The sequence below is a fragment of the Kogia breviceps genome, chromosome 7, assembly GCF_026419965.1.
Source record: "Kogia breviceps isolate mKogBre1 chromosome 7, mKogBre1 haplotype 1, whole genome shotgun sequence".
Lineage (NCBI taxonomy): Eukaryota > Metazoa > Chordata > Mammalia > Artiodactyla > Physeteridae > Kogia > Kogia breviceps.
The window spans coordinates 103,197,744-103,464,021 of NC_081316.1; the positions used below are offsets into that span (position 1 = coordinate 103,197,744).

General features: G+C 48.7%; 1 protein-coding gene and 1 pseudogene across 4 annotated transcripts; both read left to right on the forward strand.

Annotated features, from left to right (window-relative positions):
* Nucleotides 1-28,424: 28,424 nt before the first annotated feature.
* ZBTB16 (zinc finger and BTB domain containing 16) lies at nt 28,425-219,224 on the forward strand. 4 transcript variants are annotated; one of them, XM_059070195.2, is made up of 7 exons: nt 28,425-28,760; nt 31,818-33,175; nt 120,625-120,722; nt 159,034-159,120; nt 210,480-210,650; nt 215,488-215,655; nt 217,652-219,224. In XM_059070195.2, the coding sequence occupies exons 2-7, from the start codon at nt 31,908-31,910 to the stop codon at nt 217,879-217,881; spliced, it is 2,022 nt and encodes a 673-aa protein (XP_058926178.1). In that variant the 5' UTR covers nt 28,425-28,760; nt 31,818-31,907; the 3' UTR covers nt 217,882-219,224. The 4 variants fall into 4 exon arrangements, with proteins under 4 accessions (XP_058926178.1, XP_066895074.1, XP_066895073.1 ...); XM_067038972.1 differs by having other exon boundaries at nt 28,757-29,126; XM_067038973.1 differs by lacking the exon at nt 210,480-210,650 and having other exon boundaries at nt 28,464-28,760.
* A 23,219-nt stretch (nt 219,225-242,443) lies between these two features.
* LOC131760364 (nicotinamide N-methyltransferase-like) lies at nt 242,444-247,672 on the forward strand (annotated as a pseudogene).
* The last annotated feature ends 18,606 nt before the right edge of the window (nt 247,673-266,278 follow it).

Genomic DNA, 266,278 nt, shown 5'->3' on the forward strand with positions numbered 1-266,278 from the left:
TCGGGGATGGGCTCCAGCTAGTTCATTGTCCACACTGGGCAGCTCTGATTCACTCTAGCCCCTGATTCACACCATCACCGTATCTGCATTGGCTACTGAAAAAAACCCAAGCAAGCATCGTCATACTCTGGTCCCTATTTCCCCAGCTTCAACTCCCCACCGGTGATTTTGGCTGAGAGTTTGCTGAGACTTTTGCTGAGACTTTGCATTGGGACTTTGCTGAGTCCCAAAGCAAAGTCTGACAAGTGCTTCTGCACATGACGGAAAGAACAGTGCTTCTTTTTCCTGAAGACAGCGAAGGAGGGTTATTACATGTGAAGTTGAGGTTCTCGGGCTGTGTGCAGAGAGAGGAGGGGAGGGAAGAGGGAGAAAAGAGGGGTTTCCATTTCAGTATTGGCAGAGAACCCTGAAGGAGAGAAGGGAGGCATCTCAAGCCTTCTCAGGATCGTGGTCTTGATGGGCTTGGCTGCTGCTGTGCTGAGATTCCCAGAGGTGCCAGAGCAGCCTGTGTCTTCCAGGTGGATGAAAAAAATGGACCGGGGTCCAAGCAAAGACCATGGCCACATCCCTCCACACTGGTATATTGTCCCTTTTATTCACCAGCTTTCAGCAATGCCACCTCCAACCTGTCAATGGAACCAGCTCAACACAGATGCTTTAAATGCCCACAGATCCAGTGAACACAGCACGTGCATATGCCTAGCTTTATAGCGACCTACTCCCTCCTCAAGATTTTATGTTTCAACAGCACCAAACACATCACAATGTGGTAGCCATTGGGGGCAAAGGAGTCAGAGGGTTCAGAGGTTTGTGTCCATGAATCATTGGTTAAAAGAGACTCCCAGTGGGGTGGGAGTCTGCTACAAAAGGAGGGGCTGCCATATTAGATGGGGGGTCCAGGGAAGACCTCATGGAGAAGATGACATTTGAATCCAATCCTTCAGGAAGTGCAAGCAAACTACCCAGGTGGCCCCAATGTCCATCACAGCGCCTGGCAAGTAGCAGACCCTCCGTGTAGTTGGTTGAATAGATGAATGAATGAATGAACAATGAACAATGCTCTGTGTTCCTCTTCACCTGCGTGGGAAGGGTGCCGGGCTCCTGGTCTCCACCCCAAGGTCCAGGTCTGATGTTGCAGCATTCATTTGCAGGCCTCTTCCTGCTTCTCTCCTGCTGACTGCCCAGAGCCGGAAGAGGAATTAGCACCGCAGGCCCCAGAGCATCCTCGTGAGGAAAGCACTTCAAGTGGTGGAGAGCTGCAAACTTGCTGGGTGCGTGTGGGCTGCCTCGGGAGCAACAAATGAGCCTGTGCAGATGGTGCTGAGATAAACGGAGCCATTTTTTACTGTAGCAGTACAGTCGTAATTTTCCAGAGACATTTATTAGGCAACATCTCCCTTCTGCGGGATTGTGCTGTGGCTGGAGCACACAGACCGCTGCCAGCAAGGTGGAGTGAGGGACCCGGTACTGATGGCATGATGTGCACCCAGATCGCTCCCATTCCTTTCCTCCCATCCTCGCTTCTGACAATTGAAAGGTTAGTCTGATGCTTGAGTAGCTGTGTCTCTCTAGAAATCTGTATTCTTTGCAGGTATTCCCTGCTGTGGCATATCCTAAGAGAACTCCATCAAATAATTATCTTTCCTTTTATTTATTCTCCTTTTTTTCACTGGATCTGCGTCACTATAACATGTTCGATGGTCTCCTCAAAGTAGTAAGCCTTCCTTGTGATTGTAAAGTGTATTTATGTACAGTATGAAATCCACACCTGGCAGCTCTTCATCTCAGGACTTGCTGGATCTGACAGGGCTCAGGACCCATGGTGGGTTCCTACCACCTTCTGTTTGGGAGAGGGAGAGCTGGGGTCATTGAGGCCCTGGGCTCTGCCCTCCGGCCCCGGGGAATGGAGAAGCCAGTCAAGAGCTTATTCCAGTTGCACCCTCTGACCCTGAGGAAGCAGTTCTTCCCCCAGGGCCTGTGGACTCTTCGCCAAGGATCCCCGGGGAGCCCCCTTTGCCACTGGGAGTCTTGGTCCAACTTGGTCCAACTTTCCCCACTTCTCAGAATCTGGAGAAAGTGAGGTTCACTGGGAGACCACAGCACTTGAGAGTCTGGGTCCCACCGCTAGGGCTCAGAGGCCTGCTTGCCTCGGCATTCTCCATGCCTCTCAGGTACACATTGCTTCTCTAACTTGACTGAAAGCTCCCTGTGGACAGACACAATATCCCTGTTTTTCCCAAAGCCTCTAGCACAGAGCTGGGTGATCAAGTCCCAATTAACAGTAAGCACTTATCACTTCCGAGTCCTTTGCTAGGAAGCATTCTCTGGTAAGGTCCTTCCTTCCAGAAACCCTACACTGTCTTAACTTTAATAAACAGCTTTACCATTTTGTAAGAATCTCTCCAACTAGATGGTGAGCTCCTGCAGCATCTTACATTTTCCTCCTCTGGGAACCCTCTGTCCCCTTCATATCCAATATATGAACATGAATCCTAGATCTTCTTTTGCTCTTGTTTTATCTTCTCAGTGCCCAGAGTACACAACTTGAAGGAAGAAAAAGCGAACTGTTCTAGAAAGAGCACACACTTAGAGTCGACACCTGGGTTCTAGTCAATTTCCATACCGCCCTTCTGAGTAAGAATCACAGAACCTCTCTGGCCTTCATTTTCCTCATCTATAAATACGGAAATACCATCAAATTACAAACACCAACGATCTGAATGCCATTGTCATCCCTCAGCCTCCAGATGTGTATCTATCAAACTGGAAAGGCCACCAGATGCGGAAATTCAACAACCTTACCTGTGCCCTTGACCCAGGGGTTGGTTAAGCACCCTGGAGTTAAGAACGCCTTCCTTTTGCTTCTCCATCTTGCTTGCTGTTTAAGCAGAATCTCTGTGTTCTGTCAATTGCTTACCAGGGAGAGCAAATGTACTTCTCCTTCCACAGTCTGGAGCTGAGTGGGGAGGGTAGAGTGAGGGTGAGGTCAGGGTGAGGAACCATGCAGAGAAATCGTTTTCTATCCAATACTGTGTCCAGATCCCCTGTGTAACTTTAAACACCCACTCTTAGATCTGCTGGATGAGAGTCTTTGGTGGTGGGGCTCCCCAGTTGATTCCGAAGCTCCATCAGGGTTAGAGAGGGCCTGTGGGAGTCCTGCGACCCTTTCTCAACTCCCCACCCCCATAGGCAGGGTCTGGGAAAGACTTTAGGGTCTCAGCTTCTATCACCAAGCTCGGGAGGCAGGATTTCTAGACAAGGCAGCTGACAGCATCCACTTCAGGGCCACACCCACGGCTGAGCACCACAGAGCCGAGACAAACCAGGGCAGCAGGGAGCGTCCTGCACCAAGAGAAGGGCTGAGCGTGAGGCTGGTCCTACCCTCTCTAGCAGACCGTGAGGGTCTTAGACCCTACCAGCGCTGCCCGGAGGACCTGTCACCCACACCGACCGCCCGGCTGGTTGGATCGATACACGTGCTTCCTCTTCTGGTCCCTGTGGAGCTTAGTCCTCTGAGATTCGACTCGTTCAACTTCCTAAGTATGCGCAGGCTGGCCGCCAAGGCCAGTTTTCTTGCCTTCAAGAAGTTTACCACCTACGGTAATGCCTCATCCTCCATCTCGCACCTGATGCCACAGCTCGTAAGGCCTGTCCCATGAACCCTACTGCTGGGACTCCAGAGTGCACCCAACATCCCAGATGAGGCTGAATCTACCTTAGTCCACAGCAGGAAATGGGCCTTGGTCCTAAGCTCCCTGGGAAGGAGCCATATGGCCATTTGTGGTCACCCCTCATGGGTCTCATACCTGAGGCCAGGCCTGCCTCTGCCTCCTACCTGGTTCTAATGACCTCCCAGATTCTTCTGTACATTTCTGGTTTTACCAGCTTCTCCAACCTGAGCTTTTTCCATTGTCTTCTCGATTTATGGGAAGATCCCTGATTTCCAATACCCACTCTCACCTCTCGACCTGCCCCACTTGCCCTCTCTGAATGCAGGAGGGCCTAGCACACAGAGCTGTGCTAGGTTTCCCCTCTCTTTCACGGTGCTCTCTGGAAAGGACATTTCTGAGCTGCTCTCCAAACCACAGCCTGGGCATCGCCATGGAACTTGGGCTGTGGATGGGGTGCCGCGGCCTCAGAGCATTCTCTCCCTCCACGCCTGGCTTGACCTGCTATGGTAGACTCTCTTTCTATGGCTGACCCTTCTCCTCCATCTGGGCCAGGGCTGGTGGGTGGGCAAGGCTACTGCAAGCTCCAGAAGGGGGTGGGATCCTCTCCTCCAGCTCCTCTCCTTGTTGCCACGTGCCTCTCTTACTCAGGGACCAGACACCCCTGAAAGTTCAGCGGCAGCTGTTCGGCATTTACATTTTCTACAGTGCAAGGTTATTTGACTGCCACGATTTGATCTTCTCTAGTTAATAACCTTGACTTATGGAATAATAACAGCAATGGCAAAGTTCCTTTTTCTGCCAGGTTTCCTGCTTCTGGGAGTGACGGGTGAGCACAGACCCCTGTCTCCAAGACGCTCTGTCATCTTGTCCCACAGGGAAAGGGACCCTACAGGACTAGAGAAATCCAACACACCGTGCCTGTGCCTAGGTCTCCTATCAGCATCTCTCCCACTCCCTCTCTTTGCAGATCAGGACCCCTGGCTCCGGTCCCTTTCTTCGGGTACCACCCCTTTCCTGCCTCTCAGTGTCATCCTCCATCCAGAGCCACAGGTAGAATGGGTTGCAATCTTGACCCCTCTCCTCCCTGTGAGTCCTTCCTGGCAAGGGTTAACTGTGTGTATAAAATTGATTGTGATTTTAGTAATTCGGTATAATCACAGTCTACCAGCAGGTTGCTGTTCCAGCAGGAGGGTTTGGAATTATTTTCTGGAATTTGCAATATAGAACTTAAATTAAGCCTCAGAAGTCAGGGGAGCTCCGCAGCATCCCTAATGCGGTGCTAAATTCTCAGCAGCACAGTCTCTGTATTAAAGCCTTTGCTGGCAATTAGGTTCATTAACTATCACAATACCTTATTTATTACTCGTTGTGCCATATGGTTTCCCAGCTAAAGAATTGCGCCCGTTCTCCTACAGACCATTTGGCATCATAAAAATGTTAACAAATAATATTATGCCTCTCGGGGGCACAAGGCCTCACTGGGTTCTGGGTCTGAGCGGCGGGAGAGAATATGAAAACATTTTTCTTCTATGGTGAAATAAAACATTCCTCCAGAAGAAGTATTCAAAGAATATAGCACTTGCATAGCATAAATGGGAGTTTTATTTACTCCCGTAATGGCTGAGTCAATATTTGCATCAGCTAGGACTTTCACTCATCTTCCCCTCCACTCTCTTTTGGTGTTGTTTTCACTTCTGTGATTCCCCCTCTTCCTTCTCTACTTCCATGGCATGAGGCCAGCTCCAGCCAGCACCACCCAAGGAGAGGGGGTGAGCTGCCCCTGCGGTGAGGGCTGTACTCGGGATTCTCCCATGATTCACCGCCTCTCACGCTCTATCGCAGCTCAGCCACCTGGGCGCAGCTGCCTTCTCTGCTCGAACCCGTCCTGGGGCTTCACCTCCCAGTTCTATCTTCGGCGCGTATTTTCAGCAGAAATAGGGAAGTGACACAGGCGCCAGGGTTGGCCCACGATGCAAAGACATTCTGCTGCCCGGGCCTTGCCAGTCATCCCACAGGGAAGGTGGGCATGGGGGTGGGGGGGCAGAGCAGGAAGTGAAACCTCAGGAGGATGGGAGAGATGTGCCTCAGAGGGCCAGTCTGAGAATGTCATCTCAAGAAGGCAAAGCATCCTGCTGTTCCTTATCCTCTGGATGCGGGAGTGCCAGGCATGTGCCTGGGGGCTACAAGCAAAAATTAAATAGAGGAGGCACTCCTTGCCGATTCTTTAGCGTGCACAAAGCCAGTGCTCTGGCTGTGAGGGGCTCCCCTCTTCTGGGTCACGGTCTTCCTCTGAAATGGGCAGTATCCAATCTGGCTTCCGGAGACAACTTGGAAATTTACCTTCTCCCAAGTGGCTCCTTCCACCTGGCCAGAGACTTTCCTTGGGAAGCAGTATAATTTAATAGTTAAAACGATACACACTGGTTTATAATTTTGAAGCCTAGCATTGCCACCTACCAGCTGTGTAACCTTTTATGGCTCAGTGTCTTCAACTGTAAAATGGGGGTTACATTAGGACCCACCCCCGCAGCGTTGTTCCAAAACCTAAATGAGTTGGTCTCTTGAAGGGTCTAGGACAGTCGCTGGCATTACGCAGTGCTAGGCAGGGGCCAGCTGTGATTCAGAACCACTCTCTTGGGTGATCCCTTTTCTTTGCTCTGATATTTCCTTTTATCCCTTTGACGTATTGGGGGGAAGGTAACTCCATGACGACACCGCGTTATCTGCAAACCTGATTCTGACTCTGAGATCAAGCCACGAGGGCAGGGGAAGTGTCAGGATGACATACGCCCCCGTTCACACACCATTTCCTCGGCTGTGATGGCACACTGTCATCTGAGGCTCACAAATGCAATGACCCCCCTGCACACACTACCCAAGTTACCTACCAGCCGCAGTGGGCCGTGGCTGATGAGACCTGATTCGAATCTTAGACTGAGCATGTCAGGCTGGATGGGACCTTAGAGCTGACCAGAGAAGGTAATGATGTGGCCACGGCTGTCAGCTAGAAAAGGGCGGAAGCAAGTCCCTAGTCTAAATCCCCACCCCCAGCTCCATTCGGCAGATCGGTGAGGAAGGGAACAGCGTGCAGCAGAGGAGAACTCGAAATTGAACACATTCCATTAAGTGTCAATTACACAAAAAGCACAGAAAGGATCTGGCCCCTTGCTGGACCCCCTGGAAGAAGCTTTGGGAGGAGCTGACTGCAGCATGCAGCATCAGGAGCACTGCCCCTCATGCTAAACAGCTGGGTCCTGGGGTCTCTTGAAAGAAACAGGCTAATCCAGGCAAGGACAGTGTCACAGGAAGCCTGTTCCTGTTCTCACGAGTCTGCTTCACAATTTGAGGTGTGGGTGGCTGACTGCCCCACCCTGTCGGCCCAGCTGGTTCCTCGGGAATTTCTCCCTCTGTCCAAAGGCACTTGGTTTCCCTTCCCGCTAGTTTTCTCCTACTAGTTGCAGTGACTAATTTGTTTCCCCTTTACTTCTCCAAGAGGTGGCCGCCTTAGGGAAACTCTTCTAGGACCTAGGAAGGGTGCAGGGTCTTCGGTTACATGGTGACAATGTGCAAGGACGTGTCTATATGTGTGCGTGTGTGCATATGTGTGCATGGGTGTATGTATGCGTGTATTTGTGTGCATGTATGTGTGGATGTGTGAATGTATATGTTTGCATGTGAGTATATACATGTATGTGTGTATGTGTGTTATGTGTGCATGTACGTGTGTATTGCGTATATGTGTGTGTTGTGATGTGTATGTGTGCATGTATATATGTGTATGTGTGTGTGCATATGTGTGTTGGGTGTGTGTGTGCGTGTGTGTATGTGTGCATGTGTGTGTGCACACACACTCCCACATGCACAGAGACAAGCAAGCACTATGTCTCAGTATGGCACAGCCCAGTGATACATTCTCCCAGGACATGTGATCAGATTTCTAGGGCTCATATTTCACGTTCCAAGTCCCCCACTTACTAACTGTGTGCCTTTGGGCATGTCTCCCAATACCTCTTTACCTTGTTTTCCTCATTTGTAAATGGGGATAATGAAAGGATTCGCCTCAGCACATTGCTGTGATGATTAAACAATACACGTAAAAAGCTTAAAACACGATCCTGTAATGTGCCCTCAACCAGTGCTATTTATTATGTATTTATATAGCTATTACTATCATCACCATTATGTATGATCATCTACTGGGTCAGGTTCTATCTATCCATTATATACCTATATGTTATATAGATACGTATTGTTTTGTCTACGTATTGTCTAATTCAGTCTTCACAACAATCTGTAAAGAGAACAGTCTCTTCTCTATTTTACAGAGGACGTGACTAAGGCTCAGAGGGGAGACGAGCCGGCGAAGGCGAGCGCAGCACGTGAGCCCACATCCTCCACCCATCCGGCGCTTGTTCTAACATCGGCTACTGCCTTCCCTCTGCTGCCTGGAAGGACAGGCATGGGGCGTGCAAGGCTCCCTTCCCTGGGACTCCGTGAGGGCTGAGCCACCCGCAGAGCCTGTCCCACTCCTGAGGGTCATGCTGCCCCGAAGTTGCCCCTGCCCAGCTCCCTGGGCAAGCCTGGGAAGGGTGGGTCTCACCAGGGCTGTGCCCTCCAGCCACGCCTACAGGGAGGAAGGGCAGAGCAGCAGGAGTACATTTACCAAAAGCTGAGACTATGAGGAAGAGAAAAGAGTAGAAGCGGAGGATGGGGAGATTGTTTTCAAGAACATTAAACAGAGTCCGGCGAGAGGTGGGGAATTTGAATCCCATGCAGCTGCTGGCAATTAATGTAATTGTACTGGTGCTGGCTCTTCTCCCTTCCCACCCATTTCATCGAGGGCCTGATGGAGCACGGAGCCCGGAGAAATCGGCCCGACGCATCCAGGCAGCTGTGGAAACTGCAGCCCCAGGCCGACTGACCTCCCCTGCAGTGCTACCAGAGCTGATAGGTAAACTGGCATTTTTTCATTCGAGATTTATCTCTTCTTGAGAGGGAACTGAGGTGAGACAACAGGAAGAACTTCCTAAGAGCAAAAAGTGTGAACTCTGAGCACAGAAAAGGCTGTAAACGATCGCCTCCGACTCTCGAGGACAAATTGACAGGACCCTTTGCTTCTTTTTTTTTTTTTTTAAGTTAATTAATTAATTTATTTATTTATAGCTGCACTAGATCTTCGTTGCTGCGCGCGGGCTTTCTCTAGTTGCGCGAGCGGGGGCTACTCTTCGTTGGGGTGCGCGGACTTCTCATTGCAGTGGCTTCTCTTGTTGCGGAGCACGGGCTCTAGGCACGCAGGCTCAGTAGTTGTGGCTCGCAGGCTCTAGAGCGCAGGCTCAGTAGTTGTGGCGTGCGTGCTTAATTGCTCCACAGCACGTGGGATCTTCCCAGACCAGGGCTCCAACCCGTGTCCCCTGCATTGGCAGGTGGATTCTTAACCACTGCAGCACCAGGGAAGCCCCCCTTTGCTTCTTGAGTCTTTTCCTAGGGTCTGAGTTCCAGCCAGGTCTCTCACCCCATGCTGCCACACGCTCACGCACAGGACTCCCAGGGGTATTTTCAAAGGTCCCAAGTGATTCTACTGTGCAAAGGAAGGGTGAGAGCGCGGAGGTTTCAGACAAACCCTGGCTTTCCACTCTGGCCCAGCGTCCTGTCGGTTCCATCGCGTGACCACTAGAGGTCAGCAGGGCTTGGAGGAAGTGGCCGCGGGTGCGCGGCCAAGCCCCGCCCCGGCTCTGGGATCTGGGCTCTCTGCCGCGGAGGTCCAACCTTCTCGCCCCCCCCGCGGCCTGGAGCGGATGGAGGTCCGGCCCCCGGCTAAGACCTGACACCGCGAGGGGGCGGAGGCGGACTGCTGGCTGGATCAGGGCCTGTGAGCCACAGAAAGTCAACTTAACTTACAAGATTTTTAAAAAAAGTATCCCTGATTAAAAGCTCTCAATCCAGGCCTCCCGCAGCGAGCGCGTCCGGGCACCAGGATTTCTCCACCTGGTCACTAGCGCGCTCCGATGCAGGTGGGTGCGCGCTGAAGGTGGGCACAGCCGTGCCCTGCACGCCGAGGGCCTCCGTCAATAAAAGGAGAAATATTTTGCCTTTTTGGTAGGAGGAGCCAGCGTTTGGATTCCAGAGGTTGTTTATTTTGACTCACTGTTGTTTTTGCTGGAGAAGAGTAAAGCAGAAAGTCCCTTTACTTTGGCTAAGATGTAGTACGCAGAAGCGCACAGAACCCAAATTTCAGATAAGCAAATAGACGTAAACCCGTGGTTCACTCTCCTTTCATCGTGTCCAAGAAGGATAACGTCAAGGGTGGGCAGAAAGGAGGCTTCCCCACATTTCACTTTAAGAGGAAAGAAAGCCAGGGTAATCCACCTTCTGTCGACAATACTGGATCTCAAAAAATGAAAAATGCAGAGGCCCCCCCCTGCTCCGCTTCCAGCTCCTTCCTGTTCCCCGTTCCAGCTCCCAGATGCCCCTTGGCACCGTGCACATGCGTGCTCCTAGGCTGCCCACAAGTCGGTGGGGTGATTGCTCCTTACAAAGTGCACCCAGCCCTCGAAACTGAGAGGCAGCCTAACAGCAGAATATGTTCCTAGCACACGGTAGGTGTACGACAAACATGCCAGGCCGCCATCCCATTATGGGGTAATGGTGGGGGGTCCTGGCAAACTACACTTGAGGCCTGAACTTGGGGCCCTTGTGGATGTGGTTCTGGGTCTCAACCTGGACCTTAATGGAATTAAAGGATTTAGGGCAATCAGAGGCGAGAGGACTCTGAGGGCCTAGAGTATAACCTGGTCCCACCTGGCCACTGCCTGGACCTCTACCAAAACCCTCTTCATGACCACTCAAGAGACATGATCAGGATGAGTTCTACAGGCCATTCTCCCTTCTCACAAAAACACTGTCAGAAGGACCGCCCTGCAGGGAGCCATCACCATGAGTCCAACTAGGTTAGGGGAAAAAAAAAGAAACTATAATAAAAACAGCTACAATGTTAGACACTTACTACATTGGACTAGGCACCTTACTATACATTATAGTAAAACTCATAACAACATTGGAGAGCAGCCACACATATGCAGCACTCTCTCCGTGTTACAGATGACACTGAGAGTTTTAATAATTTCCAGGACGCAGCTAGGAAGTGGCAGAGACAGGATCTAAACCCAGATGTGTCTGGGCCAGAGCTCCAAAGCTCCACCTCAAAAACAAAAATAAAATAAAATAAAAAAATCAAGGTAGAGCCTCTGGTTACTCTTCCCAGGCTGTTTGTGCAGAGGCTTCCAGGCCAAGTGTCCAGGGCCGCCAAAGTTCAGCACCTGCGTGACACCCAAAACCCTGCACTGACGCCTAAACACAAAAGGAAAACTTAAAATGTTTAAAAACACTTATTTAAATGACGACAAAATAACAGTAGGTAACCACAGCTCACATTGCAGGTAGAGTTTTACACAAATGATGTTTATGAGGGCCTATGCACATTCTGATGTCCTAAAGGAGGAGAGCCCAGGGGCTGTCTCCCACACCCCCCTAAACCTTCTCCCCGACCTGCCACGACCTACCCATCTCTCAGCACTGTCACCTGCCCAGGCTCCTGGGCTAGAAATGGAAGGAACGCAGACAGGACCAGAGTAGACGGCAGGACATCCTGCTCTGAGCCATCTCCTGACAGCCACTCTGATTTCCGTTCTCCTGCCTGCAGAAGGGGGATATATATTTGTCCTGTGTGACTCTCCAATAGTCATATCAGGCTCAAATAAAACCATCTTTTGAAAAGCATGAAGTCCCCTAGTCTATCCAAAGAGCCTGGCTCGTAAAGGATGATTTATCTCTCAAAATAGGAGATACAGGTTCACATCAGTGCAAGAAACATATAAATAATTTTCATATGTGAAAAAGAATTCCCAGTGTCTTTTTTTTTTTTTTTTTTTTTTTGCAGTACGCGGGCCTCTCACTGTTGTGGCCTCTCCCGTTGCGGAGCACAGGCTCCGGACGCGGCTCACGGGCCCAGCCGCTCCGCGGCATGTGGGATCTTCCCGGACCGGGGCACGAACCCGTGTCCCCTGCATCGGCAGGCGGATTCCCAACCACTGCACCACCAGGGAAGCCCTCCCAGCGTCTTATGTAATTCTGTTCTATCCCAGATCTAGGGGGTCTCCGATTTCATAAAAATAATTACTAACACTTACCTAGCACCTCCTATTCCTTTACCCGTTCAGCCATGCTAACCAGCTTATAAATTAAGGAGGACTAGCTCTCCTTATTTCTCTGTCACAGATGCAATTTAACTGAGATGCAGAGCAGTGAAGTGACCTGTTCGGGGTCTCCCAAATAGCTAAAGGCTGTAGGGCCAACCTAGACACCAGCCCTCCTTACTAGCTGTTTGACCTCAGGCTACTTATGCAACTCTCTGAGCCTCAACCTTCTCATTTGGAAATGCGTGTAATAGTAACCATCTTTAAAATGGGTATATAGCGGGCTTCCCTGGTGGCGCAGTGGCTGAGAGTCCGCCTGCCGATGCAGGGGACACGGGTTCGTGCCCCAGTCCGGGAGGATCCCACATGCCGTGGAGCGGATGGGCCCGTGAGCCATGGCCACTGAGCCTGCGCGTCCGGAGCCTGTGCTCCGCAACGGGAGAGGCCACAACAGTGAGAGGCCCGCATACTGGAAAAAAAAAAAAAAAAAATGGGTATATAGCAATCACACCCTAGGAGGTTAAATGAGAAAAGGCACAAAAAAATCACTCAGCACAGTTATTATGTAGTTAGTGCTCAGCAAATGTAGGTATCATTGTTATTTATTATTACTATAGTTCTTATTATCCAGACTGCATGGATATCCTTTCTTCTCTAAGCCTCTCCCAAACCAACACATGCATTAGCTTTCTTTCCAGGAAAAAAGATCTCAGATCTGAGCTACTTGAGCAGACTGGGCCAAAATGTCAGCCTGACTTTGGATTCATTGTCAAGATCATGCAAAGAAGACAGAAAAGTTAGACACAGAGGAGGAAGGAAAACAAATAGATTAAAACTTAGACAGTAAGTGGGGGTGGGAGGAGCCAGGCAGAAGGCTGGGCTTTGCAGTGCCCACGTATTAAAGCTGCAAACTAGTTAAACATCCCCAACCCTGGCAGCTTGGGAAGCTGGATGCCAAAGGGCAAAGTCGAAAAATAGGCCCTGGGTGAATGCGGAGGTTCCGGGGTGCTTGGGAGCCTGGCTTCATTTCATTGCCAACAACTCGGATCCACGTTATCACAGGAAAAAATATAAAGTTAGTTCAAAGGCTGGAGTCACACTGAGCGCGGCTATGAAGTTAGCACTGCCCAGGCTGAGGGCTGGGGACAGCCTTCCTGGTACAGCCCCTGTTCGAGCAGAGACTGTGGGAAGGGGTCCTCGGAGGCCCTGACCACCTGGCTTGATGGCTCTCAGCCCTCTGCTTCTCACTCATCTCCTAGATGAGCTACCCTCTGGCCACTAGTGGTGAGCTGACTTCATATCAGCTTTGCTCCAAGTCTTTTTGTCTTAAGATTTTTTTTTTAATTATTGAATTTAATTAATTAATTTGGCCTCACTGTGTGGCATGGGATCCTTGTTCCCCAACCAGGGATCGAACCCGGTATCCCCTGCAGTGGAGGCGCAAAGTCTTAACCACTGGACCGCCAGGGAAGTCCCTGCTCCAAGTCTTGAGCCATCTTGAATGTAAGTGACCTTGGAGTCGGACTTTGAAGGGTGAATGACATTGGCCCAGACAGACCGGGCAGGGGTTCCCCTGGGCAGAGAGCACAGCCTGTCCAAAGCTGTGGACGCGTGATAACATTCAGGAGGCAGAATGGTGCCAGCATATAAAGGTCTTCAAGGCCATGCCAAGTAGTTTAGGCCATAAAACAACGTAGGCTTGAGAAGAGGCACTGGAGGGTTTGCAGTGGGGGAGTGACAGATCGATCCCTTAGAAAAATCATTCCAGTGGCCAGCTGGAGGGGAGGTTGCCAAGTGGTGGCTAGAAGCTAGTTGGCAAAGTGAGCTGAATCCTTCCCAAAGAGCAGTCTACCCTCTAGTCATTTTGATGGCATTTCTAGACAAAGCGGTATCATATGACATGAGACAAAAGGGCAGAAAACTTAAAGGAAACTCCAGTGAGCAGGGCCAGGACCAGATGAAGCAAGAGGTACACACGGGGTGTGAAATTTAACCAGGCATTTCTCAGAATCATGTAAGAGCCTGGTGAGTGATGCCTCCTTAGACTCTGTACCTGTTCTCCATGCCTCACCTGCCTCCTCTGGTCCTGGCCCTGCTGAGGCGCTTATTATTACTGGCCCCATCTGTAGGTGGGTGCTCATGGTCTCTCCAGCGGGAGTGGGTATATGGGGAACCAGCCAGCCTGTGTTCATTTGTAGACATTGAAATGCAGAGGCGAGAGCACCGGCTGCAGACCTGGATCCAAGTCCTGACTCTAGACTTGAGCTCAGTCAAGTTGTTGAGTCTTATGAGCTTGGGTGTCCCCATTTATGAAATGGCAAAATGATGTGAAAGTCCTGGGGACAGGGCTGTATACATTCCAGGCGTTCCTGGAATGAATGCCACTCACTCCACCTTCTCCTTGGCTGGCACAGCCTCAGAGAATGGGGACATCAGGATGCACGAGGAGTTTTCTTTTGAAGCAGTATCAGTAAAAATAACTGCTGCCCCATCAGTCTTGCTACCTCAGAGCCTGTGGAAGGACAGCATCCGCTTACTTCCCTGGCTGTTAAATGATTTGGGCCTGAATCTCTCACTCTCAAGAACATGTTGCCTGTTTGTTTAAAAAAGTCTTCCTGGGGCTTCCCTGGTGGCGCAGTGGTTGAGAGTCTGCCTGATGATGCAGGGGACGCGGGTTCGTGCCCCCGTCCGGGAAGATCCCACATGCCGCGGAGCGGCTGGGCCCGTGAGCCATGGCCGCTGAGCCTGCGCGTCCGGAGCCTGTGCTCCGCAACGGGAGAGGCCGCAAGCAGCGAGAGGCCACAGAAGTGAGAGGGCCGTGTACCACACACACAAAAAAAAGTCTTCCTGGGTAGAGAAAAAAAAAAAAAAAGCACATTTCTTGTTTTGTTCTTTCACTCTTTGAACAAATCTTTATCAGGAGCCTACTATACCAGCATTGTCCTGGTGCTCTGGATATAGCAACCTGAAAGAGAGTCCAGCCCTCTGCCCTCAGGAAGCTTACATTAAGTAGAAGGGAGCTTTAGGGAGGCTTGGGAGGGGAGCCAGGAAATAAACAAGCTGTCATATAAACAAAGGAAACCATTTCCGATTTCTGGCAGTAACAAGCGCTGTGGAAACAATAAAGCAGGGCAGAGGGCCCAAGGGCAGGAGGCAGCTCCAGATAAGGCAGTTGTAAGGAGGATTTCTTGGCGGAAGAGCTGTTTGAGTTCTCACCTTGGAAACAAGTGTATTGTGTGATGGGAGGAAGGTTTGCAGGGGGTGGGGGGCGGCAGTTGGTGGTGGGGGGGTGCTGGATGGAGAGGAGACATCAAGTGCAAAGGCCCAGAGGTGGGAACTAGCAAACTTTAGTTATGTTATCTGCTTTGAGTCAGGTGTATATGGTTTGGGCAAGATTTCTGAACAAGAGAGGAACAAATGTGTTTCTAGACCTGATTCGAAGTAGCATATCTGTGTCTGTATCTAGATCTAATTCTCCATCCCCCTCTCTGTACCAAAGACACTTTATTTGGGTCACAGTTGAACCCTCCCCTTACTACAGCTGCCCTGTCCCCCTCCCCCACTCCTTCCTCTATGACCTGGCTATGGCTTCAAGACTGATATTTCCTTTCCTTTCTGGAACCACAGACAGCCATCACCGACAGAAGCACCTTACCATTTCCTGCCCAAGCTGAAGCCCAGCTCACCCTCCTCCATTTTGCCTGCTCCTTTGTGGAGGTAGAAGACTCCCCAACACCTGGGTTCCCCCATGCTGGGAATCGAAGTTACGATTAAGAGAGACCTCTTCCCTTATACACACCCACATCATTCCTTCTCTCAGTCAGAAGGTGCTGGCACCGATTTTCTGCTATCTGATAGAGTTCACAGAGTATTATCGGATTTCATAGCTCGAGCTGGCAATTTTCATGTTTTCCACAAGGAAACTGAGGCCCCAAGGAGGGGGAAGTAACTTGCTCAAAGTCAGACAGTAGGGTTATTACACAGGAAGTGTTCGGCAAAGCTGGTGTTGAATTCAGGTCTTCTGACTTGAAATCATTGTTCTTATAATTTCACCATGCTCTCTTCAATCTGCCTCACCAAAAAAAAATCGACAAGTAAACATTCCAGAATGTTCCAAAGAAGTATTAGGGGAGAAGAAAATTTACCATTCTTCATGCTTACTTTTTTCTCTGTTACTGAGGGCACTCAATCGGCAGTCAACTCAAAAGAAGGAAAATTCTCTTTCTGGGAAGATAGGATATTAAGTCTTTGAAAAGAGCTTGCACACAGTCAAATATTGGTGCAGTTTATTTGAGGGCTTCTCCTTGAAAGGAGCTCCTACAGAATGGGACTTTAATAAATCAGAAAAATCCACGTCTTGCAGTAGACTCTGCAGTGAATTTATAGTGTTTCCTGCTTTTCACCAAATTTCTCTTCCTGGTAATATTTTTGGCATTTTAATTTTAGACATGGGTGAGGGAGTCGGAGAGGCCTTTTTTTTTTTTTTTTCAAACTGAAATCTAACATATACATCATTAGAATCATATGTGATCTTAACCTATTTGCTTCTTTCATACAGGTGTAAGAGATGGCTTTGAAAAGACAAGACTGGTCAGGGTGCAGACCTCCTCTCCAATCTTACTTGTAGGGAATTGCCTTCTGCTTCCCTAAGCATGGGGTGCAGGCAGAGCGGCATCCAGGAAAGAGGCAGTTGGGGGAATCCAGTAGACCTAGGTTTACATCCCAGCTCTGTCCCTTACCAATTGTGGGATCATGGCCAAACTCCTTAACTTCTCTGAAGTTACAGAGACCTTAGGTATCCTCATTATATAGATGAGGAAACCGAGACTTGAGTCAAGAAATCTGCCAAATTTTATATCACTATGAAATGACAGTGTGGGTCTGAGACCCACATAGTCTGATTCCAAAGCCCAGATGGTGTGGCATGCTGCTTCTCCATAAGATTGTCACCATTCTCCATAAGATTGTTCTCCAAAGGACCACATTCTTGGATTGTGCACATAGGAAAGATGACTATCAAATAACATTCAGTTTTAAACTGATATGTCAGAATGGATATATATGTATGTACATGTATGTACACACACACACATACACACACAGATATAGACGGATAATGTATCTGCAAATGTATATTATGTGCTTTTAACTGGTCACATTGGGAAAGATGATGTATTTCTTACAAATATATGGCTATTATTGCTGGGTCATGAGCCACAGGAGAATCTCAGTCTCGCTGCCCTACAGTCCCACTAGTTCTGACCTCAACTTTTCTTCTCCAGCTTCATCAGCTTCTTGAGCTTTTTGGAAAATCCAATCTTCACTCTTATGGGCAAGTTATGCCATAACCGAAGACTCAGAAGATTACTGCTATGAATCCCCGTGAGGTGGGTACCGTTGTTATTCCTATTTTACAGCTGGGAATAAATGTTATTCCCATTTTACAGCTCAGAAACTGAGAGACTTTGAAGGTAGTTTCACAGAATTGCCAAGAATGATTGAATGGCTCCAATGACATTCTCATGATGGCCCCCTAAAGGGCTCTGGTCCCAAGTCCTGGCTCTAACTGACCGCATGGCTTTGGGAACATTTTTCTGCCTCTCTGGTCTGCGTCCTCTCTTGTAAAATGGTGAGATTGGACTAGATGATGTTTTAAATCCCTTTCAGGTTTGAGTCTATCGGGCATTTTGCAGAGGGCAGCCATTATTCGGTTGTCTAAGCCCTCGAATGCTCATCAGAAAGTTAACTGTCTTGCCTCATGCATATGAATGGGCAGGAGGACCTCGTGGATCCTCATTCGGAAATAAATGCAACAGCTCCACCAGACTACCCATTTTTCCTATTAGCCCACTGCCTCAACTCCTCCCTCAACCCTAGAGGACACAGAGTGCGAGAGAAAAAGATCAGGATGTACCGCCTCCTTAAACAAGCAGCCCCGTCACAGTCCTTTAACTACTTCCTTCAGGGACCTGGGCTCCCTTCTCTTGCTTCCTGCAGTGTTACACTAGCTGCATGAATATCTTTCCCTGAACTCCCTCAGAGCTCCTGGGTAAAGCTCTTCCCCAATGTTTCCTCTTCTGCTTCCCCAATGGTTTATGCTGGAAAATCACTTTTCCCTAATTGTTTGTAGGGAATTGTAAAGAACGTCAGATCACCGGGAAAGCTTGTTAACAGACCTGCGCTCTTATTCCCCAGCAAGTGGGTGAGGGGCCCTGAGAAACAGACTCCCTCCCCTACTTCTAATGGCCCGGTGGTTAGATTGGAAAAGCTCTGTGGTTTACAGATTCGCTCAGTCCACCTCCTTCCCTTCTGTTGATGAAAGACCAAATGACTCTGCCACCGGGAATGGAAATTAACCCAGAGAGGAGGAGTGCACCGCAGTGGTTCCAGACGTGGCTTCTGGAGGCTGGGAGCTGGCTGCCTCCTCTTGTTAGCTGTGTGGCCAAAGGGAGGCTGCCTTCTCTCTCCAACTTAGTTTCTTTAGCTGTAAAATGGGAATAACAACAGTACCACCTCACGGGATTACCTGAGGGAGTAAAGGAGAATAAGCAGCGCCCTTGCTTATTCCCCGTGCTTATTACCTTGCGAGCAGTATTTGATACGTGTCATGGCAAAAATAAATTGAAGGCATGACTTAAATTTGTTTAAGCCTATCAGATACTGTAATATTCATTCTACATAAACTGCAGAGTTTATCATCCTGTTGGCAGGGCCCTCTCCAAGAGACTGGGGGAAGGAGCTTAACAAAATCAGAGGAAATGGAAAGGTTAGATTTGGGCTTCATTGGTTACTCTGTTATCTTTGCTCATAAGCAGGTTTTGTAAGGTGCTTGTCTACTCAAATGCCTCCCTCACACCATCCGCTTTTATTTTGGGGAAAAAAAAAACAAAAACAAAAAAAGCAGTACTACAACACCGCCTGCCCCCAGCCCCTGCACCTGTCCTTTTTGATTCCAGCCTTGCTTATTAGACTGTAACCGTCTGAGGGCAGAAATATTTTTTCTTTGACTACATACTCCACCCAGTAAAGAATCACAGGTACGCTTGGATTTTGAACAAAGAAGCAACGCAAACACCTCAAGTCTCCGGGGTGGCCTCCCTTCTTCTTAGAGATTTTGCAGAGACTATAAATTGTTCAGAAAAACAGAGCAAGCTGCCCACATTCGGGGATCTGCCATCCCTGCCAATTCCTGATTAATCAACAAGGAAGAAGGTTCCTTTAAGAAAAAGAAAAGAAATATGGACTGGAAGAGAGAGAGCTTGCTTATCACTTTCCTCCAGCCCTGCCACCCTCTGTGACGCTTGGTCTCCAGTACAATTATGCTAAATAGACATGGTCTGAGTGACCCAGCTAGCAACTGTCCCGGCAGGTAACAGCTGGATAACTTAGTGCCTGACTAATACATATATGGCCAAGAGAAAAAAAATCTGAATACCATGGCACCTCTAGAACAACTCTTTTCCAGATTTCCCACAATGTCCCTTGCATCCCCAGCCAAATGCAGCAGACGACACCCTCTGCCATTTCACCATTTCTGCAGTACAAGAGATTACTCACCCCAGCCTGGAGGACCTGAGCCTCTTTGCAAGGCCAAAATGAACAATGCAACCGGACTAGGCAGAGGTAGGTGGGTGGGCATCTGCAGTTGGCACCTGCCTCATCCTGGGTTCCTCCGCAGACCCCCTGGTCTTGCGAGCGCAATCCTAAAGCTTAATAATAATCACAACAGGCAGCCCATCATTGCCTCCCTGTCTGGCTCAGAGGTTTACAACTTAAACTTATGGCGGAGGGAGAAATTGGCTCAATCACTTGGAGTAATGGTACATGGAGAGCCAGTTGGGCATGACTGCTATTTAACTCAAGGAAACCGGGCTGCTGCGCTTAGCGTACGTACACGCTAATAAACACTAATCAACACGTCATGCTCCGAGGTGAAAATTAACACCTCCCCCTGCACTCCCCACTTCTCTCTCCCTTTGCCTTCTTGCCTCATCCTAACCGAAGAGATGGGACAAGACTGGGAGAACAGGGCTACAAACAGATGCTCTCAGCTACCGGTATGTCAGTAATCACAGATCATCCTTCATTCTTTTCAAGAGATTTAAAGTTTATTTCTCACAGACCTTATACCAAATATTTATAATAAGGCATTTTGTAAGGGGGAGAGTGAAAAGAAAGAGAACCAGACATCATTGCTGATAAGAGCTAACATTTTCAGAACTTTTTTTGTGGCCAGGCACCCCCTGTGCATCTTCCTAGCAACTTTAGTGAGGTGGGTACCATTATTGTCCCCAGTTTACAGGTGAGGACATTGCAACTCAGGGAGTTTAAATAAAGAACCCCAAATCACCCAGGACCTAGGAAATGGGAGGTGGTATTTGAAAACAGACCCATGTAAGTAAATCAGAGCCTAAGTTCTCAGCCTTTTTGCTACACTGTGTATTTATTGGACAAAGAAAAAGGTGGAGGAAGACATAATCATTGGCTTAACAGTGTTCTCAGCTAGTCCTAGTTTTATTTCTCAAATGCTTGGATAGGTACACATTATGATGCCTTCCCATCGGCCCTTCCCCACCAGCCATGCAGCTTTTCCATCACAAATAAGAACTCAACTCAACCACTTGCCAAGTACTGCAGATACAGAGGTAAAGCCCACAATCATCTTTCTCCCCAAACTTAACAGTCTAGTGGGAAAGGTAGCTAAAGAAAACTAGGTTCATAGGAAAAAGGGTGAACAAGGAGCTGCTGGGGTCTTTCCTACTTTTCCCCTTGGCCCTGTCCACACAGGATTCTCCGTTCTCAGTGGACCTGCCCTACGTGTAACGTAATTGTCAAGAGGACCCGGAGTCAGCCCCTTGTCCCAGACAAGAATCCCAGTTCGGGCGCCATGGCCCTGCTGCTTCTGACAAATGAAACTAAGTGTACTAATTAAGGTACTGCTAGTTGCTATAATCAACAAACTCTAAAATATATAATAGCTAAAGACAAGGGCTGCCAGATGGAGTAAAAACAAAGACATCAATTTAAATTTGAATTTCAAATAATTTTAGTATATCTATGTTCTGTGCAATATTTGGGACATACTTATGTTAAAATTATTCATTATTTATCTGAAATGCAAATTTAACTGGGTGTCTTGCATTTTATTTGGCAAGCCTACTCAAGACATCAAAGGTTTATTTCTTGTTTATATAAAGTCCACAGTGGGAGTTCTCAGTAGACAGGTAGCCACCCTCCAAGTTGTGGTTCAGGGATCCAGGCTCCTTCCATCTTGGCTTCACCATCTTCATCACTCAGCTTTCAAGGTTTCTACAGGCTCGTGGGGTCACGTCACAGAAAGGGAAAGGGCTTGGAGATTTCCACATGGGAATGTTTATGGGGCATTCCCAGTAGTGGCACAATGGACTTCGGATCACAATCCATTCATTGGCCATAACTCAGTCACATGGCCCGTACCCAGCAGCAGGGTAAGCTGAAAAATGTAATGCAGTGTGTGCTCAGGAAGACATTTGGAGAAGAGCTAGCCAGTCTCTGCCATACTGGATAATACTGCCTGTACTGGTGCCTCATCTCCTGTGCTAGTTCTGGACTCAGTCAGCAGTCTCCACTCACCGAGGTCCCCAGCAGGAGATCAGATGCTTCCCCTCAGCCCTGGACTGGTTAAGTAACAGCCATTTGGGATTGGGAGTACAGGGCCATTGTAAGAGTAATAGGTAGTATGGAGTCATCTCAATTCAATGCAATTTAATAAATATTTATTAGTGCTCCTAGGATACGGAGAAAAGCTTGGTTCTAGGCTGCTGAGGGAGACATAAACGGAACTAGAACCCAGTTATACCCTCAAGGAGCTGTATACAATTAAATGCAAGAGCTATCCTCAACCCTTACCTATATCCCTTTGATTTTTCAAAGGCAGGTGAAAAACCCGTAGGGACAAAGAATTCTGCCCTAAATGTTATGGTACAGAATGGTCCCTCCTCTCCCAAATTCTGCAAACCCTTGGTGTCTATGTCCATTCATTTATTCATGCATGTATGCATTCATTCAGTTAGTTCATTCATGAACATTTATTGAGACCTACTCTGCTTGACAGTGTGCTGGCTCTGAGGACTGGGAGTGGGGATACCAAGTTGAACAAGACTGAGACCAAGCCTTCCAGAAACTCACAATGGACAGGGTGGTCAGAATGCACATAAGTCAGTCAGATACAAGGCAGATGGTGGTGAACACTATGATAAATGTTTAAATGGTGTGAACAGACTTACGGAGGCGGGAGACATTAATTCTGACTGGAGGGTGGGGTGGAGAAGATTACATCAAAGATCCAACAATGAACTTTCCCCAAAGATGAATGAACCTGCCCTGGTGAGGGAGTCTGAATCAAAGTGTCTGGCTCAGAGCCCATAGCCACCTTCACCCACAGGGCATCCCCCAGTCTCCCACCCACTCAGCCCTAATGGGAAAAAGGCAGTGAGCTTCCCTCAAGGGAGAACTCCAAGGCAGTCTCTCATTTTATCTTAAAAATTCATACAAATTTTGAACTCCACTCCACAGGACACCAACGTTTGTTTTGCTGTAATAATTTTAACATAATTGGCTTAGATGACCTGTCACTGAGTAAAATCATTTCATCTTGTGGCTCGTGTACCCCCGACATACCACTTTTATTTGAAGAGTACCTTCTCCAGAAATTCTGCTTCCGAGAGCGTGGGACTGGAAGTTCAGTTTTCACTTATTTTATCCCTTCTCTTTTCTCTTTGTTAGGATAAAGGAAAGATTCTGCTTTAAGGACTCTGAGACTAGCCATATGCTTTGTGACTATACAACACAGTAACCATGGATGAAGCTTATATTAGAAAAACACACTTTTCTCGAGTCAGGTGAGATATATATAGAATGATGCAACTCGGACATGAGTTGTAGTTCTGGACGGTGGTGCTTCTGGGGATACCTTCAAGGAGCGTGACTCTCACCCTGCAGCCCCTTCCAGGTGGTTGTGCATAACTATGGCTGCTTCCTGTTGTAAAACAGCTGCCCTGGATTCAAATCTGCAACATTAAACACCTCACAAGTTAAACAGTTGGCTATTTACACAGGCATAAGAAAATGTTACATACGTCCCTTGTTTCTGGCCTCCCCACAAAGAAATACCAAAGTGTTAAAACAAAAACAAAAACAAAAACAAAAACCCTGTTTCTGATGAGGACTTGGGGGTTAATTTTCAGCGCCGTGCCTGGGGATTTCACTGTGGGACTCCCGTTACTTGCAATGGGAGTCACACTGCTTCATTTCATGCGCACTATATGCACCCCTCGACAGCCACGAGATTTGAATTTTGAAACTGAGGCCGTTTTTCTCAGAAAAAAATCAGATTGCAAGAAAACGCCCAAACTATTCCGTATTGGTCTGGGGCCTGTGTGTTTCTGCTTGTGTATATCTGAAAGGGAGAAAATGTCTTTCTCTTGAGTGCAAATGCCCCTTTCACAGACAACAGCATTAAAACATGCCTAACAGCTGACAGCCATGGTTGCTGTGTCTCACCCCAAAGCTTTGTTAGGAACCCCATAAAACCCAGCACATGGTCTGTGACACCGAGTGAGACACTGTGCTTCTCCATAATAACGTAAGCTACCATCATCTGGTCCCAGTGTACATTAAATCCCATTATAATTATAAACACACTTCCCCATAACATCCATTGCAGATTTCATCCACACTGCCTACCCCCTCGGGGGATCTTTGCACTAATAACAACTCAGATTTGCTACTTGAGTTGACAACATTAGGTCCCAACACCATTTGCAATATGTTGGGGAGAGAGAGAAAGAAGAAAAAGCTTTCTCCTTCTCAATCACAAAGATCTTGGGGTCACAGTGACCCAAGGCCTCTGGGGCTAAAAGAAATAACCCCTCATCTTCTCCCTTTGAAATGTCACTCTCTGCCTTACAGAGGAGAAGGGCATACTTAGTACCTGGAAGAGATGCCCAGGTGTAAACATCACTAACCAGGTGTCCGCGGGGGAAAAGGATGGCAATTACTAACCCAAGAAGCCATATTTTTATTTGCTTTTCTGGGCTTTAACTAACCAGAACCCACGCATCACCTGTTTATTTCCCCTTCTGTGTTTTGGAGGCGGCATGAAAGGAAGTGACATGGAAGAATTAAGTTAAAAAAAAAAAAAAGACAAACCTAAGGAAACTATCAACATATGTACTGCGGGCAAACTTGACTCTGCTTAGGTTTTTTTTTTCTGGCTGAGGAGGCTCGTGGTTTGCAGGATCTTAGTTCCCTCACCAGGGATCCAGGGATCCAGGGATCGATTCCAGGCCCCCTGCAGTGGAAGCATGGTGTCCTAACCACTGGACTGCCAGGGAATTCCTGACTCTGCTTAGTTTTTTACATCATCTGTATCTATCTAGAAGATATCTCAATAATGACCTTGCAACATTATAAGATACTTTGACTCCAAAAATGGACACAATAGGCTTGCTATGCCTTCTCCCCAAGTCACCAGTGGGGTAACGATCTGAGAGTATATGTGCCAACTTGGTGTATCTTCTGGTGGCAACCTGGAGTTCTCCACTGTGGAGGAGACTACTTTTTTCCATTCGGGGCTTCACTGCCTGCATCCCTCCCTCAAAATGCTTCATTCTTTCTCCATCACAAGGTTTCGGAGAAATGCACAGTAGCTTCTTCTCCCCCGAAGGTAGGCGTCCTTGATTTTATTTATCATGGTAGGAAAGTTTACCTTTCAGTTTTAAAACTATTTTCCAACTAAGGAGCTGGAACAAAATGATTTGTAACATTTCCTAACCCTCAAGCAGAATACTCAAAACAGCACAATCATCTTCTTCCTGGGCACCTACTTAATTGGAGTTTTACTGTAATTCAAAACTCCCTCCTCAACTTTTACCTGAGGTTTTTTTTTTTTTTTTTTTTTTTTCCCTAGGCCACGCCACGCAGCTTGCAGGTTCCCCGACCAGGGAGCAAACATGCCCCCCCAACACCGCAGTGGAAGTATGGAGTCCTAACCACTGGGCCACCAGGGGATTCCCTTGCCTGAGACTTTTGAGGAGGAAAGAAAGTGCAGAGATCTGGGCATCTAAGTCTGCTTACCTAGTGGCCTGATTCAATGGAGAACTGCTTGGGTCCCAGCTTGGCTGGCTGCTACAGACACCTTGGCCTCTGTAGAGTAAGAGGAGAAGGGAAATTAAAAGCCCTTGTTTCCTTTTCTCCAACCCACTGGAGGCTGTATAATCTAGGAGTTAAGATCATGAGTTTTGCACTTGGAGTGGTCTGATTTAAAGTCTCAGCTCTGATATTTAATAGCTCTACAGTCTTGGGTAAAGGCACTTAACCTCTTTGAGCCCCAGGTTTCCCATCCACAGAAATGGGGGAAAGATGTACCTGTATTATGAGAGTTGTTATGAGGATTAAATAAAACAATATAGGTAATGTGTTAAGATTCACAGTCAGTGCTCAGAATGAGGTATTATCCCCACTGTCTCTTTCCTGTAAGATCGCTTTAGGCCTGACATACCTTCCTCTTCCCCAACCTGAGTACTGAAGGGCTGCTTCCAGCTGGAGGTATATGAGTAAAGGAGGAGATGAGGGAATAAGAAGATTTAGCAATGGAATTCCACCCAAAGGTCAACTCATCTCTTCTTCTGTCTCCAAGATGACCTCTCTGTAAGACTGAAATCCTATTTTTAGGATCTGTCAAAACGAATGTCCCAGCTTCTCTTACCACACCCTTCAAGAAAAAAAGTAAAAAAACAAACCCAAAAAACCCAAAAAAACCTACTACAAATATATAAACATGAGAGAGAGAGCAAAAGAGAGCATTTTTCTGTTGTAATTTTCCATCCTGCAGGTTTTTAGGTGCTGCCGTATGAAATCTCTGAACTGTGGATTCTCATCAGCCTTCCGGGGGCCCAAGGACATAGCTTTTGGTGGGGGAGCTGCTGCCGCCTTATCTGGGCCCAATAAACCTTATCAAACTGCTGTGCAGCCAGCCTTCAGCGCTAAGTGGAAATGCATGGAGCCCCATGCTGGCACTCAGCCCATAGCCTTGCCTGCCTTCCTCCTTTTTGTTACCATCTCCACCTCTTAAATTCAGGCATTAATCTCTCTTTAACACTTACGAACAATGGCTGGGCTTTGTAATGGGCTGAGTTTATGAAGCAAGGGATATTTTCACATAGTGTGAATATGGCATGGAGATATGGAGGGGGGCGGTCCAGGGCCATGGAGGGATGGTTCTTTCTTTCCCATTGTTTCCAGAGAGTCTCCCTTTCTCTGATTTGAGGATTAATAGGAGATTAGATCAGGGGTTAATTGCGCGCTTCTGCTACTGCACTCAGGAGGGGCGGGTAGGTGGATTGAACAGCAAGGCAGCAACCTTTAGCAGGTACCGTCTAGGCAGAAGCGCAACAGTTGAATGATTCTTCTTCCCATTTCCCTGGTGAGGCTCTAGGACTGTCTTCTCTCCTTATACCTCTCTCCTCTTGCTCTCCTTGCAGACCAGTTCTTTCTTTCTGTTTTTAACATTGAAGTATAGTTGATTTACAATATTGTATTAGTTTCAGGTGTACAGCGAAGTGATTCAGTTATACATATATGTATATTTAGATTTTTCCCATTATGGGTTATTACAAGATATTGACTATAGCCCCCCCTGCTACACAGTAAGTCCTTGCTGTTTATTAGATCAGTTCTTCTTTTTTATTTATTATTATTATTATTTGTATTTGGCTGCGCCACACTGCCCATGGGATCTTAGTTCCCTGACCAAGGATCAAAACTGCATCTCCTGCATTGGAAGCGTGGAGTCTTAACCACTCAACTACCAGACCAGTTCTTTCTTAACTTTCTTTAAATTCCTCTCCTCTTACAGACTGTAGACCTTAGCTAGAAAAATAGTCCTTTCATAGATTGCTCTTTATTGTTAATCTAATATCCAGGGACTGGGTGTTCCCAGGCACCTGTTAGACGTTGCTGTATTCTCTTCTATCAGAGGATAACTAACTCCCTTCCTTCACTTTCAAGTGGCTTCTCAGGGGTCTTCCTCTCTCCCATGACTCCTGCAGGTCTGAGCACTTTCCCCGCGATTAGGAGACAGGGGCGATGTTTGCTGGGATGGAATCGCCTGTTTTGGGGACTACCCCATTAGCAGCTCTTGTGAACCGTATCAGTTCTAATGTAAACTCCAGCCAACTGGCCTTGTGAGGTTGGAAGTGGAGTTTTGCCTCTAGTTGGCTTCTGCCACCTTCCATGACCCTTCAGTTCTTGGGGTCTGACTCTTGGTCTGGGGCAGTGCCAGAGGTGTGCAGCGGGATGCGATCATACGTGAGTCTTGCGAGAAACTTCTGAACCACCCCGCGTTGTCAGGGACTGAGGGAGGGGACTCAGGACTCAGAGCCTGAAGACCCAACCGGGTTGCTAAAACTGTACGACTTCCAGGGCTGATGGTCCGGAGACCCAGGGAGGGCGCTTTCCACCAAACCTTGATTGCCATTAGCCGGCAGTCAAGGTTTGTGCCCAGAAGAGCCTTTCCCACTTCGTCTCCTACCTTTGCCAAGCTCCAGGGAAAGGGCAGAGAAGGGGGACTCCCCGCAGCCCGCAGAAGGGCACATTGCTTCTACTTGCTCTACACTGGGCTTACTGACCTCAACTCCACCCTCTTAGTGGAGAGGAGGCACTTTTGGGGGCCTGAAGCTTTTTCAAGCTTGCACTCGCCCCTTGAAGACTCTGTTTGCCCTGAACTGACTGAGCGCATTTCTCGGGAACTGTTTCCAGCCAGGTTCCGGGGGGGTGGGGGTGGGGGTGGGGCGGGGGGGTGCGAAGCCCAGGAAATGCTCAAGACTGAGAGGGAGAAAAGTTTCCCTCTGGACTCGACCTTGGCCTCCAGGGGTCGTGACAGCTAAAATGGGGAGTCTCCCCTCGACCATAGATCCCCGCATACCCGCTGGAACCTGGTTCACCCGGGCCCGCGAACTCTGCACCTGGAGGCCAATCTGCATGCTCAGAAGGCCCGGAGGCACAAAAGGCCTGGGCTTGGGGCCCGGGAAAGCTACCTTCTAAAACCGATGTCGGGGTACAGGGGATGCCGCCGGAGCCCGGAGAAAAAGTGAAAGGAGAAATGACACGTACAGAATGGGGCAAACATTGGAGCCGGAACCAAACTCCGCGCCTGGAGCAACAGGGGAAAAGAAAACCCGTTTCCAGTGGAAATTAAAAACGTGGGGTTGCAGGTGAGGGCTGCTCCTCGCCCCTCACCTCCACTGCCCCCACTAAGGGTTCCGAGTCCCTGGCACTCCTCTCCACGAGCTCCTTCTTTCCTCTCAGCTTGGCCGGTGAGCGACGGCCGCCAGCGCCCCAGCAGCAGCTAGATGTCAGGCGAAGCCTGGAGCGCGACGCGCGGGGAAGAGAGGGGAGGGGAGGGAAGGGAAGCGGAGGGAAGGGGAGGGGAGGGGACGGGAGGGGAGGGGAGGGGCGGGGAGCGCGCGCCGGCTCGGCCAGTGCGGGGGGTGGGCGGGCTGAGCCCGGGGACAGCGCGGGAGGGGGGGGAAGGGAGGAGGGAAGGGGGGCAGCTGTGGGCAGGGAGCCGGGCTCGGCCGCCAGCACTAAAGATGGAGAGGCGCCGGGGCCTCGCAGGGGAGGGGGCTTGGCGTTGACGTGGGACGCGGCGGAGGCGCCGCAGCCGGTGGTGATTTGCTAACCTCGCAGCACAGAGGAGTTGAGGGCGATGAGAGCGGGTACTGCGAACTGCCGGGCGATGCCGCCGCTGCCGCCGTGATACCGAGAGCAACAGTTTCCCAGCAACACCCCTCCCCGACACAGGCACACCCCCCCAAGAGGCACGCACACCCACCCCACGGCGCCCGGCTCGGCAGTGGTGAGTGGGGGGCCGGGGAGGGGCGCACCGCCCAGCGATAGCAGTGCGCCAGGGCGCCCCGGGGCTGGAGAGGTCTGGGGGGCGCGCTCGCTTCGGCCACTCGGCCGCTGGGTTTGTGCCTTATTTTATTCGGCTTGCGCCTTTCCTGCTGCCGCAGCCGTCGCCAGCGGCGGTTGGGGGTCAGCTAGAAGGGGGAGCCCCGGCTGTCAGCTTGGGCGCAGCTGCCTCCCCAGCCTTTCCGCTCCAGGGCACGGTCGGGGTGAGAGGTGGGAGGCAGAGCGGTCTGCGGGGGCTGAGGGCTCTAGCGGAGGGTTGGGAATCAGGAGGCTTTGTACCACCAGGGGCCGGTGGAAGAGCCGGCAGCCGGTGGGTGCTCGTATGTATGCCGACGGGTGCGCGGGCGCGAGATAGGGCTGTGGTTTATTTGTGTGTTTATTCGCCCACCGGCTGGGAAGCTAGAATCGGAGGATACGAGGAGTGGATCTGGGTGCCAGGGGAGCAGGACTGGGAGTCACTTGGGGTTTGTTTGTCTTTGAAAAAGCTGCTGGGTTCTTTTTTCTTGATTGGACTTAATTCCCCTGGTTTTGGAGGGAGGGGCTCCGTGGCGGAGCGCTGGAGTGTCTCCAGCGCTCCGGGCCCTCCTCGGCTCTCGGCTGGACGGGCTGTGGCGCCGGAGCTCGCTGTGCGCTCCCGGCCGCGCTCGGTGGGTGCTCGGCTCTGCACCTGATGCGTTCGGGATGCCTTTCCCAGCCCGGCGCGCCGGCAGCTCGCTCGCACAGCCCCTGGAACACGCGCTCGAAATGCGCACTGTCTCGCCGGCCCGGGGACCCACTGGGACGCACAGACGCGCTCGGCACCGACTCGCTCGCCTGCTCCCCGGGACGCTAGCAACGTGCCTGGGCCGGGTGCGCCGGCTGCTGGCGCCACCAGCTTGAGGCCGGGGACCTTGCCCGTCGCTCTCGGGGGTCATGGCCCAGGGTCGGAGAGGGAGGGCCCGCAGATCCCTTCTCGCTTTTCCTCCCACAACTCGCTGTCGGGCTTTTGTGCTTCCACTTCTCCGCAAGGCGGGTCCGCCTTCTCGCCGCTCTCGCCCAGGCGTCCGGCCCGCCAGGACTCTTGCCTTTCGTCCGGGTCTCTTTCGCTTTCCTTCTTCCCTAGCCCGGCTCCCTTTCTCTTTGCCGTCTGGCTTTCCCGGAAAAGTTGCTTCCCCAAGTTTGCTGAAGTCGTCTCCAAGTCTCCGTGGGGACGGCTGGGAACGGGGCGCGGGGTGCGGGGGGGGCAGTGTGAGAGCGCGATCGATCCCCGGAGCTCGAGCGGGTTAGCGCCGGCTTTCTCCCGCGCCGCGGGGCTGGGCGCTGCAGCCAGCGCCAGCCGGATCGCGGGCGCCGAGCCGCGGGTGGCGGGGACGGCTGACCAGGGCACCCTGATTTCCTTCAGGACCCACGGAGCTTGTTTTGGGGGAGGAATTCGGGTAGCCCAGGTTACATTCTTCGAATTGCTCCCTCCTAGTTCTCTGAAACCACGAAGTCTGCGGGGAAGCGCATGGTGGCAAGGCGCGGGTGAACGGTCACCTCTCCCACCCCCTGCCCCACCCCCACCCCATGGCCTCAGTTCCCATTCCAGGGTGGGAGCAAAAGTGTCTTGATGAGTCGTCCTGTTAACCCCTTCCGAGTAAGATTTGTGGCTCTGGAGCCACCAGGGTTCCTTTTGCGGGCGGAGGCCAGCAGTGTTCCCAGAGCGAGTGAGAGCTCTTGCTCTGCGTTGCTCCCAGTTCATTTCACTGCAATATTGGCCACAGCTAGGCAGAGGCGGGGGAGGGGGGGGGAACCTGGGCCTGTGAGGTCTTTCTGACACTCTTTAGACAGGTTTGTGAGTCTCAGAGCCCTGTTACCGATCCCAAACAGCGCTTTGGGAGAGGAGAGTCCTTTGTCTCCAGCCCTGTTTTCCCTTCATATTCAATGTCACTCACATCATAGATGCTGGTGCCAATATCACTTCTCGAACCTCCAAGCCATTAACAGTATCACTGCTCCGGGTTACAGGACTTGCCCACTCCTGGGAGCCTGTGGTGTACACTTGGAGTTCATGTTCCCAGCATGTGCACTCCTAGTTTTAGGGGTGCATGTTTCCTAGGACCTCTCTGTAGGTCCTTCATGACCTAGCCTACATATTACAGATCCTCCTGACTACTGGGCATTTGTGGGCAGGGGATAAGTGTGCCATATTATTTAAGTGTGCACATGTGTTAACTCTCTCTCCCTCTCTGGCTGGTGCATGCATACACAGTCACTCTGAGGTACCCATGGGCAGTGGGCAGAAGTGAGCCAAGCTAGTACATGGGCCATGTGTGTGTATTTCTCGTAGTGCCTAAGGAGGCGGTCAGGGCATGGGTTCATCAGTCCGTTGCAGCTCTGAGAAGAGTGGAAGGACAGAGGTCCAGGAAGGCATTGGCTGAGGGCGAGGAGGTGGGCTGGAGGAGGAGAGCCTTGCCCTTAGATTTCTGTGGGGTGCGACTCTAGGCTGGTAGCCCCAGCTAGGCTGGGTTTTGCTCCTGGGGCTACCACGGTGAGGAAGGATTTAGAAAAACTTTGTTTCCAAGGTGAGGTTTGCTGCACAGGGTGTTGAGAGTGAAACTGAGTGCTTACACTGACCAGAGGAAGGGGTTAAATTCTTATTCTTTTAAATTATTTGCTGGGCAACTTCTCATAATCAGTGTTGGCTTTGCGTGGGAGCCCCCCACCCTCAGACTTAAAGAAAGCCTAAGACTCACAAGACACTATTGTAGTTTTCATTTTATTTCATCTAACAGATGTCATAGAGCAGTGAGTTAGGCTTGTGCTGTAGCAGAACCTTCTCTTACTCTCATCATCCCTGGGCCCGTAAAGGCAGACACGTAGATTTCTAGGAAGCTGCCTTCCCTCCATTAAAATCTCCAAGACTGTCTTGCTGCAGGTTTGGGGGAGGTGCTATTGTTTGAATTCCTACTTTTAGGGACACTAACTGATCTTCCTTTTGTTCCTGCATCTCTTTTGCCTCTTTCCACCTCTTCCCTTTCAGCCCTCTCCATTGGCCCAGGAAACCCACCCTGCCCTGCCACGCAGAGCCAGGAAGGAAAGAGAGCCTCATGCCTAAGCCTCGGGGAGCGCCATGGATCTGACAAAGATGGGCATGATCCAGCTGCAGAACCCCAGCCACCCCACGGGGCTCCTTTGCAAGGCCAACCAGATGCGGCTGGCCGGGACGCTGTGCGATGTGGTCATCATGGTGGACAGCCAGGAGTTCCACGCCCACCGGACTGTGCTGGCCTGCACCAGCAAGATGTTTGAGATCCTCTTCCACCGCAACAGCCAGCACTATACTCTGGACTTCCTCTCTCCAAAGACCTTCCAGCAGATTCTGGAGTATGCGTACACGGCCACGCTGCAAGCCAAGGCGGAGGACCTGGATGACCTGCTGTACGCAGCTGAGATCCTGGAGATCGAGTACCTGGAGGAGCAGTGCCTGAAGATCCTGGAGACCATCCAGGCCTCAGACGACAATGACACGGAGGCAACCATGGCGGACGGCGGGGCCGAGGAGGAAGAGGACCGCAAGGCGCGGTATCTCAAGAACATCTTCATCTCGAAGCATTCCAGCGAGGAGAGTGGGTACGCCAGCGTAGCTGCTCAGAGCCTCCCTGGGCCCATGGTGGACCAGAGCCCTTCCGTCTCCACCTCATTTGGCCTTTCCGCCATGAGTCCCACCAAGGCGGCAGTGGACAGTTTGATGACCATAGGACAGTCTCTCCTGCAAGGGGCTCTTCAGCTGCCTGCCAGGCCTGAGGAGCCGACGCTGGCTGGGGTTGGGCGGCACCCTGCGGTGGCCGAGGTGAAGCCGGAGATGATGCAGGTGGATGAGGTGCCCGGCCAGGACAGCCCTGGGACGGCCGAGTCTAGCATCTCAGCCGGGATGGGGGACAAGGTTGAGGAAAGGGGCAAGGAGGGACCCGGGACCCCGACTCGGAGCAGCGTCATCACCAGCGCTAGAGAGCTGCACTATGGACGCGAGGAGAGTGCCGAGCAGCTGCCGCCTCTAACTGAGGTGGGCCAGGGTCCCCCAGGCCGACCGGAGCCCCCCGCGCCCCCCTCTGAGAAACACCTGGGCATCTATTCCGTGCTGCCCAACCACAAGGCCGATGCCGTGTTGAGCATGCCGTCTTCGGTGACCTCGGGCCTCCACGTGCAACCCACCCTGGCCGTCTCCATGGACTTCAGCACCTACGGGGGTCTGCTGCCCCAGGGCTTCATCCAGAGGGAGCTGTTCAGCAAGCTGGGGGAGCTGGCAGTGGGCATGAAGGCAGAGAGCCGCACTGTCGGGGAGCAGTGCAGCGTCTGCGGGGTGGAGCTTCCTGACAACGAGGCCGTGGAGCAGCACAGGTAGGCCCCTCTGTACCCATCACCCTGACCCTGGATCTCTGGCCTTGACCCTGACTTCATACGCAGCCATTCCCGAGGCCTGGGGCCTGGCTCCTCTGTTCTCTTTGCTATTTGTGAAAAAACACCTGTGGGGGGGGGACACTTTTCAGGTGTGGTGAGGGGGCCTCGGTCTTTCCTAAACACTGGGGAACTTACGCGCCCGGTTTCTTTTTTTAAAAAGATACGATTTTATTTTATTGATTAGTTTTTTTGGCCACCGCTGTGCAGCCTAGAGAAATGGAAATGAAACCAAAAATAAACAAATGGGACCTAATGAAACTTAAAAGCTTTTGCATAGCAAAGGAAACCATAGGCAGCGTGCAGGATCTTAGTTCCCCGACCAGGGACTGAACCCCACGCCCTCAGCAGTGAAAGCGCAGAGTCCTAGCCACTGGACCGCCAGGGCATTCCCTGTGCTGTTTCTTACTAGACTCTTTCCTTTCTTTTTTTGCATTTGGGCTCCCATTTTGCTTTTCCTGCTGTTGGGTCTGTTCTCCTTTGCCTGGAGTGACTCATCAAGTGGAGGGAGGGAGAAGTGGGGTGAGTAGGAAGGACCCATGGCCTGGATCTGGCCACGTAGCCAGGTTTCAGGTACCTGAGTTCCCATGTGGTGGTTCCTGCCAAGGCAGCCTGTCTGTAGCTCTGGAGGATGGGAGGGGCTGGAGGCTGCTGAGATCACAAGAGCAGCTGCAGGTTCCAAACGCCATTCCTGGTGAACATTCATCACCAGGAACATTGCTTCCTCTCCCTTCTCATTTTCTGTCCCTGTAAACACATTTCGAGGGAGTTGATTTAAATTCAAGGGGGAAGGATGGGTAGGAGACACGTTGGTTTTGCAGCATGCGCCTTATTCTTAACCCTTCTCTACTCACATTGAATTAAATACGACTTTGGGCTAGCATTGGCTTCACTCTGGCTTCTGTTTCTTTCTCTGTGAAATATATTCTGTGACATGCCTGGTTCAAGTGCTTTTCATGGAGTCACGTTTTTGTTACAGCAGTTTTTCCAGGTGGATGACTTTCTTTTACATAGGAAGGTGCTAAGACTTTTTCCTAGGGTCATATAGATACTGAGGCAGAGCTGGATTCAGATTCAGGTCTTAACCCTCTTGCACTTGGCTGCCTCTTGGAGTCTTCAGTCCCGAAGAGGATCGTATCTACAGAACAGAGGGTTTTGAAAATTGCTCACCAGAAGTGGAATAAACACAGAGGGGACCTGTAGTGAGTTTGGTGTTCATCTGTATCTGTTGTAAGGATATGCCCATCACATTACCCTGGGTTCCTGGGTCGGGTGAATGGTGTCAAGAAGTCCAGTTTCTCTTGCCATCTGTGATAACATTTCCCCGCACACCCTCTTGCCTGCTGTTTTGCTGATTTGGGGTGGATTCTTCACTTTTGCCCTCGTCTACCCTCCCCCTATTCTTCTGTTGACCGTGCAGGAGGGGGTGGGAAGGAGAGGGGGTGGGGGCATGGAGGTGGAGGCATTTGGTGGTCATCTGATTACCCCAAGCTGAGCTGGAACCTGCTCCATCACCGCTTAATGGGGGGCTCTGAGACTTACCTTGTGGAAAGTGCTGCTGAGCTAAACGTAGCCGATCCTTTTCCGGTCGGTTGCGAAAAATAACCGCCACTAAGGTGTGTCTTCGTGATGCTTGTACTGTTCAGAAATAGACTGAGGTTGTGTTTGTTTTTGCTCAAACTTCCCTAAAGAGGAAACCCTGTCCCCAAACTTGACCAAATAGATGATCATCTTCTCCGGATGTGAATTATTTCAGTTATGCGCTATGAGAAATGGGGTATAGTGGAAAGTAATTAAAATATATACATATATTTATTTATTTATTTGGCTGTGCTGGGTCTTAGTTGCAGCATGCGGGATCTTCAGTTGCGGCATGCGAACTCTTAGTTGCGGCATGCGGGATCTTCAGTTGCGGCACACGAACTCTTAGTTGCAGCACGTGGGATCTAGTTCCCTGACCAGGCCCCCTGCATTGGGAGCGTGGAGTCTTAGCCACTGGACCACCAGGGAAGTCCCAGGAAAGTAATTTTTTAAATTGAGGTATAATTGACATGTAACAGCTTCAGGTATACAATGTAATGATTTGATATTGGTATATTTTATGAAATGATCACTGTGATAAGTCGACTTAGTTAAAATCCATCACTGTACATAGGAATTTTTTTTCCTTGAGCACTTTTTTAAGATCTACTCTCTTAGCAACTTTCATATATGTAATACAGTATTGTTAACTGTAGTCATCATGTTGTGTGTTATATCCCCAGGGCTTATTTATTTTATAACTGGAAATTTGTACCTTTTGACTACCTTCACCCATTTCTCCCAGCCCCTGTTCCCTGGAAAGCAGGGTTTTTTTTTTCTGGCTTCTTGTTGGGTCTTGCTTGCTTCTTTTTACCTGAGAGGGCTGCAAAAGCTATTACTCTCCCAGGGGTGCCAAGTTCCCATTCTGTGGGACCCTTGTTCCTCTGGGGAGAGGTGGGGGGCTGGCTGTGGTCTACCCCGTCAGAGCATGGGTGGCAGAACTAGCTATATATAGCAGTGAGAGCTTGGCAACGTTCTGTGGCCTTTTTGAGCCTTGTTTTACTCTCTTTAAAATGCAGGTGGTCTGTAGGGTGGGATGCTGAATTTAACAAAGTAACATCCAGAAATCCCTGGAGCTGTGACTGGCGCTTAATAACCAGGAGGGTGAGGAATTGGACCCTCAGACTTTCATCTCGCCTGGGTCTCATCTCTGCATCGCCCCACCTGGCTCTGAGTTCCAGTGTGTGTGTCCACACGGGTTGAGTTGGCTGTGAGGCGGTGCCGAGGATATCCCCGTCCTTGTGAGCTTGTGATGGCAAGCCGCCAGTGCTGGCGTCCTCGGCATCACGCTGTGGGCTGCTGACACGGAGACTGTGCTTTTGACTGAGGGTGGAAAGTAGGCTGCTGCAGCCCAAGAAGCTGGAGCCTGGGGCTGTGCCCTGGATGGAGAGCTGTGAGGTCTCAGGAAGTCAAGAGTGGAGAGAATGTTCCCTTGTGCACTCCACCCTCGCTCTGACTGGCAGCCCCTGGCTCCTCATCAGGTGTGCTTTGGGGAGACTTTTCCTCTCTCCCTGTCTCTCAGACCTCCAGGATTAAGGTTTGAGAGACAAGCAGAGACTTCCCTGTTTCCTACTGCTCTCTGTTCCTTCCCCCACATCACAAGTCCCAGCGTGGCACACACAAAAAAGGCAAGGCAGAGCAATGAGAGTGGGAGATCTGATGTCAGGAGGCTGTGGAATTGGCTATGAATATGGCAGTGATGAGCGTGGTGAAATAACAGGCTACGGGATTTATTTCATTTTGTTGTTAAGTCAGTAGGCTGGTAGGTAAAGGTTAGGTACTTGCTAGTTTTTGTTGTCTTTCTTCTTGGTGGGGGGGGGGCGGGTAGAAGGGAACGGAGAGGAAGGAAGGGGAGAGTGTTAGAAAGGGATGCAGGAAGGAGGGTTTGATTCTACAACAAACCATCAGTAGCTTTCCTCAGGACTTGGTCCCAAGCTGGTGAGAGGGGAGCCGCTGGCCCAACAGACAGTTTGAACGAAACTTTATAAAGTTGTGGTCCCTGCAGTGCATGGTGAGATGTAAAAGCAATGTCAGATGTAGCCATGGATTGATGGAAAGCCCAGAGATGCTCTCTGGCTAAATCAAACAGGGCTTACCTGCCTGAAGGATCCAGAAGGCAGTCAGAACAGTCAGAAGACCTGCTAGATGAGCAGATCTATCCAGGCAGATGCAGGAGTAAGTGCTGGACCCTAAAACCTTCCCAGCGGGCCCATGTTACAGAGGGTAACGTCTGAGGGAGGGAGGGTCACATCAGGAAGGTTGGATTCTCCTTCCCTAGACTCAGTCTGTGTTCTGTCTCTCTCTCCCTGAAAGGCTGGGCCTGTTCTGCATGTAGCCTTGTCTGGATCTGATGTGGGGACCAGCTCTGCCAGGCCGGGTGCACCTTCTCCTTCTTAGAGTTATACACATGTGATAAGATTACGGGGAACTGTGGTTGACTTAAGTGTCAACACAGCCCTCATGGTCCTCAGTCTCCCCAGGCTCATATAGCCTGGTCTTAATATGTTTCTGAATTTAGGGCTACAGAATCAGAGTGGGATCTGCTTTCCCGGGAGCCTCTGGATCTTCTACAGACAAGCCCTTGGATCAGCTACAGTGTGTATCCTGCACACACACAGTAGGAACTCTTGCCCGGTTCTTGCGGGGATGCTCAGGAACCACATGGGTGGGCTCAGCCTGCTTCCCCCACTCAGGTGTGCAGCCCTTCTCAGAGGCTTCCCAGGGCTAGCTCTAGGGTGCATGAGCCACACGGCTGAGATGTCAGGGTTCTGCCTGGCCCTTTGCCTTGGCCTCTTTCAGGTGGCCAGCTGCTCGGTTTTCAGTGGTTGACCATGTAGAGGATCAATAGCCGTTGACCTTGGCTTAGGGCGCTTGGGGAATTTAGAAGCTGCCCTGAACTCTTGGTCCTCTCTCATCATTCTGCCGGCTTTAGGCACCTCTGAGGTCAAACGAGATTCTATTTGGGAAAGAGTATGCGTTGGGGTAATGATAGCAACAGCAGGAATATTAATAATGCCTCTTATTGGTGGTTCTACTTTTTCCTTTGCAAAGCAGCTTTAATGACTTTTTTCTCTCTTAACCTCACAGCCTCCCCTCAGGGGGTGCAGGTCCCTCATTCCATATCTGTGTTGATGAAGTCTGAAAAGCTCTGAAAGCTAAAAGGCTTTGTGTAAGTTTGCAGCAAACTCACTTAGTAGCCAAACCTGATCTGAACTGATGTGAGGCTATATTTATCCTGCCTATTTTGAATATTCATATGTTTTGCTGCAAAAATATTAATGTGGTTGATTACAGAGTGCTTCCCTAGACTCCCCTGGGACTGGTGAACATTCCCGTCCCCGTAGTTCCTCTCTAAAATCTGAACAGTTTGGATTTCTGAAGCACCCAAGGGCTTTGGGTAAGGGATTGTCACCGTTTATCAGCCCCAACTTACAGATGAGGAAAATGAGCTTTGAGTGAATGACATGCCCAAGGTCACATAGCTATAAATGGCTAGAGCCAGGAGCTCGGCTCGCCTTCTAATTCACAGGCCTGGGTGCTCCACGCCAGGCCATATAAGCACATGGGCATTGCTCTTCTGGGTCAGATCCGTCTGACCTAGTCTTTGGGTGCCAACACCATCCCTAATATACCACCGTTGGAGGCTACAGCTCTGTTCCTTGACGTCAATCCTAAAGGTCAGGTGGAGCCCAACTTCTCTTAATAGCTATTTATAGCTGCTCTGTCATTCACAGATTTGCCCAAATCCTTTCTGAAACCATTTCTATTTCCAGGAAGTATCCTTTTGGGGCATGATGAATGACTTAAGTTTATAAGCTTGTGGGCTTCTGGAAATCTAGTCTGTTGGAAGGGTCACTGGTTGTGAAGAGGGGCAGATGGCTTTGTGGTGGTGTGTCCTGCCATTTTGGAGGTGGGGCCTCTACACTCAGCTCTGTATTTTTTGTTTTTCAGCTCTGTCGCTATCGTAGGTCTCTTTTTCATCTCGAGCTTTAACTTCTTCATTTGTAAAACCAGGTACTTGGATGAGCTACTTCTGGATTGTTGAACTCTTAAAAAAGTTCTCCTTTTGCCCCTTCTGCACTCACTTATATCTTCATGAAGCCCTTTTGGTTAATTGGATTTTGCTCTCGTTTGGCAGTCAGCCAGCTAAAATAGGGGGTCCGTTTGATTTGATTTTGTCTGCTCTGACTTCGTTTTTTAATACTTTAACCTGCTTAGGGTTACTGAGTCATCTGGGATCTAGACTGAACTCCTGGACATTTTGAAGATGAGTTTTTTTATTTTCTTTCTAATGGAAGAAAGTTGCCTGCTCTTTCATCTCGGTGAGAAGTCCCATTTTAATTTGCTGTCACTATCGGTTAGAGCTGCTAATTGCTGGAAGGAAAGGGGAAGAAAGCTTTAGTTCAGCAATACTTTTCCCTCATGCTTGTTCTAGGAAAACTATTTATGAATCTTTAAAATAATGATTATCCTAAACTGTTAAAATCAAAACTCCATTCACAACTCTGATTTCTTGCTAATTCAGGGGAAAAACATTTCCCGTCATTTTAATTTTTAAAAATTAATGACTTTAAAACAAGTCCAACTGAAAGCCCACGTGTGAGACATAAAAGTCTTGCTAATTGAATACAGGCGTGCCTCAATTTGCCCATTGGAGGGTTCTGGAATTTTCCATGTTAAGTAAAGGTGTTCTTAGTCAAGTTCTGTTTTGGTGGTTTTAGGTGAAAACCCTAACTCGATGGTAGTTATTTCGTTAGAAAGGAAAATTTATCATGGCATCCCGTCTCCCCCACCTCCAACCCCATGCTTTTCCCATAGCAAATGGGCATTTTGAGCAAATTAGACTATCTGGGTCAGAATCCCGATTGCACCACTTACCAGCTGTGTGACTGTGGTTACGTGACTTAACCTCTCTGTGCCCGTTTGCTCGTCTGTAAGATGGGAATAATAACAGTACCTGCTCACTGGGTTGTTACAGGAATTAATCAGTAAGTATTTGTCACGTGCAAGGAAGGATGGCAGAAAGTCAATGTTTGCTATTGTATTTTAGCTGCCACTGTTGGTGTGAAGCTGGCAGTGCAGGGTAAAGTTTGCGTTCCTGTTGGTTCAGGTCCTGCTTTCCCCCAGAGGTGTCAGTTTATCCAGCACCTAAGAACCGCTGCCTCTGGCTCCGTGTGTTTGGAGCTGATTCACAGTGAGCACCTGCATTTTCCCCCCCAAAGCTGATCTTTTGTAGCACGGTGGCCGGGGTGCTCTTTGTCCCGTTGACCTGAAGCCTGATGAGTCATTCCAGCCCTCATTTAAATGTAGCTAGGCAGCACTCCACGGTCATCAGTTCCAAATGCCGAGGCGGCTCACTGATGCAGTGTCCTATCGCCTGTGCACGTGGGTCGGGGCAGCGACGGAGGAGAGTACAAGCACCTTCTCACCCAGAGAAGTCTGAGCTTGTGGATGAGGCGTGTTCCAGAGCCCCTGCCCTTTCCCACCCCACAGTGCAGGATGCTTCTAAGGGAGGATTCAGCAAACGTCGCTTTGAGTGCTTGATACGTGTCAGGTTCTGTGCTAAGTGCATTCATAGTCAGAATCTTCTCAGACCCTCCAGCTGCCCTGTAGGGTGGATACTCGTTTCCCATTCCCTGCTGGGCCGAGGGCAGCCCGAGAGGTTAATGGACTGGTCCCTGCTAAGTCGGTGCAGGGTGGTACCAGGGTTTGTGCCCAGGTCTTCTGGCTTCACGTTCGTGGTTCATTCCATAATGTCCTGCTTGGATTTTTCAGCCCCTGATGGAGTCAAAGGGAAGGAGGGACACAGGAAGGACCAACTCATGCTCCCTGCAGCTGCTGACCAGGAGGCTCATTGCTTGGCCAGTTCTGGCTTCCTGGCTTCCTCCGGTGGCTTGAAAGGAGGGAGGGAGAGTACAGCTTACCTCGAAGGGTTTGTGTCTTTGGGGGCTAGGGCCACACGGGTCCATCATCTCTTACAGACATGCAGAGAGACCAGCTTCCAGTGATAGAGGCCTTTTATGCTGACTCCGAAAGCAGAAAAAGGGAGAGGAAAAAAAAAAACCCATTTACAAAAATAAAAATTCCATGCCGTTAATTTCATGCCAGCATAATCAGAAATTCCCCTTTCTACTGTTTCCCCTTAAAAGCCCCCGTGTCCTTATTATGCTGGCTCAGTCTGGAAAAAACTCTGGTTGGGTTTTGACTACACATGAGGCTTATGTCTGCAGCTGCAAAGAGGGGATCCGGTACTTGATCGTCAGCACGGAAACTTCGGCTAAGAACTCGCAGAAACCTGCTTAATTCCATATTCCTAGCTCACTTTCGGTTCTTGTCCTCAAGACCTGATTTTCTTGAGCAGGAAGAGATGGTGTTCAGCTTTGCAGTAGGAAGAATGCAGGTTAGATAAGAGAAAGAACTTCCTGAAACAGTGGGGCCTTACTGGCGACATTATTAGAAGATGCAGTCGCAGAAATTTTGGTGGGAGGAGGAGTCGTGTGCCAGTTGGAAGTGGTGTTTAGCGGTCTCCCCTCTTCAGGGCCATCTAGATTTCCCCCCCCCCTCCCCAGGTGATAAGTAAGGACATACACACCAGGCATGCTAAGAATGAGACCCACGCCGTCACCCCTGTCTTTGCAGGGGGCAAGGTGTGTAGGGCAGGGGCGCAGAGACCCATCTCAGGTAGACTTGGGTTTGAATGCTAGCGCCTCACCCTGAATTTGGGCAGATGGCTTCACCTGTCCGAACCGTCAGGCTCCTTCTCAGTGAAGTGAGGTCAGCGCCTTACCTCTCAACGTGATTCAACTATGTTAAATGAGGTACCGTGTAACATAAAGCACACAGCAGGGACTCACACGTGAGGCCGCCTCCCTTGCCTCCCCGCCTCTCTTGTGACCCGGCCCGACAAGGGAACCTCTCACTCCAAGCCCCAAGCCACCCTCGCCTGGCATTGGTCTCTAAGTGGATTAGCTGAGCGTTGTGATCTTAATGCCGTTAGGCCTGCTGGCACAGCTCTCCTTGCCATAGTGAGAAGCAGATGTGCCGACCGTAATGGCCTTCGGTGATCCATCGGGCCCGGAGCGCTGGGAGAGACATCAGGAGTGTTCATTTGGGGGAGTCTTTTATGGTAGCTGGGGGAAGAGTGGAGGAATTGTCTGAAATGTATTTATTTAGGCCTTTCAGCAGGTTAGATGCTGCCGGGGGGTCTACCGTAGCTAAAGCCCCCTCCTCCCCCCGCCCTCCTCTGTAAAGAAGGCCCCTTCCCAGCCCTGAAGCCCAGGCCTGATTACTTCCAGAGTTGGAGAGACAACTTAGCAGGCTCTTGTTTCTTGCCGACGTACCTTATTAGTAGCACCTGGCATCATAACCCACTAATGGGAACCAGCGCTCTCCTCCTGCGTGGCCAGTGACAAGTAGCCCTGTCAGCCGGAGCTCGCCATGCGAGGAAGTTCCTATTAGCTTTATGGTCAGGAGAACTTGTCCTGTTCAGGAAATGAATGCTGCCGCTAAAGGTCCGCGGCCCTGACCCTGGCAGCATAACCTGTGCGGGCCGGGGAGACCCCGCTCAGGATGCTTGGGATTTCAGCCCCTCTCTGGTTCTTGTCATATGTAAAGAGGGAATCATTGTGGTCTGTTGCAGCCTTGAACTTTTGATTTATTCAGTGAGAGCGACTTAACCATTTCCATGCCTGGACGGCTGCGTGGTGACAGAGCTGAGGGTGTGTGCCTAGGTGTCTGGGGCGGAGGAGCCCCTCATGCTGGCCGGGATTGTCTCTGGGATTCAGGGGAGGATGCTTTACTTGCTTTTGCCTTCCCCGGAGTGTCTGGACGTTCTGAGGGAGGTTGTTGCCTGCAGAATGGTGGGAAGCTGGGAGGTGTCGCGTCTGCAGCGGAACCTGCCTTTGAATTTATCCTCTGCCCGTTTGGAGCTCCGCGATAGATACCTACCCACCTGCTTCCTCATTGCCAGGAAGTCAATTTCGTACTTGCTGCCGTGATGTCGTTCATAGGACAGCGCACACGGGACACCCAGGGCCGTGCACGTGGCATGGGCTCAGGGCACAGGGTTGGAAAGGATGTGCGTTTCCTTTATTCTCATCGTAAAATGGTTTTTTAAATGGAAAAGAATGGCAGAGCACTTTTTTTTCCTTTTCACACATCAAGACCATGTTTCCCCCTCATCACAGCCTAGAATCTTTACGGAAAGACTACTTACTTAGGTGGCTGCTGCTTCTGTATTTTTCAGCCCGTGAGTAATGTTTCTAAATGTGATTTTCATGGAAAATAGCAGCGTTTGACCTCATTCTTGAGGGGAACTTTGGCCTGACTTTTTGAGAAGAGACGTTTGTGTGTTGTCTGGCAAATGGATGCGTCACTTTTGCTGCTGTTGCTGCTGCTGCCTTTTTTAAAGGCCCCTGGTGACAAAGGAGTGAACTACACCTGAGTGTCTCCAAGAAAGGGTGGGCCTGTACGGGGAGGGCTTGGACAGGACACCTCCTTCAGGAGCTTCAAAACAGAGCTGTCCCTCTGTCTCTGGCATTTATGGCATCGTTGACAGTAGTTCAAGGAGAAATAAAAATAAGTTCCTACCGGGCATAGGTGCAAAGAGTAAAGGAGAGAGACGTGGTCAGCGGTGGCAGCAGCTGGACCTGGAGTCTTGGGGAATGGGACCCTGGCTCATCGCTGGGCACATACACACCCTCAGGAGGTACTTCTCACCCCCCTCAGCCCTCTCTGCATCCTTTCAAATAAACAGCAGCTCCTGCCCCTCTGCGAGCAGGTGAAAGCTGCTTCGAGGGCGTTCACAGAGTAGGGATTGGAAACGTTCGCTGCAAAAGTGAAATCGTGACAGTTGTCCCCTCGATGCTCTGCTAAATTAAGGATCCGCTAACATTTCTGAGTCTACCTCCCTATATACCCCACCCCCGTCCCCTTGGCAGAAGGGATAAAGACGGTACCTAAAAACAATGTGAAGCCGCTGCTAAATCGAGTGACTCTAAAAACATTTTTCTTTCCTTGAAGTTGAGCGTGGAAAACCAGGGCTGGACTTGCAAGCACTGCAGACCCGTTTAGGGCCCATTGCTGGCCCCTTCCTCAATTCCGAGCACAATGGTTTTCATTGCCACCGCTCCCCCTCCTTCCCCCCTTCATAATTATCCACTATTTTACTTTTTGTGTCCTGACAGCTACAGAGTGGGTTTTGTTTTTTGAGCTGAGTAGCTGCTAAATATTCCCCAGCAGCCAGATTCAATGGCTCGAGGGGGGGATAGGCCAAACCTTGGCATCCCCTGTTGCAAAAGTGAAAAATATTTCTGTTTGCAGTTAATTTTAGTGGCAAGCAGATCATGTTAACTGGATGTAATTGCTTCCAGATATGGCGGAGGGTTTTGTGTGTTGAGATGAAGGGTCTGGTAAGTGCTTACTTCCTGTGTAAATTAGCCTATTCTATTCAGGCTTTCATTCTGGCCAGCCCTGGATTCTGTCATTCTCCCATTTTCCCCCTCCCCAGCCCGCAGCCTGGTGTGAGAAGCAGCTTGCTTCCTCCGCCTGTCCGAGTGCAATTCTTTTGTCACTTGGAGCCACTAACCTCTTGGTGCTTGATGTGAATTTGCCCTTAAAATAATGAGAAGGATTTGAAAAGATGCCACCTGGACCCACTTCTTGCTGGGCAAAGGCAGATTTGCAGAACCCAGGGGCAGCTAAGTATCTCCTGGTCATGTGGACGGTGTCTCAGAGCCCAGAACTCCTGGTTTTCCTTGGATTTTTTTTCCCTGCTGCCCTCTAACCCCTGCTCCCACCTTGGAGAATACCTTTTTCTCCCTTTCTGAACAAAGCACATTCCAGTGGGTCTCAATCCCAGAAAAATGAAACGGCTCTTGCGAGGAGAAGCTTGTGGCCATAGAGAGTTCTATTAGTCAGATACGAAGCCACCACTCTTGAAGAGCAGGTTGGACCAACACACACACCTGCCCCTTCCTGCAGAAAGGGAGAGGCAAATCCACCCAGGGAATCTTCTCCAGGTTCCTGTGGGTTTCCAGGGTTGGAACCGAGGAAAAGTGTTAAGATCCGAGTTCTCCTAAATTCCGATTTTGTCCTGTGGCCAAGTCCCACATTCTTAGTGCTATTTGCATAAGAGATTGCTGTTTATCTTCCTATATCAACTCCACTGATAACCCCTGTGGTCTGTTTAACAATCTATGAGGAGTAGATTACTTGATAAATGCCAGTTTTTCCAATATGCAAAGATCAACTGTTGGGGTCAGGGTGAGGGGGGTGGTATTAGCAAGGAGAGACCAGGTGGGGAGCCAGGACCCTCTTTCAGATTGGGGCGGAGATGTGTGAAGGCACCTGATGGCAGAAAACAGGTATCTTGTAAAACACAGCAGCTGCATTTATCACACAGTTTATCAGCTTCCTGCCCTCCCCTACTTTTCTCCCCCTTCGTGTGGACACGCAGCCTCTGCGGACATTATGCTGAGCGGACTGTCAATGCCCGTGTTCATACAAGAGGGGAAAGGGTGTAGGCAATCTTTGCCTCTTCAGTTCCTGCTGTTTTCTCCCTTAATCCTCTCCCACTCCCACAAGTTGTTGGCCGATAAGTAATGTGTGCTTACAAAAAATATGTAAATCTGAAATCTTAAATGGGTGAACTTTTCCCACCTGCCCTGAATTTGCTTCTTTAAGCAGAGCTTGGGGTTCCGGAAGAAGCTAGGTGAAAAGAAAACTTCTGACCCCATCACCTAGTCAATAAGCTGTCTGAGAATCAAACAAAAGAGTTTGGACTGGCTGCTAAAGCTAGGAACCCAACTGATAGCTTTGTTTTGATGTCCTTGTAATGTTTGCAGATCACTGAGGGTGCTATTTAGAGCAGGGGGTATCTACCAGGACAGACTTACTGGGAAGTTGAAACAGGGAGCACAAAGTCCGGGAGATGCTAAAGATAGTGAAATACAGCCCAGGAATTGGGGTGGGGATGACAGTTCCTCACGCAAGGGAAGAGGCTCTCTGGGATGTTACGGAGGTGGAGTTTTCTAGGGACGGTGTGCAGTGATGGAAGAATTCAGGCTTCAGAGGGAGGCATCCTGGATGAAAACCCAGGCTCCAGAATTTACTAACTGGGTACCTTGAACAAGTTACTTGGCCTCTCTGAGCCCTCATTTCCTTGTTCCGTAAAAAGAACACGTGGCTGATACCTTTTAGGTGGTTATGTGAATAAAATATGTATGAAGAGGGAATTCCCTGGTGGTGCAGTGGTTGCCACTGGACGATCTCACTGCTGTGGGCCCGGGTTCGATTCCTGGTCAGGGAACTAAGATCCCACAAGCCATGCAGTGCGGCCAAAAAAAAAAAAAAAAAAAAATTGTAAAGTGCATAACACAGTGAAGGTACTTTGTAAACGGGCACCGCTGAGCTTTAGAACCTGCTCTTTTGGCTCAGGGGAGCAGCTATGAAAGGAGCCAGTGAAATCTTTTGTTTTGGGCACTGCTAAACTGAGGATAGTCCTGACCCTGTGCTAGCAGCCAGCAGGTGAAATAATAGGTGAATAAGTTGAGTGCATTGTGAATATAAAGGTCTCCATTTGTGAAGTGCTACTGCCGTTCTAAAGAAGCCTTCATATCTAATGAGTGATCACTTAATCCTGTGATTCGGCCACGGGCCCCAAGCACTTTAGAAATCTTTCGGAATCCTTTCCAAAGTCTGTGCTACATTCTTTTGCCGTGTCCTTTGGGAGGGTAGATTTGACTTTTGGAAATGGTCAAAATAACGCCGTGACAAATCTGGTGAATATAGCGTGCGATGACATTGCTGACCGTGGGCTGACTCTGAAGGTAGATTTTTGGAAAGGGTGTGTAGAGAGGGCTTGTCAGCTCAGCCCCGGGGGTGCATGTTGGCCTTAACTTCTTTGGGTGGGAGGTGAACAAGGCCAAGGGGCTTGTGATTTCCAACCGCTGTCCCAGAAGGAGTCACTGCTGCTGTGATTCCCCCACTCCCCAACCCTGGGCCTGGGGCGGACTCTTCTCATTGCTGGTGTGTTTCTGCATTTGTGGTTTGGCCTCCTGTGAGTTTGGGCTCCCAAGAGGCACTTCTGGTGTTAAAAAAAAATCTAGACCACCACGAGTCAGTGTTACTTGGAGTCAGGAAGGATGGATCGAGTTCTGACACATACCCTCCAAGGGGTAGGCACAGGAGGCTTGGGGGCCTGAATGTGAATCCTGACTTCATCTCTTGGGAAGGCTCTGGCAGGTGAAAGGAGCTTGTGTGTTAAAATACTAGCCTGGTACCCGGCACATCCTCAGCGTGATTAGACCCCTTTTCTAACAACCTTACTTGTCCTGAACACCTGGAGGGTGGAAGGAGGAATATTTGTCTTTCTTTCCTCTCGGTGGGAACCACCACTGGGCTGTCAGTTGAGCTCAGATCCACCTTGGGATTGTCCGGTCTGGATCTTCGGTGACCTGGCTGAGCAGGGGCCCGGTGCTTGGGCTCTCTCTCCCCTCTCTCTCCTCGCTCTCTGCATTATTTATAGTAAACCCTATTAGAACCGAGTGTTAAAGTAGAAGGATGAGTCATTCCATTGAAACCATTGATGACATAAATAAAAGCGAAATGCTTACTATGTATTTTGCCCAGTATTCAAGGCCAGGTTGTGCTAATTTGAATGCTCCCAAACTGGATCTGTGAAAGTATACATATGTGGGGAAAAATTCAGGTCTAACCAGAGGGAAGTTAGTTATTCAAAATCCATTTTCGGTATCTGTTTTCTCCCTTCTGTTTACTTCCGATCCATATTCAAATTCTGGCTGTCATCCTTCCTGATGAGATGGACTGTCTTATTCACTCCCTGGGGTTTGTTTATTTTGGGGAAGGCTGAGGACTAGTGCAAGGGGGGGGGATTCTGCGTGCCCCCGACTTCATTCCTCTTCGCATCACCTGTTGAGGGAAAGCACTCAGAGCTCTCCACCTGCTTTGCAGCTGTGGGTTCTCAAGGTGACCAAGAATCATAAACTGTTAGAGCCGGAAGAGCCCATAAAATTGTTTATTTCAACATGCTCATTTAGGGTGGAATGAGTGGAGGTCCAGAGAGGCTCTGTGATTTGCCCAAGGTCACACAGCAAATTAGTAAGGACTGGAACGCATATCTCTCATTCCCTGCCTACATTCCTCCACAAACCCCCCTGTGACTGCCCAGGTCTGCTCCCCGCTTCCACCAAGGAGGAGATAAGAACAGAATGTGACTTGAGAGCAGTCTCAAATCTTTGGATATGCTGGGTGGATTTTGGCATGGTGACTGGCCTCGTGGGGTACTCGTTAACCTCTGTACCGCTCAGCCTCAGTGGACTGATGTGCACTGAGTCCTGTAGTTTTACCAGCAGTGCGCTGGGGTTTAAGTATTCTTAAGACCTGGGACTTGCCCTTGAGGAGCTTATAATTTGAGCAGAGAGGAGCTAATACTTAAAAATGTATATGTGTATGTTGATACCTATGAGAGGAAGTAGAAAATGGAAAGCTTATGTTAGATATACAGAAAAAACACAAGGCAATTCAGAGATGAGGTGGCTTCCACCTGGAGGGATTCATTTTTTAAAATATTTTTTTATCTATCAATTTATTTTTTTGGCTGCATCGGGTCTTAGCTGCGGCACTCAGGATCTTTGCTGAGGCATGTGGGATCTTTCGTTGTGTCAGGTAAGCTCCAGAGCTCACGGGCTCTGTAGTTGGGGGCACGCGGGCTTAGCTGCTGCACAGCATGTGGGATGTTAGTTCCCGGACCAGGGCTCGAACCCGTGTCCCCTGCATTGGAAGGCGGATTCTTAACCACTGGACCACCAGGGAAGTCCCTCATTTTTAATTTGAAAGAATTTGTTGAACACTTACTGCGTGCTGGCCATCAGGTTAGGCCCTGGGAATTCAGTGGGGAGTAAGAGAAACGGAGCCTCTGGCGTTCTGGGGCTTTCTGGATGGGGGAGAGGGAGATTTAGCTAGTGTTCCTATCGTTGCAGTTGTGATAAATGCTAGGATCTTGGGTAATATAACTTCCTTTGGCTGGAATGGGGGTGATTAATACTGGAATGGTAGGTTGGGGTCAGATGGAAGTGCCAAAAAATGCCAGACCAGGGGAGGGGACAAGGCAGGGTGGAGGGGTGACGAGAACGTGGGCGGACCTGAGGGCAGATTTTCATGCTGCCACTTGCAAACTCTGATCTTGGCCACATGCCTGAAACACCGTGAACCATGGTTTCCTCATCCGTATGGTGGGTTTATCCTGTGGGATATCACGGGGGCTAGCCTGAGGATTTCAGATAATGCAGTTAACACATTCTGCACGGTGCCTGGAACAAGGTAGTTGCTCAAGAAGTATAACTGTTGTTAGTTTGGAGACTTTATCCTGGGGCAGTTGGGAGCCTTGGAAGGCATTTGAGAAGGAGAGTGACGCTTTCTGAGCTCTCCGTGCTGCTCGCTTTGTCCACCTGCGTCCTGAAAGCCTATATCCTGCTACCCCGGCTCTGTTTCTGCCTTCAAGAATCAGTCTGAAAAAAGAGTTTGTGAAAAAAGAGTTTGTTTAGTGGGTGATCATCAGCCCCTCTTCCTGCGTCTCGTATCCGGCGTCTACTGAGATTTGATGAAATGACGGGAGATGGACCCTTGCCGTCTCTTCTCGGCGGGCAGAGGGCCTGGGAGAGGGAGGGGGACTGGCGAGAGGGGACTCCAGCCGTGGGATCAAAGGAAATGACACCACGAAGCTGGCCAGCCAGACTGTTACTGGCTCTCTAACTCTCTTTTAATAGAAACCTGAAAGAAGGTCTGAGCTCAGCCTAACCGTCTGTCGCCCTGCTTGCCTCCCTGATAGTGAGCCGAGGGCCGGTATCTCTGGTGGGCCAGTCTGGGCTGTGGTTGGAGCCCGAGGCAGTGTCTGCAGAACTACAGCGGCTCGGGGAGATAAGGGCCGCGTTGTGTAAGAGGGGCTCGGTCTGTTGGCCCCGCGGCTCCCGGCCCCTGGTTAACTGCTAACCTCAACGGAGGAGCAGGCCCTTGCTGGGAAAGGCCGTTCCAGGGCCCCTCGCTGGTTCCACTGATGCCTTTTTGTGGTTGGATAAAGGAAGCTCATGTAGGCCGCCCACAGTGTACACTTGGGCTTGGGCTACGGGTGTTTGGTTGTTTTGTTTTTCTCCTTTGTCTTTCTAAAAAAGAGAAGCTGAAAGGGGGGCAGTCTAGCTCGGCACCTACCCCCCGTAACCCGAAACAACAAAAACCAAGCAGTTCCTAAACCCGGCGGGAAGGACATCCTCCTTCCCTGCCTGACATCCCCTGGTCCCCAGAGGCCAGCTTGAAGAATTTGGTTTGGGAGACTCGGGGTCTTGAGTAGAAGCTTCTGTCCTGGAACCTCATCAATACCAGGCCTGCTTTTCTAATATCCCAGTAGCTGGGTCTGGGGAGCTGTGGTAGAAAATACCTTGTGCTTTACTTAGCTTCTTCCTTCTGTCTTCCCCAGCCACTTTCAGAATGGATAAGTGAGCCATAGTGCTGTGTCCCCCGCCCTTTAAGGGGCAATGGAACCCAGTACCCTGGTTTCTGGCATTGCCCTGTTGTGAAGGGCAAATGGGCTGGAAGGGACTTTTGCGGCCAGCGCCCGTTCTGAGGTTCTCACGTGCTCCATGCCGCCTAGCCTCCTCCCAGGAGAGGGATGTTACTGTTCCCTGAGCAGCCAGTTCTGTTTCCAGAGGTTTCTTAACACCCCACCACTACCTCTGCTCTCTGGGGTCACAGAGACTGTGGGCCACAGCCCTTGAGATATTTGTAGGGTAGCCACGTGTCTTCCTTATTTAGGCAGTGGTTTCCCATATCCTATGATTTTACTCCCTTTCACCATTCCCATAACCCTCTTTTAGGTACTTCCAGATTTGTAAATTTTACATCACTCCAGACATCAGAGGGATTATGTGCAGTGACATAACCAGGTAGGTTTGACCGATTTGGGGAAGGACCAGACACTCACCTCCATTGTTTAAGATGTTATACTTCTGCTAATAGCTCGCCTGGTGTCTCCCTTCTGTTGTTTCCATTGGATATCCTGAGGTTATTTCCCTTGCTCTTGGATGTCTGATTGCTCCCAGAGATTCAGAGATTGCAGTGATTTTTTTTTTGCAGGGGAGGGAAGTTTGGGGGTGATTAAAATCAGGAGTTGGATGGGAGATGATCTCTCTTTGAATATTAGCCTGAATGGATGGTCATTTGCAGGCTTGGTGGTTGCTCCATGCTCACTGCAGGGGTCTGGCTCAGGGATGGTTCAGGGGAGGGAAGGTGGTGATTTAAAAGATTCGAGGTGGTGGCTTATATTGATTTTTAGCTTATCTGACCCTTTATCTGGAGGCTGCTCTTCCCCTCAAAGTGTCTAACTAGCTGTGACTTAAAGCAACAGAGAAATGTATATCATCCCTTTCTTTGCATTAATTAGGGCCGGGAGATTCATTATGAGAGGGATAAGTGCTTCTGAAGAGGGAGGCTTTTGAACCAATTTAGAGATCTGTGGCCAGACTGGAGAGTCCTAGGTAGCAGGTGGGGGTGGGGGAGAGTTGAGACATGAGTGGTGAAAGGAGTGATGGAGGGTCAGGAAGGTGAGGCACCCAGAGCCCTGTGCAGCCAAGCCCGGATCAGATGCCCTTCTCCAAGGGGCCCCCAAGTTAGCAGTCCTGGGAGCAAGCTTACCCTGGATCTTCTAGGAATGTTGCTTTCTAGGTTTAAAATACAATGTCGAGATGAACTGCTGCCCAGGCACATGGTCTGGTTAACCAAGGGTTAAATCCTACATTTCCCCTTCAGTTGTAAAGCCAGTTACAAATCTGCCAAATCTGCCGTGGAGCCCTGCCTTCCCGCCTTGGGTAGGCCAAGTCTAGAGGACCTACCAGAATGATCGGTGAGTGAGGACTCTACCACGGTGATTCTGTTCTGAAGCTGTAGAGGCCTGGGCAAGTGAATGGAGCATGTAGTAACCTCCTCCCCGCCCCCCAGGAATTCTCCAGAAGTTATGTTTTCGATGAAACCTGTGATAACTAGCCTTTTTATTTGCTGGTTTATCCTAGAACGGAGGCCCTGTGGCCCACATTGAACAGTACATTTTTCATCCTGACCCAGGGCGCACACAAACATACCTGAAACCAAAGGTTCAATGCAGCTCCCTTTATCTGTACTGTATGCTGTGGACTCTGATATTTTCTCTTCCGTTTCGTCTCTCCTATTTCATTTAAAAATGTTAATCAAGACCCACTAATGGATTGTCACCCATAGTTTAAAGAACACTCCAATACAGTGAGGATTTAGCCATGGGTATTCAATTCAAAAAACATTTACTGAGTACCTGCCATATGCTAGGTGGTTGCTAAATGCTGGGGGGTAGTGCACAGATACTAATAAAGCCCCTTAAGAGCTCAGAGTGAAACAAATGATAGCCACACACACACACATACATATATATGGCTATGTGTGTGTGTATATCAGACATATGCTCAATTATTATATTAGTGAGGTACTGGGGGAGCACAGGAGAGGAATTGAGCGACTCTGATTGAAGCTTCAGGAGGGCATCATGGAGGTGGTGGCATTTGGCTAATCCTTGGAGGATGGCAAGGCTTTGGAGAAGTAGAGCTAGGCTCTGTCATTTCTAGTTAGGAGGTGAGAAAAGGTGTGACAGTGTATGAGTTGGGGTGGAGGGTCCGCAGACAGCTCAGTGTGCTGGAGTGGGGGATGGGTGTGGCATGGATGGGAGAGCAGGCGGGAAAAATGGATTGAGGCCAGGTCACAGAGTTCTTTGAATGCCGTGCTAGCAATTGTGGGCCTTTTCAAGGCTGAGTCGGTTGGAGTTGGGTAACTGAGATTTCAGTAGAAGACAGACCTGGGAGAGGTGAGGCCATGTAGCCACGCTAAGCCCCCCTCCGTTGCCATCCAGCCTTCTCTGAATAGTTGGGGGTGGAGGTGGGAGTGGTGAAGAGATTTGCAGGCAGCCTGGATGGGATGCTGGCTCTTTTTCTGACGTTCTTTCCCATCCTAACTCCTGCCCACGGTCCACGCCTCACTTTGGAGGAGAGAGCTGCCCATGGAGCCCCCTGGCCAGCGACAGTGAACGGGCCCCATTGGACCAGGCTGACACCTGTCCTTTCTCACATTCAGGCTCAACCCTTGGCAAACATGACGCAGCAGCGCACACTCAGCCCTGGGCCTCCCAGAAGTCAGGCCGCTTCCAGGAGAGCAGGGTTTGGAATGAAAGTGCTTTTGTTTTGGGCGTCTTCTACTCCCCGACCCCACCTGGATTGTCCTTCTTTCTCTCCGTGGTCTCCCGAGTCGGGCCTCTTTGGGAAGCCTCGTGTCACCGTTTGGCCCCCCGGCTTGCCCCTCGTTTGTCTCTGGCAGCGTTTCTAAGTGGGCGCCATTTCATGACAAGCTCCACTGCCTTCTTCTGCGGCTGTCTGGGCTTGTGTTTTGTCTCCCCAACTATGGCACAGGCTCTGTGAGGGTGACGATCGTGGTTTATCCATCCTCTCTCCCTGCACTACCTGACGCCTTGCTGAACACACGGCAGGTATCATAGCTAAGTGAGCACCCGCTCTGGACTAAGCCCTTCCTGTGCATTAGTACGCTAAATCCTCACGGCCACCCACGGGGTGGGTGCTACTGCCAGAATACTTGGGTGCCTAGAGGTTCACTCTCCCTGGCTTTGGACTTGGGTTCGTCTGCCCCAGCATGCTCCTCGGACCATTTCAACCCAGCTTTCATCAGGGTGACTCTGTTGACGCTGTTCTTTCAAAGGTCGCCTGTGACCTCCTGGTTCTCGAAAGCAGTGTACCTTCCTGGACTCTAACATCGATGGCCCTCCCCACCCCCCTCCATATTTCCTGAAACTCCCTCCCTAGAGGTAGTGTGATCTAATGCATGGAGTTCCGCAGGATCTGTGCTTGCCTTTTTTTTTTTTTTTAATCTTTATTGGTAAAGTTTGTTCATTAAAATTTTTTTAAATTGAATTATAGTTGATTTACAGTGTTGTGTTAGTTTCAGGTGTACAGAAAAGTGATTCAGTTTTGTGTGTGTATATATATATATATTCTTTTTCAGAGTCTTTTCCATTATAGGTTATTACAAGATGTTGAATATAGTTCCCTGTGCTATAAGTATGTCCTTGTTGGTTCTCTATTTTATGTATGTTTGCCTCTTGTTGAGGGGCAAACACTTTGGCTCCCATAGTCTATTTCCTCACCTGCAAAGTGCTGGTAGTTTCTCCTCTTCACAGGAGAAGGGGGGGGGCTGTCAGTGTGTGTCTGCGGTTGCTGAATGTGACCCTCTCATCCCACAATGGAGGTGTTTCCTAAGATGATGTCCTTGCCGTTTCTCCTCTCTCTCCAGTCTCTTTCTTGGCCAGCTCATGGTTTCCGTGATCTCCTCTCTGTGGATGACTTCCAGATCTCTGTCTCTAGTATTTTTGTCTTCCTTGTGTTGCCCACATGCCTTTCTAGCTGCCTGCTGGGTACACCAACCAGTCCTGCCAGAAACTAGAACTTGGTGTGCGTTGGGCTGAGTTCAACACTGTCCCTCTCGGATCTTCTCCTCTCTGTCCTCAGATTCTGCCAGAGGCTCTGCCCTCTTCTCCAGACCGTGGTGTCGTCTGCGGCTCCTGCCTGCCCTTTGCCTTCCCCATAGCCCTTTGCCTTCCCCATAGCCCTTTGCCCGTCCAGCCCATCTTCTCGCTCTTACTTAACCAGATGGTTACCCCAGTCTCCTAACCAGCCTTCCCGCAGTGCCCCCGACTGTGGCTTATCGCCACATCCTCCCGAAGCAGAGCTCTGCTGCCTCGCGTTGCTGCCCCGCTCAGAAACCCACAGTGGCCATTGCCTGTTCTGGAGAATCAACTAGAGAATTCTTAGCTTGGTGTTCAGAGCCATCAGGGATCCTAGATGCCACCTACGTCTCTCTGCCTCTTCCCTTTCTCAGCATGTGCCTTACGCCCCTCAGGAGCAGGGACCATCTTTTTCATGTCTGTTTCATGTCTTTTAGTCCGTCATCCAGCATATGGCAGCTCAGTACAGGCTGCTGTTGCATCAAACTCTTTCTTTTCTTCACTTGCCATGACTTCTCCACTCATCACACAACAGGGCCAAAGCTTTCAAGCTCAAGCACCAATGCTGTCTCCTCACAGCCTTTCTTGGTGCACCCTCCCCTTGGCTTCCAGTGGGAAATAAAATGCCCTCCTCTGAACTCCCATCCAAAGGCGTATAGATAAAACTTGATGTTTATTATCACCACTTCTGTCGATTTTTTCCCTCAAACACCCTACGTTTTTTTGGGGTAGGACCTGGGTGCTGTTCAGTTCCATAGCGACCCCCCCCCACTCCTTCCTCCCCCGGAGTCCTGCGCCATGCCCTGGACATGGTAGGTGTTCCACGAATCTTGTTGCCTAGTGAATTGGAGGTTGTCTGATGGATGGTGGCATTATTATGAAGCCGAGGTGGGCTGAGCTTTCTGAATATCTGCAATGCGATACTAAGGGTTGGTTAACCACCAGGGTAGAGCTGGTACGAAGGGGAATCCAGAAAGCAGGCTCAGGCTCGGGTATTATCAAAGCAGAACCATCTTTGCTTTGGAGATTTTTCTTTTCTCTTTGCTTTTTGCTGTCTGCCCGCCCGCTCCCCCCCTGCCACCCGCCCCACAGCCCCGCCGCTTTTTCGATCAGTGCCAAATTTGTCCTAATTGGCATCTTTATTATGGCAGGAGTAGGCCAGGCAGGAGCGAAGGGCTGGGGGAGTGTGAACGCTGTGTGAAGGGAGGTGGCTGGGGGCTGCACACACAGTGCCTTATTGTGCAGACGCAGGTATTGCCGGGTAACAACTACCAGGTTCCCTGGGCCAAGGACCAGGAAGCCCTGCCACTGGATGCTCCCTCCCCTTTCCTTGCCCTCCAGCACTCCCAGAGGGAACCCACATTCCAATGAGAAGCAGTCCTTGGGGAAGAGGCTTCACGGAGAGCTTTGCTGGGAGGGGCGGCAGGGCTCAGGGGGTGAACGGTTCGCTGGTTCCGCAGTCGGGGGTTTCCCTGTGGGTTAAGGGGACCTGAGAGGGGCTGATCCTGAAGGGAAGGGCTCAGAGAAGGACTTCTCATCTGCCCCTGCTTGCCCGGTGATCGCGGTTGTACCACTGCATTGAATTCCGTGCCGTCTCTTCAGTAAGACTGAGGGCTCTTTGAGGGCGGGGACTGTGGCTTGTTCTCTTCTTTACTCCAGTCCCCAACCTGGCACAAGGTGATGACCCGTGATGTGTTCAGTGGGTTGAGTTGTAGAGGGCACCTCTACAGACCTCCTTGGGTCTGATCCCCAAGACCCAAGGAGGGAATCGGGCCTCTGTGGCTCCTAGAAATCTTCACTTCTCCAGACCAGGCTTGGACGGGGAGAGGCAGAGGCTGCCGAGTTAGCTGGTGAGGAAGCAGAGGGGCTGATGATCTAGCTACAGCCCTAAAGTGCCCACTGGGGAATCATCCAAATTTTGCATCTGTGCTTGTCAAAGTGCTGTGTGTTCTCTGCAGGATTCATGGACGTGGCGCAGGTATGAGCTGGATCCCGAGACCGGAGGGGCCGGGAGGCTGGGTTGCTCCTCCTCTTTTCCCTCCTATAGACTCGGCAGGTAAATCCCAAGGTGTTTGCAGTGCAAAGGTCCAGGGGTTTTATAGGCACCCGGCTGGCTGGTGTGGGTCTATAGCTCCACCTGGGGCCTCCCTGGGGCAGCCAGCCAGGCTCAGGGCAGGAAATGGCTGATTCTGGGTCACTTGGCTGCTCTTGTTTGCTGCTGAGTTTGTTCCTGTAATCAAGATCTTAGATCTGGAAGGGACACGAGGAGATGATCTAGTTCAGCTCATGGCTTTCAGGCAAGAAAAGTGGTATTAATAGTCTCATGCCCATTTCATGGGCAGGTACCTGAAGGCCCAGAGTTGATGGAGTGGTCTTTTAAGTCATTAAGCATGGCCCCCTCTGATCTTCTCTCCTGGTCCCTGCCACGACACGCTGTGGACGGTCGGGCGGAGACGTATCACCTCCCCGGTGAGGTGCATTTTCTGTGGGGTGAGGCCATCCTTGTCACTCAAGGCCTGAGAGGGCCAGGAAGAATGTCCTTGCTTTATTTCTAGGGGCCTGATGCAGAGAGGGTGGCAGGAAGACAGGGTGGCCTCTTGAGCTTTGGGGTTTCTCTAAGTTGAGGCCTTGCCTGGCTGGCCCTGGGAGGCTCTTGGTGGCTTGAGAAGTGAAGTTAGGAGGCCTGGCCTAGCCCTCCCCTCCGCCAGCCCCGCATCACAGAAATGCCTGGACTTTCCAGCGGTGAGAAGGTAGTTTTGGAGAGCCTGTGCGCCTGAGGCCTCGTCTGGGGCTTGTCTGAGGTCTGGGTAAGAACTGTGGCTTAGAGACCCAGCCTTTTTGTCCCTCAATCCTGGGAAACTTGTTTTCAGGCTTTAAAAAGGACTTCATTTTCTTGGATGGTATGTGGGGTGGCCCTGGCCTGTCATGGACAGAGGTCTGAGACTTCCTCCACTTTCCTGTCCAAGATAGGGGTGTATGCCCTGTGGCTGCCCTGCCCTTTCTCATGAGATAGCTTGTATCCCTACCAGACTCTGAGATTGTTTCTGCTTTCTTCTGCAGCATTTTATCTCTGTGGGAAATTTAAGCAAAATGTATCTGACCTTGTTGTTTCTGCTTGTTTGTTTTGTCCTCTAAAGTTTCAGATTTCACACCCCACCCCCAAGGTGGAGTTACTGAAAATCACAGTGGGTGTTACAGGGCGGTTAAACGTCCTTATATCCTCTTATCTGGCTGCGGAGAGGACAGGCAATAGACGTTTAATAAAGGACCTTTCACTATATTCTCATGTCTTTCCCCACCAACCCCTCAGCTTGGTCGAATAGCGGATAGACGTGAATTCTCAACTCCTAGCCTGTACATGCCAACGTCCATAAATGCAGTGCTGACTGGCTATGGTCTGAGCAGCTCCAGGGGGGTTTGGCCTCTGTTTTCTCTATGTGTGTGAGTTGGGTTGCTACTTCTGTACTTCTTTGTGCCTTTTTCCTTTTCCCCAGTCGTATCTTTCCTTGTTTCTTTGCTTTATGTTTTTTTGTAAGTATGTAGCTGTACCTAGTGTGATACGGTTCCTTTCTGCTTCTCCAGCTTGCTGAGACACTGTCCCGTGGCTGCGATCAGGGTGGACCCCAGTCTGTCTGCCAACTCCCCTTCTCCTTGCTTTTGTCCAGTTGGCTGGACAAAGAGAACAAAACCAAATGGCCTCCCCTCCCCCTCTCCTCAACCAGTCACCCCGTGGTGTTCTGAGCTGATCTTCCTGCAGCCATTTAAACACGTGCTTTAATGCCTAAAAGTCATTGCGGCTGGCCAGGCCCGTGCACCCCTCCTCCCTGACACCCCCCAGACCAGCCAGGGCCTCATCCTTCTGTCTTCCTGCCCCGTGGTGCCCAGCGGGCGCAGGGTGGTGGGGGCAGAGCGGGGCCTCCGAGGCTGTGCTGACCAGCAGCTCTGTTACAGCAGAGGAGCAGGAGGGCTGGGGCCCGGGGCGGGTCAGACAGGCCTCTTTTATTTACAGTACTCTCTTTCACGGCCCCAGTGAAACAGGAGCCCCGAGAGGCTTCAGTGAAAGGGCACTGTGTTTGTGCACTCAGGCCTTCCAGGGCTTGCTACAAAAGGTGGGGACACCCGGAGCACTGAAGGGCTTTTTGTCACCGGCAGTTTGGCCTGGGGTGGCAGAGGGCGAGAGTGCAGGGGTCGCTGCTGGGATTGTGAGCGTGTGCGCGTGTAGACAGCTCTCAGCTGCTCCTTCGGAGCTAATTTTGTGGTCTGGGGTTGCGGCGGGGAGGCGCTGTGTCTTGATGGTCTCGATTTGTTGTAGCAAAGCATTCCTTTCTCCCGCATGGTTCTCCTGACGGTCCACTCGTCTCACATGAGCTATACGGTTCAGGGTGTAAAGCGTAGAGGGGATCCCTCTCTCTTCCCCTCACTCTCCTCTCTAAAGAGCAGCTTCACGGGATCCTCGTAGCTGCCATTTCCTGATTCCTCTCCCCCGCTCCCCCGCCCATGTTATCCCTCTGAGCCTTAGTTTGCCCATGTCTAAACTTGGGGCCGTGTTAGCATCCACCTAATATATAGGGTTGTCGTATGGATTGCGTCAGGTAACACGTGGGATTGGCTCACACGGGGTTCTTTCAAACTAACCAGCCCCAGTCCCTTTCTGAGTCTGAAGCGCCAAATTGGGGACCCCACTTTGTAACGCCGCCAACATTCCTTCCATCCTCCTTGGCTCTTGGGGTACTTCATACTTGTCACCCTCTGGTCTCTGTGTTACGTGCTAAAGGGAAGAGAAGTTTTCCAGAAGAACATTCAAAGCATTAAGGTTTGAGATTGTAGAACAGATGAAAACACACATATACCACACCACACCCCAAAATTACCCTTTCAAAGGAGATAAAAAACCACTAGGGCCTTCCCTGCATTGGTAAATTCTGGAAGCCTGACAGTGCTTTCTTCATTGACCTCCTGTGACTCCAGTGGCTGATTCCAGATGGGTGTGGAAGCCTCAAGTATTTTTTGCCTTTGCCCCTTAAGTATATCTTTGAAACTGTATTTCCAGAACCAAAAATCAGGGCCACAGATTAGCAGTGGCACAGAATGGTTAAATTCAAGCCTGTTCTAGAGCTCCTCAGGCCATTTGGAAGCCCTGGGTGGTCCGTGCAGTGGGCAAGTCACTGTCCTCCAGCTGCAGAGGGGCCGTCTTCCTTTCAGCCTTTGTTTTCAGGCACCCGCTTCCTCCTCTAACTTAACCACCCCCGGCTGCTCCTGAGGGGGCAGCGCCCTCGCGTTCGCACCCATCTTCCTGAGAGGCAGTTAATAAACAGCCACAAGTAGAAGCCAGATGACACCTAGAAGGAGGTGAGCGAAAGGCCCGGATAAGCGTGGTGGAACCTTGACCTGAAATACAGAATTATAAAGCGCCGCAGAAAATCTCTTTACCGTGTACTCACCCCTCAGGCCATTTCTGTGTCCTGTCCAGCTGGAAGCAGAAAAAGATTGGAAAGACACGGTGAAGGAAGTTTTCCCATTTAGCCAGCACGGATTTCTCTGCTGCCTAGTTTCTCTGAGGGACTAATCTGTAAGAAAAATGGAGAACCTTATTTCTACCCCTTAACGCATGTCCATTTTCTAGATGGCTTATAGAAAAGACCTCATGGGCTTCCCTGGTGGCGCAGCGGTTGAGAGTCCGCCTGCCGATGCAGGGGACGCGGGTTCGTGCCCCGGTCCGGGAAGATCCCACATGCCGTGGAGTGGCTGGGCCCGTGAGCCATGGCCGCTGAGCCTGTGCGTCCAGAGCCTGTGCTCCGCAACGGGAGGGGCCACAACAGTGAGAGGCCCGCGTACCGCCAAAAAAAAAAAAAAGAAAAGGCCTCACACTGGCTCTTTGAGACAGTTCGTCACACACTAGGAATGGTTCTGGATGGTTCTTGTGTTGTCAAGAGACACTTTTTCTTTCTGTCTTTGTGTGTATGGAATAGTGATTATGTCATTGGTTTATACTTTGAACCCTTCTCTGGTTAAACTCTGCAATAGAGGCCCTTAAAAATATACTTTTGGACTTTTCAGTAAAACAAACCTAATTAGTCCACTGATAGTCTGAGATGCTTTTTCATTCACACAAGCCATTCGGAAAGCTTTACTCTCCTCGTTGGTGAGGGCACAGGCCACCCCATGGATTGCAGTGCTGTTGGCTGTTTGGGCACCCAGCTTCTGGGGGTCGGTGGGGGACTTGGGCATGCAGACAATTGGGAAGGGGCCTCCGGAGAGCCATTGCTGCTCAGGAGGTTGCTGTGTGGGCTCAAGCGTGGCTGCTGGTACGCCACATGGCACTCTTCTATGTTAGAAAAGGTGCCCCTTTTCTAATGGATGGAATGGGGTGGGATTTTGCACCTGCCTGCCCCTCATTCGGGTACACAAGGTCCCCGGCCCATGGGGGCTTCCATGCTTGGAGTGGACCCTGAAATGAAAGCTATTCTAACGAGATGTTTTGAGTCATCAGCTCATTGAGTGTCAGTGGGTGAGAGCCAAGGTTTCCAAAGGCCAAGTCCTCCTGAGGGTTTCACTGATTCCTCAGCCAGTCTGGCTGCTCCATGAGCCCAGAGCCGGCCAGGGCCCTACACCCATGGCACCAGGCTGCAGGCCACTGCGGCTCAACTCCACAGGAGCCAGGGGCCTCTCTGCCTGTTCTGGCATCCTTAAAGCTGCCAGAAACATCAGGTGGAGTTTATGGCATCCTTATAGCATGGCTGTCTTTTGTGACCGAGGCCAAGAAAAACAACAGGAAGGGGTAGGAGTGGTGACGCGCACGCGCGCAGTCCCCGGCACTGCAGTGTGTAGGGTTGAGCTTGGAAAAGCACAGCATCTTATGCAACCAGTTTCTTCGACATAGATATGGAGTTGAGAGAGGGAGACCCGTGACCAAGGCAGAATTCAGCCCTTTGCAAGAAGATCCGATTCCCTCACCCCTTTTCCTCATAGAGTTTTGCTCACCAAGGCAGGCTGGATCTTTCAAAAGCCACTGCTAGGCATAGACCTGCAGGAGAGTAAACCCTAGGTCCCTTTAGCCTGAGCACCCTTGGGTGCGCGGTGTTGACAAGACTCTGAAGGGCCCACTGTAAGTAGACCAGGGCCTGAGAATAATTTCCATTTAACTTATTATTATTCTTCCTCCAATAGATTTGAAATCTATTTAAGTTTTCAGGGTCCCATAGCCTTTTAAATGTTTCAAGTATATTCTCTCTGGTAGGTTACCCTTTCTCTCCCTGTAGGCTATAATTAGTGTCCTTTACACAAAATTGGCTTAGAATTGGATTTAGAGAAGATAAGAATCAAATTACCAGTATTTATCTTGTAAATTCCAAAAGATCTACTTAAGACACTGTATGCAAACAAACAAACAAAAAAGGAGTTTCAAAGAAAAGTTTATTCTATGGAAAAATAAATTCCTCATAGTCTGAGCATCCCAGGGCCACTTTAATATTAAAATTGCAACTTCCCTTGGAGGAACCTAAAATTGCCTTTTCCCTTGTTTCAGTTTTATCTCCAATTGGGCTGAAATATGTTGCCAGACTTTGGATGGTGGAGAGCTGATGTGGTCTGGGTTTTCATTAAAATTCGGAGGGTTTGGATTATCTCTGATTCCTGATTTGTGGTAAGACATAGACCTCTAAATACGTCTATCTTCAAAGATACATATGCAATTTTTTATCTTGGCATTTTAAGTTATTAAACTGTTGGGAGATGGGAAAACAGATCTCTGAGGTCTCCTGCATGTTTGCATGACCTTACATGTCAGCATGCTAGTTTTCACACGTTGCCTAGTACAGTAAGTCCCTAGCAGGTTTAAATAAGGTCGTATCAAAAAAATATGCCTGGGTTTTTAACACTGTTGGCTCATAAAGGTGCCAGGCAGTAATGGTGTATTCAGATGGTTCATTAAACCATTCAGCTGCATTCCCTATACCCTGCAAATCCTTCCTTTATTCAGGCGCACATCTGGTGTTGAACTCAAAACTCTCACCCCTCAAGCGAGGAAGTGAAGGGTTTCAGCTGCAGCCCCTGGTTTGTGGCCAGGCATATCCTTCACAGGCACTTTTGTGACCTTGTAGGCACCCTCTGCATGGCCTTCTGCTTCAGCAACATTGTTGACTGAAGTTTTCCAAATTGATTCTGCCTTTTTTTTTTGCTTCTGATGAGGGTGTTGGATGCCAAAGCAGAAACAACGGATCCCTTTTAAGGGAACAAAAATGTATTTTTTGTGAGCAATTCCACTTCTGGGTATCGACTCAAAATAATGGAAAGCAGGGACTTAGATAACTTGAACACTATGTGTTCATAGCAGCATTATTGACAATAACAAAAAGGTGGAGACAGCCCAAGTGTCCACTGACAGATGAAGGGATAGATAAACGTGTGGTAAATACACGCAGTGGAATATTATTCAGCCTTAAAAAGGAAGTTCTGACACAGACACTTGGTATAGCATGAATGACCCTTGAAGATGTTATTCTAAGTGAAATAAGCCAGACATAAAAGCTAAGTCTTGGGCTTCCCTGGTGGCGCAGTGGTTGAGAATCCGCCTGCCGATGCAGGAGACACAGGTTCGTGCCCTGGTCCGGGAAGATCCCACATGCCGCGGAGCAACTAAGCCCGTGAGCCATGGCTGCTAGGCCTGCGCGTCCGGAGCCTGTGCTCCGCAACGGGAGAGGCCACAACAGTGAGAGGCCCGCATACCACAAAAAAAAAAAAAAAAAAAAAAAAAGCTAAGTCTTGTATGGTTCCATTTATATGAAGTACCTATGCTTATAAGAAGTGAATTCATAGAGACAGCCAGTAGAATAGAGGTTACCAGGGGCTGGAGAGGGGGTGGAATATAGGGAGTTAGTGTTTAATGGGGACAGAGTTTCAGTTTGGGATGATGAAAAAGTTCTGTGGATGGATGATGGTAGTGGTTGCATAACAGGGTGAATGCACTTAATGCCACTGACCTGTACACTTAAAAATGGTTAGAATAGTACATATGTCTATTTTACCACAATAAGAAACTATACTAATTGCAATACCTGGCATTTGAGACAGAATTTCTTGGAAAACACTTAGGTTACCATACTGTTAAAAGCCCTTTGCTAAGTGTTAAAGAAACAGTTACTGAGATACAGTCTTGGTTATCAGCGACCAATCTAGCACCTTTTAACCATCAGTATTGTTATTAGATGGATAAAATATTTTTATTAGATGCTACATCTCAAGTGGTATGATTATTTGTTGAGGACCTGTGCTTTTATTACTCATATGATTCTAGAAAAGTCTCCCCTTTTTGGTTCAGAGTCTTTCTCTGGTTGACCTCTTCCCAGAGAGAAAGCTGAGGAAAATCTTCCTCTCTGATTTTTTAGTGTACGTCAATAATTTTTTAAAATGTCTGTGGTTTTACAACACAGGGAGGTTTCAGTGCGGAAGGAAATTCACTCCAGGTTTGCAAAATTTCTGAAAATTGTGGAAGAGGTGTTTATGCTTTTCGACTTTGTACCTGTGTGGTCAGGTTTTTAGAAGCTTTTTGTTCCCCATCTGCGGTGTGCCTCGACCCCCTGTGACTGGTTACAGAGATTTTGTGAGCTTCTGAACAGAAACTTTTCAGCTCCTCTTAGCTGGGTTTTTATTTAAATGAAAAATTTAAAACTCCTAAGGAAATTCACAGTGAAAATCTATGCCCAAATAAGTTAGCATCTCAAGATGAAAATATCAGTTCTGGAAATGGAAGTTTCCTCTACCCTGTGGTGGCGTTGCAGCCAGCAGCCTCGTTCTGTGCTTCTGACGGTTTAATGGCCAGCATGTGAAGGTACGGGGCTCGCCATATATATAGTACCAGGCGTGTGGGCGCCTTGGCGCTGATCTGAAAAAGCTTAACTTTGGCATTTCTAGGTTTATTTTAAACCTACAACCTTTAACGCCAGACACAGAGCTGCTTTCCCACTTAATGTAACCATACATTGATTGCTTTTAATTAGCATTGGATCTTTTTTGGTGCTTTGCAGCTTGGGATATGTAAAAAGTCTGGCTTAAATTACAAAAAAAAAAAAAAAAAAAAAAAGCAAACTCCGACATTCTCACAAGGCTTGGGAGCTTTTGAAGTCCTCACGCCCCAGGTCCTCTTTATTTTTATCTTGAGTCAGGTGGGCTGAGAAGCAAGTGAAGGGTCCAATATAAGCCACGTAATAGATGGGAGGTAATTTCCTTGTACTCTTTTGCCAGAAGTTAAATGTCCGTATTTAAATCACAGCGGTGGTGAGCTAGATTTTCATAGCGTAAACAGAGTTCATGAAGATCAGTGGTGCCAGAGTAATGGGTTGTTGGCTAGGACGGGAGGGGTGTGGTCAAGCCTTTTCGTTCAACAGTTTGGAAATGCTAATGATCATTGTGGCTTCCAAGCCCGAATTCTTCATATTTGCTTGCAAGTCGCCACCCCTTGTGGGAAGCCTCCATGCCACCGCCGAATTCTCCAGTAAATATTCCAGGCATCCTGGGCCCTGCTCTCCTTCCCCTGCAGTAAATTACATATTAAAGTAGCCTGGTAACTGAGCACCGGTTGCTGTGAGATAAGGGCTGGGAAATCAATATGTTTGCCATGTGGCTGCTTGTTTATGACACCTGCCTCTGGAACAGTTGAGCAATGTTTTGTTTGTTAAGGCTGCATTTCAGAAGCTTGTATCTTCCTAAAACAACCACGGTCTTGGCGGGGGGGGCGTTGCGGAGAGAAGTGCTACAACAGATATTGATTTTAGTTTTTCTAAGTATGGAATTGCCCTTCTAAACAATGGTCTCATAGCCTGACTTTTTTTTTTTCCCCTTGAAGAGGGGAGGTAGATACTCTGATCCTCTGAACATGTAGGTCATAAATCTATTTTAGAATGTTTATGATGTGGTCAGTTAAAAGAAGGAGTGTAGCTTATAATAAGGAAGTGTAGGTGTTGTTTAGATTTATCTCTTCGGGTACCTGGCCCACACCAGTTGCATTCTCTCCAAACTCCTGATGGTCCCCGATAAATGCTTTTCCAACGACAACAACAAAATGCAACAAGAAACATATCTGTAGCTGACAGTAAAAATAAGCATTTCAATCTAAGTCTCCAGTGGGATTGTATTTTAACTAATGGATAATACTATTGTTTTGCGACCCAACCTGCTGGTGAGTTAATGGTTCTTAGAACTGTGAAGTTGTCAACTCAGGTGAGTGAAAGAGTGTGTGTGTGTGTGTGTGTGTGTGTGTGTGTGTGTGTGTATTGTAGGGTGAGGGGTCAGGGAGAGACAGCTTTGGGGAGAGTAGGGAGGCAGCCTGGATCCTTCACTTGGTCTTCCATTTTGGAAAAGAGCAGCAATGATACAGCTTCTCTCCTTGCCTTAGGGATTCAGTAGTTATAAAATATATTTCAAATACATTCAGCGGCACAGTGGTTAAGAATCTGCCTGCCGATGCAGGGGGCCCAGGTTCGATCCCTGGTCCGGGAAGATCCCACACGGTGCGGAGCAAATAAGCCCGTGCGCCACAACTACTGAGCCTGCGCTCTAGAGCCCGCGAGCCACAACGACTGAAGCCTGCGCCCCTGGAGCCCGGGTTCCACAACAAGAGAAGCCACTGCAATGAGAAGCCCCGTGCAGCAACGAAGAGTAGACCCTGCTCGCCGCAACTAGAGAAAGCCCGCGCGCAGCAGCGAAGACCCAGTGCAGCCAAAAATAAATAAATAAATAAATAAATAAATAAACAAACCCCCCAACACTCGGATGTGAGGGTGTAAAACGTGTACTGTGTTGGTGCGGTTGGGATAAGATGGCCAGTGCCCTCTGAGTGTTCCTGCACCTAAGAAGCATTTCACCGTCTCCAGCCCAGGGTAATGTTCTGTGACTTCAGATGCACTTATACGTAAATAGTCTGCTTTGTTTTGCCAAAAAGTGAGTTAAAGGTCTTAAAAGGAAACACAGCTCCTTATTGAGCACCCCAGAGGCACTGCCGCTGAGCTGCCACCCTGCACCAGGATCCTATGCACTGGGGAGATGATCTCTTAATGACACAGAGGTATTCTGAGACCCGATTTTTGTTTGTTCATGGTGTTTTTTTTTTTTTTTTTTTTTTTTTTTTTTGTGGTACGCAAGCCTCTCACTGTCGTGGCCTCTCCCGTTAGGAGCACAGGCTCCGGACGCGCAGGCTCAGCGGCCGTGGCTCATGGGCCCAGCCGCTCCGCGGCATGTGGGATCTTCCCAGACCGGGGCACGAACCCGTGTCCCCTGCGTCGGTAGGCAGATTCTCAATCACTGCGCCACCAGGGAAGCCCTGTTCGTGTGTTTTTTAACCCAGATTGTCAGGTCCTCCTTAATCAACAGTGGCAAAATGTCGCTTTCCTTTCTGTTTTCCACGTAAATGGTAAGTGGCTTATCCAATCATCTCCCTCTGCTTGTGTTCAGCCCAAGGTGACACTTAAAACTGGTTGGAGGTGACATGGAGGAGGGCTTAGTGAGTTGAGCTGTACCAGCCCAAACCTAGGGACAGCAAAGCTGGACCTGTGCAGCTGATTGAAAGGCCAGTGACCCAGGGATTCACGTCAAAAAACTCTTTCCCCACCACCCCCATACCCTTATTGACTAATAATATAGTTGGCACGATAGTTGACGTATTCTGAGAAGGCTAATACATATTTTAGATTTATTTAATTTTTGTAGTCCTGTCCTGGCTGGATGACAAAAGTGTTTAAACCAAAACTGACTGTAGCAAGTATTTCATCCTGCTGGTGATGGGTTGTAGTCATAGAGCATGTGCGGATTGGCCGGGGTGGGGGGTGGGGGGTGGGGTGGGGGGGGGAGTGGTTGGTGAATTTCTTCTCTTGAATTTGCTCAGCCACTGATGGAAAAAGAAGAAACTCAGTGAGGACCCTTCTAGTGATTTTAGTTTTCCAGAGATTTTTAATCACCGAGCAGTGCTGAAAACTGAAGCCACTCTGACCTTTCTGACAGACCCTTTTGTGAGATACAGCACATCTAGCTTTATGAAATTACTAACCTTTTATAAGACTGGGATAATTATAAACGTAGAGTGAGGCCAGACAACGGCTGTCGGATTCTTCACTTGGAAAGATCAGGTATTTACTGCTTTCACGAAACTCAGTACTGGTTTGGGAATCCAGAAGGACCCTCAGGATGGGGAGAGACCCTAGAGTAGTTCCTAATGAGGAAATAGTCATGTGTCGAGCTTCTCGGGGGATCCAGAGCGACTCTTAAGGCCAGGAACATTGCAAGCTGGGTTGTAGGGGGTTTTGTGAGTGTTTATTTTTGATAGTTACCTCTGGAAAGGGATTTAGAATATCCACTCCGTTATGACCCAGCCCTCCCTGTATCCTCCAGCTCAGCATTGATGTTCTTTGGGGCCATGGAGGCATGTTTTCCTAGGATCACTTAATTTGTCTACTTAACGAGATCTATTTGAGGGCTTCTGCAGAAGCTTGCGTGACTGAAGAGAGACATGTGATATGGTAGAAAGAGCCCAAATTTTAGAGTCAAGATAGACCTAGATTGAGAGAGAAGTTGGCCACTTTTTCGAGTGTGTGTCCTTAGACGCACCACTTACACGTTCCGAGGCTCCTGTGAAAGGGGGATGATGTCGCCTAGCTTGTAAGGTTATGGTGAGGATCAAATGGAAAAACACATGTAGTTCTCCTTGAGATTATTGTAGCGCCCAATAAATGTTAGTTCCCTCGTCCTCCTTTCTGTCTCCCTGAGAGCAGAGGACCTGCTTGTATTTCTTTTTTAGTTTTTTTGGTGTCATGGCACACAGTGGCGATGCATTCATGTATCTGGGGCTCTGTTTTGTACCCATCCTGGTGGTGATGAAGGAACTGGTGGCATCCCAAATGGGGAGGGAACAGGCACGCTTTGCCCAGTGGCTTTTCATTTCCTTAGGAAATTGGGGCCTGCTTCAGGGAATAGAAGAGCCGGGACAGTCACATTTTCCCTTGCCTTTGGCCTCAGCAGCAGGGACCTCTTTGGTTTGGTGGTCTGTGTCCTGCTCTGTTGTGGGTCTTGCCTGGCTTGTTGGGGTTGGCACTGAACACATCACGGGCGGCTGTGTGTCCTCACTCACAGACCTCTGAGCCATGGGCCTCAGCTGCAGACTTGCGATTTCCCTTTCCAGGAAAAAAAAAAAAAGAATCCTTAAAAAATGCCTTGGGCAGGCTTTCTTATTATGGCTGTAAGGGGCTGGTGTGTTGCTGGCGGAAAAGTTTGGATTTGGATCTCCCTGGCGTTTGAGGCTGCTTAATGGCCGTTGCTGACATGCTGTTGCCTTTTTATGCGTGGACTGCCCTCCGGATCCTTGGTGAGTGTTTCACTCTGGGACTTCTAGGAGAAAGGTCGGTCATTCATCATCACACTCATCCATCGCAGCTGCAGTAAGAGTGGTTCAAGGGAGAGTGTGGAATCAGCTGTTCACATTTTTCCTTCTTCTTGGTAAGTCAGGCCCCATCCCCTGTCCCTCCCCCACCCCATCGTTCTGGAAGAGAACCAGTTGGGAAACGCTTGGGCCAGTATTTCTGGGATGATCCTGGCATATGTCGGAAGAGGGATGCTTTTTGCAGATAGCCCTGGGGTTGGTCCTGTATCCCTGAGGTGTGGTTTAGTAAGAGGTAAACAGTCACTTAAGTACTTATTGGGTGCCTACAAAATTTTATAGGCGGGAGAGCCTAGGACAATTCTAGAAAAAAAGGCCAATCCCAGAGCTTTTTGTGCGGCTCCCTTCTTGGGCTTGAAACCTTTGATGCTCCCTGACATTCATCACAGCCTCCAATGCCAACCAAGTGTCAGGCGGGGACAGTAGAGTCAGCCAAAGCTTGCTGATTTTGTGCGTCCGTATGAACCGAATCTAATCAAATGTAGGTGCCCTTCCATACTGTTAGGTCTCGCCCCTCTCAGCTGCTGGGAACATTAAAAGACCTTATTTGAAGGCAAACATGACTATATCAAGGATGCTGGAACTAGAGGTCTGTAAAATAGCACTTTGTTGCATTGATGATTATGCCCTCATGCTTTGATTTCTGAGGTTAAAATGTAGGGGCCGAGAGAGACTTGAGGTCATCGAAAGCGGTCTCCTGCCTTTAGGCCGGGCCCTGTGCTGAAGGAGAGAGGGAGAAGTGTGGGCCATGCAGGGAGAAGAATCAGAAAATAACTGGAATTTGGGAGGCAGACCTCTTCACCCCTCAGCCTGGATCCAAAGGACCGTTCAACCTAGAGATGAGCGCAGAGAGTAGGGGCTGTACCAGCACTGCGACGCAGCTGAACCTTCTGCTTAAACACACTTTTTTTTTGTTTTGTTTGTTTGTTTTTTAGTGTGTACCGTGTGGTAGGACTGAAGAGGTTTTCGTTGTATTTTTGAACTTGGGGACACAGAAGTCTCTGCTTGCATTTGTGTTTTAGTAACCACATGTAACAGCCGGTGGAATCTTTCTTCTCTTTGCTTTCTCTGAACTTTCCAAAGAGTGGGCCCCTATCTCTCAGGGGATTAACTCCTCCTCGGCTGCCTGTCGTTGGTGCTCCCCCACCCTGTGTCAGCATCTCAAGCTCTGTACACAGGATGTTTTCTCTAGCGCTTATCAGATGGTTAGGAGATGTGGGGTGGAGATACAGGTAACGTTTAACCCATCCTGGATTCCTTTCACAAGTTGGGGCCCAGGATGAACTCAGCCGCAGAACAGAGGGGGACTTGGCTGGAGTGAATGACGCTGAGCTTTCTATCTCAAAGGGAGGTGTGGGTGCCTGTGGTGTTAAAGCACAGAGGAGCTTCGTTTCAGAGGCTTATTTAACACCCCTCCCTGACACCAGTGTGTGGGTTGGAGCCCGAGGAATCAAAGAGAAATCTAACCAACTATTCTTTCTTGTGTGGGGGCTGAATAATTGAATTTGTGGGTTATCCACACCAGTTTCTTCTCCTTTCTCATCCTCCTTCCTTCCTACTCAGACCAGCATTTTGGTCAGGGTGCCCAGTTTGAGCTCATTTGCTAAAGGGGGAGCAGGGAAGGAAGCAGAAACCAAAGCAGGCACCTCTGCAACCATGGGAGGCTCTTTTCTATGTGGATGCATTTATTTGGATTATATAGACGTTGAGATTTTTTTTTTTAATCTCAGGCTGAACATGCATGGAAAACTGGCACCTAACTATGTTCTCGTTTTCAGCCCCTCAAGAGTTCCTACTCTGAAGGCAGAAAGGATGGAAGCAGACTAGGGAGTGGTTTAGCAAGGCTGGGTAACAACCGTGCAAGCGTGTGCAAGCCTGTAAACATGGCCTGCTAGCTGGTGAAGGACACGTCTGGTGAAAGATGCCAACCTTTACCTCCAGCACCTAAGATTGAAGCATTTCTCACTCTTTCTGGGCCTGGCCATCTCTGCGTTGTCTTTTCGTCCCACCTACCCCTTTTTTCCATAGCAGGAAGGGAAAAAGAAAGTACCCCAGAATAGCCAGTTGTCAGCACTGTCCCTAGGATGCTCTGTATTACCAGGGCGGAGAGCGAGCGGGGACAGGAGAGTGAATTGGCGCTGTTTTGCGGTGGTTTGCGTGCATTTTCCAGAATCTTTCTGGGCATGATTGTCAGATTCAGAGAAGGTGATGGACCTCCTGGAAGCCAAGAAGTAGGCGATCTTGCGGCCTGGGAATCAGGAGGCCTGGAATCTGGGAGCAGCCCATGATGGAATTCAGCCTACCCAGCCTTCAAAATAGAGAACATCCTTTTAGCTTCTGCAGCACATTTCCACTGGAAAGCCATTCTGTTGAATGCATATTGACTCATTCATGCTTTTCTTCTTGCTGATACAAAAGAGAAGAGTAGTGCCTTTTATCTTTGGGACATTCTTGTAAGAGGCACCAGAGGCACCTCAACCACTCTGAGTAGCAGGGTTGAGTTCGTTTGAACGCCAGAAGGGTGTTTGCCATTCCTGCTTCGCCTGAGATCTGGGTTGGTCCCTACACCGCAACTGTACTTGCCTTTTCCTGACCCGTTTTGCCAGGTAAATTAGCAGTTCTACTAATAGCCATCCACCCAGCTGGGCAAGACACATTTTTTAAAAAAAATTAGACCAGTTCGTGTTTGTATGTGAAGGTATGTCTACCTGAGAGGTAGACATAGCAGTACACCTGATAACTCATCTTAGTTTCTCTTGTGATCTGAATATACTTCTCTGATTCTTGCAGCAAGCCTGTGAACTGAGGCTGGCCAGACAGCTCCAAACTCTGACTTAATCCTCATGGTTGAAACACGTGGTGTGGCTCTTTTTTGGTGGAGGTGACAAAGCGAGTGGGGTATCTATTAAGGCTTCCTTGGAGGCAGAGAGATGTGGCCCGTCTCTGGGTTCCCCTGTTTACTAGCTGTGCTTAGATGAGGTTTTTTTCCCCTCTCACTGTTCTTTCCTTCTCCTCTTATCCTAACAGTCTCGTAGGTAAACTTAGAAGGAAGACAAAAACTTCTCAGACTGTCACCGAGGGGGCCATAAAAGAAACATTTGGACAGTGGTGCTGGGGAGACCCTTGTTTTTGCTTCCTGTTAATACAAAGGGATCGGGATAGCCCAGATCACCAGGGGAAGGCGGTTCTTCTTCATTTAGCTTTTAATTGCTTTCTTTCACTTTTATTTATAAAAGATTGTCCATTTACTTAACTCAAGAATGCAATTTCAAAAACACTAATGCTTTTACACATGACGGCTTTTAAAGTAAAAGTAGCATTCTAATACTGCATAATGTTTTCCTCTCCTCTTCCTCCCTTCCCCCCACCTCCCCTCCAGTCCGTATTAACCTTTAATAGCCGAGGGCTGTTAGGAAGAAAATGCTACTCTTGGCGGTGTGTCTGCTTCCACTTCCCAGAGAACAAGTACTTTCAGCAGTGATAGGGCGGCTGCCCCTTTCTGAAGCGTTCTGTCTCTTCTATGAAGAGAAGGCAGCTCACCCCTTCCGCCTGGGCTCGTTTCGTGGCTCTATTTACCCTCTTTTGAGGTCACAGGACCCTTCCCTCTGTTCCTGACTTAAAAAAAAAATTATAGTCGATTATATAGGAAAATGAAAAAGGAAATAAAATCCTAATGCTTAGCTTTGGTTTCTTTTGGACATTTCATTAGAAGAAGCCTGAGTAAATTGGCCTGAGGGTTAATGATTTCACCATCTTCTCTTCTCTGATTGCTCAAAGAAATCTAGCTCTTTCTCATGCCTTCTTAACTCTCTTACCATGTGAATACCCCATGTCTTTCGTCTTTCTGATCACAGTTCTTCAGAGCCCAGACTTTCCCCTTTCATATCAGCCCTCACAGCCCAGTCCCCACTGGATGGCTGTTTGAAAGCACAGTTGTACCTTCACCCATTGGGCTTGGGGAGGAACAGGACTGTACACAGTGATTCATGCACATCCATACACCCCTGAGAAAGACAGTCTTACCTGGTACAGCAAACCCAGCCTCGAGGTGGGAGGGATCCTGGTGATCCCTTTGATTTTGTAGGTGAGACAAGGGAGTGGAGCCCTGGAGGGTTCAGTGACTTGTCCAAGGTCTTCCTGTCAACGAGAGTCATAGCCTAAATGAGATCTGCTTGCCTGACTGATTGCTTAGCCTGTGTGCCTACTGCCTTCTTGGGTTTTCTCTGCTGCATTCTGATCCAGGTCCTGGAGGGGACCTTTGGCATCACGTGACTCACTCACCTGCCTGGAAGCCTGCCTGGGTGTCCCTCCTATTTTTGTTCTGATGATGTCCAGAGAAGAGCTCTCTAGACCTTGTAACAGCACCATACATAAAACACTTTGTGTTTAGATCTAATGTAACTTTCTCAGATTAGCCTTGTTCTCTCAGCTCTGCCTCCCTGGTGATGCAAGGCTTGGTCATTCAGAGTAAGTAAATCCAGCGGTTGCCAAGTATAGCAGCACTTTGCAGAGAGATCCTCTCTTCCATGGTGTCTCTGCTCCAGAACATGATATTTGAGCCTACCAAAGTGAAGGCAGTGCTAGATTTTCCACCCTGGAAGAACAGTTGTATAGCTTTTAGAAGTGACCGGAAGATTGTCTCTTTCCCTGGCCTTGGGTATGTAGCCCTGACTCTTTCTCAGCTGTGTGATGTGGATATATACATATGCATCTTGGGAGAACTGTGTACTCTTGATTCCAGAATAGGTTGGTCAAACTGACCTCGGAGGTAGATGTTTTTCAAAGAGGAACAGTATGCTGGACTGAGAGGGCTAGAGCTTGGCGACACTGTGCAGTGCAACTTTTTTTTCCCCCTATCTTACTTGGGAAGAGAGATTTTCTAATGAACCTGGAGCGAATAGAAGAATTTAGCAGGAGATTTGGAGCTAAGTCTTTTGTTTTTTAAGTTGGCCTTCCTTGTAACGGGATCCCTTTTCTACCTCCTACCTTTATAATTATTATTATTGGTCTGTACTTAGGAAGCATTCATTGCGGAAGACACAGGGAGGGTTTGAATGCTGCTTGGGAGAGGAGAGGTTGACGGAGACCATACGGCTTTATCATTCATTAATTCTTGGGTTCATTCATTGAGCTATTTAAACCTCTGTGTGTAAGACAGCAGCCCCAGATGGTCTTTGGGTGTCAGCTTTAGCTCTGAGCCCCCAGGCCCTGACAAAAGAGGGCACAAAGAACAGCTGAGTACAAAATATTCGCAGCCATTGGAAAGTCTGCTCCGGAGCCAGCTACAACACCTATCATCTCTAGCATCTTAAGAATCTTTTTTTCTTAACTTTTTCCATTTTTTAAAAAAGCCCAGCGTGAAGCAGTGAGCCAGCTTTGATTATTGCAGAAGTGGTCACAGTCCGTCTCTGATTTTTAGAGTGGAATTGATGTCCGTGTGTTTATTCACAAATCTCCTCTGTCATAGCTCCCTACCTTCTGTTCTGGAAGGAGTTCGCTGTAACATCATGGTGAAACTTTTTTTTAAAAATAGATCTTTATTGGAGTATAATTGTTTCACAATACTGTGTTAGTTTCTGTTGTACACCAAAGTGAATCAGCCATATGCATACACATGTCCCCATATCCCCTCCCTCTAGAACCTCCCTCCCAGCCTCCCTATCCCACCTCTCTAGGTCATGGCAAAGCACTGAGCTGATCTCCCTGTGCTATGCGGCTGCTTCCCACTAGCTATCTATCTTACATCTGGTAGTGTATATATGTCCATGCTACTCTCAATTCGCACCAGCTTCCCCCTGCCACCCTGTGTCCTCAAGTCCATTCTCAATGTCTACATCTTTATTCCTGCCTTGCAACTAGGTTCATCAGTACCATTATTTTTTTAGATTCCATATATATGCGTTAGAATACTGTATTTGTTTTTCTCTTTCTGACTTACTTTGAGCTCATCTCCCACTTTCCCTCTCCGCCCACCCCCTTACCCACTCAACTGGCTACAAGACACCTCAGTGATTAGGAAATTGCCAGTAGGGGTTGAGGAGGGTAGCTGGTGGTGGTGACCGATTTCCTTAGGCACTGGAGGGGTGGCTTCCTTGGGTTGACCACCTAGGGTGCCGCGGGCTCTGAGCTCAGCGTTGGGTACACATTACCTCATTCAGTCCCCACGACAGACCTTTGGCATCCTGGTGTTACAGATGAGACACCTCATTTGTACACAGGAGATGTTTGAAGAGGTTAGACTATTTAGTCCATGCTTTTAAGTTGGGTGGCTGAAAATCAAACCCAAGTCTGTCTAATTGCTTAGCCTGTGCTCTTAATGCCTTCTTGTATTTTCTCTGTGCATATTGGGATAGGCTGGCTTCCGGGTTGATGGTCAGGTGGAGGGCACCTGGCCAGAACTGGCTTTCCCAAACTGCGCTTATGCACCTCCCGTGTTTGCGTCTCTGGTGGGTCTGTCCCATTTGGGTTCTGAGGGTGGGGCACATGTGTCATCCTATCCCATGACAGGCATAATTGTGCTGCGACCTGGCACTGTGGGAGGGGAGGTTTGGGGAGGAGCCAGGCAGAGGAAAGGAAGAGTATGGGGTACGTCCCCATCCTTGAGAAACAATGTCTGTTTCTTCTTCTAGTGGAGATGGCTTTGGCTTTTCATTAGCTCTCCATTTGAATGTGGCAGTTTTCTAAGGAACTTTGTCCCAGGTCTGAACTGGCCTTCTGGAAAATGCCGTCTCCCCAGAAATAATGTTGTGGTGACTGCGATTGATTCTTTGTGCATTGAGGTGGGACGTCTTTGGCTGGGCCAGGTCTTTGCCTGACGAAAAATGTCCGCAGCTTCCCTGGCATCCCAGACCCTGAAGCCAGGCCCCATGCCCTGGTGATGCGTCTCACTCTTGGGGAGACCTGGAGGTTGATGGAGTGCCCCAAGGCTGGAGTTGGGAGCGCAGAGAGGCCCAGATGTTTTGCATAGTTTTTTCCATCGCCCCCTCTGGAATGTGTTCCCTCAGGACGGGTTATGGCCTGGAAGTGAGCCTAATGTAAACATCCTTGCTGTGGCCAGTTCCCTTAATCGAATAGAATGGTTTGGGGATAAGCGGGCTTGGGGGAGGGAGGAAAGGGAAGGAGGGGAGGGGAGAGATTTCGTGACCGAATTCAGAGATGAGGCTGTCTGTCGGGGGCTGTTCTCCCACTGGGTTCCAGGCTGACGCAGAGCAGGACGAGCCTTCCTGGAGCTGGTGCAGTGCAGACCTGGCCGTTCTCTTGGGCAGTGGGAAATGCTGAGGGCCAGCCTGGCAGCGGTGGTTTGGTTGAGCAGCTGGGCAGAGCAGTGAGGGGTACAGAGGTGCACCCGAAGAGCCGGGACGGGGGGCAGGAGCTGGAGGGGGCCACGTGAGGACTTCTGGGGAGCCTGCTAATTCAAGTCCTTTAAAAGCCTTCAACATCATATTCAGAACTGTACTCTTTGAAACGCTATGTCTTGAGGGCACTAGACTCCCAAAGAAGGAGTGTGAAAACTGTGGCAGAGTTAGGTGTGCATATGTGAGCAGGAGGGTGAAGCTTAGGCAGGTAGCCTCAGCGTCCCAGTGGGGCTGACCCTCTTTACTGTGCCTGCACCCCCTTTTCCTCTCCCTTTGCGGGGCTCAGGCTTTCTGGGAGATCCTGGTAACCTCACCCAGACCTTAAAGCAGAAGACTGGACATAAAGCCGTCCTCTGCAGCAACCCGTGTGCAGAAAGCCCCTAACAGCAATAATCTGGGGTCACCAGGGGACGTTACACGTTAGAAATCTGACCTGGATAGTTTTCTGTTTGGTGGGGGAGTCTAGGCGCGCTCCAGGCAATATTGCAGCAACTGCTTTTGCCTGGCTAGTGAACTTTTAGGGCTTTTGCGTGAGGTTGATTTAAAACAGTTGGCAGAGATGCCAAGACTGGTGTGTTGGTTTCAGTGGTTCGGATTTTAGGAATAAGAGTCGGGCCACCAGGGAGACCTCAGGATCTGGGGGGAGGTGGGAACCTTTCCCTTCTGACATCTTGGAAACTTGGTGCCTGAGGGTGTCAAGGAGAGGGGAGATGTAAACAAGTTAGTTTGCCTTCAGGACGCAGGATATAATCTAAACATGATTGAGCTGATTTGATTTTATAGATTGGAATTTCTAAGTGATAGAAACTGATGAGGTTAATGTGAAATATTTACTTAATAAGAAGCCTCATTACCTGATGCTGAAGGGTAGGGAAAAAAGATTCTCGGTAATGCGTCTGATCTTTTGGAAATGAAGTTGGGTTAAAGTTCTCTTGGTAAAAACTGAATTCTGTGATCTTGTTTCTACGCATGCTGTGCTTAAATATTAACACCAATTGAGCCAATTGCCTTTTAACTGCCTTTATTTGCTTTCATTAACAGTATAATTTAAAAGCTCAAGAATTTGCATAGAACCCGGTGTGCTGTGTTGGGGGAGAGACTATTCATTAATTAATTAATCGTGAGAATGTTATCTTTAAGAGAGGTCGAAACACGAGCGTGGTTTCTGAAAAGCAATGACATGTTTTTGCTGTTTCTTGGGGACTTGATGTACTTTTGGCCTAGAGATCTGTGTCTGTGTGTGTGTGTGTGTGTGTGTGTGTGTGTGTAATAACTTGGCTGGATCAAGAAAAATTTTAATGACTGGACATGTTTGAAGTTAAGTTGAGTGAACCTAATTACACTGTCGTTTCCAGAGAGCTGAAGGCAATACCGTTGGTCTTTAAGCACTAGTTTCAAAATTGAAACCAACCTATATAATTGCCTGTGCTCCTGAAATTGTTTCTCTCCTCCCCTCTCCATCTCTGAACCAACCCCTGCCCATTCACTTTCACACCAACAGGGAGAGAGAGAAACTGGCTGGTGTGCTGCTGTCCGCAGCATCATTCATTCGTCCAGTGCATACCACGAACTGCATTGTCCTTCCCTGAAATGACTCTCAATACGTGAAGTTTCCAGAATGATTTCAGCTGAAACCAGTTGCTTCCTTCTGTACAGATGTTCCTGTGCTTTAGAACCTCAGCCGAGGCAAACATGAATGAGACCGAGATCCCTGTGTCTTCTGATGGGCTGAAGTTCCCAGGGAGTCACTGTGCCCAAGCTCTTCTGACGCCTCTATTTCGACAGCGCTCAGCCTCTCATTCCCCTTTTCTCTCCCTCTCCTGGTGCTGTCGGTTTGTTGTGGGTGGTTTCCCTAATTAATTTAATCTGTAGTCTAGTTTTTCTGGGTCCACAGATGCCAGAATGCTGAATTTATTTATCTCTAGTGTTTTTGTTGGCTACTGTTGAGACACGGTTTTTCCTCTTCTCTTTATCCTAACTCTCTGTTCTTTTTGGAGGCTTCTAGACCCACTTCCATAAAGAATTTCTGTCTTGTGGGTGCTTGTCAGATATGTTTTCTTCAGTGTAGGGGGAAATATATATTTAAAATATTATAATATATATTTAAAAGATCATGTACAAAACCCAAAACATATATAGAGTTTTACCTTTATGTACTTGACTACATCAAAAATTTTAAACATTTTGCATGTTTGTCTGTTGGGTTTTTGTCTTTTCCTTAGATATTTGTTGGTTCTCTTTCCATATAAATCAGAAATACTCATCCTTTATTTGTTGAATGTGAAGGAAATAGTTTTTCCAGTTATCCATTTATCCTGTAATTCTGATTATGGTTCCTTTTATCACATACAATTTTTATAATTTATCGAATTTTAAAATGTCACAGTGATTTCTATAGAATGGAGAGTATAAAGCCTTTAATGGCTGAGTTTTAAACTTTGGATTCGTAGAGTATTCAGATACCGAGAGAGAGGGATGGAGGGAAAGAGGGAAGAAGGAAAGAGAGGATAAAGTTAAAAGTTTGATTTTTTTTTTCCTATAAAAAAATCCATTGTGATCTGAGGACCCCTTCTCTCTAAGGGGATTATTGTTTTGTTTCCAGATTTCAGCATGTACTTGCCTCCCAAAGGTTTCCCTATTCTGAAGAGACTCATCCTAAGAGCTGTCTATCCACAGAAGGCAGCTTCACCCCGTTCTGTCTCCTAGTCTTCTTTCCTACCTAGTCTTTTTTCTTTTTAAAAATACATTTATTTATTTATTTTTGGCTGTGTTGGGTCTTCGTTGCTGCACGCGGGCTTTCTCTAGTTGCAGCAAGCGGGGGCTACTCTTCGTTGTGGTGCACGGGCTTCTCATTATGGTGGCTTCTCTTGTTGCAGTGGCTTCTCTTGTTGTGGAGCACGGGCTCTAGGTGCGCCTGCTTCAGTAGTTGTGGCTCGCGGGCTCCAGACTGCAGGCTCAGTAGTTGTGGCGCACGGGCTTAGTTGCTCCATGGCATGTGGGATCTTCCCGGACCAGGGCTCGAACCTTGTCCCCTGCATTGGCAGGCGGATTCTTAATCACTGCGCCACTAGGGAAGCCCTCCTACCTTGTCTTTTAAGACCTAGGTGAAATGAAAATTCCATAAAGCCATCTCTGTTTCCATACACTTCATTTTGACCTCTCAAAGGACCTGCTGCTTCCTGGCTTATGGCAGAAATACTTCGGCATACCTAACCTTCCTTTTTAGACTTTGTTTGAGAGCAAAGACCCTCTTGTTCTGTCTTACTCATCTTTGAATTCTGCACTGCCTTCAGCAGTCAATGTACGGTAATTATTTATGAATAAGTAATTTACCAAACAGATCAACGCTCATCCATTCCTTTTTCCTACACACTCTCCTGAGACCAGTGTATTCTTCAAAAGAGGCGTCTGGAGCCTCTTTTGAGGAAGTCTAACACTGCATGTATTTTGCATAAATAAGGTGGAGGTATTGACTTGGAAACTGGTTGGAGTTTTGGGAAGAAAAAAGGGGAGAGAAGAAGGAATTGCAGAGCTGCTGACATTGTCCTCAGGATATTCCCAATCTAAAACCCATCGAATCATGACCTTTTATTCCCCCAGAGCACCTGACAATGTTTTGCTTGGAGTGAGATGATGGAGGACAAATAGAAATGTCATGATCTTTGCCCTTGTGAAGTATTCTCTAGTTTGAGATTTGTTCGGGAAAGGGAGTTACAAAAATGCAGACATTATATAAATGACCCTTTGTGTTATCCCTCATTCTGTTTTTATTCCCATCCTCTCATTTCCTCTTCCTAAATGAAGCTGGTTGGGGCTTTTCCAAGCCGACTCTGTTGAGGTTATTGGGGCAGTCTTAGTTAGCTGTCCAGTACACAGAAAGTCTTCACCTGAAACCTGGCTTTTATTCTTCTATTTGTGTATTCACTTATTCATCTGGTTAGTCGTTCAACAAAAAGTTGTTTAATCGATATTAGATTAGTCTAGTTTTAAGTACATGAAACGACCCAGCTCCCACTCTCTTTCTATTAAAAAGCTGATTTGTTAGTGGAAGTAGTGGATGGTAGGGATGAAACTGTTACTGAAAAACTCATCCTGGGGGCTGTCTTATAACCTCCAGGTGATTCAGTAGAAATAGTACTATCTCTGGCTCCATGACATACTTTCAGGAAATAAGTAGAAATACTATGGTTCTTCTCTTAAGAGTCTAGAGTAACCTGATATTTTAATTGTAGATGATTTCTGGAGAATGTGTTCCTGATACTTGGCACAATGTTTGTCACAAAGTAGGGGACCAAGAAATGTTTCTTGGAGGACAGATCAGTGGGTGAAGACTGGAGAGGAGAAGAAGTTACTTTGGGATATGGGGATAGGAGGGAAAATCTGATTGGGAACGGACACAGAGGGGACTTCATTGTATATGGGTGGCTTGTTATATCATTCTTTAGACCTTGGAATGTCTGGCACTTTAAAAAAATTATTCTTTCTATTCTCTCATCTGATTGATCTGTGTCTTTGCTGCGAAGTTCCAGCCTTAACGCTATGTTAGGAGCAGGGAGATGATTTAAGCTGTAGTGTTCGTAAAAATACGTTTGCTTCAGTTCTTATCAGAGTTCTTTCCAGAAACAGAACGTGTGTTATTTTACAGAATATATGTTACTTTTCAACACATGGGATAGAATTCAGGGTGGAAATTAAGGTATTCCCTAGAATATTCTGGTCCTGAGCTGAGTTTCATAGAAGTCCTGCTGGTCATTCCATTCATTGATGGGCTACAGGGGCACAGAAATAAAGATCTCAGGAGCACAGATCCATTCATTCATTCACTCATTCATTCCATACTCCCCCCCCCCCTTCCTCCCTTTCCTTCTTTTGTTAAGGGGGAGGTAGGACCAGGCTGTGTAAGGATGGAGTATTGCTGAAGACCTGTAGACCCCTTTAATTTCTGTGCCTTCACCTGAGGAGCTGAAGCTCTGTATTACTGTCTCTAGGAGAGACCTTCCAGAAGAAGGGACTGTTGCATTTATATGTGGACGTGACCAGAGTGCCGAGAGTGTGCGTCCCCGGCACAGTTTAAAGTGTTTGGGGTCTGTCACCTCTCCAGAGGTCAAAGGTGAGATAGACTTTTTGTTGGTATTGTTCCCTCCCCCTCTTTTTTACTCCCTTTCCTTGTTATCTCAACTCCCAAACATCAGCTTTGATGTCTATTGTTGGGACTTCAAGAGGACTCTTAGCACATCGGCAGGTGTTGGTTTTAGTGAGCAGGCGAGAGTCCCACATTCTTCTCCGGGAGAGGGGTGGGACCCGTGGGACCCACCCATTCTTTCCCATGCCCTTCCCCCGGGGCAGCCCCAGGCCACACTCCTGGGAGGTGGAGATGGGAGCAGGGGTCCCTATACCTGATGGGGTGGTGGGTGCACACCAGGACTTTCTCCCATTATTTTTAAAGCCTGGCTGAAGGGATCTGTCTTCCTTCAGAGCTGGTTAAGAGAGGTTGTGTAACAGCCACATATTAGGGTTTCATTAATCAAAGACTCTTCCACTGCCCCTTTACAGAAACACAACTGCTTTGGCTGTCCTCTGCTGACAGGCCGCTAATTTATCTTTCCCGGAGGAAGGGAGGGAGAAGGACAGGGAGGCTGGCGGGGGGTGGCCACGCTGCCTCCCAGGGTGGACACGTGCGGTCACATGCTGCCTTTCACAGGTGTGTTCAGAGCGCCGGGCCGCAGGCTGCATCCCCTCCCTGCCCTGCCCACGCAACACAGGATCACAGCTACTGGGGATAGCCTGGTTTACATGGGCTTCTTTTCTTTATTTGCCGGGAACATTTTTACTTCCAACTTCCAGGCGGTGTATGTGAGTGTGTGTTTGCTGAAACTGGGGGCAGAAAGACCTAGAAGAAAGAAAGAAGAGTCTGCATGCGTGTGTTTAAGTGTATTTAATGGCATTCCAGGTGAAGTGAGGGGTGAGAGGGCCGTTAATACCTGGGAGCCACTGACCTGCAATGTACAGTCTTCCTTGTCAGCTTTGCTGAACCTCTCCTCATTCTCAGGTTGGAATCTGACCTTCTGTAACCCACAGCTCAGAAGATGGATTTTTGGATGTTTGGAAACCTCTCAGGGCCTCCTAAGTAGGTGATTGAACAGTGTGTGTGTGTGTGTGTGTGTGTGTGTGTGTGTGTGTGTGTGTGTGTGTGTGTGTGTGTGTGTGTGTGTGTTAAAGCAGATCTCCACTGGAGAGTAGCTTTGAACTCACTTTATTCAATTCATCAAATATTTACTGAATACCTACTAGATGTGTTTGGCTCTGTTGGAGTGGTAATGGTGAGGCATAAGCCTTTTCCTAAGCTGTTAATTTGGGGTTAAAACGAGTCCACAAATGGCTGTAATAGAAGATAGAGTAAAACACGTTCCCTAAGACAATTAGGAAATGCATTGGAAGCTCCAAGATGGGCATGGCTCCACCTGACTCATTCTTTCAACACGTATTTATTGAGTTCTGCTACATACCAGACAATGGGGATACAGGAGTCCAAAGATGTAGTCCAAAGACGTGGTCCTCGTCTCTGAGAATCTGATCGGTTAGTAGGGGAGGTAAGTACATAGACACACCAATACACTAGAGCATAATAAAAGTGGTAATAAAACGAAGAACAAGGTATAGAGGGAATGGCGGCGAACAATGATTGTGTTTTGGGAGGGGCTGCAGATAAGACTTGGCGGAGAAGGCGATGTCTGAGCAGGCTTTGGGAAGGCAAGAGGAAAATGGCTAGTTAGGCAAGAGGGAAGGGCACTCCAGGGAGAAGAAACAGCACGTGCAAAGGCCCAGGTGAAGAAGGAGCAGAGAACGGCAGGACACTGGGTCTCACTGGAGCTTGACATGTGTGATGAGGTAGGTAGAGGTGGTGGTCAGAGGTGATGTGGAGTCTGTCAGGAAGGCCTTGCTTGCTCAGCAAAAGGATGTGATCTCTGTAAGTTTGGGGCAAGGTGTTGAAAGCTTTTAATCAAGAGAGGGAAATAATAGGAAATACGTATTAGCAAGAGCCCTCCGAGTGTGGCATTGAGGATGAATGTGTGGGCGTTAGCTGGGAGTCGGGGGTACCTCTTGGAAGCCTGGTGAGTGGCTTTGGTGAGAGGTAATGCAGGCTGAACTGTGGCGGCAGCGGGGCAGGTGGAGAGGGAAGGGTGCATGGCCGGGCTAAGATGGGTAGGTCTTGCTCATCGGGCAGGATTGTGAGGAGGGAGTTGAGAGAGACCCCTGAGTTTCGGCTTGGATAACTGGTGAATGGTGGGAATATAAAAGAAGTTCTGGGTGGAAAAATAATTAAGTTTATGTTTTGAACATGCTGTTGGAGGAGATCTTGGAAAAACCATGTAGAGATTGTCTGTGTATTTGCAATGGGTTTTGAAGGAAAGATATTTTGACAAGCAGAAGTTGTCTGTATATGAATTCATTTGTGTTTATTGACTTGTGATGGTGCTTCAGAGTACATAGGGATCAGAAGTATCTTAATTCCATGGCAGAAAATAGTATTTTTGGAGTCCCATGAATAATGAGAAACGTTTTCATCAAAGACCTCTATTGGTGTGTGTGCTGACATCTGGAGAGCAGAGATAGATATTTTCCTTAGGTCTGGATTCCAGAGCCATGGGCTCTTCCCTCGCTCCTAATTAATCCTTTGTAGTTAGTTACTGATGAAATCATGGCTCTATGAAATGTTAATCCTTGGCTGTATAAACACAACCAACTTTATCACAGGACCCCAGGTGTGCGTCTGAAATTAGTGGATTGAATCTATTGCATATTTGATGACTTTATAAAATCCACAGGATCTGGAGAAAACAGGCTAGAGTTTTGGGAAGATTTTATTATGATTATTTTGGTAGTCTCGAATAGTTCTCAAATGTATATCATGGGATCTTGGAACTTGGAGACCACACCGTCAACTCCTCTGAGGGATCTTAGGCCCTGAGAGATGAAGTGACCGGAACCTTGGCCTCCTGCTTCATAGTTCATTTCTTCTGTCTCAGCCCAAGGGGAACCGGTCAAAGAGAATGTCTAGAGTGAGGAGTTAGGAAGAGTATTTCTAATAAAAGCAGCGTGGGACATGTGGCTGTGATGTGTGTTCTAGCTCCTGTGGTTTTACTTGTCTCGGAGTAACTAACTCCGGGTTGGAGCAGCAAAAAAGAGGGGAGCACAGATCACTCAGACAGTGACTTGGAGTTCAGTTGACCTTTCATCTTGACCCTTGTGATGAAGGATTCAGGGGGTTATGTATGTGAGTGAATGAGTAACAGAGTGTGTGTGTGTGAGAGAGAGAGAGAGAGAGAGAGAGAGAGAGAGAGTGTGTGTGTGTGTGTGTGTGTGTGTGTGTGTGTGTGTGTGTGTACACAGGTTCACTCTCCACCGCCTTCCCCTCTGGGAAGCCTGGACTTGCCTATAGGATTTTCTAGGAAGGATTCCGCTAGAGACCCGCTAATTCAGCCTCTACTGTGTTTCTGAATGATGCACAAGTGCCTCTCGCCATGAAACTAGAAAAAGAGAACTTTAGCAGTGCTGTGTGCGGGGACGGGGGCATGGCGCCACAGAGGTTGTGGGTTGGAGAGTGTGATGGAAGGCTTCTGTCTGGTCCCACCTGGGTGTCTCCAGTGATGGGGGAGCGTGGGTTTCAACAGCAGCCAGAGCACCAGCTCTCCTCTCGTGAGTGCTCTGTCGTGTCGTTCCTCGTGTGGGTGCTTTAAAAGCCAGACTTTATTTAATCCTCACAACAGTTTTGCAGTAAGTATCGTTACATCGGAGTACAGATAATAAAGTGAAGCTCAGAGTGATTACGTGCCTGGCCTGGTGACACACAGTTAGCGGGGGTGGGGCTGGGACCTTGACTGACAGCCCAGCTTCCCCGATGCCACACCTGCTGCTAGTGAGGAAAGCCCTCATCGCCGGGGTTGCTCCCTCTGGGGTGAGAAGCAGCTCTCTTTACGGGAGGTGTTTCTCCAAAGAAGGATTACAGTCTTCTCTCACGATGACACAAAGGGCAGAGTCCTGTGGACAGAGCTGGAGTGTCTTGTCTGGAGGCAATGGAATGAGCTGGGTGGCTTCCTGGCGCCTTTCCAGGAGGGAAGTCGCTGAGAGGCCAGCAGAGTCCATCTCTACTTTCCCAGGGACCAGAGAGGCCGTTGGAGCCACCCCCAAGCCCCTCTGTTTCCAGGGTTCTCTCAGGACTCTGGGGGCAGAGCCAGCACTTGCTAATGAGCAGGTACAAGGTACAGGGCCACAGGTGGGGAGCAGGTGGTGAAGAGGCTGTCCCCTCCCACCAGATTTCCTTAGGGTCCCTTCAGCTTCATTCACCTTGAACTCCTTCTCCTCGTCCCCTGTGTCATACTGTCTCCTTTGCATCCATCCATTCTGTGTCTCATCCTTTAAAACGGAATTCTCTTTGTATCTATAAGTTGCTATCCTCTGAAGCAGGAGAAACTTTCCCTTCTAACTTGTCGCATTTTCCTCAATTCCTCTCCGTCTTGCTACCCACCACATATTCACCCTGGAAACCACTGAGTTTGCATTCCTCTACATGCTTCCTCTGCATCTCTTTGATTGATTGAATGATTGATTGCTTTTTGGCTGTGTTGGGTCTTCGTTGCGGTGCGCGGGCTTCTCATTGCGGTGGCTTCTCTTGTTGCGGAGGACGGGCTCTAAGCGCCCAGGCTTCAGTAGTTGTGGCTCACGGGCTTAGTTGCCTCGTGGCATGTGGGATCTTCCCGGACCAGGGGTCGAAACTGTGTCGCCTCCATTGGCAGGCGGATTCTTAACCACTGTGCCACCAGGGAAGTCCCTGCATCTCTTTGGATGAGTTATTTCTTCAACTCGATCACAAGCTCTAAAGGGTGGCAGTGTCCTGGTAGAAACCAAGTCAGGGCCTTCTCTGGGACCTGAGAACTTCTGTCAGAGTCTGTAGATTATGGTGATGGTGTAGGTTATGGTCTGGAGTTGGGGTGAAGTGTGGGAATTGAACAATGAAGATGAAAAAGGGAAGGGCCAGCAGGGGCCCTAGGGTCCCTGTCTCCTCGTCAGCCTTCATCTCTAAATCTTCTGCCCATCCTTCAGAACTCTTCTTTCCTCTTCCTGGGAACCCGTGTAACCTCAACCCCTGCAAGATGGTGCCTCCCCTGCAGGGCCTCGTCAGGGAGCCAATCTACACAGTCTAACGGTTGGAGGAAAACTAGACGGCCTCTCAGGGATGCCCAGTTGCAGTTCTTGTGTCCTGTGACATCCTGCCTGAGAAACCTTAGGACTGTACAGAATCTTAGGTACTAAATGTTTTTCAGATCCCACTTTCCTGGTGAGGAGGCTTTTCCATTGACTCACAGGAAATGTTTAACAACTAATTCTGCAAGATGAGAAGCACCTGATTTGTAGCGTTTGCTAATTTCTGTAGTAGGAATACTCCCGCCCTGGCTGATTTCAGGCTGCCAGTGTGGAGTCACTGAAGGCAGAGTTGGAAAGAGAGACGTAGTGGTGGGAGCTGGCCCCGGAAGACCACAGCTTCTGAATGCACTGATGTACTGGCAACCCTAGTCAGCCTCCAGAATGAACTCTATCCTTGGTTGGCTGCCAGTAAGATGGGGAGGGTAGTTCCTCACCAAATCAGAGCGTGAAATTCATGGCTCTGTTCTTTGTCTTGTCTGTTCCCATGTCTGGTTCTTGATTCTGTCCAGCACCATGGATATTTAGCAAACATACTGTGTGCATTACTGCTATGAGTTGAATCCTTGTGTACGTTATCTCATTTAATCGTTAAAATAATCCCATGAAATAGGGACTATTATTATCCCCAGTTTACAGATGAGGAAACTGAGGCATGGAATGGGTAAGTATCTTGCTCAAGGCTATATAGTCTCTAAGTGGTAGAGCCTGAATTTGAAACCAAGACTGTCTGATCCCAGATTCCAAGCCTTCACCCACTATATTTCCAGTTTTATAGCATTTCACAGATGTCTCCGGATTTGGGTCTACTCCCAAGGGAGGGTCCTCGAACACAGCCTTAGCTCCTGTTGGCAACTCTTCGCTTTGGACTGTCAAGATAGATTCCCAGAGGCGTGAGGTGTCATGACCCCGTCTTCGGTCAGTTTGGTTGCAAGTTACTGCCTGTCCTCTAAGACACTTCCTGAGCACCAAGACCACAGATTTCACTGAGGACTGAGATGGCTGCATTCTTCATAGACACTGGGTTTGCCTGTTCCAAAAATGGTGATTTCTATAGCAACCATTTATTCTAGCAGATGTGTGCCTGGTATGGTTGGCAGAGGGTGGGATCAGAAATGGAAACGGCCTTTTATTCTTCGTTTGCTGAATGCACGCCCTGTATGTGAGGCACATAAGAGGGGAAAATATGGCATCCTTAGAGTTTGTATAAGATCTGTGGCTGAGCAAAGAGGCAGTTGTTGTTTAGGGCTGATTTTTGTCTGTAGTGTGAGTTGGGCCATATTTGGCTTCTGGTTCTTTAAGGAGCAGTTTTTGGGCAGATGTACCTGTTGGTTTCAGTTCAATGGATCTTTGTCACTTTGGTTTCTGTAGAATGTGGACATTTACTTTGGGGGTAGGGCAGTTAAATAAACACGTAGAAGACATTGCCTTGGCTCTTAAAGATCTCAATGTCTAGGTTCATGTTTATTACTTAGGGCTTTTTTTTTGGTTGTAGGTTAAAAAAAAAGATTTGTGCTGGCTTAAAATAAACAAGACTATTTGTTGTCATAATACGGGAGTGTATCATGGCGCCTAAGTGTAGGGATACAGTCCACCTTTGAAGGCAAGTGAATAGAACTGAAAAGTAGCTGTCAGAAACCCAGGCAGTGTTTGTTCTCTTTCTCTTTCTCATCCTCAGTTCAGCCGGTGCATCTAATTGCATTTTCATCTCTCTGCAGACCACAAGGTGAGTCTAAAAATGACCACCCCAAGACTCCCAGGTTTACATGTAACAAGACTTAATTGAACTTCTCCTGTCTGTGTCCCAAATTCCAGAGAGGGAATCTGTTGATGCATCTTGCATAGGCATCTGCCCTTGGCCACTCACTCACTGAAGGCTTTGTGGTGAGGGTCCTGTCTGAGTCTGCTCGGGCCACTATAACAAACTACCACAGACTGGGCGGGGGGGCTTCGACAACAGTTAAGTTTCTCACAGTTCTGGAGGCTAGAAAGTCCAAGATCAAGGTCCAGCCAGCACGGTCAGGTTCTGGCGAAGGCCCTCTTCCTGGCTTTCAGATGGCCCCCTCCTTGCTGTGTCCTCACGTGGCAGAGAGAGAGAGGGAGAGGGAGGAAGGGGGGGGCAGAGAGAGAAGAAGGGAGAGAGGAAGGGAGGGAGATGAAGAAGGAGAGAGCAAGGGAGCTTTCTCTGTTGTTTCTTCTTCTTATAAGGGCACTAATCCTATTGGATGAGGGCCCCACCTGTATGACCTAATTTAACATTAATTACCTCCTTAAGGTCCTGTCTCTAAACACAGTCAAACTGGGGGCCAGAGCTTCAAATATGAGTTTGGGGGTGGAGGGTATAGTATCCAGTCATGTAGTATAACGTGGCTCTCAGAATCTACCCTTGAGCCTTGTGGATTAGATAGAAGGGGGCTTTATCAGGCCCCTCAGAAAGAGACCACTATAGATGGGAAGGCTGAACACGATGCTAAGATGACCCCACATGCCAGATTAGAAAATGAAGCTCTTGTCAATACACTGCATTTGGGATGGATGGCTCTGTGGTGTATATATATGCATGCATGGATTTGTGTGTGTGTATATACATATCCACACATATACATCTGTATATAAAACTAGAGAGGACTCTTTGGAGAAGGAATGAAGGAATGTTTGAGGATGGCCTTGCGTCCCTGTCATCTGTTAACACACTGTGATGAGCTGCTCTCCATATTGGTTTACACATGGAGTTTGAAATTAAGTATAAATTCCCATTTCTCACGCTCATGGGTTCTCTGTCCCTCAGAGGGGCTGTCAAGAAAGAGCTGGATTTACAATTTGCCAGTCTCTTAGCTCTGTGTTCCAGAGGAATTAAGGCTCTCTTATTGACAATGGCCTTAACATAGAGTTTTTAGTAAAATAGGTGATGTGGGAGCACGCACTCCCATCACCTGTGGCCAAACAGATGTATGGGTGCCGGACCAGTGCAGGGCGCCTTTGGCAGCATTAGGCTCCCAAGCCAGTGGGATACATGCTTCTACAGAGGCCAGATGATGAATATATTTTTAAACTTGGAACCTATGAATCACTTATTATTTCTGAATTAGGAGTCAAAACATATGAATAATCTCAACAGGGTTTCGGCAGATGTGTTTTGCCTTTAAGGTCACCTAGCTTTGGGGAGGTGGTTGGGGGTGATCGGGAGCAAGGCCCAGCTTGATTCTGTCTGTGACCCTTAGGAATCCATGTCATGTCTGCTCAATTTACCAGTCACGGGGAGTGTTACGCGAGGTACGTCGCCACGGGGTCAGGGTAACGCAGGGAAGCAAACAGCCTTCTTTATTTTTTTAATACATCAGTGTCACCAGTGCTTACAGTGGAGTTGTGAGTAGGTGGGCTCTGGTAGCCGTGTGTTCACAGCTATGATGATTGAAGAGGCAGCCGCCTGCCACAGAGCTCTCAGGTTTGCCTCAGATGCTTCTCCCACCCTCCCTTCTCTCCCCGCATCTCTCCCCCAACCTCCTACCAAACAAGGTCCGGAACTGAGGTGTTCTGGAATGCCGCCCTTGCTAAGCTCTGGGATTAGGGCCGGTCATTTGGAAAGGGGGACGGTGGGAGAGGAAGAAATACCCAAACGTTAACCCCTTGAGCCCAGAGCACTGAGAGGCCTCCCCGTTTCAGCCGTGGGCAAATCAGCGTCTCTTGGCCACATCCCTGAAACCTGAGAGTCAAGCACCAGAAGGAGACAGTTAAGCCAAGCCAGGCTGATGAAAATCTCTCTGTCCTTAATGACTCTGCCGGGCGCACCTGCTCCAGCCTCTCACTCGCTCTCATTGTCAGATGGACCCAGGTATTGAATGACCACCCAGTGCAGAGTGTGGCTCAAGCGGGCCGTGGAGGAGGGGGGGTCATGAGCGAGAGGGAGGCCGTCTCTTGTCCTCAGGGAGCTTGCATGTGACTGGGGCCACGTTCAGGCTGACCGAGCGCTCAGGGAACGGCCAAGGTGGGCAGCAGGAGTCACCAACCCTTAACTGACTATACCCTGCGCCAGGCACATATCCTAGACCCTCTCCCTCCCCGTCTGCCTGTTTTCCCTTAAAATTGTGCTGGAGTTTAAAACAAAAGACAACGGGAACACACACACTCATTTTAAGAAATGAAGCAATACAGAGATATATAAAGAGTTGACAATATTGCTTATCCACCCTCCTCTAAGGTAACTAATGTGTATTTTATTTTTATGAAATAATTTTTTTTTTTTGGCCGCACCACACGGCATGCGGGATCTTAGTTCCCCGACCTGGGGATCAAACCCGTGCCCCCTGCAGTGGAAGTGCAGAATCCTAACCACTGGACCGCCAGGGAAGACATACTCTCAAACTTGCAGACAAGTTCCAAGAATAATACAGAGAACTCCCATATCACCTTTGCTAATTTGGGGTTTATCAGTTTTTAACTTCTTGCCCCTGGTTTTCTTCCCTGATCTCATGGAACCATGCAGCAGCCTTTGGTGGTTAAAGGCAGGTGGGATTACTCTTTTTAGACATGAGGAAGCCACGGTCCAAAGTTGTGGAGCAGTGCCTCCAAGGTTGCATAGCTGTCAGATGGTGCGGCCAGGATTCCCACACCATTCCCCCATGACATCACCCGTGTTTTAATTTTGGTCGTTCCTCCTAGGACTTCTTTTTCAGTGAAGGCTGCAGAAAGTGCATCCATTTCCTTCACAAGGAGGAGAGGGTAGGAAAGTAAGAGGTGAAAGCCTGCGTCCCTTTGTCCTCCCCCAGACCAGTGAGTGACCTCCCCTCCCCCATTCTGGGTTTGGGTATAGTGGGAGGGGTCCAGGGCACGTGCTGCTTGCTGTAGGAGTGGCTCCTTGCTTCACACCCTTTGGCTTCGGACAGCTAGATATGAGGTCTTTCAGGATCAAACCTGACCCCCGTCAAGGAAGTTCACTCCACAAATGCATTTGTTTTCCCACGAAGAGGCAACGGAGAACAAAACGAACAGAGTATCCCTTTTCATGGAGAGACGAATTTGCCATTGCCTTTTGGCTGGACCCGGGTTTACGCAAACCCTTGCGACTGACCGTGTCCTCCTGTGTAAAAGGAGACGACCGCAGTGCACTGGTGTCCCACCTCCTGTCCCTGCTCCATGTGTCCTCCTGGATGGAAAGGTTGGACGGGCTGAACCCAGAGGTTCTGCCATTTTAAGGATTTTTCTGGCTCCGAACCTTTTGCTTCCGTGAGCTCTTACTGGGATCCCTCCCTTCTGCCCAGGCATGGATGGTGCTTGTATCTAATGCCAGCTCTGCCTCAGCTGGTCTTAAAACAAAGTGAATCCACTGCTCTGCATAGAAATATCTAGAAGGGAGTCGCAAAACAGGAGCCTTGTGACCCTAGTCTCCCTAGTCCATTAACCATGTAGCGTTTTCCAGGCAGCTGCCCCTCTGGCCTCGTTCCTGCCTGTGGGGACAGGTCCAGGTTACTGGGGACTCAGCTGGGTCCTTTGGGGTTGGTCCCAGGAAATCTGCCCACGAAGGAGCCAGACGGACAAGGTGGTGAGGCCCCTCACGTCTGATTCAGGGAGCTGAGTGTTATTACTGAGAGTGGCCCTGGCTTTGTCTTTGTCAAGAGTGAGGTTGGGCCCCTGGGCTGCAATACAGCAGGGGGATGAGAGCTGAGGCGGCAGGCAGACGTTCTTGCCTTGTGAGGGAGGGTCTGAAAGCTTTTTCCATGGATACCCTCAGAGACTCGCCTGAAGCTAGAGGCCTAGGTCACATGACCTGGGAGGGAGGCCACTCCTGGCCTGAGGACCCCATGAGCCTCCCGTGCCTGTGAGGGGCCACCCTGGGTTCTCCACTTCCCCAATCCACAGCAGAGTTCCCGCTTCACAAAATTATACTTATTTACTTTGCGACCAGCTGTGGTGTTCCCTGATGGTTCTGGGTTTGAGGGTTTCATCTCCCCCAGCAGATCATAAGCCTCCTGAAGTCAAGACCTTGTCCTTTGTTCTTCACCTCGGGCAGAGACAGGGGATGCTGGCTCCTGGACCCCACCTTGGGCCCTGCGATTTGGACTCCCTGCCTCCTGGCTCCGGTTGCACGACGTTTTCTTGCCTGCCCCCTTCCCTGCACCCCTGCCCCCAGGAATCACACGCCCTGGTGACTGCATTGTCTTCCGAGGGTCAGGGCCTTCTCAGCACGAGTGGGATGTTGCTGTGCCCTCCTGGTGCAGCTCCTCTCATGAGAATCCCTGAGCTGGATGGTTCTCTCCTCCACTGCAGCCCATAGATCAAGGGGTTCTCGGAGTGCCCCGTTGACCCACCTGTGTTGGAACTCCATGGGGCACGTGTTAAAATCTCTTGGCCCACTGGGATGGGCCAGAATCAGAACCCTGGAGTGGGAGTAGAAATCTGTATTAACTAAGTTCCCCAAATCATTCTGATGTGCACTGAAGTTAGAGAACCACTGTAGTGGTCTGAAGCCCCCATGCCCCACCCCTGTAAACACACACACAGACACAGACAGACAGACCCGTACACACCCTGTTAAGTGACTGCTTCTGCTGCCTTCCAGGTATAGGGCTGGGTGGGCAGGAGTGCCCCAGTGTGGAATCGGGTGGGTTCTTGATTAGAAGCCATGTCAGGGGTTGGAGGAAGGAAGGGTTATGAGGGGGATCTCAGAATGGGGTTCTTTGGGGCTGCTGGGGAGCCAGAAGGGCTCAAGGAGGGGGCTGCTCCGTTGCTGCGGAAGCCTGAAGCTGCCACCCACGTGGCCAGCCCTTGACCACACAGATCTCTGACTCTCTCATCAGGTGTCACGTGTGCCCACTTGGCAGTCTTGAAGGAGGGTTTGGGAAGGGTTATGTGATTAATCTTGTGCCCTGGAGAATGCAGCTGAGCGCGTGTCTTAGAATGGAGTTGCAGAATCCCGGTGTTGTCTCCCGGCTGAAGACGGGGTGCTGAGGGTGGGAGGGCCTCCCTCCCTCTCCTTACCTCCCGCCAGTATCATGTATGATGGGAGGCAAGTTAATAAAGATCCGACTGGAAGGACGCAGGGCTGGGACTCAGGCCTGCCTGGATTTAAGCCTTTAGTGCTTACTTTTTTTTTTTTTTTTTTTCCGGTACGCGGGCCTCTCACTGTTGTGGCCTCTCCCGTCGCAGAGCACAGGCTCCGGACGCGCAGGCTCAGCGGCCATGGCTCATGGGCCCAGCCGCTACTGCAGCATGTGGGATCCTCCCGGACCGGGGCACGAACCCGCGTCCCCTGCATCGGCAGGCGGACTCTCAACCACTGCGCCACCAGGGAAGCCCCTAGTGCTTACTTTTGATAGGACTTCGGACAATGTCTTTCCTGTTTTGGGAGCTTAATCTCCTGACTCCTTGTTCCTGCCCCATCTGGCACCTTGCTTTTTTAGTTCAGTGTCCATGTCTACAACAAAGAGTGAGAAATTTCTAGAGCTGCATGGCTTCCTTAGGAAGGCCGAGCATCCCGAGGTGTTAGTGATTTGGGGGCACGACGCCCCTGGGAGCCGCAGTGTCAGCTTGCCCCATGCCCTCATGCCTGCCCCATGCCAGAAGCACCTCTTTGGGGGACTCCTCCCAGGCCGAGGCAGGGCAGTCAGCAACTTAGCCTGCTCTGGCTTGATCAGTGGGCAGCCTGGATGCCCACCGGGCAGACCCCCAGCTGCTTCTGCAGAGGCCACGTGAGCAGTGGCTGAGCCATGGTTCTGGCGCAGGTGGATGCCATCCACATGGGTACAGTGCGAAGGGTGAAGATTTCAGCCCCCCGACTCAGGCAGTCCTGGGTTTGAATCTCGACTCCCAATGCTATTTTAGCTGTAGAGTCTTAGACAGGTTACTTAAACATCTGACCCTTAGTTTTCTCGCCGACAAAACGGGAGGCGAATACAGCAGTGAGCTACTAGGGTATGTGGTGTTACGAGGATTTGTTGAGGTGAAGCCATGAAACCCTTCTTAGCACCTGATCCGCGGTCAGCATGAAATGAGGGTGAGCCTGGGTGTGTTCCCAAGACACTTGTGAGCTTGCAACCTGAAGCTTAGGTCCTCAAAGATAACCAGCATCTGACTTGGGGGGTCTGGCTGTTTGGAACCCTGGGCTGGCTTAGAAGGGGCCTGAGTTGGTGCAGTCTGGCTTCCCCGGAAGTGGGCACCCCCCTGTCATCTGCCCCTGGTGTGCCATTTGTCCTACCCAGGCTCCCTCCACTGGGGCCCTGGAGCAGCAAGAGGAGGGACATGACGACAGGACCCAGGGTGCATCCAGGTGCCAAGAATCTGTCCAGCAGCCTTGATTTTTAGCCTGGGGTCTGGATGGGAGCGGGGGCGCTGCAGCCCCAAACCCGTTTGGAGCTCCATACGGTTCACTCTGCAGCTCTGGGACCACTTACTTCTCTCTTCTTTACTTCGCTTTGAAAAGAGTCAGCAAAATCCTTGTTTCCATAAGCATTTTTCTGGCTGTAAAAAGCTGAAGCCCAAACCTGTTATTATAGCTGTTCATGCTATTTTAATCTGCTCTGTTTAGAGGTAAGAGGGTAGCAGTGACTCTGCAATTACCGAGTACATTTGATCCACGGCGCAGCTACCGGAGCCGGTGGAGAGCCCTCCGAGTGGGATGGTGCCATGTGTGGCAAATCACTTTCAAATTTACTAAAAATATGCCCCTCTGCAGCCATGCAGATATCATAATTTTCCTCCCTGAGGCTTATTGAAATTCCCGTTCGCTTCCTGCCATCCGCTCGCGCCCAGCACGTGTCCCGTGGCCCTCCTGCCTGTTCCCTTTCATTCTTTGTCTTGGCCCTCTTGGCCAGATTCTGTCTGGTCTCCCTTGCCCTCCACCCCACCCCACCTGCTTTTTCTTCCTCCCTCTTCATTTCCTGCTCACAAATATTTTATATTCTACCGGCTGGCACGCTAGTGAAACTGTTTGCGTTTGCCATCGTCAGAAGAAAAATACTTAGCATTCTAAATCTATCAACTATTTCAAATTTAAACAAGCTGGCCCGGCTCTGCGCCTCCTCCATACAGTAATTGTTGCATCCCCAGGCTCCCTGTTCTATCTCTGTTCCTATTTCATTCACTTTTCTATTTGCAGCTGGCGCAGAATACGGGCTTCTCCCCCTCCCTCCTTCCTGCAGCCCGCTTTGTAGCCAGTGACCTTGGCTTTCCCGAGGGCTGCACTGTAAATGAAATGTGGCATCGCCACATGTATCTTGATAAAATATATCAGTGGATGAATTGCTTTTCATATTGATTTCCTTGGACGAGCAAGGTGTGTGTGGAAATCGTGTGTCTTAGTGAGAGTCCTAGAGAGAGGCTGGATGCCAAAGGGAAGGGCAGGCTTTGTTTTTCTCTCACTTAGGAAAAGTTTCTGCTTGTTAGCTTGGGAGAGAGGCCTCTTGGCTCTGTAAGCTCACCCTCTTTGTAGGAGGAGAAAGCAGATGTCACCAGGGCGTGGCCTGTCACCAGGGAGGGCCATGCCATCCGGGTCTTTGGGGCAAGCGTGCAGCTGGATGACCCCAGCTACTCTGTTATTGGAGAGAGCTGAGAAACTGTGCAGCCCGACTGAGGGCCCAGCAGCGTGGAGGCTCGTGGATGGGCAGATGTATTTGTATGTGATCTTTATACCCTCCCTCTGGCCACTTTCCACTTTCACGTGTCAGGTTAGTTGAGATGTGGCACTTCTGAATCCAGGGCTGATGCTGTGGCCCAAGGGAGCCATGGGGTTGTGCTTGAGCAGGTGTAATTCATATGTGTCGGCATCAGTGCATGGGCGTGCATCGGTGTGTGTGCTTACACGTACATGCACGTGAAGAGCTGTGTGAGCCTTGCGTTTGGGCTGAGTGTGAATGCAGATAGACAGCAGTCTCCAGGCTTGCGGTGGCTGTTATTAGCGAGCTGTGGACAACGGAAAGGGCAGTATCCAGCGAGGTGATCAAAACTTCATTTTCTCTCCTCTGCAATTGCCTTCCCAATTCCCTCTCCCGACTGCTCCTAAATAAAATAGATGTGTTAAGCCCTCTGTTCTATCCAAGAAGTGAACTGATAGTTGAATCTTTTTATGAGGCGAAATAAGCATAGCTTAAGGTGATACTGTGTTTGCTTGTGTATGCTCATGTAATAAAACGCAGTTAACTGGAATATTTGGGGATGAAGCTATGGTAATTCATTACATTTTCTGGCTAACTGAGGCTTAACTAGAAAATCCTTTTGGTTATAAGCTCTGCTGAAATGCTTTGCAAAACCAGAGCAGTACATTTTCCTTTGTAAGCAGCAGGTAGTATAGTAATTGAATCCTTCGACATTTCATGATCTTGCAGCATATGAGGGCTAGCTAGTCTTTGGTTATCATTTAAGATCGTACGTGTCGTATGGGAGGTGTAGGACTGGTTTGAATTAATGTGGACCCCAAGAAGGTGGTTCTCACCCGGGGATAATTTTGTCTCCCAGGGCACATCCAGCAATGTATGGAGACATTTTTTGTTGTTACACGAAGGGAAGCTGTTACTGGTATGTAGTAGGCAGAAGCCACAGACACTTCTAAGCTCCCTACAACGATCAGGACAATCCCTTCCCCCAACCCCGCCCCACTACAAATAATTATTTGATCTAAAATGTCAATAGTGCTGAGATTGAGAAACGCCAATTTAGGATATATTTTTAAACATTTTTTTTGTCCCCAAATTTTTACTCAATTCTTGCACACAAAATATTTTGTTTTCACGGGTTTGGCTTTTCCAAAGAATCAGGTGCTGGAAGTGTTCTGAATTATTGAAGCCTCTAATTCATTGACATTTATTGTTCCACAGAACAAATAGGGAAGCCTGCCAGTTTGCAGATAGGCAGGCCTGTCCCCAGATGGCCCGCCAGTGAATGCCTAGATTCATTGAATCATTTAGGACCATTAAAAACCATTAGGGCCACACTAGCTTTCGATTGAACTAAGCAGAATAAATAATCCCAGAGGGGGCTGTAGTTTACCCTGTTCTCTTTGTCTTTGCAACCCAAACTAAATTCCCAGAGACTTACCAGAACTTTCTGATGAGACACAGTTTATTCTACTTACTGAAGATCAGGGACAATCTGGGATTGGCATACTTAAAAGTGCTTCTGGGGTACGTAGACATGTTCATTGGTTTTGAGTGGCCCTGAGTGAGCCTCTGCAGTGTCTGTCTGGTTTGGGTTTGGTGGGCCAAGGGCAAATGGGGTCTGGATTTTGCATACTCTGCGTCTTTGACTCTCTTTGAAGACATCATTGGGAGTCAGTGGATTCATATACTAAAAAGTCTTTTAAACTGGTTTGGGGGAGTTAGGTAAACTTTAGGGCCTCTCTCATTAGAGTAAAGGAAAGCTTTTACTGTGAACTTAATCTCAAATGAAACTTTGGTGTCAAATGTTCTGGAACTATTACGTGTCATTTTATTAACCCATACCCTTTCTGTCTAGAATGCTGTAAGAGTCTAGTTAAATGAAGTCTGTGTGTCTGGTGAATGTGTGTAAGTGGTTGAAGAAAAGATGTTCAATGCTTGGTTTAATGTGCAAATTACCAATCCATGGTGACCTCTGGCAGGGGTTCATTATTTCATATAAACTAAAAAGGAAAAAGCTGTCCCTGCAAGACACAGGGGTGGAGTCATGCAGCTGAAGCAAGGGGTCGTCTCTCAAGTGGAATTTTAGAGATTTGCCTTACAGTGTTCATCAGAAGCGGCGGCTGCAGGGAAAGAGGTCTGGAGGTAGAGTTAGGTGTCCAAGCGTCTTGGCCTGGTAATGCTGCCTTCTGGCTGTGTGACCTTGGATGAGTTGCTTAACCTTCCTGAGGCTCATAAGGACAACAGCACCCATCCTGCCCTGTGCAGACTTATTTGGGGCATCAAGGGATGGGAAAGCACTCTGTAAATTGCAAATAGCTGAGTAAACATCAGGCACTTGGGACATTGTTCCATCCTTAAGCAAGAGCAGTGCCATTTGTAGACCAGGTTTTGAGTACATCCTGAGCATTGTTTGTGAGAGGAGTCCGGGCTTCTCTGCACACACTCCCAAGGAGGCCGGGTAGCACGGATTTCTCCATCTGCCGTTTCCTAGCTGAGATGCTAAATAGAGTCATGGTTGTACCTGGGGTCTTTCTCGTTCCAGTGTAGCCTCTGAGGGGGGCTAGATGTGTCTCCCTTCCTCTCTCTCAGATGGAATTGTATTTATAGCCTGGTATAAATACAATCAGAAGGTTCCTATAAAACTCTGTTATTACTGCAGCACAAAGTTAGACATGCTTGAGGTTTCGGCTTCTTGGCTCTTCCAATGTGGCAATGAATATTTTATGGGAAAGGAAATACTTAGTGTCTGACTCTTTTTATAGTGCAGCTACTCACAGGGCTGGTAACCTTCCAGATCTCTCCAAAATCAAAAGCGTTGCCTGTCCATCTCTCTGCTCCTTTCTTCCCAGAATCCATCGCTGTTCTGCCTTGCTGAGGTTTCCGTGTTCTCTTGGTGAATGGGTCGATTTACGCAATGTGTGGGGTACACTTTCCGATCCTAATTAATGCCCTCAACCATAGGAGCTGGCCACTCACCAGCCCTGCCCCACCCCTCCTGGCACTTCATGGCTCTGGTCGGCCCTGGGGGAGGTGTGCTGGCGGGTTTCCCTCTGGGCTGTCAACTTGAAGGCCTCCATCTGCATTTCCTTCCATGCTGCCTTTGCCGAGCGCCCGGTAGCCACCAGAGGATGTGACCAGCCTCTCCAAAGTCTACTCTGATCTTGGAATTCAAAAAGGAACCGGTGAGTTTGAAGTCCAGCAGAACCCAAGAGCTCTTCCCTTTCAAGGCCTGAGCTTGGGGCTGGATGCCTCACCATGGGCAGCCATCAGGTTGACGAGATTTCCCTCTCAGGCCCTCTTACTGCGGTCCCTTCAGTGACCCCACGTGTAAGGCTGGAAAATGGGGCCTGGGTGGTCTTGGCCCTGGCTTGCTAGGTCCAGGCCTTTAAGTAGAAGAAAGGGGTCTCCTGGCAGGTCAGCGTCCATGGCAATTGCTCCTCTGGCAGCCTGAGGCCATCCTGGCACAGGTGATCAGCTGGATTGGCCCGATGGTCCTCGGGCGCTTGTCATGACTACAGCGGCATTGCAGACCAGCTTTATGGCCAGATGACAGTGCCTCAGGTAGATAGCTCACGGGGCCCTCCCCAGAGGCCCTCACAGGCTGGAAAAGTACTTAGGTCTCCCATGGGTGTGGGCAAAGCAGCCTGGATCTTTTGCCCGTGCCCAGGGGCCTCCAGTGTGAAGAGCATGGTGGGGTCAAGTGTAGCTTCTGAGACACAGGAGCAGAGCTGGCTGGGCCTCACCACTGGCTCAGTTTTTTCGTAGCAAGGGTGGATCTGTGAAAAATGCTTCACATAATCTGCATAGGGACCCCACACTTCATTTAATGGGGCCCTGGGCATGCGATGTTTCACTGTATCTGCTTTCTGCTCTGTGCCTGGTGTTTGTTTTGGCGCCGAAGTAGGTCCAGGGAGAGAGCAATTGGCAAAACCTCCGGCAACTTTGGTTTGTTCTCCCAACTCTGATTGTGTTACCGCCAAATAGAGCTGTATTTCCTCACTACAGCTTTGTACTGGGTTTTCCTCTATCCTCTTTTTCCCCTTCGTCTTTCCTCTTTTCTGGTCTTTAGACATTGGTGGCACAGGGAGGGCAGCGAGTAGAGGGCTTCTGGGCTTGTAGGCTCACAAGCTCAGCTGTGTCTTCAGTTGTGAAGGTGAAGAAAGGGTTATTTTGGGCTTCCCTGGTGACACAGTGGTTAAGAATCCACCTGCCAATGCAGGGGACGCAGGTTTGATCCCTGGTCCGGGAAGATCCCACATGCCGCGGAGCAACGATTACCTGTGAGCCACAACTACTGAGCCTGTGCTCTAGAGCCCGCGAGCCACCACTGCTGAGCCCACGCACCTAGAGCCCGTGCTCCACAACAAGAGAAGCCACCGCGACGAGAAGCCCGCGCACCGCAACGAAGAGTAGCCCCCGCTCACCGCAACTAGAGAAAGCCCGCGCCCAGCAATGAAGACCCAACGCAGCCAAAAATAAATAAATTAAATAAATAATAAATAAATAAATAAATATTTTTAAAAACGGGTTATTTCTTATTTTTAATAGTTTGGAGTGGGATCAGCAGACGGCTCTCTGGAGAAAGGGAGCATTTTCCACCTGGGATTGGATTTTTCCACCTGGGATTGGCTACACAGTGAGGACATGTAACACAAGTCAACATTAGGGTTCACCAGGTTGATGGGAGGGATGGATATAGGCGAGGCTAGAAGAACTGAAATCCTCAGATGTTCTAAAAGCATCATTATTGGTCTTTACTCATTTTTTTTTTTTAATGGTACGTGGGCCTCTCACTGTCGCGGCCTCTCCCTTTGCGGAGCACAGGCTCCGGACACGCTGGCTCAGCGGCCATGGCCCACGGGCTCAGCCGCTCTGCGGCACGTGGGATCTTCCCGGACCGGGGCACGAACCCGTGTCCCCTGCATCGGCAGGTGGACTCTCAACCACTGCGCCACCAGGGAAGCCCTGTACTTTCTCTTATTATCCTATTCCTCTGCCTCCCAGATCTCCACAATTGTCCCACGTTCTTTGTGACATTTCTTTTCTGGAAGTCTTTAAAAATATTCTAGTTTTTTTGTCTGTAATGCTTGAGTACGTTTATTCCTGTACACAGAGAAGGCCCAAGGACCTCCCAGGCTCTCTAAGTCCTCTGATTCTTAGAAGGTTAAACTATTACGGAAACTGCATCTGTGTCTTCTCTTATTTCCTGCATGCAGGGGTGACCTTTGGGGGTTACATTGTTCAGATCAACCATTATCTCCCATTTGAAGTCTGCTGCTCTCATCTCTCTACCAAAAGAGGAACTGAACCTCATTGTCATGGTTAAGGTCATAGCCGACAGCCAGCTAAAGAAGTCAATGCTCCCCACTCCCACTGCTCCCCCACTCCCCAGCTCTCTCATCCTCTCTAAGATGCAAGTGTCTTGGGAAGGAAAGGGAGTAGAGGGTAAACAAGAAAGATGAAAAAAGGCTACCTGTGGTCCTTTCCATGTCTCAGCCTCACTGGAGAAGGCACTTGGCTGGGTATAGTAAAGTGACATGATGTGGATGTTCAGATGGCAATTAAGTATTTATTTGACCAGATCCGAGGATTTCCAAGCACCTCCAAATCCTTCCAGCCTGTCTGCAGTGAGAGGCCTTGGAGGCTTCCAGCAAGACAATTAGGGCGTGAATTAGATTGTGTCTTCTGGAAGGGAGCCTAAGTTCCTTGCCTACTCTGTTAGGGTTTATTTCATTAAGGCTGACCATGTCCTTCTCTTTGGGCAGAGAGAATGAAGATGGGTCCCATGGAGAAGACAGTGAAGCAATGGCAATGGAGAATGACTCCATCGATGGTAGGGGGCTTTCTGAGACCCTGATGGAGTCTCACTCCTCCCGCCAGTGAATGGTGCAGAGTTAGGGGAAGACCCTACCTGGCTGTTTTGAGCGTATCACCCCCTTCTGGTCTTGAGTGCGGCGAGCCCCGTGCTTTGCACATGAGTGGTGCACAGGGGACCGTTCAGGTGAGCGCTGATCTCCTGGTTGGCTCACACAGAAGGCAGCAAGTGAGGAGTGGCTTGTGGGGCCCTCGGGAGGAGCCTGTCAGGAACCAGGATGAAAGGGTGCCCAGGAGCGGTTGACAGGCCCACCTATGAGTCCTCTGTTTCCAAGCTGGAAAGAAAAGCAGGTAGCAGGGAGAGGAGGAGGTAATTCTTAGGGTCGGGATGGGGTTTAACCCTGGGAGCTGCCCTTTCAGAGCATAACAGCCCATGTGACTGAAGAGTGGGTAGGGTTAGTATCCCCAGCTTGACGAACCACAGAATTTGGAGCCAGGAGAGGATGTAAGAGCCAAGGGAGGGATGCCTGGAGGTTTAGAAATGGGTGTGGTATTTCCAGATAGCAATAAACCTTAGAGAAGAAGGTACTCTCTTCAGCTTTGTTGTTTGGAGCCTATATGCAAAACTTGTAGCACCCCTTCATCTAGCCTTCAGCCTTGCATCTCCCCTGTGTTGTTAGCTTTTTACATGCTATGTCTTGTGTTCCATACTAAGTTTTAAGGTCCTGGAAGGTGCAGCCTATGTATTAGCTTTCTTTGAACCTTTCCACAGGGGCTAACACCATGCCTTGCATTTAGTAGGCAATAACTGTCTCAACTGAGACAGAATGGGACTACTGCTCCCTGTCCCTTTCCTCTTAGGGGAGCTGCTTACTCACATTCCCGTGGTCTCACTCATCAGCTGTCCCCCAGCCAGCCTTCTGTCTCAAAAAGAAGCTGATGCTAGCCTCTTCCTCCTCCAGAGGTGCTTCGGTGAGGATTTATAAGATGAAAATCAGGGGACGTAAATGGCAGCCTTAGAACAGAGGGGCCCCTGGAACCACACTTCTGAAACCTGACGGAGACCCTTCTCCAGGCTGTCACTGTTGATTTGTGGATTTCCCAGCTCATTGGTCAAGCTGATCCTCTGTCCTGAAGGGGAAAGGGGAGCCGCCTGTAATTCCCTGGAATCTCCAGTTATTATTTTTACCGTCCTTCCTTCCTTCCTGCTCCTCCCCAAACTCCTTCATTTGCCAGCTCTGCCAGCGCGTTCAATGTGATTGTTTCAGCTTTATTTGGAAACTGGAAGCCTCATTTTACTATAATAGTTCCTTAATGATTTTCTAAATGAAACTTGCATACTTCCTCTGCTCCACCACTTCTCAGATATTAAACAAATATCTCCAAGAGGTTTGCTTTTCTTTTTTTACCTTTTTTCTCAGAGACCAGCAGCTTGCTCAGCCACATGGTGAGAGGTGGGGCGTGTTGTGGGGACATGCCCGCTTGTGCACCTGTGTGTGTAGTAGGGGATTCTTAGGGAGGGTGTGGTTTCTGCCCAGTGTTTTCTAGTCTTGCTGGCATCCAGCTCGGGAGCAAGACACAGCACCCTGGCAAGTGACCAAAACAGAGCGTGTGGCAGGAAGGTCCCGTCGCCCTGATATTCCTGTGAGGATCCACCTGTCCATGAAGGGGAGGCTGTGCAGGAGGTCGGAGAGCAAGTGTCTGGCCAGTCTCCAAGGCCAGATGTTCTTTAGTTTCATGTGTCAGGATAGGAGGGCTTCTAGGATACGTCAGACCTTTGCTGTTGAACCACCATCATCCTGTGTTCCCCCCACCCCTACCCCGTCGGGGGCCTGCGATGGCGCCTTCTGTGTCTGCTTTCCAACCTCACCTTGTCCCCCATTAGCTTTCTTATTGAACTTCTCCCGTGCTACTCCATAGCACTCACTCAGCCCCGGCTCTCCTGTCTCCCAGTTGGCTGCCCTTTGCTCAGGAATGATGTGATTCTTGTGTCTGCTTTGCCCTCATCTGAGATGCCTCTCCTCTTCTCTGCCTGCTATACACCCTTGTTACCTTCTGGGCGCAGCCTGGACCCCACCTGCTCAGGGGGCCCCTGAGTTTTTGATTCCCACTGACTCTGGGTGTGGTGATTTCAGTCAGGACCTGACATCTAAGCATGGGAGTAAGAACTGGTTTATATTATTCTGTGTATTGTCTTCTCTCTTCAGCTAGACGGCAAGCTTTAGGGAGGCAGGTGGTGTTCTGTGCTTTTGTTGTATCTTTCACTGTGCCAATACCTGATTGATTCTCAACCTGTCTGGGCTGGTGAGAGGGAAAGGGGACTTGGATATTTTTGCCCCCCACTATACTGAGTTGGTAACCAGCTCAAGATGACTGAGAGGAAGAAGTGACACAGTGTAGCTCCACCATTGCATGTTCTTGTTGCCATCTGCATTCTCATCAGTAGATGATGGTCTGTTTGATTGGATGGACATTGGATGGTTTATGGAAATGTCCCCTTTCTCAATACCGAATTAGGGCACTTCTTTCTGTCCCTCTCCTTCCATGGTCCCTGCGCACACCGAGCCTTCCGCTCCTAGCCAGCTCCATTGTTTGTTTCAGGGAGGGTTTTGGTGGCTGGTCAATGACTGCAGTGCTGAGATCAAAGTCAGCCTCTGTCATAGGACTCCGCACAATCCAGCCCTCGCTGCGACCTCGGCAACCCACTTCTTCACCTGACCCCTCTGGGTAGGCCAGCCAGACTCCCAGAGGCTGGTCCAGCATTGACTTGGCAAGTTTGGGCTCACGTGATGCCTCCATCACATGGAACTTTCTCCCTTATCTGAGGCCTTTCCATTCTTAATATTCCCTAACATGGGTCGTTAGAGCTTCAGAGCTTACAAAGGCCCTGAAAGGACCAGCTGTATCTCACCATGCCCTCAAGCCATCTCTAGCCACACCACCCACCTTTTAGCTGCTCCTCTTCTGCACACCTGCAACATGGATTTTTTGTTGGCATTTTGGCACATAACCACATCTTCCTTTTGGGATCCTTTCTCTGTCTCTTTCTCACCAGCTACATGATGAACCAACCAGAGGACCAGGGTCTATCTTACTTCTTCTTCACCCTTATACTAGCTAATACTTATTTAACGCATTATATTCTCAACACTGTGCTGAGTCTTTTACATGCACAATCTCATTTTTCTGTCCTCTGGGGTCATGATATCATTATCCCACTTGACAGATGAGATAACTGAGGCTTAGAGAATCCCAGCATCTTAAAGCTAGTAAGTCGTGGACCTGGAATTTACGATGAGGGCTGGTGACAGAGTCTGAGTTTTGTTTTTGTTTCTTTTTTCTTTTGAATTTTATTTATTTATTTATTTTTGGCTGCGTTGGGTCTTCATTGCTGCACACGTGCTTTCTCTGTTTGCGGCGAGCGGGGGCTACTCTTCGTTGCTGTGTGCGGGCTTCTCATTGCGGTGGCTTCTCTTGTTGCGGAGCACGGGCTCTAGGCGCGTGGGCTTCAGTAGTTGTGGCTCGTGGGCTCTAGAGCGCAGGCTCAGTAGTTGTGGTGCATGGGCTTAGTTGCTCCGCAACATGTGGGATCTTCCCGGACCAGGGCTCGAACCCATGTCCCCTGCATTGGCAGGCGGATTCTTAACCACTGCACCACCCTGGAAGTCCCTGAGTTTTTAAACTGTTTGCTCTGCCAGCTAGAAATGTATCAGGCTCTGCCACTTACCAACTTGATGACCTCAGACAAGTTGTTTACTTCCTTATGCCTCAGTTTCCTCCTGGCAAAACAGAGATAAAAATAATACCTGCCCAGTAGAGCTGTTCTGAGAATTGGATGAGACAGTGCATGAAAATGCACAGAATAGTGCCGGGAACATAGTAAGTGTTCAAATATGTCTTGTACACCATTCTTCTAATTCTTCTTTATCATCAGCGTCATCTTAATATTGTTTTTTGTGCCACAATGTCACCTCCGGGTTCTCAGGTATCATCTTAGCACCTAAGGTAAGGTTATGCACGTGGCTGGTGCTCAGCAAATGCTTGATTAATGAATGAGAAGGCACTTGGGTTTCCAGAGGTGACTTGGTGGGAAGTACTCGGTATGATGCTGTCTGCGTGGCAGGTACTGATTACGAGGCTGTCTTTGCTAGCATGCAGCCTTGGCAGGTTGCTGTGGTGGTTGTGGGGGTGGGGGGGAGGGGTAAGGCATGGTGAGGTGTGATGGACACTGCAGTCGAGAACCTACCTGTAGCCTAAAACCTTTTTCTCCTTCCCACCCCCTTCCCCAGGAGCTCTGAGCCCTGCCAAGTCTGTGCACGAGCCTCGAAATGACAAAGTACCCTTTAGTTAATTGCACAACGGATTGCCTAGAGTTAAAAGTTCTGATTTATATGACTATAGCTCTAACTGCTCAATAACACAGGCCTGTAATCTACTTTCATTTCAAACAGAACGGTGATTTATAGGACAGCATGCCGCTTTAGCTCAGAAATGAGGTGTTCAACATATGCTCTGTTGACATAAATTTGGAATTTATCGCTGTTGTCAAAACTGCCTGTTGGACAAAGGTGGGTATTAAGGCAATAAATGGCTCAGAATAGTTCTCTGTCACATTTCCTAACCATTGTATTCAGTCTATTTGAGGGAAAATATATATACTTAAAAGCAATCAAATGTCCAAAATCCATGCATCTTGTTTCGAATGGTGAGAAGGGAGGGTGCTGGGAGGGTGGCGGGGTGCGGGGGCTTGTAGCGGGGTGGGGTGGGGGGTCAGGGGTGTTGTCGAGGAGAACGGTTTTCATGACGTTATGGCCCATTTTTAAAAGATTCCGCTTTGCTTCCTCTCCCCCATCACCATTAGGAGGTGGACTTTCTCATTTACAGAGAAGGGGAGGAAAATGAAAGCTCATTAAATAAAATAGTAAAGGACATTTTTATGGGCAGGCTTAAAGGCGGCAGTGTCAGGAAGGAGTTAGTGAGTGAGACTGTGAAGGAGGAGAGTACAATTTTGCTTATGGGGAAATAAGGCCACCAGCTCACGTCCGTGCCGGTTTCTCTGCCACCCCGGCGAGCACAGGCTTGCTTCCACCTTCCCTCTGTGGGCTCTCAGGCTCCCGTGGGCCACGTGACCTCTCGACTCCCTGATGAGGGTTAAGAAGAGTTGGGTACCAAGGCTCTGCACAATATGTTGTACGCACCCCATCCTGGTCCTGCTTATTTATTACCCACGGGATGGCCAAGACGCTTCCAGCCACTCACCCGTTCCCCAGAACATGTCCTGAGCATCCACTGATCCAGGCCCTTTGCGAGGCTGGAGACTACAGAGAAGTGAGGCTGAGTCTGTCTCCGGGTAGTTTTCCATGTAGTTGGAGAGTCAGGCAAGCAAGCAGATGCACCCCCAGCGCTATTGGCGCAACAGTAGACGCACACGCAAAGGATGCGGTAAAATGGAGGCCTGATCCGCTTTGGGAGTGGAGGGACCATGGAGGATCCCTAGGGGTGAGGCTAGCTCTCCTGCCTGGTGAAGTGTCCCTTTGTGACTATTAGATCCCACAGGGAGAATACAGAAAAAAAAAAAAAAAAAACCCAACAAAAAAACCCAAATAACCCTAGTGACAGGCTTTTTAAAAAAGATGTGCGGTGCTGTGGTCAGGTGATCGCCAGCGTGTGTCAGTGTGGGTTTTCTGTGCTGTGTGTTATAAAAGTGAGGCCAGGGTCCCTGTGCATCTAGGCCGCCACCTCCATTGTAATGTGCGTCAGCTCCACATCGTGGACTGGTCACTGCATCCCCTGAGCGCAGGCAGGTAGCATGGAGGATTTAGCGAATGTGGTCAGAGTCAAGGTTAAGAATCTCTCTCTTTTCTCCATCCTCTGTTTTCAGAGAACATAGCTTGTGGTCTGTGGTCCTAAGTGTGTGTGTCTCTGGGAGATGGAAATTATGAGCATATCCAGAGGGCTGGCTGTGCGGTGGCTGTCAGCTTGGTCTAGAGTCCCAGGTATTATGCATTTCCTGCACACCTGGCTCGGCAGGCTTACAGGTTAGGAGCTGGAGGAAGGAGTGAGCTGCCTGGTACTTCTGCCTGTGAAAACAAGGCCCAGCAGGGGGAGAGGATGCATATTTGTTGCTTTTATTTTATTTCTCCTTTTATCTCCACGCCCACACGCTTGGAGCGTCTCGGCGTTGATAAATGTGTACTCTCACACACATGCACACCGTCCGCCTTTCTTTCTCTTGCCCGCGTGTGTGACACACACACGCACACACACACCCCCACGCAGTCCTGCGCACACCCGATGTGGACACCATTGTAAGCCTCCAATGTGTGGCTCGCCCTCCCTTTGCCACCAACCCCTGTCCTTTTCACACAAAGCTCCCCGTTGGGAAAACTCATAATTTTTACACCACACAGCCTTGACTGGCCATTGCTGGAATTACTGTCTCTTTGAAGTGCTTTCTGCTGGGGCATTTACAGGCCGTTTTAATTACCTGCAGCTTGCAAGGGGCCTTGCTCTGTCCCAGCCTTTGTTTGTTTGTTCTTTGCAAGGAGTCTGTGCAGAAAGAATACGCTGCCTTCTTTTACAGAGAAAGAAAAGGGGAGAAAAGGAAGTTTGAGGAGCTCTTCGCAAAGCTTCTTGCCCCAGCTTTGGGATACCCCGCCCCCTCGAACAAGCGCAGAAAGAGAGGCCAGACTTGATCTTGGCTCGCCTGGGCTCTCAGCTCCGTGGGTCTCTCTCCTAGGGTTTGCCTGGGATAGTTTTGTTTGTGTGTGTTGATTTTAAGTATTATTAAGTGTATTTTCAAACTTCCCGTCATAGACAAGCAGGGCTGTCAAATAAAGCTGCTCTCACTGCTGACCAAATCAAAGTCAGCTGCAGTTGAGCTGGGATCCTGCTCATATTTTTTCAACTAAATTTGTTTAAGGCATGTGTGTTATTAAATTATTGAGTCTGGACGTGGGGGTTGAAATCATTTGCGAAGGTAGAACCCACTTTGAGCTGTCTGAGGTTTTGTTTTCCTTGTCTTCATTTTTTTATTCGATTCTCTCTCTCTAGAGTGAACTAAATATAAATAGCCTTCTTTGGGGTTTCTGTTAAACACGAGTGGGGCGTGTCATGTCTGCAGATGAAGGTGCTAGCTTAACACAGGAGCCTGGGAAATTTATCCCCTTCTCTGCAGGCTTTTAGAGCCGAAGGAATCTTCATTTATTCATTTAGCCCAAAAATGTACTGAGAAATCGGAAACCTCATACGTTGCTGATGAGAATGTAAAATGGTACAGCTGCCTTGGAAGAGAGTCTGGCGAGCCCTCAAAAGGTTACACATAGAGGTACCAGCGGTTCTACTCCTAGGTGTGTACCCAGGAGAATTGAAAGCAGATGTCCACAGATAAAACTTGTTCACAGCCAAAGCATAATGATGCTTCAAAAGGTGGAAGCAACCAAAAGTCCATTGACTGATGAATGGATAAATTAGATGTGGTATGTATACATACAATGGAATAAAAAGGAATGAAGTTCTGATACATGCTGCAAAGTGGATGAACCTTGAAAACATTATGCTAAGTGAAAGAAACCAGACACAAAAGTCTTCTTGTATGATTCCATTTCATGAATGTTCAGAAGAGGCAAATGCATTGAGAAGATAGATTAATGGATGCCAGAGACTGGGGGATAGGAGAATGGGGAATGACTGCTAATAGGTAGGGGGTTTCTTTCTGGGGTGACGGAAATGTTCTGGAATTAGATAATGGTGATGGTTGCACAGCTCTGTGAATACACTAAAAACCACCAAAAGGTATACTCTAAAAGGGTGAATTTTATGGTATGTAGATAATCTCAATAAAGCTGTTATTTTAGAAAATGTTTTGAATGCCTACTCTGTATCAGGCACTATACCAGACTCTGAGGCTACAGCAGATGCCTTCTGCCTTCATGTAGCTTCAAGTCTAGTGGAGATAAAGAATAGTAGCAAAAACCCAATATATACCTGTCAATTGTGTTAAGGAAATGTGCTATAAAGGAAATCAGTAGAGTATAATGATGGAGAATAATGCTGATGTAGGACCTACCCAGATGGACTGCAGCTCAAGAGTAGTCTTTCTTTCCCAGAACCGGGCACACAGTAGGTGCTTAACAAATACTAAACAGCAGTAGGGGGTGAGGCTTGTGCCTTCCCTGCATTCATCCCTGTAGGAGGTGGTGAAGACCCTTTGAGCCCCAGCCTGCCGTGGGCTCTGGGTGCCATCATTGGGCTCACCTGTGTTCTTAGTTGCTCCTCTGTTCCTGCTTCTTTCTGATTCGGGTCCTGCGAATCCTGGGTGTGCTATCAGCGTCTCCTCTCTTGCTGGTTGTTTTCCGGTGCCTTTATGGGGAGGCAGTGAGGGAATGTTATGGGTGGGGTGGGTGTTCTTTCAGGTGAGCAAGTGTGCATGTGGATCTGGAGGTGAGAAGTCTGGAGACTTCCGCCTTCTTCACCACGGGAAGGTAAGTCACTCAGCCTCATCTACAAAATGGGGACTGTACTCCCTTCCCCAGGCATGAAGCGGTTAAGATGATCCTCGGCAAACCCTTTCAGAGTCAGATGTGATATATCAATGCATTAGCCTTATCATTATAAAACCTTCTTGACTAGATTTTTTTTTTTTTGCATTTTTCTAGAAGAAAAAAAAGAACCAGCAAAGAAGTGGCTATTGGTGGGTTTTTGCCTTTTTCCTTTAACAAAATGACAGTGACTTTCACAATGTGATTGGATGTCCTTACAGGTTCATCTGTGTATTCATTCTCCCATCTTGTGTTCATAACTGAGGTTCAGAGTGATGGCTCTAAAGCTCAGAATCCTCATAGAAACGTAGTTCAATTTTCAGTGTGCTAAAGCAGAAAGAACGAGGCAATATACATTAAGAAGATTTTCGGAAGGATTTAATTCCACAGGAGCTTTCTTCTTAGGTCCTTAATAAACCTCAGTTATTTTCAGTAGTCTCTGAGGATCCAAGGCTGGTCTGTGGAATTTGAAGGTAACGTTTTGGCTGCCTGGCTAAAGTGAGAACATGTCAAAATGAGCCTAGATAACTAGGAGACGATGTTTCCTGCCCACCCCCAGGCAAAAGAGGAAGATTAAGGAGGAATCTATAGCTTTTTGAAAGGGTTTTCCCAGAAATTGGCTATCTGTGCTGGTTGAAAGCCTCATATGGGAGAGAGAGAGAAAGCAAAAATGCTGTTCCTCCATAACCATAGTTCAATTCCCTTATAGGGCCTTTTAGGATCTGGAGAGAATATTTTGGATTTATTTTTGTTTCCCTTGGGCTGACATCATCAAGCATGCATCATGGTGCCGTTTGGGGTTTGGAAAAAGCTCTGAGAAGCTATAAATCTTAACGCATTTTACTCCTTTTCCTCTTCCCTTTTCTAAAAGCACAACTTTTCTGGTTTCTTTAAAAAAAAAAAAAAAAAAAAAAAAAAAGAAGAAGAAAGAAACTACAAAAGTGTGTATTGATCCCTTTGCCTCAGATCTTAACCGCCCAGGCTGTAATACCTTGCTTACATCTGCCAGGTTTTTGTGCAGTTTTGCAACATCTCCTTAATCCAGTGAGCATAAATAGAACATTTCAATCATATTTGGCTACCAGGAACTTCGCAGATAAGCACGCTAAGACCTTGTTGAAAGAGACAGTATGAGATTGTGTGTGATAAGATCGTCCTATAGCCTGGTGCACAAATGAAAAACTTTTGTTCTTGGTGAAATTTGTTGTTAGAGATATTTCAAATAAATGACTTAGGAGAACTGGGTATTTTAAAACAAAGGGCCGGTGACATAAGAGCCCGAAGCCCAGGCCTCCTGGTACTGGGCAGCCACGGAGATCCTTCTCTGAGCAGTTGCTGCGGGGAGATTAGCATGGCCCTTTGTCATTTTTGACGTTGTATTTTAACACTCTCGGGCAGCCTTATCTGAAAGCACTGTACTTGGTGTGGTTATGGCCGCGGGGAATGCCATTGTCCTTCCTCATATTTTCAAGGCTGAGGACAGCCCCTACCACCCTTCAGTCAGCTCCAGGTTGGCCTCCATCCCAGGCTAAGGCAGAATGCACCGCTTTTTTTCTAAGAACCCCAAGGAGGTCTTCTCTTTTGGACAATAGGGACAACTGTTCTTTTAAAATATATTTTATCGAAGTATAGTTGATTTACAATGTTGTGTTAATTTCTCCCATACAGCAAAATGACTCAGTTATACATATATATACATTCTTTTGCATATTCTTTTCCATTATGATGTATCACAGGCTATTGAATATACTTCCCTGTGCTATACAGTAGGACCTTGTTGTTTATCCATGCTATATATACTAGTTTGCATCCGCTAATCCCAAACTCCCAATCCTTACCCCCCAACCCCCCTTGCCCTTGGCAACCACAAGTCTGTTCTCTATGTCTGTAAATCTGTTTCTGTTTTGTAGATAAGTTCATTTGTGTCATATTTTAGATTCCACATATAAGTGATATCATGTGGTATTTGTTTTTCTCTTTCTGACTTACTTCACTTAGTATGATGATCTCCAAGTCCATCCATGTTGCTGCAAATGGCATTATTTCATTCTTTTTTATGTCTGAGTAATATACCATTGTGTGTGTGTGTGTGTGTGTGTGTGTGTGTGTGTGTGTGTGTATACACACACACGCACACACCACATCTTCTTTATCCATTCATCTGTTGATGGACATTTAGGTTGTTTTCATATCTTGGCTATTGTGAATAGTGCTGCTGTAAAACATTGGGGTGCATGTATCTTTTCAAATTATGGTTTTCTCTGGATAGATGCCCAGGAGTGGGATTGCTGGATTATATGTTAATTCTATTTTTAGTTTTCTGAGGAACCTGCATATTGTTCCATAATGGCTGCACCAATTTACATTCCCACTAACAGTGTAGGAGGGTTCCCTTTTCTCCACACCCTCTCCAGCATCTGTTATTTGTAGACTTTTTAATGATGGTCATTCTAACCAGTGTGAGGTAGTACCTCACTGTAGGTTTGATTTCCATTTCTCTAATTAGTGATGCTGAGCATCTTTCCGTGTTGGCCATCTGTAGGGACAGCTGTTCTCGTACTGGGGTGTGTGTGTGTGTGTGTGTGTGTGTGTGTGTGTGTAGAGGCAGTGGGGGAGTTTTCAGCCTCTACATTTTCTCTCCTTGAGTCCCCTTTGATGTTTGTTCGTTCATTCATTCAACAGAGATGCACTGAGTCCCTCCTGTGTTCTGGGCTCAATCACAGAGGCTGAGGGGATGGATCTGGCATGGATTCTTCATGAAGGAGGGTATAGTCTGGCTAGCACAGGCCCCTGTCAACCCCACAGCCTTTCGGTGTCATAAACATGACTGGAAAGGACCTAGGAAATCATCTAACTCAATTCTTGCATTGTTGCAAAGCTGCAGGCTGAAATCTAGAGAGGGTAAGTGGTTTGACCAAGGTCACCTGGATGGTTCCTGGCAGAGCTGGGGTGAACACTGAGCCCCCCACTACTAGTCTAGTGTTTCGGTCAGTCAGTATACCACACTTCTCATCTACATTCTTGAGCAAACGTGCCTCCTTTGGTATTCTCTCTCCTCCCTCTAAAAGGCTCTGAAACAACCAAATGGCCACCATCTTCCATGGCCCACAGGCCTGAGTTCCCAGCAGAGCGACACCCGGTGCAGACCTGCCCCCCATTCAGCAGCACGGAAGGTGTTAACTAGCACTCTGTTAGTTCTTGGTTGCCTTTTTTAATCTGTTGTTTGAAATCCTTGCCTTTTATTGGTATATTTACTTTATGACATACATAAAGAGCTGTATTAAAAAATAAATTGTGTTGTAAAAGCATTCGGTAATGTTTATTAATATTGACTAGTCAGAGAGCCACGAACTCTATTGCTAGAAGGATAATTTGCAGTAATATCAGCTAAGCATTCGCAGCTTGTCAAATGACTGTCTAATCTCAACATTTTAAAAAAGTGGGTAAAAGGATAATTTCCCTTATTTATGCCTTGAGAAAATGAATGTGACCCATTTCCTAGCCAATATTAGAACTGTTATTTTCTTTTTCTCCCTGGGGGTACCAGACCTTCTCTCTGAATCCAGGCAGTCTCAGGGCTGGATTTCAGTGTCAAGTGTCCCTTTGTCTTGGGGTGCTTGGTGGCTGCTTCGCTAGCGGTAGCCTCTCATGGGTCTGCTCTGGCTGCCTGCATCTGTGCTGAGGGATTGGGAGGTGGAAATGGAGACTTGGTTCCTGTCCTCTAGGAACTTCTAGTTTTGAAGAACTTATAAAGGGCTTAGTCCAGAATCAGAAACTTGATACTCCAAGGAATTACATAAGGAGAATGGTACTGGGTGTGATTGTTGACCCACGGGGACTGATATATGTCACTCACCGTTGGCAGCCTTAAGACATGCTCCTTGAGAAGGTACCGTGTCACCCTTAGAAGGTAGGGAACATCCCCCGAGCATCCCAGATGTCCTGTGGATGACCTGCTTTGGCTTAGGGTGGAGGCCTCTAGTGGAACAGGCTCTGTTCAGAGGATTCCTTGGCCACAAAAAGGCATGTGGAGAAAGTACAGGAGGCCAGACCATGTATGGAAACACCCTGCAGTCTCTCTGGAAGTTGCTTTTGGGGGTAAATCCCTGGTAACCTAATGGCTTTTCATTTGTCTCTTCCTCTTAAAATCAAGCCCAGAATGGCATTGACTATTTGGCCTTCCTGTTGTTATTCGAATTGAAGGTAAGTGGACATTGAAGGTACATTGTGAACTTAATGGTCTGGGGAAGAAGAGTGAGCCTGTTGCTGAAGTACATAAGCCTTTTCCTCTGTCAGGTCCGTTTCGACTCAGAGAGGTGAGCGAGGCCAGGTGAGGTTCTCTTACCACTGGGTTTAAGGGTTGTTTACTGCTTTGAAGACAGAGCATTGTCAGAGCTTGTGAAGGGATCCTCCTCATACAGTGCCCACATGGGGAGACACGGGAGCACGTCAGGGCCAGCGGGCAGGTCCTAATCAAGAGCGGGGCGAGAGGTTTGCAGGGGGCTGTGCTCCCATGGTAAGTAGAGGGCCTTGGAGAGTATTGATTCCCATGGGGCAGCAGGCTTTTGAGAAAGTAGGATCATTTAGACCATCGTTGGGAGCTGACTCACAGACTCTCCTGTGTTGTCCTTGTGTGTTCTGAGTACCCCTAGAAGCACTGTACAGGTCAAGTGGACTGTCACGGCATCAGAAAGCAAAATATCAAGCATTGGGGTGACTGACTTCCACATGTGAGGCAGCTCAGACCAAGTAGAGGGGGTGAGTTGGAAGGACCTTCAGAGCTGCTGGAGCTGTAGTGTTGGTGGGAGCATGGGATAGAGTCACTTAGGGTGAGATCAAAGAACACATTACCTTATAAAGGCCCTTCCTTATAGGATGGCTTCCCCACTGCATCTTTCCTCATGCAAAAGTGGGTAGTTCCCTCCACTCGCTTTCCCTCATAACAGATCCTAGTTTTCAGTGCTGGTGTGGTGTGTTCAGTGAAACTCATAGGGCAGGCACTTCCATCTCCCCGGGGGCACAGCAAAGAAGGGCAGCCCTTGGGTTATTGGAACAGAATTCCCTCTCTAGACTTTCTTACCTGTTGGTCTGTTCTCACTGCCATTTGTCTCCAGGCAGAGAACTTGGGAAGAAATGGAACATTGGTGGTGCTGGGCCTTGAACCCCTCTCTCTCAGACAAAGAGCGCTGCTGGCCCTTCTAGAATTCTCCCCTTAGTCTTTGGCTGTGTGGGGTACAGGAAGGCCTAGCTTCTCCTGCAGGGTGTAGTACAGAGGGCGCCCCTTAGGGAACAGCTGTTGCAGTCAGCTGTCCCTGGAGGCTGAGGGTGGGGAGGCTGGAGTCTGGCGTGAGTCTCTCCCTGCTGCCACTTTTTCTGCTGTTGTCTTCTAGCGGGCTGGGGAGACGAAGACTCATCCCAAGGGTGAGGTTGGTCTGAAGCTCAGGCTTTATGCGGCTGTGAGGTTGCCATTGGCCTTCCTTGTGTGGACTTCGGAGGCACAGGATGAGGTTGGAGGCTGCCCTTGAAGCTCTTGTGCTTGGACTAGTGTTCAGATGAGAGGAGGATGCCTGCACCGCACCTCAGATCAAGGAATTTCTTTAGCAGCATTGAGCAGTCACTTCTAAACTAGGCCCTATAAAGGAAAGATAAACACGGCTTCTGCTATTATACAGTTACAGTCTGAGGCAGATGAGTTTTTATGAACTTTCAGACTCACAGCAGCACGAAAGTGGTTTGAATGAGTGTGTAGCTTGCTAGCTTGGTATTACTAGTGAGAGTTGTGTGGTTGAGAATCAGTGAGAAGGAATGTGTCCTTCCCTCCAAGTGACTTGTTAAAAGATTCGTATTTGCTTACCTCTGATTTCCCATAACGATTCAGTTCTCTTGGGACAATAGCCAGAAACCCATTAGAGGTTAATTTTTTCTTTGTCTTTTTGGACAAAATTGAAAACCTGTTACCTTCAGGATGAGTTTACCCAGTGGGCCACGTGTGATTGTAGTTTGGGAGCACCTGAGCCGGCTCCCCAAGAGCGGGTGGTGGGGCCCTGAAGCCTGTGGGGAATGGATGTTCCTCTGAGTCCAGCATGGAGTTGCTTGGGCCATCTAGAACTGGGTTACTTTCAGAACAGTGTTCAACGCTCTTGCTTCTCAGAGAAGAGAGTGTGAAAACCAAGGCAGCATATGTAGAAAGGTGCAAAGATGTCCCCAGCTGTCCTCCTTTCCTGTGTTATCGTGAGGGCTGATGACCTCAGATGACCATGAGTAGTTTGACCTTGTGAAAAGGCGGGGCCGGCCTGGGAAAATATGAGTGTGTGTGGTAAGGAAGAAGGAGGCGGACGGCATCTTCGTTTTCATCAGAATGCGTTGCAGCGGCATAGTGTGGCGGCAGAGGTGGTAAGGGTTGGGGTCTAGGGTGAAAGACCCTGAGTTCCCGCAGTTTGTACCTTCACTCTGGAAACCCGTTGTGATTCTGTTTCCACACTGGCCATTCCGCAGCCCGTGCCATAGAAAGTCTGTTGGTGGTCCTGGAATGCACTCAGATTCTTCTCTGCCATTTCCCTTTTCTTTGAATTAGAAGTCTTTACCTCTTCACATCCATCCCTTGGTGTCTGAACAATAATGACAGGGAAGGGTGAACCGGCACTGGGCTCCGTTGAGCTCCAGGCCTGTGAGGTGTTGTTCCCTTTTTCTCTTCTGAACTTTGTGTGCTTTGCCCTGGTCCCCCCACCAGTGAGGCAGGACCTTTGTCCTCGAACTACGTGTGGGATCACTTGGATGTCACGCTTGCCTCTGGGAACCCGTGCAGGGCACTGAGTTAGGGGGTCAGGTGCAAGGCAGTCTCCTTACCCCAAGGATTGGGCAGGAGAGGACACCCATGTCTCTGAAGCCTGGAAGATGCATGGCAGCAGGTTCCAAAGAAAGGTTGGTCATGAGTTCTGGAAGTTTCTTTCACTGGAAGATCACAGGTGAGTAAAGGAGGGAACTCAGGTCATCTGGATTAGAAGGTTTTAAAATGAGTAGATATCTGAGAACGGGTGTCAGTTTTTTGCTTGGGCTGTCCTAGCCTGACTGCCCTGGTGTCATGAGACATCACACAGTGGAACGTGGCTCAGAGAGAAAATAGTGCCCCTTAGAGGAATTCCTTGGAGGCTGGGTAAAAGGACATGGTAAGACTTTGGAATAATAAAGTTTTGATACCATGAGAAACCAGAACCTTAGATACCACCCATCACTTTACAGGGGAAAAAATGCAGACAGATCGCGATAGCATGATTTGTCTAAGGTCACAAAGCAAGTTAATGGCCAAGGTAGGACAAAAATCCAGGTCTTCTGGCTGCTCAACTGGCATCCTTCCCCGAATCCTGCTCCCTCTGTAGTAGAGGGCAAGAGTGCATCACCTTACACACCATGCCAATCCAGCTGGTCAAGAAAGCCACTGACACCAGTTGCCAGGCAAATCCGTTTGCACCAAACCAAACCAAACAAAACAGTAGGGTTACCCAGAAAGTGTTCATCACGATGAGAGACTTGATCTGAAACCCGCAGGGGGAAGAGATGGGAGTCCAAGAGCCAGGGTGAGGATGCTTATCCTGGTGGTGACGGCTGAAACCTGAAGCCTGGCCACTCCAGTGTCCTTTGGGAAAACAAACCTGAATGGGTGTTTGTCCTCCTCTTCCTCCTGACAGCCACCCCAGAGGTGGGCATCCCTGGAAGCTAAGAAAGCATTAGTGAAGGGACTTCCCTGGTGGTCCAGTGGTATAAGACTCCACGCTCCCAATGCAGGGGGCCCGGGTTTGATCCCTGGTCGGGGAACTAGATCCCGCGTGCCGCAACTGAAAGATCCTGCGTGCTGCAACAAAGATCCCACGTGCTGCAGCTAAGACCCAGCGCAGCCAAATAAATTAGTAAATATTTTTTTTTTTTTTAAAAAGCATTAGTGAAGAAGAAGATGGAGATAAATAAGACTGGGACCCACATGCTTCCATCCACCTGACCTGACCATGAACTTGTGTACGAGGGTCACCTGTGGAACCACTTGTGGACAGAGCTTTTGCTGCTCCCTGGAACAGCTCTTAGGAAAGCAAACCTTTGTCATGCCCAGGCTAGTGACAGGCATACGCAACTACAGTGTGTGCATGCGTGCATGTGTGCACTGTACACACACACACATGCCCGGGTACGTCTTTTAGACCGTGCTTTGCCCAGAATGCTATTAGGACATGTCCGAGTGCCCAGCATTGTGAAATAGGTTTAGAGTTGAGGATGTTCAGTGAAAATGTTCTGTACCGTTACTATTTCTCAATTGGGATGGATCAGCCTCGGCCGGGGATCAGATAACATGGGGGTGGGGTGCACGACAGTGTCATGGATGACGGTGTGTGTGCACTTGTGATTGAGAAATCATTTGTTGTCTTTGGCAAAGGGGTAAAGGGAAAGCAAGCAAACACAACTGTGATTGAGAAAGAGTTCTGTGAGGGGGACTGGGCCTGATCCCTGTCAGAAGCTGCACACAGTGGACCCCATAGGCTGTCTTCAGGCCACTAGACTGGCACCCGTACTCACTCATCCCGGGGCCCACGGGGTATCGACACACCTCTGGGTTCTTGTGGGATTTGGAAGGTGCTGGCAGTGGGGGGCTTGGTTTTTAGTTCTGTGATCTGGACAGCAGATCAGGGCACCACCGGCTTGAGTGTATAATCCTCCCCTTCCCCACCTGCATTCATCTAATATCAGTACCGGCAGCCCTCCAGCCTTTGATTGTGGTCCTAACACATCAACATGCCGACTGCAACGGGCTGTTGGCTCTAAGGGTGCCCACCTGCCGGCCCTATCGCCCTCAGCTCCTGCCTCTGGCTGCCACTGCCTGTCCCCTTCCTCAGGGCTGAGGCCCCTGGGGAGGCGACAGGCAAGGTGCAGAGACAGGGTGGGGTGGATCCTGTATCCGGCAGAGGCATGGACAGGCCTGAGAGCAGGAGTGTGGGTGGAGGGAAGGCAGAGCTCTGGGCCAGATGGCCCCCTGGCCAGCCCGCGACCCGGACTCTCCCAGCACCTCCCCACTAGCCGCCTGCTTCCCTGCCTCTGACCAGCTCTGTTGCTGGCTCCTGACTGAGTGGCGGGGTCTGGTGGGAAAGGCCCCAGGCTGGGAGTTGGCGTTGGAAGAGGCTTGCAGGCCGGGCCTGTGACCAGGGGTTACCAGGGCCTCTGTCTTCCTGGGGTGGTCATGGGTGCCAGGTTCACCTCACAGAATAAATGAGATAACGTACATGGAAGTTCTTTGGAAAGCCGAAACCGACGACTACCACCTTTTGTTTATAGAGTGATGTTATCTGGTTTCTTCAAAGCTTGCTTTCTGCCAGGGCTCATCCCCTGGCCAGACGCAGAGGGAAAACACTTTAAAAGCTGGGCCTTTGGGGAAGGTTTTTTGTGTTGGAGAGTGACTGCAGGCTTTTTTTTTTTTTTTTTTTTTTCTCTTTGCGGTACGCGGGCCTCTCACTGTTGTGGCCTCTCCCGTTGCGGAGCACAGGCTCCGGACGCGCAGGCTCAGCGGCCATGGCTCACGGGCCCAGCCGCTCCGCGGCACGTGGGATCTTCCCGGACCGGGGCACGAACCCGCGTCCCCTGCATCGGCAGGCGGACTCTCAACCACTGCGCCACCAGGGAAGCCCGTGACTGCAGTTTTGAGAACCTCTGGATGCCCGAGAGAGGAGCATCTTTTGTCCATGAACGCATCAGTTCACTAATAAGCTGCAATGTGCCGGTCACTGTGTGGGTGCTGGGCTATGAGAGAGAGCAGGTACGGGGCAGCCCTCCTGGGTCAGTGGTCTCTAGGGGGAGCCAGGTATATGCACAGCGCAGCACAGAGAGGGCCGTGCTGCGAGTGAAGCACGCAGAGGCGCACGTCTGCCTCCACGTATGCCTTGTGCTAGTTTGTGAGGATTATGTCCGTCTAACTGGCCTGGTGCTTCCTTTTTCCTCTCTCCACAATTGGATCTGATTTTTCTTCTTGATCTGTGTGCCAGTGGATGAAGAAGTAGGAAATGTGCCCTATTCTTTCAGCCCTTGGACGAGACCGGGAATAGATGCTTCCTTGGCAGCCTTCCATGGGAAAGGGGGCTTCCGGCTGTCGTGGATCCAGGGATATGTCTCCGTCAGTGCCCATCTCCAGCTCCCCTGCCCTCCACCTCCCTTCCTCCTGCTCAGCCGCCACAGGCATGGCTGCAAAGCCCCCAGGTAGGGGTGGGCCTGCTTTCTGTTCAGCCAGAGCAGCAGCAACCTGTCTTTTCCTTTCCCCTACAGGAAGCTGCACAGTGGAATGAAGACATACGGGTGTGAGCTCTGCGGAAAGCGGTTCCTGGATAGTTTGCGACTGAGAATGCACTTACTGGCTCATTCAGGTAGGCGAGGATGCCTTGACTGGCCTGTTGGAGCACGGGCACCCACCTCCCGCCCACTTGCACCCCCTCTCAGAGCATGGATATCCCCACTGCCAGCCGGGCCTTGGTCCACCTCGTCCTGTGGATGCCCCCTCCAGGCTCCTGGAGCAAAAAGTCCCTCCTGACCATGTGGCCGTCTGGATGAACCCATCCTCCTGCTCTCCTGGGCTTCCTGGGGCTTCGTGGGTACCCAGTGCCCTCTGTGATCCACCTTCCAAAGTAGACTGCAGTTTCATTAGCAGAACAGTTGTGGAATTAGGTTCTCGCTGTCTAATGAATCTGACTGTTGGGTTCACTAATTATACAGGAGCCTTTAATTAAATAGATATAGAAAGGTTGGAACACAAAGCTAGTTACAGCGTGCTGTCTTTTGCAAGTTAATTTTGTCCAATTCTAGTGGGGTCGACTCGGCGGATGCTGGTATTTTTGCTCGTGTTTGAGCAGAGCTTCTCTGCCCCATGAGGCATGGAGAGGGGAAAAGCACTGACATGCAGCGTGCCCAGGCGTTCTCGGTGGAGGGAAGGGTACAGCAGGTCCAGTGCTGCTACTTCGAGGCCAAGCCGTCGCCCGGGTTCAGTTGGAGAGGCCACCACACTTCCTTGCTGGGGCCAGTGCTCTTTCCCCTCTAATTCCCTTGCCTTTCAACCTTGGAGTCACGTTTCGGGGGAGAAGAGAGGGCTGTCTTCTTATTCGGTCTTGCTGTCTCCCATCTAGTCCATGGTCAATGTCTGCTCTTCCTTCCTATTTTGCCTCCAGCAAGTGGCCCTCCAGGCGCTTGGTGGTTCAAGTGTTTGTGAAATGAGCCTGCTTTGGGATTGGGGCAGATCTCCATCTGTGTGACCTCGGGCAGGTTTGTCTTCTGAACCCCCAGTTTCTGTATCTGCGAAGGGCGGGTGTTGCTAAACTCACATCAGTTAGGTACTCCTGTTGAGGACAGTCTGGCTGTTTATAGTCTGTCCTCGCTGCCTCCATCGCCTTGGTCACGGAGATGCCGTGCGGTAGCTTTGTATGCTTCCGCTCGCCACTGCCTCACTGCAGAGCCCCTGGGCCTCTGTGCTGCATGGGGTGCTGTCGCTCTCCCTGGCCTTCACGGCCCGTCGTCAAGTGCCCTAACTCCTCTCACTTCCCAATCTTCCCTCTACCAGATCCAAAGATGGGGCCGCGCCGGGCCACTGTCTGTCTCGCTGTACCCCGTGTCTTTGTGTTCCATTTCTCCTCCCCGTGGGGGCCCCCCCCTCCCCGACACCTGGCCCCTCAGAGCCATCCTCATCCCCCACCTGCCCCACGTTGGCCCGGAGTCCTGGGTCCAGGCTCTCCTGTGCTTGGCATCTGCTTGGTACCCATGCACTCTTTCTATTTTTATAACTTGCACCTCCAGTCTTCTTTTATTTTTTATTTTTTATTTTTTTTGCAGTACATGGGCCTCTCACTGTTGTGGCCTCTCCCGTTGCGGGGCACAGGCTCCGGACGCACAGGCTCAGCAGCCGTGGCTCACGGGCCCAGCCGCTCCGCGGCACGTGGGATCTTCCCGGACCGGGGCACGAACCCGTGTCCTCTGCCTCGGCAGGCGGACTCTCAACCACTGCGCCACCAGGGAAGCCCGCACCTCCAGTCTTCTTGCTCCCCCTTCACCTTTGCAGGTTGTCCAGGGTTTAGTGGGGTGGGGTGGGGGTTCATGAGCTGTCTGCCCACAGGTCAGCCACCCTCCCCCAGAGCAGAGGGTGGGTCTTCCATTTCATTTGCTGCTTGCTCCAGCCCCCTGTGTGGTCTCTGGCTACGTGCCGTTGGACACTTCCACGCGGGTAGTACAGCCTGCGATGAAAGGTTCCTCGCCCTCTCGGTAACTCAGCCTGGTAAGCACCCTTTCTCCTTACTGTATCCTTGAGTCTAGTGCCCTAGCCAGGCTCGTGTGCTTGTCGGTGTGCGATGTGTGTGGACCAGCACATCTCGCTTTCCAAGCTCTGTGGCTTTGTTCACCCCCTTCCCTCTGCGTGGAATAACCCATCCCCAGTCCTCCCAGATCTTCCAAGGTCCCTTCCATGATGCCGTCATCAACTGTTCCTCACCTCCGGCCAGAAGCAATTGAGCCTTCCCCTGGGCTCCATATTTCTTTCTCCGAAGCTGTCTTTGGACCCAATCTTTCTTCTCTGTATTATCGTTATTAATGGGATTGCCTTATCTCCTCCTGCTTGGGAGTCAGGGTTAGGAATTTGGGCATCTACCTCCTGACCGTGTGACCTTGGGCAAGAAATGTAAATCTTCTGAGCCTCCAAACGGAAGGGCTCCCGTTAGACACTTTGCCCTCTGCCCGACACATGATAGGCTCTCGGCAAATGTAACTTCCCTTTCCCTCTGTTCCCCTACTAGACTGGAATAAGCTCCCTGGGGACGTGTGCAGCACATTACCTGGCACATTATTGGAGCCTATAGATATTGGTTGAATGGATGGCTGCAGCCTGGGAGGCCGGGCAACTCAGGGAAACTCCAGTCTCACACCGGGTCTCTCCTGCAGTAGGAAATGTTTAGACTGTGTCCCAGGGGCTCACTGGAGGGCAGCCGGGAGCCCACTGGCTAAGTGTGAGTTAGCCGAGGTCTCCGTCGTGAAGCCCAACACTTCAGCAGTGTTGGTAGGGCCGGTGGGGTGGCAGAGAGAGGAGGAGCTGCTTATGCACATTCAGGGGGTGCAGAGCCCCTGCTTCTGACAAGATGAGTGACTTTGCACCACCCCATGACCGAGATGCCAGTTCAGGGTCCCACAGTCTTGTATGGATACCCTGGCCGCTTTGGGAGCTGGGGCCTATTTTCTTAACTTTTCCTGTCTGTCCCTGAAGTCTGTGCAAATGATGTGTCCCTCTGAAATTCACTTGCCACTGCCCTTATAAAAGAGGATTTCGGTGATGGGGGAGGTATGATGGGTCACAGCAGGGCCTTAATTCACCCTTGCAGATAGCTCATAGCCTGCTTCAACTCTGATGTTTCTGTGCTCTGTTTTTTCTTTCTCTGGTCCCATATATCTCTCACCCCTGTGCCAGGATGGCTTGAAAATAAAGCAGCAACAAGGGCTTCGTGAGGCTAGATCCCAAATTGTTTGCCCCCCTGTTAAACAGTGAAGAGGCCCTGAGGCCTCTAGAGAGACCTGACCATGTCAGGGAGATGGGGTCAGAGGGCTGGGCCGCTGGTGCCAGGTCTTCTCCAGGATTCCGGTAGCAGAAGTTGGGTTTTACCTGTTCCAGTTCCTCCCCCAGTTGCACGATAACAGACCTATGTGAGGTCTTAGAGGAGACGTTTGATTAGATGACATGAGATTTTCTTGCTGCTCTGTTTTGAAGGCTCCATGCAGGGAGCCAACAGCCAGGATGGCCCCTGAGGGTCTGTGGTGCAGACCCACCTTACACAAGATCGCCAGGGGTTGGAGCAGCAGTGCAGAGCATCACGGAACAAGAGTTGCTCCGCAGCCCTGGGGACTGTGTTTTAAAAAGGGGTCAGCCCGTGGCGAAGGGAGTCTGGGCTCTGGGTTGGGGTCACGGAGCTCCTGGCTTCCCCTAAATGTTGTCACTGCCCAGGAGAGGCTCATTCCTACTGCCTCTCCTCCTTCGCAGAGCTGCACGGGCTCTGCGTGCTTGCTGCCCTACCCCCTCTTGGCGAGCGTGGCCTGTGTTTGTTATTGTAGTTCTGGCGCTGGGCCAGGCCTGGCTGGGTGCCAGCCTTGTGGGTACAGTGTGTACAGTGAGTGCTGAGCCAAGTTTGTCATCATACACGATTATTTTTTTTTTTTTTCTCATCTGGTAGGGGTGGGGTGAAGGAAGAGGAAAGAAGGAGTTTCTCTGATGCTTGAGTACAGGCCTCATTGAATTCTGCAGAGATATTATTTCTCAAAGGATGAAACGCTCTGGCTCACTCTCCCCCCCCAGCTTTTCCTCTTTCTCGAATTGTCTTCCTCCTCTCTTCCATGTTTCCCTATCCAAGGAAATCAGCCTGTATAAGATCGACACTGTGAGGTCTTATTTTCAGTGACTGGAATACCAAATTTATACTCTTAAATCAGTTTTCATTGTGTTGAAATTGACAATTTGTTTAATGAGAAGTTTGCCCTGTAGGAGGCCCTTCTTAGAGATAATTCTTTCTCTCTCTCTCTTTCCTTTTTCTTTTTTAAGACCCTAAATGGTAGTAGCGAATGTTCGGCTTAATTGAAGTTTTGATTTCGATTTGAATGCGTTAAGTAACCAAATGTTTATGAGATGTACCTGATGGTAACAATAAGTTTAAATTAACGAACAATAACCTAACTCACTCACTAATGAGATTGATCTGGCCAGACCCTGCATCCTCAGAGGTGGTTTGGGGATCAGGAGGGTCTGAGCCTTGAGAAAGAGATTTGGGGTGAGAAGAGTGACCCCTAGAACACTTTGCAAAGCTGCCCCTTCTGGAGCATGAATCTTGGGTGGAGGATAGTGCAGGGAGCCGGGGGAAGAATCCCAGCTCCTCTGCATCCTCGGATCACTCTGAAGTCTCCTGCCCATCCTTTGCTGCCCCATCCCTTGTGGGAGCATCTGTGACCCTCTGTCTCTTTGCCACTCCTTGTTCTTACTTAAGAGAACATCCTAGCTCTGGATGTCCATGCAGTAACCACAGACTCGGGCAATGACTCGAGTTGGTCCTGTGATTTGCTCGGGTAACGTTTCCCATTAGGTAGTATTTCCCACAGCTTGGCCTAATGTGCTGGTGGATTATAACTGAGCACACCCAGAGCTGCTTGCCCCTATTTTTGCCTTGGCCGCGTACTATTTAGAGGCTTGCATATTTCTGTGGCCTGCTTCTGTTCTGGGAGTGCCATTCATTTGTGGAGCCAGCAGATGCACCAGGCTCTGAGTACTTAACACTGGAGAACAGGCAGCAGCACCCCTACCCTCCGGGTGCTTATGTCTAGTAGGAGAGACGTTTGACTGTAAAGTTACGATAAAAGAAGGTGGTGTGTGCTGAGCGCCAGGAAAGAGTTCTAGGAGGAATTCAAGGAGGAAGGGGGCTCCTGAGAGAAGGTGGTAGAATGGATTTCTGAGTGCACCTGGTGGGGGCAGCCCACGCCGCCTGGGGTGATGTGCCGTGTAGCTGGGCCGGTAGGCTGGGCGGGGGGTGAGGGGGCAGGGTTTAGAAGGGAGGAGCCGGGCAGGATTGCAAGGTCCTCCAGTAGCAAAATGATTTGCATTTTACCTAGGGCACTCAAAAGCGCTGAAAGATTGGATAAGGAAGGGACCCTTTCATTCCTCTGGAATAGAAAGGACTGTTGGGCTTTTTGATGCACACTAGGCCAGAGTATAGGATGCATGAGACTCTTGGGGAAATGGCCTGACTGGCAGTCAGTCCTGGGGTGTGGCTGGAGGGGGGCCGTGGCCTGTGCCTCTTGCAGTGATTAGGGGCTCACAGCCTTTCTTTGGGGGGCGGGTCCCATCCTGCATGCTCACTCCTCACCCTTCTCCAGGCACTGTGAGCCTTGGCTATTGAGAAACACCCCGATACCAGACTCCTCGCCACAGTCAGAACCACCAGGACGGAACATGGTCTTTGGCTGACAGATCTTCTGATTCCAGCAGCAGCATGGTGTGGCCAGGGCATATATCATCTGGGGCCAGGTCACCGTCTGGCGGGGAAAAGGGCAGGAGGGGTTGGGGGTCAGAAACCAGATTGGTTCTCTCATGCTTTCCCCTGATGAGATAGAAGAAACAAAATTTCACGAGATGTCAAAGATCTGTGGGTTGTACTTGTCCCCCCTTTTTTTTCTTTTGGGAACACTAAGCTTTGAGGTTCAGGGTCCTTCTTCCCAAAGACAGAGAACATGTGGGGGAACGAGGTAACTGGTTTATGCCCTGTGACTGCGAGGCGGGGAGATGAGCCGGCCCCCGTGACGATGATGGAGAGGAACCTCAGGATGCAAAGATGGCTTCTCCTGACCTTGCTGCTTCTTCCTCTCGCTCCCCTCTCTCTTCCCAGATCCGGCATCTGCTCAAAGCAAGAGCCTGGGGTTGTCCAGGCAGCTTGGAACCCACGGTTCATTTGCTCCCTCTCTGCTCACTCCCTTCTTCTGGTTGGCTTTCTGCCATCAGGGTAAAACCAGGAGATAACCGAGAAGAAACTTCTCAGGACCTCAGCCTCACTCAGCAGGCCTGCAGAGCTGGGCACGATGGAGGGTTTGGGTTAAGATGGGATGTGAGTGGCTCAGAGCCTGCCTTCCCCTGGGTCCTCTTGGGTGATGGGGGCACAGGAAGAGGGAAGAGAAGCTACGTTCCCCGGCTCTCTCTCCAGCACGCTCCCCTCTCTCCCTCCCTGCTCTGAACCTGGCCTGCTTCCCGAACTTTTTCCCAGAGTGGTGTCGTCACCGGCCTGCCGGCAGGTCTGGATGTTCTGCCAGCATTCCAGAGAGTTTATGATCGCTTGCAGATGTGCCTCCAAGAACACACTGTACCCAAAGCAGAAATTAACGCAGCCTTGACTGCTGTCCAAGCCCGTACACGGGAGAGACGAGAAAGAAAACAAAAACTGTTTAGTGCTGTTTATAAATTATATACTGGCTGATGAAAAATACATTTCTTCCCCCTCTCCTCCCCATTCCTCGCTATCCCCCACCCCCGCCCCTTCTCCCTTTCTGCCTCAAGAGCCTAAGCGGAGACCAGAAGAATATGGCTTTGCCTTTTAGCTCCCGTTTTGGCGGAGAACTGAAACCCCGCTGCTGATTCACAGCCAGGGTATTTTTCCCCTTTACCTGATGAAATATACTGGTGTTTCCAGCCCAGATGGGGTGTTTTTGGTTTTGTTTTCTGGGTTGGATTTTTTTTTTTTTTTTTTTTTTTTTTTGGTCAGGGATGTTGTTTACAGCAAGTGACAGGTCCTGTGATGGCATTGGGTGCGATGCTGGCCCCGGGGCAGATAAAGCCCACCCATCTGCACACCGCAGTGCTTCTGGAGCTGTGTGCCTGGGTCCCCCGGCCCTGAAGATGTCACGTTGGGCCAGCTGTACAGAGAAAGTTCAGAAAGTTCATCGCAGGTCATTGTATTAAACAGTGTTTTCACCACTTCTCTCCCACCCCTTCACCTACAGCCGCTGTGTGAAAAGGGGGTTCACATCGCCCTCCCCCCAAATACACATGTCTCTCCCTCCATATGATGCCTTAGCAGGGGTTTGGGAAGCTCGTGCATCGACCCCTCTGGAGCCCAGCGTCTCCCCCTAGGCTTGAGTCCCCCCCTCCCAATTTATTCTAGAAATTCGTCTCCACATTATGTCTATCCATTTACATGGCTTTTGTGTTTTTTAATACTGCTAATGTTTATCATTTGCCCAACAGGCTCGACAGATTTTGCTTCCTGTAGAGCATCGAGGCTTTAGAGCCCCCTCGTTGCTAAGTAGCAGTCTCCCTGTACTGTAATGGGCTGATTTTGTATTCCGTTCAGCGCTGTATCTTATTTTTGTATGCAAGACAAAGTGTTTTGATGGAGGACGATTGCGGCAGTGTCTGGAGGCTGTTTGGAGTTTTATGGGCTGTACAGTACACTGTGTGCTCTCCGAACAGAACACAGGCTGTTGAATTTTGGATTGGATTTGTCATTTTTACCCCCTAAGAGAGGAGCCTGTCAGATAGAACATTAAGGGTGGAGGGTAGAAAGTGGAAATTATGTAATAACCTTCTTTCTCCCTCTGTTCCTCTCTCTCTGATTTTTCTATCCCAAAATAGGGTGGCTTCTCCACCCCCCCCCCCCATATTCCCTTTCGTACCATACGATTCTGTCGAGCAAGGTAATGATGTTCCTGTCAGGAAGTGAATGGCCCTCGAGAGGTGGATGCTGGGACATCCCGTCTGTCTATCTGTTCTCCTGTTCTCTCTTTCCCTCCCCCTCGCTCCCACCGTCCTTCTACATTCTGGGCTGCTTTGCTGGCCCTTATTTTTGTCTGAGGATGGACAGCTAACGAGGTTGCAGGGTAGGATGTTGGTGTGGGATCCACCCGAAGGTGATGACATTTTCTTATTTCCGGCGTCTTTTCACCTTCCCGTATGTGCACCCTGCCAGGATTCCTAGGTGGTCCTCCCTTGCCCTCTTCTCTCCTCAGCCCTCGTGCCCTTTGCTCTCTACCCAGGCTGTGCATGGGTCCCAGTGTCCAGGGCTGTGCCCGAGAGACCAGCTGCCTCCAGACCATGTAGTGACGGCTCTCTCTGCTGGCTGTTCTTCTTGGTGCTGTCTTCTGAGCTCTCTCTGGTGGCAGGTGTTTATTTTTCAGCTCTGCTTTTCTCCTCGCTTCCATGTTTTCCCCAGTCTCCTTTCATGTCACTCCATCTCTCCATCCCTGTCTTTGCATCTGTGTTGGCCTGGGTCTTTTCTCAACGCCTCTGTGCATTTCGTGTCTTCCTTCTTGTGTCTTCCTTAGACTTTGTCTCCCTCCATCTTGGTTGGCCTTCTCGCTCACAGCTCAGAGTTTCTTAGCTTGGAAGTTGGGCGGTGGTTGAGGCGGGGAACAAATTGTTACTCTGTCCCAGAAGGCCTGGGGAGGACTCCAGAGTGCTCCCAGCACACCTGTCCCTTGCCTCTCAGGGACCAGAGTGGAGCTTCTCTGGCTTGGTTCCCGCTTTTTCTAGGTCGCTGGATGTTTTCTTAAGTTGAGCTCAGCATGGGCAAGTGGGTGAGCAGGGTTAGGTTTTGCCAGATTCTTATTGGACTTTGCCACTAAAAAGTACACCTTTGCTGGCATGGTGCTTTCAGAGGTCCGTACCATGCACCTGAGTACAGAGCCCACCAGCCACCTGGGAGACTGTTCACCCCCACACCCCAGTGGCCTGGCAGGATGCCCAGCACATAGAAGGCTTTTGATGAGTACTTGTTGAATAAGGGAACACCCTGTTACTAAATTCTTTGTACTTCTGGGGAACATCTGGGTTTGGTGGGGCCTGAGGCTTCCACAATTCGCGGTGCCCACTCTCAGAAAAAGATTATGGGAGACTGGTTCAAGATGGTGCGGTAGAAGGACATGCGCTCGCTCCCTCTTGCGACAACACCAGAACCACAGCTAGCTGCTGGACAATCATCGACAGGAAGATACTGGAACTCATCAGAAAAGATACCCCACATCCAAAGACAGAGGAGAAGCCGCAATGAGACGGTAGGAGGGGCGCAATCATGATAAAATCAGATCCCATAACCGCCGGGTGGGTGACTCACAGACTGGAGAACACTTATACCACAGAAGTCCACCCACTGGAGTGAAAGTTCTGAGCCTTACGTCAGGCTTCCCAACCTGGGGTTCCGGCAACGGGAGGGGGACTTCCCAGAGAATCAGACTTTGAAGGCTAGCGGGATTTGATTGCAGGACTTCGACAGGACTGGGGGAAACAGAGACTTCACTCTTTAGGGCACACACAAAGTAGTGTGTGCATCGGGACCCAGGGGAAGGAGCAGTGACCTCATAGGAGACTGAACCAGACCTACCTGCTAGTGTTGGAGGGTCTCCTGCAGAAGCGGGGGGGGTGGCTGTGGCTCACCACAGGGACAAGGACACGGGCAGCAGAAGTTCTGGGAAGTACTCCTTGGCCTGAGCCCTCCTGGAGTCCGCCATTAGCCTCACCAAAGAGCCTCTAGGCTCCAGTGCTGGGTTGCCTCAGGCCAAACAGCCAACAGGGAGAGAACTCAGCCCCACCCACCGCTCACCAGAGCAACACCGAGCTCTACCCACCACCAGTCCCTCCTATCAGGAAGCTTGCACAAGCCTCTTAGATCACCTCATCCACCAGAGGCAGACAGCAGAAGGAAGAACTACAATCCTGGAGCCTGTGGAATGAAAACCACATTCACAGAAAGATAGACAAAATGAAAAGTCAGATGACTATGTACCAGATAAGGAATAAGATAAAACTCCATGAAAACAACTAAATGGATTGGAGATAGGCAACCTTCCAGAAAAAGAATTCAGAATAATGACAGTGAAGATGATCCAGGACCTTGGAAAAAGAATAGAGGCAAAGATCGAGAAGATGCAAGAAATGTTTAACAAAGACCCAAAAGAATTAAAGAACAAACAAACAGGGCTTCCCTGGTGGAGCAGTGGTTGGGAATACACCTGCCAATGCAGGGGACACGGGTTTGATCCCTGGCCTGGGAAGATCCCACATGCCGCAGAGCAACTAAGCCCGTGAGCCACAACTACTAAGCCTGCGTTCTAGAGCCTGTGTGCCACAACACCTGAAGCCTGCACGCCTAGAGCCCATGCTCTGCAACAAGAGAAGCCACGACAACGAGAAGCCCACGCACCGCTCACTGCAACTAGAGAAAGCCCTCACACAGAATGAAGACCCAGCACGGCCAAAAATAAAAACAAATAAATTAATCTTTAAAAAAAGAACAAACAGAGATGAACAATACAATAACTGAAATGAAAAATAGACTAGAAGGAATCAATAGCAGAATAACTGAGGCAGAAGAACGGATAAGAGACCTGGAAGACAGAATGGTGGAATTCACTGCCGCCAAACAGAATAAAGAAAAAATGAAAAGAAATGAAGACAGCCCAAGAGACCTCTGGGACAACATTAAATGTACCAACATTTGCATTATAGGGGTCCCAGAAGGAGGAGAGAGAGAAAGGACTTGAGGAAATATTTGAAGAGATTATAGTCGAAAACATCCCTAACATGGGAAAGGAAATAGCCACCCAAGTCCAGGAAGCACAGAGAGTCCCAGGCAGGATAAACCCAAGGAGAAACACGCCGAGACACATAGTAATCAAATTGAAAAAAATTAAAGACAAAGAAAAATTATTAAAAGCAGCAAGGGAAAAATGATGAATAACATACCAGGGAACTCCCATAAGGTTAACAGCTGATTTCTCAGCAGAAACTACAAGCCAGAAGGGAGTGGAATGATACATTTCAAGTGATGAAAGGGAAGAACCTACAACCAAGATGACTGTAGCTGGCAAAGATCTCATTCAGATTTGATGGAGAAATCAAACCTTTACAAACAAGCAAAAGCTAAGAGAATTCAGCACCATCAAACCAGCTCTACAACAATGCTAAAGGAACTTCTCTAAGTGGGAAACACAAGAGAAGAAAAAGAGCTACAAAAACAAAGCCCAAACAATTAAGAAAATGGTAATAGGAACATACATATAAGTAATTACCTTAAACGTGAAAGGATTAAGTGCTCCAACCAAAAGACATAGTCTCGCTGAATGGATACAAAAACAAGATCCATGTATATGCTGTCTACAAGAGACCCACTTCAGACCGAGGGACACATACAGACTGAAAGTGAGGGTATGGAAAAGGATATTCCATGCAAATGGAAATCAAAAGAAAGCAGGAGTAGCAATACTCCTATCACATAAAATAGACTTTAAAATAAAGAATGTTACAAGAGACAAGGAAGGACACTACATAATGATCAAGGGATCAATCCAAGAAGAAGATATAACAATTATAAATATATATGCAGCCAACATAGGAGCACCTCAATACATAAGGCAAATACTAACAGCTATGAAAGAGGAAATTGACAGTAACACAATAATAGTGGGGGACTTTAAAACCTCACTTACACCAAAAGACAGATCATCCAAACAGAAAATTAATAAGGAAACACAAGTTTTAAATGACACAATAGACCAGATAGATTTAATTGATATTTGTTTATTTATTTATTTATTTTAAATTTATTCATTTTTTTACACAGCAGGTTCTTATTAGCTATCCATTTTATACATATTAGTGTATACATGTCAATCCCAATCTCCCAATTCATCACATCACCACCACCCCACCACTACTTTCCCCACTTGGTGTCCATACGTTTGTTCTCTACATCTGTGTCTCTATTTCTTCTTGCAAACTGATTTCGTCTGTACCATTTTTCTAGGTTCCACATATGTGCGTTAATATACGATATTTGTTTTTCTCTTTCTAACTTACTTCACTCTGTATGACAGTCTCCATCTAGCTCCATACACTTCTCTACAAATGACCCAATCCTGTTCCTTTCTATGGCTGAGTAATATTCCATTGTATATAAGTACCACATCTTCTTTATCCATTCTTCTGTTGATGGGCATTTAGGTTGCTTCCATGACCTGGCTATTGTAAATAGCACTGCAGTGAACATTGGGGTGCATGTGTCTTTTTGAATTATGGTTTTCTCTGGGTATATGCCCAGTAGTGGGATTGCTGAGTATTATGGTAATTCTATTTTTAGTTTTTTAAGGAACCTCCATACAGTTCTCCATAATGGCTGGATCAATTTACATTCTCACCAACAGTGCAAGAGGGTTTCCTTTTCTCCACACCCTCTCCAGCATTTACTGTTTGTAGATTTTTTGATGATGGCCATTCTGACAGGTGTGAGGTGATACCTCATTGTAGTTTTCATTTGCATTTCTCTAATGATTAGGGATGTTGAGCATTCTTTCATGTGTTTGTTGACAGTCTGTGTATCTTCTTCAGAGAAATGTCTATTTAGGTCTGCCCATTTTTGGATTGGGTTGTTATAGGGCATTCCATCCAAAAACAGCATATTACACTTTCTTCTCAAGTGCACACAAAACATTCTCCAGGATAGATCACATCTTAGGTCACAAATCAAGTCTCGGTAAATTTCAGAAAATTGATATCATATCAAGCATCTTTTCTGACCACAACACTATGAGATTAGAAATAAATTACAGGGAAAAAAACTGTAAACACAAACACATGGAGGATAAACAATATGTTACTAAATAATCAAAAGATAACTGAAGAAATCAAAGAGGAAATCAAAAAACACCTAGAGACAAATGACAATGAAGACATGACAATCGAAAACCTATGGGATGCAGCAAAAGCAGTTCCAAGAGGGAAGTTTATAGCAATACAATCCTACCTCAATAAACAAGAAAAATCTCAAATAAACAATCTAACCGTACACATAAAGGAACAGAGAAAGAAGAACAAACAAAACCCAGAGTTAGTAAAAGGAAAGAGATTATAAAGATCAGAGCAAAAATAAATGAAATAGAAACAAAATGATAGCAAAGATCAATAAAGCTAAAAGCTGGTTCTTTGAGAAGATAAAATTGATAAACTTTTAGCCAGACTCATCAGGAAAAAGAGAGAGAGGACTCAAATCAATAAAATTAAAATGAAAAAGGAGAAGTTACAACAGACACCACAGAAATACAAAGCATCCTAAGTGACTACTACAAGCAACACTGTATGAATAAAATGGACAACCTGGAAGAAATGAACAAATTCTTGGAAATGTATAACTGTCCAAGACTGAACCAGGAAGAAATAGAAAATATGAACAGACCAATCACAAGTAATGAAATTGAAACTGTGATTAAAAGTCTGCCAACAAACCAAAGCCCAGGACCAGATGGCTTCACAGGTGAATTCTGTCAAACATTTAGAGAAGAGCTAACACCCATCCTTCTCAAACTCTTCCAAAAAATTGCAGAGGAGGGAACACTCCTGAACTCATTCTACGAGGCCTGATACCAAAACCAGACAGAGATACTTCAAAAAAAGAAAATTATGAACCAATATCACTGATGAATATAGATACAAAAGTCCTCAACAAAATACTAGCAACAGAATCCAACAACACATTAAAAGGATCATACACCATGATCAAGTGGGATTTATTCCAGGGATGCAAGGCTTCTTCAATGTACGCAAATCAATCAATGTGATACACCATTTTAACAAATTGAACAATAAAAATCATGTAATCATCTCAATAGATGCAGAAAAAGCCTTTGACAAAATTCCGCACCCATTTATGGTAAAAACTCTCCAGAAAGTGGGCATAGAGGGAACCTACCTCAACATAATAAAAGCCATATATGACAAACCCACAGCAAACATCATTCTCAATGGTGAAAAACTGAAAGCATTTCCTCTAAGACAAGGATGTCCACAATCACCGCTATTATTCAACATAGTTTTGGAAGTCCTAACCATGGCAATCAGAGAAGAACAAGAAATAAAAGGAATCCAAATTGGAAAAGAAGAAGTAAAACTGTCACTGTTTGCAGATGATATGTTACTATACATAGATAATCCTAAAGATGCCATGAGAAAACTACTAGAGCTAATCAATGAATTTTGTAAAGTTGCAGGATACCAAATTAACGTACAGAAGTCTCTTGCATTCCTATACACAAACAACAAAAGATCAGAAAGAGGAATTAATGAAACAATCCCATTCACCACTGCAACAAAAAGAATAAAATACCTAGGAATACACCTACCTAAGGAGGTAAAAGACCTGTACTCGGAAAACTATAAGACACTGATGAAAGGAATCAAAGATGACACAAACAGATGGAGAGATATACCATGTTCTTGGATTGGAAGAATCAATATTGTGAAAATGACTATACTACCCAAAGCAATTTACAGACTCAATGCAATCCCTATCAAATTACCAATGGCATTTTTTACAGAACTAGAACAAAAATAAATCTTAAAATTTGTATGGAGACACAAAAGACCCTGAATAGCCAAAGCAATCTTGAGGGGAAAAAACGGAGCTGGAGGAATCAGACTCCCTGACTTCAGACTATGCTACAAAGCTACAGTAATCAAGACAATATGATACTGGCACAAAAACAGAAATATAGACCAAATGGAACAGGATAGAAATCCCAGAGATAAACCCACACACCTATTGTCAACTAATCTATGACAAAGGAGGCAAGGGATATACAATGGAGAAAAGACAGTCTCTTCAATAAGTGGCACTGGAAAAACTGGACAGCTACATGTAAAAGAATGAAATTAGAACACTCCCTAACATTATACACAAAATAAACTAAAAATGGATTAAAAACCTAAATGTAAGGCCAGACACTATAAAACTCTTAGGGGAAAACATAGGCAGAACACTCTTTGACATAAATCACAGCAAGATCTTTTTTGACTCACCTCCTAGAGTAATGGAAATAAAAACAAAAATAAGCAAATGGGACCTAATGAAACTTAAAAGCTTTTTCACAGCAAAGGAAAGTATAAACAAGATGAAAAGACAACCCTCAGAATGGGAGAAAATACTTGCAAACGAATCAACGGACAAAGGATTAATCTCTAAAATATATAAATAGCTCATGCAGCTCAATATTAAAAAAACAAACAACCTAATCAGAAAATGGGCAGAAGACCTAAACAGACATCTCTGCAAAGAAGACATACAGATGGCCAAGAGGCACATGAAAAGCTGTTCAACATCACTAATGATTAAAAAATGCAAATCAAAACTGCAATGAGGTATCACCTCACACTGGTTAGAATGGGCATCATCAGAAAATCTACAAACAACAAATGCTGGAGAGGGTGTGGAGAAAAGGGAACCCTCTTGCACTGTTGGTGACAATGTAAATTGACACAGCCACTATGGAGAACAGTATGGAGGTTCCTTTAAAAACTAAAAATAGAATTACCATATGACCCAGCATTCCCACTTCTGGGCATATACCCAGAGAAAACCATAATTCAAAAATACACATGCACCCATTGTTCATTGCAGCACCATCTACAATAGCCAGGTCATGGAAGCCACCTAAATGCCCATCAACAGAGGAATGGATAAAGAAGAAGTGGTTCATATATACAATGGAATATCACTCAGCCATAAAAAGGGACGAAATTGGGTCATTTGTAGAGACGTGGATGGACCTAGAGACTGTTAAACAGAGTAAAGTAAGTCAGAAAGAGAAAAACAAATATCGTATATTAATACATATATGTGGAATCTAGAAAAATGGTACAGATGAACTGGTTTGCAAGACAGAAATAGAGACACAGATGTAGAGAACAAATGCATGGACACCAAGGAGGGAAAGTGGGGTGGTGGTGGTGGGTGGGTGGGATGAACTGGGAGACTGAGATTGACATGTATACACTGATATGTATAAAATAGATAAGTAATAAGAACCTGCTGTATAAAAAATAAAATTCAAAAACAAAAAAGAAAAAGATAACAAGATTATGAATATCAAATGTGAGAGCCCCTCCCATCGAATAGGCCCATGCAGTATCGGGGTGGGGTGGGTGCTGAAGCTTCTGTTTTATAAGCTTCAGGGAGAAGGTCCTCCATAAACACCATGAAGAGCTGCCAGTTGAGGCCCCCAGAGTTGGAGCAACTGAGTGGGGAAATTCAAGGCTAAGGATAGGATGGTGACGTCGGCCCTGCTCTGGGAACCCTCAGAGCATGGGGCAGTTGTGTTTGCAGGCCTCAGGTTTGCATTCTCAAGGGTCAGGACAAATCCTCCCGCCTTTGTTAAATTGCCATTGGTCCCATCGGACCTGGTGGACGCCTCTGTATTTCATTCCCTCTTCTCAATGAGCCTGGCTGGGAGCCACAGACCAACCCTAAGTCCCATCTCACCCAGAGATGCTAGGTAGATCAGTACACATGGCAGCATCCTGCCTTCACCCTAGCCTTCAGGGACTCTCAATGAGACAACATGGTATCCAGTCCTTTCCTAGGTGCTCCATCTGCCTGGGCCGTAGAGTTGTGTCTGACTGGGGCAAAGCACTGGTCCTCTCACAGTCTGTATGCGTGCATGTGTGTGTGTGTGTATGCGCGTGTGTCTTGGAGAGGAACCAGGAAGGTGAGGGGTCCTGGAGGTGATGAAAAGTGTACCTAGAGGTCTAGGGGTCTGTTGTGCTGAGCTTGCAGACTCATCCATTAATTAGGGTAGGGGGAGGAAGTAGGATTGGACAGTTTTTTGGCAAGGACACTACTTCGCTCCTCGGAAGATGTGGGAAAGCTACAGTTATGTTCCCAGTAATGAGGGGCAGCTGTGTGTATATGTGTGTGCACACGTGTTTGTGGGTGCACATGTGAAAAAAAGATCGAGAAGAAACGTTTACATGAAATACTCAAAATTGTTCCTTTGCTGTAATGGCTCCGCACACACCATTACCTTGCAGATTTAAGAACTAAATGAGCTCATCATATCTAGTGACTTCCGCCGACATTCATGCCTGATTGCAAAGCCTGCGTTACCTTTGAATTTCAACTTCATTGTTTGTTATTAATTCTCAGATATGGGTGGTATGTTTCCCTCTCTTGGATTCAGCCATTAACATGTTGATTTGGTGTGATGGATGGAAATGTTTCTCAAAAGGATCCCACTCAAGAACGTTTTTATTTTACAAAATAGCCCCATGAGCTCTAGGATCGAGTCTAGAGTTTCCAAGGAATCCAGTGGGCAGAGGTGGGACATGGGGTTGACTTTGGAGGGGGCAGAAGTCTTGCAATTTTTAATTTAATAATTTGGGTTTCCTATGAATGGTTCTGCGTTCCGTGCAATACTCTGCATTTTCATAACTGTCTCTTCCACTTTGGGCAGAGGAAGGGAGGGAAGAAATAACAGCAGCAGTATTCTGTGGGCAAAGGAAGAAAACAAGAGAATGGGGCAGAGAACAGGCTAAATTTAAAATTGTAATTGGCTGACTTCCACTGGCTTGCGGGTGTTTTAATGACTCATAATAACTTCATTTAAAACCAGCTGAGCAGAAAATAGATTGGAGAGGAGCCTCGGGCCATTATGGATTTGTTTTTTTTGACAAGCTCGGTGTTCAGCAGCCAGGAAGGCTCTCAGAGAGGGCTTGGCTGTGTTCTCTCCCTCTCTCTCTCTCTCAGGGTTGGTGGTCTGCCCGGGAGAGATTGTATAGAAACCCAGGGCTGCTTTTTTTTTCCACAGCCCCCCCCCCCATTTTTTTAACTGATTAAAAATAGACGCCTTGAGGTATTATTTTAGCATCAGTACAATTTTTTTTAAACTTTTGATGTGGTAAATGGAACATAAATAAAATTGTTTTTGAAATTACTGAATTAATTAGGTAGTAAAGCCACTACGATGCATAAATTTCCCTTGCCGGTTGCCCCGATACATATTTGGGGGGCGTTTCCCTTTTTTCTCAATCCCCTCCTCCCCTCCCCCACCAGCTCCACCTTTCCCCCCATGCGGACCCTCCCTTTGAATGGCAGGGTTCTTTTATCATCCCGGCAACAGCTAAATGATTTTTTTTTTTAAAGATCTGTAGGATTTTGACAGGATTGGGTCTGTCCCACTATCCAGTCAGCTCGAGGAAGCACGGGTTTTGGGAATTGCCAGAAAAGGCTCTAACCTTCCTCTAGCCATTTTAAATAGATCCTGCCTTTTTCCCGTGCTAGGAACGGTGCCAGCCGGGCGGGTGATCCTTTTTCTCTTCTCTTTTTAAAGTCAGCCCGCTCAGCCATGGGCTGCATCTGTCTGGGCAGGACAAGAGGCCACCCCGCATCTGATTGCCTATAGCCATTTATCTATCCCCTCTTATGGCACCTGTCACCTTCTTTGTGTCATCGCTACTTATTTGCTTGTCCTTTTTCACCTACTAGACTCTAAGCTTCTTCAGAACATGTGATTTATTTATGTCTCCCATACTACCTAGCGGAGTGACCTGCAAGGTGGTTATAACTCAGTTTTTTGAATAAACTAATGGGTGAGTGGACGAGTGTGTGGTGAGGTGCCTGGTGGGGAACAGCCCCAAAGCGCTGCCCTGCATCCTTCCAGCCCCGGGGGGGTCAGCCGTCTGGAGGAAGAGACAGGAGAAGGGGGCAGGACCTTATCGGTGGCATCCCCACAGCCTGACACACAGCAGGCTCTCAGTAAATGCTGTTGAAGAAATGAATGGCTCTGGAGGCATGTCTGGGCCAGGGTGGGGGAAAGAAAAATCACTACAGTATACGTATTGGATGCCTGCTGTGTTCCAGGTATGGTGCTTGGCCTTCTCCATGTCTGAACTCACTTATCGTACGCTGACGCTGCAAGGTAGTTCGGCTGGTCCCATTTTACTGGTGAGGACACTAAGGCTTAAAGAATTGCAGTAACTTGTGGAAGGTCGCACAGCCAGGAGTGGAGAAGCTGGATTCCTAGCCAGGGCTCTCTGCCCCTTCCTTTTCCAGTATACCACACTGCGGTGCTGGCCCAAAGGCTTGCTTTCCTGTTTGTGAAGATAACCGGTGTCTCAGTGACTGGGGGGCTGAGACAGGGAGAGCGAGTGAGTCTCTGTCCCCAGCGGTCCTGGGGCTGGGATGGGGTCATTGGCTCCCACTCAGGGCCTTGCATCTGGGCCACCAGGAGCAGGTGAGAGGCTTATGAGCCTCTTCCTGCTCTGGCCGAGTCACGTGTGTTCAGTTGTAGCTGCCGTGGTGGCTGTTAGCCCTCCCCATCACCTTGCAGGGCGCAGTGGGTTCTGGGAGCATTGCTGGAGGGTGTGTGGGTATTTGGCCCCCCCTACCCAGGTGAGAGCTTGGCTGTGCCATTTGCCCGTTCCTACACCCCACTGCCGCGCCACACGGATAGGAGGGGCAGGACCAGGGAGCCGGCACCGGTGCTCTCATCTGCATGGAGACCCAGCTGGGTCCTCTGCTCCTGGGGGGAGGCTCTCTGCTCAGTGATGCTGAATCAGGAGTGAAAGGGGCAGCTGACCAATGCCACGTCCCCGAAATGTGGGACCTGTGATGACTCGGGGTGTCGCTAGCTCCTCAGACTTCAGTTTTGGAGTGAGATGCGGCAGGAAGATCACGGCCTCCCTGATCTTTTGGATTCTGTCCGGTGGAGCTGGACCACTTGGCATGAGACTCATTCTGTCTGTTCTGCAACAACCTCATCTTCCCCAGGCATGCGCTGGGGATGCTGGAGCCTTGTCCGGGGACCAAAACATCAACCAAATGGGAACCAGGTGGTAACGTTTGGGGCAGCAGAGAAACCTCAGTGACTCTTCTGGGTCACTAGATGTGACTATCTTTGGGGGTAAAATTGTTCATGAATGAGTTCATCAGTTAGCTGATGGCCAGTTGATTGCAAAGCCTGGCAGGACAGACAGAGGGGCTGCAGCCAGGGTCCTTACCTTCCAGGGGCCGTCGGTCTGGCTGAGAGTATGATGTGAGCCCCCAGCAAGGCTGGGTGTGCCCCCATCACCACAAGGGGAAAGAGTGAGTGCAGCAGTTTACAGGAGGGAAAAACTCCCAAGGACCAGGGTGATGAGGAACGGCTTCAGGAAGGAGGTTCCTGGGATTTGGATGGGCTGTTCGTTGTAATGTCCACATGGAGCTTTGTAGTGGGCAGTGGATCTGCTTCTCTGGACAAGAAGAAGCAAGAACTTCTGTGAGCAAGAGCCAGTCGGGCAGGTGTCTCTTTCCTCCTCTTCCTCTCCCTCCTCTGCCCATAGCTGTCTTGAAGAGGCTTAAAGCCCAGTTTCTCATACTGGAGAATCCTCAGCGTTCTAAGGCTGTTATGACCCTCCTTGGGCTGCAGGTTGAGAAACACTGCATTAAAAATGAAAAGCTGGCACTAAAGATGGTCCCTCCATTTTGAGGTGTCCACAAAACAAACCCCAATGTGAAAGTGGGGTTTCAAGTTGGATGCAGATCCAGAATATACTATATTTCTCATGCAGGACTAGATGAACTCCAGAATATGTCGCGAGTGCCCAGGCTCCACGAAGCCCAGGTTGAGAACACATAGCTTAGAGGGCTGCGCCTCTAAGGCTGAGGACGGAGGCTTGGCTGCCCTGAAGGGTGTGGAGGAATTTCTTAGGCTGAGGCCCCCAGGGCCCCGCCCACCTTCTTAGACCACATGGTGAAGCCCCTGTGTGTGCGGCGTGAAGGCGGAGGTTGGCGCTGCTTCCCTTGGGTCCTCTCCAGGATTCAACCTCACGAAGACGTCTCTTCTAGACTTTTCCCCTGTACTTAACACGCTCCCTCCTCCTCCCGACCAACCATCTTATTTTGATTGGAATTCTTTTGCTTGCCTGAGGAAAGGAAAAAACAAGAAAGGAAGTTCTAAACTTTTCATTAGGTAGTTAGGATAAGAAGTCTTCTGGGGTAGTCGGATTAAAGCTCGGTGGCTCTCACTGGCTCTTACAAGCTAATGGAGCACCGGAAGCTCATTGGCGGCTGCAGTGAGCATTTTGCGGGAGTAATTATACAAGGCCACGGTGGTTTTCAGTAACAAGGTAACTCTAGGTAAGGAGAGAACTCCCTGAAACTTCTGATTTGCTGGAATCCTCTTCATTTTCTTTCTTCATTAAGAGGAGCCCAGGAGAGACAAAGGCCTCGACGGGCAGCTCTTCTGGGAGGCTGCTCTCAATCGGGGATTTCTGCCTGAACAGCCCCGATTGCCTGGTCCCTTGGCTGGGTCCTGGCACACCTGGGAGAGCCCTGATGGACCAGGTTTACACGGATTGAGATTTGGGGTCCAGAATCAGACGCTCTGGACTATAGGATGGAGAGGGTTGGGTACAGCCATCGGAAGCCTGGGGACAGCTGACCGGGAGGCAGGGAGACTCACAGGCCAGCATCTTCATTGCTGTCGTGTGCGCTGAGAGCAGGCCTGATCGCAGTTAACAAGGCTGAAATCACACCCTCTGTCTCAACTGGGGTCTGTCCATCCTGGGTGGGTGAGGTGTGGGCCTGTGTAAATACAGTCTTTTCTGTCCCAGAGGATTCTTTATGGTGAAACTTTCTTAGACGTGCTACCCTCCCTGGTACCACACCCCCAGCCAGAGTCGTAATCAGGTCGGGGCCTGAGCCTGCCACCCGCAGGTCTGGGCTAAGCGGGCCTGGGAAGGACTTTTCAGCGCCCTTGGCCAGGCCCTGGGGCCTTGCCAAGCCGACCTTGTCCTCTGGGTGGCCCTGCCCGGCCTCTGGCCGGCCTCCCACCTGCATTGAATCATGCCCCTCAGAGGACAGCATGTAACTGTGCTTCCAGATATAGCCCCCGGCCCCCCGGGGGGACAGCGAGGGTCATTGTCACAGAGCTCTCCATCTTTCTGACACCGCATACCCTGCGTGGCTTTCTTCCCTAACTTCTCAGCCTGGCCCAGCCTAGAATTCTGCTCTGTGAGCAAATGTAGAGCTATTTTTTGAAAAAGTATGTGACCTGTTTTTTCTCTTCTCCATCTCCCACTTGAGTTTTCAGGACTGTGCCTTCAGTCTCTGGCCTGGCCCGTCTTCCTCCATCTCACAGTTGTAAATTTGTCCCAGTCAGAGGCTGGCTGCATGGAGGCAGGAATGTGTTGTTTGGTTAAATTGTAAAATTAGCTAGGAAACTTAATGAGGCATTCCGCCTCTGCCTTCTGAAGAGCAGGAAGTTTATGAAGGTGCCTAGAGCCCCTTGCCTAGGAAGGAAGGAAAGAAAGGGAGGGAGCGGCCCAGGAATGTGGAAGAGCCTTGTCCAGGTGAGTTTGCAGGCCTAGGACCCGACTGTGGCCTGTTTAGCTGGGAGGGGCCTGAGAAGTCATCCCTCAAAGCTTCAGCTTTGGGACAGCCTCCATCAGCCACCGTGAACCCACAGGGGCTCCCTCCCTCATGTCCAAGGACCTTGAGGCTGCACCGCTGGCTATGGTTGGCTATTTTAGTGCCAGATTCCTTTTTTGTGGTTGTGCAAGACTGAAGAGACAAAGACCAAACACTTCGTCTTAGAGGGCACCCACAGCAGAAGGGAGAAGGCCAAAGCCAACAGTTATATGGGTGGCTGACATTTACTGAGGGCTGACAGGTGCCCGGGACTGTGCCAGATACTTTATTCCATGATCTCATGTGACCCCCATGAGACCCCTATGACGACCCCTATTGTCATGTCCACTTTATGGATGAAGAAACTGAGTTTACTTGCCCAGGATTGCCCAGCAAGGAAGAGGCAGAGTGCGGCTATAAACGCAGGTCTGCCTGCCTCCAAAGCCCCTGGTCTTAACCTCGGAGGTAAAATTCCAGCTTCCAGTCCTTTCCTGTTTCCAATCCTTTCCTGCCTGCCCACTTCTCCCAGCCCCCAGCTCACGCGGCACAGACTGCATGCTTGCAAAAGCTCACCCTGAAGTTTTGGAAGAGCTGCCAACAGCCTATATTCTGCGCTCACCAAATTCTCAGGTCCTCTAATGACACCAAACAAACCTTCCAGTTTTCAAGCAGCAATTCGATGCCATTTTAGTTGTCAGATGCACTTTAATAAGGCTTAACATGGGAAATTTTTACCCTTCCTGGACCTTTTGCATGAGGTCAGCCAGAAAAGGCGAGGTTTTTTTTTTTCCTGGGGGTGGGGGCGGTGGGGTTGAAGGCCATCAAAAAATCTAGAAACAATAAATGCTGGAGAGCGTGTGGAGAAAAGGGAACACTCTTGCACTGCTGGTGGGAATGTAAATTGACACGGCCACTATGGATAACAGTATGGAGGTTCCTTAAAAAACTACGAATAGAACTACCATACGACCCAGCGATCCCACTACTGGGCATATACCCTGAGAAAACCATAATTCAAAAAGAGTCATGTACCAAAATGTTGATTGCAGCTCTATTTACAATAGCCAGGACATGGAAGCAACCTAAGTGTCCATCAACAGATGAATGGATAAAGAATAGGTGGCACATATATACAATGGAAGATTACTCAGCCATAAAAAGAAATGAAACTGAGTTATTTGTAGTGAGGTGGATGGACCTAGAGTCTGTCATACAGAGTGAAGTAAGTCAGAAAGAGAAAAACAAAATACCGTATGCTGGGCTTCCCTGATGGCGCAGTGATTGAGAATCTGCCTGCCGATGCAGGGGACACGAGTTCGTGCCCCTGTCCGGGAAGATCCCACATGCCGCGGAGCGGCTGGGCCCATGAGCCATGGCCGCTGAGCCTGCGCCTCCGGAGCCTGTGCTCTGCAACGGGAGAGGCCACAGCAGTGAGAGGCCCGCGTACCAAAAAAAAAAAAAAAAAACAAAAACAAAATACCGTATGCTAACACATATATATGGAATCTAAGAAAAAAAATGTCATGAAGAGCCTAGGGATAGGATGGGAATAAAACACAGACCTACTAGAGCATGGACTTGAGGATATGGGGAGGGGGAAGGGTAAGCTGCAACAAAATGATAGAGTGGCATGGACATACATACACTACCAAACGTAGGGTGGATAGCTAGTGGGAAGCAGCCGCATAGCACAGGGAGATCAGCTTGGTGGTTTGTGACCACCTAGAGGGGTGGGAGGGAGGGAGAAGCAAGAGGGAAGAGATATGGGAACATATGTATATGTATAACTGATTCACTTTGTTGTAAAGCAGAAACTAACACACCATTGTAAAGCAATTATACTCCAATAAAGATGTTAAAAAAAAAAAAAAAAAAAAGAATGGGCATTAAGTGCGACAGGCAATGTTTCTGTTTGGAAAAGTGTGGAATCTTAAGGCTCCTGAATTTTGAGCCTGGAATCGTCAATGCCGTGGCTGTAATGTAACACCTCAATTATGGTTCAGGGGGTAAGGAAGAAAGACTCTGAAACCTGCAAGCTTCTTTAGATCCACAGCCTGAGCCACAATTAAGGTTTCAGAAACACCAAAGGCAAACCAATGAGTGTCATTTTTAACCAGTTTGAACATTTTACTACTTCCTAACATCAGAAGCACCCGGGCTGGAGAGCCTGCTTCTTGTCCTCAATAAAGTGATTAAGCTGAATGGGTGTTGGGGAGTATTATTAGGCTGAGAAGTGCTAAAAATAGAAATGCTCTGTTTTCTGAAAGCCACAGCAGGCCTGGAGAGACTGGCAGCCTCAAGGTGCCACTGAGAGGCCTGAGGAAGGGGAGAGGGGGGGTGACAGTCCCCGGGGCCCCCGGTCTGAGATGGGGTGGTGGGTGTTATGACGGGCAAGCCAGGTGATGGGCCTCTTTCCCAGCTGTTCATCGAGAATAGAGTGACAGTGGAAGCTGTGGATTGGTTGCTTCTGCCTTGGTTTTGAAGAACACCTCCCCCCTCCCCGTGTGTGTGTGTGTGTGTGTGTGTGTGTGTGTGTATTAATGAATTTAAAGTAACTGACAATGCTGGAGTCTAGGATGGACAACTTACCCTAAAATTTACACATTCAGCCCTAAACTAATTGGGTTTACCTGCTGCTCTTGGTGGGGGGGGGATCTAATTTGGGCAGTGAGTAAAGGGCAAATTATAGGGGCACATGCAGACAGAGCTGGGGAAGGGGAGAGACCTCAGAGCCAAGATTGAGCATCTGCTGTGTCGGGCCCGGATTAACTAGGATGCTCGGGGAAGATGGAGGAAAAGGACTTTTTGGTTAACTGAAGGTCAACCTAGAAAACCTTGTCTATTTCATTCTTTGTAGTTTGCTGTCATTCATCAATGTGAGAGGCCATTTTTCTACTTTAAGTGAATACAATTGATTGTTTTTTATGATAAAAGATCTTGCTGGCTTAGAAGCCAAAAGGAGAATGCCCAGGAAGGGAGCCAATCAGGGAAGGATATTCCCAACTGTGCTTTTATTGGAAGTCAGTCTTGAAGATCGGTGGAACCTTTTTCTTCTGTCAAGCCCTGCACATTTTCGTATCTTGAACTCATTCCTCCCCCTAACAGCTTTAGGAGGCAGCGGGGGTGGGGGGGCTGGGAACACGATGCCCATTTTACAGGTGGAGAACCAGAGGCCAAGTAGTACATCGGAGTCCACAGCACAGCCAGGTCAGTCCAGGCCCTGTCTGATGGACAGCGGTGGCGCATTCCTGGACCAAGAGGGGAGGGTTGTTCTTTAAAGAAGAGCGATGAACTGAGAAGGTGGCCTCAGAGAAGGTGGGAAAGATCTCCTACCTCCAGGGATGAGCCAGAGTATGGAGAACAGCAGAGGCCTCGAGCGCATTGCCTCTGGGACCTTTTTCTACTCCCCTTAATATGAACTTCTTACTCTTTAACCTTTTGTATAATCAGAGGCCCTGATGGTTAGGTGGGCTTCCCATGCTGTCACCCTGATTGAGTTTGTTTCTCTTTCTTTACGCTTACTGGCTATGAGACCTTGGACCAGTGAACTAAGCTTTTCAAACCTCAATTTTCACCTCTATAAAATGGGGATAATCTTAGAATTGATGGCAGAGTTCAGTGGTATGTGGCACATAAAGTAGTTAGTATGGTGCTTATTTATTTTGTGATAAATGTTCACTAACTGTTAGTTATCAGTATTTTTTTTTGCGGTACGCGGGCCTCTCACCGTTGTGGCCTCTCCCGCTGCGGAGCACAGGCTCCGGACGCGCAGGCTCAGCGGCCATGGCTCACGGGCCCAGCCGCTCCGTGGCATGTGGGATCTTCCCGGACCGGGGCACGAACCCGTGTCCCCTGCATCGGCAGGCGGACTCTCAACCTCTGCGCCACCAGGGAAGCCCTATCAGTATTCTTATTATTACCGTCAGTGCTGCAGCAGCGGCAGCGTCGTGGCTCCTCATCGCAGGGCAGCCCTTGCGGGACCTCTAGCATCCTGGGAAGGGAGGAGTTAGGGTGCAGTTGCCAAACACCAGTCCCCATTGTTGGGCACCTTCACGTGCATCATCTCCTGTGAACTTCCTAACGAGCTTGTGGCCTCCTTTCTGGCTGAGTGGTGCCCCCTGGAGTTGTGCAATTTCACAGTCCCCCTGTAGGATACAAGGGATGAATCATTACCTCTTTAGCAGGTGAGGAAACCGAGGCTCACAGAGGTTAGATGCAGCTGGTGGGCACCTGAGCTGGAATCTGTCGACATCAAAGCCAGGGATAGACTCGACAATGACTAAATCCTGCCTCTTCCTGGCAGCCTGGCTGGATGTCTGTGAGGGCTGTGGCATGGCTTCCTGGTGGGGCTCTCAGGAGAAGAGAAGTCTCTGTCTGCGGGGCTCTTCCAGGTCACAGCCAAGGGAATAGTCAACAGACACTCAACAGACACTTGTATGCAGATCCCTGCCCGCTGCTTGTCACACTGTGACGGCATTTGAAGCCCTCTGAAATGCTTTGTTCCCTGTCACCTGTTGAAATATGACTGCCTAGGGGTATTTCAAGTTAAAAACAAAGTACACACACACACACACACACACACACACACACACACACACACACACACACAGGGTTGCAAGTGGAATTGGAGAAAGATGCCAGGAGTTGGGAGAGAGCAGGGGATTCTGAAAGGAGTGGGGATAAAGGAATTCCCTCTATACGGATCCCAAAGAGATCCCAGGGCTGTGAGAAGCCTTGGCGTGCTTTTCAGTCAGTGAGAAATGAGGGAGGAAGGATCCTGCCAGGAGAAAGGGAGGGAAGGCCAGAAAGCAGTTAGGGCTGAGCAAGGCTGCCCTCCCTTTTCTCTGAAAGCACCTCCAGGGAAAATTTAATTGGAGGGAGTATCAGGGCATGTTAGGAGACTGGAGTGGTGGTAAACATCAGCTTGTGATCTGTGGCTAGGCAGGGATTTGATTCTGGCCATCACCCCTGGAGTGGCCTGGTTTTACTTTTCCCCATCCTCCAGGCAGTACCCATGACCCTTACTCTGGGAGGCGGGGGCGGGGGGGGGCATCCCCTCCATGCCAGATTTCGGGTGAAGGCCCGTGACCGGGAACTCCAGAGGTGCTTCTGTAGAAGGAGCAAGGTAATTGAGGTTGAGAGCAGGAGGCCAAAGGCTTAGGTCACAAAAAGTGCTTTGAGGCTGCTAGATGCCAGCAGAAAGCCCTCTCTCCATTATGATCCTCTCACCTGAGAATCCCCAAGTGGGGACCAGGGAGGAAGACAGTTGTTGGTGACCAAGGGTTGAGGGGTATCTAGTAAAATCATGGCGGAAATCCCCACTGGGGTTTTTCTGGCCTTTTTACTTAGTTTCTTACAAAAGCCAAGACCGCAGTGCTACAGGACGAAGCCGTGAACACCTGAAAGCTTGGGTGTTCCCTGGAACTCAGGGGTCAGCCTGTGCCTCCCTGGCTCAGACCAGCTCTCTCTGGCTAATGATTCAGTGTCTGGACTGTCCGTTCCACTTTGCCCGCCTGATAGAGAAAGGTCTTCCCCTGGGGAGGGAACCCCCTGGCTGGATCCAGCCCCAGCTTGATCCAGGCACCATCGTCCCATAACAAAGGGTTGTAAGCATTTGAGCCCCTTTTTCAGCCATGCTTAGCCGCCTTTGCCGTGTGCTTCCAGCTGCTTCTCCAACAACACCCTGTCATCTTTTCTTCTCCCTTAGATCTCAACTAAAAACTTGTCATCTGTAGATGGGGAAATGAAGTGCCTCACCCAAGGCCACACAGCTCAGGCACGGACAGTCAGGGCTCTGGGTCCATTTCTCCCTGTGCTGCTGCAGGAAAGCTGGGTGCCCCTGGGTGCCCCTGGCCAGCAGACCCCTCCTCGAGCCAGCTGTCCACCTGCCTTATCTGTGGCGGGGGGGGGCTCTTCTCTCATCCCAAACAGCAGAAGCCCATGCATTCAAGAGCCCCAGAGAATGCAGTGTCTCACCTTTCTGGGCCATATACTCATTGCAGGTGGGCCGTCTCCCAGGAGCTGTGGGGCTGGAGTATTACTGGAGTTACACCCCAACTCTCTTCCCCATTCTTGTGTGCATTGCGAGTTTCATGCTTATAGTGGGCAAAAACCCAACTGCTCTCCTCAAAAGAAATGAACCCAACTGAAGAAAGCCAAGGCTTCTCAGCAGATGTCAAGAGATATGGACTCAACTGAAGAAAGCCAAGGCTTCTCAGCAGATGTCGAGGGCAAAATAAAGTCAAATATAAGTGCACAAAACTCATTGTTTCCTACCCACTAGAGGCAGTTCCAGCATTTCCTCATAGGAGGAGCAAAGGTGTATCAATCTCGGTGGAAGAGCTTCCTTTTCCTGAGCTGGACTTTGCTTTGGCTCAGCCCACACTCTGTTCTCACTAGAATTGTATGTCTGTTGGGCTCAGGCCAAAGGCTGGTCTCCTGGAGCTCATCAACTTGATGAAGTGAAATTATTCCATAATCATAATAACTATCTAGGCACTTACTGTGTGCCAGGTACTTCGTACGGGTTCTTGTTCACCCTATCTTAGGAGGACAGATAACCCCATTTTAAGGAGGGAGGTAAGGCCACAAAGTTGATGCCAGACGCATACCACCAGTGAACGGCAGAGCCCCAAAGCTGTGTCTAACCACTAGCCACTGTAGGACTTCACCTCGGGGAGATCTCTGAGTTGACACGGTGTGTCTGGAAGAAATTCTACTGCATCACAACAAGGGCTGACATTCCCACGGTAAGAGAGGCTTTTGTGCCATTGCACTGATTCCCACCATACTTTGATTAGCCAATCATGAAAGATGCCTGGGCAAGAAAGGGATTAAAGGCAGCGGTAAGGTGAACCCCTAAATCAGCGCTCTTAGATTTCAGGAAGACTTGTATGTTGTTTTCATTGCAACAGATTTACCATCGTTTAAAATAATTCACCTGAAATAGGTTTGCACTCATCTCAGTAGGAGGACGATAATGCCCGTCAAAACTTGGCCATGGGTGTTGGGAGGTGAGGGGGGATGGGCCATTTCTTTGATCTTCTCCCAGTGGAGGGTGATGGGGCCATGTGTTTAGTTGTACATTGTTGGTTTGTATGGGGGTGTCTTGGGGGTGCACAACCATCATTGTCATTTGCCTTTCTTTATCTTGCACACCCCAGAGAAAGTCTGCTGAAGACTTACCCAGAGTGGGGGTCTCTCCTCCTTCCTTTTTTCTCTTTGTGTTCGCTCTGGGGTGGTAAGAATATTTTAAATGTTATTATATGTTTACTGCATGCATTTGACGTCTATGTGGGTCTCAGACATGGATACTGGGGGAGGAAGCAGTGGTAATAAGGATGATGTTAGGGACAAGTAGCTTTTGCTGGACATGGTGGGAAAGACTTTACATACACTATTTAAATGAATCACCACTCAACCCTGTGAAGTAGATATTCTGTGCCCGGTTTTACAGGTGAAGAAACAGGCCCAGAGAAGGTAATTAGTTTACCCAGAGTGGTAGCTAGAAATGGTAGAACGCAGGACTTGAATCTGTGTTTGTTTGATTCCAGAACAAGGGTTCTTCTCTACTAGGCAGCTGTATTTTGAGTGTGTGTGTTTCTGCTGGCCATGGACTGTGTTACAAAGCCTATCGGGTTACCTGCTGGTGCTAAAAGTGGCAACAGAGGAGTTTTCTAAGCCTCTCTGGGCTGCGAACTGAGTGGCAGGGATAAGGGACAAGGTGGACCTCTGTTTTCTCTGTGAGATATGAGAGCAGGAACAGTGAAAGCCAAGGGTGCCAGGGTACTGTAGAACCTCCTGGTAGTATGATGTTTATCAGGTAGGCTAAGAAATGGTCTCTCAGACTAGAGATGCCTCAGCCCTTCCTTTTGACCCATTCCAAGATCTCATCTTCTACAGAATGGACTTCCAGCCAGATGTGCGGTGTCCGGCACTTACCAGGTCACTGGTGGGAAATTGACTTCCAGAGATCGGAAAGCCTGCTGCCCGAGATCCCCGGTCATTCAATGATCTCTGTCGCCCGGCCAGGGAGACTGTCCTGGTGGCTTTCTCAGTCCTACCTTTGATTGAGGCCCTGTGTCATTAGTTCATCCCCCCACCCCCATCCTGTAGTGAGGCCAGGCCCTGAGGACCTTTCTCCTCCTTCACTGTCACGGCTGAGCCGATCAGTAGGGCTGGCTGTTTTCCAGGCAACCCACATCTGCCCACCTGCTTTCCCTTTTCCCTCTCCCCTGAATCTGTGTATCTTATGGAGGTGCTGGTTTTGTATCAGTTTCTGTTTTGTTGATAAAGGTGAAAGAGAGAGAGAGAAAGAACGTGTTAGAGAGAGAGCAGGCCTTCCAGCTCCTCTCAGGGAGTACACATCTCCTTGAGTGAAAGAACACGCAGTGCTGGCCTTTGGAATTGGCAGCCGGTGTACTGTTCTCTGTCAGATAAGAGGTACTGTAAATAAAACTGTACACCATGGCCCGTTGTAAAATTGCCCGGTGTCTGTACTCATTGTTCTGACAGCTTATGCTTTTTTTGGGTCTGCTGTTTTGGTACACTCTGTACTTCCTTATGTAAGCAGGCATGCATATCTCATCAGAACAGTCAAGATGTTTATTTTAAAATCTCAAGGAATTAAAAGAAAAAGGACACAGTACTCAACATCAGATGCTGGCAAACATTAGGTGTTTTTTCAGTGGTTCCTTCCCCCCCCTCCCCCCTCCCCCCTCCCTTCTTGTTAGCACGGGGGTGGGAGAAGTTTTGGAGGGGGAGGGATTTTGAAATTGTTTTCTTCTCTCATTGGCTTCTGCCTTATTTACTTCCGAGAGACTCCAGCCCACATCTGATTGTGTTCAGTATCTTCTCGTCCCCTTCCTAGATGCTCGGGACCCCCCACCCCTTTTCTGGGCAGGAAGGCTAGTGGGGAGGAAGGTTCTGTACTCTGCCAAGGGGGAGAAGGCAGAGGTCATGGCTGAGGAGGAGCTCAGCTGCGGGGAGCCTGCCTGACATGCTTCTACTGGATTTCAGCTCTGTTGCTGTTGGAATGCTGGGCGTTTGATAGAAAGCTTTATGGGTTTGAAAGTGCTTTTCTGGCATGTTCTCTCCTTTGATTCCTGCGAGTCAGGGTGATCCTCAGCCCAGAGTGAAGTGGCTCCCACACACGGAGGCTTTACACCGGCTCCAGCCTCCATGTGGGCTGTGGCGACTGCCTCCTTTCTTTTCACCCAGCCTTAACCTGCTGTGAACCCTCCTCCTTCCTCTGGCCCCCGTCTAACTTTCTGGAGGCATCAGGAAGTCAGGGGGAAAGGGGAGAATTCAGAATGGTCCCCCCCCCCACACCCCCGTGCAGCATCCCTGGGAGACTGGCAGGGGCGAGAATGTCTGTCTGTCTGTCTTTCCCTTAACACCGACTCTCAGATGAACTCAGTGCCTGGGCTGGGAGTGGGATCACTCAGCAGACCTCTGCCAGCCATTGAAGGGTCCACTGGGACTGACCGGAGCCTCCTGAATGTCCTGGAGGAGGGCTTGCTTGTTTGCTGCGGGGCTGTGAATCCTGGGCGGCTGTGTGGGGAGGAGAGGGCCCACGAAAGGGACATCCTGCTCCAGAGGAAGCAGACAGCTCCACTTTCTAAGCTTTCCTTTCCTTCTCCCCAAAACTGCCTGAGTTCCAGCCACAGACCGTTTCCTTGAGTTTTGAAAAAGGGACAGCAGGGAACCCAGGGTGTGTAGAAGGACTCTGCCACCCCCTAGGGGACAGCCTGTCAGTGACCCCTTCCCAGGCCGGTTCTGTGCCCGGGGAACCTACCCGAGGGTTTCTTTGTTTATCAGGCAATCAGTGAGCATCAACTGTGTGCCAGGCACAGAGTGGAGAATTGGGGGTGGAGCAGAGGACAAGACAGATGCCAGTCCTGCTCTCACGGAGCTTACAGTCTGCTGGGGAGACAGAAGAGAGGAAAGGAGCCCAGAAGGCAGCGCAGGACCTGTGAATGGGGCTCCTGGGGCTTGTCAGGTTCGGATGTAAAAGCTGGGGGGAGGGTGTGCCGTGGGAAGGAGGAAGGAAGAGCCACCGATACTGACATGCTGGTTGTATAACAGATCTTCCCGCTCCTTCAACAAGACAATCACTCACGTTTAAATTAGCAGGACAAGGGGTGTGTGTGTATGTGTGTGTGTGCGCGCGCGCGCGCGATTATAGTGAAATATGTCTTTACAAATGTGAGACTCACTTTACGCAAGATAAATGGCCCCCAAATAGCTGTACACTGAATTTCAGTAAAAATCAATCATACTTTGCACAGAGGAGTTCTTGAAAGGAGTCCTGGCTCCGAGCCTGGCTGGGTTGATGGTCAGTGCCACTGACCGGTTCTGTGGCTCTGCCCCCATGCATGGCCCCAGCGCTTTCCCCACCCTGTCACAACCCCTTTGGGACTGTCTCTCGCTATTCCCATTTTCCGGATGGAGCGACAGCCTCACTGAGATGAGGCAGCTCGCTGAGGGGCACAGCTGGTGATTTGCTTGGCTGGGATTTGAACTGGGATCTGTCTTACGGGAACCCTGAGCTCTTAATCTTAACCACATTCTGCTGCTTCCCCCCCACGGCCCCCGCCACCCCCGCCGCCCCCGGGAGTATAAAGAACGTTAGTAATCTCATAGCCACAGAGTGCCTGGCAATTAACAAGTTTTGTGTTTGTTAATATCCACTGTCTCCTTCAATCCTGACAGCCTCCAGTGAGGTAGAGGGATCCGATCATTCCCATTTCACAGACGGGGACACAGGCCCGTTGAGGTGTGGTGGTGTGTGTGATATCCACGGCAGGGAGCGGCTGAGCCAGGCCCGGGAGCCAGTTCTCCGCACGTTGGATCTTACCATTACCTCCTCTAGTTCACTCAGATCTGTGATTGCTGGGGAGGAGGTGTGGGTCTAGCCCACTTTATCATGGTATGGTTCTGCCTCTTTGCCATTTAATTTCTCTTCCTGCAATCCATACCCCATCTCTCCCTCTCCCCTCTCTTATGCGAGGCCAACCGGCCAGCCTCCTCACTCTTCCTTTGCCTGCAACGGGCTTTCTTAGAGAGTTGGGCTTACCTTCTCGTTCTCCCCTCAGATGTCAGCTCATCCTATATAAAATAACAGCACCCGCCCTCTCTGTCCCTCTTCACCTATTTCTCTCTTTATCACTTATTGCCACCTATTTTATATTTACCTGACTTTTATTTTTTTAAATTAAACAATTTTTTTTTTGGCTGCACTGTGTGGCATGTGGGATCTTACCCGGACCAGGGATCGAACACCGTGCCCCCTGCAGTGGGAGCGCAGAGTCTTAACCACTGGACCACCAGGGAGGCCCCTTACTCGACTTTTTAAAATGTGCCTTCCCCTCTGGAATATAAGCTCTTTGAGGGCAGGGATTTGTCTCTTTTGTCCATTTGCTGTAAGCTCCCCCTTGGCATCTACTTAACACACATTCCGAAAACATCCTGTTTGTGTAGGAAGGAGATGGGGAGGAATGTCTGTCCCTGAACCGTGCCCTGGACTTCTCCCCACTCCAGGATGAGCCCAGGAAATATTGGGGGTGGGGGTGGTAAATGCAGCTGATATGTCCGTATGTGCCCACTGTGTTCAACTGGCATGGCCTCCTTCCTTCCCCCCCGACCCCCTTGCACTGATGCTGTATAAATATATTAGTGGCTGAATGATGTCACCGTAATGCATTTTGGGAATGGCGGTGTGGTTTATGCACACTTGAGTTGCTCTGAATGCAAACCTGACACCATACTGAAGGCAGCAGCGAACAACATATGCACAGTAAACAGGCAAAGACTGTCTTATTGATTAACAGATGAGGCCTCTATTATTGATCAAAGCTCGGTGAGGAAATTTATCACTTTTAATTTCAGGGCTGCCAAATATTTCTGCCTCTGAGCCAGCCATTACAGAGACAATTTAAAGGCACATGCCTCCTTGCGAGAGGGGGGTCTCTGCCTCTCTCTGCTTGGCTCTTGTGTCCTGGAACTGCTCGTCCTTGCTGTTGGGCTGGGGGTTTGGGGGGGAGTCTGGGTGGGGGTGGGGAGTGCGGAGGCTTCATGAATGGGGGCTGGCGTGGGAGCCCGTGTCCATGGTATCCGCGTGGGGGGAGGGTTGTCACCCACAGTCACTGAAGACAGGGGACTTTCACACACTCAGCTCAGTTTTGTGACTTCAGCAAGGCAGGGGTGGAGCGGGGAGGACTTTGAGGGCATCCAGATGTGGTCAGGCCTGGGCCAAGCCGGCAGCCTTGCCGAGATCCTGTGTGCTAATCTGCCTTATCTTCATCTGAGCTTGTATGTTGGCGTACATCCGGCCATGGACTGCCTACCTGCACTCCTTCCTTTCTCCCTGCTTCTCAGTCATAAAAGCAGATGCTCCTGCAGCCATGCGGATGGCTGTTTTCTAAGAAACCTCCTCCCCCCAGCCCTTTGAAGCTATGGCATGAGTAGGTTCCTCACCCAGAGGCAGGGCTCCAGCACCATGGCGATGGTGATGGTGAGTCCACGGGGCATCCTCCCCCTTTGCAGTTCCTGCTTCCCTCCTCAGGCCCCTCCTCCCCCTTTCTTCTTTAGGGAGCCATGAGAACCAGTGGCATATAGAAATAAAGAAATAAATACAGTTAAAATCTGATCCCTTACAGATCCGCAGAAAATCATTGCTGGCTAATGATTTGGAACTGGGGAAAGTTTCTCACTATGACGGGTCTGTGACTTCATCTACCCCCTGTCTTCCCACCTCTGCCCTTTGAGGTACTTGCTGCATTTCCATTATAAATGGATGGAAAGTGGCTTGGCTGTCTCTAGTGTGAACACAAGTTGTGACTGCTTTGCCGTCGAGTTCCCTGGCTTTCTTCCCTGGCTTTCTTTGAAGCTCTAGAAGCCGCTGACAGGTCCTTAGCCCTAGGATGCCTGCAGCTTGTAGGGACACCTGGAGGGGATCATGGTATTCTCCCTGCCTTGAGGCGAAATTCAACTCCAACCACCTAAGACAAATGACAATATTTATTTTTAAAGCTCTTAAGGAAAAGTGATTTCATATCTTTACTGGGGCACTTTATCACTCATTTATTTAGTTAGTCAACTAATATTTATTGAGCATCTAATAGAGGGTATATCCTGCTCCTCATTAAGAATGCAGACAAGATCAATGCCCTAAATGTTTATAAGTGTTTAAGTCTATACTAGTACAACTTGTATTCTGAGTTCTCGCCCTTAATGTGCTAAATACTCCAAGGCCAAGATTTTAAAACTATTTAAAGAATAGTGGAACCCTTTTTTCCAAATAGAATTTTACAAAACCTTGATGTATAAAAGCATAAACTGGATTTTAATTTTTGTATTTGGGGAAAGGGAGTTCAGAGCCCAACTTCATATTCACGAGGCATCTTTGCAGATGGACCCCTAGGGAGGCTGAAGGGATTAAGAGCAAAGGCTCTGAAGTCAGACTCACTGGGTTTGAATCCACCTCTGTGGTTACCTACTGTGTGACATTGGGAAAGCTATTTAACCTCTCTGATCTTGAGCTGTCTCATCTGCTAAATGGGTATATTCATACTATGTCCTTGAAAAGGTAGTTAGGATTAAATGAAACGATACATCCTAAATACTTAGCCTCATGCTGGTATACGCCACAGCCTCAGGAAATCTGAGATGGTTTGAAAACAGCACTAGACTGCTTTCTACTACAAATATGTAGAAGAAGTAGTTCTGTCTCTTACAAGACTCTTGATATGAAACTAAAATACAGGTACACTTAAAAGAAATGCTCAGACGTGTTGAAAGGAATGCAGTGCAGCTGCAGATTGGAAAGGGTAGAGCGGTGAGGGGCCGGCGTGCTTGGCGCATGCGTACTCCGGTCTTGGAAATGGACTTGGACCAGAGCGGACAGGAATGAGGCGGGGCGTTGCTCAGGCACAGAGACCCACTGAGGGTCGAGCGGCGGCCACAGAGGGCCAGTGAGGACAACTCCCAGTGGAGCTGGACAGACAACAGGGTCAGGTTATGGAAGGCCTTGAAGCCAAGTAGAGGAATTTAGAATCAGTGCAAATTGTGAGCCACTGTATTTTTTTTAACTTTTAATTTTATATTGGCGTATAGCTGATTAACAATGTTGTGATAGTTTCAGGTGCACAGCAAAGTGACTCAGCCATACCTACACATGTATCCATTCTCCCGCAAACTCCCCTCCCATCCAGGCTGCCACATAACATTGAGCAGAGTTCCCTGTGCTGTACAGTAGGTCCTTATTGGTTATCCTTTTTAAATATAGCAGTGGGTACATGTCAGTCCCAAACTCCCTAACTCTCCCTTCCTTCCCCCCTCCCCGCCGTAACCATAAGTTCCTTCTCTAAGTCTGTGAGTCTGTTTCTGTTTTGTAAATACATTGATTTGTATCATTTCTTTTCAGATTCTGCATATAAGCGATATCATACGATATTTCTCTTTCTCTGTCCGACTTACTTCACTCGATCTGACAATCTCTAGGTCTCTCCGTGTTGCTGCAAGTGGCATTATTTCATTCTTTTTTATGGCTGAGTAATATTCCATTGTATATATCTACCACATCTTCTTTACCCATTCCTCTGTTGCTGGACGTTTAGGTTGCTTCCATGTCTTGAACCATGATATCTTTTTGAGCCAAGGAAACGTGAGGAATCAAGTGGCCTTCGAGGAACCTGCCTCTGTTGGGTGGATCAGAGGGTGGCTGATGGTGTGGCAGCCCTCCTGAGTCATTGGGTCATTCTGGGCATGACCCAACAAGGGCCTCAGTAGGGGCAGTGGTTATCGACATGCAGTGGAAGAGATGCATCTAGAAGACATTTTGAGGGAAAACTGCCAAGGCTTGTGACACACGCCCCCTGGACGAGATAACAGAGCCTTGAAGACTGTTAGCAAGTGTTAGAAAGTCATCTTCACATCGTGACGCTGTCGCTTTGAGGCTTGTAAATATGGTTCCAGAAAAGTCGATCAAATTGAATTGCGTTGAATTGATTTTGTTTATTCCACAGATATGTACAGTAATACGTTCCCACTGGGTGTCAGGCAGGTGCAGCTGTGCATGAGATGAAATATTCCCTCCCTCGGGGAGCTGGAAATGGAGCCACAGGCATTTAGGAGACACCCTAGTGAGGCCGTGACCCGGAATGTACGGGGTGCTTTGGGAGCACAGAGAAGGACTACCTCACCCAGACACGGGGCAAGGGTTTGGGAGCTGAGGCACAAATGATGAAGCAGGGCTAGCCGTACTGTGGGGCTGGGGAGAGGGGCAGGCGTGTCAGAGCCAGAGGAGGTACAGAAGGATGCTTGGAGACCCTGCAGCGAGGAAGCAAAGGGCTGGAGACCAGGGAACAAGGATGAGGGAGAGAGAAGAAGCAGGAAAGAGAAGTGCAAGAAGGGCTTTGTGAGTCACCGTGTAGAGTTTGGACTTTATCCTGAAGGCACTGGGAAGTCATTCAGAAGTTTTAAATGGTCAGGTAGAGGAGGTGGCCGGGTAGACGGTTTAGTTTTAGAAGCACTGAGTTAGGGGTTTATCCAGGTAATGATATGTCAGCAATTTCCATCTTCCCATAAAGTATAATCTGGGCAACAGGGCACGTACTCCTCATTGGATCATAAACTCCTTTCCATCTCTCACCTGGAGCCATACCCCTCAGAATCTCCCTTCTTCTTGGGCATCTCTCCTGGACCCCATCTCTGTCTGTGTTGGTTATGCTGGTTCTGTTCCCTCTTCTGTCTGGGAGAGCCCTTGGTGGGGGCATTCGGAGCTCAGTTGGGTGGGTGATCGTATCTTGGAAGAGGGTCTGGGCTGGCTGCTGGGACCATGGGTTATTCCTGACTTGGGATCTTTGCAGGTGTTAAACCCCCTCCCTCAGGGTCCACCTGCAAGATTTTGGCCCACGACCCCCTTTCCTAATGCAATATCACTCTTGATAATAAGGTAACTGCCTCCCCTTTCTTTCAGCGGGTGCCAAAGCCTTTGTCTGTGATCAGTGTGGTGCCCAGTTTTCGAAGGAGGATGCCCTGGAGACCCACAGGCAGACCCATACTGGTGAGTGACTGATCCTCAATTCCCCAGGTCCTCCGCAGTGTGACGGCACAAGGACGTGAGTATCTTGTTTCCCCAGGGGAGCTGTGAGTGGGGGTGGCTTCTGCCATGCTCAGCTACCCTTGCTTGTGGGGCTGGCTGGGCAGGAATTTATGTGTGTGACTTTGCCCCAGAAGAACAGCTGCCCTGGATTAGGCCAAGACCTCTGTCTCTAATAGGCCACTTAGATCCTATCTTCATGGAGACTCTAGTACATTCTTGTGGAGGCCTTAGGAAGTCCGTGATGTTATCTAAGCATCCCCTTCCCTTGGTGAAGGGTCAGGAAACGTCCTGCACCCCATCTGACTAACTCTGAAACCGTCATGTTGTGGGCTGGTCCTCCCTCTGCAACTGGCTAGTCATTGTCTGAAAGAAAGCAGTCTGTCCACAGGGATGCGTGTGAACAATATTAGCGAACAAAGATATTGCTGTGATTTCACGGCATTAGTGTCGTCTCGTCGTGGTAACTGGCGCCATCATCATCATCATCATCATCGATGTAGCTCACACTTACTGAACGTTCACTATGTGCCAGGCACTGTTCTCGGTGCTTTACCTGATCTCGTTTGTCCAGTCTTTCCATAACTTTGGTAGGTAGGGGGCTACTCCCATGTCATAGATGAGGAAACCGAGGTTCAAAGGAAGGAAAGTGACTTGCTGAAGTGAACGCTGGGGCCAGGAGTGGTATGGCTTAGACTGCCTGGTTTAATCCTGATTCAGCCACTTACTATTTGTGGGACCATGGATCAGTTACTTAAGCTCTCTTAATTGGGGTTTCCTCGTCTGTTAGAAAAGTAGAGTAATAATGGCACCTACCTCATAGCATAGATTTTTGGGGGAGATTAAATAAGATATTTAATTAAATAAGATTAAATAAGATACTTTATTTGAAGTGCTTTGGGGAATGCCTGGCTCATAATAAACATTCAATAAATAGTAGTAGATGCATTTAATTTAATAAATATTTATTCAGTTCCTATAATGTGCTCTGCACTGTTGGGGTCTTCTGATAGCGTTCTTCATAGAACTGAGATTCTACAAGGGAGACAGGATATGCAAATAATTGTGCAGTATAATGCCAGGTCATAATAAGTGCTAGGGAGAAAAAATACAGCAGGATAGGGAGAAAAGTGGTGTTTTAAATCACATGGTCAGGCTTCTCTGAGAAGGAGACATCTGAGTAGAGTCCTTAAGTTGAGAAGTGAGTCATTCAGAGGTTTCAGGGAAGAAGGTCGGAGCAAGGGAACAAGCACTTGCAAAAGCCCTGAGGCTGTGTTGAACTTCACAAGTTCAAGGAAGAACATGAAGAGCAGTGTGTGGTCCAAGGGGTGGGGAGTGAGGTGCAGAGAGTGGTGGGAGGTGAGATTGGAAATCAGGTGGGTCTCTCAACCCTGGCAAGGACTTTGGATTTTATTCGGCATGTGCCAAGAGTCCTCGGGAGGGGGATAAAAATATTTGCAAATCATACATCTGATGAGAAACTTTTGGTTTGAAAATGTAAAGAACCCTTGGGACTCAATAATAAAAATACAGACAACCAAAATAAAAATATGTGCTAAGGATCTGAATAGACATTTCTCCAAAAATAGACATATGGTCCCTGAGCACATGAAAAGATGTTTGACATCATTAGCCATCAGGGAAATACAAATCAAACTCACAGTGAGGTACTACTTGACACCCATCAAGATGTAGCTCTAATAAAATACAGGCAGTAGGAAGTGATGTTGAGAATGTGAGACAGTTGGAACCCTCACACATGGCTGGTGGGAGCGTAAAATGCTGCCGCCACTTTGGAGAACAGTCGGGCAGTTCCTCAGAAAGTTAAACAGTTACCGTGTGACCCAGCAGTTCCACTCCTACGTGTGTGAAAACGTGTATCTACACAAAACCTTTCACATCAGTGTTCATAACAGCATATTATTTATAATGGTCAAAAAGGTAGAGATAGCTCAACATCTACCTACTGATGAATGGATAAACAAAATGTAATTTATCCATACAATGGAGTATTATTCATCTATACAAAGGAATGAAGTATTGACACATTCTGTAACGTGGATGAATCTTTAAAACATCATGCTAGTGGAAGAAGCCAGTCACAAAAAGCCACATAGTGTGTGATTCTGCTTATAGGAAACATCCAGAATAGACAACTTATAGAAATAGAAAGTAAATTAGTAAATGCCAGGGGCTGGGAGATTTTGGGGGAAATAGGGAGTGACTGCAAGGTATGGGGGTTCTCTTTGGGGTGAGGAAAACGCTCTAAAATCGATAAGTGGTGATGGTTATGCATCTCTGAATATATTAAAAAATATTGACTTTATACTTTAAAAGCATGAACTGTGTATTATATGGTATATGAATTATGCCTCAGTAAAGCTGCGTATACCTGCACACACAAACATTTATAGAAAAGGGGGAATATAGTCCATGGGAGGGTGTTGAAAGGGGGGATGGCATGACTTGATTTTTTGGGGTTTAAAATATCACCCTGGTTCCAGTGTTGAGAACTGACCATAGGAATGTTTTGGTTACCAATTGCTGTAGAAGAAACCACTCCGACAGTAGATTAAAGCCACGATGTGTTATTATCTCAGACAGTTCTGTATTTGACTGTGCTCATCTGGGCAGTTTTCACTTGGGGTCTGTCACTTGGTTGCAGTCGGATGGTGTCTGGGACTGGAGGCGTCTGCAGGCTCGATAGGGCTGGGTGTCCACGATGGCTTCCTCATTCATATATCTGCCTCCCAGCCCACCCCATGGCCTCTCTCTACAACAGAGCAGCCTGGACTTCTCACCTGTCTGCTCAGGGCTCCAAGAGTCAGGAAGCAGAAACTGCCAGCCCTCTTAAAAGCTAGGCTGGAAGCACATAGCATCACTTCCGCCATATTTCATTGCCCTTAGCGGGCACAGGACAGCCCCGGATTCAAAGGATGGAAGAGTAGACTCCCCTTCTCAGGGGGGTATGACAGACACGTAGGGGAAGAGGAGCTGGGGCAGCCATCTGTGGAGACAAGCCACTAAGCGACCACAGGGACCGGAGGCGAAGAAGGAAGGTCGGTCAACTGCTGCTGCTGTTACAATTATCGTCAATATCTTCTTGTCCTTCTGCCTCACAAAATCAGCCTCTCTGCGTGGAAGACATACGTCCTAGCCCTGGTATCAAAGGCTTTGGGCTGGTGCTGCCCTGGCCTGTGGCACTAGGAGGAGAACTTTCTAGGTGAGCTGTCATTCCAGCCGGTGACCCCCCTGGCTTTGTTAGAGAAGGAACTTTGCAAGATTTTGCCCAGAGTTCCAGACCTGATTATCTTCAAAGCCAGGGGAGGACGTAGGTCTCCCAGGCTCCCAGCCAGTTTCTTATTGCTGGACCACATATGTAACCCAGAATCCTAGTCTGAGAATTCCAGCTGAGGGGCTGAGGAGACTGAGATCTGAGCCATCTTCGCCAAGCAGCTTAATTCGGTCCATCCAGATTAAATTTGCAGTAGCAGGGAGCAAGCTGCCCTCACAGCCAGGGCCAGGGCGAGAGGCTGAGTCCCCGCTTGGTGTGCAGATAAGGATATTGTTCACAAGCAGACCCCACACACTTATTGAGCGCCTTCTGTGTGCCTGGCACCCACTGGGGATATGGCGGTGAGCAACACAGATGTGCTCCCTGTATTTCTTTATCAAACAACTTTATTGAGGTATAATTTACATCCTGTTCACCTGTTTAAAGTATCCAGTTCAATGGGTTTTGATATATTAGTGTATTTTTAAAACGGTTGTAAAAGATATATACATAAAATCTGCCATTTTAACTATTTTAAAGTGTATAATTCAGAGGCATTCATGATAGTCCAACCTGTTTTTAGAGTTTGGTATTGATTCAGCTTTGAAAGTCAGGAGGCATCTTAGGACCAATGCCCTTCCAGGATTTATTAAGTCAATGAGGACTTGAAAGTGATCAACACTTTCCAAAAAAGGATACTAGGGGCTTCCCTGGTGGCGCAGTGGTTGAGAGTCCTCTTGCTGATGCAGGGGACACGGGTTCGTGTCCCGGTCTGGGAAGATCCCACATGCCGCGGAGCGGCTGGGCCCGTGAGCCATGGCCGCTGAGCCTGCGCGTCCGGAGCCTGTGCTCCGCGACGGGAGAGGCCACAACAGTGAGAGGCCCGCCTAGCACAAAAGAAAAAAAAGACAAAAAAGGATATTAGTTTCAGGTATGATTGGAAAGAACCTGGAGTTTGAGTCAGAAGCTGAGGAGGGGGCATCTGACTCCGCTGTCTAGCAGGTAAATAACCTTGTTCCTCATCCTTTCTGACCTTCAGGTCTCCTCACCTGCAAAGGAGTATAGTCCGCATCCTTCCTGTAGCAGAGGTGGGTCCCAGCCCATTCAGACTTACTTTTGCTTTATCTCCAAGTTGAATCCAAATTATGGAGGAGAGACCAAGGTGGATGCTTTGAGAAAGGCTCCCTCCCCACCTGTGGTTGTGAGCGCAAGGCAAGCTCCCTCTGAGTGAGGGACTTCGGCCACTCCTGGGTGTGGGGCAGGGTGCCCTTGGCTGGGGAGAGAGGCAGTAGCAGCCTTATCCTCAGCATTGGGTTGGCAACAAGGCAGCTCTTCTGACGCCCGTTTATCATCTAGAGTGCTGTTTCCTGCAAAACCCAGATAGATCTTTAGACTCTTTTAATAATCAGTGAAAGCACACAACTTGAAATCTAGTTGCCATCTCTGTTCTAAGACAGGGGGCCTCTGAGGAAGAGAGAGGCCTGGTTATGAGGAATGGTGAAAGTGATGCTAACGTTATTGGACTGGGAAAAGCCGGTGGGGTACCAGGTATTGTTGGAGAGCCAACAGGAGGGCAGAGAGAGAACTCTGTAAAAGAGAAGCAATCGAGACCCTGAGAGAGTAAAGTCATGGTAATGCCACCTTTATATTTCTTTTTTTTTTTGGCCATGCCACATGGCATGTAGGATCTTAGTTCCCCGACCAGGGATCAAACCCGTGCCTCCTGCATTGGAAGTGTGGAGTCTTAACTGCTGAACCATCAGGGAAGTCCCCACCTTATATTTCTGATACCTTTGTTTATCAAACACTTTCCTCTGTTACACCCATTTAACAGATGAGGACATGGAGGCCTAGAAGCCCCCCCACTAGGAAGTGAAGAGCTGGAAATTGATCCAACTCTAACTTCAGTGCCCTTTCCACCAGTCCCCAGCTGCCTACACATTGACTTACTGTTGTCTGTGAGTGTGTGGCTGAATGGTTTAGGGAGAGATCGTGTAGGTCATGGCCCTGTCCTGGGCAGGGCTCTTTTGGATCACTGTGACCCATTTAACTAAGAATCCTCAACACCCTGATGCCCATGTACCCCTTGGGAGATAGGATACAATTTCCCTGAAACAGATCAGGTCTGGGAGTTCCATGCCCAATGCCGCGCGCCATGTTGGAATTCACAGAGCTAATGTGTGACATGGCCTCCGATGAGTGATCAGGGTGCCTCTCAGGTATTCTTGACACTGAAAAATGAATTTAGTAGAAAGTATTTCCAATTCTGTTTTCGTCAGACCAATGTCATCTTCACGTCTCATCCTTTCGACCCCACTTACCCAGGATTTCTGTCTTGGTGTGTGTGACCCCTCCTTGTGCTCTCCCTCCAGGATCTTTTTTTTTTTTTCATATATAAATTTATTAATTTTATTTATTTATTTTTGGCTGCATTGGGTCTTTGTTGCTGAGCACGGGCTTTTCTCTAGTTGCGGCAAGCGGGGCTACTCTTCATTGTGGTACATGGGCTTCTCATCGCGGTGGCTTCTCTTGTTGCGGAGCACGGGCTCTAGGCACACAGCCTTCAGTAATTGTGGCGTGTGGGCTCAGTAATTGTGGCTCTCGGGCTCTAGAGCGCAGGCTCAGTAGTTGTGGCACAAGTGCTTAGTTGCTCCACGGCATGTGGGATCTTCCCGGACCAGGGCTAGAACCCGTGTCCCCTGCACTGGCAGGCAGATTCTTAGCCACTGCGCCACCAGGGAAGCCCTCCCTCCAGGATCTTGGTGGGCTCCGGCTGGTGCTCAGGGAGGACACACTTATGGTTGGGTTGGGCTCAGGCTTCGTTGTCACACTTCAGTTTTCTGTTTTGCTACAGCGAAGACTTTGAGGAGATAAACAGAGTCACTTTACACCTTTTATATTATGACAAATACATATTGCAAAACACTGCTGCTTCCAAAATGTTTGGGTTGCAGAGAAGTGAGGAATTAACAGCTCTGCAGCTCCCCAAGATGCTTGTACTTCATTTACACATCAGAATTTTTTTACACTGTTCAGTAAAATAAAAAGCGAGAAAACACACATCCACGCACGTGTACACACGCACATCCACTGCACCACTTGGGTTCTATATCAGGAATGTCTTAAATTAGTAAGTAGTTCTTTAAAATCCAGATAAACTGATAAATACCATTAATGGCTTAATTTATACTCCGGGTTTGAAATCTGACACATGGACACTATCTTGGCTCAGGAAACGTAAGTGGTTTTGTGCCAGAGGTTTTAATGACCAATCAGTAATATAAATTGCTGCATCACTGAACAGAAATAGCTTCTCTGTGTCATTTGATCTGGAAACTTCTCCGGCCAGGCAGCAGTTAATAAATTTAAAAATAATTACCCTCTTCATTCAAAGTCAAACTAATTAAGAGTGGGTTTTACAAATCATAATGTTGTCCAAGCCACTGTACGTCCCCATTTGGGATTTGAACAGGCCTGGGGGGCAACGGCCAGGATCAGGTGGCATTAATTAGAAGGCAGGGGAGATACCACAGCTGCTGAGCTGAAGGTGAGGGGGTTGGGACAGTCTGCAGTGTGCCCTGTCAGGGAGGGAGTGAGGAGAGCTCAGTGGGGCAGCCTTGGGGTTGAGCTGTAGGAACCTACAGCTCTTTTAATCCATATGTAAGGAACTCAGAGCACCTACCTCTGTGTGATCTGAGCATGAGGGAGATGAGGCCAATGCTAGTGTTTGGGGGCCAGGCCTGAGGGACTATGAGAACCCCAAAAGCAGGAAAGGCAGATGTGCGGTTGGCTACTTGGGGAGGATGGACCTGCCTAAAGGCAGGGGGGTGGGGAGGGGGACCTGTCGAGGGCTTTATTCACTAGGCAAGTTGGGGCCCTGATAGTGTGGGTCGGGTTTGTCTTGCAGGCTTCAGCGAACAGGGACCATTGGAGCCTGATGTCTGAGTGTGGCGTTCAGGGTATTTGGAGCATAGTGACACCCAGAACTTGGGATCTGGTGTCAGACTGTCTAGATTCAAATCCTAGTCCCATCACTTCCACGTTTTATGAGCTTGGGCAGGTTGCTTAACTTCCCTAAGCCTCCACTTCCTCCTTGGTAACATGATGGCAATGGTGCTATCGTACAAGGGATATTGTGAGGATTTAATTTGATGATCCATGGAAAGCACTGAGCATAGGCCTTACATGGAGTAAACTCTCAGTAAATGGTGTTGGTGGATACTAACACTGAACCATCATGGTCTTCACCAGAGGTCTTGGACGGTACCCATTCCCCTGACTAGGTAGGTGAGAGGGGAAGGGCCAGGTTGATGGTAATGGTGGTGGAGGAATGGGAATGGTGTACAGCTGCTTTTCCAAGGTGATGGGATCTTTGAGGATCCCTGACTTGTCCTCTGGCCAAGAGGACGTTTCCAGCATGCCCAGAGAGCTAACAGCCCCTGGAGCCCTCTAAGTGCAGTGGGGAGAGGTGAGGGCAGAGTGAAGTTCTGCCTGTTCAACAGTCTCACAGAGCAGATTTGGTAGATGTTATTTCAGGCCCTAGCTAGAATGCTCAAAGCTGCCCAGGGGGACCACCCTCTACCAATATCTAAGCAAATGATGTATACAGCTAGGCCAGACAAGCTACAGAGCTGGGATAAGCATGAAACAGGTGTTCCCCCTTCCAGGAGCAGCAGGGACATGCCCTGCCACATCTTAGAGGATGCCTCGTTGGTTGGTGCCCTTGAAGGCTGAGGAATCTTGAGTGCCCTGCTGGTGTCCTGGCCCATGTCTGTTACCATTAGGAACCTGGGTATTCTGGAAATATAAATAAAGACCTTCTGTGTGATGCCTCCTTATCCCCTCTTAGTGCCCTGGTAAGGAAAAGAGACTAAAGTCATTCCTAGGTTTAGGAGTTCCGGGGCTAGGAAGCTTCAGGGAAGCCTTAGAGGCCAGGACACTAGGTTGAACTAGATCATCAGACTTGCCCCAAAGCAATTCCGCTCTCTCTTCCAGCCCCCACCCTGTCCCACCAAGTCAGCCAGGTTAGTGACTTGGGTTTGCTACAGATCAGAGTACCCTATGCAGCTGGTTTGTCCCACCATTCCTTCCTTCATTTATTCCCTAAGTTTTAAAGTACCTACTATGTGCAGCGGGCTTTGTGGACCCAGTGCCTAATGGTGAAGAAAACTTGGTGCCTGCCTTCCTAAAGGCTACAGTGTTGTAGGAGAAATGAACAAGTAGGGCAAATTTGCCTTGGGTACAGATAATATAATAGCTGTACTCAATTGGATACTTTGGAGATATAATTTTATTAAGTCCTCATTACAGTCCTAAAACATAGACATTTTTCCTCCCTATTCGTTGCTAGAGAAAACGGAGACAGGTTAAGGACGGCCTGTCCAGGGTGGGTAGAATGTGTGCCTCGGGGTCCTGTACCCCAGAGCCCATGTTTTACTGCTGCCTTCCCTCCCCATGTGGGCCTGGGCATTGTACCTAATGTGCAGCCTGGGTGCTCAACTCTGCCCGTTCAACAGCCTAGGAAACTAGGGCTCAGAAGCCCATATTTGAAAAAGGGGGTCAGTTAAGAACAAACAAGCCAAACTAGAATTAGGACCCACGAGTTCTCATTTCCAGTCGAAAGTTCTCTCCACTCTGACTGCAAAATAAGGACTTTCTTTCACTGGCCTAGAAAAAAAGTGCTTCATTTCCACCTTCCTGCGTCACAGAGGAAGCCACTCAAGCAGATGCAAATGCTGGTTCCTGCGGTCCAGGAACAGCTAACATGCCTGGTGGCCAAGGGCAGCCGTGCTGCAGGACCGGCCCTCCCCTGATAGCAGGGAGCAGGTGCTGGAGGGCACCCTGCCCCAGGGCCCTCTCCTTTTCAGTGTGAAAGAGGCTAGGAGGCACAGTCTTGTGGCTTTGGAAGGAGAAGGCAGTGAGAAAACACTCACACACACACATGCACACACACACACTGCAGCTCAGTAAACACCCCCTTTGAAAGCACAGAGCTATACCCCCGCCTTAGTGGTGTCGGCTGGCCACCTGCTTGCACTGGCCCCTCTCTCCCTCCTGGTATATTAACGATGCTTGGAAAAAGCTCTGGGGACAGTCTCCGGCCTGAACTTCAGAGGAGAAAATGAAGTCCTGGTTTGCAGGACTTTCGGTGGTAGATGGGCAGGCAGTTCAGAGACTTGAAAGGGTTAGCAGCAGCATTCCTTCCCTCAGGGTGGTGCTGGCTTTGCCCCGCTCCTGTCCCAGGCCTGGCACGAGGGGCGGCCCTGGGCACGGAGGAGCCGTGTCAGGGTGGCTGGCCCGTGTCCTCCAGCAGTAGGAAAACCAGCAACTGCTCTGGCTTCTCCTCCCAAGGGCAGCCTCTGGGTGCCCAGCCGCAGAGGACGGGGGAGGGGAAGGGAGAAGGGCCAGCGGGCCAGAGAGAACTTCATCTACCCGAAACTTGACGTGGAAAAAGGCAGAGCCAGCCTCACAACCCTGCCCACGCTGGAGGGCACACGCAGGACAGGGCAGGGGGTTGTCGGATGGACACGTGGACTCCACTTAGGTTGGCATGACCTCCCCATTGAAAACATAAACGCTTTCGACTTTTATAAATATCAGGGGTGGTTTGTATAGCATTTCACGTGGCGTGCCAGGGAATTGAACCTGAGAAAGCCCGAGCTCGGAACGGCTGCTGAACGTCATGGGCACTTCGGGAGGGAGAGTCATGTGCTGCTGTTTGTACAGTCAATTCACCAGCATAGACTTACGCTTGACCTCATTTCATGCTGTTACTATAATGGCATGTTTGATGCCTAATATAGAGTTTTATTTTCCAAGCCCAGGGCTCTCGGCTCTGTTGGAGCTGCTTGCCGTGGCGTAGGGAAGGACAACCCAGCTGTCACCTGCTGGCCCAGACAAGCCATCCTTCTGCATCGTTCACCCTAGTGGCACCCAGGGTCCCTCTGGGCCCCTTCTGGGTGGACCCCCAGTGCTTCTTTTTAATTAATAAATTTTGTTGGGGTTTTTTTTTTTTTTGAGTGATTTTAGATTTACAGCAAAATTGAGTGGAAAGTAGAGAGAGTCCCATGTACCCTCTGCTCCCCAGTACACCACAGCCCCCCCACTGTGAATGAACATCCGCCATCAGAGTGGTGTATTTGTTACAACTGATGAAACTACACTGACACGTCATTATCACGCAAAGTTTATGTTAACGGGTCATTCTTGTTGTTGTAAATTCTCTGGGCTTTGATAAATGTATAATGATGGGCATCCACCATTGTATCATACAGAAGAGTTTCACTGCTCTACAGATGCGCTGTGCTCCGTCCATCCATCACCCCAGTGCTTTCTATGTGAAGCATTGCTGCTTTGAGAGGTTTGGCTTTCTTGGGATTGGAGAGGAAAATTGACCCGAGGTTGATTTGGGGTTAGAAAAGGTTGAAGCTCATTCACTCAGTAGACGTCTTGAGCATCTGCTTTGTGCTGGACATTGATGCTGGGTCCTGGAATAGGGATACAGCAGCGGGCAGGACTGGTCCCCGCCTTCACCAGCCTCCCATCGTAGAGGGGATGATGAATGTTATTGTGTGACAGCCGCGTGGTATTTGGAAAAGCAATAATGAATTAGGAGAAAGGAGAACTGAGTTCTTATCCTGGCTCTGTCACAGGCTTGCTTTATGACATGGGACAAATTGCCTTGTTTCTCTGCCTCTCTCAAATGTGGGGAGTGGGAATTAGGTAAGAGAAATTGCTGTTTGAGGGGTTCCACGGTTCCAAGCACAGCCTGAGATTCCAATCTTGTATGGATGGTCTACGTTTTTCTCAACTTTAGCACATTTGTAAACTATGATTAATATGATCTTTGGGCGTTTACCGTTTCTGTCTCTTCACCAGTTAGCAAGCATTTCTTTCATTTTATTTAGATGCTTATTCAATAAACAGTAAATGCATACTGTGTGTGAAGAAGAGATTAAAGGTGAAGATCTTTTGCCTTTTAAAAACTATTCCAGAAGTTTGAGGGGAATGATAGTGTTTTGATCTTTTTAAAAATCATGATGATATTTTTAACTGAAAATTTCAAATATACAGAAAAATTACAGATTACTAAAAGAAATTCCCATATATATCCTTCATTTAGATTTGCCAATTAACATTTTTCCATATGTTTTATTTTTCTCTTTTTCACACACACACACACACACACACACACACACCCTAAAGAGAAAAATAAAGCAATAATATCTCTATCGTCTTTCTATTTATCTCTCATCTATCTATCATGTACATCTAATTTTATGAACAATGGTGATAAATTATTTAAAATTTTCAGACCAAATGTGATAGTGTTTTGATCTTTGAGGAGTATTGTTCAGAGCTTGGACTGTGCCGGCACTGGTGCTTTTATATATTATCTGATAGAGCCAGCATCACCCCACAAAGAGGCAGTTCACTGCCTGTGTCACTGCTGAGGAGTCGCTGTCTCAGAGAGGCTTAAGTAACACGACTCGTTCAGTGGAAGGACTGGGATTCAAGTTCAGGGCCCCCGGTGTTGAGTCTGATGGGACTTTGGAGTCACCTGTCATCCTCCTGTTCAGAGTTACCCCTTCCCTTTCACGTGGTCCTCATGCCAGATGCCCTATGATCAGCTTCAGCCCCCAACCCTGGGTTCCCACTCGCCTCTCCTCCCTCCCATCCCCACCCCCCGTCTGTGTCTGCTTTTTTTTTTTTTTTTTTTTTTTTTGCGGTACGCGGGCCTCACACTGTTGTGGCCTCTCCCGTTGCGGAGCACAGGCTCCGGACGCGCAGGCTCAGCGGCCATGGCTCACGGGCCCAGCCGCTCCGCGGCACGTGGGATCCTCCCGGACCGGGGCATGAACCCGTGTCCCCTGCATCGGCAGGCGGACTCTCAACCACTGCGCCACCAGGGAAGCCCTGTGTCTGCTTTATCTTTTCAACTCCTACCCCTTCCTCTCTGGCTGTGCTCCCTTCTCCCTCATGACACCATGGCTGCCCAGTGACAGAAAGGAGTTAATAAAAACCAAAGTGTAACTGAAACTTGAAAAGCCATAAATCGCCTTGTTTTTTCTAGGATGTTGGTAGCATTTTGATTTAATAGTTGGACAAACACAAGGGCCTATTTTATTCAGAGTTTACAGGCCTCAAGGCTGTTATTCCTCCAAATTTAATAGCATTGAAATTGCAGGGTTTGCTATAATTTGCCTATCGCTTTCTGCTCTACCATTGATGTTTATTGTCAGCGGGATGGAATCTCAATCCGACTCACTTAGATAACATGTCTGTTAAACATTTAGGTAATTGGACCATCATTAACTTGTCACATTATTTTAGAGATTCAAAACAGAAGCAGGGTAAGTAGAGGTACTAAGGGGGGTGGGAGGGAAGGAGGAGGAGGAAGAGAAAATCTCTCCTGAGTTAAACAACCAGGAGATGAGAGAGTTGATTTCACACTCTTGACATTTCATCGGAGGTGTCTGAGTAAGGAGGGGTGTGCTATAGAGCTGGGCCGGCAACCCAGGGCACGCCACCCCTGTCACAGGGCCACAGATGCTCAGAGACCCTCGGTGTTTCATGCCCAGCTTTGGCCCTCATGCACCAAAGATCAATTTTTTTAGCTTCCCTTAGAGATGCTGATTGCAACATTTTATGTAATTACAAAGCATTGAGAACAATCTACATGTCCAAAGGTAAGGACTCTGTTAGTTATGGTACCTGCATGGAAAGATGTCCACGACGTTTTGTGTGATAAAAGGTGGTTAGGGAAAAAGGCTGTATAGTGTGATCTTCTTTAATATAAAATACAGAAGCCATCCTGTAAGATTCTATAAGGCTCTATACCTGTTAACAGTGATTGTCTTTAGAGAATGGGATTACAGAGCAAAGCAGGTTTTACTTTCTGCTTTATCTATTTCTGAATAATAATAATTAGTATTTATTTTCTTTATTGTTATATAATAATAATTTTATTATTTATTGGCATGTATTACTTATATAATTTTTAAAATTAAGGTCACATTATAAATAATAAAAATATTACCTTTGAGCCTCATTCTTTCCATGGAGGAGGATTTCTAAAAATAAAAGGCTACAAGTGCAAGTAAATGGGTTTTGAGTTAGATATAGGGCATTAATATCTCAGCTACACTGGTAGGCGCCTCAGTTTCCCACTGTTAAGACAGGTAACTGCCAGATGGAGAACTCAGTACCCTGGGAACCTTGTGCCAGCACTCACGGGTCACAGCCACTGTCTCTGTTTACAAGGGCCTGGCACAGGAAGTGGGTAGCAGGAGAGATTTTCATCACACCTAAGTGAGGACTGAGATCACACCTGGAGGGGCGACCCGGGCCAGGGATCAGTAGGAGTGAACTCCCATTCCTCAGATAGGAGATTCTGGGAGCAGCTAAATGTCAACACTAGTGGGGCACTGAGCTTGGCATCCAGAACTGCCCCCCGGAAATTCTCTGGTAAATGCCCTCTGGTCCCATGGGGGTGACAGGTGTGACCAGTTCTCTGCATCTGGCTTTGGACACCATGTTAGCTCCTGCATCCGCAGGGCCTGCTCTGTGACTTGAACAAGAGAACTCACTATTGCCTCTCGTGGCTGTGCACACCCAGTGACACTGGAAATAGGGGAAAATGCACAAGTCAAAAAACAAGGGTTACGTGCACTGCAACAAAGAGTAGCCCCTGCTTGCCGCAACTAGAGAAAGCCCACGCGTGGCAACAAAGACCCAACGCAGCAATCGATCAGTCAATAAGCAAATGAGGGTTAATGTTTCCCTGATTATACTGTAAATAATGCAGATTTGGGGGGTGGGAGGGACAAACAATATAAATATTTTATAGACTGTAGGCTAAATAATGTATATATTTAGAAAAACAGCTTAAATATTTCATATGCTACAGCGCAGATTTTTGCTTAGAGGATGCACAGGGCTGGTGGAGCCCATGGGGTAAAGATGGTAGTGCCGTGGCCCCCAGGGTGCAGGGGCAGAGGAGTTGCAATAAAAGTATGTGTGTGGGATTGGGGATCAACACGGACCCACAACTGTCAGTTTCTTGGAACCCAAATAGTTGAAAGTCTCAGATTTTTCAAACCATCTTTTAAATATCCTGTACTCTTTTTGTTTAATATATATATATATGTGAGGGATACAAATGACAGGCTAATAATGAGAATTTATCAATACTTTTAAAAAGCAACTTCCAGCCCAGGAGAATTGAAAACGCCCATCCACACAAAAACTTGTACAATGTTCATAGCAGCATTGTTTAAAACAGCCAAAAAATAGAAACTGAAACCCAGCTGTCCATCAGATGATGAATGGGTGGGCAAAATGTGGTATATTTGCATGATAGACTATTACCCAGCCATAAAACGGAATGAAGTGCACTTACATGCTACACCATGGATGCATGTTGAAACCGACATGAAAGAAGCCAGGCACAAAAGGCTACATATTGTATGATTCTATTTATGCAAAATGTTCAGAATAGGCAAATCTACAGAGATAGCAGATTAGTGGTTGCTAGAGGCCGAGGGGAGGGGAAACGGAGAGTGACAGCCAATGGGTATGGAGTTTCTTTTTTGGGTGATGAAAATGTTCTGGAGTTAGTGTTCATGATGGTTGTTCAGCTTTCTGAGCACATTAAAAACCATTGGATTGTGTATTTTAAAAGGGTGTGTTTCACGCTTTATGAATTATATCTCTACTAAAATGAAAAGCAACTTCCAGGTCTGTTGTTGTTTTTTACAGACTCAGCCCAATCCCCTATACCTGCTGCATCCCAGGATTTTCTAGATAAGTAGCAGTTTGCAGAATAGTGACCGTTCAGACAATGCAAGAGGCTGTGGTGCCTTTGGAATCATTCTATTCACAGAAGGCAGCAAGGAGTAGGTAGGATGGCTCAGAGATCCCCTCCCCTCATGCCTCCATTTTCAGAACCGGGAAGGAAGGAGGGAAGAAAGCATCAGGGCAGGACCCTCGACAGGTGAAGGATGTGAATCTTGACATCCATAGTCAGGAGGAGACTGGGAGTTGCCGTGTGTTGCAGATCTCCAGAAGAACAGCCAGACCTTCTCATGCCTGGGAGGAGTCACTCTGACCAAAGACAGGACATGGATAGCATGGACCCAGGCAGCCTGTTTTAAGAAAAGAATCACACAAGTAATACGTGCTCCATATGGGGAAATTAGAAGATACATGTGCACAAAAGAAATGTGTCTCCTGTAGTCCCACCGTCTTTTTCTGTTTTGTTCTAAACCACATTGGGGCAATAATATGCAATGCATGCCGTTTTGTAATCCGTTGATTTCATGCCAACAAACCTGCATCTTGATGATTATTATAATACTTCTCTAGTATTCTCCCCTACCCCCATGTTTTTCTGTAAGCCCTGATGTGCCTTATTTTGTGCACTGGGATGCCCCCTTTGCCCTCCAAGTCTTGGCAGTGGGGGTGGGGAGCCAGCCCCCATACCTGAAGGAGCTTCCGGGGCCTGCTGGCGGGAGAGGTGTCCAACAAAGATGCAGCACATTATCACCTGTTACCTATCGCGTCTTCTGTCAACAAGATGAACTGGGCTGGCCAGGCACTTCTGCAGCAGCTGTTTACTTGGCCATTCCAGGCAAGCTTGAGATGCTGGGAACATAGCCAGTCCTCACATTTGATCTGCTTAGAAGCTGTTTGCCTTTGGTTTTCTCCAGCCTTGCAAATGGCCAGTCGCCCTGGGCAGGATCTGGGCAGGTAATTTACCTTCTCTACTAACTTAACGGATGGCACTGCCTGGGGGCTGGGCAGACCAAGGAAAATCTAGGCATCGATTTATTTGCCAAGTTAAAGCCCAGAGTGAAGTAGCAAGGTAATTAAGCACCTCCATACGTTAAGTGTCCCAGGCCTAACTAGAGAAGCTTTCCTACCAAAGAAGAGCCCCAAACAGGTGTTAGGAAAAAGGCTTTTCTTTTGGCATTTCCTTCTCTGAGCATTAGGAAAAGTTACCTAACGGAGGGATTGCAGGTTTGGGTCAGATGAAATGTTCCCTGCCCCCACTAGGAGAAGATCCATTACAGATTGGAAATGACTTTGCCTCTAAGTGCCCATTGTCAGATGGGATGCACGTTCCCCTCAACCAAACAAATATAAAATGCTTCCAGCCTCTGCATCGGATTTTCTATTACTGTTTCACAGGACTCCAGAGAGTTTTAAGATAGCAATTTGATTAAGCTTATGGGGAAGATCCCATCAGATAACATTCTTTTTCTGCAGGTGGAGATAATGTGTTCAAGTATTAAGTATGTTTTAAAGGTAATTATCTTTTCCATATTCATTTTAGTTACAGGAATTGAAAAGGGGGAGACTTTGCATCTGAAAGCTGCCCCTTGGGCCCTGGAGTCGCTCTGACTTCTCTGGGAAACACACTTGAGGTTTTTGACAGATGAAGGAGCACCAGGTGTTTCTCTGTTTTGAAATGACTTGGGATCCCCTATCTCCAGAGAGGTGGTCCGGAAGGTGGGGTCTTGGCCACTGCCCTCACCAGGCTCCCTGTTCTGGGATGCTTTCCGGGCTCCCCATCTTGAGCTCCTGGATGTTGGAAGGGGGCCTGGCTGCTGCTCAGAAAGAGGACATGCCTCATCCAACCGTGAGTCATAGTGTTACATCCCCACCTTCCAAAATAGAACCTTGGAATCACTATTTACATATATTAGGCCCAGTTTGGGGGTATTCAAACCGGAAGAGGCTAATTCAAGGTCTCGATTCTAACGTGTAGTCTTGAGCAAGAGGCATTAAGGACGGAGATCCTGAGCCTCAGAGAGGTTCAGTAATTTGCTCAGGATCACACAGCAAGTTAGAGAGACATACTGTGGGCTAGAACCCAGGAATCCTGGTCTTGGACCACTCCTTCTGTCCCCCAGGATATCTACAACTCTGCCATCTCCAGAAAACAATCGTCTTCCCTTTTCCTGGAAATCTCCAGAGTAGGAGATTCTGTCCACGTGGCCTTCTTTGGTTATCCATTTGTCAGGGTCTGCACTGAGAGCTGCCAGGGCGTTTAAAGGTCTGAGAAGAGCAAGCAGAGTTCAGATACTCTGGACTTCCTCAGACCTCACTCGCCTGCCAGCGGTAGTGTTTTAAGAGCTTTTTGCAAAATAGAAAAATCAGACCCAAATCCTGCCTTCAGAAAGCTAACCATTGCTAGGGAGGAAAAACATAGGTGTATCTTAAAAGGTAATGAATGATACAAGGCACTTGAATAAGATACATACTGTGGGGATCCAGGGGTGGCGATGGGAGTGTCTCTCATCCCTACGTCTACCTGATATCCTGTCTGCTGCAGCCAGAAACCCGTAGTTCCTACACACAGTATCCCCCTTCTCCGCCTGATCGCCCAGGAGCACGTGATTAGACGGCAGCTCGTTGCTCTGAAGGCAGCTGACTCTGGGAAAGGACCCCAGGTGATAGGTTTATCGCTTAAGACCCAGATGGTGACATGCAGAGCCCCCATTGTCTCCAAATCCCTGACCCACTTCTGTCAGCTAGAGGTGGCAGTGGAGGATAGGTGTGACGTTGGTGGATCCAGCCTGGGTTTAGGGCTTGGCCTCATGCACTGTATCTCAGGGAAGGACAGCTCTGGCATCTAAAACGCACACCCAGTGTTGCCTCTTCCATGCTTATCCTTCAGAAGATCCTCGTTGTCTTACGCCAGCTACACATTCAAATCATTCGGAGGAGCTTTTGAAAAAAATAGCAAGAAAGGGCTCGCATCCCAAACCAGCTGAATCAGAATCTCCAGCATGGGGCCCAGGCATGGATGTTTTCTAAAGCTCCCCAGGACATTCACATGTAGAACCAAGGTTGAGAACTTCTGGATGTGATAAGATCAGACTCCACTGCTTGGCCCAGAAAGGGCCTCCAATCAGTCTCAGGCCATCTCAATGCCATCACCTGCAGGGTGTCCATCCTGAGTCACTTATAATTTCCTGTTCTCTCCTTGCTGGTTTTCTTCTCCATGTATCTTCCCCCGAATCCCAGAATTTCTTGTGTCTTGTCTGCCGAGACCGTTTCTCCTCAGCTCCAGTGTTTATGTTATGTAAATGGTTCTGTCTGCCCCCCACCTCCCTGCTCCCCACCCCGCTTCTTATGTTGAAGGCCTAACCTCCAATGTGATGGTATTTGGAGGTGGAGCCTTGGGCAGGTTTAAATGAGGTCATGAGGTTGGAGCCCCCATAACGGGCATTGGTATCTTTATAAGAGGAGGAAGAGACTAGAGCTCTCTCTCTCCTGCTATGTGAGGACACAGATAGAAGGGGACCACCTGCAAGCCAGGCAGAGCCCTCACCAGAAATCCAGCCACGCCAGCATGCTGATCTCGGACTTCCAGCTTCCAGAGCTATGAGAAGTAAATGTCTGTTGGTTAAGCTGCCCACTCTCACAGCATTTTGCTGTAGCAGGCCAAGCAGACTGAGAGAGTGTCCTTCTCTGTCACACCTTTCCCCCAGATAAGGTGTGGAAAGCGTTTCCTTCCTTTCGTCTCCCGCACCATGGACATACCCCACTTGTAGCATTTGGCCATCTTGCTACCCCATGTGTTAGGGGCAGGGTGTCTGAACTGTCTTTGGGTCCCTGGACGCTTTGACTGTGTTAGAACGGTAGCCAGTCAATACATATTTGTTGTGTGGTTAACCAAAAGCAGTAAAGGGAGCTTCCTGGTTAGAAGCAGGAAAGGGGAATCTGTTCTGGTCTGAATTCATAGTTTTGCTCTTCACTTGCCTAACTGTATGGCCTTGGACAGGTCACTCAATCTTTGCAAGTCTCAGATGCCTTACCTGAAGAATTAGAACTCCATACTTGCCCCATTTACCTCAGACAGGGGCGTGAGGACGAGAAGGACCTTAGACAGAAGTAGCGTCCTTGTAAGGTGAAAGGCACAGTTCAAATTTAAGGTATTTTTATAATTGTGACATCTCTTGAGACCCTTGGGGGCTCTGGTTTCTGCCCTGCAGATACCCAGTCTGTGCCCTCTGCACCACATTCTCCCCCTGCTAGCTCTTCCTGACCTTTTCCTTCCCTGGCTTCCTCTTTTGCACCTGCCACGCACATGCGTGAATGGTGTACGAAAGCACGTCAAATACTATTATCATATATTTTGAATTACAGAGAAAATGATGAGGGAGGCAGGCTGGTCCATCCAGTGATTAAGTATTCAGTGTAACATGATGGGCTGAAGTTAGAGGGAGAGGTGTCCTAGGATTTTTGACCAAATATGATCTGAATGGGTCCATGAGACAGATTCCACGTGCAAGCCATCCCAGATCCATAATCTCTAGTGTGGAGAACGTTCCAGAAGGAACCTTAACTCTCTCCTTTCTTCCTCATTCATCCAATGTGATTGGAGCGCCAACCACGGGCATGGGTGCCAGCATCCGAGGATAGCCTGCCTCGCCTACCCCGCCCAGGAGCTTGCAGGCCAGAGGAGGGCTGTGACAGGCGTGCCAGGAGCAGAGGAGGGCAAGTGTCCAGCTCTGATGAGGGCAGTGGGCAGGGAAGGCTTGGAGGCAGGAGGAGATCCTCGACTGAGTTTTCTTCTCATCCTGCTTTAGGGTAAATGTATCTTGTGGGGCTGGCCACTGAGTTGCTCGCCACGTCTCATAGGATAAACCTTCGTGTGTAGGCTTGCAGATGGAGGCTGTTACTAATCCCCTTCCTTTCTTGGCCTCCTGTCTGTGAGGTTGGTGGTGTCTGGCATTTGTGGAGCGAAGAAGGATATAAAAGGGCAAGACAGGAGACCCTGGTGGCTGGATTCAGAGCCGCCGCCTTCCGGGACCCCGCAGAGGCCCCTCTCCCTTGGACCCTTCAGCTCGAGAAAGCCATTGTGCTCCATCCTGGCCTCTGACCCCGAGGCTCTGGGAAGCAGCAGGTTGTTGACACTTGCACGGTCATTTCTTGCAGGGCCATTGCTTCCCTTGGGAGCTCCCCTCTCTGCCTTAGGGTGGTGACTGCTCCCCCAGCTGGGAAGGGGGCAGTGAAGGAGGAGGGAAATGAGCTCCCAGTCAGAGTAGGAGGAACAGAGGGGACACCTCCACGGCAGCCGCCACTTCCAGGCAGCTCCCCGGGTTTGCGTCCACATATGTTCCTCTCTCACCTGCCAGTTCAGTGGTACCCCCTCCCTGGGCGGGGAGCTCCGAGGAAATGCATCCAGGAGACGTGCTTCTGGCCCGAATTCCTTCTGGCCTTTTATTGTGGGCCTCTGGTTTGTTGGGAAGCCCCGTAGCTCTTCATGGAGGGTCCCTGTCTGTAGGTCTCCTTGCGGTCACAGCAACAAAGACTATTTCTAGCCCTGGTGTTTCTGCTTATTAGAAGTAAGACTCTGGGCCAGTCGCTTGCCCTTTTAGACGTTCCGATTCTGCACTGGTAGGGAGGGGTCCAAAAAACCCACTTACCAGAGGGGCTGCTGTGAACCTCAGTGAAATAACATGAATGGAGTGCTTGGTTCCCTGTGAGGCAAATGTCTGGTGGCTTGTTACGGTTTCTCTCAGAACCAGAGTTTGCTGGCAGTTTGCAAGTGTGATTCTTACAGTTTTTCTCCCCCTCTTCTTTCTTGGGTATCTCGGGAAGCATTATTCAGAAGAGGGTGGAGCTGGACAGAGGGACGGTTACATTTTTTAAGTGCCACTTTGCATTCCTTTCACCTCCGGTCTTAATAATAAACAACTCTGACCGAGCGACCAGAACCTGGGATGTTCTGTCCAAATAAATGCAAGAATGTCTCCAGCAGCCAGGCATCCCCATTTGGTGGGCTTGGTCAGGAGCATTTCTCCGACCATGAGAAAAGCCCTCTTGCTAAGCTACAGAAAAATCTCCCTTGTGCTTTAATTCTGGAAGAAGCGGATTAGAGTGGCCATATTTAACCTTTGACCCTGACACAAAAGCATTATCAAAATTAGTTACCAAGAGGCTCTGTCTTCCTTTCCCTGCCCCCCACCTCCCTGTTTGCCGGGGCTGGTTTAGGACCTTGGTAAACTCCTCTGAGTTTACCAAGGTTCAGAAGACCATTGTTGCCTTAGAGACATCCGGGCCTGGCGCTGGCTGTCCAAGCTCGTGGGCTCCAAGGTGAGCTAAAGGGCAGAGCTGAGAATCTTGCACTACAGTGGGGCTCAGAATTTATGAGCTGGATTTAAAAACTCTTTCTCCTCTGGAACCAGTTCTCGGCTATCTTGGAAATTGAACACCATTCAGATGACGTATTGATTTTTAGACCCACATGCGTCAGAACTTTTTTAATGCCTCTTTCCACCCAGCTGCTGTATGATCTCGAAGTACTATTGGTTGATCTAAAGGCTTGATTTCCAATATTTTCCCCTTCTAGGCAGAAATCCATGGACTTGGAGGATGGAGCAGAGAGGGTGTCTGGACCTGAGTCGTTTCTCTGGGTGTAAATCCCTCCCTGTCATTTAGTCACTAAAGGGGCAGTTTATTTGAACTGAGCTCCACTTTCCTCATCTGTAAAATGGGCACATTCATGACAGTGCCTACCTCCTAGAGTTATTTTTGAGGCTAGATAGATAATAGGATACACGTGAAGAGCCTAGAATGGTGTATGGTACCTCAGTGTACTCACTAAGTGTTTACAGATATTAGCTACTGCTATTCCTGTTGTCATCAGTATTATTACTGATTCTTCATCACTTCCCCAGGCCCTGCATGGCTCCTGCCACACACACACCCATCCCTCCCAGTCCCCAGCACATTGGGGTTGGATGGGTGACCTGCCCCATCTGTGGCTCCTCTAACCTAGCTTCCTTTGCAGTTATTTTCAGAGTCCGCTCCCAGATGGAGGGGTGGGTGAGGACCGGCTTCATTTCATACCAGAAGTCCAACTTTCAGTGGGGGATTGGGAGGGAAAAGTGCTTTATAAGCTTGCGATGAAAGCTGTAAAACGAGATGGTCGAGGATCTGGCCGGGCCCGGTTCAGGATTATGGCCGGCCCCTGGAATGCCGAGGGGGCCTCTCGTAAGAAGCCAGTGTCTATTTACAGTGTATCTCTCATAAACCCTGGCGCTGGGGCGAGGGCAGGGGAACTCGCCCTCCTGGCATGTGATTGATTATCTGGTATTTATGCCATTGAGGACTTGTCAGCGGTTTGGGGTCAAAGGGTCATCTCATGTGTCTTGCCGCCAATCCACCTCCTTTTGTACAGTGCGGACTGGGTGAGCCATGCACAAAACAGCTTTTTCTTTGCCTTGGGAAAAGGGGGAGGGCGTGGGGGGGAGTGTCAATGAAATTTTTTTTCAACCTTTTCTGAATAGTGTCTTTTTAATTCTAAAGAACTTTTAATTAAAAGTAGCAGGAAAATTCATCTTGAGAAGGTTTAACTTACCTTAACAGACACTTTTGTGTCCCGAGAAGCTGGGAGTGACTTTGAAAAAAAAAGAAAGAAAGAAAGAAAGGAAAGGGTTTTGTTGTGTCTCTCCCCCTCCCCAGATGCGTTCAAGGATCGCTGGAGTTTCCTTGCACTCCCTGCCTAAGTGTGGCCCCAGCTTGGGCAAGCAGGAAGGAAAGAGGTGGTCCTTCAGCTGTAGCATAGCTGTAAAAACCTAGAAAGGGACTTCAGTCCCGCTGGTGCAGTGTTCCCCTGTTGTAGGTGCAATGTTTCCCACCTGTAGGAAAGCAGGTGGACAGACTTACTCAGAGTCCCACAGCTGGTTGGTTGGAGGGTCAGGTTCTGGGCTCTGTTCTCCTGACCCTCCTTCCACTGCTCCTTTTAGCACATGGAGTTGCTTCTCGAAGTTTCGGATGCCAAGTCAAGATAACGTGATGTTAACTGTTGTTGCTTTTATTATTTATTTGTTTGTTTGGCCACACCGCACGGCTTGCGGGACCTTAGTTCCCCGACCAGGGATCGAACCCGGGCCTCCGGAAGTGTAAGCATGGAGTCCTAACCAGTGGACCACCAGGGAATTCTCTGTTGTTGCTTTTAAATCCTAGATATTTGAGGCTTGGGGGCCACTCCTAGGTGCCTTGGGCTGGAGGGGCCCCCCTGCCTCTGAATAGACAGTGTGTGCTCACATGGCACAGAGGAGTGTGACTCTGTGGCCCCCTTCCTGAAAACCTACAGAGAGAGGGGCTTTGTGTCCTCTGCTTGGTAGAAAATAGCAACATCCCGCTGTGAAGTAGGTACTGTTATCGTCCTGGTTTTACAGAGTCTGAAACAGGAACCGAGGAGTTAAGTAACTTGCCCAAGGTTACACAGCACTAGTAAGTGGCCGAGCTGGATTTGAGCCCCAGCGATTGACCACAGAGTTCATCCTTAAACTGAGTTACCACTCTGATTCTTTAGGTCTCAGAGCTGGGCTGGAACCCAGGGTTCCAGATGCCAGTGCTCATGTTGTTGTTTTTTTTCCCACTATCCTAACATAAATTTGCTGGGCGACACTATATATAGACATATATAAATCAACCAGAGACCAGCAAAAGGTCACTGTGTAATCAGATTCCAGCCTGGGTGGTGCATGGAGAGGAATTTAGAGGAGGAATATGTTAAGGAGGACATCGCGGAGTCTCCTCTCTGGGCTCCCATAGTAAGGGCACTGTGCCTCATTCATCGCTCCATTGCCAGACCTAAGCCAGGGCTGGTACGCGTTAGCTCTTCTGTAAATGCCGATTAAATTACTAGGAAAGATTGAGTAGGGGAGTTGCGGTTGAAATGAATTTGTTTTAGGAAAATGCTGTTGGTAACTATCTCCCTTTCATTGTGTGCTGACCAGGTCCCAGCGACTCTGCTAGGTATATTTTTTATACTGTGCTTTAACCCTTACAACAGCTCTCTGGCTATTATTATCCCCAGAGTGAACTGAGGCTGAACAGAGGCTCTGTATCTTGACCGAGAATTCAGAGCCTTTGCTCCCCAGGATTTCAAAATCCATTTCCTTTCCCCAAGGCCTAGAAAAAGTTACGAGCAAAGGGGAAGAAAGCAGAAGCGAGCGAGGAAGACTGCAGAGAGACTGCTCAGTTGGCACTGGGTACCTGGAACGCCAGCGGGGGAGAGCATGTCCTCTTTTTTTTTGCTCGTGGCTGGGAGTTGCCTCTTTGGTACAAGCATATCTAGATCTATGAAGTTTAACTGTGTCCAGTTAATTGAATTTATAATTCAGCACCCAAATGCTGAAAAGAATTGTCTTTTATGTTCCTTAATGAGTGCTATAAAAACAAGTGGTGCATCTAATTTTATGAATGATCCTTTATGACTTACCTGATAACTAGTAGTTGTTCAACACAAAGGACTCATAACTCAGTCCGGGCCTGAGATGGCTGCCTGCAGTACAAGAATTTGTTTTAAAGTTGCCATCTTGTTCCTCTTGAGTGGCCTTGGAATTCACCTGTTCCCTCGTCCACTATCTCCTCTGGTAGAGGATGGGGCTCAGGTTCCTCATTCTGGGGGATTGTGGAGAAGGGTTACCTGGCCTGCCAGCCCGAGATGACCGAGAATTCGCACCTCTCCGCGTTGGCTCCTACCAAGAAGGGGAAGGGAAAAACATGACGGCCCATCCCAATCTCTCTCTACTGGCAGACCTCGAGGCCACTTAGTTGTTGCCAGCTGCGCTAAGGAAGAGAATAGAAACAGAGAGAAAGAGGTACAAGGGCTGTGAAAACGAATTTTCTTTTATCTTCACCCTACAACAAAGACAATGAGCCTCGAAAAAAAATAAGGAGAAGAAATTTCGGTTAGACGCTGGTGAGAACTTCCTGAATTGAAAAGATGTTCTCAAAAGAGACTGTGGCAGCTCCATCTCTAGAGTGTGCACACATACCTGTGCTGTTCGTTTTTCAACATTCTGTATTTTTTAGAAGTTGAATTTAAATGAGTTTGTGATTACACACCTTAAGAGTAATAGAGGTTGGCCATAAAATTCAAGCATCATCCATGAATAGAATGGAAGAAAGGTTGGCTCCTCCCATCTGGTAAGTCAGAGGCCGGGGGCTGGACTCAGTACGCTGCCCATGGTGCTAACCCAGAACAGGAAGGGCTTTGGGAGTGAAACCCTTGAACAGAGCAGCCAGGTGGGGGGGTGGGGGGGTGGGGGTGGGGTACGTCATGCAGGAAGGCCAAGATAAGGCTGTGGTTTCCATTGCGTATCACCTTTCCCAGTTTATCTCAAGTAAGAACAAGGTAAGAACAGACCCTGCAGCCCCGAGTGAACCTTTTCATGCGGCTGCTGAGCTGGGAAGAGGACACTCCTCTCTCTCTCCCCACACCCCTCTCCCTTTGTACACACTGCACCTGTAAAGGCTGCGGCTTTAGTATGTTGGGTGGGGGAACAAATGCAAAAAAAGTCCCTGATCTGGGTGCTGATGACTTTCCATCAGAGGGGGAGATGGAGTTGGGGACATTTGTTGCCATGATTTGAGTCTTAACCTCAGCTGGCCTTGTGCCCGGGCTGTCTGGTGGGCGGGCCTTCCTTCCTCTTGTCCCCGCCTTCCCTCCCTCGCCACCCCCTCACCTGGCTGATGAAATGCTCTTGGAGTCAGTAGTAGTGGCTCTGACTTGGCTGTTACCTTTGGTCTGAAGGAGTCTGGGCGAAAGGACAGGGATAACTTTTGCTCCAGCGCTACATTTGGAGACTGATGAACTTTGGCAGGGGAATGCCCACCCAGCTGGTCTGGAAGAACCTGTTTGGGCCCCGGAGAAACCTGACAAAACTGGGTGCTATCAGCCTAAAAACATGTACACTGAAGGCGGCCTAGAGCACACACGTTCCCGCGGCTTATGAAGGGTTGGAGATGCAGGATATGTGAAGCATCACTGCCCCTTCCCTGTACCAAATCCAGATTCTCACTGAGCTGGCATGTCACCGAAGGACCGCCCACCCCCGACCCCGATCCCGCCCCGCTCCTAGAATTTTCAGAAGCGAAACAGCTGGCCATTCATTCATTCAGCATTCATTGAGTGCCTACTATGTGCTAAATGCTGGGGATACAAGGATCGGTAACTCCTGTTGTCTTGATTCGGGGAACTCAGAGGTGGGAAGACAGGCACGTAAGCAGGTAATTATAACGGGCAATGCTGGGTGCAGTGATGGAGACGTTTGTACAGAGGGTACTGTGGGCACCCGGAGGAAGGGTGCACCGTAGATACCCAGGGGACAGATAAGGCTTCCTGGGGAAGAAGACATCGTAAGGTTTAAAGCAGAAGTAGAAATTAGCCAAGATGAAGGGAGGGCTGGACAGAAGAAACAGAGCCACACGTGCTTGGGAATGGTGGTGGTATGGCCTAAGCATCACATCTGAGACAGATGGGGCAGGTGAGGTTGGAGGGGAAGGCAGGCCCAGACCACGGAGGTCTGGCTAGGCCGTCTTAAGGAGCCTCGATTTTATCTGTAGGTGATGGAGGGTCCTGGGAAGCCTTTCAAAGGAAGTTACAAGATCAGATCAGTTTCCAGTAGGCCACTTTGGCAGTTGTCTGGGGTAAGCTCTCAGGGAGACGGGCTGTGTTCAGGAGGCTCTCGTGGGAATCCTGGTGGGGATGCTGGTGGCTGCCGTGAGGCAGTGCCTTTCTGGGAGGACAAGGAGGGGACACGTATGGGAAGGTCTTAGGTACTCCAACGTTCGCCAGATCGGGATGCGGGAGCGGCGGATAAGAAGCCTCTGAGATGACACCCAGGCATCTAGGCTGGGTGACAGAGTGGGTGATGGTGCTGACAGCTGAGACAGAGATCCAGGAAGGGGGGCGGGATTGGAGGCAGAAGGTATGGGTTTGGGGCTTGGACGCGTTGAGGTCAGGTGCCTGTGGAATATCCTGGGGGCACTTGGATTTATGGATTTTGCGCTCAGAACAGAAGTGTGACTGGAGGCGTGGTTAGGCGCTTCTGAGGGTCACTGAGACTAGGAGAGCAGAGTTCCCAGGGACAGACTGAGGGGAGGGGGCATCATGAAGTGAACACCGTGAGGGCAAATGGCCCTGTTTAGCTGAGGAGGGCCTCAGCCCCCCCGTCAGCCTCAGGCTTCTCAGGCACCGGCCTGGGCTGCAGAGGGCTGTCTCTGGAGGGCCCTCCAGGCATGGCCTCTGCGGGGATTCCCACAGACGAGAGGTGAGGAGGAAGCTCCAGGGGCCCTGCACCTGGCATTCCCGAACCCCAGGGAGCTCCCTTGACCAGTGCCTTGGTCTGGGGCGGGAGAGAAGAGGCCGTCAGGCTGAAGGAATAATCTCGGAACTGCTGGGGCCTTAAGGGAAGGTCTCCCCTCCTGCTCCCGGGGGTGGGATGTTCAGTCCTCCGTGCAGTTCTGGAAGGTTCTCAGACCAGGCCTTGCCCTGCTGCATAGCCCTTCCTGGAAGTCTCGTCCCGGTGAACCCTTAGAGCTGGTCCTGCTGCCTCACGCCCCATCCCTTTGCATGTGTGTTTCTTTTCTGAGGTTTATGATGCCTGGTTGTGTCTCATTTTCTAGAGGGAATATAAGCATCCTGACTTCTTTCCAGAGGAAGCCAAGAACATGGCCCCATTTGGGTTTGACCTTCCCTAAAACCCCGTCCTCCACTTTCCCTCTCCCACACCGATCCCTGAATGAACATTTCACTGGGGTTGTGGGTCCCACTTTCCCTCGACACCCTCCTCTGGTGGCTTGGCATTTGGGGACCAGCTGCCAGAGTGATTGACATAAAGCCAATCTATAAATAAAGTCTTTTTCTTTTCTCATAAAGACTTTGAGGTTGAGTTTGCCTTCAAGGTCAAGATCAGACCTTTCTAAATAAACACATATCAAAGGATCATTAGCAAAGCAGCACTGTTAAATTGAGATATTAACTTCTGTCAACTGCTTGCTTCTTTTTTGTTCTGTGACTCATGACTGCAGTAGGTTTTTATTATTTTGTCCTTAGGCAGTAGCATCTGGCTTCTGTAGAGACTGTAAAAATTAAAAAGCAACACAAATCATTGCGAGAGAAAGGCAGTAAATCCAATGATAAGAATTTAAAATTAAAATGTTTCAGTGCTTTTATATTCTGCAAAACATGAAATGAATGAGTTTGCTGCCTGTTGCCATAAACCTAACCCAGCTAATTGTCTGCTTGAGTTTTCTCCTGTCTCCTTTGCTCATCACCATCAATTCTGCCTTGGCACGAGGCGGCGAGACATAAACTGAAAGCCCTGGGTGGGGGGGAGTGGTAGCGCTGGGGCAAAGTGACCGAATGCACTGAGACCTGCCTCATCTGAATGACAGAGACAAGAATGGCTGGGTGTGTGGTGGGAACTGGGGTGGGGAAGGAGGATTGGAGATTTGCATGTCTGCGTGGACCAGAATTCTCTTTTTCATTCACTCTCTCTAATTAAGCACTAAAAACAAAACAACAAAACCACCGTGACAAAACCCACAGGTCACAAACATCAACAGCATCTTGTAGCATCCAAGTGAAATTCTATTGACAAAAAGGAATTTATTTCCTGAGCAGGTATATGATGTTGGATTAGGGGTCTGAACAGGTGCTGGCTCCTTCCCATCCCAGAGAAACCCAGGCGCCCTCCCTTGGGTAGAGTGCCGGGAGGTGGGATGAGGCGGCACTTGAAATTCTTTAAAATTCAGCCCAAAGATTCAGGGTTTCTACGTTGGGGGTCATTCATTCTTACTGCAAAATCGAGCTGTGACACTGGACCTCGCTATTGCTAGGCCATAAGGGAGATCAAAATAGAAGATTGTTTTTCTTCCCTGCTCTGGAGGAAATGTAGCTTAACACCATAATGGAAACAAAATATACGTATAACTGAGTCACTTTGCTGTACAGCAGAAATTAACACAACGTTGTAAATCAACTGTACTTCAATAAAATTTTAAAAAGGAAAAGAAAAGAAAAAATAGATACAATGCTTCCTATGTTAAACAGCTAGAGGACAGTTTAAGGCAGATGTGGGTAAGGATGTGACGGTGTTGGACAAGCCACACGTCCAAGCGCTGGGGAGCATGTGGGTTCTCAGAACAGAGTGGGGCCAGTTCAAGGAGAGCTTTTAGGACATGAGTTGCTAATGGACATGAGAGCTAATTCTCAAGTCCATCTGGCTTGGGGCCTGGGAGCCCTGGGCAGCCTGGGGTGAGCATTGTTGGGAGAGTTTATCCCCATGTCCAAACAGGGCACCGGGGGCCAGGAAGAGTTGGGGGTGGGGGGAGCTTTTCATCCAGCCTGTCCCAGTTTGACTGCTGGACCCACAGGCACGAGGGCGGAGCTCTTTGTCCTGGACGAACTTCTCCAGCCTAGGGAGAGGTGAGAAAAGAGAGCCAGTCCTTGGCCTCCGTCAAAGGGAATGAAGGAAAGTGTGAAGATTAGGGGATGGAGGGGTCGAGTTAAGAGGGTATGACTAATACGGCTGGTCATTCAGATAGGAGAGCACATTGTTCTCCGAGCCCAGATGGTCCTTGGAATAAATCAGCTCAAGCAGAAGCAGACTTCCAGGACAAGACGTTGGAGCAACTGCTTGCCTGCAGTTCTACAGCGACATAACCCAGGCCCCGGCCCGGTCTAGCAGACATTCATATCTCTGCTGTGGGTGTGGGAATAGGGGGCGTGTGTGTGTGTATGAAAATATGTCATTTTATAGCCTCTTAAAGAAGAGTGTTACGAGTCCGTGTTGTGAGGGGCAGACGTTGGGAGACTTCACATGGAGCCTGATCCCTTCTCGACCTTACATTCCAATCTTGAGAGTTTTTTAAGTTGTAATGCTAGTTTGTCTCCTTCTGTAGACAGGAGGCTCTCCAAGGGCAGGGACCGTATCTGTCTGATTCATCAGCATCTCCCCAAGACCCATATAGCATAGCAGCTGGTTCCTACGAGGTGCCTAATAAATATAGACGTGAGGAAAGTTCTAGAAGCATTCTTATTTTTCTCAATTGCCTCGTGGTAGCCACCCATTAATTAATTAAACTAATAATGAATTAGTACACGAGTCAATCAGCCCATCAGTAATCCTGGTACTCCTCACATGGTCCCCATCTGGGGACAGTTATGAGGACTGAATGAGATGGGGCGGGGACACCCACCAGAGAGAGCTGTCACTTAGAAGGTTTGTGGTGGTGCAGGCCTTTCTGTCATAAACATTTTCCAGGTAGATGTCTCCCGAGTTTCCCACATTGACAATTTGCGGGCATACGTGGACATAGAATATACATAAGCATCACGATCCTTGGTGGCAGCTTTTCCAGCCTGGAGGCCCACATGCAACAGGAGAGTCAACCCGCTCCTCCTTCTTGCCCTAGAATCTCCATCCAAAGGCTGCACTGCTGCCTCTCCCTTCACAGAATCCATTTCGGCTCCTTAGGATTTAGGGGAGAGAACAGCCACACAGCAGAGTCACTCAGTAAATAGGAATAATCAAACAGATACTCCCTGGAGAGTTTTCTTTCTATGAACATGTTAATTAACATGAACACTCCGTTCTCACATTCAGAGGCAGCCCTTCTGTGCAGATGGTACATGACTGCCCATGCAGCCCTGAGTAAATTGTCTCGTTGGGGTCTTCATCTTTTGGAGGATGAACTTTTTTGGGGGGCAATCATGCCAAATTCTGCCCGTTCAGATATGAAGGAAGTTGCTTTGTCTGAAGCTAAGCACATCATAAAAAAAATCACAGTAGAACTAGAAAAAGACACCTTGGCCCTGGATGCAGTTGAGTTAGAAAATGTTGCAGGGAGTCCACATGTGTCCCCCACCCTCCTCTCAGGCCGTGCTGGTTGTCCACAACCCTCATTGCGTTTCAGAAGACCCAAAGCTCATAAGCTGCCCAGGTGTCAGAGTTGAAAGACTTGGGGGCTGTTTCTGTCCCGTCCATATCTGAGGTGTGTACAGTCCTCATGGCCATCTCCTGAGTGCTTCGTTCTCCGGGCCCCTCAGATCAAGAGGTGGCCATTACTTTCTCTGTGCTAGTATTACTAACAAACCATGGTCTTATCTCAACAGGGCATTGTTTCCAAAAAACAACTGACGTGAGGAGGAGGAAGGAAGGAGGAGGGAGAGGGGGTGGGATGTATGGCCCAGGGAGCGTTTGGAGAATGGAGAGGCCAGGGAGGAATAAGAACTTGGTAAGTGCCCAGAGGAGACTCATGCTATGCAAAGGAGTGGGTGTGACCATAAGAAAGATGTCCATCCGGGGTTGTAGCTGACGTTCCCTGAGTGGAGAACACTGATGGAACCAGACAGTCCTGCCTGAGCAGTGGTAGGGAACCCTACTTGATGTCAGCATCTTTGGAAAGATAAGGTCTTTCTTGCTGGTCTTTGCCACTGATCCCAGAGGCTTCAAAAACTCCACGGTGCTTCCATCTGGGCTCAAATGGGAACATTTTGACAATTCCTCACTCCTTTCAATGACCTTTGCCAGCATCCTGCACACCCACAATTACTTGAACCTGAATGAACAGAAAGCATCATCAGTATTTGCTAATTCTCAAAGGCCCCTAGCACTAGCCTAAAAAATCATAGCTTCCCACCCTCCCCCCCAAAAAAAAATGTTTGGAAAGGGGCATAACAATGATGGAGTAAACCCTGCTTTCTCACTGCCAAGGGTGCTGGGGGGTGTGGCGGGAAGTTAGGTGTGGGCAAGGTGTCTGGAAAAACGAAGGGATCTGAATGGATGTGGCCAGGGCCAGAGCCTTCTTGCCTGGGACCTGGTATATCCCGGGGGCTACCTGTGTTGTCACATTTGCTTACAAGGACACCTGGTACTACGCTTACTACTGGTAGGTCATCCCTAGAGCCACAAGAGCCTGGGTGTTTGGCCAGGTCAGAGAGCAAAGCCGGACTCAGATCTGACAAAAGCCTGTTGAACTCTTTAAGAAAAATCAATCTTGATTTTCCTAGCAGGATGGTATTGAAGGTCACAATTTATGTGTGCGGTAGTGACACGACTTTTGGCATTTCTATTAGCAGCTCTGCTTTAAGGGTTTTCCATCTGCTGTAGAGATCGAATCTCAGAATAGTATAATATACATCATCACCATCTGAAGAGGGATGAAAGCCCACCAAAAGTGTGATTTGGGACAGCTCATTGCCCAGGTGTAGAGGGCTCTGTCCCGTGGGCAGCTCAGAGCAGGTCCTGCAGGGAGAGCTGAGGGCCTGCTCTGGTCTTAAGAGGAGACAGAGGTAGGAAGCGGATACCAGGGGCATCTGTAGCCTTGGGTCCGTGTTCTGCCAGCGAGCAGGAGGAGTTGCCAGTTTTAACTTCAGGTTCCAACAGTGGGTGCTTATTGGCTGCCAGCTCACAGCTTTGGCCAGGGGGTAATATCTGGGAACTCCATTCTGCAGCCCTTTTAGTCAAAGATCTAGATCCTCCATTGATGCAAATGACTCTCCATCTTCTTGAAGAGATGTCTGCACTGGGTACCACATGGATGAGTACTTCCTGGTTGGGAGGAGAAACCAAGCCCAGGAGAGCCCATGCCCAGTTCTAAAGCACATGGATACGAATGCACACCTAACAGTCAGACAAGTTAAAAGGTGTAGGAACATACAGGCCCAGAAGCCTGCAACTCACAGGGAATCTGGGCTGGTGGCAGGGTGGCTGGAGAGGGTAAGGAAGTGTGTTTACTTGAAGTTGATAAGAGTCAAATATTAATGGTTTGGGCTTTAGAAATCATAACTTGCCAAAGACTGTGGTCCAAAGTCACAGAGATGTTAATAGGTTAAATTTTTATGTACTCCTTTGTCTATCCATTCAGTAAATATTTACTGAACACTCATTGTGTACCTAGTAGTATATTAGGCTCTGGGAATACAGTGGTAAGCAAAACAGAATTCCTGTCCTCATGGGGCTCATGTCTTAAAGGGAGAGAGATAAGTAAGCAGGTCATATACAGGATAAATATTGTTATAGTGGAGGCATAAGATGTTATAAGAGCACACATGTAGGCCTCCAACTTGGATGGGGAATTGGGGAGGCTTCTTGGAGGTGGTGTCATCTGAAATATGCGAAGTTATTAAGTAAAGAAAATGAAGTACTGGGGGAGGAAGGGAAGAATGCCAGGCTGAGGTCAACGTGGGTCAGTGCCCATGCTGGGAGAGAATAAGGCAGATTCATAGAACTGAAAATGGTAGAGGGAAAGAGGGCTGAGACCTGAGACTGGAGAGATGGATGGGCATTACATGTGAAAGACCCCTGAAAACCACTTTAAGTAGCTCTGCCTTTCTCCTGGGAGTGACGGGGAGCCATTAAAAGGTCTTAGTCAGGAGAGGGACATCAAATTATGTTTTAGAAAAATGACCCGGACTACTCAGTTGTGAATAGATTGGAGGGGTTTAAACTGAAGGCAGGGAGATTCGTTAGGACAGTATTGCTATAATCTAGGCAAGAAATTATGGTAGCTTAAACCAGTGTCGTTGCATTGGGGATGGATAAGAAATGGAAAAAATTTAAGATATTTAGGAGGCTGGAGAACTTTGATAATTGATCTGTTGTGGGAGGTGAGAGAGAAAGGAAATCAAGGATGATGGCCCCCTTTTCTTGTTTGGGGCCCAGTGGGTGACAGTGGAGCTCTTTACTGAAATGGGGATCACAGGAGGAGAAGCAGAGCTTTATTGTTGCTGTTAAGATGATGAACAGTTTTGATATCACAGTAGTAAGGCCTGTGTGACATCCAGTGGGGACCTATCCAAGAGGCATTTGGATACACAGCTATGTCTGGAATTCGGGAAAGACAGAGACACTTGCTGGCCATGTAAATATCGGAGTCATCAGCATATAAGTGATCCTTGAAGCCCTGGAAGTGGGTGAGTTTACAAAACAGGAGTGGAGAGCAAGAGAGGAGAGCTTGCAACAGAATCCAGAGGAACTCCAACACACTGTGCCCTCCAGGACAATCCCAACGTGTCACGGAGCTTCAGAAGGAGTTGCTGGAAGAAATAGGATGGAGACCAGGATGGTGTGGTGTCATGGAGCTAAGGGAAGCGGTTTCAAAAAGGAAAAAGGTAGTCATCAATCTTAATGCTGCTGTTAAGTCCCCTAAGAGGAAGACTAGAAATGTCTGTTGGATTTAGTGACCTGGGGGTCATTGGTTATCAGAGGCCAACAGTTTTGGTGCTCATGGAATGTTGGAAGCAGGGATGAGACATGGTGGGTTGAGGAGTGAATGAGCACGTGGGAAGTCGAGGCAGTGTGTGTAGGCAGCTCTAGGGGTGGAGAAGGCCAGAAGTCAGACTGACCCAAGTTTAGCACTTGGCAGAGGTGGTACAATGGAAGGATAATGCACAAGGGAGTTCAGGAATTGGCCAGGAGGCAGCTGGGAATTGAACCATGGGCCTTGAAGTATGGGCTGATGGAGAAGGAAGCCAGGAAAGGAAGGACATGCTGGAAGTGGTTAGGGATCAGAGAATGGTTCTGGTGAGAGTAACTGGATGGGAGAACTGGGAGGGTGGGAAGGAGGTTTCAATTTAATACTTCAGAGGAATAGCTCTTACTGGTGATGAAGGGCCTGGAGTGTTCTCTATCAGCGTCTCCTGGAGTGGGCCTGCTCATTTCAGGGTATCTAAGTTCAGACACCACCACCCACTTATGTACATACCTGTCTCTCTGTGGCCCTCAACCAGGCCCCTGGGTCCCTGTTCTAATGAGCTACCATTTCTCCACTCACTGCCATCTGGCACTGTGGTAGACACTTTAATATATTATCTCAAATCCCCAGCGACCTTGCGTGGTAGGTGTTATGACTCTAATAAAGATAAAGAAGCCAAGACCCAGAGATATGAGGAAATTTGCATATGATTCTCTAGCTAGGAAGTAAATGGCAGAGCCAGGTTCCGTCTGACTTCAGAGTCCAGGCTTCTTGCTCTCCACTTCTTAGTCTGTAAGCTTCATAGGGGCAAGAAGTGTCTTCTTAACATTGAAGCCTTGGTATTTGATGCCTTTGCAGAATTGGAACACAAACACTGGGTGCGTGAGGGCACGAGAAAATGAGTGAATGGTGCTACAAGTGACACTGCAATGCTGTCTCCCAAGGGGAATAAAAGTGTCGCCACCCAAAGGGAGAAATGAAGATAATTGGAAAGGGAACGGGTGGGAAGGTTTGGCAACGAGGTGGCACTAGTGTTGGATAAATGGCACAGAGGCGTCTTCTTGGGCTCTTTGTGACCAAGGTGCTGGGCACCTGGCTGTGGCCTGAGAGAGTCAGCCATCGGCTTTCCCGTCTGCGCCGGGGCCAAGCTCAAGCTCCAGTCCTGGCCCAGAAACTCCAGAGGAGGAACTGAAAGGGGAGGCACCTGGGAAACAGAGCCCACACAGGAGAAAGGAGAGCCTCCAGGCACTCAGTGATATTTCACTTTGTGTTTCCTTTTTAGAATGTGAGGCTGCGGTTTCTCTCCAGACCTTCCTTCACGCACGTGTGCGCGCGCGCGCATGCGTGTGGGGGAGGACCAGATTGCCAATCAGCGGTCTGAAGAGCGTGCATACTACCTAAGGCGGGCTTGAGGCCCAGCTTGTGTTTGCTGGACGGCTACCCCATCTCCTTTCCCTGGGGAAAGATTTAGTGAGTCAGGTACACAGCCTGCTTGGAAGGAGGAGAGTTCCAGGTTTGGGGGAAGTGGGAAAGGCTAGTAGTGGACGATGTGTTTTGGTTTTTGTTCTTGACCGCACGTTTCTCTCCCACCCTCCCTGAATAGCAAAAAGGACAGTCTCCCGCTTCTGGGCTTTGAAAGCCATTCCATGCTGCCTGATACTCCATCAAAGACTCTTCCTCGGGCCTCGGTGCCTCCCTCTTGTTGCCTGTGTGTTCAGCAAGTCTAGAAATTCACCATCCTCCCTCTCCCAGTGTCATCACCAGCCCGTTTCTTCTCCGTGTGGCAGTGCCTGAGGTCCAGGGGAAAGTTGTGGGGCCCCGGGGCAGTGGCCCATCACCCTCAGTATCCACATCAGGCATGCTGCTGCCGCAGCCCGTCCCCCACCTGTGCACACGCACCACCTGCTATCTACTTCCGAGGTCTACATTCTGGAGGGAAAAGTGTGGGCGATAGGTAGGGGAGCCTGGTTGGCCGATGGAGCCCCATGGGGCCCGGAGGAGCTTTAAAGGGTCACAGAGCCTATCCTCTGTATGTCACAGATGAGACTGAGGGCCAGAGAGAGAAATTTCATTTGTTTAATCCTTCAGTCTGCCTGTATGCATCCTTCCCTCCATCCAGCAAAGATTCATCAAACACCTGTCAGGTCCAAGAGACACAGCAGTGTATAAGAGAAATGAGGTCCCGGCTCTCAAGCAGCTTTTGTTCTGATGGGGAGAGGGAGATGGTAAACCTTGAACTTGAAGCAACTCCACCAAGGCTAGTTGGCGGCCACAGAGCTGAGCAGTGAGCCTGGACCTCCTGCGGCGCCCTTTCCAGGACCCGTGCGGGATGACTCCCTGCTTCCGCGGAGCCTGAGCTTCAGTTCTCCTCCAAACAGCAGAGAGAAACATTTAGAAGGAATGAAACTGGATTTTAGCCTCTGTACTTCTGGGCAGCAGAGGGACTGTAGAAGTACGAGTAACTTATGACCAGCTGAGACTAAGGATTCTTTTTGTTACTTGGGTAAAATATATATAACATAGAATTTACCATTTTAACCACTTTTTTTTTTTTTTGCGGTACGCGGGCCTCTCACTGTCGTGGCCTCTCCCGTTGCGGAGCACAGGCTCCGGACGCGCAGGCTCAGCGGCCACAGCTCACGGGCCCAGCCGCTCCGCGGCATGCGGGATCCTCCCGGACCGGGGCACGAACCCGCGTCCCCTGCATCGGCAGGCGGACTCTCAACCACTGCGCCCCCAGAGAAGCCCCATTTTAACCATTTTTAAGAGTACAGTTCAGTGGCATTAAGTACGATGACATTGTTGTGCAACTGTCACCACCATCCTCCCACAGAACTTTTTCATCTTCCCAAACTGAAACTCTGTCCGCATTGAACAATAACTCCGCCTCCCTCCCCCGAGCCCCTGGACCAGGAATTCTTAACATTTTGTGCCATGGGCCCCTTGGGAAACCTGATGAGACCTATGAACCCGTCCTGAGAATAATGTCTTTAGAGGCATAAGGTGAAGTATCTAAGATTACAAATGGAAACTTTAAATACAGATAGCAAAATATTTTTAAACCATTTGTAATACAGTATATGTGTGATTCTTCGTTACCCTGTTAACGGGCTCAAGCAGTGGTCAGCTACCTACAGTTTGCATAAATATTTCGAGGTAACTGCCGCAGTTCTTCCAATGTGGTATGAAAATGTCTAGCTGTCTGTGGATGACCAAGTCGCAGGTACAGCTCATCTGACTGCTGTGTTGTTTTCATTCCCCATTGAAGGAACTGCTAAATTTCAGTTAGAGGTCGGTAAAAGCAAACACGTAATATTTTTACCCTCCAAGTTTACCAACCTCCTGAATTCTATCCCTGGATTGCTCGGGGGTTTCATGGCCTCAAGGTTCAGAGGCCCTGCCGAGATAGTTTGCCCTACCTTTTCTGCCTAGAAGGTCAGTGCCCAGGACCAGGAATGTTTTCATGAGTAGGACATGGTGACAGAAACCCTCCCTGTGCATGGGGTTTTGCGGGAGGGCAGGCAGGAGCATCACAGGAATCCAGCCGATGTTGGGGGGGGGGCGGGGAAAGTGCCCCCATTCTCCCCAAGCTGCCAGCCTGCTGTCTGAGGTGGGTGGGGCTGGTGCCCCCTGGAAGTGTGCCTTCTGGCAGCTTCCCCGCCCCCCTTCCACCCCTTGTCCGAAGGTTCAGTGCAGAAGGGAGCCATATGGTCCTTTGTGGACACATTTTCCCTAGTACAGTATCTTCCCGGAGTGAATGCAGGGCCTGGCTCCTCAGTGTCAGCTGTCTGTCCCCCGCCCCCCCTGCTGCCCCATTCCCGGAAGCCAGCCCAGAGCATAGCAGGTTGTCAGGGGCAAGCTCACGAGTTGGGGAGCCCTGCAGAGTCGGGGCGAGTGCGGAGTCTTTTAGTAACACCCACCCACACACACTCACACAGAAACTGTTGAAGTGAAGTCAAATGTCTCAAAGTCAGATCCCTTTTTAGTATGAATTTGCTGTGTCTCATTCTGAGCACTAATTCCAATTTAATTGCAAGTGGCCTGAAGCCTCTTCAATAGGAGTAACAAATGGTTTGATTTTGTAAACTTCATCAGACTGCATTTTAAATGCGACACAGTAGCCCAACTCGAATGCCAATGAAGCACTGGAGTAGCTCTCTGTTTACTAATTATCCGTTTTTACTCCAAGCCACGCTGGCTGGCTTGTCTGATTAAATCGGATTTGTGGGATAGAGAACAGCTAGCAGAGTTTTCTCTATAGTAAACGAGGTTGAAACTATGGGCCGCCTGGCTGCACACTGTAAATTATATTTCCTTTTAAAGGGGACGTGTCTCTTTTATTTCTGTGTCGCCCCTCCTGCATATTAAACTTAGGGCACAGAAATGTACCAGGCTCCTTCTAAATCCAGCCTCCTCCCGCCCTCCACCTGGTAGCCAGCTCACTTCTGTTGCTTTCCATCTTCCTCTCCGAAGGACTGAAAAGGAAATTGGTGGCTACAGCCCATATTCCCCACGCCACACTCCTTTTGTTTTTTAATCCTTGCTTTTCTCCCCTTTATCCTGGGGGTGAGTTTTCATTATTCTAAAAGGTCCCTGCGATGATATGGGTTCTTAGAACCCATTTTAAGTTGGCTAACACAGAGCTCTAGCAATAAAATTTGCTGAGACCCAACATGGAGTTGGGTTTAGCCTTTCAGAAAGACATGAATATTGGCGGTATTGGCTGGGTGGGTTAGTGTGGGCAATGAAAGAGTCAGTTTCTGGAAACTTAACATTTGTTCTTTGGTCCACCCTGGAATGAAATCCTTTCCTCTCACCAGAGTGAAATTCAGATCACCTGGTTCCTACCTGTGGTCCAGCAGAGAAGGCCATGGCTCAGGCACTGGAGGGGTGGACCAGTGCCCACTGTGAAGCCCAGGTTGGGGCATCTGGTGTGTCCTCTACCCATTCCCTGGGGTCTGGAATCTGGGGTCTTGCCTAGAGCTCCTGGGCTCTCTTAATTGTTTATTCCTCTGTCCCCAGAAAAGCCATCTCCACCCTTAATCCTTCCTGTACTCCACACACAGACACACAGACACACACAGACACACACAGACACACACAGACACACACACACACACACACACACACACACACACACAGAGTACATAAACCAAATGCAAGGCAGCCCTGAATAAGGTGTAATCAGGCTGTGCATAAACTCTGCCGTTGCTAAGACTTTAACTCCACGAGCTTGACCTGCCTGCCCAGCCCTCACTCTTGGTATCTATCTTTGTGCCAGGAGCTTTTTATATTTTAATTTGCTTCTGAACATCCTGCAGAATTCATGGTGTGCGGACTTTTCCCTCTTTGGCCATTGTGTGCAGTACAGTACGGGTAGGCCTGGAGGTGCCTCAGATAGCCTGGTTACCGTGGGAATGAATGGCCACCACACTCTCAGGCTCACAGCCCTCCTTTTAATTGTTGACAGTAAAAAGCATTTAAATGCTGCTTAATTTGTAATCATCTTCTGGGGGCGGGGGTGGGGTGGGGAGGAGAGGAACCATTAAACTGTCAGTAAAATGAATATATCCTCTCTTTTTTGGTTTGTTTTTGTTTATTTATATGGGGTAGTTTTTCTTTTCAGTGCCCAATGTTTGTCTGATATTTAAGTGGCTCTGAAACAATCAGTATTTCATTTTATTTTGCATTTCTGTCTCCCCCAGCCCCTGCTCCCCTCCCCACCCCATGCTGTCTCTGGGTCTTTGTCTTGCAAAGGTCTGCCTGTGTCCTTGTCTGTCCCTTCTCTTCTAGGTGGGCCTCCTTCTCCTCATCTGTGAAATACATTGGGGTTTACAGGACATTTTAGATAGGACCCCAGCTGAGTTGCTATCTTTTTTCCAGTGATCCCTCTCCTGGGCTCCAGTTCCTGCCCAGGCACCTCAGGATGCCTTTGGGGATGCCTGGATCTAGGGAGATGAACTCTCAATTGACAATGTCTTGTACACTTAAAGAAGACGAGAGAGGGAGAGGCCTGGTAATAAGTTATTGTACAATAAGGAAATTGGGTTTCATCTTCAGGTGGAACCTCAGTGCCCTCTCGTGATGCTTTGGACACACTGCTCAAAATTGAAGTACCTACTGTGTATTGGGCAACGTGCAAAGGAAATGAGGCGGCTGGATTCAGGGGGTCTGGTTCTCTGACCCATCATCTCGGTTGTTTTTTTCTGTCATCCGGTGCTGGGGGCAGGGGAGAGAAAGCCCCTGCTCCCCTCTTGCCACCCCATCACCTGGCCCTTGCCCAGCACAGAGAGGCAGGCAGGTACCCTCAGACCCAGTGACTCAAGAATTGCCCTTCTGGGACTTCTCTGGTGCTGCAGTGGTTAAGAATCTGCCTGCCAATTTAGGGGACACGGGTTCGAGCCCTGGTCCGGGAAGATCCCACATGCTGCCGAACAACTAAGCCCATGCACCACAACTACTGAGCCTGCACTCTAGAGTCCATGAGCCACAACTACTGAAGCCCATGTGCCACAACTACTGAAGCCCACACACCTGGAGCCTGTGATCTGCAACAAGAGAAGCCACCACAATGAGAAGCCCGCATACCGCAACAAAGAGTAGCCCCCGCTCGCCACAACTAGAGAAAGCCTGTGTGCAGCAACGAAGACCCAACACAGCCAAAAATAAGTGAATAAAATAAAATTTTAAAAAAAGAATTGCCCTTCTGGGTGTATGGCCAGTTCTAGGAGGTACTAGCCAGTAACTGGTGGCCCCTTGAGAGAAAGGACCTAGCAGGTTCTCTCGAGTCTTGCTTTCCCTATCTTTCTAAACACCCCATCTCTCAGGGCTGCTTGAGGGTTCAGGGCAAGAGACCTGGATCGGCCAAAGCAAATGATCAGTCAAGCTTAGATCTCTTCTGTGTCTCTCCTGGGACTGTCCCTCTGTGAGCCCAAGACAGTGGTTCCCAGTGGAGCCCCGAGATTCTCTTTAACTAAAAGAAGGCTATCAAGTGAGATTTTGAAGGAGAGATGCCTGAAGTGCATATCAGTGGGAGAAAGACCTTTCAGTCTTCCAGCATCCTCTTCAAACAGGCCTAGAATTATTGACTGTTAGAATGGGGGGAACCTTTTAAGATCACTTACTTCCACCTTCATTTTTCTGTTGAGGATACTGAGGCCCAGAGAAGTCCAGTAACCTACCTGAGAGTGCACAGCAAGTTAGCCACCGAGCCGGGACTTGAGGACAGGCCTTCCGGCTGAAGACTCCAGTGCTTTCTACTCTTCCAGTCCTCTTCAACTGGGAGCCAATAGTGAGAAGTCACAGGAGAGGGTAGGGCAAGAGGACAATGGCCTGTCCTTTCACACACCATACTGACTTCCCATCACACATTTCAGGGCTTCTTTCCCAGAAGTCTCAGGACCAGCTTCTTACAGGCCAGCTCTCATGCAGCCTTGCAGAGAGCTGCAGGCTTTCTGCAGTGGTTATAGGCCGAGGGCACAGAGCTGAACACATGCCAGGGAGGCTGGATTGAGGAAGGAACCCATTGTAGTTCTGTGTTTATTTGCACCCACCTACCCCCAGAGGAAGAAAGCTGGGAGCCCTTTGGTTTCAGGAACCCTCGGGGTAGACAGGTGTGCCTGCCTCTCTCTTTTGAGCTTTAGTCCTACAGAACAAGCAGTGTAGAGAAACAGGAACTCAGTCCTTCTCTGCCTCTTGGGAGGAGAAACTGGGTACCGGTGCTGCAAGGCAGCAAGAGGCCCACGGGCCCACCACCACCCGCTCCTCTCCCAGGCGGCCCCATCTCAAAGGTCCCATCTCCCCGCTGCTAGAGTGGGCAGTACCTGAGAGCCGTTCCCATTTCAGACCCCCAGGGCCGGGCCGGGCAGGCTCTGCAGAGCCGGGCTAGGTTAAGGGACTGCAGGCCGGCCCTCTCCACTCAGGGCTGTTGAAGTTGGTCCAATTTTTCAATCGTGGGCCAATTAGTTTCACAAATGGGGGCCCCCGTGGTGCCAGGGCACATTTGTTCCGGGCCTGCGCACTGGCCAGGCCCCATTGTCCGGCCTCCCACCCCCGTGTGGGCCTATTGTCCTCGCCCCCAGCGGGTGCTCCTTACGGCTGATTTATACGGGCAGGCATCCTGCGGGCTCTGGGCCGCACTGCCACAGCTGGCGGAGGTGCTTAAGGCCTTGGACCCTGTGACCTTTGCCCCAGTCCTGCTGGCAGTTTGAAAGTTACAGACCAGAGGGCTGCATACCTCTCGGGATTTACCCTCCACCCCAAAGACCCCACTACACGCACAAACCGTCTCCCTTCCCTTTTTCCTCCCTCTGCTTTTGTGGTGGACGCTTACATTCATTCTGGAATGGCTGGAAGGGTCTGGGAGCTGGGCTGAGAAGGGGCTGTGGTATGGGTGGGAGATTCCAGGAGAGGGAACGAGTCTCTTCTGACGTGGAGGCTGCGGCTGCTTCCTCCAGGGGGCCTCTGCATCCTCGATTCCTTAGTTCCCTCTCTGATGCCAGGGATCTGGGACTTGGTTTGACATCTTGCCATTGAGTTTGCCCTTGACACCGTCCCACCAGGGGACCCATGCACCCTGGACAGGGTGACCCAGCGTGAGGTAGATGGAATGGGGAGGCCGTCATGTAACCAGGCAGCAAAGCACAGATCTGGCCCCATCTTAACCCGTTAACCCTCTCTTACAAACCAAACTCAACTTCCTTCTTCCTTTTTACCTCTTTTCCTTTCTTTTCCACCCCTGCTCTTGTCCCCTTCCCCCAGTTTCTCCCCCTCTTTGGCTTGTTTGTTGGAGTGATTGACAAAATTAGTACATCCATTCAGGTTACTTTTATTGTGCAGGTCTCAATAAATCCCCCGTGTCCGGGGTGCACCTTAATGAGCTAGTGAGCTGACAAATTTGTTTACTGTAGCTGGAGGTGCAGAGTAATGAAATGCACTTGTGTCTGCAGCTCACTGCTAAACAAATACACAGTTTCTAGGAGCCAGCATTGCTAGCTGCTGCCGCCTGAGGCTGTGGCCACATTCCCCAAGAGACTGAGAGGGGTGTGTGAGCAAGTGTGTGTGTGTGTGTGTGTGTGTGCGCGCGCGCAGGCGGGCGCACGCACGTGCGCGTATACATGCACAGGTGTGTGCTCTGAGACATGTAATCACTCACCCATCCATGGCTTAGTTTTAAAACAAATTTGAATCAGCTGCTCTAGCTCCTCCCCATTTGGTTATTCATTGAGAACTCTCTGCTCCCTGGACTACTGATATAAAACCCTAACATTCCCCTTTTCCCTTGTGGAAATGGAAGCTTATATTGCTATATGGGTGCCTTCCAAGATTCTAAGCAGATAAGAAAGAAAGGAAAAAGCGGTAGGGAGGCCTGGATAAGGAGACTGGAATTGACAAGACTGAAATTGACAAGAAGGCTAGATTCTAAGGTTTAGCTCCTGGTTTGGTTTGGGAAGACATAACTGAGCAGATGATTAAAAGTGCTCCAGGGCTGGGCTTCCCTGGTGGCGCAGTGGTTGAGAATCCGCCTGCCGATGCAGGGGACACGGGTTCGTGCCCCGGTCCGGGAAGATCCCACATGCCGCAGAGCGGCTGGGCCCGTGAGCCATGGCCGCTGAGCCTGCGCGTCCGGAGCCTGCGCTCCGCAATGGGAGAGGCCACAACAGTGAGAGGCCCGCGTACCAAAAAAAAAAAAAAGTGCTCCAGCGGTAAGTGATTGTATGTAGGAGACAAGCACTGGAGCACAGACTTGTGGCTAATTTGGTTTGAGGCAAGCCTTGCAAAGATGTTTTCTCAGCCTTTTCTACCCTTCCTGGGAGAGAGACTGTAGACAGTGAACAGTGGGACTTGTCTACCACTCTCCAGCAGCTGTCATTCCCCGGGTGGGGTGCGGAGTCAGTGGGCTGACATTTTCTTGGGCTGGGTAGACTGGGCCCTCTTTCTGCATATAGCTAGTCTTCTGAGGAAGGCTGGGAGTTCAGGACTCATCCGAATGATGCTGCAACTTATGCCCAGGAGGAGCGCTAGAGAGGGAACGTTTGACTCTTTCTTCAGTAGATCCCTTGAAAGGGAGCCAAGCCCTAAGTGATGGCACAGGAGGAGTCAAAAGGGAGGCACCCCTGCCAATGTCATGAGCTGAGCTTTTGCTGCCTTTCGTCTGCTCCCTGTCCTGTCCCCCCTTCCCCACCACCTCCAGCCTCTTGAGATGCAGACAGAGCCTCCCTGCCTTCGGTGTGAGTCAGCCCCGGGCTGCTTGTCTCTCTCTGTCTTTTCCTCCTGCACAGTGGATGATGCAGCTCTGCCACTTTTTTAGCAATGACCTGGGGGGAAGGAAGAGAAAGACGGGGAAGAGGAAGAGGTGGCAGTTTCTGTGACAGTTCTGGTGTGTGGTTACAAGGCTTCACAGGACTGGAAATGGTGTCTCAGGAAAGAGTAATCCTGAGGGTCAGAGGAAGTAGAAAAGCATGTCTGAGGATGTGGAGGGGGCAGGTGGTTCCAGTTTAAGTCACGGTTTTCACACCTCCTAAATTTGATATTCTCTTCCTCTGGAGAGAAGAAGTTGCAGGGGGGCGGGGAAGCAGCTCTTCCTTTCTTGGGTGAGGTTGGGTGGAATTGGACATGAGAAGCCCATCCTTGGTCCATGTGCAAGGACACACGCGCACACACACATGTAACAGTCACGGCCGGCTTACCAAAAAAAAAAGCCCGAGTATATTTAGACCTCTCTGCTCTTTTGATTAAGAAACTGCTTGTATCTAGGGATAATAAGAACCTTGCTCCAAGGTGTAGCACCTGAACATCTTCTCCGGCTGTGTAACCCTCTGATCCTGTTCCTTCCTTTCTATTAAAGAGCGAATTGGTATGGAAATGGCACAGGTGTCAACTTGAGGGTTTTTGTGTCCCATAATTTCAGACCCAGTCATCACCTGGGTGAAATAGATACCCTGGGTTTGTGTCACCCCTCCTGCCTCCTGTTCTGCCCTAGCCTTGGCTTTCTCCCATTTTTTGGCTAAAATTAAACTTGTTTTAAATTGGGAATCTGTGAGTCGTACATGCCCTGCAGCCAAGACTGGCTGTGCTGCCCTTAGGGGTGGAAGGTGGGTATGGTGGGGTCACCATCTCCAGATAGAATTGATGCAAGTGAGGGTACAGATATTTCCATGGCCCTTCTCTCCATCAACCCTGCCACACCCATTCCCTCTTTCTAGTGCAAATTCCCTTCAGGCAGACACCCTTGGGGCCCAGCCTAACACTGAGTCCCATTCATTCTTCAGAAGAGCAGAGGAAGTGCTGTTCTTTGACCTGATGAATTATTTCTTTGGGCCAAGGCTAATTGATGTATCTGATTTACATTGAAATTTACAGATTGGTTGAAAACAGTACATTTGTAGGGTTTACATACTCAATAACATTTGCCAGTTTTCTCCTAACAGCACTGTGAAGTTGGTATTGGAAAGGGCAGCTTAGTCATGAATACCGTTTCCTAGATGAAGAAATGAGGCCAAGGGCAGCAGCTACCTGGCTCAGAGTCACAGAGCCGGGAAGGGCTGCACCTGTGGGCTATAGAACCAGGGTCTTCTGTTGCACTGCATGATGTGGTAAAACTGGTCCTTCTTCTATGGGCTGGGTCTTCGCTTCTGAGCAACAGAGCTCAGACATGGAGCCAGAACCGGGGAGTCCTGTTCAGCCCACCAGATAGACAAGAGAGGCCCCAAAGAGATCAGCTGTCTGGGGGTTACTGGACGTTACTGATTTCCAAGGAGAGCCTTGTTGGAAGCTCCCGGTAATGGCTGCATTTGGTCTGGGCTTCCCCCAGCTCTAGCCATCCATCGCTCTGTACCATGACCTTCCCCACCCTGATTTCCCCCTTTGTCCTTGGGGATTGTCCCTCAGCTCCTTATTTATTCTTGAATGCAACGTGCAGTTATTGAGCACCTACTATATGCCAGGCCCTGTGCTTTATCTTGGGGGATATAACAATGAAGAAAATTGTCCCTGTTTTGGAGGGCTTACCATCTACCAGACAGAGCTGAATGTCAAAAACGAGTACAACAAAGGGTTTAATAATTGTGCTGGAATTATGAGGGCTCAGAGGAAGAAGGTGTTCTTGGCACTGAGTCCTAAATGGTGTCACTCATCCAAGATGCCTTCTCTAGGGTCAGTTCCCCGGAAGAAGCAGCCCAGAGTCGAGGAAACAACTTAGGCTTGTGTATTGTGCAGGGCGGCCATGATCTGTATCCAGGTTGTTCACTGCAGGAGGATGCCAGCCGAGGGAGAAATGGAGGCTGGAGACCAGCTGTCTTTGCTTGCGGAACTGTGTGCCCAGGCGAGGATCTGTGTCTGCCCAGAGGAAGAGGCATGATTTTCTAATTCAGACAAAGGCATCGTCTGGGCTGGTATTGGCTTTGCTATCGCTTCATAGCCAAAAAGCTTTTTCACTTGGGTATCTCACTGGATGCTCTCAACAACCACAAGCAATGTGGCAAACGACGGGCAAACTCTGGTCCAGAGAAGTTCAGCAATTTGCTCCGGGTCACAAGGCAGGTTAAGTGGCGGAGCCAGGACCCATGTGCTTCTTTGGTCTCCCTTGTGGCGTGCTGACCATCTGACTTCTGAATGTCTTTTGCAACCAGTGGAGGCTCCTTCCCTCTCCCCAGTAGTATCAGGCATAAGGTCTCCCCACAGTAGAGGAAGGAGCAGTGAGCATCTCGGGGCTCAGGCGTTGAAGGAAGCAGAGTGCTAACACTGCCGGACCCCCTTGCCTCGCCGATCATCTCACTGCAGCTAATGAATTGCTAATACAATTTTCTAGATAATTTTATTTCCATAGTCCCACATTTTAATGTGTTTCCGAAAGCTAGCATTTATTTGCTTAATCTCCCAGTGTAATAGAATCTGCCCTGACTCATCATACATGCAAACAATCAGCTAGGCAGAAACTGCAGCAAATTGTTGAATAACTCAAATCTCGTCTCTAGATTTTTAACTTGCATGCACCAGTAGCTTTTCTTGTGTCTCCCCCCGCCGCTCTTTCCTTTAAAAATATTTTTCCATCTTCTCAGCGGCTGGTCTCCAAACAGAAGAATGGAGTGTGGATGTGGGGTCCCAGAGCCCCCCCCCGTCTCTTCATCTCTGAGCCTGGGGCAGTGTCTCAGTGGCCAGGGAGAGCCCCTGTGCCCTGTGGGATGTCCCAGGAAGGGGAGAGAGACCCCTGTAGGGACACTGTAGCATTTCCTTGCCAGGTGGTCACTGCATAACTTTAAACGGGTCACCAAGGTACAGAGCTGGCGTCCAGGACTTCAAATGCATCATGCTTCCTGACTCGAGCCCAGGTTGAGGGTCCTGTCCTGCCACTGCCCTGGGTTCCACTTCTCCAGTCCTCCTCCTGTCCTCCCAGCCCCTACCCTAGACTGGTCCCCACTCTCCTCCAGTGGTAGCACAGAAGCCGTCATGTCTCTCTCTGCTTTCAGCCACTTGCCACTGCTGTCGGTGCCCTTGCAGCCCTCAGGGGCATTGCCCTCACGTACTGGTTGGATCATGCTAGCACCCGACCCCCCCACCCCTTTTCGTGGCACCGCGTTGCCTGTGGAATGAAATCTAATCTGTCCCACCAGGTGATACGGCCCTCTGCCATCCAAACCCCCACAACCCTCCCTGCTCATCTTCGTCCTCGGGGTCTGTCCTCTGCCCCTGCCTGCTCTGAAATTTGCCTGCGGGCTTTCTAGCCTGGCTCCCGTGCCCCCCCTCTGGCCCTTGGCTTGTCAGTCCACTTCATTTCTTAAAACCTAACTCAGAATCTCCGAAGCCCTCTTGGCAATCAGCCTGTCTTATCCTCTGGCTGGTCGTTGGCTTGTCCGTGTCCCCCACTAAACTGGGACCCTATTTCTCTGGTGGATCTCAGCACCCCTCTTGTCACCTAGCACAGTGCCTACACTAGGTGATATGCACCGAGTCAGCTGAATGGACGCGAAATGGGTTCAGGCATTCCTGAGAAGAAGGGGCCACATAGTGGGGCAGCGTTGGGGCCCTGGGAAGACGGGGAGGGGTGAGGTTGCAGGGTTCTTAGTCTGCCCTGCAGTGGTACTGACCCTCAGAGCTCCTCTGGGCCTGGCTTTAAAAAAAAAAAAAAAAAGTGTATGCAATTTCCTTCCTTTCTTTCTTTCTCTCTCTCTCTCTTTTTCTTCCTTCCTTCCTTTCTTCCTTCCTTCTTTCTTTCTTTCTCTCCTCCCTCCCTCCCTCCCTCCCTCCCTTCCATCCTTCCCACAAGGCATGTGGGAATCTTAGTTCCCCAACCAGGGATTGAACCCAAGCCCCCTGCATGGGAAGCATGGAGTGCTAACCACTGGACCACCAGGGAAGTCCCTGGGCCTGGCTTTCTAGGCTCGGGTGTCCTACCGGGAATGTCATTCATGGTCCCTCTGACGCAGACTCCTTCCACACTGAGGATTTCGGGGGATGCTTAAGGAGAAACCTGGGCTCTTAAAGGGCATGGTTTGCCCAGGAAACTTGCTCCGTCTTACTGATGAAAGGCAGATGTTTGATGTCTGGCTTCATCAGGACTCTCTGCGGGGTGAGGTTAGAGCCAGAGGAGGGGGGGCTGGTGCCGGGGGCCCTCAGGATGAAGCAGCCACAACATGCTACGTCACAGGACATGTTGCAGACGGGCTCCGTTCTGGGGCATGCTGGCCAGGCCAGACTGGGCTTTGAGGACTCACTGTCGGCCATCATCTGCTTCTGCTGGGCAGACCTCTCCCATCAGCGTGCCCCCTCAATCAAGTGGAGCCAGCACCCCAGTACCTTGCAGACATCTTGCTGGCTCCCAGTGGAGTAGCAAGGCTTCGGAGAGCTTTACCTTGTGACTCAGCTTCCACTGCACGCCCCCTGGCCCAGGTTCTCCAACTGTTGCTGGGGTGGGCCCTTGCATGCACTGGGGCTCCTGAACCAGCTGGGTTGGAGCTGCCTCGCTGGTGTCATTATCGTGCCTCTTCCCAGAGAAGCCCATGCAGACAGGTGGCAGATCCAGAGGTAGACATGCGCCCAGCCCTGTGGTTTCTGAAATCAGACGTACTGAAGCATTTAACAATCCCAGCTCTGCTTCTTTCTAACTGTGTGACCTTAGGCAAGTTACTTAATCACTCTGTTTTCCCATTTGTGAAAAAGGGGCACGAGAATCCCGCCTTGCTCGTTGTAAATGAGATGACGACATAGATAAAGCACCTAGCGCACGGCCTGTAGTAGTTCCCCTTCCCTTCTGCTCTTTGAGTCCAGGAGCAAATTTGTGCCCTTGCTGATATTCCACCTCCCCTGCTCAGCCTTCCCTGGACCTGGACGCAGGCGATGTCTGTCTGCAGGTGGGATGGCCGAAGGTGCTGTGAGGGGTGGGGGGCTGGGGGGCATGAGAGGCCGTCTTTGCCTTCCTGCCAGTCCATTCATTGCAAACCCAGCCATGAATGGGACTGAGTCGTCCAGAACGGGCCTTCCATTTGCTGTCTCTGTTGATGGACCCCGGAGGCCACAGGCTGTCCGTGCTGTCCTTCTTGTCATGCTCTTTCCACCGGGAGCTCCCTGATGCCACACTGAGCAGCCCACGACCTGCCACAGCCAAAGCTCTGCTCCACCTCCCACCCTGGGCTGCCGGGCACGGGGCCTCACCCCCTTTCCTGCTTGTGTCCTTTACACGGGGGAGGCAGCGCTGGGCTGACCACAGGTGATAATGCCCAGATGCTGGCAAAGAGAGACGAGCGGCTGGGGAGCTTCCCGGGGCAGGGGGCTGACATGCTTAGGAAAATGGAATCCAAAATGGTGGGCGAGGAGCTACTGGTGAGGACTTGGAAGGTTTAGATGCTTCCTCCTGTGGTGCTGAACCCCGCAAGGCCATGGTCCCAGAGCAGCATCAGGAAGGGGGTTGATAACAGACAGAAAATGGCAGCCCGTCTTTGTGGGGTACCACGGGCTACCTACCCGTGCTTCTGACCAGTGCAGGGAACGACCAGACAGAGTTAAATGAAAAGCTCATGTCCCTCATTAGCTTGAAATCCCTTGACAGTTGCCTGTTGGTCTTAGGATGAAGCCTAAAGATCTTAACATGGTTTTCAAGACCCCGTACGAGCTGGCCCTGCCTACTTCTTTGACCTCCGCTCTACTTTCTTTCTGCCTCCTCCGGTGACCTGTTCTGTCTTATCCTCTGCCCCGTCACGTTTCTCTCCAGTTCACAGATGCTATTCCATCTTCTTGGAATGCTCTCCTCATGGCCCAGCGTGCTGGGTAACATCTATGATGAGGGCAGGCACTTTGTACGGTTTTCCGTGGCTACATCTCCAGGGCCAAAAAAGAGAGTCCTCCTTATAGAAGATACTAAAATAATATTTGTTGAATGAATGGACCCTTAAGGTGTACGCATTAATGAATGGAGACATGGTGAAGAGAATCAGGTCTGTAGCTTGCATTAGGAGTGCATCAAATCCAGGTTGCCTGGGTTTGAATCCCAGCCCGGTTTGCTCGTGAACTCTGTGCTGCTTCGGACAAGTGACTCAATCTGTCTGTGCCTCCTTCTCCTAATCTGAAGGGTGAGGTTGCAGAGCCCACCTTTTGGAGATGGGATTTTTAAGTTAGTAACACTTGAACGACGGCTGGCATGTATCATCTCCGTTATTTTGATTCCTCACAGAGGCCGTCCTGATGCCCCACCTCCTGTGCCAGGCTCTGAAAGTCCCTTTGATAGATGCCTTCTTGGTACCCTGCCTTTGACATAGACCTCCATACGATTGCAGACTCATTTGCTGCTCTGATGTGTTTGATTAATGTCTTTCTCCCACTAGACTTTAGGTTCCACGAGGGCAGGAAGTATGTGGATTCTGTCCACCGTTGGAGCCGTACAGCGGGGGCTCCAGCAGCATCGTGTGGCCTGCACCACCTCTGGGTTTGCCACCGAGGGTGGGGCCCGGGGTGCTGGCCTGACGCTGGCTCTGGCTCCAGCCTAGCTGGGTGAAGAAGGCCTGCGTCCAGCCCTGAGGCTTTCCCCCGCTGTGTCCTGCAGGCACGGACATGGCTGTCTTCTGTCTGCTGTGCGGGAAGCGTTTCCAGGCCCAGAGTGCGCTCCAGCAGCACATGGAGGTCCACGCGGGCGTGCGCAGCTACATCTGCAGCGAGTGCAACCGTACCTTCCCCAGCCACACAGCCCTCAAACGCCACCTGCGCTCACACACAGGTAGGCCAGGCCGGGGACGGGCAGGGCAGGGTCTCTGGGAACCACTCTCTGCATTTCCCTCCAAAGACATCAGGCGGGGGTGCCCTCAGCCCTCCTCTGCTCAAGCGTCGGGCCTGCAGGGGCCTCCGAGGTGCAGGTCAATGTGGACGGTTCTTATCCTGTCCCACCCTGGGCACCTTTGGTTCTCAACATCTCTGTGCCCAACAGAGAGGGTGCTCATTAGAAATGCAGGCTCCTGGGTCCCATGCTCAGAAACTTCCATTCAGTGGGTACAGGTGGGATCTGAGACTCAACATTGTTAGTAAATATTCTCCAGGGATTCTGATGCAGGTGGACCCAAGATGAATTTTGAGAAAAACCTGCCTTCTTGGTCTCTGTCTCTGCCTTTCCCCTTCCCATTGCTGGCCCACTCCACCCCCCGCCCACACACACACACTGTGCACACACACTCCTGAGGTCGGCCTTGGGCTCTCAAGGGAACGTGGCAGAAGTGGTCCTGCTTTTTCCACAGTAACAGAAGCACACATTCTATACTTGGGCCTTAAGGCCCTGTTTAGGGGAGACAGTGAGGTCATATAAACAGTGAGCCATGAAACATCCCTGCTTAGCCAGTTGGAGATGCTGGGGGAGGAGAGTAGTTTTGAGTCAAGGGGTCTGGGATGGGATACTTGGTCCTGAGAGCCAAGAGGCATTTGCTTCCTTGCAGCGGCCCCTGACTCTCTAGCAAGGTCATGGGTGACTTGAAAGCCTTCCTTTCTCTGGCTGTACATGGATAAAGGATTGCCTGTTTCTGAGTCTGCATGCGTCTTTGCTTGTGTGTGTTCTGTCCTGCTTTTGGGGTGAGAGGTGGGTGATGGAGCCAGGGAGACAGAGAGGCAGACTCCTTTCTGAGTAAGTAACAGGGTATGTTCTCATGTCTGCTGGAGAGGGTATTAAAAACTCTGTGTGCCTCATGACAGGATTGGCAGGACCCTTTCCTCATTCTTGGGTTTTATCATGCTCTGGGATTAAGTGGCAGGCTCTGCTGAATACGGGAGGGGCTTTGTTTATCACGGACCGAGCTGGCCTGGCCTGCCAGCAGTAGGCATCCTCGCCAAGGAGCCTGCCTGGATTCTTGCTTCTGGACGCTGTTCCGTTCAGGGGAGCATATTGCCTTAGCATCACCAGATTTGCTTAGAACTTTTTAGATTTGCTGGCTTCGGGCAAGGGGAGGTCTCAGAGGGGAAGGCCTGACAAGAAGGGCAGAGGAGGAAGGGATGCTGACAAGGGCTTTCTCTGTAGTGACCGCCTAAACATCCCCTGCAGGTATTGGGTGGGCCAAAAAGTTCACTTGGGTTTTGGGTAAGATGTTACAGAAAAGCCCGAACGAACTTTTCGGCCAACCCAATCCACGCACCTTCCTGTCAGCACCTCCCCCACTGGGCCCCCAAGTTCAGCCTTATCAAAGGTGGCCAGTTACCCTTCAGCCACTTCTGAGCATGCTGCTGGGCCCCATCAGTTGGATTCATGTGATTGGAACGATCCCAGTCCTGCTAAGTCCACCCAGGATACGCCCTGCCCTGCCCACACTAGCTCTTAAGAGCTCAAATATCAAAATGCCCCCGGCCCCTGTGTCAATCATGGCTCAGATCCATGGGGAGGGACTATTTCCAGACATCGTTTAGGAGAAGTACTTGCTTTTAACCCAGGAAACATGGAGCATGTGTGCTGCCTACACCAACACCCATCGATTTCACACCAGCGAGGCCCTGTGCGCACAGCCCTGCACTGGCTGAGCACACCCCGCACAGTGCCTCATTAATATTCCCTTGTTCTTGGCCCATTTGCTGCTGCGGCCGGGTGTTTAGTATCAGCAGCTGTGTTGGATAGGTTAGTCCAGCCGCGCTCTTGGCATTGATGGATCCCTGATTCACACGGCTCATCGTATAATAAACTCTCCGCTGTGTTGAGTGGGGGAGCTGAGTAGCCGACAGGATGGGGCTGGGGTGGGGAGGGTGACACTGGGCTTGGCCAGTGCCAGGGAGGCCACCAGGTGAGGACAGGCCGCTGGGGTCACAGGTGCACTGGGCAAGCCAGAGGATGGCTCTCATTAGTCTCGTTTGTCCTGTACTTAATGTCAAGCTCATTAAAGAGGCTACAGAGTTAATCAACCTACCACAAATTGGATTTTGAGTTCTGCAGCCAGTTTTGTGTACATTATAGCAATACTGACACGATTAACTCTCAGGGTGAGGATTTTAGGCCAGGTTTCAAAAATCCGTGTGTGTGTGTGTGTGTGTGTGTGTTGGTGTCTTTTTTTTTTCCCCCCCATAACTTTTTATTCCTTTCCCTGGGATGACTCGAGAGATTTCATATTTAAACTCATGTAACATGTGATCCACTTCATAATTAAATTCATAAAAATCTGATCAAACCAACCTCTCTGCCTTAACCTTTTGTCTTTTAAACTCTTAGGGCGCCCCTCTGGAGGGGAAAGGCACAGACAGAAAGGCACAGCGGTGCCCACCTCCCAACCCACCGTGTGGCTGCCGATGTACGTTTTCATTACCGGCTCCGCTGAAGTCTCACGTGGCCCTTGCTTTATTTATTTATTTATATCTTAACGAGGATACTGAATTCTTGATTAAAGTTGGAATCGTTGCCGATTCAGTAAGGAGGGGGAGTCGGATGTCAGACGGGGCTGCGTGTGCAGACGTCTACACGCAGAGAGAGTGGCAGGCGGGCCCAGGCGTGCACAGACCCACCCTCACTCTGTTAGACACACAGCTAATTAGGAGCAGGGTCTGCATGGGCCTCTCCTTCCCTGGGGTTGGATGGGGCTGGCGGCTGGGGACCAGCCAGTCTGCGCAGCCCCGGCAGCGAGGGCGCGGACAGGTGCCAGGAACCAAGGAATATGCTCATCCCCGGATCTGCACGTGGAGGCTCTCCTCTGAGCCCAGGGCAGGGTCCCCCAGAGTGGCTCTGCTCTTTGAGCTTCTTCCATCCTACCCCTCCGATGGAAGCGCTCCCACCCACCCGTCTCCACCCTCGGAGCATCTTGCAAACCTTCTATCCGTGAGAGAGCCCGCCAGGGAGCAGACCGCAACGTCCTCTCCCCACAGGGCCTTAAAAAACCTTCAGAGCCATCAGAAGAGATGAGAACGTATGTGGGTGCAGGGGCTTGCGTTCGAGAAGGGGGAGGTTTGGTTAGCGGCCTGAGGAGGGGAGAGAGAGAAGAGAATAAAATATCATTTTAAAGAGGAAGTGAAGGTGCAGGCATGCAAGTCTATAACGAGAAGGACAATTTATGCCCAGGCACGAGCGCAGTTTGACATGGGGATAATGAAAAAACGTAGGTCATTGTGGATGACTTAAACCTTCAGCAGCTGAAGAAAATGTATGAAATGCAGAGGACATTACACGGTTGGCAGCCCCGCACATCTGCAGAGGGACAAGTGAAATACAGTGGGCCATTCTTTACCATAAACTATGGCTGTTGGAGATGCAGCCCAGAGAAATTGTAATTACAGTGACAAGACGAATCAGCGATATTTAAATATTCATGAACGAAGTCTGGGGTGATCAATCTGTCTTTATTGTCTGTGCCTTCACTCCTGTAATAAATAAGTAGCTGAAGTCCTCACCTTTCATCCCCACAAAGCCCCCACTTTGGGTACAAAAGGAAAAGATGGTTAATCCCCGCACCCCAGCCTCAGAAAGGAGGCTGCTGGGCATGGATTCCAGGCCGGGAAAAGGCAGTTCTCCCCAAGTTTCATATACTGGCATTTCCCTGGCGTCCGCTTAGGGTTTACTCTGTGTTGTGTGCTGAGGCTACAGGGATGAACAAGGTTTCCTTCTTGCCCTCACGGTGCTTCTAGTCTGTGGGCACCGTGGGTGTCACAGCAGATGCAACACGGCATGTCAGTTAGCAGTCTGGTAAGTATCCAGTGTCCAGATTCTGGAACCAGATCTGAATCCCAACTCAGCTCCTTACTTTGACCTTAGGGACCATGTTAAAGCATCTCTAAACATCTCATTTTTCTCTTCTGTAAAATGAGAAGGATAGTGTCTTTCTTGTAAGGTGGTTGTGATGATTACGTGATACGATTGATCCATGTGAAGTTCTTAGCACAGTAGCAAGCACTCAACAAATGTGGGCCATTTTAATTAGAAAGTGCCATAAAAGTTGTACTACGACTACTAAAAGGACAAAATGCCGGACATTTCTTCTCTCTGGGGACAGAGGAGAAAGTGACTCAGTTTGCCTGAGCAGGGGACAGCGGGGGTAGCGCTAAAGGGAAACTTCCAAACCGTGGTGACACGTGAGCTGGACTTTGATGGGTGACTAGGAGTTCGCCAAGGAGAGAAGAGGAAATCAACGCAGAAAAAAAAAACGGTTGCATGAGCCTGCAGAGGAGGGGAGGAGCAGAGGAATTTGAGGGACGGTGGGAACATTGGAGGGATGTTTTTGCGGGTCGGGGAGTCAGGCTGGAATGGCTTTTGCCCCTGACCTAGAGGAAAGGAAGCTGGTCTCGAAGCCCCTGGGTCTTCTCTGCCCTCAGGGGACCTGCTTTCTGGTGGCTCTGTTCATCCCTGAACCAAACGGGCTCTCTTTTCCCCGACACTGGCCCTTCCTTGAGGCGTGGATGGCCACTGGGCCACGGTAAAGTATGGACACATGGGCACCGGCGTGCGCCCAGTTGATGCTAAGGGGCTGGCAGGGGTGGAGGGTCCCTCAGTCATCTCTGGAGGTGGTGACTACATGCAGCCTCATCCGGTGCACTGAACCTGCCCTACTGCCCCCTAAAGAGGGGGCCGGGGGGTGCGGGGGGCCTCATCCAGCCCCTTGTCCCCACAGGTGACCACCCATACGAGTGTGAGTTCTGTGGCAGCTGCTTCCGGGATGAGAGCACACTCAAAGGTCACAAGCGCATTCACACGGGCGAGAAACCCTACGAGTGCAATGGCTGCGGCAAGAAGTTCAGCCTCAAGCACCAGCTGGAGACACACTATCGAGTGCACACAGGTACTGAGGACACACAGCAGGCTCCGGGACGGGGGGTGGGCAGGGGCAGGTGGGTCCGCAGAGAAGCCCTGGTGCCCACGGTCCCAGGCTGAACCCAAGAGCGGAACAGCTTCCGTTAAGGGTCAGTGCGGTGACCTGAGTGCTACTTCCTCCCCACAAGGGCGAGGCAGACTTCGCTAATCAATCACAGCACTCTTTCCAGGAGCCCAGGCTAACCTTCCAGGCGGCCATACCGAGAGCTCAGAGAGGATATCCATCCCTGAATCCTGAATTGGGGGTCAGTTGGCCTGATTAGCTGAAAGTGAAGGCTACGGTGATTTCATGTGACTTGAGGGTTGCAGTAAGAACTGGGTGACATTAAGTTAGGTTATGATGAAGGTTGGGAAACATTGTACGTTAGGTTGAGTTCGGTTCAACGGTTAGAGAAGTAGTTGGATTGACTAACCCCTCTACACGTATCATATTTTACCATTTCAGAGGGCCTTGGTGTTCCTTTTTACGTAAAAGAAAAGTGAGCAACTGTTTTCTTGGGGCCTGAGGACAGAACAGGTGGAAGTGGTCCCGATACCGAGAGTTGCCAGAGCTGGGGGCAGTGGATGCTGGAGCCAGGCCGAGCCTGCCTGGGAAAGCCATTGTACCCATCTCTTTCCAGCCCCGTATTCTGTGTTAGCACCTCGGTTGCTTAAAATTGGCTACAGCGGGAGGGTTCACAACGTGGCCATCGGCAAATGCTACAAAATCAGGGCTTTTGGAGAGCCAGTTGTTAAACGCTGACAGCACGCTGCCTGCCAGCTGGGGCGTAGATCTTCACGCAGGACTTTCTGTGAGGGTGACACATAGTGGAAGGTAGTGGAATGTGGCAAAGTAGGAAGGCCCCCCTGATCAGGGCAAACAGCAGCCTGAGAGGAGGAATGGGGAGAGGTGATCAGACAGGTCCTGCTGGCCCAGGGGAGAGAGTGTGTTTTCCCGGGAGGGGAGGTGGACAGAGGTTACATGTTGTCATAGCTCTGCTTTGGGCCACGAGGAGAGGATGGGGTGCTCGTTGCTGACAACTAGGGTGACCCCCAGGATTTCCCAGAGCCCCTTGTCGGAGATGTGACCTGGCGGGTGTATCATTAAGTGCGCCGGCGCTGACGATCGTAAATAGCTGGTCGATAGTTAGATCACTTTGGCTGTTCATTACTTCATTATTTGCAGGGGCCTCTGCACGCAGGAGTATCGATAGCAAGATGGCTGGCCAGTTCATTACTGTATCAGAACAAGGTTCCCTCACATCCTCTGCTCAGCTCCAGGGGACTGTAACAGAGGGTGGGCCATGCACTCCCAGGTTCTCTGTCCCTCCCCCATTCTGGCCCCAGAGGGGAAGGCAGGGTCCAGGGCAGGCTCTAGAGCCTTAGAGGAGTAGCCATTCCCAGGTGTAGCATGTCTGCAGGAAGGGACCCCTCAGTTTTACCCCACCTCTGTTCCCCACCATCTGTAGCCCTGTAAGGACTCCATCCCCTTGCTCCCTTGGAAGGAACTGTGTGCTGAAGAGCCATCCCTAAGCATCTGAGAGGCCTCGCGGGCCCTTTTCTAGACCTCCCTTTCCTTTCTTAGGACGGGGAGAGTCCGTGCCCCTGAGAGAGTTAAGAATAAGTCCAGGGGCTGGAGCTGGCCCACATCATGGCCACTAGCTACGTGGGGCTCTATTTACGTTAGTTACAGTGAACAAGATTGAGAGTGTAATCCGTTGGAAACTAACACAGCATTGTGAATCAACTATACTTCAATTAAAAAAGAAGAAAAAACAGAATGTAGTTCCCAGTTGCACTCAGGAGCCAGATGTGACTCGCGGCTGCCACACTGGACGGTGCATCCATTGCTGTGGAGAGTGCTGACCTAGAGGGATGGGAGTCTCCGGCAAGCCCGAGGGGGCGCCGAGGGTGCAGAACATCCCTGGGGCGGCTCTCACAGCCCCCTCCCTCTGTCCTGGCCTTCTCCTGCCCTCCCCCCACAGGTGAGAAGCCCTTTGAGTGTAAGCTGTGCCACCAGCGTTCCCGGGACTACTCTGCCATGATCAAGCACCTGCGAACGCACAACGGCGCCTCGCCCTATCAGTGCACCATCTGCACGGAGTACTGCCCCAGCCTGTCCTCCATGCAGAAGCACATGAAGGGCCACAAGCCCGAGGAGATCCCGCCCGACTGGAGGATAGAGAAGACTTACCTCTACCTGTGCTACGTGTGAGGCGCCTGCGGCGGGGGCAGCGGGAGGGGGCAAGAGGAGCAGAGATGGAGCGGGATACAGTCCAGGAGGACCGTGCAAGAAAACACAACAAAAAACAAACAAGCAAAAAACAACAAAGAAAAAAAGAGAGCGAAGGAAAAGGAAACCTGGAACCTGGGAGCTGTCGGGCTCTGGGTTCTCTCTGGGGCTCCGCGTGACCTGGATGCCTGGCTGAGCCCCTCCCCTCGGGCCTCCACCCCTCCTTTCCTGGCTGGAGCTTGGCCTGCTCTTCTTGGATGGGGGTGGAGGGGCTTTTGTTCAGCTCGGATGGTGGGATGCTCTTCTCTCCCCTCCACCCAGATCCTCCTTTTGTGTCCGGAAATGGAGACTAGGAAGTGGGGGGAGGGTTCCTCCAGTCAGAGCCAAACCACCTCTGCCTGCCGTGCTCTCGCTGACGCCTCGGGAGGTGGGGGCTGAGGAGTGGGTGGGCTGGGGGTGCAGGAAGGGGGCCTGCAGATGCTGGGGCTGGGCGGGCTCACTGGCTGACACAGACGACGACGACGGCAGCTCTAGCTTGCTGGGGGCAGACTGGGCCGGGAGGGGTTCTCCTGCTCTTCCCGTCACTCAGTTCATCTGTTGCTTTCTTCTGCTCCGCCATACCTGGGTGCCCCCTCATGGTCTTCAGGAGCCTCAGGGCTCTCAGCCCCTCCCCCAGCTCCTGGCTGCCCGGCTCCCCTTGACTCCTGTCCTCCCAGTCCCCCATGGATCCGGGTGTCTCCCTCCTCCTCCAGCTCCCTGTTGGGGAAGCTGTGCCTGACTCCAGAGCCCCTCCTTGCACCCTTAGCTTTCTGAGAATGCAGACGACGTAAATGGAGTGGCCCGTCCCAGTCCAGCCCTGTCCTAAGCCAGATTCCTGCTGAGCTGCTTTTGCTTCCAAAATGGACAAAAGGAAACAACTAAATACACACTATCCCACCAAACAGACACACGCAAACACAAACCCCCTACGGCCCTCCTTCAGCCCCTAGGAGGAGGAGGAATCCATCAAAGGGCTCATTGCCCGTGGAGGGACGTGGATGTCCTTCTCCAGAGGTGCCCTACACCTGGAGGGGGACCCCTGCCCCGGGAGGGTGTCGGTGAGTTATGGTGGGGACCCTTTGAACACACGGGACCCCAGACCTGGTGAGCTCCGTGGGAAAACCCAGGTCCAAAGGGCGGTACAGAATTGCTGGCTCCCAGGGCGCCCCAGTCCACGGGGAGGAGGTGGAGGAGGAGGAGTTGAGAGCGCTTTGCCTCGTGTTATGTTTTGCTTCTTTTCTGTGTCCTCTGTTCACCTGTTAGCACATTGTACTTGAATTACCTCAGTTTTTTGTGACCTCATGAGCTTTTTTGACCCCTGCCTGTATCTCTTTTTTGGTTGGGGGTTGGAAGGATGGGGAGAGCGTTCTTTTCTGTTTCTTGTGTAAGTTAATGGCGAGTTTAATAGACTTCAGCTGGCCAAGGCCCTCCCCGTGTCCCCTAGCAGTGAGCCTCCCAGCTGGAGGGAGCCGTGCGGAAGGAGCTGAGTACTCAGGATCTGGATGGGAGGCCGGGGCAGAAGGTGGGTGCCTGCCGGGGACAGACGGGGTGCTGGGGGCACGGCAGAATCACAGCCGGCTCGGCCCACGCGTGATGCCATCCTGCCTAAAACACTCTGCAGAGAATCCCACCTTTCTTACACTTTGCTGGGTCATCCGGGTCCGGGGGCCTGTGTTCCTCAGATCCCTGCGAAGGCGTGAGCCCAAACTGGCCTCTTTTCAGGGCTGGCTGGGGACAAGCCGGCCCGTGTGTTGTTGGCGATGGGGCGGGGGTGTTGTTTTTCTAAAAGCTACCTCTTATGTTTGTCCAGTTCTTTTGTTCCCTTCACGCCTCCCATCATGCTGCTCTGCTCCCCCCGCCCCCCCCACTTCTCCCAGCCTCCCCTCCCTGAATTTTTGGAAAGCACATTTGCAATATTTGTGTTCGCTTTGGGACGGGTCTTCCCGTTTCATCTCATGCTTTATTTGTAAGAGTTGTGGGTTTGTTTGTTTTTTTTTTCTCTTTCCTTTCTCTCTCTGAGAAAGTTGTGGCTGCGTTTTTATCTTAGGTTTTAAAAAGTGGTTTAGGGAAGCGGTTTTGGGGAGAAGGGTTGTGAGGCATACAGGGAAGTCGGAGGGATGGGTGCTGCTGTGACCCCCCCCCCCCCGCCGTCCCTCGGCCCCATCCCTCCTGCCCTCCCCTGTAATCTCACCCACCAAATCTGAAGGCCTTAAAAGTTGTGTGTTGGGGGGATTTGGACTGGGGGGACTGGGTCACTAGACTGTTGATTGGGGATGATAATGTATGGAGGATGCTATTTTGCAACTATAATAATGACTTAGTGCTTTGGAAAGGAAAAAAAAAAAAGTTAAACTTGAAATGTAACTAGAGCAGTTGTCATGTTTATAATGTGAAAAGAGTGAACTCATTGGGGCAGGGGCAGTCTGTAAGAAATCTGTGTGCACTATTGCTGCCTCCCCCAATCTGGGAAGAAGAGGGGACAGGCTGGCCCTCAGGGGATCTGTAAATCCCAGAAAACAGTATTTGAACAGCAAGATGTCATTCAACTTTGGTGGGGAAGGAAAAAAAAAAAAATCAAACTATTCCATAGACCTAGCTGACCCCTCTCCGTCTCCCCTACCCTGCCCACACAGCCGGGTCTCCTCCGCTGTTCGTAAAAGCTAAGAGGGTTGAGCTAATATTTACAAATTGTAATATTTTTGTAATATTTGTTAGTTCCTTCATCAGTTCTACCGGACCTTGCCCTTTCCTTTCGTGATGTGAATAGGAAAAAAAAAAAAAAAAAAAGCAAAAAACAAAAAAAAAATTCACCACCACCACCAACAAAATATCCCTTTGTACGTGTGCGTGTGTGCGTGTGCTTGTTGTGTGCGGTTGTGTGTTAAATCCTGCAGTGTTGTTGTAATCTGCTGTTGCAGCGTTGGATGGTACCTAATCAGTCCCTGCCTGCCCCCACCATCCCGGAGGGAGGGATCCGGGTCGAGAGGTAGGGAGAGAGGGTCGGGGCATGGGGTCTCTGAAGAATGCCGAGTGGGGAGACCTCTGTACCAGACTCTCCCCTCCTCTCCCATGAAGCCCCAGGCACCCTGAAGAGACTCCATCATGTCTCTTTCCCAACTTCCTGCTCACAAAGACGAAAGAATTCTGACCTTGCCAAGGTGGCCAGGCCTAATGGCCAAGGTGAGGGTCAGAAATTATCTGGAGGCTTTAGATGTGTCTGCACAAAGAGGCCTAAGGAGACGAGGAGGGTAGAGACTGCTCTCTCCCCAGGTGAGATCCCTCTTCTTTGCCATCTGGCCCCTTGGTCACCCTGCTGCCTTTGGCTGTGGTACTGCTGACAACCCCACTTGCTACTGCCTTATCCAGCACAGTGAGCTTTCTCCAGCCTGGAAAGTCCAAGTGGATTAATAGTTCCTTTCCTATGTTCAGCTCCTATAAGCGTGTCCCTTAATGCTTTTGGTGACATTTCCCCCTCATGTGCTCTTTCCCTATTCACTCCTTCACTCAAAGCATTAAAATCCTATGTGTATATAGGATAGACAAATATATATAGAGAGATATATATAGCAAGAGAGAGATATAAAATAGTACATATCATTGCTGCTTTGGGCTGCTTTGGAGGAGGCCACGAATAAGGCGAAGGGAGATCTGGGGTACAGGGGTGGGAAGGGAGGCTGGGGGACCCAGTGATTCCGTACAATCCAGGGATGCAACGCGGGCTTGTTTAATCTTTGTGCCTGAACAGTTTTTCCATGTTTAGAAAAGAAAAAAAAGAAAACCTGCTGCAATTTTTCACAAGTGTCTGGTACCCTTCCAGATGCTATTGGTACAACTGGCTGCTGGGGTGTTGAGGCCTTGGAGGGACGGGGCCCTTTGGCTCATCTCCTTACAGGGGAGTGACCAGTGGCCTCTGCCACTGTCAGCCTTCTGACTCTGGGGGGACTGGGGAAGATTTGTGGCCAATTCCCTGCAAGCCCAACGAGGGTGAAAGCTGGGGGCACGGGACATAGGACAGAAAAGGCGGGAAAGGTCAGACTGTGTTCGTTCTTCCTAGGGCTATGTTAAATCTCTTTTCCCCTCCCATCTTGTTTCCTCCTTCCTGGAGCTTCATGGCGGCACTTACCTGGATATTTCAGTCGGAGGGAAGAAGGCCAGACTGTCCCTACGCAGTGAGACTGATGGGTGGAGGAGAAAGGCACAGCTGACCAGGAGGAGTGCAAGACAGACCAGGGGAGTTGGGTCAGGGGAAAAGGACTGGGGAGAGGGTGTTCAGGTCCCACAGGCCTGTTATCCTGAAGCCCCGCCTCCCTGAGTCCTTGGCATCCCAGTTTGCAGACAGGGTACCAGCCTCCTGGTGTGTGTCATAGGAGTTGTTCACATAGTGTTATGCATGATCTTTGTGAGGTTAAGAGGCCGTGGTGGTGCACCATGACATCCGACCCATATATATAAAGATAAATATATATATATATGTATGTAAATTATAGCACTGAGGGCTCTGCTGCCCTGCTGGACCAAGCAAAACTAAGCCTTTTGGTTTGGGTATTATGTTTTGTTTTGTTATCTGTTTGTTTTCATGGCTTGTCTTCTGTCGTGACAGCACAAGTGCCAGTTCAATTGCTCTGTATTACAGAATAGTGTTTTTAATTAATTGATGTTCTAGTTCATGTCTACCTCAGCACCTCCTCTTAGCCTAATTTTAGGAGGTTGCCCAATTTTGTTTCTTCAATTTTACTGGTTACTTTTTGTACAAATCTCTCTCTCTCTCTCTCTCTCTTCTCTTTCTCTCTCCCTCCCTCCATCCTTCCTCCCTTCCCTCCCCTCTCACTTCTGTTTGTTTCATTCTCTCTTTCACTCTCCCCTTCTTCTTGCCCCCTCTGGCCCCAGCCCACCCCTGCGACCCCGCAATCGTGCTTGCCACAGCCCTATCTGTCCTAGCCCCGAAGCAGTTCACCCGAACTTGTGCGGTCCTGGTTGCAGCTTTCCGCATCTGCCTTCGTTTCGTGTAGATTAACGCGTTTCTTTGTAATTTCAGTGTTTCTGACAAGGTTTAAAAAGAAAAAGAAAAAAAAAGAAAATATGAATTTACTGCTGCAGGTTTTTTTCTCTCTCCATGTGTCACTAAGTGAAGTTTGTGCCTTCTATAGCAAAGAGAATATTTTTTACATCCTACTAACAGTAGATTTTTTTGTAGTGAACATTTTTTGTATTTTTATTTATAAGTCTCATAAGAAAAATAGCAATGTTCAGTTGTATACCTTGAATCTGCAGTTAGAAGAGAATAAAGTTAATTCAGTTGTCTCTGGCTTGAAGTGTCCCCCCTTTTTAAAAAGTGCTTTGCCCCCCTTCTGCCTTTTCTTGGGTGGGGAGGCTCTGAGATTTCTGTCTGGGGATGGGAAAGAGAATGCATTACACCCCAGCCTCACTTATGTGGCACTCTTACGCCACATTTGTGAGGTGCATACCCACCTTCATGACATATTTATCGAATAAGTTTTAGTTTAAAAAATAGCATTAAATACACAAATAGTATTTGATCCTTGGTACAATGAATGTATGAAGCAGGCACTTGTCCATTTATCCCTTCAACATGGGCGTTCATCCATTAACTTGCACAGTTACCGTCTGTAAGCCATGGGAATACGGCGGGAATAGAGCAGACAACCCCCTGCCCTCAGGAGCTGACATTCTAAGCCACTGGGTTGGAATGTTTGCTTAGGTTATAACGCATTCCGATCACACAGCTGTTGAGTGTCAGAGTCAGAACCTGCATCTAGATCTCTTGATTCCAAATCCGGTTCATTCTTTCCTGACTCCAGAGGCAGGGGGCTCCTGTCTGGTCTTTATTATACAGATATTTTCTTCTCTTTCCCCGCAGCCAAGTGAGTTTCATCAATTTCTCCACAAGAAGCTGCCACCCAGTTAAAGGTCCTTGGGTCTGGCAGCTGGGCCAAGTGAAGAAAGGAGATTGGGCTCGGGATGCAAGCCCAGCGTCACCACTCGCAGAATAAAGCATTTGCACAAAATGTGATGGGCTCGACTCCTCCCGCCCCCGCCCGTCTCAGGGCCCAGACTGCTTCTCTGGGTGTGTCTGCTTTCCTCTCCCTGGGGATGGGAGCATTGCCCTGCCGGTAAATGTAGCCGGAAAGCCAATTCCACCCAGTCTCAGACACGCTGGCTCAACACCTCTGCCCGAGGCCGTCTGACCTGCCCAGCGCTGACCAGAATAATCAAAATAATCCATCTTGTCACCAGACTTAGGAACACAGCAGGGGGGGTGGTGACGGCCCCTCCAGGGTGTGAAACCAGTGCCAGGCCTCCGGGGCCAGCCTGGCCTCCAGCATCATCCGGGAGTCACTGGGAACCATCCTCCACGTGATACCCTCCGGGCACCAGCCTGCAGGGAGGCCCAATTCCCTGCCTAACCTGCCCGCTCTGGGCGCTGACTGGAAGAGGGGACTTTCAGCCCCTGTGCTCTGGGATCCTGGGCTGGGGTCTGTGTGACCCTATGGTTGTGAGCTGCAAACCACCCGGAGCTACACTTGCCTCCCTGGCTGGATGACAGTCCTTCTGCCGGGTGGCCGCTCTGTCCCGCTGTACTTTCTTCTCTCCTCTCCTGGTCTCTCTGCTCCGCTCTGTCATTTTTCCTTCGCCTCATCTCTCTCTGTTCCTCTCACCCAATCTTGCTCCCTCCTCTCCACTCCTCTCCCCTTCTCTCTCTCTGTCTCTCATTTCTCTTGGGGTTTTCTTTTGGCCTTTGTGTCTCTCCAGTATGCTTTTCCTCTCCCCATATTTCTCATCTTGGAAGACAATCCTTTGCCCAAAATATATTTGGTTTGATTCTGAGCCTCTGCCCCGTTCCTGCAAGCTATCCCTCCAGCCCTTTCTTCTCCAGGTCCCTGCTTGTTCCCCTCGCCTCTTCCCAGTCCCCTACATCCCCTCCTCCCCCTCAGGCCTCAGCTTTCTCTTGACAGATGGGAGGGCAGTGAGCACTCCCTCTTTAAAACAACATTTAATCGCCGTTTTCTGTTCTTGGACATCAAAGCTGGGGCTTAGGCGCTGCGCTGGGGTCGCAGTGCGCGGTCTCCGAGGGAGAGGAGGTGAGTGAATAGGGGCCGGGCTGAATGGGCTTTGTGTGGCCGCTGGGGTCCGCCTGCTTTACATGCTCTTTGACCCAGATATGATCTCATGGAGAGAAAGGGGCCCTGGCCAGGCCAGCCTGAGAACGCTCCCTGGCCTGCCTCAATCCCCCACCCCGCCCCCTGCCCAGCCCCCGCCAGCCCAGGCGCAGCTGCCCTCTGCCCCAGTCCTCCAGAGATGGGCAGCCTCCTCCAGGACCGGACTGGCCAAGAGGGCGCTCTGCTGGGGTAAGAGGAGGGGCCAGGCCACCGAGGGAGGGGCTGCATCCCTCTTGGATGCGTCTCCAGGGACTTAGGTGGGACCCCTACCAGGCCCACACAGAGGCGCAACGTCCCTTCCTGGCCGAGGCTCCTGGGGTTCTGGCGGGCACTGGGGCCACACGTATCAGCCTTAACAGCTCTCCTTCCAGCCGCTCTGAGGGGGCCCCCCTCCCACCAGAAGGGGGAGAGCCCAGGGGCAGAGCCAGCAGAGACTTGCTAAAGACTCCAGCAAGTTGCGGCAGGTGAACAGACAGAGATGTCCAGCTGAGTCCAAGGCCACAGCCTTCTCCATCCAGCTCAACACTGCCAGGGCTCACCACCCGGCTGCCCCAGAGCCCCTCACCCCCCACCCCCACCGGGAAGGGGAGAGAACAGAAAGGTACTGACCCCAAGCGCTCTCCCTCCCTCTGTCACCCTCTGCTTTGCGGCAGCCGGAGGGACTTCCCAGAAATGCAAACAGCATCATGTCACGCCTTTGATTAAAGCCCCTCATTACTCTTCAGATGGAAGTCAGACTCCTGAACAAGGCTTACAAGACCCTCCACGATAAAAAACCCCTTCTCACCATCCCAGCCTCATCTCAGGATCACCCCCCACCCCCTGCAAATGTCCTCAGCCACCCCCCACCTTGTGCTCCTGACCGCAGATGGTTTCCAGAAGACGCTGAGCTCGTCCCCTGTGGGCCTTTGCGTGTGCTGTTTCCTCTTCTAGGAACTGCATCACCGACACACACTCACCTCCCTTTGGTCTCAGCTTCTCGTTATTCAGGTCTCCGTGCAAACCCTAGTCTCTCGGGAAAGCTTCCCCGGTGGCCCTGAGGCTGAATTCGGTGCCCCTCCGGCCCCGTTGTCCTAGTGCGCTGTGATCGCCCTCTTTCTTAACTGTCACCGTGAAGCCAACATTAAGTTTCCTGAGAGCAGGAATTGTGTGTTGTGTACCTTCATATTCCCAGAGCCTAGTGCTGTCTGGCACACAGTCAGCACCCAATAAATCTTTGTTGAATAAACAGATGGGAGAAAGACGGGGAGAAGGAGGGAAGGAGAGGCAGTTAGCATCAGGGGTTGAGGTCGGAGTTGCCAGGGACGGTGGAACTGGGTAAGTCGGAACACATCACCCACCTGCCACCCAGGCACCTCCACGCGTGCATGTCACGGGCTGCGTACAGACCTCAGCAGAGGTGGCCCTGCTTCCCCTCACACGTGCCCATGTCAGTTCATAGAGACGCCTGAACTGTGATTGTCATGTGCCAAGGGAGGAACAGCCAGCCCAGGATAGTGGTGCATTTCAGGCAGGGAGCTGCCTGGGCATCGCTCTGTGTGTGTGTGTGTGTGTGTGTGTGTGTGTGTGTGTACACGTGTATGTAGACACCTGGTCCCTGGCCATGATGGGGGCCCATCCCCCAGCTCTCTCTCTGGCTCTGGACCCCGCCATCCCCACCCCCGGCCCTTGCCCCTCGTGGGCTGACAGGAGGGTGGGCTCCTCTCTGGGCTATGTTTTCTGCTCTCCCGGGGGGGGGCCCCTCAGTGAAAGTGAACTCACTCATTTAAACCTGACTCCGCAGCCCTGCAGCCTCCTGCAGCGCTAATTACCCTGTAGTTCTCAACTGATTGCTGAATACTAAGCTTAAGCCCTCCTTTACGTACTGACCGACTACATGAATAGCAAAGCTCACGACTGTACCGGCTGGGTGCTTCTGCCTCTCCCCAGGGGGCGGGTGCAGCGATGCAGGCTGGCACCCAGCCCCCAAGTCTGTCCCCTCATGGAGCCCCCGGGGCTGGACAACAAAGAGAAAGTCATGGCCTTTGCCCCACCTACTCCCTGACCCAAGGGAGAGGCTCCTTCTTTGGTTCTGATTCTTCAATAGGGCAGGAGCTCTCGACATCCCCCCACTCACCCCCAGAGGGATCTTCTATTTGGGGGACCCTTGGAAGCCTCCTTTCGGTCTTCACAGCTCCTGGGAGGTGCTGAGCACTGGCCCCATTTTACAGATGGGTAAACTGAGACTGTGACTCTAAACAGTCAGTGGTAAAGGTGGGGCTTGAAGCCAAGACTTCTCATTCCATCAGCTGTGTTCTTTCCTCTCCGCCAGGCCGCCTGTCCAGGAGATGTCGTCCCCTGGGTGTCCCAACCCACCCAATTTCCGTTCAGCTGTATGTTCTCACAGCTTCCACTCCTTGTAATGAGGCGGGAAGTCCTTTGTTGAATCAAAGCCTCTATCTCCCGGCTTTTTCTGCCTCGTTCACATTCCTGCCCAGAATTGGCTGGAAACGTGGGCACGAGAGCCTTTCCTTCACTCTCAGTAGCCTTTCCCAGGGCAGACCTAAGTCCAACCTCGGCCACAGGCCCACCCCGTCCACCGCTCACACCTGGGCAGGTCTGGAGGGCAGGGCCCGCTGCAGGCTTCTGCAGGGTGGCGTCACCATGCTGCCTGGCACAGTCTGCTTCTCTGAGTGCCCTCAGGTCCCATGAGGCAGAGCTGGGCCCTGGCCTTGGGGCCTGGCAGCATTTTGAAGCCCAGATGGGCCCCATCGGGGTGCAGCATGTGGACCCGTGGAATCAAGGATCCAGCTCTGCTCTGATTGACAGCGTGATGGCTGCTGTGCTGGGCACCCCCTAAGGAACAGGGGCAGCTGAGTTCTGGCCGAAAGAGCCTGATGTCGAGAGTCAAGAGAACCTGAGTCTGAGGCCAGTCTGCCACTCTCACTGTGTGACCTTGACTGTAACTCAAAACCACTTTGAGGTCCTTTTGCCTCAACTGTAAAATGGGGTACAGTAATGCCTGCCCTGTCTACCTTCAGGACATTGTCAGCTGCAGCAGGCATGTGAATCAGCTTTCTAAACGCCACAGGGCTATCAGAATGAAAGTAATACATTGGCAGGGTAGGCGGACAGCCTCAGGGCTGGCCTGAAATGGGGGGCCGGTGGCCTAGACATTCATTTCCAGGGCTGGAGGGAGCCCTCATAACCAGGACCCAGGAGCCTCTGCTGCCATCACTGGGACTCTGTCACCACCTAGTGGACACTAGCTGCAGGTGCCTCTACCTCTCTGGCAGGTCTGGAAAGGCGCTGGGAAAGTACATCCCCTTGTAAGGGACTTTGGTTCTTTGGGGTCCCTGCTATACCAGGTCGGGCTGCGTAAGGGGAAAATGTGGTCCAGACTTATGCCAGAAAAGAACCACCTTAAACTGCTTGGGAGAAAGTTCACTTGCGCTTTCCAGAAGTTCTTCTTAGTCGATGTTTCTATCCTGACCCTTTTTCTCCCAGCTGTGCCCGTACTGACCAACTGGCCTTGTCAAATCCTGTTCCTCCCATCCCAAAAGGCTGGATGGGAAGATGCCGTCAGCCAGCCCAAACCCCAGGGATCCACGGGGCCTCGTCTTACACTGAGCGAAGATCAGCCTCTGGGAAATCCAGCTCCTCAAAAGCTTTGCTACTGGGAGAGAGGCAGGCAGGCCAAGGGAGGGGTGCACAGGAGCTCAGGCGGCCCCAGCTACATCCCTGAGGGCCTGAGAGGTGACAGTAGGAGGCGGGGGCAATGGGGCCAACTCTAACTTCCAGAGAACCTTCAGAGAGCCTAGGAAAGCCATAATGGATGGCTGCTAAAGTCAGCTCCTGTCTCTAACTAGAACTTCCCTTTTAATACAGCAGGTGAGCCCATGCCTGCCTCCAAACCCTCCACAGAATTCTCCAGGAGGCAGTGGACCCTCCCATGCCTTGGACATTTGGGTCTACAAATGATTTGATTGGAAGTGGTCTTAGGCTGGGTCATTTTGTCTCTCTCCATGCCTCTTGGCACCTCTGGCCATCTCAAATGGATTCAACTGAATGGTCTGGAAGACCCTTCCCAACGCTCAACTTCTAAGATTCTATGACTCTTGCCAACTGGAAAGATCCTCGGAGCAAAGGATACCTCTGGCTCCACGTCACCTGTTAGCACTTGTTTAGGAAACAGCATTTCACTTGAGTTTCTCCCTCCACCGGGATCAGGGTGAGGGCCAGCTTAGAGTGAGATTCTAATGACACCAAGTGGTGAGAAGGGGGAAATGCATGCATGATGGTTGGTCTGACGGGCAGAGAAAGGAAAAGGCTTTTCCTAATAAATCCCCATCTGGGAAGGGAGGAAGCCACAAAGTGGTGGGAGTAGGGGTAGGGGTGGGGATTGGACCATGCAAGTTTAATTTGATTGATATCCACCTTATTCTCAGAAATCTCTTGCCACTTTGCCTTCTTCCTTAACACTGGTTATCCCAAGCCCTGGCAATTGACCTCTCCCTTAATTCCCCGGAGCACAGCTGAGACCAGCCTGGGACATTTAAATTAGATTTCTCTGAAGTCTCAAGGACAACGAAAGAAAATAAGCCCCAAGAACAACACAACATTAGCCCAGATCTCTGCCTGCCTGCCTGCCTTCATGAGACCAGGCCATCTTTAATCCCTACGACCAAGAAGCCCAATAAAGTGAGACCCTGAGTGACACGTCTAATGGATTCTCTGTCCATCCTCCTATCGAAGGCCTCTGGGTCTCATCCTCCCTATCTTTCCAAACTCTTTCCTTCCATACTTTTCTCTCTTCGGCATCCATTTCTCCCTTTCAACCAAATTATTCCCATCAGCTTTACAAATACCTGCCATTTTAACAAACTTTCCCTGACCCCATGTCCCTCTTTAGTTAACACCCAAATCCTCCTCCTTTGAACAGCAAAATTCTAGAGAGAGCTGTCTATACACATTGTCTTCTTTCATTTTTCTGACAACCTTTTCTGATCTGGGTTTTATCTCCTTTACTCCATTGAAATTGTCCTATCAAGGTCATCAGTGGCTCCATCTTCCAAAATAGTGATACCACGGCTACTTTGCTGTCTTAGCTTTGCTTGATCTCTCAGCAGCTTTCTAGATCCCTGGCTCCTTTTGGAAACGCTTACTCTCCTGGTTTTACCCCCTACCCTAAGGGCTGCTACTTCTCAGTCTCATTGGCTGGTTCCTTCATCTTCCTCCACTGAACTTTGGATATTATATTAGACTATCTCCGAATGCTTCCCTGATCCTCTGACCTTAACTATATACTTCTCCCTGTGGTGTCTACTTCTGTCACTTTTATACGTGCTAATGACTCCTGAATTTTTCTCTCTCGTCCTGAGTTTTCCACTGAGTTCCAGACTCAGCTGCTTAGCTGACACATACATTTTAATGTCGAGCAGGCGTCTCAAACGTACCATGCCTTTTTCAGAAGCCCTGTCCACACGTATCCATGCCTGTCTCTTCCACTGGGTATGTAGGATAATGCTAGCTGCAATAACAAACAGATCCAAAGTATACAATGCCTCAAATATAAAAGAAGTTTATTTCTCACTCCTTCAGCTATCCAAGGTAGATGGTTTTGGTTGACAGGTGGCTCTTCTCTACATCCTGTGGCTCTGCCATCCCTGGAGGCCCTGTCATCATCTTCATCTTCCAGAAGAAGGGGAGACAGAGTTTGAAGGGGACGTGCCTTCTTTTTAAAAACCTTGGCCCTGTAATGATATGTATCTTTCCGGCTTTCATTCCCTTGGATTTTACTCCATCGCATGGCCACATCTAACTGCAAGGGGGACAGGAAAACGTCTTCCAGCTACGTGCAGAGGAAGGAGAGATTGAGTGTTGGTGAAGAACTAGCAATTTCTGCCACAGTCTGTCCTCCTGGTCACCAAATATCTGTTTACACTCTTCTTCCCACACTTGGAACATACTCACTCCCAAAGAGAAATAACCCCACATTCCATCCTGTCATTGTATCTGTCTCAAAATCTGTGACCCTCTGGGTGACACACAGCCCTCACCATCAGCTCTTTGAACAAAAAGCAAGTTACCTGTATCCCACCCCCATCCACGGTATACAGCTAAAATAAATGACAACAGTCCATGCTGGGCAGCGTGGAAACATTTAGTAAAACCACTTTGTGCAGTAATCAGTTTTCTGCCCTTTCTTGGTATAAATTAAGGTTATCTTTCTCTTGCAGTTAGGTGTGGCCAGGTGACTCATTTCTAACAATCATGTGAGCAGGGGTCATTTGTATTATTGTTGGGAAGAGGTTTGCAAAAGGCAGTATCCCCTGCATCACTTTCCTATGGCTATCATGACAAGTTGCCACAACTTGAGAGCTTCCACCAACAGAAACTTGTTTTCTCACAGGCATAGAAGCCAGAAATCCAAAACCAAAGTGTCAGTAGGGCCACATTCCCTCTGAAGACTCTAGGGGAGGACTTTTTTTTCTTGTCTCTTTTAGCTCCTGGGGTTCCTGGCATTCCCTGGCTTGTGGCAGCATCCCTGCCTCTGTGTTTACCTGGGTCTCTTCCCTCTGTGTCTCTCTGTGTTGTTTCTGTCTCTTTTAAGTACATTCTCATTGCATTTTGGGTCCTCCCTAATCCACTATGAGCTCATCTCAATCCTTACCTTAACCACATTTGCAAAGACCCCATTTCCAAGTAAGGTCATATGCTGAGGTTACAGCGGACATGAATTTGGGGAAGACGCCATCCAATCCACTACAGTCTCCTTTACAATAAAAATCGCCTTTTGCCATGGGAAGAATGGGACACATCCAAGTCCGTAGTCCACAGGGATGGTGGAGCCCTTGTACACAGATACTCATGAAGACTCCCCTGCCCTGGCAATGGGGAAAGTTCTGAATCTCCGGTCTGGGAGGAACCCCTTGTCCATTGTTCTCTGAAACCCCTGGCTCCAGCCTCTTGGAAATCATTTCTTGACTATCATGTGTCCTGGCCCATCTGAAGTGGGTTCTGGGAGGTGGGCCTCCCTCAGGACAGCACAGCCTGATTCCTACTTGTACAAGTTCAGGGGCTGAGTGTGATTTTAAGCTCCAACCTTCCAAGGCCTTTACTGGAACAGGTTCATGGGGTTTTTTGGCAATTCAATTTCTTAAAAAAACAACCTTTACATCTATTTGCTTCCAATCCATTCCTCATGCTGGTAACCACACCCAAAATTCTTTCCTACACATAGTTGTCAAAACTGCTTTTATCATTGGTATTATTAGTAGTAATTTTTCTTCTTCCTCAAATCCAAGCCTCCTTGTCAACTTCCTAGTGGCTGCCTTGGGGCCATCTGAAAGAGCTGGCTTGGGTGGAATCATAACACTCTTAATTTGATGTTTGCCACGGAAATGAATCCCTTTGTAAGAGAATTTTTAATAATGAGCCTTTATTTCTTGAAGCCTTTCCCAGTCTTATTTCCTGTAATTATTCAATACATAGGGCCTAGAAACAGTCAACTTACCTACATCCAAAAAAAACAAAACCCAAAACACACAAATGTCTGGATACACCCTATTTTCTTTTATTTCCTTTTGGAAACTTGTCATTTTTTTTCCTGAACTCATCTCAATAATATCTTGCTACAAATGCTGGAGTATAACCAACATACACTACCATTCTGGTCCTTTCCCCAAAGTTTCTCTTAGAGCTGTAGGCTCAGTATATATTTGGTCTGTCTTTCAAGTTATCACAAGCAAGACTTTTCCTAATTGTATTACTCCTGCCTACCATGGGACTACCTCTTTCTAGCCAGCCATTCCTCTCTCCTTGCTGGCCACTGTCTACTTCCCTGACCCATCTTCTCCCACTTTCCTTTACCAGTGTATCCAGACTCACTGTCTTCTATCTCTTCCCAGACAGAACACATTTTTGCATATGCTGCCTAAATCTTGGCCTGGCTGCCTCCTTCACCTATAATTCAGGTCTTGGCTCAAATACTGCCTCTTCGTGGCGTCTTCCCAGATTGTCCCATTTACGTTTGTTTCTTCATAACATTTACCACCGTCTGATATTATCTTCTTTACTTTACTTATCATGGTCCAGACCCCACTCCCCTTGCACGTGGGCTACGTGAGGACCAGGATCCTGTTGGCCGTGTTTGCCACTGCATCGTTGGTGTTAAGAACTATGCTTGCCACACAACTGTTATGACAACAAATGCCAATATTAATATACTACTCTGTGCCAGACACTGTTTTAGCTCTTTATTGAAAACTTTTTAATGAAAAATTTCAAAGATACACAAAAGTGGAATAATAAGATGAACCTCATAAAGCCCATCACCCAGATTCAACATTATCAAGATTTGGCCACACTCGCTTCTTCTTTCTTTCCTTCTTTCTCCTTCTTTCACTTCTCTTTCCTTTTCTCTTTGTTTCTGTTGAAGTATTCCACAGAGAATCTCAGGCATCGTGTCATTTCCCTTCTCTGCCCCACTACATCCTTCAGTGTATACTTTTTTTTTTTTTTTTTTTTTTTGCGGTATGTGGGCCTCTCACTGTTGTGGCCTCTCCCGTTGCGGAGCACAGGCTCCGGACGCGCAGGCTCAGCGGCCATGGCTCACGGGCTTAGTTGCTCCGCAGCATGTGGGATCCTCCCGGATCAGGGCACGAACCCGTGTCTCCTGCATCGGCAGGCGGACTCTCAACCATTGCGCCACCAGGGAAGCCCAGTGTATACTTTTTAAAAAAATGAATTTTCTTGATAAACAACAAGGTCCTACTCTATGGCACAGAGAACTATATTCAATATCCTGTAATAAACCATAATGGAAGACAGTATGAAAAAGAATATGTATATATATGTATGACTGAATCACTTTGCTGTATACCAGACAGCAAACATTGTGAATCAACTATGCTTCAGTTTTTTAAAAAAAGAATTTTTCTTATGTAACTTCAATGCCTTAAAAAATTAGAAATGATTTCTTGGTATCATCACTCAGTCCATATTCATATTTCCCTGATTGCCTCAAAAATAACTTTTAAATGTTGATCTGTTTGAATTAAGAGCCAGACTAGGTCCAAACATTGCATCAGTTTGTTATTTCTCTTAGATCTCCTTCCCACCTGCCCCGCTGCTGACCTGTTGAAGAAAGGGGTGTTATTATTAACTTTTCAGTTATGAGATGATGAGGGCCCAAAATGGGTCTGGATGATAGGGATGAAAAGGAGGAAATGTTCTGAAGAGACTTTGTGGAGTAGGGTCATCTGGTCGACCGTACTTTAGGTCCATAGAGTGGTGATACCACTGCCCGCTCGGAAATACTCAGGAGCTATGAGAGTAACAATCGCCTTGCTCCCTCCTACAAGGTCCCTGGTGTGATGGCTGAAAGGAACCCTCAGATCAGCTAATTGTATCTCGTGTTTTAGTCACTTGCCCAGCCTCTCCCACCTGGACAAAACATCTGTACAATTCTCCCACTTCTTCACAAAATTCCCTCTTTATCTTGCAGCCTCTGAAGCTTGTCAGTCACTGTACTTGGTTCCCACACCAGCTGTGCACCAAAACTCATGGAGTTTTTTCTGCTTATTTAAAAATACACTCAGGGCTTCCCTGGTGGCGCAGTGGTTGAGAGTCTGCCTGCCGATGCAGGGGACACGGGTTCGTGCCCCGGTCTGGGAAGATCCCACATGCCGCGGAGCAGCTAGGCTCCTGAGCCATGGCCGCTGAGCCTGCGCGTCCGGAGCCTGTGCTCCGCAACGGGAGAGGCCACAACAGTGAGAGGCCACAACAGTGAGAGGCCCATGTACTGCAAAAAAAAAAAAAAAAAAGAAGAAGAAGAAAAAATAAAAATAAAAATACACTCAAACTTCTGGTTACCTATCCCAGACCTCCCTAATGAGAAGCTGTAGGTGTGGTACCTGGGAATATATATTTTCAAACCACTTTCTGGATGATCATGATGCTAATTTCAACAGCTAGATCATCTCAGAGTCTGTTTCCATTGATAGCTTTTATTTTTTATGGGTAATATTTTCCTGCTTTTTGGCCTATGTAGTGATTTTTTTGTTGTAGGCTAGATATTGTGGGTGATCTATCTGAAGGAGTCTGGGTTATGCTGTTTTCCTTTAAAGAGCGTTGTGTTTTGTTTTGGCGGGTAATTAACTTATGAGAGGCTCTCTTTGTGCAGTCAAGGCTTGGTTTTAGGCTTTGTTAGGGTGAGTCTAAAGTAGCCTTTATTTTAGGGCATAGTCCTTCTCCCCAAAGCAGAACTTTCTAGTGTCTCAGCTGAATACTGAGACAGTACATCCTGTAACAAGAAGATCTCTCCACTCTGGCTTAAACACTGACTTGCAGCATCATGTGATTTCTTATATTTCCATTCTGCTCTCAACTCCATAGCAGCCAGTTTCTTACAAAGTCTCACCCTGTGCATGTGCAGCCTGTTTGTTGACCAAACACTGACAGGGAACCCTTGTTATGGGTTAAATTGTGTTCCCCCAAAAGATACGTTGACGTCTGAACCCCTAACACTTCACAATGTGATCTTTATTTGGAAATAGGGTCTTCATAAAGGTAATTAAGTTAAAATTAGGTCATCAGAGTGAGGTCATCTATCTAATCCAATAGAAGTGGTGTCCTTTATAAAAAAAAGACATTGGACACAGAGACATATGCACAAAGAGAAAGCCATGTGAAGATGAAGGAAGAGATCAAGGTGATACATCTTCAAGCCGATGAATGTCAAAGATTGACAGCAAACCACCGGACACCAGTGGGGAGGCATGGAACACATTGTCCCTCACAGCTCTCAGAAGAAACCAACCCACTGACACCTTGATTTCAGACTTCCAGCCTCCAGAATTATAAGCGAATAAATTTCTGTGTTTAAGCCACCCAGTTAGTGGTACTTTGTTATGGCAGCCCTAGCAAATGAATACATGCCCACATAGACCTCTGGAGCTGGCTCATTAGTTGCAGCATATGGGCTTCTTAGTTGCGGCTCACCAGCTCCTTAGTTGCAGCACAGGGGCTCCTTAGTTGTGGCATGAGAACTGTTTGTTGCGGCATGCATGTGGGATCTAGTTCCCTGACCAGGGATCGAACCTGGGCCCCCTGCATTGGGAGCATGGAGTCTTATCCACTGCACCACCAGGGAAGTACCCAGAAGTGAAATTTCTGTCCTAAGTTCTTCGAATCAACTCATTTAATCTTCTCAACAACTCCATGAGGTAAGTTAATGTCTTCATGAGTTCCAGATTTAAAAAACAGAGGCAAAAAAGAAAAAAAAAAGATTAAATAACTTGTCCAAGGATATATCTTATAAATGGTGGAGCTAGATTTTGAATCTAGACAGTTTAGCTGCAGAGTCTATGCTCTTAAACATTAACCTATTATCTGACATAATAGGTGTTCAATGAATGCATTTGCAATAAGTGAATATATGGCTGTTTCTTCTAACTTTTACCATTTAGCCTTCTGTTCCACCTGCTTAGGAAAATTCCAACATTAAATCAACCCACTATCTTCACTTTTCCTGCACCCAGACTTTTAAGCACTCTGGAGAAAACCACCTTCTGGGAAGAATGAACTCCTACCCAGTTATCCATGCCTTTGAAAATACCTAATAATTCTGTATGTCTCTAGGCTTTGCCCTCCATTTGCTGTTGTTTCTCACCTCAAATTTCAAATATCTGTACCTCCATACTTGTTATTTTCAGAAAAAAATCCAATTTCCAGCCGTGAACTGTTAGTTTCTTGCTCATTCCTATCAGTCTGACTTGTGTTGGCACCCATCCTTGCCTTTCCTCTACTGTCAAAATATTTAGCATTTCTATTTCTATCTAAGGCTCATCCACTTTTAGCTGCTGCCCACCGTCTTTCTTCCCTTTCACAGCCAAGCTTTTGAAGTGTTGTTTAAATCCTGTCTGCATTTCTTCATCTCCCTTTCACCGAGCTCAATCTGGCTTCTGTACTTATTACTTCATTCATTTATTGTTAGCTTTTATTTTTATCAATTTCATCCTTTTGCTTTCTTTAAATGTATTGATTCTTTTTAAACAATTAATTTATTTTATTTTTATTTATTTACTTTTGTCTGTGTTGGATCTTCGTTGTGGCGCACGGGCTTCTCATTGCAGTGGCTTCTCTTGTTGCGGAGCACGGACTCAAGACGCACGCGGGCTTCAGTAGTTGTGGCTGGTGGGCTCTAGAGCGCAGACTCAGTAGTTGTGGCGCACGGGCTTAGTTGCTACGCGGCATGTGGGATCTTCCTGGACCACGGCTTGAACCCGTGTCCCCTGCATTGGCAGGCAGATTCTTAACCGCTGCGCCACCAGGGAAGCGCCATATTGATTCTTTTTTAATTCCTTAGTGTAAATGCTTAATTCATTATTTGTTCTATCTATCATAAATATTTACGATCATGAAGCTTCCCCTGCTTTATCTGTGTCTTATAGATTCTTATCTGCAGAAATCCTTTCTATATAGTTTTTTGTTCTTTTTTTTTTTCTACAGAGTTTAAAATTTTTGTTTTGGTTTTCTCATTAATCCAAAAAATTTAAAAATTTTCTGTATAGTAGAGTCTCTTGTTTTCTGATTTTGTCATTAGTATCTATTTTATGGCATTTTGAACAGAATATATTATTTCTACTTTGGGGAAATTTCTCTGCGGTTTTATATACAATTTTTGAATATTCCATGGAAAACTTTAAAAAAAGATTTACCTTCTGTTTTCAGATAACAGAGTTCAACATATTAAAAAAACAAATTTGTATTATTAATTATATTTTTATTTCTCCTCTACCTTTATTTATTTAGGAAACCGTGAACATAGGAAACTGTGCCCATTCCGTGAGTACGGGCTAGAAAGTGTTGAGACTCGTCCCTATTTTCAGCATGGTGCAGGAGAAGGAGAGATGTGATGGTTTCACAGCCCAGAGCATCCCAAGGAGCAGAAGAGTTATTTCCTTGCTCCTGAGTGGGGAATGGAAAGGGGGCAGAGAGAGAGATACAGGCATGGAGGTTGAGAAAAGGGGATGTTGCAACCTTTGTTAATCAGGGAGCTGGGACCAGATTATACAACATAATCTCAGTGGGTGCCAGGAGCATGGACAAAACATAAGTGCCAGCCCCTGTGCCTGGCACCAAGTAAGTTCCCCACCCCCACCCCTGGTGAAGGAAGGCTCTACGTGATTGAGATATGTCTACCACCCATTTCCATGGGACTTGAAGAAGTACAGTTCAGTCATAGAACAGTTTTGCACACTCATCCCACAACATCTGGAACTCCAGCTGAGCTCTCTCTATGAGTTCCAGACTTCTATCCAGGTTATATTAGATTTTTCTGTTTCAACTTGAGCATGCTCAAAATGAAACCCATCTCCTCACATCTTCTCACCCTCCTCATTCCTCAACTAAAATCCATTCTTCTTCTTCTTGTCTTCCCTGTTTTCCTAAATATTATCAACATTCGTTTAGTTGTCTAGGACAGAAACCAGGGTGTTGTGTTGGGAGATGTAGTTCAGAAAATGCTAAAAATTAAAAGCCAACGAAGGCATCTCCATCCTATTATCACTCATCTATACTGGGGCTTCACTGGCGATTTAGTTTAAAAATTAGGCATGCTTTTTAAATGGTTTGAAAAATCACTGTAGAAGAGGATGCAGTAAATGGAGCAAAAGAGACTAGAAACCCTTCCATACAAGCCAAAGCCAGTGAAAAGCCTAGGGGCTGGGGTAGGGAATTGGAGAGGTGAGTGTGACAGAGGTGAGTGGCCAAAGGGAGGCAGGTTCAGGAAATGACCTTCATTGGCTGTTTTGGTCTTCATCTCAGTGTGTGTTCTGGGGGGATGGGAAGGGACGAAGCCTGAGCCCCATCAAGAAGGGGCCAAAGGGACTTCCCTGGTGGTGCAGTGGATAAGAATCCGCCTGCCATTGCAGGGGACACAGGTTTGAGCCCTGGTCCGGGAAGATCCCACATGCCACCGAACAACTAAGCGCGTGCGCCACAACTACTGAGCCTATGCTCTGGAGCCCAAGAGCCACAACTACTGAAGCCCGCGCGCCTAGAGCCCATGCTCCGCAACAAGAGGAGCCACTGCGACGAGGAGCCCGCGTACCACAACGAAGAGCAGCCCCTGCTCGCTGCAACTAGAGAAAGCCCATGTGCAGCAACGAAGACCCAACGTAGCCATAAATAAATAAATAAATTTATGGAAAAAAACAAAAAAAGAAGGGCCCAGGGAATCAGATTTCCTGCTGCTCCTTCCTGGACAAAGCTTACTGCTCTCCATGGCTCTTCAGGAATCCAAGGAGCCTGATGTCTATCAAGAGAATTTTGAACGCACGTCCTACCTGGACTACTTCAAGATGAACCAGGATCCCTTGGGTGATGAAGTCCTCCATTTCCTGCTAAAACGCTGCAATATCACTTTTAAACCAGGTGCAGGTCTCCTTCACCTCTGAGGGGAGAGATGGGGGAGTGTGGGAGGAGGGGTGGCCATGCAAATTTTAAATCAGATGCTGGTCTTCTTTAATCGTAGGACAGGCTTAGGGTGGGCCTGGGGAGGGGTGGCCAGACCATGAGCAGCAACTTTGGATCTTCAGAGTATGTGGAACTCCCTTATTTGAAGACTTCAGATACACTTGATGTATGTATGGTACATGGTGGGATGCCCTCAAAGTTTGTGAGGTCAGATTTTCTCCTCCCATAAAGTCTAAGAGCTGTGGTCTCTGGTGGTCCTGAGTGGGCCTGTCTTCTCCCTATCACTGGCTAAAGAAACTACAAGGGCATCAGAAAGTGTAGAAAGCCTTGCTCCAAATTCAGCATTACCACTCTTCTGCCTGCTTACCATGGACGCCCATGAAAACAGGTGTTAGGCCAGCTGGACCACTAAAATCAAATAATGGGTATCTTTTCATCATTCACATGAGAATAAACCATAACCTGATAGCCAGAATTTCCCAATTAAAATTTTCTGCCATCAGTTTTTCTTAAGCCTTTGATGGCTGCTTCAATTTATTTGCTACTGTACCCTACAAATACAACAACAAACAAAATGTAGCAGCAGAACTGCCGCCAGCCGCGGCGGGTCCTCAAAGTGCAGCAGCAATCGACGAGAGGGGGTAGGGAACTGAACGCACCAAGGTATGGGATCAGAAGGGCACAAGCAACTGATGGTTGCAAGGCAAGCTTAATAACAAAGCATAGCCGTATATATACCCCTAAAGCAGGGAATTTGCTTAGTCATGCCTTACCGGCATCAGCTGGTTGATTGGCTTCTCGGCTTCTCCCTCAAAGGCACCAATTTCCCCTCCAGGGTGGCTTTTCCTAGCTTTAGGGAACAACCAGGGACTCCCAGTAACTGAGCAGGTCCCTGGAGCGATTTGGCTAAAGGCCATCTCCTTTTTTACGTTCATACCATAAAGTCCAGGATGCATACCAAGGAGAGTACAATCGGGCCCCGAGGCCCATGAGGGTCTCAATGGCGCCTTCCGCAGAGGGCAATGCTCGCCACACTTTCCCCCTCTTTTATTTTTTAAAGTTTGATAATGCAATTTCAACCCATACACCTCCTGACGAAGAGCAGCGAGACGTCCAACAATAAAGCGTAATAAACAAGGTAATGCAATTAACATCAACAATACACATGACCCCACGGTAATCAATCCCGTGAGTCCATTTTGAAACCAATGCATTGGGTTTAACCGTTGAAGCTGATCCAAGAGTCCTTGAATTAATTGTTGGGGCCCATCTTCTTGTAGATGAGCTTCTTGAATTGCTTGTATTTCCGCATTAAGTTTTTGTATGTCCAAACTAATGTGTCCATCAGTCCATACACTTAAAAAGTGCATTTTTACTTTGTTCCAATCCCAGTCAGTTTCATTATAAGCGTGTTGAGTCACACAAATCCAAGTATATTTAGCATGGCAAATCAAACGCATTTTCAATTTTAAAGCCATAATTTGGTCTCCTAAACCTATGAAAGCATTTTTTAACTCATCAACCCCAGTTTTTAGTTAAGTATCAATATGACTTTGTCATGCTAATGCAATACTGGTATTTTTAGACAATTGATTAACAATATGCTTGTTGTACAGTTTTACTTAATGCTAAACCGGTGGTAGCGGCTGTGGCTGTTAAAGCGGCTAAGGCTAATATGCTACATATTAATATTCCAATGAATCGTTTAGGTCTTTTTAAAGCTTCAGATAATTCTAGCCAAGCTTGCATGCTAGTACTATGATACCATGGTTCAGAAATATTTACAGGCAGCATTACATAGGAAGGTTGTTTTAACATCATAACAGAAAAAGTTCCTTTCATAGGCAGAATGCAAGTACTAAAAATACAATTCTGACAAGTTATATTATATCCTAAGGAACCAGAAGTAAACTCAATCTGTAACTCTCCTATTAGCAAGGCATATGAGGGTGTAACAAGTAATAACCGGTTGATAAGAATAAGACAATGCAAACTTCCCCAAATCCCAATGCTTATAAAAAACCAAACTATTATTAGTAACAGAAACTGAAGAAATTAGAATGGTACCATTATTATAATTTAAGGTGCACCAGATTTGAGAATTCAAAATCAGATTGGGGAAAATCAGAAGGAAAAAAGGAGGGAAACTTCAAACTCGTAACAGCTTTAACTACCTTTAAACTATGGCCGGCCAGTAAAGTCCCTTGTCCTCCTACATATACTTCAACACAAAAATAGTATCTTTGACTTTGCAGCTTCTATTAGAGCTCCACTTTCAGCTTTATGATTAGACCCATCTTTGTTGCTGTAATTACCAGTCTCATTCTTTCCATTTTTGTTATTGTTGCCCTGTGAAATCATTTTTTCTAGAACAGCAAGAAGATGTAAAGCTTTCTCAGCTTGGTAGGTTAATATATACAGGTCTACGAGCAAAAAACACACTGCTTGGGCAAATTTTTCTTCAAAAGGTTCTATGAACTGATAAAGTTTTCCACCAACGGATATGGCTTCTGTATACTATCGGACATGATACAGGATGACTGCTTGATTGTAATACAACATACTGTTTTCAAGATCATCTAGTCCATCCATTTCTTCAACAGCCGAGTGCACCTGATTCTTCAATTGGTTAAGTGTCTGTCTTAAACTATCTGTTGCTGCCTGGTTACTTTTGAAAAACTCAGCTACTGCCGTATTCAAAATTATTTTATAATCGTCTTTGTTTATATCTTGTAGGCAGGCAAGATGTTGCAGACAGACATCATAATTTCCAGCTGTGAAAGCCTGGAAAGCACTGGTGGACAACTCCTTCTCTTGATCAGTGATCTCAGGTCGCTCCTTGGATACTTTTTGTCCCATATTTTTTTTTACTTCTGACTATTGCCCCGAGTTACTATCAACTTTACTATGTGGCCACACATTCACTCTTAACTCCGGGGATTCACCTACCGAGATTCAGATGTCCCTCTCGTCAGGTCCCTGTTCAGGCGCCACTTGCCGCCAGCCGCGGCGGGTCTTCAAAGTGCAGCTACAATCGACGAGAGGGGGTAGGGAACTGAACGCACCAAGGTATGGGATCAGAAGGGCACAAGCAACTGATGGTTGCAAGGCAAGCTTAATAACAAAGCATAGCCGTATATATACCCCTAAAGCAGGGAATTTGCTTAGTCACGCCTTATCGGCATCAGCTGGTTGATTGGCTTCTCGGCTTAGTCACGCCTTATCGGCATCAGCTGGTTGATTGGCTTCTCGGCTTTTCCCTCAAAGGCACCAATTTCCCCTCCAGGGTGGCTTTTCCTAGCTTTAGGGAACAACCAGGGACTCCCAGTAACTGAGCAGCTTCCTGGAGCGATTTGGCCAAAGGCCATCTCCTTTTTTACGTTCATACCATAAAGTCCAGGATGCATACCAAGGAGAGTACAATCGGGCCCCGAGGCCCATGAGGGTCTCAATGGTGCCTTCCTCAGAGGGCAATGCTCGCCACACAGAACCCAGGAGCAAGTGAGCAGGCTAAGTGTAGCAGTCGGCCAGGACCCCTGGGTCAAGCTCATTTTCTCTCCTCTCAGCCTTGTTGTTTATCTTGGAAGCCCCTTGCCAGGGTCCAAATGCTACTGATAATTTGTGTCATCACAATCTCTCGTGGCTGAAGAGAAGCAAGACAGGAAGGGGAGACCAAGGGCTCTGTAAGCAGGCCCTGATTTCTCCTTTTAGTCCCCAGGCTGCCAAGCGAGTTTCTGGAATACAGTTGGTACTCAATAAATGTTTGCTGATCAATCTTTGGAATGTTACAGATAGTCTCAGTGGGGCCATAGGGCATGTCAACAAAGAGTGCTTGGAATAGGGAAACCATTATACTCAGGAATGTGATTAGATTTCTTCTCTGGACACTTCTTTACAGTGGTAAATTGGCAAGTGAAATGTCAAAGCTGGTTCTCTAACAGCCAGCCACCAAACAAATACCCCTGCCCCTAACACTCCCCTCCTACCAAAACTCTCCATGCTCAGTGAGCTGGGGCAGTTAGTGCAGGCAAAGTTCCCAGTCCTGGAGTTTCCATTCCCAGATGGCCGACTCCCTGTAGCCTCTCCCAATGGGACAAGGAAAGTGGAGCCTTTTGAGAAATGTGGACCTCAGAGCCCTGCCTTGGTACTGACGATTCAGAACATTCCTGTTCTAAAACAGGTGGGCTGGAAGGAAAACTCCTGATTGATCTCAGCTCTGAGCCCACCATCTACCACCTCCTCTCTGCCTGAGAGTCTTTCAGAGAGATCATTGCCATCAGCTACCCAGACAAGAACTGCCAGGAGCTGGAGAAGTGGCTAAAGAAGATGCTAGGGGCGTTTGACTGGTCTCGGTGGTGAAATATGTGTGTGAGCTTGAGGGGAACAGGTAAGGGGGTTATTGTTTGTTTTCACTTAGCTCCCGAATCAAGAATTTTCCATGGGACTCATGTAGAAATGACAAGGCAGATGGAGACAAAGAAGGAAGGAAGTCAGTGGGACCCCAAGAAGAAAGGAGGAAGAGTGAGATATGAATCCTATAAAGACCAAAAGAGGGAACAGAAAGAGCTGGCTAGAGACAAACCTAGAGCTGGAAGAAACATCACCAAGGTCCACATGGAATGCCAAGGTCTGAGCCCAAGCAAATGGAGAACCCGCTGGGCTTCCTCCATTCTGATTGGCTGGTGCCCCTGTTGTTCCAGTTACAAGCTCCAGGGGGCTCTAAACTTGTGGAATCTTTTCGTGGATCCCAGGAGATAGGGGTTAGAATTAAGACAATCTTGCACTGCAAGTGGAACAGAATTTACTTACCTTGTGTATTTTCATTCAATTTCAGGGCATCAGGAAGGTCCACCATAGACCTTGCACTCCCCAAGTATCACCCTCCCTAGTTAGGTAAGATAGTTGAGGTTGTACGTTAGATTCTTATTCCTTTTGCTTAAGACTATAGCTTTTTTATTTTTTTTGCTTTTTTAAAATTGAGGTATAGTTAATTTACAATGTTGTGTTAGTTTCAAGTGTAGAGCAAAGTGATTCAGTTATACATACATACATATATATATATATATATATATATATATATATATATATATATTCTTTTTCAGATCTTTTCCATTACAGGTTATTACAAGATATTGAGTATAGTTCCCTGTGCTATAAGTAGATCCTTGTTGTTTACCTATTTTATATATAGTAGTGTGTATATGTTAAGACTTTGACTTTTTAAAACATACAGAGCTGGAAAGGGTAAGCCCTTAAGTACTAGTCCTTATTCATACAATAATACGAATGCAGCCCGCATCCTGAGAACAGGTATAGGTAAGAAGGAAATGTATGAGGTGACGAGGAGGTTGAGTGGAGTGGCCAGGGGACAAAGGGAGGGAAAGGTAATGGAGAGACTGGGGGCCCCAACAAAGTGCCCCAAGCTCACTTAGTAGTTTTGCTCAGCTGATTCCAGGCCGACTTTCCGTTTCTGGAGGCACTCGTCTGGGTCGTGTTAAACACAGACTAGCAGAAAGAGATGGGCCAAGTGCCAGGGGTGCATCGCCGACAGAGGGCCTGCAGGTAGACAGAGCGCTGACCGCAGGATCGGCAGGTCCGGGGCTTGACTTTGTCCACAGCTGGTTTCAGGACCAGGTCTCCCTCTGGGACTCAGTATCTTCATCTGTAAAACCGGCGACCTGCTGGTCTGGGAGCCTGCGCGCCAAGCAGAGAATGGCTGAGAGTGATGTGCGCGGGCTACGCGATAAGCGTGACCCAGCTGGCCCCTCTTTCCTTTTCCCTCCACTCCAGAGACAGGTGGGCCGAGAAGGAGGAGCGCTTAAGGAGAGCCATCCACCAGGTACTCAAGTGGGACATCCCGAAAGAGCGGCCCCTGGAACCTGCGGTCCTGCCCCTGGCCGACTGCCTCATTTCCTGCCTGTGCCTCGAGGCTGCCTATCCCACCCCGCAGGCCTGCCTGGACGCACACCCTGTGTCACCTCAGGACCCTGCCCCGGCCCAGGGGCCATCTGATGCTGAGCGGGGACTTTGAGGCCAGCTTCTTCATGGTGGGGGTCAAGAGGTTCTCTGCACCGCCCCTGGATGAGAAGTTCCTGCGGGAGGGCCTGCAGGAGACCGGCTTCATCACTGAGAAGCTGGAGGAGTTTCCGCAGGCCGCTGAGACCCGCTTGCATAACTGCTCCGGCTGCGTAGGGACCGAGGCAGCGACTTGGAGGCGTGGGCAGCAGGCAGGGCAGGGCTCCAACCATCACTCTGCGACCTCATCCGCGCTCCTCTCCATTTCGTCAGCTTTACTTAGAACTTTTACCAGCAAAGGATTGCCAGGTAAATAGGGATGCTTATCTCAAACAGAGAGGTTTATAATATGCTTCACTAATGGCCCAGGATTGGGAAAAAGAATTGGACCAGAGAAATAAAGCTGTGCCTCCTTCGTGTTGAGGACTCTTCGGGGTTGCGTGGAATGAAGGGGGAAGAATCCCTTCCCTCTCCCCTATTTTAGGCGATCAGACTACACAACTTCTGAGCTCACTCCCCACCTCCAACCCCATCCCTGCTAATACTGCAGCCCCACCCCATGAAATGGAAAGCACACACATGGATTTTGACACTTGGCTCTCTGGCTTACTTGCTCTTGTGACTTTAGGTGGGCACCTAGTATCTCAGAGCCTCAGTTTTCCTATCTCTGAAATGGAAATCATCACACCCTTCCCCAGGGTAATTGTGACACCCCAAAGATATGACATGAACGCACTTGGTAAATAACCACATGGGCAACTTCATGTGTTTTTTAAATTTGGCTGACCTTACAGATGCCTATCATAAGCGGTTCTAAAAAGAGCAAGAGAAGTTGTTTTCCTTCTTTGGCCAGTGAAACCCACCTAACCCAGTTTGGGGCAGGGATGGGACACTTGGAAAAGACTTTTTGAAAGAAGTAGCAAGCAAATCAGGGAGATCTAAAGGGTGACCAAGAGTAAGCCAGGTGAAGGAATCGGGTGTGGAGGACAGGAACTTCTAGTACAGGTACTGAGACCCAGAGGGGAGATAACATACTGTGTTTGGTGAACTTCAAGAAAAACTGAAGACATTTGGGTACCAAAGATTGTGGCCCTATCCCTCTAGGGCACTGCTGATACACCAGGCACCTGGCATGGTAGAACAGGCCAGCGCTTCAAGGGGGCAGAGGAGTGTCAAATCAGTGACCGTGGGTGGCATTGGAGGTGGGCACGCAAGCAATTTAGTCATTCAACAAATATTTGTTGAATATCTGCGTCAAGCTGGACACCGTGAGGAATGTTAGAAACTTTGCCCAGTGTTTTTCTTCACACTAAACGTGGTTGCAACATCTAAGCCCTTGATCACATTCTACACTGTGTGTGCATCTGGCTATATTCTTGTGTGTGAGTGTTTATGCTGAGGATAGTAGTAGAGATGGGTCAGTTCTATCCCTGGTGCCACCACAGGAGTTATACGTGAGGCTGACTCCCAAAGGCTGAGGTCAGATCAAGATTAGCTACCAGGACTTGCTTGCAGTAGATGGACCCTGAGGCTGAGTGCTAACACTCCGTCCCAAGAGAGCTCCAAGTATACACTGGCATGTGTGGCCAGAAAGCTGGGCTGGACTGGGCAAGCATAGGCAAAGAGCAAGGTGGGAGGGCATATATGGAGAGTGCCCAGAGCAGGAGCCCTTGGGATGGAGGTGCCCAGTCTCTGCCTTCCTGCAGGAAGTGCGGACGTGCACCCGGGGAAGTTTCTTCTGGGGTCCTAGCGTTAGTCACACGAGTTTTCACGTCGGGAGCTATTGGCTTCTTGACATGACATTCAAGTCACCGTGTATGCTTTATGGGCTGCCTGTGAGTGGGCATTTGAGCGTTTAGCTTCTTGGGGGATGAGAGATACCAACGTGTGTGAGCCGTGGCTCGTGACCGGAGAAGGTTTACGATTTGCTGAGATAACGGGCAGCACACTTCTGTTAAGTTCTACAATGAGGCAGAATTAGCTCAGGAGAGCGACCATGATGGGAAGCCCAGAAGAGGGAGGGATTAGTTCCTGCTCAGGAACTGAGGAAGGTTTCATGGAGGAAGAGGCAGCCAAGATGCGTTTTAAAAGAGGATGGTGGTTGGAAAAGCATTCCCCCTGGAGGAAACAATACTGTTACCAAACATGGCCTTGGGAAGATGCTGAGTGAATGATGTGATGTTTCCGTTGCCCAGAGTGTGGGCTCCCTATGCTAGAGGAGAGGGAGACGAGGCCAGGAGGGCAGCTTGGGGCATTGGGCTCTGTGAGCCTCTCCAGTGGTCATCAGAGTCCATCAATAAATATTTATTTAGCATCTGCCATCTGCCAGGCACTGAGAATGCGAGAACAAATATGAGACAACGCTTGCCCTTGCCGGGCTCACAGACAGTTATGACAGCTGTTATAGGAAGTGAGGGAACACAGAAGGAAGTGCCTAATTTGGGAGAGGTCAGGGAGGCATCACAAAGAGGTAATGTTTAAAGTGAGCCTTGCACTAACTGTAAATACCAGGTTGCCAGGCAGACAGTGAGGTGGAGGTGGCGGTGGGATGGGCTGATGAAGGCGTTTCAGGAGGAGCAGGCAGCTTGGCCCAGATGGGAGCCGTGGGTGGGCATCGGGCACGTGTGGGGAACTTCGTTCGGGAAACACGTGCTAAGTGGCTGCTCCCTGCGGGGCCTGTTCTGTGTTCTGGGGATGCAGTGAATGAGTCCAACAAGGCCCTGCCCTCATTCTACTTGGGAGGGGCAGGGAAGGCAGGCAATAATAGAGTAGCCCAAAACAGGAGTGTGAGAAGCGCCAAGAAGGAAACAACCAGGGCGATGCCATGGACAGTAATAGGCAGAGGGGGTGGGAGGAGATGCCTGGGACGAGGAGACCTAACTGGGGCCCTGCACAGTCAATGGTGTGAGAGCAGGAGCTCCTGGGGGAAGGGTGCCAAGCCCAGCAGCCCCCCTTCTTTATGACAGAGCTCCCCAAAACCAGTGCGGAGAAGGCCTCTGGAAGCAAAACCAACGGGCAGACAGAAACTGCCAGCCTGCCTGTTGGGTATCTTGTCTGCAGCCCTCCCACAGAGAAGCCCCCATTATTTATGTATGTATGTGTGTATGTATGTATGTATGTATGTATTTATTTATTAAAAGATAAATCAAACATCTTTATTTAGTGTTTTAGGCATTCAGTTGGTTTTATTTTATTTATTTATTTATTTAAAGGTCTATTTATTTATTTATTTTTGGCTGTGCTGGGTCTTCGTTTCTTTTTTTTTTTTTTTTTTTTTCGGTACGTGGGCCTCTCACTGCTGTGGCCTCTCCCGTTGCGGAGCACAGGCTCCGGACGCGCAGGCTCAGCGGCCATGGCTCACGGGCCCGGCCGCTCCGCGGCATGTGGGATCTTCCCAGACCGGGGCACGAACCCGCGTCCCCTGCATCGGCAGGCAGACTCTCAACCACTGCGCCACCAGGGAAGCCCGGGTCTTCGTTTCTGTGCGAGGGCTTTCTCTAGTTGCGGCAAGCGGGGGCCACTCTTCATCGCGGTGCGCGGGCCTTTCACGGTCGCGGCCTCTCCTGTTGCGGAGCACAGGCTCCAGACGCGCAGGCTCAGTAGCTGTGGCTCACGGGCTTAGTTGCTCCGCGGCATGTGGGATCTTCCCACACCTGGGCCCGAATCCGTGTCCCCTGCATCGGCAGGCAGATTCCCAACTACTGTGCCACCAGGGCGCAGTACAAACAATGTTTCAAGAAATTATTCTCCATTCCATTCCCCCACATATAGATGCTTTAATATTACAAGGTAGATTTCTTAAAAATGGCTTTTGAGTCAAGAGACAATTTTAAAATTAATCTATGTTTTCATACTACCCATAATTTTTTTTTGGTTTTTTTCGGCCGCGTGTTATGCGGGATCTTGGCTCCCCTGACCAGGGATCGAGCCCGTGCCCCCTGCAGTGGAAGCACAGAGTCCTAACCATTGTACCACCAGAGAATTCCCACTACCCATAAGATTTAAAGCAATTTGTTGCTCCACTGCTAATTTCATTGTATAGATATAAAACATTGTACAATCTGTTCCTTGCATAGTATTGCCCAAGGCAATGATTCACTACATTTAAGGACATCGATTTCTGTGTCATTTAAGGACATCGATTTCTGTGTCATTTTTTTTTAAATTTTTATTTTATTTTTATTTTTATTTTTTTAACACCTTTATTTGAGTATAACTGTTTTACAATAGTGTGTTAGTTTCTCCTTTACAACAAAGTGAATCAGTTATACATATACATATGTTCCCATAACTCCTCCCTCTTGTGTCACCCTCTGTGTCATTTAAGGACATCGATTTCTGTGTCATTGGTATCAAGCAGAGGGATGCCATTACAAAGGATGTTGTAGGACAGACTTTGTTTTATTTCCAGGGATTGAGGACCTATAGGAGCTCTTTGGCACATTTTCAGAGAGTTTCTAAACATCATGAAATGATGTTTATGATTGTGAAATAAAGTTCGTATTTTATGGCAAGGCAAGAAAAGTTTAAATGCAAAAAATTCTCCTCTCCACTTTGGCCTCCTCTCTCCCCCCAACTGTGCATGGTGTATCCGCGTTACCCATTGACCAACCCTCCCCCATCAGCAGGAATACCTGCTCAGCCAGAAAGAGCAACATTCTCCTAGCACCAACAAGACAACTCAGATGATAACATTCCTTTTGGATCTCGTAAGGGGTCAAATGACCTACCACGATGACCCTTAGGTCTGCATTATGTAAACTCAATAATACTTCATTTGTTGTACAGGCCTCTGTCTCAAAAACTTATATAACTGTGCCTTGAGTTTTAATGGGCCGAACAGTTCTCAGAGCTTTCTGAGGTACTCTTCCCGGGTTATAATCCTCAGATTTGGCTCCAATAAAATTTTCCATTTCTTTTTAAAAAAAATTTATTTATTTATTTTTGGCTGAGTTGGGACTTCGTTTCTTTTTTGCGGTACGAAGGCCTCTCACTGTTGTGGCCTCTCCCGTTGCGGAGCACAGGTTCCGGACACGCAGGCTCAGCAGCCATGGCTCATGGGCCCAGCTGCTCCGCGGCATGTGGGATCTTCCCGGACTGGGGCTCGAACCCGTATCCCCTGCATCGGCAGGCGGACTCTCAACCACTGCGCCACCAGGGAAGCCCGGGACTTCGTTTCTGTATGCGGGCTTTCTCTAGTTGCGGCGAGCGGGGGGTACTCTTCGTTGCAGTGCCAGGGCTTATTGCGGTGGAGAAGCCCTATTAATTAATTAATTAATTAATTTATGGCTGCGTTGGGTCCTAGCTGCAGCACACGGGCTCTTCGTTGCGGTGTGCGGGCTCCTCTCTAGTTGTGGTGTGCGGGTTATAGAGCATGTGGGCTTGGTATTCACGGTGCACGGGCTTCGTCGCCCCGCGGCATGTGGGATCTTAGTTCCCCGACCAGGGATCGAACCCACGTCCCCTGCATTGGAAGGCGGATTCTAAACCACTGGCCCACCAGGGAAGTCCCGAAAAGCCCCCTTTAAAATGTTCAAGGCCTTCCCTTCCAGAGGAAGATCCCAGGCCCTCAAACCTCCAGGGCAAAAACCAGCAATGAGTGGGATGGGGCACTGCTGGGGGACAGAGCAGGTGGCCCTGCTGAATGTGAGTCCCCGTGTGTGGGTGCCCTTGGAGAGAAGGAGGCAAGACAGCTGGGTGGCTCCCAGGGGACCAGTCCTAGCCTAGTTTAGGATTAAGTTTCCCTTGTCCTTCACTCTGTGGACACAAGGGGGCAGCCGAGCCTTGAGCTTGGCAGGCTGCAGGGCCAATGGGGCGGGAGGCCTCTCTTCCCTCCATTTTTTTTTTCTTTTTCAGTCTTTATTTTTGGCCACGCTGCATGGCTTCTGGGATCTTAGTTCCCCAACCAGGGATCAAACCCACGCCCTCGGCAGTGAAAGTGCGGAGTCCTAACCACTGGACTGCCAGGAAATTCCCTCTCCCTCCATCTTGCTTGACCACGGACTGCTCGTTGTCTGAGGGCTGCTCTCCCGTCCAACCTGACCTCTGAATGAGCAAATCAGGAAGAGGAAGGCCACTGCCAGGACAGAGAGTCCTGATCTTCACTGACCTTCACTTAACCATATATAATTTGCACAGGCCCTGCCCCATCCACAATAGAGACTAAGGCCCAGGAAAGCTAACTCAGATCTGCCCTCTCCAGGGCCTGGCTAGAGACTGGCCCGTAAGCAGCCTGGACACGCAGACCAAGGGAGAGACACCCCAGCTGACCTCTGGAAGGGCGTCCTTCTGTGGCCTCTCTGCTGTAATGAAAACCTCCCCAAAGCCCATGAAGCTGGGGCAGGAAGGCCAAGTACCGTGGACAAGGCATAGTAAGCCCAGCAGATCCATCCAACAGCTGTTATGGATGTGTTAATGTCCCGAGCTAGTGCTAGGAGTACAAACGGGAATTGGATTCAGATTCTTCCCCAAAGTTCACGATCAGGTAGGCAAACGGCCATTGCAATGTAGTGTGGTAAGTTCAGTGAGAGTTGTGCAAGGCTCAGAAGTGCATTCACCCAGATGTGGGTGTGGGGTGGAGTGAGGTCAGAGAAGCCTTCCTGGAAGTAAGTCCCAGGTTAAGGCTTAAGGATAAGAGGGTTTAACCAAGCAAAGGTAGACAGGGCTTTTCAGGCAAGGGAAAAGTAAGCAAGAGATTGAAGAAACAACATGGGAGAGAGGTTCAAAGAAACTCTAATGTGTCTGAGAAAGTTCCAACCGAATACCCTTCAATGCTGCAACCATCTTATGAGGCTCAGGCTCTGTGCTCTGGCTCTTGCCCACCTCTCCTGCCAGTTGAAATGGTTTCCTGAGCAGTTCTGTACATTTGCGTAGGAGCTTTGGAGAACTGAGTTTTTCTAGGCCAGAGCCTACAGGATTAGGGGAAAATGGATGCTGGAAGGGAGATTTGGAGGCTGGGTAATTAGCCTCTGAGTGAGCCTTTCCCTCTGGGGACCTTCCACATCCCTGTCCTTAACAAGTGACCTCCTTGCAAATTGGGGACTGATGGGGAAACTGACAAAGGAAGTAGTGACAGAGTGCTTTCAAGAGGAATCCAGAGGTTAAGACTATAAACAAACAACAAACACAATCTCAGAAATAAAAAACGTTAAGACTAAAAATTGATTGACTAGGTCACATAAAAATTAGATTCCTGACTGGTGAAAGGCCCCCATAGCCAAAGTGATCAGGCAGACACATTGGTAGAATTATTGGCAATGATAAAATCAATGGGGGGGGGGGGGGCTTCCCTGGTGGCACAGTGGTTAAGAATCCACCTGCCAATACAGGAGATATGGGTTCGAGCCCTGGTCCGGGGAGATCACACATGTCACAGAGCAATGAAGCCTGTGAGCCACAACTACTGAAACCCGCACACCTAGAGCCCAAGCTCCGCAACAAGAGAAGCCACTGCAGTGAGAAGCCTGCGCACCGCAACGAAGAGTAGCCCCCACTCGGTACAACTAGCGAAAGCCCGCGCGAAGCAACGAAGACCCAACGCAGCCAAAAATAAATAAATAAATTAATTAATTAATTAAAAAAATAAAAAGCTCCCTTAAAACAAACAAACAAAAATCAATGGGGAGGGACTTCCCTGGTGGTCCAGTGGTAGAGAATCCACCTTCCAATGCAGGGGTCCTGGGTTCGATCCCTGGTCAGGGAACTTATATCCCACATGCCGCGGGGCAACTAAGCCTGCACGCCACAACAACTGAGCTTGCGCGCCTCAACGGGAGAACCCATGTACCACAAACCACGCACCCTGGAGCCCTCGCGCCACAACTAAAGAGAGAAAACCTGCACGCCGTAACTAGAGAGAAGCCCACGTACTGCAACTAGAGAGAAATCCGTGTGCTGCAATGAAGACCCAATGCAGCCAAAAAAGAAAAAAGAAAGAATATAAATAAATATTTTTAAAAAATCCCAACAGGGAATCGATACTTTCTAGAATACACAATGAATACACAAATGAATAACAATGACAGGAGGAAGTCTGGAAAAAAAAAAAAGAACAAGGATATGATGAGGAAATTTTTTTTTTTTTTTTTTTTTTTTTGTGGTACGCGGGCCTCTCACCTCTGTGGCCTTGCCCATCGTGGAGCACAGGCTCCGGACGCGCACGCCCAGCGGCCATGGCTCCCAGGCCCAGCCGGTCCGCGGCACGTGGGATCCTCCCAGACCGGGGCACGAACCCGCGTCCCCTGCATCAGCAGGCGGACTCTCAACCACTGCGCCACCAGGGAAGCCCCTGATGAGGAAATTTATAGAAAGGGAAACCCCAAAAGTCACAAACATCTTGGGGCAGAGATTGTCTAATTCTTCACCAATTTCCATATCCTCTTTTCTTTGGCACACAGGGGCACTGGGCATTTCTCTGGCTCAAGGAATGTGACTGCATCTGTGCGTGGCACTACAAACCCCCTGTGCCGCTCTCTGAGGGCCCTCTCTTCCCTCCCCTGCTGGCTGGATGCAGAGAATCCAGCGGAGGACCCTGAGGCCCTAGGAAGTGACAGAGCTACACAGTAGAAGCCTGACCATCTGGAGCAGTACCCTGCCCTTGACCCTCACTACACTGGACTCTGATGTGAACCAAAAATAAACATTTGCTTTATTAAGCCACTGAGATTTGGGGTTTGTTATATCACTTAGCTTATTCACTGATATGCATATTTAGATGTGCTCAAGCTCACCAGAGAGAGGCAAAATTTAAAAAGGTGTATGTACCACTTCACTTGTTCTCATGAGACTGGCAAAAATTGGTAAAGTAGGTCATTCCAAGAAGTTTGCTAGGGCTTGAAAGTGTGCTTGTGCATATGGTAACCCAGGAACTCCCATGCACTGCTGGTAGGGAGGTAGACTGGTGGAGCCTTGCTGGGGGCAGTTGGGTGGTTCTTAGTAAAATTAAATATGTGGATATCTTGTGGCTCAGCATTTCTGCTCCTGGGGATGTATCCTGTGAAAAGGCTCACGCGGGTCTATATAGAGGAGACATAGATATCTACAGAATGTTGTGCTGGGGAGTTAGGGGCAATTTGGGTGTCCATCCCTGGGGGAATAGATAATAAACGAAGGGGATGCAAGTCATGGAGAGTGCAGTGGTCAGAAGTAATGGAACCCATGGGCACATAGCAATGAGAATGGGCCTTCAAAGCATAGTGGAAATGGTGTGAATAAAAATAGATGCATATGGCACTGTTTACAATAGCCAAGACATGGAAGCAACCTAAATGTCCATCGACAGATGAACGGATAAAGATGATGTGACACATATAAACAACGGAATATTACTCAGCCATTAAAAAGAATGAAATAATGCCATTTGCATCCATTACATGGATGGACCTAGAGATTATCATGCTAAGTGAAGTAAGTCAGGCAGAGAAAGACAAGTATCATATGATAAGACTTGCACGTGGAATCTAAAAAAAAAGATATGAATGAACTTATTTACAAAACAGAAACAGACTCACAGACTTAGAGAACGAACTTATGGTTACCAGTGGGGAAGGGTGAGGGATAGATTGGGATTTGGGATTGACATGTACATGCTGCTATATTTAAAATAGCTAACCAACAAAGACCTACTGTACAGCACAGGGAACACTGCTCAATATTCTGTGTTAACCTAAATGGGAAAAGAATGAGAAAAAAATAGATACATGTGCGTGTATAACTGAATCACTTTGCTGTACACCTGAAACTAACACAACACTGTTAATCAGCTATGCTCCAATATAAAATAAAAATATAAAAAATACGTATGGAACAACAGTACATATGTTACAAAAATACACATAAAGAATATACATTGAACACCTGGGAATGGTTGCCTAAGGGGAGAATGAGAGTGGAAAATGGGAGGGAAGAAAGAAAATAGAATTGAATGTGTGAATTCATTTGCACTACACAGATTCTTCCTTTCAAAAGCTTTCTGACAAGAGATTGAAGACTGACAATCACGGCTTTTGACTTCTGAGGCTTGGTTTCCTTTACGAAATCTGATTTCCATGAGGTTATTACACCTCTCTCCAAATTTTTAAAAAGCCCATGTTCAGCCTTCACTGTGCTTTTTCCAATTTCACAAGCATTCTCTTTTAATCTCCTGACCGCTTGCTTTTTAAAAAACTAAGCAATAAAGAGGAACAGAATTATAAGATCCAATCTTAGTCCAAAGAGCTCTTACTCAGAACATGAAATGATTTGCTTTTTACATATGTAATAAACAGAGGGAGAGAAGAATGAAATACATTGTGCTCATATTTGTATAGCATTATTAGTGACAGGATGGGTGTCCTAAATATATATATATATATTATAACATTACAGTAATTAGTAGGAAACAAGAAAAAAATCAGTGGAAGAGAGAAGATAGCCCTAATCAGGTCTTAGTAAGTATCGTAAGGAAGCATGTGCCAAAGGAGGAAAGAAAACAAAGCAAAAGAATCCAAAGAGCACAGAAGCCACTACAGTTGTCAGCTTTTGCCAGGTGGGTGTCGTGGGAGCTCCACCCTGATATCCAGCCTCACTGAACTTCGATCGGCATGACATCTGCTGGGCACACGCTGATCTCCAGCAAGCTGGCCCCCTGATACAGCAAAGCCACTGGTCCCGGGCTCTGCCAGAAACCCCGAATGCCATCTCCCTGCAGTTCATAAGCCGTGTAATGGGGATGGGTAGGGGCTGGACGCCTCTTGGCTGGATGATGAAGTTGGCTGAGGCTGAGGCTCAGGAATCTTGTTTTCTGAGCAGCCCTCCCTGCCCCATCTCCAATATCTTTTGTCTCCCCTCACTCTCCTTCCTGTAGCCAAGCGGCTCGCCACTCACATATTCCTCTCCTTCCCCTCCTTGACATCCTTCGCAAAGCTTTCTGCAAGCTGGGCAATGGATTCAGTGGCCAGTTTAAAATTTGGACAATCATGAGTATAGATAACCAGAGAGGTAACCAGAGGGATAACCGGGTAACCAGAGTTTCTAACCGAATCAGTGTCTGTGGCTGTGGGTTTTCAACTCAAAGCTCTGTGGAAGGAGGTGGTGTTAGAGCCACAGGAAACAAAATGCAGCTGTCTACACTCACACTGTCCCTCTTGTGGTCTGAGGGAACAGCCTCCTTTCTTCCCCACAGGTAGGAGGACTCTCAACAAAAGAGAGAAGTAGAGAGATGGTGGACTTTAAGAAAAACCTCCCGGGGGCTTCCCTGGTGGCGCAGTGGTTGAGAATCTGCCTGCCATTGCTGGGGATACGGGTTCGAGCCCTGGCCTGGGAAGATCCCACATGCCGCGGAGCAACTAAGCCCATATGTGCCACAGCTCCTGAGCCTGCGCTCTAGAGCCCACGAGCCACAGCTACTGAGCCCACGTGCCACAACTACTGAAGCCTGCGTGCCTAGAGCCTGTGCTCCACAACAAGAGAGGCCACCGCAGTGAGAAGCTCTCACACGGCAACGGAGAGCAGCCCCTGCTCACTGAAACTAGAGAAAGCCTGCATGCAGCAGTAAAGACCCAGAGCAGCCAAAAATAAATAAATAAATAATTTAAAAAAAAAAAAATCTCCCGGGACTTCCCTCGTGGTCCAGTGGGTAAGACTCCACGCTCCCAATGCAGGGGACCCAGGTTTGATCCCTGGTCCAGGAACTAAGATCCCACATGCATGCCACAACTAAAGAGTTTGCATGCCACAACTGAAGATCCCACATGCCTCAACTAAAGATCCCACATGCCACAACTAAAGATCCCGCACACTGCAATGAAGATCCCGTGTGCTGCAACTAAGACCCGGTGCAGCCAAAATAGATAAATAGAAAAAGAATAACCTCCCCATGTCCCTGCAATTGAGGCTCCCATTAATCATCCTTGGCCTCACCGTATGTATGCATTAGAATCTCAAGGAGGCCCTGTGGGAGCAAATCAAATTTGATGAGTTATCATTCTGCTTGTAATTTTGTTTATTTCTTATTAATTACCAATCTCATGAAAGGCTCCCAAGTTGCCGGTTCCTCTGACGGCAAGAGTTGCTTCATTCGGCTCTGCCTGGGATTCTGACCTGGGAGCTCACACCCGGCCTCAGGTCTGGTTTAGAAAAGAACCAGGAAGAGGCTCAGTGGACGTGCTTCTCTGCCACATAAGCGAGACCTGTCCCCCGCTGCAGCAGGCAGAGGTGATGGGAGGAGGCTCCTAATTGCTGCGGCATACCTCAGCTTCCACCGCTTTCTTAGATATAAGCAGAAGCCATGGAGTGTAAAAGGAGAGATCACTGCTGACTGGGATCTGAATCATCTCTGGAGCATCCTGGGCCTCTGATCTGAAGTAAGCCTTGATGTCTGAAGCACAGAAGGACTTCTTCCAGAATTGGAAAGAGAAGCTTGGGGGGAAACTTGAGTGGCAGTTTCTGTAATGCTCCCCGCCATTCTTTCCCTATTTTGTTGAGATAGTCGTTTATCCTTTAGTGCCCTTGAGTGATTTAACCCCATTGGATTAAATTGAGTACAAAGAGACTCACTGAGGCCTGTCTCACAGAGGAAACTTGGGAAAACCTGTATGATCAAGAACAATTGATCTCTAAACCTGTGCTTGTTTTGAAAGTGACTCTGCATCTAGATGTGCAGGATGTGTTTTAAAATAGTGAGATACAGCATACATAGAAAAATGTTCATAGAATATTTACATATGGTGTAACGATTAATATAAAGTGAACACCAGGTGACCACCCCCAAGTCAAGAAACAGAACATTACAGAATTTTCTTCCACCTGAGCACAGCCCCTTTCTTTCCCTCCAGAGACAGCCATTATCTTGGCATCTAAAGTAATCATTTCACTGTTTTTCTTTACAGTTCACCACATGTTTAGGCATCACTAGATGATATTGTTTACCGTTGCATGTTTTGAACTTTATATAATGGAGTAAAAACATAGGTCTTCTTTATGACTTGCTTCTTTCACTCTGTATCATTTGGAAACACGTCCTTATTGATGCTTATAGCTGTAATTGGTCCATTTTCATTGTTGTACACTTCAATTTATTTATTCTATGCTGCTGGACATTTAGGTTATTTCTAGTTGGGGGCTATTTCAGACAATGCTGCTAAGAACATTCTGTGTATGTGAAGATTTTTCTCTACGTATGTCCCTGGGCATGCAATTGCTGGGCATGGAGTATGCACAAACTCAACTTTACTAGTTAATACCATTCTACTGTTTTCCAGAATGGTATGCCAATTTATATGCTCACTAGAGAATATCTGTTGGTCAGGGTCTTTGGTGCTGGTCAGATGTTATTTTTGCCATTTTATGGCTGTGTAATAGTAACTCATTGTGGTTTAATTTGCATTTTACTGACGAGATTAAACATCTTTTCATAGGTTTATTGGCCATTTGGATTTCCTTTCTTATAAAAGATCTGTTCAAATCGTCTGTGTTGTTCTTTATTTTATATTTTGATTCACAGAAGTTCTTTATAAATTCTGGATCCTAGCCCTTTGTCACTTTTATGTATTGTAGTTAGTATCATTTCCCTCTCTGACTTGTCCCTTTACTCTCTTAATGTGCCTGGGTTGGACAGACATTCTTAATTGTAACATACTCAAATTTACAAATCTTTCACTTATTGTGAATGGTTTTTTACCCAGTTTAAGAAATCCTGTCTACTCTCAAGGTCATGAAGATATTCTTCTATATTATCTTCTAATATAGAATATATACATATTCTTCATATATAGTTTTTGAATCCACCTGAATTAATTTCTCTGTACTATATTGCCAAGAGAGATTCTAATTCTATTTTCTCCCCTATGGACACTCAGTTATGCCAGCACTATTTTTTGAAAAGTTTATCTTTTTTGCCATTGACCTGGGAAGTCACCTCTGTTGTATAGCAAATATTCATAGAGGTGTAGGTCTCTTTATGGGTTCTCTACTCTGTTTCATTGGTCTATTTGTCAATCCTTGTCCCAATATCACATGGTCTTAATTACTATAGCTTTATAATAAGTATTATATCTGGTAGAGCAAGTCCTCCTACTTTATTTTTCTTCTTCAAGGGTAGCTACTCTTGGCCCTTGGCGCTGTCATATAAATTTTAGAGCTGGCTTGTCAAGTTCAAATAAAAACCTATTGGGATTTTAATTGGGATTTGCTGAGTCTGTAAATCAATTTGGAGAGAAATGACACCTTTACAATATTGAGTCCTCCAATCCATGAACTGGTATATTTCTCCATTTATTTAGGTCTTCTTTAATGTCTCTTAATAAAATTTTACAATTTTTTCCATTAATGTCTTGTACATATTTTGTTGGATTTATTCCCAGGTAGTTCACATTTTTTAATGCCATTGTGAATGAAGACTTTTAAATTTCATTTTATAACTGCTGCTGGTGAGAAACAAACCTAATTTTTTAATATTGATTTTGTATCCAGAAACTTCGCTAAACTCTTGTATTAATTCTAGTAATTCCTTTGTAGAGTATTTTTCATTTTCTATATATGTCATCATTGTATGTTCATTATAATAGTTTTATCTTTTTCCTTTCCAATCCGTGTACATTTTATTTATTTTTCTTATCTACTGTGCTGTCCAAGATCCCCTAGTAGAATGCTGAATAAAATTGGTAATTGGTAACATTCTTTTCTCGGTTCTCACGTCAAAGGGAAAACTTTTAAATGTGTCATTATTTATTTATTGTTTTTAAAAAATTTATTTATTTATTGCTGTGTTGGGTCTTCGTTTCTGTGCGAGGCCTTTCTCTAGTTGCGGCATCACGGTGCGCGGGCCTCTCACTATCTCGGCCTCTCTTGTTGCGGAGCACAGGCTCCAGATGCGCAGGCTCGGCAGTTGTGGCTCACGGGCTTAGTTGCTCTGCGGCATGTGGGATCCTCCCAGACGAGGGCTTGAACCCGGGTCCCCTGCCTTGGCAGGCAGGTTCTCAACCACTGCGCCACCAGGGAAGCCCCCAAATGTGTCATTATTAAGTATGTTGTTTGTTGAAGTTTTTGTAGATAATCCTTATCACGTTGAGGAAGTTGCGTTTTATTCCCAGTTTGCCAAGAGCTGTTTTTATTGTGAATGGATGTTGAATTTGAGCTTTCCTTCCTCTCTGTGTCTATTGACCATATCTATTTTTCCTTTAATGTGTAAATATAATGATTTACACTAATTAATATATGAATGTTAAATCGCCTTGTGTTTGGGTGATAAGCCCACCTCAGTTACAGTGTAACTACTAAAAGAATGGATGTATGAGTTAGACTGCTTAGGTCTGAAACCCAGCCATACCACAATGTGGGAGTGACCTGGGCAAGTTACTTAACCTCTCTGTGCCTCCATTTTCTCATATGCTGAAATGAGAATAATAATAGTACTTAGGGACTTCCCTGGTGGTCCAGTGGTTAAGAATCTGACTTCCAATGCAGAGGACGCAGGTTTGATCCCTGGTTGGGGAACTAAGATCCCGCATGCCACGGGGCAACTAAGCCCTCGCGTCACAACTAGAGAGTCCACACAGCCAAAAATAAAAACAAATAAATATTTTTAAAAGAAAGTACCTAAATCACAGAACTACTGTAAAGTTTAGTAATATGTCCAGAATGCTTAAACCAATGCCTAGAACATAGTAAGCATCTTAAAAGTATTTGCTATTTTATTGACTAGACAATAATTTGTTTAGGATTTTTGTACTTGTGTTCATGAGTGAGTTTAGCTTGTAATCTTTCTTTCTCATAAATAGCCTTGGTATTATGGTTTGGCTAAACTTATCAAATGATTTGAGGAGTGTTTTTCTCTTTTTCCTTCCTCTGAGTTTGTGTAATATTATGATGATTGATTCCTTGAATATAGGGTAGAACTCACCTGTGAAGCCATCTACTCTGAAGGTTTTGTGTGGGAAAATTTTTCAATTTAAGTATATGTTGGTTATAGGTCCTTCCAGGTTTTGTATGTGCTTTACATTTACTTAGGAATTTGTAAATCTAAATTTTAAAAATATTGTCATAAAGTTATTCATAGTATATTGTTATCTTTTAAAGGTCTGTAGCATCTGCTATAAGGTTCTATTTCTCATTGCTTATTTATGACCACATATGACACTATTTTTTATATGTTTGTTAGAATTACCTACCAATTAACCACCAGTTCATTCTTTCTTGCATCTCAGACCTTCCATCTGGGTTCACATTCCTCCTGTCTGAAAGATATTATTAGGATTTCCATTAGAGAGGACCTACTAGTGGCAAACTTTCTCTTTTTTTCTGAGATTTTTTTTTAACATCTTTATTGGAGTATAACAGCTTTACAATGGTGTGTTAGTTTCTGCTTTATAACAAAGTGAATCAGTTATACATATACACATGTCCCCATATCTCTTCCCTCTTGCATCTCCCTCCCACCCTCCCTATCCCACCCCTCTAGGTGGTCACAAGGCACCCTGTGCTATGTGGTTGCTTCCCACTAGCTATCTATTTTATGTTTGGTAGTGTATATATGTCCATGCCACTCTCACTTTGTCCCAGCTTACCCTTTCCCCTCCCTGTATCCTCAAGTCCATTCTCTAGTAGGTCTGCATCTTTATTCCCGTCTTGCCCCTAGGTTCTTCTGACCATATTTTTTTTCTTTTTTTTTTGAGATTCCATATATATGTGTATATGGAATCAAAGTTTCTTTTTTGTCTCAAAATGTCTTTATTGTTTTCAAATTCTTGAAAGATTTTTTTCTTGTTATAGAATTCTAATCTGACAGGGACTCTTTTCAGCCTATCAACCATATTGTTCTCCTGTCTTCTGGCTTCCCTTTTTTGCCCTGCAACATCAGTTCTTAGTGTAACTGTCACTCTTTGAAGATAATCTGTGTTTTTTTCTCTGGATGTTTTCAACATCTTCTTATAGTCTTTGGTGTTCTGCAATTACAGCAATAAAATGTCTAGCAGCAGGTTGCTTTTACATATCTTGCTTGGGAGTTACTGGACTTCTAAATGCAGTTTTTCATAGAACTGTTACAAGGATTAAATGAGTTAATATTTGTAAAGTACGTAGAACAGTAGCTTCACAAAATAAGTGCTCCATAAATGTTACCTATGATTGTTTCTGTGTATTGATAACTGTGCCTGTTATAAATTCATTGCTTCACAGCTCCATCCCACCCTTCTGTATTTTGTGATGTGAGAGCTAGATTCTGCACACACAGTTGTCCTTTGCCAGCTGCCTCTTTGTTATGTTCTGCCAACAGGGGATGCTGGAGAGACACACAAAGCTTGAGAAGGAGAAAGAGACTGCTATTTCCTGGGGTTTATTTCCTGAGGTCTGGTGGTGGGCTTGTGGTCCTGAGAGCAGTCTCTAGCAATGACTGTCTTCACTGAGCCAGAGGCCCAGTGCATGTCTAATCCGCATAGTGGCATTTCTTGGATTCCTGAGCTGGACACCATCCGTGCAGCAGCTGTGCTTTCTCATCAGAGCTGTGACTCTCAGTTCTATGGCCTGTACTCTAAATATCTAACTTTGTCCCTGGTTCCCTTCATTCCCAGTGGCTTTTTACATTTGCCACCTCTGTAACTCTAAGGTATACATTAGAGTTCTTTTTTATCCTCTTAGTTGTAAACCATTTTTAAACTTAGTTAATAATTCTTTATATTAAACTTATATTAAATTTTTCCAGTTCAAATTTCTGTCTCTTGACTAGACTCTGATATAGTACTTTCATCAGTTCTGGAAAATTCTCTGTCTTTACCTCTTTGAATGTTACTCTGATTCATTGTATATCTCTTTTCCATCAGGGATTCTAATTTAACATGTTAGACCTTTTCACTTCATACTCTTTCTTTTTCATATTTTCCATTTCTCTTTCTCTCTCGTATACATTTTGGATAATATCTTTTAGCCTATCTTTCCATTTACAAATTCTCTCTTCAGTTATATCTTTGGGGTTCCCTGGTGGAACAGTGATTAAGAATCCGCCTGCCAATGCAGGGGACACGGGTTTGAGCCCTGGTCCAGGAAGATCCCACATGCTGCAGAGCAACTAAGCCCGTGCACCACAACTACTGAAGCCCACATGCCTAGAGCCCATGCTCTGCAACAAGAGAAGCCACCACAATGAGAAGACTGCACACTGCAATGAAGAGTAGCCACCCACTCGCCGAAACTAAAGAAAGCCTGCACACAGCAACAAAGACCCAACGCAGCCAAAAATAAATAAATAAATTAATTAATTAATTTAAAAAATTATATCTTGTAGTTGGTTAAACTTCTCTACAGTTATATATATATATACACACACACATATATATATAATAAAATGTATAAAAATATGATATATCTGTATCTACAATAATACTTTTAGTGGTTTTCAGAAAGAGGGTATGTCTTGAGAGCTAGTCAGACCTATTACTGGAAACTGATATGTCAATATGTAGAATCTTTTTTCTAAAAAAAATGTAAGCAATGTTTATGTTTTGGGTTTGTATAGTATATTCTAGGGAGAGAGTTGATCTAGCTTCTGGAGTCTAGGGTATGGTATTTTGGGAAAGAGTGCCCCACTACTTTGATTTTTTTGTGCACTAAATATCGTAGAACTGTTTTCTCATGAGGTCATGACCTGAGATAATGAACCAAATACTTTATCAGCTGACCACATGCGAAGAGAAGCTACCAGTGGACCAAGCTCCCAGATTAGATGGGAATGGCATATTTTCTTTCTTTCTTTCATTTCGCCTTCCTTCCCACCCTTTCACTCTCCCTTCTTTCTTCCCTTTCTCTTTCCTTCTTGATCTTTGTTTCTTCCTGTATACATGCATTCAAACATTCATAATTATAACAAACATTCATGTAAGAGTGGGTAGAGGGCCATTACGAGGAAGCAGATTTCTACATATAGTGAAATCTGATTCTGACTATCAACCTTGGTGGCTTCTGAAAAGGGTGGGAAAAATGAATTATAAGGTGAAGGGGAAAGGGGTACAACAGTATCAAGGCCACATATAAGCTACAGAACCATTAATTTTAAAGCTCCCTGGTAAATTGATCCATCAGTGGGCATAGGGTACATTTCCCAATATAAGGATTCAATGTAAGGGAAGCTATGATTTAAATTTCTCAATACCTTGAACAGAGAAGTTTGAATGGGAAAGATACTCTTGAAGCAAACCAAAATATATCACCCTAAAATATACCACTTTGGTGTATTCATTATTTTGAATTAAAGGCACTTAAGAAACAGCAAGTACAGGACTTCCCTGGTGGCGGAGTGGTTAAGAATCTGCCTGCCAGCGCAGGGGACACAGGTTTAAGCCACGGTCCAGGAATATCCCACGTGCCGCGGAGCAACTAAGCCATGCTCCACAAATACTGAGCCTGTGCTCGAGAGCCACGAACCACAACTACTGAGCCCTCGTGCCACAACTAATGAAGCCCAAACGCCTAGACCCCGTGCTCCTCAACAAGAGAAGTCATCGCAATAAGAAGCCCATGCACCGCAACGGGGTAGCCCCAGCTCGCCGCAACTAGAGAAAGCCTGCACACAGCAACAAAAACCCAACACAGCCATAAATAAAATAAATAAATTTATTTTTTTAAAAAAGGAACAGCAGGCACAAGGATACTCTGATGCTTCTTTTTCTTCCTGAAAGCAGGAGATAAAACTCCCATATGAAAGATACCCGCCTATACAAGGAGGAAAGAAGACATTTCAATCACCAGAGACAGGGAATTTGGGGCTGAGAAATCTGTACAAACAAACTTTGTTGAGCCAACCTTTACCTTCTTAGTTACTTCTTTACCATTTAGTATCCCACCCCAAACGGCTTTGTCTTGTCAATTCTTCACACATTTATTATTTCTTTGTCTAAAAGTTCTAAAAGCTCCCTGCTCTGCTCACATCTTCAAGTCTTCATTCTCTTGTGAAGACACCCTTGTATATGTAAAAAAATTTATTAAATGTATATTCTTTTCTCCTGTTAACCTGTCTTATGTCCATTTACTTCTTAGGTCCAGAAAAAGACCCTACAGGGGTAGAGGAGAATTTTTTCCTCCCTTATTATCCCCATTTTACACACCCAAACTGAGGCTTAAGAATCTCAAAAGTTAGTTTTTCTAACTGCCATTTTCATACAAATTGTTGGTAGCAAATCAGGATGGCAATTTCTGTCTTTTGGCTGAGTTCTGGATGCTTCCTGCTGTATTCCATCCCCAGGGCAGTCAGGAGAAGCAGGAAGTACCAGTGGTGCAGCAGCCCCTCACAACCACTCCCAAAGACACCTTGTTTTGATTCTACATCCTTCAAGTCTGTGATTTGACTTTTGAAGATCCAGCAGTTGCAATAACCTGAGACAATTTGTCTGTCCCATCTCAGTTGCTGCAATGGGAGGTGAAAAGATCCTTTACTCCCCCCACCACCATGCAGACATAGTCAGCCAGCTGTGAGATGAGTCAGAAGGTTCTCTAAGCTCAGGGGCCAGGGCCACCATATGGAATGGCCAGAATGGAGCCATGTGTATAGTGGATGCTCAAAAGAAGAAACCAGTTTGCACAGAAGGGAGTGGGGGAGAGAGACAGAAGAAGAGGAGGAAGAAAAAGAAAAAAAAGAAGAAGAAGAAGAAGGAGAAAAAGAAAAAGAAGAAGAGGAAGAAGAAGAAGAAGAAGAAGAAGAAGAAGAAGAAGAAGAAGAAGAAGAA

Excerpts from the sequence above, each read along its gene's own strand:
- ZBTB16 (XM_059070195.2), top strand. The coding sequence starts at position 31,908 with ATGGATCTGACAAAGATGGGCATGATCCAGCTGCAGAACCCCAGCCAC. Across the intron at positions 33,176-120,624 it reads GAGGCCGTGGAGCAGCACAG|GAAGCTGCACAGTGGAATGA; the intron begins GTAGGCCCCTCT and ends TTTCCCCTACAG. Across the intron at positions 120,723-159,033 it reads GCACTTACTGGCTCATTCAG|CGGGTGCCAAAGCCTTTGTC; the intron begins GTAGGCGAGGAT and ends CCTTTCTTTCAG.